Source organism: Trichosurus vulpecula, chromosome 5 (genome assembly GCF_011100635.1).
Source record: "Trichosurus vulpecula isolate mTriVul1 chromosome 5, mTriVul1.pri, whole genome shotgun sequence".
Classification (NCBI taxonomy): domain Eukaryota; kingdom Metazoa; phylum Chordata; class Mammalia; order Diprotodontia; family Phalangeridae; genus Trichosurus; species Trichosurus vulpecula.
Window position 1 is genome coordinate 237054719 of NC_050577.1, and position 264320 is coordinate 237319038.

The 264320-nt window shown below is 37.4% G+C and overlaps 1 protein-coding gene across 3 annotated transcripts; it reads left to right on the top strand.

The window, feature by feature from the left end:
- The first annotated feature begins 45826 nt into the window (after positions 1-45826).
- Positions 45827-219852, top strand: PPP1R12A (protein phosphatase 1 regulatory subunit 12A). Of its 3 annotated transcripts, XM_036759126.1 has the most exons (27): positions 45827-46115; positions 101811-101941; positions 133925-134043; positions 145229-145388; positions 148101-148245; positions 153724-153798; positions 154396-154484; positions 154620-154777; positions 160097-160221; positions 167139-167255; positions 167614-167826; positions 170129-170223; positions 172743-172862; positions 174145-174312; positions 174749-174925; positions 179814-179904; positions 182325-182525; positions 182668-182839; positions 185733-185854; positions 187678-187743; positions 193835-193851; positions 207677-207812; positions 209494-209598; positions 212310-212357; positions 215335-215385; positions 216407-216576; positions 218231-218315. In XM_036759126.1, exons 1-26 carry the CDS (start codon positions 45879-45881, stop codon positions 216539-216541), a joined length of 3273 nt encoding a protein of 1090 aa, XP_036615021.1. In that variant the 5' UTR covers positions 45827-45878; the 3' UTR covers positions 216542-216576; positions 218231-218315. The 3 variants fall into 3 exon arrangements, with proteins under 3 accessions (XP_036615021.1, XP_036615022.1, XP_036615023.1); XM_036759127.1 differs by lacking the exons at positions 167139-167255; positions 216407-216576 and having other exon boundaries at positions 185730-185854; positions 218231-219852; XM_036759128.1 differs by lacking the exons at positions 167139-167255; positions 216407-216576 and having other exon boundaries at positions 218231-219852.
- The last annotated feature ends 44468 nt before the right edge of the window (positions 219853-264320 follow it).

Genomic DNA, 264320 nt, shown 5'->3' on the forward strand with positions numbered 1-264320 from the left:
AACACTGCCACCACTCTGGTTCAGGCCCTCACCACTTCACACTTTGATTACTTTAATAGCCTACTGGTGGGTCTGCCTGCCTCAAGTCTCTCCATGCTCCACTTCACCCTCAATTTAGCTGATAAAGTGAATCTCCTAAACACAGGTCTGACCATGTGATTCAATAAACTCCAATGGCTCCCTATTGCCCCCAGAAGCAAATACAAAATGTCCTGTTTGACATTCCAAACTCTTCATAACCTAGCCCCTTCCTACCTTTCCAATCTTATTCCCTGCTACATACACTTCAACCCAGTGATACCAGACTCCTGGCTGTTCCATGAACAAAACACTCCATCTCTCTGTTTGTCCCCAGTTCCTGGAATGCTCTCCCTCTTCCCTCTACCCATTGGCTTCCCTGGCTACCTTCAAGTCCCAACTAAAATTATATCTTCTGCAGGAAGCTTTTCCCAACTCCTCTTAATTCTTGGTACCTTCCTTCTTTTAATTATTTACTATTTGTTCTGAATATAGATCATCTGCATATATTTGTTTGTGTCTCCTCCATTAGATTGTGAGATCTTTGAGAGCAGGGACTGTCTTCTGCCTCTTTTAGTATCCACAGAGCTTAGCTCAGGGCCTGGCACATAATTGATGCTTGATGAATGTTTTTGATTAATTGACTGAAATGTTCAGTAAGCAGTTGTTGATGTAAGACTAGAGCTCAGGAGAAAGCCTACGGCTGGATATTAGGAACCAACTAATCAACAAACAAGGATTCCTTGACTGTTTACTTTGTACAAGGTCCTGTACCAAATGCTATGAGGCATTCATTAAGCACTTCCTATGTACCAGACACTGTGCTAAGCACTGGGAATACAAAGTAAGGCTAAACATACTGTATCTGTATTTATCTTTATATGTCTAAACACACACACATATATGCATTATATATGTATGTATAATACACACACATATTCCTTGTATACTAAAGAATACAAGACACATACCAAGGACACATCGAACTTACTATTTAGTTGGGAAGACAAGATAAAAAATAAAATAGCAATATAAGAATTAAATAACACAAGATGACAACAGAGGAGGAATATGGGATAGTTCGTGATTGCCACCATAAGGCAGGAGGCCACTGAGCAACACTGCCAAGTTGGCAAGTTAGCATATGTTATGCAAATAGGCTCTGAAAGGGGTAGATGACAAATATAGTCTAGTAGGTTTTAAATATAGATTCAGTCAGAATCATACAGGATGCCCATAAATGCTGGTGGAACTGCCTTGGGCTGGGCTGTGGCCTTCGAAGTCTGTTGAGACTTCTAATTGAACTTTGGACAGACAAACTTCATATGGTATATGATAAAAGTTATAACCTCCGTGGCCTCCTTCTTGTCCTTTTTCTTTCTCCCTCCCACAATTTATCTCCCTGGCTATTGAGAACTCAAAACACAGAGTCAAGTTAATGACACACTAAGCTGGGTATGGATTTGCAAATTCTTTCTAGTACCACAGGATCAATTCAACTAGTGGCACTAAGGATAAGGCCGTCTAAAAAACTTGAATGCCAAACTGGGTCAGACTGAGGATCCACCTAGACAAAGATGGATCCTACATTTTGTACAGAGTATGGTTACCCTCCACACCAACTTCAAAAGCCTAAGAGTGTGCTTCCTCTACTCCCCCCAGCTCCAAACTCTCCAGTTTACTTTAATAATTATTAGTAACTTATCATGGAGGAGTAACAAAATTTAAATAATGGCATCCTATTGCCATGTCCCATGGAGGATTCCTTCCTTTCATCATCCCTTTCCTTGCCCTATCCCTGCCATAGACGGGCACATATACAGTCAGCCTAAATGAAAGGGGCTACTTTCAAAAGAAGCCCCTGGATGACCTGAAGAGAAGGCAGGGGAAAAGCTTCACTTAGGATTTTATGGAAAGGTTTGCAAGCCCTCCCTCCTTCAGAGTCAAATTAAACTCTTCTGAACTGTGTCCTTATCTGCCACAAGAAGGGAGAGAGGGGACTAAACTAGATAATCTCCAGGGTCCCTATCATTTCTAAAAACATTCTCCTCTATTCAATTCTGCCAACTCCCAAAAGCTTTCTGTAATTACCTTTCAGTCCAGATCTGGTGTCAAGTGTTTATAGTGGCTAAACACTAGTGAAAAGCTTTGCCCAACAGGATGATTAGCTATTACTTTCAGAGAGAGCTCATTCAAAGGAAGAGGGCAAGTCTAGAGACCACAGTTTAAAACAAAAAAAAAAAAAACTGGAGGAAAGGGAGGGGACTTTGGTGCCTTAGGGAGTCACATAAATCCATTTACTGATAAAATGAAGTGCAAATCAATTTAATATTCAAGTGTCAGCCTTTGAACTGGCAGAGAGCCAGACTGACATTCTAAAGTGAGGTTAATTCTGTAAACCTTTTCGAATAACAGATTATATATCATTTGAATAGCCCCACTCTGATCTTATACTGCAGTTGGGCCCTTCTCTTCTCTAACCAAGGAGCATGAACTGGAAAGGATTATTGCAAGGAAGCAATCTGCTTGTGCCTCCACTCCAACCCACTCTACTTTCAAATGTCATTTAAGAAATTCATTAATTTATTCAAATACTTATTAAGCACCTCTTACAAGCCAGGCATTAGGCTAGGCACTTGGAGATATAAAGGTGAGAAAACACATTCCTTGTTCTCAAGGGACTTTATAATCTGACAGAGAAGATAATATATATAAATATGAACATGATACAGGTTGAATGCTATAAAGAAACGTAGATTTGGAACTGGAAGGGACCTTAGAAGCAATCAAGTCAAACCCCTTCATCTTACAGAACAAGAAAATGGGACACAGGGAGGTTAATGACTTGCCCAAGGTCATGCAGCTAGTATCTGAGAAGACCCATCTTCTTGATTTCAAGTCCAGCAGCATTCTATCTACTACTCCAGTCTTCGATTTGGTTAAAGTACCATTGGGGGGGAGGGGAAGCGAGAATATCACATCCAGCTGAGGAGAAATAAATGCAGACTCCACGAAACAATGCCAACAAGAACAACAATAATAATGAATAATAATAGCTCGCATTTATGTGTTGCTTACTGTGTTCCAGGCACTGTGAGAAACGCCTTACAAATATCATCTCATTTGATCCTCGTAACAACCCGAAAAGGTGGGTACTTTTATTATGCCCACTTTATAGTTGAGAACACTGAGAAAAACAGAGGTTAAGTGGTTGAGGGTTAAGGTTAACTTGTTCAAGGTCACACAGCCAGTAAGCGTTTGAGGTTGGATTTGAACTTGGGTCTTTCTGAATCCAGGCCCGACACTCTATCCACTTTGCTACCTTTGAAAGAAAAGGATTCCAGTTAGCAGAGATGGAGAAGGCATGGGAGACAGTCTATACTATGGGTTCTTAATCTCTTTTGTGAGTTCTGGATCCCTTTTGGCAGAGTCTACGGATCTTTTGTCAGAACATTGTTTTTAAATGTGTAAAATAAAATACATGGGATTACAAAGAAACTGAATTATACTGAAATACAGTTATCAGATATTTTTTAAAGTTCCTGAACCCCAAGTTAAGAAGCCTTGGCCTACACAAAGTCATAAAGGAAGGAAAATACAGGGTAGAATCTGGGCACAATTAGCATTACAACTTGGCTAGAACACAGGATGTGTGAAGGTAAGAAATGAGATCAGGCCACAAAGCTAGACTGGAGCCAGATTGCAGGGGAGCCTGATATACAAGGCAAATGAGTTTGTCTTTTACACTATAGGCAGCATTGAAGGTTTCTGGAAAGCGGGAATAGCATGATGACACCTGAGTATCAGGAAGATTAATTTGGCAGGTATGTGAAGGATGGATTGGAAAAAAGGAAAGGATGGAGGAATTAGGTTCATTTTAAGGCTCTAGCAATCCTCCAGGCAAATTCCAAGTTAACAAGTTAAACAGCAATGACAACGAAACAACCCAGCTTCAGCTGCCATGTAGAAACTGCTTAACCAACTAGCGAATATGCTTCAGGAAAATGAACTGGGATGGAGAAGCCTGGGTCAGGGAATGGCAGTAACAGAGTATCCCTGGAAGGAGATATGCCCTCTAATTCTATGATAGGTGAAATACCCTTTGTGGAGACAAAAGAGCACTTCCTGGCCAGGCACTGGTGAAAGGGCTGTGCCAAAGATGACTGGCCACAGAGTCAGGAGTAGTCACTCTCTTAGGGGGCTAGGAGAGAGGCTGAGGAGAACCAGTTCTGTCTCTATCATTAAGGATTCATTAAAGTACTTTTCTACCTTGGACTTCCAGGAGGCATTTATTTCTCTTGCTTCCTTCCTCCAGCAGCAATGGTGGTGACAAGCACATGTCTGCTTGTGAAAATGGGCTGAGCTGGAGACATCTTTTTCTTAAATTTCCTGGTCATTGGCCTGTGCTCAGGGGAGAAAAATATAAAGAAGTTATCCAAGACTCAGGTTGGCCTAAGCAAGAACACATTCTTGCTGCCATAATTGATGCCAGAGGGGAAGGGAGACAAACCCCTCGCCACCCCCTTGCTGAAAGTCCAGGTAAGAGAAAGGGCTGGATGAACGTCAAAGAGGCAGTCCTGGTTCCCCTTAGTAACCCTTCTAGTCTACTGAATGGGTACCTCTTCCTGACTGCAGCTAATCACCTTCAAGAAATTCTTGTTACTGGCAACCAATCAGGAGTTGCTGCATCATCTCAGCAAGGAGTATATAGCTCAGGCGAAAGCCAGGTCATATGGCATCACTCCTATTATCCCATTAAATTGATACTTACAGAAGCTAGAGTCAATGGGTAGTGAATGGGTAGTGAAAGCTATGCTAAGGCAAACAGCATGGGACATTAAAAAGAGGACTGAATCAGGAATTAGAGGATCTGAGTTCAAACCTCATCTCTGATGCTTATTACATGTGTGATGTTGGTAGTCAATTAACTTCACTAAAGTTTCAGTGTAAACATCTGTAAAATGACCTCTGAAGTTCCTTCCAGCTGTAAATGTAGAATTCTCTGTAAGATCTGAAGTTGTGGGGTATATTTAGAGATTCTTAGCCTGATATCTAAGACCTTCCATAACCTGGCTATGACCAAACTCTCCAGCCTTATTTCATTCAATTCCCCTTCACACACTCTACTCCAGGGTTGTGCTGGAACCAGCTCAACCAGGCTCTTAAGAGCTGATAGTTAAATTTTCAGTGTTAGCATTTAGACATTAGCAAATGCTACGAATCAGGGCTTGACTTATTCTGTTAAGAAAGTGACAGAGAAATTGTTAATAATTTAAATTAAACATAAAAGTATGACATAGGTAAATTTCTTTTCAGAGACCTAATTGTTAGACATTTAACAGTACCCCTGCCTAAAGCCAAACTTACTTACTAATGTATTAATTGTGTAATATTGTATATGTTAGCTATCTGTTCAGGTATCTTATTCCCCTACTAAATTGTACTTTTTTTGACGGCAGAGATCATATATTATTTAAATTTTATACCTCTTTCCATCACAGCACAGTGTTCTGCACACAGTGGGTGTTTTATACAAGTTTGTTGATTGACTTAGCTACTACAGAAAAGTCAAGAAGAATGAGAACCAAGAACAAGTCACTGTATTTAGCAAGAGAAAGGAATGAAATTCAAGCAGAGGGTCATTAGCCAAAGAGGCTATATGATTGGCATGGAGGCAAAGATTCATTTTCTCCTCTAGTTTTTCATAATTACTGGGCTCTAATGCATCTTGCTCTATACATTCTATCCAGCCAATCTGAACCTGGGGTAGAAAGAGGCTGGTGTTTAAGAATTGAGCTGGAAGGAAGAATGAAATTTCAAAGGAAAATAGGGTCAGAAGAAGAATGAACATGGAATACCATCAAGCAAGATTGGCCTGTTTCACAGGGAAACTCCTTCCCACTAAATCTTGGTGCTCTGTCAACCTGAGAAATCCCAAGGGATTTATCCAAGCCTTTCTCTTGCCTCATTCCTCTATTTTCTGTTTGTTTGTTTAATGTCAATACTGCAAGGATCTGTGATTTGATCAATGCAAGATCTCCCTCCAACAACAAGTCACGGTCTATAACGTCAGAAAGGTTAAGTGATTTTTTCCCTGACCGCACAGCTAGTAAGTGTCAGGAACAAGACTTGATTTATGCTTTCATGAGTCCAAGGTCATTATTTTGTCCATTAGGATACAGTGTCTTTGTGGTTTTAGTTTAACCCAGAAAAATAAGTTTTAAAGTTTATTGCTAATTCATTCATGATTCCTTATAATCATACCTGGCACTGGAAAGTGATCTCAAATCATTGTGAGATGACTATATAACTCTGGTATGGGACATTTTTGTGCTCAGTGCAGGCTATGTTTTCTCTTACTGTAACAAAAGCAGCTCTAATTTTAGAATTCCTATTGGTTTTGAGGTAGTTTTAAAATTTTTATATTATTTTATTTTGTAGCATCTCCTTTGACATTTTTTTGTAGTTTAAGCTGAAATGAACATTTTTTTAACTCAAGGCAAATGAGTTGAAAATTTTAATATAAAATATAATGTTCTATGAATAATCAAATATATGTACATTATAAGTAATTAAAATATAAATGTAAAGAATGGTTCTTTATGCTTTTAATCATTGAAGACAATAGTAAAGAAGACAAATAAAAGATGCCTGAAGTCTGACCAGCAGTGTGAACAGAAAAGAGCCAGGAAGAGATAAGAAGTGATTAAAAGTAGATTTCTACAAAAGATGCCAAAGACAATAGCTGAGGATAGTTCTTGTTTGTATTAGGGCTTTGGCAGAAAGTGGAAAAGGCAAGGAAAGCCCTAGGAACAAACAAACAAACAGGAAAATCTGCTATTTATAAAATCTCACTTGGGAGCCTCTAGGAAGAGAAGATCTGGTATAGCCAACAGACATTTTGCAATAGCAGTTAACCACAAGAGATAGTAACAAGAACTACAGAGGACTGAACATTTCTGATCCTTCAAACACAAAATGCCCCAAAAGTCTTCCATGTAGTTTTAAGTATTTAAAGGTAAAGGGAATTTTGGGTTGATCTGTAGAGCATACTTCTATCAATAACAAGTACCATCTATGTGTGCACATGAAACAAATGGACTCCCAAAGTCCCCCTGAATACTCCAGCTCTAGCAACCCTTGTTACTTGTCCCAAATTCAGTGTGGGTTGCTTTTCTCAATACGTTATAAAAATCATGGCCCAGGTTCCAACCCACATAATATAGTCTCTATTCACAAGCTATGTAAGAGTCATAAAGCCAATAGCAAAATCACTTGATAAAGCCATAAAACCAGTGTAAATAACAAGAGATTCAATTAGTAGAATTGTGTTCTGTCCCTGTATTCAATTAATTTCAACACTTTCCAGATGCCAGGTTGATGATATGCCTCTTTGGTCCCCCTCCCTCTTGCCCCCAGGCTACAGGCAATATTCAGAAGGTTTTCCTCAAGCTCAGGGTTCTCAGAATTCTACTAGGACTCCTGTGTTCAGGGATCTCAAAGCCAGACCAGTCTACATGCTCCCCCTTCCAACTTCCTGCTCTGAACACAGCCTGTGGCTGTGTGACCTCTCCCAATTACCTCCAAAAGCCCTGATCCTTCCTAGAAGATTTAATCATTCTCCATGTAGTGATCCCACTACTCTGCAGTCAGATAAACATCCTTTTTGGAAAATATGTTCTAGGGAAGAAGAATTCTCTTTAGGCCCCAAGCTTTATGGGAAATTGAGTGTAAGGGACTTTTTACCTAGGCTGTGAAGATCAAACACAAAATTCTATCCTAACTACACACAAACTGAAGCTCAAAGTTCGTTTGCATAAGACTCTCCTCATTGGTTGGAGAATGATTACTTGATGTTCCCAGTATATGGGAAGGGTGGTGTTATCTGATCTTCTAGCTTCTCTTTAGGAAAAAGACCCTGAAGGGAGAAAAGACTCCGGAATGAAGCGGACATATAGAGGAGCCAGCACCTCAATCATGACCCTATGCACAAACTTTGGGGAATTTTCCCTTAGGTGAGATCTGGAACTCGCTCTCTGTCTGTCTCTGTCTCTGTCTCTGTCTCTCTCTCTCTCTCTCTCTCCCTCTCTCTGTGGAAGAACTCATTCACTCTGGATTTGTCTGATATATTCTCATCTGCATAACTTCTTTGATTTGTGTTTGCTGTCAGACTGGATAAATGAATTTATTTCCTATTTGCTGTGTATAGTCTTTGTGTGACAAGCATTTGGTGGGAAAGGAGTCAAGCCTTGGATATACAGCTTGAGGTGCTCCTTCCCTGTTAAGGAATAGCAATCAGAAGCACAGTTTTCATTTAAAAATTAATTATCATAGACATACATTTAAGGAGACAGATAGATATAATTCTAATCCAGAACCCTAAGGAGAGCAAAGTGGCCAGTCTTGTGGCACCAATCTTCTGCTCCCCCTCCTGGTAGGAATCTGTCTCCCTTAGAGAAAGATGGGCAGAGACTAAGCTATCTATTCATACTTCCTACATGGTTGTTGTCCTTTATTCTCAAAGAGGTCCAAAATAACATCACTATGTTAAGACTCAAGGTACAATGTGTCCAACTGAGGCTGATCAAAACAATACAAGCTGGGAAGGCTCTACCACAGGTTGAACACAAATAATCCATGTGAACATGTGGGGGTGGATTTTCTAAATTTGTGCACCTCACATTTCCTTTTAGCTACTTCAATTCTGCTTTGTTCATAGAACACAGCACCTTCTTCGATGTGGATATGCTATGCTGGGCTGTCCTTTGCCAGTGTCTCCCATGTCACACAATCAATTCGAAGTTCTTCAGAGAGATACATCCTACATAGAAAAGAAGATAAAGGGCTAAAGGAATGTCTCTATGCCCTCCAGATTATCAGGAGAAAAGAAATGTTCATGGAAAGAATGAAATAAGTGCTTCAAAGGGTAAACAAAGAGGAAAAACAAGTCTGAAGAGGCAATGGGGAATCCTAATCAGTATAAGGAGATAAGAGGGGAGAAGAATTTGATACTGACAAATAGAAGAAGAACCACAAAATCTTTGGAACCATGTCATGTATGAAGAGGTTCTTCTCACAGAGAGTGGAGTTCTATTCACTGAAGAGGAAGCAGCTTCTCTTCCTCCATGTGAAATAGTGATGAGTATCCACAGAGATCATCAGGAAAGAAAGAGGCTAATCAGATTCAGAGCATGATTCTTCTTTCAAAAGAAGAGATGGTGTTCCTAGGGAGGACCTAGTGCCCCCTTAGTCACATAGTCCTCCCAGAGGACCCTCTTGTTCCCTGTGATGGTAGCCATGGAGAGGGCAGTGGCAGAGAGGCCAAAATATTCTAGGAGAAAGGAACTAATGGGTCCAGAAGACGAAGTAACTACATAGATCCAGAGATGCCCACAACCAGAGGCACTGGTGGAGTAAGAAGAACTTGTGGACAAAAAGCTTTCTACTGGAGAAAAAGAGGTATTCCATTCTAATTCTTGCAACAAGTCTCCTAGAGAAGAGAGGTGCAACCAGATGGCCCTGAAGATGGAAAAACACTAACCTTCTAATTTCTCAGCATGCAACTCCCATGACCTATTTCTCTACTTCACCTCAGCTATATACAGGAATATGAACAGTCTTGATCTTACCATCACCCACAAGTATTCTACTTTCATGATCTAGAAGGCTGAAACTTATCTGACCTTAACTTTGTCTAATCATAAGCTATCATTTCATCTCTTCCTCTTCCATGCTCCTTTGGCCTATCATAACTAATGCCTTGCCAAACCCAAACCCTGGCTTACTCCCATGTGAATATACCTCAAGGCCCTGTCTAGAGCCCTCTTCTCTCTCTAGACTATCTCAATTAGTGACCTCATAATTTCCCATGATTTTAATTACCATTTCTATGTCAATAATTCCTAGACTTATACGTACAGCTGTGTTCCCTTTCCTGAGCTCTGGTCCCAAATCATCAATTGCCTGTTAGACATTATGTATCATAAGCATTTCAAACACAAAATATCTAAAACTGTACTTCCCTCACCCCAAGCTTATCCCTTTGTAATTCCACATTTCTGTTGAGAATACCATCTTTTCAGTTACCCAAGTTTATGCTTTAGTGTCATACTTGACCCTTCTTTCACCTTTCACTATATATACAATCAGTTGGCAAATCTTGACATTTCAACTTCTGTAGCCTCTCTCACATTTGCTCCCTCTTCTCCACTCCCACAGCTACCACCTTGGTTCAAGTCCCCATCACCAAGATCTTGCCTGGGCCATTGCAAGATCCTCCTAAATGGTATTGCTGCCTTGAATTTTGTCTCACTCCAATTCATCCTCCACATAGCTGCCAAAGTGATTTTCCTAAGGTGTAGGTCTGATCATGTTTCTGTCCTCCACGATAAAGTCCAACAGCTCTGAAATACCTGTAGGATTAAATATAAACTCTTCCGTTTGGCATTTAAATTTCTTCACAGCCTTTCCAGCCTCATTACATGTTACTCCCTTTTATATATTGTGTAGTCTAGCCAAAATGTCTTTCTTACTGTTCTGTATATAGGATGCCCCATCTCCCAGCTCCATGCTTTCACTGGCTTTTCTCATTAATGGAATGTACTTTCTCTTAACTTCTGCCTTTCTAAACTCCTAGTTGTGATTGGCAAGATGACAGCAATGTAAAATGACGATTGTTAGAAGGGTTAATGGGAAAGCAGGTACACTGACACCTCTGACCCAGCTCTCCAGCTTATTTTTCTACTTCTGCTCCAAGAAGCCTTCTCATGATGGAGAAGCCTCTACCACTTTGACCTTTCCCTCCTTTTTTTTTGGAATTTCCATTTTTTTTTGGAATTTCCATTTTGTAAAGTACTCAATGCTTACCTCAAATCTGGGTCAATTCCTGACTCTCTGGACAACTTTTCCACCGTAGCCCACATGGGTACCCTCCCCCATACCCTCAGCTGCTTTTCAGATCTCTTATGTGTTGTCTTCCCCCTTTAGAATTCAGCAGTTTATTATTTGACAGAGGTGATATTGCGCAATAAATAGAGCACTGGACTTGGGAGTCAGGAAAAACTAGTTTCAAATCATTGCTATATGACCTTGAGTAACATATGACCCTGAGTCATTTAATCTCTCTGATCCTAAGTTTCTCCATCTATAAAACTGGGATAATAATGTTTGTAATATCTTGCTCAAGATGCTGTTTTGGAGAAAAGATATAGAAAATGTTCTGCAAATCTTAAAGTGCTATATAATGATCAGATGACATTATACTCACAACAGCCCAATAAGGTTGATACTATAGGTATTCTTATCCCCATTTTTGAATGAGCAAATTAAGATTTGGAGTGGTTCACTGCTAAGAAGTTTTGGAGGTAGGATTCCAAACTAGATCTTTTCAACCCCAAGGTCCATCATGCCATTGTGGCTCACAAAAATGTATGGATAACATATTTCTCATAGAAATATTCCATGAAGTTTTTTTTGGTGGATTGCCTAATGTCACAAAACCTACCTGCTGTCCCCACCACAAGGAGACATTTTTGGTGCATATAAGTCTTTGCAAAGCTATATGGTATAGAGACACTTGATACAAGGAGGGTATCAAAGTCAGGAAGACCTGACTTCAAGTCTTACCCCTAACACATACTGACTGTGTGACCCCGGGCAAGTCAGTCAAACTTTCAGGACACCAGGCAGCTCTCTAAGTATATGAGTTGCATTGGGGTTCACAATTCTTCATTGGTAGAGGGAGATCCCACACTGAGATCAATGAAGTCACAGTTTACATTGGTAGAGGGAGTTTCCACTTTGGAGGTTCCCTATACAGAGGAATTTGAGGTCTAGAAAGAAACAGAGAGACAGAGACAGAGAGACTGAGATACAGAGACAGAAAGAAAGAACTAGAGAGAGCAAGAGACAGAGAAATAGACATAAGAGACAGAGATAGAGACCATGACAGAGAGGCAAAGAGACAGAGAGAGAGAGAAAAAAAAACCAGAGAAACAAAAAGAGACAGAGAGGAAGGGAGTTTTTGAAGGCAAAATAGCAATACTAACTTTAAATATTAGTCATCTTCACTGGTTAATTTTGGAAAAAAGAGAAACAATGTGGGCTTTTCCTTAAAACATCCATGAGTTCTTTAACTTTCCATGAATGGAAAACAAATTATTATAAAATACTTTCTGGTCATGGGCATTCTGCATGTCTACAAAAGGGATACTTACTGAAACCTTTTCCAATAAAATAAGTCAGTCCAAACAGCAGGTTCAGGAAACACTAGATATGGGAAGGGGACAAGAACCTTCTGCCCTCCATATCTCTGTATTTGTAGGGCCTATCACCACAGTACATTGTGCATTCTACTATTCAGTACAATGAAAACAATTCCCACTAAAAACATGTAAGACAAGCAGCTAAAAGTCTGAGAATGAGTTTATCCTCTTAATTTTTAAGTTTCACCTAAGTGCAGTTTCCTATGATAAAGTTAGAAAGTTCCAAAGCATAAAGCTGAGCATGAAACTACTGAAGCAGTGTTACCTACAGTTCCACAGGGGTGAGTGCTCCTGGCTAATTTTTTTAATGAGGCTTTTGGTTTTTTTTTTGCCCGTAAATGGATACTCAAGATTTATCTCCAGAGAAAGCATTTACTCAATATCTTTAAGAGCTATTTAATGTTAACAGATAGCTAGCTATACAAAATACAGCTCTGCTGCACAAATACGAAGATGCACCAATTTTTACCAAGTATTTCATTTTAGGTTGTGAAATTTAAAATCTTAAAGTCTCAAAAGTCACACTATTAAACTTCTCTGACAACCATTGTTTATTTTTAAAATAAAATTACCTGAACAAGAAAATCTCTTCATACTAATAAGAAGCCCTGGGTTTGAATTCAGACTTTGTAAAACCAGGAGCAGTAGAAGGACAGAGCAGAGGGGCAGGTTTTGTACAGAAGGAAGGAAAGGAAGGGGTTGGGGGAAGGATTTATTAAGCACCTACTACGTGCCAGACACTGTGACAAGGGCTTTATAAATGTCTCATTTGATCCTCACAGCAACCCTCAGGGGTAGCTATTATGATTATCTCCTTTTTTACAGTTGAGGAAATGGAGGCATATAGAGGTTACATGACTTGCCCAGTGTCCCAAGCTGGCAAGCTTCTGAGGCTGATTTGAACTGATGTCTTCCTGATTTCAGGCCCACTGTACTGTCCACTGCAACACTGCACTGCCCTGCTGCATAAGTTCTTAACCTCTAACCTGGAACTTAAAAAAATTTTTTATAAGTTTATTTGAATATAATTGGCTTCTTTTGTAATCCTACATGTTTTTATTTCATTCATTTACAAGCATTATTTTCAGAAAGGGTTCAGAAACCTCACCTAAAGACATGGTTGAAAGGGGTCCATGACCTACACAAAAAAAGTAAGGACATGATGTCAGGAAAAATTTCTTAGCAATTAGAGCTATGGCTTGCTCTGAAAGGGCTGCTTACTACCTGTGGGAACTTGGACAAGTCATTGGATTTCTCTGAACCTCAATTTCCTCATCTCTAAATGAAAGAGGTTGGCCTAGATGACCTCGGGCTTGTTCGAGCTCTGAATTTAGGATTTTATTATCAAGAGTGTTCTCTATGGCAGGAATGGCTATTCCTTAAAAAAGTCAAAATCATCCCAGAGGCTTGTCTCAGGGAACTAAGGTGTCAGAGCTTGGTGTAACTTCTGGTGGCCAAAGTTCTTCCAGTCAGGAGGCAGGAGTAGGTCCTCCCTTAGACTTGACCAGAATGTTGGCAAGGTCAGCACAGAGGTGGGAATACTACATTCACCTGAACAAACGTAATGGCCTTTCTGATTATCCTTTGCTTGCTTTAGCTGAGCAAATCTTTTGTTAACCGTTAAATAGGTGGTCTATGAGTAAACACCAGACTTGCCTGAATCAGGACCAGCTTACAGCACTATCTGTGCCCAACTGAATCTTCTGCATTTATTCCTCTTTCTTCCAATAGTTCATCTCTATCTTGCTTTCTTGTAACATTCCCTGATTTTTCTTTTGTAGTTGTATCTTGGAAATGCCAAGAGCCAGCTCAATGAAGATATACCAGGTGGCTCTAACTAACTCAGGGAAGTTAATCTAGGCTTTGCATTTAACTATAGTGTGGCTATAACCAGTTGGAAAACATAGATCCCCTAAGTCAGGGAAGGGGTAGAGTGTGGTAGGGATCATGTAAAAGAAAATGGAATAGTTCTGTCATGGCTGAATCCTATTCTCATTGAACCATAGATCAAGAAAGATCAAAGAAGGGACAGAATCCCTGCCTGGAGTAAGAATAATAACAGTAGCATTTATGTAGCTCTTTAAGGTTTGCAATGTGCTTCATGTATGTTCTCTCACTTGGTCCTTGAAACAACCTTGTGAGGTGAGGTTGGTGTTATTTATTATCCCTATTTTACACATAAGGAAATTGAAGCTGAGAAAGGTTATGTGACTTACCCAGGTCACACAAATGAGTCAGGATTTGAACTCAGGTCTATCTAATCCAAGGAATGATGATGATGATGATGATGGTGATGGTGATGGTGATGATGATGATGATGATGATGTGCATCAAAGAGAAGATGGAACCATTTAACTCCCATTGGCTTCTGTGTTCATTACCAAAGACAATGATTTCAAATAAAGAAAGAACAAAAAATAGCTAACAAAGAGTAAGCTCCTTGAGGACAGGATCTTATTATTGTTCAATCTTTGAATCCATAGCCTAGGACAGAGTTTCACAAATAAGGCACTTAAATGTTTATTAAATGGAATTGAATTGAAGATAAGTAAGGCATTGACAAGGGACCAACTAACTTTCCCTATTTCGAAGACAGAGTCAACAAGGGAGGAAAAATTCATTTACTTCTTTGCCATTTCTGCCTAAACTAGGATGGAATTTTAACAAAGGTGATTTTTTAAAACTTCTTTATCTGGGTCCAAAATGCCTTAGCACTTTAGCAGAATCAACAAGAAGTAACTCAGCTGGAAGACTAAAGAGAAACATTTCTAGATAAATGTTCAAGATTAATTTATTTTCATTGCCCAAGAAGCAAGTGCACATGCAATGAGAACTTAATGTAGCAAACAGCAATAGGGATCAGAAATGAATCAAGCAATTAATATGACCATATTTAGGCAAGAACAGTTTCTTCTTTTATTTAGAAAAAAGCCTCTGATTATGAGTGAATTTCCACAGTTCTCAGGCAAGAGTTTCTTTGCAAAAGAATATTTAGTTCTACCATATTGAAACCACTGATGCGTTTTTAATATCATTGCCCTCTGCATCTGAAGATAATGTCAAATGTGCTACTATCTCTTTGAAGGAATATAGGTTTTAAAAGAAAGTATGATCTTATAGCTTTTTCTGCCTTAAAAGCTATGTAAATTCTGTCCTTAACTCCCCAATTCACCATTTAGCTTGTACAATGTACCTCACTGTAATTTGTACTATAGATGTACTAGGTTGCAATAGGTATATATATATATATATATATATGTGTGTGTGTGTGTGTGTGTGTGTGTGTGTGTGTGTGTGTGTATATGCATATATATACACATACACACACATATATGTAATGTATACATATATATGTATGTAGGTATATAGTAAAATATCCCCAAGTCTAATGTCTAATTGGTATGTGGTGACACAAGCTATATGCAGATTCCTAGGACACATTTGGTTCCATCATCTAATTAGAGCTCCTGCTCATATGCTGCCATTTTCCTCTGAATCTCACCCTGACAACTAGAATTAAGCATGTGATATCACAGTATAAGGGCATGATCATTCCACCTCACTTAAGGTAACTAACAAAACATTACAATCCTGACACCTTCTCAAGTGAGAATACTTCTGTTGAATTGATTAAACTAAGTTGGTAAGAAGTAAAGTGTCTCAGACCTTTGGAAGAAATTAAATGACACTATAAAGAAAGTGTGCTGGAATTAGTTATGGCCTGTGGGTCTTATATAAAATAGCAAGCCAATTTGGAACCCAGCATTTGAGTAGTAGGCCACCTCAATGATGGGAGCAATTCCCACTAAGGTGCTGAGACTACTTGAGAGTGGAGGAGTGAAAGAGGGCTTCTGTCACCCTTGCTCCTCTCCCCAGTAGGATGACCTTTTAAACTTTGAAAAGTGGAAAGATTTTGTATTTCCCATGGGTATTCTAGCAATGTCCCTGGAATAGCTGATGGTAATGCGTGCACTGGTGTCTGAAGACAAACTAGATACACTGAGGAAAGACAACTTCAGGACTCTACAAGAAGCCCAGCTTAAATCTAAAGCATACCTAAAAGGAACTTGACAATGATCTTACAAACGGGGGAAAAGGACTTTAAGCAATCAAAAGCTATGAGTTAACCCTTTGCTGTGTTAATTCTCTAAGCTTGAGCCCACTTTGCCCTGAACTTTGTATGTACTTGTGGAAAAGTGTGTCCCAGACTTTAGGGGGAACATTTGCACCAAATGTTCTAAGCACACCACTTTAGTATATATCCATTTTGTAAAGCTAATCAATTTTGGCTGGCTAACTGACATCAACTAATAATCAATGGGAGGTATAGCACTAGTTTTGTTTTGTTTTGTTTTAAACCCCAGAACTCTGAGGGAAGAGCCACTCACCCCCTGCAGACCAAACTTGCCAAGGTGAGTAGGTGTCAGGAAAGTGATCCCAGAGCCTATTCTAGAGTGAGAAACCAAAAACCACCTTTAAAAAGATACAGTAAACAACAAAAGGTTAAATCAAGAAGGAAGCATTGCTAGTATCCACTCTCCAAAATAGCTGCCACCTCCAGTCCAGTATCAAGATTATTGTAGCTAAGTGGTGTCACCATGCTACAAGTCTACCACACAAGCTTATGAAGGCTGTCATTTGAGCTTCTGCACTATGCTAGACACAATGAAGAACACAAAAGGAGAGGGCACAGTCACTGTCCTCAAAGGGTTTGCACACTAATGCAGGAGAACAACTCAGTGCTAAACTCTGCATTTCAGTCATCAGTGTGATAGAATATTGAAGGAAAGAAAGAATAAAGTGGGCTAGAACATTCTTAAAAGAGGAAGGACTTGATGTGAGCCTTGAGCAATAGATAAAACAATAGGCTAGGTGCGGGGTGGGAGAAAGGTAAGCAAGGACAGAGACAAGAAAGGATAGAGGGTATGAGCAACTGAAGAGAATGGCTAGATAAAATGAAGGGTGTCTTTTGTATGTTCATGATAATAGAACTTGGATAGAAAGGGTAGAGCAAGATTACAGAGGGCCTTGAAAGTAAGGGGGAGAAATGTGGTTTCAATGTGATGGAAAACACACAGGGAACAAGGGAATAACATAATCAAAGCTTTCATGCCAATAAAAGACCCTAAATAGTCTTCGCAACATGCCAACCCACAGTATTTCCCAGCTCCTTTCTGAGGCCACGGAAAAACATACTGTTGCATAATTTAAGATGGTTCAATTCATTCTTTAAAAAAGTTTTGCTACCCACTTACCTTATGGTTACCTCCATTAATCTACCCAACAATACCCTAACACTCAAATTTGCTCAAACTTCCATCTTTTGATCATCCCACTTGTTTCTTCTAGAGACACTATGTTCCTGGAACACCTCATCTCCAGAGCCCTCAAAGCCCTAACCTTGCCTTCAGCTACACGGTTCTTAAAACCTTCCTTTCCCCATAAAGCCTGTTCTAATTGAAATTAGGTAGTATATTCCCTCTGACTTAAATATATAAAAATACAATTTTAATCTCTGAACATATGTTTAACTTATTTAGATATCTTCACTTAAAGAATTGAATCTGCAAACTATAGGCCACTGAGTTTGACTTTAAGTCCTGGGAAAGTTCTGGAACAGATCATTAAAGAACTGGTTGGCAAAAACCCAGATAGGGAAGTGGTGATCAAAAGAGTCAGAAGGGCTTCATCAAGAACAAATCATGCCAGACTAGCCTCATATTCATTTTTGAAAGGATTACTAAGCTAGTATGTGAGGGAGTATTATAGATATAATTTAATTTGATTTTAAAGAGAATATTGATTTAAAAACATTTCACACTACTGTCATTCACAAAAGTGAGAACTATGGATTACATGGTAACATTGTCAGATCCATACAGAACTGTTTAAATAGCCAGACTCAAAGAGTATTTATTAGTAGTTCAATGTCAGAGACGGAAGTCTCTAGTGAAGTACCCCAGGGATCTGTGCTGCTTAATATTTATATCAATGGCTTGGTTATTGATATAGCTGATCTACTCAAAAATTTTGCAGAAGACACAAAACCAGGAGGGATGGCTAATACATTGGATAACAGAATCAGGATCCAGAATGATTTTGACAGGCTAGAGTCCTGGGCTGAATCTCTAAAGGTAACATTCAACAAGGATAAATATGAAGTCTTACACATGAGTATTCAAAAAATCAATTTGACAAGTACAAGCTGAGAGAACCATGCTTAGAGAATAATTATTCTCAAAAATCTTGGTATTATAGTGTACTGCAAGCTCAGTATGAGTCAGAGTGTAATGTAGAAGCTAAAAAAATAGCTAATACTGTGTTAGTCTGCATTAAATGGGGCAGCTAGGTGGTGAAGTGGATAGAGTGCCAAGCCTGGAGTTATGAAGACTCCTCCTTCTGAGTTCACATCTGGCCTTAGACACTTACTAGCTATGTGACCCTGGGCAAGATGCTTAATCCTCTTTGCCTCAGTTTCCTCATGTGTAAAATAAGCTGGAGAAAGAATTGGCAAATGACTCCAGTATCTTTGCCAAGAAAACTTCAAATGGGGTCATCATGGAGAGTCAGACATGACTGAAATGACTCAACAACAATAACAAAAATGAAGGAAAAACTTTCTAAAAATTGTCTAAAACTGGAATGGCTTGCTTTGAGAGGTTGTCCCTCTTTGGATATCTTAAAGGAGAGGCTAGAAGATAAATTCTGGGGCATGTTATGCGGGGGGGGGGGGGTGGATTCCTTAATATAGTAGACTGGATAGTCATTGAGATCCCTTCCCACTATCAAAAAATTCTGTTATTCTGCATATCCTTTGTGTGCAAGTAATGTAAATTCATTGAAGACTAATTTCATGTTTGGCTTGTGGAAGAAAATTCATTACTTCATAATCCCATCACATAGGGACCAATCTGTCTGCAAACATCAATGGGTAGAAAACATTTCTGCTGGATCTGTATCATGCCTTGCATAAGGATGCTTTAATAAAAGGTTTTTCTTTAAAATGAAGATGGTATTCTTGAATGGTAAATTACAAATGAATCATAAAATATTTATTAAGCACTTACTATATGCCAGGCGCTCTGCTAAGTGCTGGAGGTACAAAGAGAGAGAGGAGGAGGAGGAGGAGGGCAATACCAGCACAGCCAACATTGCATCAGGGAAGGAGTAAGCAGAATCCAGGATCACTGTCATTGGGCAATCTCTACTTTATTATCCTATCTCTAAGAGGAATATCAGACCAGAATGATATCTTTCTACCATATTTCAAATATTTCTATTCTAGGAGTATGATAAAGGGTTTAGAATAAAAATCATTTTCCCTGATCACTCCCAAGGTAAGGGTAACAGTTAGCTTACTATTGCCAGCTTGGCTCACTCTCTCTAAATGCTGATTACCTAAAGGACTGTCATGGATGATTAGTAAACCTCTTTATCAAAGTGAATACTAAATAGAAGTCAAAGAAATCATAGAGTAAATAATACAGCAGAGTAACCAAGTTCTACAAATTGTGAATAAGCTAAAACCTCAGTGCAGCCAAGGAAAAAAATAAACCTGGTTGGGGGAGGGAGGCAAGAGCATGAGTCAGCTCAGTCAGCTCTTAGTCTCTAGGGTAGCAGGCACCAAGAATCAAGGAACATATCTGCAGCTGGTTCTGAGATATCTCATAGGCCATTCAAAAGTTTGTCCTTACTCCCCACCCACCTTGAACCATCTCTCCTGAACTACTTCTTTGAAGTTTATCAGCCCTCTATTCAGCTACAAAGACTCATCATGATGCTCAGTCACCTAAGAGTCAAATCTCTGTTCCCATACGGAGCATTCAGTATCATACAGCTGTCCCCTCAGGAAAACTGCCTCTGGTTTATGAAGAATCAGGGTTACTTATGAATGGCCACTAAGTGACTTGTAGGCCTGGTTCCAAGCAAGTTAAGGCAATGATCATAATGATGAAACTTCCATACCTCTTCAAAACATGTTGCCAAACTAAGATGAGTTACAAAACCACATATCTTGCAGATGGGCTGACCATTCCCTAGAAATATTATCAAGGACCTCATTGTGATTTTTAATGGTAATTAGCCAGAGTATCAGCTTCTGAGCAAGTACTCTGGTACTTACTGCTGGTGACTCTTGTACTAGATTTTCTCTAAATTTCCATACAGCTCTAAAGATATTATAATTTTCTTTCCTCTTAGCATCTCTTCTCAAACTCCCCCTATCCTGCCCTACCCCAGAAAGGAACAGATAAACTAATTCATCCTTAGCTTCCTTCAGATCTTATCTCAGTTGTCACTTCCTACTGTAGGAAGACTTTCCTGATCTCCCTCCTAAAATTATAGTACATTGACTTATCTGTGTATATATATGTGGTGTCCTGCTGCTTTCCTCCTACTTCCTCACTATAACATAAAATCTCTGAAGGTAGAGATTATGTCATTTTTTGTCTCAGTACTCTCAAAACCTACAAAGTGTCTTATACATAGCAGATATTTAATGTTGAATTGAATTAATTGTGCCTTATAAATATGGCTGATGGAATTATTCAAGGAGTTGAATTTAAAAATCTTCAGTAGCTCCAATGGTCACACCTTTATACACTTTCCACACTTTAAATTTAGCCTATGGCACCATGTTACCTTCTAAAAGATGTATTGATTATCAGGAAGATACTCCACAATCAAGTTTCCAACCTACCTTTCCAGTCTTATCCCAAGCTATTCTATTTCATATACTTTATGTTAAGGCTTCCCAAGTTTTACACGTCTGAAAGACTTCTATTAAAAGTATTTTATTTTCTCCTTTTCTTTAGCCCTTACTAATGCCAATGAGAATCACTAGCCTGAGGTTGGGTCAAGGAGCAGACAAATTTAGTCATCCTAGTGTGCTCAGAACAATTTCAGTCAAGAAGCATGGCTCTATGGTCCAGCCAGAAATGCAGGAAACAAGGCCTGTAGAGGTTAACAAGACTTACCAAGGTCATGAGGCTGGTGAATGGCAGAGGCAGGGCTGGAGCTCAGGGTTCCTGTCTTTTGCTCATTACAGTGAACTGAACTTCCTCAGCAAAGCATTATTTATGATTCTTCTTCAACTAATGTTGCCAATAAGCTTCTGTAGTCAACATTATGCTCTAATTTTTCAAACACCTAACATTTCAAAATTAGGAAAATGAAGGCAGACTTTTTAAGGGAAGTCAGTCCCTTAAAATATTTACTCCCATTTTTTCAAGTTAAAACTGGTTTTTGGATAATTGTTATTCTATTAAAGGGAGAATGCAGAAGCTATAGGAAAGAAGGTGATTATTCCCAAGATCAAGTTCATCTTTTTCAAATTTTGACCCAGGTTTGGGAGTTGTAGACTAACTCAAGGACTTCTGATTTCCCTTATGTGGGTGATTTCTTCACTTCCTTCATGACTTAGTAGAGGTTTCATGAGTTGATTTAGCTGAAAAAATTTATCACCTAATGACCTACCCTACTGAGGATCTCCCAACCTACACTTCTGGATTGGTCCTCAGGTGACAAACAAATACTACTATGCCCCTGATCAAAGGTTGGTAAGACTTTCCAGAGCTTGTGTTCCATAGATGCAGCCTTCAAGGCCCCCGAAGTCACCTCCATTACATTGAGGCTTCAGAGGACATACTTTAAGGGGAGGTGCAAATTATATGATCAGGAATTTCTCCTCCCAGGTCACAGGATTCTAGGACCATAGCTTTGGAGCTAGAAGGGAACAAAGAGGCCATTTAGCCCAAATCCCTGAGGTTAGAAAAGAGGGAACTTTAGGGAAGAAAAGAGACTTGTCCAAGGCCATATAATTAGTAACATCAAAGCTAGAATTTAAACACAAATCTCTGATAGGGGAGAACATTTCAAATGGGACATCCTCCTCTGCTGAGGTAGCTCAATCTTCTACCAAATTTAATGAGAAGCCTCCTAAGCATATACCCCAAGAAGGTCAAAGACAGAAAAGAACGTCCTGTAATCACAGCAGCACTTTTCACGCTAACACAAAAATGAAAACCACATGGGTGTCCATTGATCATAAAATGGCTAAGCAAATTGTGCTAATTGGATCTGCTGGACTAAAATCATACAATATAAGGAATTCAGAGGAATGCAGGAAGACTCACAAGAATATCACATAACTGAGCAGAACCAAAACAATATACAAAACTACAATAGTGTGAATTACAATAACAAAAAATAAACAAACATTAATTATGACTAATGTTGGTCCTAGAAAATCAATGGTGCAACACATGTCTCTGCTCTTTGCAGAGAAGCGAGAAGCTATGGGTGCCAGTCATTTTGTTAGATGGTTTTTTCTTCATTGTTTTTCTTCATTACAAGAGAGAATTGAATCTTTACGGGGGGATCGGGAAGGGGAAATAATAGCGGAAAAATGTCTGTGGTATATTAAACAAAAAATGTCAATACAACTTCTACCTTTTTTTTGTTTGTTTTAAAAAATACTCTACAATGGCAATGAATCTGTTATCTCATCAACATAGGCACTCATTCCAACAGTTCAGATCAAAACCCAGGCATTTCTTCCCATCTTATGCAACTTTTGAATCCACAGGTAGAGAAAAAAGAATCTGGGAATTTAGAGTTGACATTTATGTTTTAGGGTTAATTTATTTATGGAAGACAGGTAAACACCAAAATAATATATGTTCAAACAGAAAATCAGAAAAAATATGCTCATTTTAGTTGTAACATTTAGAAAGCAATATGATTTTTAAATTACTCTAATTTTAAGTACTATGGCATATCTATTCTGATATCCTTCTTCAATGCATAGCAAAGTACATTGGACTTGGTATATAAAAACTCAATCAGTGAATGAATGAAGTTCTCAGTAATTTTTACTCTGCATATTACTCTGCTGCATTTGCTGATATAAAAAGTCTAGATTTAATTATTTGTGATTTATTCATGATCAACTTCCTCCAAGCAAGTAAATAATAGCTTGAATGGGTGCTTACCTGAGACGTTAAAAATATGACCTTATTATACAACAATATAGCACCTTTTTTGTTTGTTTTTGTTTTCTGACATGGAACAAAGTTAGTCAAATGATTGCCTGACAAACCAGAAACTGAAAAGAAAAAAATATTGTTTTATAAAATATGTCCATCTGAAACTGTTGAATGGTGACATAAGTAAAAGCAAACTCATCCACAAAGTGATATATCTACAAGTACGTCTTTTATTACAATTGTTTAGATAAAATTTATGGGAAAAGAGAACATGAAAAGCAATTTTTCAGTCAACCAAGCATTGATCATTCTGATACTGACAACTGAATTTCAATACTACAGCTGGACTGTCAATGGGGTATACCATAGGCATTGTGGCTTTCTTCTAAGATAATCAACAAGAAGATGGGGTGGCTACTTTGTTACATAATGCTGACTGTTGTATAGCTAACTTTTTTAAAAAAAGGGGGGGGGGTTCACAGTACAATGATCAATTTGAAATCATCTGCTTAACTTTCTATCACTTCCTGGTTTGGTTTGGTTTTAAAGTTTTATTGATAGCTCTTGTTTCTTACATCACAGATATCTCCTAGTATACATGCTCTCCTCCCCATGTTGCAATAGAATCCTCCCTTGTTCCAAAGGAAAAGTTAAAGAGAACTAGCTGATACAGCAGTATGACAGCAATATGACATTCTACACCTGTAGTTCCCTATCTCTCTACCAAGAGGAAGGAGGTGTTTCATCATTTGTACCTTGAAGTAGTATTGGTCACTGTGGCCAAATATCGACTTCTCATTACAAATTTTCAAAATAAAACTCAAAATCCTAGAATTTTCTATTTGAACTAAAAAATCCAGTTGCTCAATCTGTGTTTTTGGATTGTAATTTTTATTATGAATTTAAATAAATATCAATATTTCAATATACAAAGAAAAATCTAAAAGAGGCTACAGATGAAATAAGAACTTCTGTTGTCAAATTTGTTTTTTATTCATTATATGAAGCTTATATTTTTTATATAATTCAATTTTAACATGGTAGTCCCAACACTGACCTGCTTGTGTATCTTCTTCTGAACTTTTCTCTTCTTTTCTATTGATCTTTTAGTGATTCACTGACATGCTCTTTTTTTTTTTTTGAAAGAATAGCTGGCATTTATATAGCACTTAAAAGTAAGCAAAGTTCTTTACAATTATCTCATTTTATCCTCACAACAACTCTGAAAGATAGATAATATTACTATCCCTGTTACACCTCTGGTTGAAATTCATTACAACTTAGAAGCAAATAATAAGTAAAATAGAAATGATGTATATCTGCTCATTAAAACTTATCTTCCTCTCCCTAAGGAACTTTACCAAGAAATGCTTTTGTGGCATTAATAAATCATAGTCTCATAGATTCTGAATTGAGTTGGAAACTCAAAATGCATCGAACTCAACTAATGCTCAAATGATGGCGCTCATCGAAACCATTCCCAACAAGTGATTATTCAGCCTCTGAGGCAAAATGACATAGTAGAAATAAAAATATATTTGGAGTATGTAGGCTCAAATTTTCGTTCTGTTAGATTATCTGTGTGACTTAAATCTCTCTGGGCCTGTTTCCTCATTTGTAAAATAAAGTGTTTAGATCATTTCCAATGTCTCTTCTAGATCTAAATTCTATGAGAGACATCATGATGTAATGGATAGACAGTAGAGATTTGGAGTCAGAAAAATCATAGTTCAGTGCCATCGCTGACACTTATTAGCTTTATGTCCACGGGCAAACCACTTCGCTGAGACTCAGTTTCCTCAGATGTAAAATGGAGATAATACCTGTAGTATCTACTTTTCAGGGTTGTTGTGAGGCTTGAAATACCAAAAATGTAGCAGTTTGCATGGGCAACTAGGTGCCACTCATCCTGACTCTAGACCTGGTGCTCTATCCACAAGGTCACCCAGCTGCCCCTTTTATAATAAAAACATAAAATTCAAATGTGAAGAAACACAGTTTTCAGAGACACAGAATGTTAAGGGCACCAATCTGAGGACTAAGAAAGGGCTGACGCTGGCAAGGCACTGTAGTCCATCACATCATTTGCATGTTACTGTTTTTAGGCTTAAGAGGTTAAAATCTATAAAATGGCAAATCATATAAGTGTTTGAAAATTATAGGATGATTAAATAAAGGCTATTGGTTTAGTAACCAACAGAAAAGAGAAGATTGTGATTTTTATCACAAGAGAAAGGCGAGACACTAATTAGATAATTCAGAGAAGGGATAAAGAACCTGTAGCAGTCAAGAATAGGCTCCAAAACAACTGAAAAGTGTGGTGGGGAGGAGGGAAACTAACAATAATGTAGTTGTGTGAAGAAACCAGCAATAAGGGAATCATCAATTGACAAGCTTTCAACTGTTGGTTTCTGATTGGCTAGGTGTAGAAAGACTGATTCTCATTGAAAGACACCTGAATTACCCTTTAAAGCCATCTACAGTTATTTGTCATGTAAAATTCTTCACAACTTTCTTCCTTCCTATCTTTCCAATTTTCTTACACTCTGTTCATTTCTATATATGCTAAGACCCAGTTATAATGGCCTTTTTGCCATTCCTTGCACATGACAATCCATCTCCCTTCTTCATGTCTTTGCACTGGCTGTTCCCCACACCTGGAATTCTCTCCCTCTGAACCTCCACCTCTTAAGAGTCCTTGGCTTCCTTTAAGATTCAACACAAGTGACACCTACTCTAGAAGGCCTTCAGTGGTTGTTCCTGCTAGTGCCATCTCCCCTAAAGGTACTTTCCCTCTTCTCTGTATTTATCTTTTATATTATAATTTAAATGTCATCTCCATGTGAAGGTAAATTCTTTGTGAATAGTGACTATTTTTGCTTTTAGTTTGTATTCCTAGTGGTTAGCACAGTGCCTGCACATAGTAAGTTCTTGATAAATGCTTGTTAAATGATTAACAGTAGATATGGTCAGTCAGTTTTATTATTTCTTTAAATATAGTATCTGGATTCTTTTTGTTTGGTCATGGTTTGTCTGATGATTCTTAGATTTTCTCTCTGATGTGTTTTCTAGGTTAGTTATTTTTTATAGTAGGGACTTACATATTATTCTACTTTTTCAATCTTTTGACTTGTTTTCTCATTGAGTTTTTGAGTTCTGATTGCTCCATTCTATTTTTCAAGGAGTTCTCTACTTGCATAATGTTTTTCTCCTCGTGTTTTAAACTATTTGTTCTCCATCTAATTCTTTCCTCAAGGCCTTTAATTTAATTTTTTATTTCTTATTTAATTTCTTCCATTTACTCTTGTGGCCAATCTATTTTTTTTAATCTGAGGCTCTGCTTGGGGCAGCTAGATGGTGCAGTGGATAGAGCGCCAGGACTAGAGTCCGGAAGATTCATCTTCCTTAGTTCAAATCTGGCCTCAGACACTTGCTGTGTGACCCTGAGCAAGGCACTGAACCCTGTTTGCCTCTGTTTCCTTGTAAAATGAGCTAGAGAAGGAAGTGGCAAATCACTCCAGTATCTCCAAGAAAACCCCAAATGAGGTCACAGAGAGTCAGATATGACTGAAAAACAACTGAACAACAACTGCTTGCACTTGCTTTTGGTCTTATTTCTTACTTGTATTCATTCTTTCTCTTTGCTTATATTTCCAACCTCGGATCTTGGATTGGGGCTTTCTGCCAGGGCTAGACAACCATACCCTTGCATACTCTTGGATGGATTGATTAGACACTTTTTTTATTCTAATCTGTTTTTTGGCTTTCATTACAACTGCTAATCTGTATGAAGTGGCAAGTACCTGGTCCCACACTTTGCCTCCATTCAGGCTTCTATCTCAGTCTCTTAGAGGTCCACTGTGAGTGTTGGCCTTACCTCATCTCTATCTCCTTCTCCTTGCCCACTTAACTACTGCAAGTGGTTCTACCCTCTGCTGTAGCCCTGACAAGCTCTGGTTACATATTGTTGATTGTACCAGTCTCAAACTTCCTACAAGGCCCCCTTGACACTGGCTTTAAGGCAGTGAAGAGCACAAAGGTGGGACCTGTCTCCTTGCTCAGTGACCTATAGGATCAGTAACAGTGCTGAAAATGACAATAAATAGCAATAGGACAAGTAGATAAATCTGGATTATATTTGGAAAACTACACAATATTTTCAATGATATTTAAATCCTCATAGATGCACACACCATCTGTATTTTCCTTCTGATACAATATTAGGAATGGATATATAGATTTAGGAATTATCTTCACAGAAATGACCTTTGAATGAATCAAAATCAATTACTGAGAGGACGTAGAGAAAGAAGAGAAGAGGGTGGTCCCAAACAGGATGAAGTATTGAACGTTACAACAGAATTAACAACTTAGAGCTATCCCTACAGAGGTGAAATAACAACTCCTACGAATTACATGCTTATATTTTTAGTAGCTTTCATGAAATCAATGATGGTACCTGCTTAAAAAGTATCTTGGAGGGACAGCTAGGTGGCACAGAGAGTAGAGCACCAGCCCTGGAGTCAGAAGGACCTGAATTCAATCATCCTCAGATACTTGACACACTTACTAGCTGTGTGACTTTAGGCAAGACACTTAACCCCAATTACCCTGCCTTCCCCCCTCCAAAAAAAAGTATCTTGGGTACAAGAAGCAGACTTTCTTCAAGTCTGGTTTTCAGAGGACAGCAGGATTAAAACACATGTTCCAGACACCTATGCTTTCCCCACAAAAACAGAATTCTTTTCTTTAAAAAAAATGTTACTTAATTTCTAGTTGGTACTTTGGGCAATAAAATACCCCAGAAAGCAAGGGCATAAAGAAATATAGAACTAAAACTACAAATTACTTTACTGTTTTAAGTTCCGTTTATCTAAAATTTCACTATCCTTTGCACCCAGAAGGAAAGCCATTTCTTCTCTTTCCTCTTCCTAAGGATTTTTTCATGGCTCCTGGCCTCATCTATTTCTGGCTGCTATTCAAATGAAAGGTATTAATCACTTCCCTATTACTCAGCAATTGCTAATTGTTCTGATTGTCACTCTGCCAGTGTTGTCCTTGGCCTACCATCTGGAGTTCTGAATCCCTGAGTATCACCACTGTGCCACAAGTCTCTGAATTCCTTTTCTCAAAATGGTGGCAACTAATGTCTCTACATTTCTGGCTTGATGCTAGTTCATTCATTCAGAGTTCTTCACTAGTTTCTTAAATGGAATAGATCTTTTTCTATATTACCATTTGACAACTATCAAAGAAAAAAGCAATGCATTAAATTTTTATTAATTTTTCAATTAATAAGCATTTTTCTTTTCTCTACTTCCTTTCTTCTCCTTGGAAAAAGAAAAGAAAAACAAAACCCCAAACTTTTACTGTAAATAGGCATAGCCAAGTAAAACAAATTTCCACATTGTCCAAGTCCAAAACTATATGTCTCATTCTTAATCTTGCATTCCTTCTCTGTCAGGAGGTGGGTAAAATGCTTCATAACTGATCTTCTAGAATCATGAAGTAGAGTAAAATATTTTAAACCATATTACATAGAACTTTTTATAGATGGTAGTATTGGAGTAATTCAACTTATTGTTATTTTTATAAACAAAATATTTACATATTTTCTCTTCTGAGAGTTCTCCAAAGTTTTCAAGCAACATCAATAATAGTTTTATAAATACAATGTAGAATTTAATAATAGCAGCACCAGTCTCAAAAGTTTGTTGCATGTGATTTACATGGAAATATGTTTTGCATGACTACCTATATATAACATATGTCAAATTGTTTGCCTTCTCAAGGTGGGAGGGGGAGATGAGGGAGTGAGGGAGAGAATTTGGAACTCAAAAAATTTTTTTAAATTGTTTTTACATGCAATTGGGGAAAAATAATAAATTACAAAAAAAGTTAATTGTGAGGGTATAAGGAAATGATATATACAAAGTGCTTTGCCACAAACTTTAAAGCACTATATAAATGTTATTAAAAATAATAATCCTCATCTTCGTCATACATACATACTAATACTGGATTAAAAAACAAACCAGGATTGCGTCCGTCTCGTCGGTCTCCATTTATCCATCTCCATGGCTCAGAAAAGAAACTGTTTGTGCTCTTCTACATACACAAACACAAACTCCCTCCCAATTTCTTCAAGGGACTGAAAAATATTAGTTGGTTTGATTCTATAGTGCATCCAGGAAGACATGGAGCAGTACAATACACTCTCAGATGACAAAGCTGTGGTCCTCTCAACAAAAGTACTTACTTTATCAGTGCAGATTGTAATCTATTCACACCTTTTCATCTTAAAAGTCTTATCCAAATTGCCCCAGAAATCCTCCATAGGCCTTTCTTTAGTCCTCATGGCTTTAGTCCTCCTGACAGAAGTACCACTATAGAATGCTTCCTTTCCCTCAGTTATCCCTCACTTTTGCTACACACAATCTCTTTTATCAGCCATACACCTCTGATGATATTTTAGGCCACTTTTAATGTGCAATTTGTTGGTGGTAATAGTGTTGCATCATATTTATGTCCATCATGTGGCTCTCCATTGCCCTTTGGGTGACCCCAAATTGTGATTCCTCAGAGGTTATGGCAATCTATAATTAGAAGTGGTATAACTAGAAGAAGAGTGATGTTAAAATGATGGGTTTTTCGATCAGGCAGAAACTTATTCATTGAAAGTGTTCCCAAATGCAATGCAGCCCACTCTCCCCTTTCTCTTCAGTCATGGACTCTGAGTAGTTTTGCTCCCTCTGAGACTAGGGCATTCACTGAAAGCTTGCATTTTTCCATCCTTTAACTAGGGCTGTGTCTCCCCACTCAGATTGGTTGCAGGGGAATCTCTCCTTGTGGGGGAAGAGATACCCTGGGCGCTGCCCATGAAGTTCATTCAGTTTGTAGTGCTTACAACCAGAATGACCTAAGTTGTTTTTAGGACAGAGATTTGGGTTGGAGTTTGATCTTAATGGCTTCCTACTCATATCCTGTGCTCTAGTAATATAGGTTAAAGGTTCTTGCCTGGGGTCAGTGAACTTGTTTTTAAGTATTTTTAAAACTTTGTTTTAATATAATTGGTTTCTGTTGTAATCCTATGTGTTTTATGATATACATTTAAAAAAATTATTTTGAGAAAAGGTTCATAAGCTTCATTCAACTGCCAAAGGGATTAATGACATATAAATAAGAACTCCTGCTCTAGATATTCCTGGGAAAAGGACCAGTGAATTCAGGTAATGGAAAAAGCATTTGTTTTGGGGTTGGGAGGAGGGGGAGAAAGGAGTAAAATAATTATCTTGAATATAAATTTAGAATTGTTACAGTAGACTGAGGCTGGTTAAAAAAATTAAGCTGAATTATTAGAGTTTCAGTGATTGCTACCTTTGCAATAAAAGAAATAACATTTCTTCAATAATATTTTTCCTGACAAGTAAAATATTTCTGCTATTTAGGTATGGCAAGGATTATAGCTCTATTACATCTGATGAACTATCAGCCCCACATTCTAAGGTGATGCTTCTTATAAAGCTGAGATCATGTAAAATGTGGTTCAATGCCAGAAATAATACTAGATGCCAGTGGCCATTGCAAGCATGTAGGGAGCTGTGACTCCAGGTGAGAAGGTAGATTCAATGATCCAGAGCTGGAAGACACTGTGGAGACTACATAGACTACATAAATGGAGTTCCCTCCAATGTGGAGACTACATAAAATGAGTTCCCTCATTTTACAGATGAAGATACGGAAGCCCAGTAAAATTAAGCAAGCTGTCTAACATTATGCAGTTATGAAGCGCAGAATTTGAGCTCAATGCTCTAGAAGCACTGTACCGAGATGCCTCCTCATTGTCATTTTACACATAATGGATAATAACTCATCATCTGGAGAGGATAGAGGGGCCTGGCTATCAGAGAAGATACCAGGATGTAACCTACTGATAGCTATTTAAATATAGCACATGCTCTGGAGAGACTAGTCCAATCTCCATTCACACTGGCAGGTCAGGTTCTCAGAAGTTCAGCTACTTCATTCCCTCAGAATACTAGGAATAGCTCTGAGTGGTTGGAGGATGTCTTTCTAACACTATATAGCTTATGAGCAATGTGCCTCCCACCATAATTATCAGGTGATACAGTGAGACATAATTAGCTTTTTTAAATCACTGAAGTGGTACAGTAAGAATAGTTGACACAAAACCACCCCTTCCCAAATCTGCGACCCAGGGGAAAGTAGGCTGAAGCCTAGAGAGTATACATGGCAAAGTGGCATTTCACAGTACCTGGAAGTCTCTGCTAGTCTAGCAGATGTTCCCTTTAGGTATAATGTTACTTTTCTGTTGAGTTATTTGTAGAGTCTTGAATTGGCTTTCCTCATTTTATCTAGTCTGTGGGAAGCCCAAAAAATTCATCAGGCTAATGTACAGTGACTGAGACTGAGCCCCAAAGCTCTGCTCTTTCCACTCCTCCAGACAATATTTTTTCCCTAGGGCTTTTGCTAGAATGTACTCTACTCTTAAATGCCAAGTACTCAAATCTCTGACTACCTTGATGATTTTATGTAGGCTCCAGAGCACAGGGCCAAGTAAGTCCCTCATCCAATCTGAGCAGATATCTAGTTACATCTAGTTTAGTGTCCAAGTTCACAAGGAATGAACAACCGAGATAGGCTCTTACCTAATATATCAGGACCTAGGATCTTATTAAGAAGGGGGAGAGTGATTAAATTAACTTAATCTACCCACCATTCGGTTAACATTTTTATTACATGTCTTTTACTTAATGGTCACAAGTGAAGATTGTATTAAGTTTAGTCATGTTTAAGATAACTCCATTATGACATATTATTGTGACTAGAGTTCACTGGAATATAGCACAGTGAAGAAGAGGGTGGAGTTTTCCTGATGGGTGAGGCCTCAATCCAAGATCCTCATTCAGTAAGTCTACACTGACCACAGACTCCCATACTAACAGCTGCTGCCAACAAAAGGTCAGAGGTAGGAGCTCTCTAAGAACTACATAGTCTTTAATGTTCTCACTGAGTGCTCCTGGTGTTGGGTGGAGCCCACAAAAACAACAAGATGAATGCAATTAGTAGGACCCAGGGCCCTCAGAACTGAAAAGGGCCAGTGGCTGTGCAGAAAGCCTATGCTGGGTTAAATAAGGATTTAGGGACCTTCCTGCTGAGTACCTATAGTTGATTTAATTAAAGTTAGGGGGGGCTAGAGTCAAGGATATCAAAAGGGAAAAATTAGAAATCTGGCTCATGAGGTCATAGGGCTGGAGTCAGAAATGCAGAGACCAAGATCTGGGGGAAAATATACGTAGCTCATAAAAGGCCTATGTCATGTTACCAAGCCATGGCCAGGTACAGGAGGACAGAGTCAGGAAGAATGGGGAATTATCAAAATTCTGCTTCACAGGGTTATGTCAAAAGGCATCAGACTACTAGCAACAGTGTCTGAGGCAATTCCAAGGGACCCATGATGGAAAATGCTGTCCACATTCAGAGGAAGAACTATGAAGTCTGAATGTAGATCAAAGCATACTATTTTCTTTTTTTTTTCTTTCTTGGGGTTTTTCCCTTTGTTCTGATTCTTCTTTCACAACACGACTAATGTGGAAATATGTTTAATATGATCGTACATGTAAAACCTATATCAAACTGCATGCCATCTTGGGAAGGGGGGAGAAGAGGGAGGAAGAAAAAAATCTGGAACACAAAATCTTGTAAAAGCGAAGGCTGAAAACTGTTTTTGCCTTTAATTAGAAAAAAATTAAAATACTATTAAGTGAAAAAGAATGTCTGAGATTATTCAAAACCTAGTTGCAATTAGTATTCCTGCCCCTAACAAACCCCTTCTTATCCACTTAAGGACTCTCAAATAACGTTCTAACATTACTATAAGGAAATCCCAATGTAACGTTAGACTTCCAGTAAGAGATTTCTGCATATAAAGGAACCCCAGGAGAGTTTGGATTGAGGTTAACCAATTGTTTTCATGTCTCAACTAAAAATGCTTTCATAGCATCCTCCTCTGGAAAAAATGCAGGAGTCTAACCAGATCTAAGGTCCCTCTGATCTCAAAAATCTCATGATCTGATGATTTTGTGAATGATATGAAACTTCTATTAAACAGTATAGAGAGCTACTTTCTCATAGGCCAGCGTACAGATGCCTTCTCTTATGCAGATAAAGAAATGTAGCTATGCAGAGAATTCATTCTAATATGAAGATGCAGAAGTGCTTTGTCCTGCATATTTAGAGCTAAAGAAGTTACTAGTGGCACAATGAACACTTTTACCAGAGTCAGAGGCCCTAGGTTCCAATCTCACCTCTGCTGCTTACTACTTGTGTGACCTTAGTTAAGTCACTTAACCTCTCTGGGCTTTAATTTCCTCATCTGCAAAATAAAGGGATGGACTAGATGGCTTCTAAGATTCATTCCAGCTCTAATCGCATCTCATGGGTATGAGTCTGATGTTCAAGAGTATCTAGTTTGACTCCCTGTCAGAGCTCTCGTCCTTGATGGAAGTTGACTTAGTGGTGCCCCTACTTGAAATTAAGAATGTATTCTCCCAGAGAAACAATGTTACATAATGGCTAGATGTACGGGAAACACTGACAATGCTGAGTTTAGGTGGTTCAGGCATGGGGGTTGGGCTAGTGATGCCAGAGGCAGATGCTTGGTGGGGCCAGCAGACAGAATAAGATATACAGTTACAAGTTAAAGGTCACAATTACTGTGCCCAATTCACACAGATGTACTAAATAATTAGGACTTCAAATTTTTGGGTTAACCCACAGGCCACGGGCAAAGTTGAAGTCTGAATAGGCAAGCAAGAGGCTGATGTCCAGAAATACAAGCTTGAGGGATAGCAGATGTTTGGAATATATGGTGACAAGAGATTGAAGTCTGATAAGATGGCATAGAAAACCTGTGAATACAGGGATGAATCAGAGTTAGGGGTTGAAGTCAAGTATAAGCAAACAGCTTAGAAATGGAGTTTGGACTAAGAGACTCAGGATCTGGATGGATTCACAGCATAATTAAGTTATGTGGTACATTCTAACATGGGTGCTGATTTCTGCCCTGTTTTTAAGTAGCTTTCCTGATGTTGGAAGAGAAAGGTGAGCAGATGTATACTGTTTCCCAGACTCAAGAAAGGGTCTACAAATGCTAGTAATTACATCAAAGAGGTCTGACTGGGAACCCTCAGAGTTTCAGCAAATAAATTCAGATAATGTTAAGAGTCGGAAAGGATATTAGAGGTTATCAAGCAAGCCCACTATATTTCAGGTCCACAGTATATTAAATGGGAGTTTGTTGGCTGGCCTAGGAATCCAACCTTCATTTCTAATATTGTTTCTACGGGGGAAAACACATTCCAAGTCCAAATAAGTATACTAAAAATGAACTTTAGAGATATCTGTTTCTTATATCACAGGTACTTGTATGATAATAATAATAATAATAATTTTATACACACACACACACACACACACACACACACACACGTACATACCATTTACCTCACAGGAAGAAAGCACTTTGTCAACCTCAATCTTTCAAGATTACAAGGATATGTCGTTTCTTGAAGGAATTCCCTCTACTAATACAAACTTTTTAAACAGGACCAGGATTTATAATCTTTTTTGTGTCATAGGCCCTTTTGGCAGTCTGATGAAACCTATGGACACCTCAAAATAATGCTTTTAAATAACTGAAGGAAATGCTAAATTTTAGCTAGATGGCACTAAAAATAAAGATTGAATTTTTTTTCCCATCTAAATTCATGGACTCCTTGAAATTTATCCACAGACTCCTCTGGGGTCCTTGGATCTCAGATTAAGAACTCCTTTAATAAAGAGTTTCAATGTCAGAACTATGAAACAATGACCACACAACTTTCTTAAGAGTTGGCATGGCTGAAAAAGTTATCACCATGCAGCCAACTTGGTGATAAACCTCTCTGATCTTATTTAGGGTAGCTCTCAGAAATCAGATAGGCAGACCATCACCAGCCAATATTCAAAACCTTTCCAGTTTGGTAGGACTTACACAGCTGGCATAGCCTTCAAAAACCAAAGGTTCCCACCACACCATGACACAGCGTAGAAATCAATGGAGCTTAGCACAGTGTCTGGCACTTAAATGTTTAGACTGACTAGAAGTTGTAAACCTTAAGAGTTATATAAATGTGAGTTATGTGAGCTATTTGCTCTTTCAGTACCTTTTGGTCCATTAAAATTGTTAATCATGTTAATATTACATAAATTATTTACTTTTTAAAACATTATCTCAGGATAGGCAGTTCATATTCCTTTTACAGCTATGAAGGAGGAGGTGAATTTTTAAAATTAATTTTCTTTCAATTGTCAAGCAACTTTTTTCTCCCTCCTCCCATGGAGGAGGGGAAAACAAAAACAGATATACATAGTTAAGCAAAACAAATTCCCACATTGGCCATGTCCAAAAACGTGTTTCATTTTTGCACATTTAATTAGCTCTCTGTCAGGAAGTTGGTATTTTGACATCATCATCATCATCGTTTTTCCACAATCTTGGTTGTTTATTATGTTGAAAAGAGTTCTTAAACCTTTTAAATTTGTGTTTACAATGTTGTTATAATATAAATTTTTCTACTGGTTCTGCTTACTTCACTCAGCACCAGTTCACACAAATCTTTCTAGGTTTTTCTGAAATGATCTCATTCATCATTTCTTACAGAATGATAGTTTTCCATTCTATTCATATGCCATAATTTGTTCAGCTGTTCTCCAATTGATGGACATATAGCAGGTGAATGCTTAATCAAACAAAGGATGGGGGCAGTTACAGAAGTTAATATAGATGTAATCTTGATTCCATGAAATTGAAAAGCTTTTGCACAACCAAAATTAACTGAACGAGTATAAGAAAGGAAATAGTAAACTAGAGGGGAAAAAACCTCTATATTAAAGATCTTTGATATGGCTCTGACATCCAAGATGTATAAACAACTAATAGAACTATATATGATCAAAGGCCATTCCCCAGTAGTTAAGTGGTCAAAGGTTATGAACAAAGTTATCAAAAGAAGAACTGCAAACTATTAACAACCATATGAAAAAATGCTACAAATTAGCAAAGATAAGAGATGAAAATAATCAGTGATGGAGTGTTGTGCTGTTTAGCATACAAATGCATTGTTGGTGGAACTATACATTGGTCTGATCATTCTAGAAAGCAATTTAAAATTATGTGAAAAGGTCAGTAAAATGTCCATACCTTTTAACCCTGACGTTCTACAGCTAAACATATATTCCAAGGAAGATAAACATACACAGAAAAAGCCCATTTATGCCAAAATATGTATAGCAACACTTTTTGTAGTAGCAAAGAACTAGAAACAAAGTAGATAACCATCAATCGAGAAATGGTTACACAAATTCCAAAACAGTAATGTCATTAAATATGCCGTAATACATGATGACTGTAGAGAAACATGGATTTATGTGAACTGATTCTAAGTGAAGTAAGCAGGACCTGTAAAACAGCATATATAATGATAATAATACTATAAATGAATGAAAAAGGAAAAAATTGAAACTGAAAATATTTTATATGCATATTTTATAGTGGCCAATCCTGGGCCAAAGAGGAGATATAAGAAGATACTTCTTTCACTGACCTTCACTTTGAAAAGGTGGGGGGACTCTGGCTGTGGAGTAGTGCATATAATTTCAGATCTGTTTTTTAATCCGTTGGTTATTTTGCCGAACTTCTAAAAGATTCTTTATTATAAAGGAAGTTTTCCTGGGGGAGATGATCCCTGGGCAGTCCGGGAAAGGGATATAGTAGGAAATGCAAGTGATGTAAAAAACAAAAGAGATCATTAAATTTTTATTTTAAAACATTATCCAAAACAGGGCAGCTAGGTGGCATAGTGGATCAAGTGCTGGATCTGGAGTCAGATAGACCTGAGTTCAAATTTGACCTCAGATACTTACTACCTATGTGACCCTCAGCAAGTCATTTAACCCTGTTTGCTTAAGTTTCCTCATTTGTAAAATGATCTGGAGAAGGAAATGGAGTGATTCTCCAGTATTTTTGCCAAGCAGCCTACCCCACCCCCCAAAAAGGGGGTCACAAAGAGTTGGACACAAGTGAAAACAACTAAACAAAAAAATATCTAAAATCATTGAATTCTTAGGTAGAATTCTATATTGGACCCTATATCGAATTCATCCTCATCACCTAGCTCAATGCTTTGAACAGAATATAACTTTCTAAATGTTTGTTGAATTGAATTAAACATTGGTAATAAATGTAATGGGGAGGACTGGCTTTGTATTTACTGACTTACGCTTACATATTCTTCTCCCCAAACAGAATATAAGAAGCTGCTTGAAGGCAAGAAGTTGCTATTTTTGTATATCCAATTTCATATTAAAGTTTATGGAATTATTTACTGACCTATTGCAAATTTTATTGGAAGCACCTACTGCAATGAAAAATATCTTTATTCTTGTTTTACAGGTAAGACTACATAAACTATTAAAGAACAAGAAAAGGGACTCAGAATCCGCTTTCATTTTTGCAATTCAAAGCTGCTTCCCATCACTCAAAAAATTCTTATCGAATTGCAGAAAGCAAGTTTTTTAAGCAGGTCTAACAGAAGGAAACAGGATATGATGATATTCAAAGGATGACAGACATGATTCCAAGATCTTCATTTTGAACTTTTTCTATGAATAGATTCTAACATTCAAATTTGATTCAGTGTTACTATCTTTCAGTCCGCACCCATATTTTGTAACATGATTAAGTAGCATATTTTAAGCAGTTACAGAGACTATATTATCTTCTCTATTGGTACTCCATTCCTATATCCTTACTTATGCTCATGCCATCTCCCGAGACCCGGAATATCCTCTCCATCTAAGCTTGTTGAAATCTTTTCCTTCCTTCATGGCTCATCTCATCTGACATTAGCTATGTGACCTAAGGCAAGCCACTTAGCTTCCATGGTTTTATTTCCTCATCTGTAAAATGAAGGGGTAGGCCCAGATAGTCTCTGAAGTCTCTTTCACATCTAAACAAAGATCTCATTCCTCCATGAAACATTCTCTAAGTTTCCCAGCTGGAAGTACTCTTTCCCTCTTCAAACTTCTTAAAACACTTTAGATGAACCTCTCCTCAGTACCTGTTTTAAAAGTTGACTGTATTTGTATAAGAACCATATCTAATTTCATCTATTTGTAAACTCTAACATAATCCTTTTTACAACAAGAGGCTTTGTAATCTGGCAACTTGGAGTGGACAGAGCAATGGCACTGGAGTCTGTATGACAAGTTCAAATCCTGCCTGAGATACTTTCTAGGCATGTGATCCTGGGTAGGTCACTCAACCTCTTGGCCTCAGTTTCCTCATCTGTTAAATGAAGACAATAATAGCACTGACTTCACAGGGTTGTTGTGAGGATCAAATGAGATCAAAGCAAATGAGAAAACATATTTTAAGTGTTTTGCAAATCCTAAAGCACTATATAAATGTCAACTATCAATAATTAATATATTGAATTTTGTTATTCAACCTAAGCTGCTAGAGAGGTCTTTTTCTTCCTTACCAGCTCTCTGAAAATAGCACGTTTACTTAGTGTACTTTTTAAGGGCTTATTATTGTCTTGTAGTAAAACATATCACAAAACCTGAGGCTTGCAAGGCATCTCAGAGGCCATCTAGCCAAACTGATACCTGAACAAGAAGCCCCTGCATAATATACTGGAAAAGTCATCACGCAGCCTTTGCTTGAACACCTTCTGGGATGGGGAACCTACTGCTTCCTGAAGCAGTCCATTCTTCTTTTGGACAACCCTTTAATTGTTGGTAAGTTTTTCCTTAAATGAAGCCTGAATTCCCTTTTTGTAACCCCCCAAAATTATTTTCTAGATCTGTCCTCTTAGACTAAGAAAGTCAAGGTAATCATTCACTTAGGTGAAAACCTTTCAAATAATTAAAACCAGTTATGTTTCCCCTAAATTTTTTCCTCTCAAGGCTAAATATCCCCAGTTCCTTCAAATGATCCTCACACAGCATAACCTCAAAAGCCCTCACCTTTCTTGTGACTTCCTCTGGACACTGTCTGGTTTATGCACATCCTTTCTAAAATAGGGTACCCAGAAGACAATACTCCAAAGGTGGACTAAAATATATCTCTTTAGTCCTTAAAGTGTTGCTGCTTTTAATTTAGACTAAGAACAAATTAGATTTTTTTAACTGTTGTATGTTATTGACTTACTAATGCATAGTCCATTAAAGCTCCAAGAAAAGAATATACAGAGAAAAATAATAAAAGGAAAACATATAGATTAGCAGAGCTCTAATCACTTAGTTTCTAGTTTTACTTAGTCATGTGCAAACACATTAGAAGCTTGGCTTTATTTCCTGTTTCCCCTCTCCAGTCTGATTTTCTTTTATTTCAGATCTTGTCCTCAATGGCCAGATGACTTTTCCCTTTCTTGCAAGGCTTGGGATCATAGAGTTAGAGGTGAAAACGCCTTTAGAGGCCATTAAATCCAATTTTCTCTTTTATAGACGAGAAAACTGAGATAGAAAGGTTAAATGACTTGTCTAAAGCAACAGCTAGTAAAGTGCTTGAGACAGGATTTGAACTCAGGTCTTTCTGACTCTAGAAATTATACCAGATCATTTTCTATACAATTTGAGTGAATTAAAGTATCCTTGAAAACTAATGGGCATTAAAGACTATTAGTAAATAAAAGCATGACTATTTCCTGTCATTGGGATGGAAAGCATTTTAATTGGCAGCTGAGCTAGGACAGAATGTGCATCCAAAGAGTTTGTGCTAACAAAAGAACTCTCTTCCCTGGCAGTTGAGGAGGAACTGCTGTGGGCTTCCAGGTGGGGGAAGGACCTTGGAACCAACTCACTGGACTGTGTTTCTCTCTATCTTCTTTAATGATTTTAAGGGTGAATGAGTATGAGACAGACTAGACCAGATTATGACCTTGTGAGCTTCAAAAGGTTGGAAGAACCACCAGACATCCAGAAACTGACTGCACTCAGCTGGTAGCCAAGTAGCTTAAACTGGTGAGGAAACACTGGCTAGACTCGTATCAATAGTGAATATACTTGGAATCAGAGATAGTGTCATGTGGTTATGCCATAACCAGAAGAGGATTTGATGGAGACAATGATTGGTAGCCATTTTAGTTTCAGTCCAGTCTCCCCAGCAACCAACGTGGTGCAGAAGAGTGGGCTTTCTGGTTTCAGAGACTGTTATGTTCTGGTTATATTATGTTATGGTTCTATCTTATGTTTTGGTACTTACTATAACTTCTCAGCAAATATTCCTTTGTAAAAGCTAATTGATTTTAATTGGTTAATTGCTGATGATCGAGAGGAGATTCTAACTGGTCTAAAGGACATTGGGGCAATAATCACTGGTAATTGATATTGGTGAGAAATTACTGGATGAAGGCTCATGAGCAAACATTATTCTAGAAAAATTGCCCTCCAATTCTTCAGGGTTTTAACCCCAAGGAAAATAATATTCTTGTTCTAGAGACCTTACCTACCTATTTGGGTAGGGATTCAGAAAGTTGGGCTAGAGCTTAGGCATGCTACATAAAAATATACAGTATTATGCAATAACGCGTTTGAAATCTAAAGATGTGGGATTAATTCTGATTCCGATATTACCTGTGATTTAGGGCAGTTTCTTAAGAAAACTAAGGCCTAGACAAGCTATTTGCAAAATGATGTTGAACTAGGTGGCAGTTTTTAAGGTCTTTTCCAGGTCTGAATCCTACAAAAGAATCATAATTAAGTTTTTGCTCTTCATTGCTATCAAATTAACTATTCTTTAATGGATTATATATTAATGATGCTAATTTCCTTTAGTAGTAATAATAGCTTACGTTCATATAATGCTTAATTTTGCAAATTATTTCTCTTACAATGCTTGTCCATGGGGTTTTCTTGGCAAAGATACTAGAGGGGTTTGCCATTTCCTTCTCCAATGTTTCTCCATTTTATAGATGAGGAAAGGAAGCAAATAGGGGTTAAGTGACTTGCCCAGGGTCACACAACCAGTGTCCAAGGCCACATTTGAACTTAGATCTTCCTAACTCCAGGCCCAGTGCTCTATCCACTGTACCACCCTAAGTGGCAATATAGAAATGGTTCCATCATTATTAACACTGGACTAGCATGGAATACAGCCTGAAACTGGGATTAAGAGAAAGAAAAATATAAACCAAAACCTGTATACATGTACGTGGTTCAGGGTTGTCTTTTGACAGGTAGTCTTCAAAAGCAGGCTCATTGCAGTTTATATTTTGTTTACTAATAACATACTTATAAGGCCTTAAAGTTTAAAAAAGCCTTTTCTCTTAAGACTATTAGCTCCATAAAACAATTATTATCCTATTTAACAGATGAGGAAAATAAGGCTGAGTGATTATATGATGACCACAGTGACACAACTAGGAAGTTGTACTCAAAAGTTGGACTTGGAAGTAGGACTCAAACTTAAGCTTTCTGGTTCTTTCTGTTGTGCTCTTACTACTGTGTATTTTGTCTTGATTTTGAACTATTTTACATCCTGCAGCAACAGTTAAAAACAAGGCATGGCCACCTCCTTCGATCCTGTCTCTGTCCTCAAACAGGTATTTGGGGCTATTTTTCAAGGCCTTTTTAAGAGCTATCAAATAGATCCAAATATTCTTGGAAAATAGCTAGCTAAGGCTAAATTGTGACACTGGCTCTTCCCTGGGTTATTTTGGGTTTTTTTTAGGTAGACAATGGTAGCTGACAAGACAGTATTTTTTCCAATTGCTTTCCATGATCCAGAGAGCTGAGACCTTTCAAAGGTATGGCTGATGTCCTAGGCCTGGCCTTTAGGGATCATTTTACCACTTTGTGGTGCTAACTCAGTGCTAAGTCTGAATGTGGGAAAATTTTATTAAGGATTTGTATTATTGTAGCAACAGTTTTTTTTAAACTAAGTATGTAGTGTGTGTAGTACCCTACTAGGTGGTGGAGGCATACAAAAGACACTCTTGAATTTTCCTTAAACTTGTTACTTCAGCAACAAACTACACTGGGTTACTTAAAGAGCAAAGGAACATTTAAAGGTGGCAAAAACATTTCAGTGCCAAGAGAACTAGATCTGGGGTACTAGTCATAGGTTGAGAGCTGGAATCTAACCCTTCATTTGCCAGAAGAGGAAACCAAGGTCCAGGGAGTTTAAATGACTTTCCTAAAGTCATGAATGGAATAAGTGGCAGAGCTGAGAGCAGATCCCAGGTCCTTTGACTCCAAATCCATCATGCTTTCCTCTGTACCACACTCAGAACTGGATTAGAGTCTTGGTTCTGGAATTTTCTAGATGTGAGATCATGGGACGGATTCTGGGAGAGTCTGCGTCTCATATGCCTCATCTTCCCCATCTGTGCAATAACAGTTGCTCTACTGACGTTCCAGATTTGCTGTAAAGATCACATGAGATGGAGTTCCTGTAACTTCATTCCCAAATGAAGTTCCGTGACTCAAGCACATTGTCCCTTTCTCTACCTCTTGTAGTCTTAGAAAGTTGCCTACAATGCTGAGAGTTGAAGTGATTTGCCCAGGATTACACAGTGTGTATCAGAGGCTGGAGTTGATCCCAGGTCTACATGATGCTACTACATATGAGATGAAGTACCTGTTTCTGTATGCTGTGAAGACCTATATATGCTATTAATTATGGAAGAAAAATAAAGGATTTTGTTTAAGTGCGGATAAGACAAAATTACCCCTCAGATCCAACTCTGAGAGTCTATAAAATGCAATGGGGAGAAATAATTTCAAAACACTTCATGTACATTACCTCACTTGATTCTCATAATGCGATGGTCTTAGCGTTTCAGGGACAAGATAGGAATTTGGGTTTTCCTATATCAAGGTTCAGTACTTTGTCTTCTTTATCTCTGGTGTAGCACGATTAGGAGAGGGCCACTGAAGTTATTTCAGAAGCTGAATGGGTGTTACTAGTGACAAAGCATCTATCCGACCTTTGCTGTTCACTGATGTCCTCCTCCATTACCCCATTTGGGGTTTTCTTGGCAAACATACTGGAGTGGTTTACCATTTCCTTCTCTAGTGGATTAAGGCAAACAGAGGTTGACTGGCTTGCCCAAGGTCACACTGCTAAGTAAGTGTATGAGGCTGCATTTGAACTCAGGTTTCCCATACTCTAGGCTCAGTGCTCTAACCACTGAGCCACCTAGCTGCCTCCTTTATTTGACCTCCCTGCCTCCTTACATTGAAAAGTTTACTTTGAATGTGAATACTTCCTTATTACCTCCCACAACTGCTAGCCCCAGCCCAATTTTTTATTTGTTTTATTTGAATTCCCCATTTAATTACCTATATTTCTCCCTCCTTGAGGGCAGGGTTCACATCAGGTAAATGAAAGGCAAAATGATTTTTGGTGGAGAGGGACTTGTGATTTCTCCTAGAGAAAAAACTCTTACCAAAGTTATTCAGCATCAGTTCAGTAATTTAATTTGCCTAGGGCACTGGGAAAGGTTGTGACTTTCCCAGGGTCAAAAGAGCCTGTTAAGTCAGAGGAAGAGCACTTGAACCAAGTCTCTCGGGACCTTAATTCTCCCTACCAAGGTACAATATAAATGCTTATGGAACAGAAACCAGTGCTTTTCTAGCACAATGCATACATATAGCACTTTATGTTTACTGACTGATTGAAATAGGTTAAATAGGTTAGACAACTATAGATATAAAGCTATAAGGGGCCTATGACATCATCTAGTCCTCATGTGTTTCAGTGGCAAGAGTCAGAAGCCCTGGTTTTAATCTCATCTCTGATACTGCCTCTGAAACCTTAGCCAATTAACTTAATTTCCTTAGGCCTATTTCATCATCTATTAAATGAGAAGGTTGGACTAGATGGCCTCTACATGACCTTATGGTTCTAGATCACATTATCTTGATCATGCACTTAAGTTGAGAAGGAACAATACATTTTACTTCAAGTTGGAGGCCAAATATTAGTAGAAAAGCCCTCAATCAGCACCTCCAGAGGCTCTAGTGTGATGCTCACCTTGGACACTTTCTAGCTGTGTGACCCTGATCCAAGTCACTTAACCTCTCTGGGCCTCAATTTTCCATCATCTGCAAAATGGGGATGACAATACTTTAGAACCAAATGTAATCATGTATGCAAGGAGCTATATAGACCTCGAAGCCTATTTTATAAATGACAGAGATTGCAATTAAGCTGTGAGGCTCTCCATCCGTAAAATGGACGTAATGCACTCCACATATCACAGAGGCATGGCCGTTGTAAGCTGAAAGGTGCTTTACAAACAATTTTTATTATAGTGAGGGATCATAGTGGCCGTAAATTTGGAGATAGAAGGAACCTGAGAGGTCATCTGGGCCAGCCCCCTCACTGTACAGATAAGGAAACTAAGTAACTGAAGTTAAATGACTGGTCCAGGGTCACACAGTTTCTTCCTATAAGAATAATAACCTTCCAAACTGAAACATCGATTTAAGGTTTGCAAAGCACTTTACGCAAAATTAACTTATGTGATCCTCACAACTCAGTGAGGCTGTTATTAAAACTGGAGATTTGCACCCAGATCTTTCTATAAGTGCAATTGCTAACATTTCTAATTTGCTTTAAGGTTTGCAAAATTATTTTACATGCGTTAGGTCATTTGATCCTCAAAAACAACCCTGGGAGGTAGGTGCTATTACTACCCCCACTTCAGCTTTTTGTCCTTCCTACCCTGTGAAAGTAGGTATTATCCTCATTTTACAGACGAGGAAACTAGGCAGTTAGGTGACTGGCCCAGGAGCACACAGTCAGGGCGCGCCTAAAACGGCATTCGAACCTCGGTCTTCTTGACACTAAATCCAAGGTTGTACCAAGGCTTGGATTAGGCAGATCTCTCCGCGGAGTCAACGCTCCACCCGGGGAGGTTGGCTCAGAGTAAACCCTCCCCCACCTCAACCCCGGCGCGGTCCAGAAACGCAATCTCCACCCCTTCCCTTCCTCCCCACGGCCCCGGTTCCGGAGGCTCTCGAGGCCCCACCCTCTTCCCTCAGAAAACCACCGCGCCCGGTCTCAGCGGTTACTCCTCTCTTCCTCCTCCTCAGCGGTGTGGGGAGGCAGACAGGCGGAGCATGCGCAGTGGCCCAAGGGCACCTCCCCGCTCAGCTCTCGCGATGTTACCGTGCAGAGGCGGCCTGTGACGGGTAGCGGCATGCACTGAGAGGGGCGGGGGCGGGAGGGCGGGAGTGTTTGTGTGAGGACGGAGCCGGAGAGGCCCGCTCGGTCCGCCCGCCAGGTGCGCGCCGCCCCAGTGCTCTGTGGGATACCGGAAGTCCCAGGCGAGCGTCTCCTCCTCCCGCCTCCTCCCTGGCTCCCCACACCCTCCTCCTCCTCCACCTCCTCCTCATCGTCGCACCGGCGCGCGCCCCCGCGCCCGCGCCCCCTCCGCCTCTCGCCCGCTGTCCCTCCCTCCCCCTCTCCCCCCTCCCTCCCCTCTTCTTCCCTCCCTCCTCCCCTCGCGATAAGAAGACCCGGCGGCCGGAGAGGGGGATGAAGATGGCGGACGCAAAGCAGAAGCGGAACGAGCAGCTGAAGCGCTGGATCGGCTCCGAGACGGACCTCGAGCCGCCCGTGGTGAAGCGCCAGAAGACCAAGGTGAAGTTCGACGATGGCGCCGTCTTCCTGGCCGCCTGCTCCAGCGGGGACACTGACGAGGTGCTCGAGCTGCTGCATCGCGGCGCCGACATCAACTACGCCAATGTGGACGGACTCACTGCCCTGCACCAGGTCTGTCCAAGCGGCCGCTGCCAGGGAGGCCCCCGCGGGAGGCGCACGCACACTCTAGGCGCCTAATTCATGCTGGGCTGGGCTTGACCCTGCCCCCTCCTCCTCCTCCCCTCTCCCCTCCCACCTCCCACCCCCGGGGGCCGAGGGACACCCTGGACTGACTGACCGATTCGGCTGCGATCTCCCCAGGGAGACCTAGGACTGACCGGGAAGGACGAACGGCCTGTAGCCGAGATTGGGGGGGGGGGGGGCTGGGTGGGTCCGAGGCGTGGGAGTGAAGAGAAAAAGGGGGTGATGGTGAAAGCACTTGGGGATCCCACGTCCCTTTCCCAACCGGTGCGTACAGCCCAGTCAAGTCATCAAGCATTCCTGTTAAACGCCTACTATGTGTCAGGCGCTGTTGCCTTGCAAACCGGATGGGGAGAGTGCTTGGAGATCCCACATCGCTGTGTAAAGTGAATGGAATGGTGGGAGCACTTAGGGATCTCCCCCATCGGGGTGTAAGACTTGGGGCTCTCAGTCCTCTACTCCTCCCCTCCCCGCAGCAGTCGGCGTGTGGTGTAGACAAGTCCGAGAGCATTTCTGAAGCGCCTACTACGTGCCCAGCCCTGCGCTGAGGCTACAAAGAAAGGCAGGATAACGCTCCTGCCCTCGCACAGCTCACAGCCCAATATTACGTATGGGGGAAGGGGGAGGCTCCAGGGGACTGGGGGGGGCACCGAGTGGGCATCGGCCCGGTGGTTGGATCGGCCGTGGGCTCTGGGGTCCCCGGCGCCCGGAGCCTCCCGCCCGGGCGATTTCCTGTCTGCCCTCCTCCCTGACTCCGGTCCTGGGAGCGCAGGGGGTGGGATCCGTCCTCCCCGCTCCGCACTTCTCCTTGTAGGGCTGGAGATGGAGGAGCTAGGTGGGGGTGGAGGGGAGACAGCTCAGGGCTTTCCACCCCCCACCCCCACCCCCAACCGAAGATTTAACTGGGGAGTCTGTAATGGGAGGATTTTGCCGCAGTGTCAGGGACCTTTCATCCCTAGTCTCCCCCCTCCCTCCCCCGTGTGCTGGTTTTAGCGAAACTTGCCCATCACTGACATTAAATTGTTCCGGACTAGGGCTCGGGGTGGGGAAACGAGAGATCTTATTCAGATATATTTACCAAGAGGTGATTTTCGCGCCCCCCCCCAGGTGGGGAAAAGGAAACTAGGAACTTTGCTCAAAATGGATGCTTTGTGCATGTTAAAGTTTTATAGTAGAGTCAGATTGGGATCTCTCAATGTTAGCCAAATAAGGAGAGACTATTGGCAATCCAGAGATAACGTGGAACTTTGCCTTGAACAGGCCAAAAGTAATGGTACCACACAGAGTTCGTCAAAATGGAGAGTAAATTTTTGAGTGAATGGTTGTAGTTGACAACCCATTGCATCTTTCCACATCTCAAAACTGAAATGGTGTATGAGGAAGGCTGTGGCTTTATTTTGAGTAATACAGTGGAGATAAAAACTTGTCCGTGGGTGGTGAAACTTAGGGCTTAGATTTCATGCATATTAGTTTGCCTCATATTTTAGAGAGAGATATGTGATCACATTTCCCATTTTACTGCTTTCAGTTTAAGTGAAAGACATACATTTTAAGTTTTATTTCATTGAATCAGGCTTGATATCAAACTTGGCAAGTCTTTGTTTACCAAGTTAACTATGTGAGTTGAAATACTCACAAAGTAGTAGGGTAAAATGCAACTCAAAATATAATGAACATCACTGTCTTCATATCATTTAATCTAGACGTTTTTAACCTGTTCTAGTAAAATGATAGTTGTCTGAGGTTTGTTTTATGATTAAGCTTATAACACTCTAGATTTTTAAAACTTAGGGTGGTAGGAATGAAAGGCCATTTTAGTAAATTGGTTTACTTTAAAATTAAGGTTAAATCCTAAATATGACCAGGCCTGGCAATTTGTATTTTTATTTTGAGGGAGAAGAACTTCTTGCCTTTATATGTCTTTCCATCCTGTTTATTTTGTTGTAAAATATGGCTTTTGAAGAGGCAAAGATAATTGGGCAGACCTGAAGACATTGAAGGCTTGGTTTGTTATAATTGACTTTAGTATTTTAAAATGTTTTACCTTGTTTTCTTCATTCGTTTCTGTTGTAACTGTGACCACGCTGTATTTGAATGAGAAGAGAATAGGGGTCATTTGTGATACGTTAATGACAATATTGGTTCAGACCACACAATTTATATTTAGTGACTTTTTCAGTTCCATTTCTATATCTAGTGTTTCAGTCCCTGTGTCCACACAGTGTCACAGCAATCACTTTGGCTTGGTTTTAAACACACTGACGTTTATTCTGGACTTAGTGAGTTGAATTTTTGACATTCTGTAAACTTTAATGTATTTTAGCTGATTTATATAATTTAAAATCTCAGCATGTAAGTAGAAGTCCCAGTTAGAAAAACTTTTTTTTTTTTTTGCAGAACTTTGAAGTATCTAATTTTTACAGCCTGCAGACTAGTGAAATTTTATATTTTTTAAAATATTAAACGTTACTTTTTATTTCTGTCATTTGTTTTTCTTTATCGATATTTCTTGTCTACCAAGCTTTTCGGACACAGTGAGTATACTTTGCCATTGTGGTGAGGCAAGCAACCACTTCTCTCTTGGAAAAGTGAAAAGTAAGAATAGAAGATCTGGAGATTCCAAACAAAATCTGTTTGAGACAAAGAAAGCTGTTTGAAAGGTCTTTAAGAGAGCTCCGTTACTTAGGTTTTATCAACCACTGTAGTTCCTGCTGTAAAACAGATCTAATAAGAAGTATGAGAAAAATGTTATTCAATGATTTTTTTTAGTACTAATCCATTTTTAAAAACCTCAAATGTGACTGATAATTTATATTTAATAACTTATGTCAACTGAACCCATCAAAACATATTACTCTGCAGAAATTCTTAATGAATTAAATGTTGGTCTGTTTTAGTGTATTGGTTTCTTTTCCTCAACAAAAAAAAATTGTGGATTTCACTTTGATATAGAAAGTCATTGAGAATTTCCTATTCCATTGATTAGCATTCAGTGTTCTGACATTTTACTTATATAATTGCACTTTAAAAAAAATCATGGGATCATGGGTTTAGAACTGAAAGGAGGGACCTTAGAAATCCTCCAGACCAATCTTATTTTACAGGTAAAGAAACTGAGGTTCAGAGAGGTTAATACACGTTCTTATTTTATTATTCATTACAAAAGTTGTTTTTAAATAGAAATTTTGTTATCCATATCAATCAGCAAGTACTACTTATTAAGTGCATACTGTGTGTCAGGCACTATATTAGGTATTGGCTATACAACCCCTGTCCTCAAAGAATGTGAAGCTTTGCTTTTTTTTTTAGTATTTTTTTTTCCATTTTTCTAGCCAAAATCCCACCAGAATAGAAATGTCATGTTTCTTGCTTACCAGAAAAATCAGTAATTCTAGCAGGACTTTTTAGGTATTTCCCTTTTAGGAATAAATATCATTTTTAAGTGATTTAAAGATGTACAACTTCTTGTGATTGTGTGTGTGTGTGTGTGTGTGTGTACACATACACAGAGATACATGCACACATATACACACATACATTTTCTGTCTAGTGTGATTATATGCTCAATTCAGGATTGTGATTTCTACTGCCATTTCATAGATCCTAGGTATCAGGTCATGTGTTTAACCTCCTCTCTTTTTTCTTTACAACCACTCTTGGAAAACTCATCCACTTCCCCATTCCCCCTGCCTCGACCTCTCTACTGAGCTCTTCTACTTTTCCAACTCCCTGTTCCACTTGTGTGGAAGTGCTGTAGTAACTTCAAATTCAGATGGTCTAAGACAGACCTCATCAGTATATCTTCTCACCTTCCCTCTTACTTGCCTGAGTTAAAAATCACAAACTCTTTGCTTTACATTACCTACTTCCATTAATGGGACCAACAGACTAGACATTTCTCAGTCTTCTTAAATCCCTGAGACCTCAAATACTCAGTTGCCAAGTTTCTTTGTATTCTTCCTTTTTTTCTAGTTTCAATGCTGCCATCCTAGTTGAAGCCCCAATTTACCACACGCATGGGTTACTGCCAAGACTGCTAATTGTTCTCTCTGTCTCAGTCCATCCTGCATACTTCCATCAGTTTAATTTTCCTAAGATAGCATTTTTATCATTTTGGCTCAAAAATCTCCATTAGTTTTCCACTTTAATAAGTGCTAGCATTTATAAATTGTTTTAAGGTTTTCATGGTGTTTTTACAAATGTTAGCACATCTGATACAAAATTTTGAGATAGGTGCTGCTATTAACCCTATTTATAGATGGCAAAACTGAGACTGAGAGGTCAGGTGCCTTACTCAGGGTCACACATCTACTGAATGTCTGAGATAGTATTTAAACTCAGTTCTTCCTGACTCTAGGCCCACTAGCTATTGCAGTATCACTTTTCAAAGGATAACATCTGAACATTGCAGCCTTACATTCAGTAGTCTCACCCTTACCTTATGCTTCTATCAGGTCAGTCTGAACTTCTCTGCCTCCCTGCTTTAGCTTAAGTCATTCATTTTTGAAATTTTCCTTTGGTTGTTTCCCAAAACAAGCCCACTGTCCTACAAGGCCTAGCTCATTTGTCAACTCCACAGTGAAACCCCTTCTCATGACTCCACCCAGAAGTGATCTCTCCTTCCTAGCCTAGGTCCTTGTGTAATTCTGTTTCTATCACATATACTGTATTCCTTTGTATTATGCTGTATCTGTATACATGTTTTCCTCCGCTAGTGTGTATAAACTCTTATCAGACATAGACAAAATTGTATGTCTTGTACTTTGCCTACAAATTTTTAAAAAGTCTACATTCAGATATCAGATTAAAGGAATAGTTTGTGTATCAACCAGACATAAATCCCTTGCCGTATATGTTGGGAAGATTTTTAAAAAAATGATTTTCTGTTGCTGCTGTTATTCTTTTTATTGTTCTTGTTAATGACACTCCCCCCTTCCCCTTTTCCTGGTAAAGATAAACCAGCCCAGATTCTAATTATGTGCTAGAAAGAATGTTCCTAATTGAACTCTTTACTGTTCATCCTTTTCCCATGTAAATTTTTTTATCATTTAACTCTTTTAAAATTAAATTTCAATATAAATTTCCACATTGACATAATTATAAGCTAGCCTTATTTTTGAAATTTTGTATTAACACATAGGCAGTTATTCTAGAATTGAATTGAATCTTAAAAATAAATGAAATTTAAAATGCTATCAGTTCTGTAGGCTTATATGCAAAGTGTTGCTTTACTCACCTCTTGTCAGTAAAATGAAAACTACTCAAGTGTTTGATAACAGACAAACCTTTGGTCACCCCTTAATTGTTTTTTTATTTTCAAATGCGCTATCATGGAGTTCCACAAAGAGTTTTGAGAGCTTAGGAAAATGCCAACTGTGAACCAGTAGTTTGCAAATTCTATATTAATATGTTGTAATTACTGTGTTGGAGGCATATTGTCTCTTCTATGGCTGAGGGATTGAAATCAAAGGCTTATGAATATTTTATTAATCTTTAAATACTTCTTCAAGAGAAGACTTTTTAAAAAGAACTTTTAAAATTATAAAGCTGTCCTTTGAAAGTAATGTACTGCACAAATCGCTATTTTCTGTACTTAATTGTTAGATGAGAGGTGCTGTCTAAAAAAATTTTTTTTAAATAACTATGCCACACTTAAATATATTTGTTAGGAAACGTTGGGGGATTAAGGTCATACCGCAAATACATTTAACTTAGAATTTTAAACTTTTAACGGTCGAAGTTACCTAGAAAACTGAGAACTTGAGCATCTTCAGTTTGAAACATAACTTGAATTAGTCTCAAAATTGAGCTCTACTTGTTTTATAGAACTTAATTATTTGAATTAGAAATACAGTGTTTTTTTTTTAATTCTTTCAAAATGATTCACCCTTGGCCCTAATGTAGCATTTGTTGTCTCTTAAAATATTGTAGCATAAACACCTTGTTCTTTTTCCTATGCAAGGTGGTAGTACAGTACTGAACTAAGAATCACCACCCTTCTAATCCAGTATACTGTTGCTTAAAAAAAACCCACAGAATTAGAGAACTGAAAGAAATTTCAAGAAATCTTGACTAATTCCTACCAAAATCCTGAATCCTGTCTAGACTGTCCTCAAGTAGTTTTCACCTAGCCTCTGATGAAACCAATGGAGAGGAGCTCTGTGCTCCCTGAGTCAGGCCCATTCCATTTTTGGACAGCTCTATGATTCTATGACTTCTTGGCAAGAGCTTTGTGGTCTGACTTTGAAGTGGCATAACTAAATCCTTTCTCAGTTGGAATAGCCAAAGTATAACTCCAAGCACTGGACAGTCCTTTTTCTGTGTGTCTAGATAGAAGTAAGCAAAAATAAAACAGGGAAGAAATAAACTCTTTTCACATAGGCAGGAATAGCCATATGTGATAACTACCTCAAATCTGGAACAATCCATTTCAGGATACTTAAATCTACTTTTAAAAAAGATTTGCAAAATAAATGTCCTTTGTCAGTTCATATGTCCTGATTTTTTTTATTTGGAAAACATTATCTTAGGCTCACAATCTTGGAATTACATACATAGAAAAAAGCCCTTAGTTTTAATAATTTGTCCCAAAATTATGTACAATATTGGTGATTTTAAACATATTTAACATTAAGACAAATTCAGTAAAATTTTGGCTTGGAGTCTGCAGCCCACAGCTTACCCAGCCTTATTTTCAATGAAGTTGCCACTTTATACTTCGCAGTGGTCTTACCAGAAGAAAAGAAGCTTGCCATGTTGGTAGACTCCTTTTTGAAAGGTTGCAGTCTCCTGGTTTAGCTATTTATTTCTGAGATGAAATTTAGATTTTACAGAATCATTAGACTTAGTCTATATATATAATGATCTTAACTTTAACACATGAAGGACATAAAACAAGTTGGTTATATTTAGAATTATAGATTTCTTTAAGTTAGGAGTCTTAGAAAACATTTTTAATCCAACTCCCTTATTTCTAAGGTTTTTCTTAATTGATTTTGTTGTACAACATGGTCATTTCTCAATCTTTCACCCTTTCTCACAGGACAAAGAAAAGCAGTTAAGCAAACATTCTGCATCTGTAATCCCCACATCTTTGCTGGGAAGAGGGAAATGCATTTTATCATATGAATTCTGGAAGCAGTATTGATCATTGTGTTTAATCTGAATTTGGCTATCTTTGAATGTTTTACATTATCATAGACATATATGGTCTCCTGGTTCTTCTTTCTTTCCTCTGTGTCAGTTTGTATAAGTCTGCCCTTTTTCCCCCCTAAATTTGTCATTCATTTCTTATGGCATAATATTTCATTAAATCTATATGCCACAGTTTGTTGACTCATTGCCTAGTTGGTGCCAACAGCAACCTTATTTTATAGATAATGAAACTTTGAGCAAGACATTTGTCTTTTCTCAAGTCTCATTTACACAGCTAGTTACACAGAGATCCGATCTCTGCTTCCTGACTTCCTGTCATTATTCTTCTTACTAAAGCCATATTGCTTTCTCAATGAGACCGAAGAGCTCTTGCAAATCTCTTACATTTTTGATACACAGCATTTGAGGCTCTCCAGGATTTGGTCTTAGCCTATTCCATCCTCTTTCTGCTGCCCCACTCCTTCCTTCTTAGATTCTAGCTTCCATCCATATTTAATGCCAAACCTAGAATCACAGAACTTTGGACTTGGAAAGGGGCTTTACAGATGCTAGGATCAAAGGGTTTGGAGATGGAAGGGATCTTAAAGGTTCTTTAGGCTAATACTTCCCCCCCCCCAAAAAAATTTTTGTATTAGAAATTACTGAGCCCTAGAGATAGTACTTGAAGGCAAATCAGACTTTTTCCCATTCTTTTTCTCAGATCCCACACTTCTAACTGTACCTTCAGTTCTCCCGTTATCTAAAACGTACCCATCAATTAAGCATTTATGAAGTACCCACTAAATGCTAGGTATGAGGTAAAAATAGTGCCTGTCCTCAAAGAGATTACATTCTATTGTAGCTGAAATGCCACCTTTTTAATGTTTTCTGATATCCCACATTTGGCACAATCTGTTCCTTTTCTGTATACAAATACCATATTTATACCTCAGGCCCCACCTGTTCCCAGGACTGCCCCAGTCTATGCTCATCACAGCTGATATACTTTTGTCTCAGTTGGCATGTGGAAGTTTAACATTGCCTTGTATTTGCTTTTTTGGAGTAGTACATATTATTAGAGTTAGAACCCTTAGAGCCCAATTCTAGGAAATTACAGAGAAAGAAACAGACCCAGAGATGTTAGCTGGCTTTCCTAAATACCACAGAAGTTACATGGCAGGGCCAGCATTCTGAGTGTCCAGATGCTCTGATTCCACTTCTAGTTCTTTTTGTATGATGCTCATTGTATGTGTGGTGCTGTTTCCTGAAAAGGATGTAAGCTCTTTAGCAATAGCTACTTTATTCTATATGTAATGTGGTGTTCTATACTTTAAAATACATCTAGTACATATTTCATGATTGAGGAAAACCTAAATTTGGCCTAGATCAAAACCTATGAAAATATATTAAATTATCACTGAAGTGGGTAAATGTTTGTCCTATGTTTTAAACATAAACCAGCATTTTAAAATACTTAAAATTAAAGGAGACAGACTTTATAAAGGTTTGTTAAAATTAAGTAATGCCATAGTTTAATTTTGACATAGAAAGTATTCTAATTAGAATCAATTGTTAATGTCATTATTTATAACTATTTTGGATATTTCTTTAGAAGAAAACTTGGGAAAAGATGTTTTGAGACATGAATATATTTGCATCATTTTTAAATGTCCAGCTTTTTCTAAATAACATTTCTTTTCGTATGTGAAACACTTCAAATAAATATATTCAGTCTTTACTAGTATTTTGATACATTTATCTTTTCATTGTTAATGTGGCTAACCTGAAAAAGGTGAATGAGCTGCACTGCCTGACATTGCAACTGTGCTTATAAGCAGTGCTTGTTCCTTATGCATTTACACGGGTAGATATGTTTCTACCTGTCTTGAATTGCCATCAGCATTCCTGAAATGACAGTGGATAGAAACTGTGGCCTAGGAATGAAGACTTTCTGAGCTGTTACCTTTCTAGTAATGCTTAAGGTGCTTATGTGTAAAGCAATAAGAACATAATCAAGACAATTTATTCCTGAAAAGGGTGTTTTTTAATCATTACCAAGCAAGATACTTCAAGGCACTATTATATACTTGAATGGATCTGTATTGATTGAAAAACTGATGAGATCCCCGTCATCTAGGTGTTATTGTCCTACATGATTCCACACAGGAATCATGCAAGTCTGAGAGAGGACACAGCATATCTTCATAGCTCTTTTAATATTTTGCAGCTCTCAGTGCACCCCTTGGGCTATTCACTTTGTTATCCTTCACTTTCTATGTATAGTTGGCCTTCTCTTCTTGTCATACAGTTCTTTGATGTGTTGAACTCTAAGCTCACCTACATGCTGAGAATGCATTCCTCCCTCTACCTGTCTTTGGGAATCCTTTACCGTCAAAGCTAATCTTGGATGCTATGTCCCTAATTCTTTGAGTTGCTAGCGTTCTCTCCCTCCCCAAATGATCTTGTGTTTATCTTTCTGTGTAAATATTGTTTGCCCACAGTAGACTTGAAAGGGACTGGGGACTGTTTGTTCATTTCGTCTTTGTATCCCCACCACCTAGCACGGCTACTTTGTAAATAGTTGGCACTTACATGATTGTTGAACAGAATTGAAGCAAACAAAATGATTGACAAATCATTGCATTTAAGGAGAGCCTTTTCCCTTTGGCCAACTAAAATATTCATCCAGGTGTTACGGAAAGCATTGGTTTTGGAGTAAAGATCTGGGTTTGCCCTCTGGCTATTCATTTACTGCATGAATTGGGGTAAATATTGCTTAAGGCCTCAGTTTGTCATCTCCAAAAATCAAGGGGTTAGACTTAGTGATCCTTAAAGTACCTTCTAACTCAAATGGTCAGTCACATTGCATCATTTGATAATGTATTTCAGTAGTTAGCAATATTAAATGTTTTTGAAAATGGATTACATTTCTGCTTTGTATTTCATTTTGCGTTCCAGTTTTCAGAAAACAGATCTTGTCCAATGGAGAAGTCCAATGGATTGTAAAAGCTGGCTTAAATACCTTGGCATCTTTGATATAGAAAACAATTTTAAACACATATCTTTATAATGAAAATCTTCATGAGTTGTCAGTTTGGCTCCCAAACTATTACATAGTTTTATAGTGAATATATACAAATAGATTAAAATTATTTGCCTTTTTTGGCACTGTTTTGCTCTATGGTTTTGCCAGTTATTAATCCATGAAAATTGCTGTTGCAGATTAAGATACTTAGAACTTTGGAAGTTTCTTCAGTTGTTTGTTTTTTGGCTATTAATGGAATATGCAAAGAATTAACATGGAATAGAGTTGGAATAGTTTTCTATCAAACTAAAACATTCCCTGGAATAGCTTTTGTAATTACCCAGCTATTATCATGATCATTGCTAAATAATATTGTTCAAATAGCAGTCATTGTAGGAAGCTTTAATTCCAATTTCTGTCTGTGTTTGACTGACTTGAACCCAGGGTCATGTAATTAATTGTTTATCTGGATTTGCCTAGCTAGTGAAGTAACTGTTATACAACACCCCCACCCCCACTCCCACCCCCACCCCCACCCCACCCTGATTGCAAGTTTTTCTGATAGTAAAGTTAGGCAATCAGCACTAGACTTGTTCTATATATCCTTGAAATTTAGCCATATCCAATCTCATTTACATGTACATGTGCATATGTGTAATTGTATTTATTTTAGATTAGAAAAAATATGATACCTTTAGCAATGCTCTGTAGCTTTTTGTGTACAAAAAAGTTAGAAATATATGTTAGAAACTCCCTTTTCAGAGTTGTTTATCAAAAGTTTTGTTACCATTTGATGACAAATTATCAAAATTTGATACGAAGGTGGATTTATTGTCTCAGTGATATGGATACTTTCTTTCAAAAGAGAGATGGGAAATGTTAATAAATGAAATTTTGAGAACACAAAGGGAAGAAATTCCAGTGAGGACAAATGAAATTTCCCTGAATACCCTGATGCTCAGGGAACTTATCAACCAAATGATATTTTTAAAGTAGGAAGAGGAAGAAGAAGGAATGTACAGAAGATGGGAGTAAGGGTAGGTAAAAGAGGATAATTATAAGAGTGAGGTTAAGTCCTCTAAAATTGTGTCAGGAGTGGTTAAGCTTAGAGTAGATTAAGGCTCTCTGGGGAGGATAAGGATAACAACAGAAATTTTAAGGTATATAGCCAGAGCAGGGTGGGGTGTGGGGCACAAGAGAATTAAGAATGGACTTTTGTGCCAATAAATCTAATAGTCATTGAAATTGGCCAATGTTTACAAAAATATAAATTGCCCAGATTAACAGAAGATACTTAATTGAAGGAATTAGAATAGGCGTTGAGAAACAAAACCATCACTCTTTACAGAGGATGTGATGGGTATTCTTAGAGAAATGTAGAGAATCAATTAAAAAACTAGTCAAAATAGTTAACTTTAGCAGAGTTGTAGTATATAAAATAAACCTTCATAAATCATCAGCATTTCTATATATTACTAACAAAGTCCAGCAGGAAGAGATAGAAAGAGAAATGCCATTTAAAATAACTGCAAAGAATATAAACTACTTGGGAGTCTACTTGTCAAGACAAACCTGGAACTATAAACATCATTACAAAACTCTTTTCATAGAAATAAAGTCAGATCTAAGCAATTGGAGAAATTTTAATGACTTTTGAGTAGGCTGAGCCAGTATAATAAAAATGACAATCCTACCTAATTAATTTACTTATTCATACTAAACTATCAAAAAAATATTTCATAGGGCTAGAAAAAATAACAAAATTCATCCAGAAGAACAAAAGGTCAAGCATATCAATGGAAAAAAAATGTGAAGGAAGGTGGGCCTAACAAGACCTGTTCTCAGACTGTATTACCAAGTGGTAATCAAAACAGTCTGGTATTGGTTAAGAAGTAGAATGGTGGGTCAGTGGAATAGATTAGTTATACAATCATAGTAAATGAACATAATAATCTAGTGTTTGATAAACTCAGATATGCAGGCTTTTGGGACAAGAACTCACTATTTGACAAAAAAATTCTCGGAAAACTATAAAGCAGTTTGGCAGAAAGTAAATATAGACGTAGGCATAGGATAACATCTCATACTCTATACCAAGATATGGTCAAAATGAGTACGTGATTTAAGCATAAAGGGTGATACCATAAGCAGATTAGATGAACGTGGAAAATTTTACTTGTCAGTTCTAGGGATAAGGGAAGAATTTATGACCAAACAAGAAGAGAACATTATAGGATATAAAATGGACAATTTTGATTACATTAAATTAAAAGGTTTCTGCACAAACAAAACCAATGCAGCCAAGATTTAGAAGGAAAGCAGGAAACAGGAGGGGGAGAGGGTTGGGGATTTTTACAGTGTTTCTGTGATAAAGGCCTTGTTTCTCAGATATATAGAGAATTCAGTCAAATTTATATGAATATGAGTCATTCCCCAATTGAGAAGTGGTCGAAAGATATAAACAGGCAGTTTTCAGAAGAAAAAAATCAAAGCTGTCTCTAGTCATATTTTAAAAAATGGTCTAAATCACTGTTGATTAGAGAAATACAGATGAAGGCAACTTTGTGGTACCACCTCACACCTATCAGATTGGCTAATCAGAAAAGGAAAATGACACGGTGAAGGGGGTGTGTGGAAAAATTGAGACCCTAATGCATTGTTGATGGAGTTGTGAACTGATTCAGCCATTCTGGAGAACTATTTGGAACTATGCCTAAAGGGCATTAAAACTGTGCATACCCTTTGATCCCGCAATACCACTACTAGATCTGTATCCCAAAGAAATCAAAGAAAGAGGAAAAGGGCTTATATGTACAAAAATATTTATAGCAGCTCTTTCTGGTGGTAAAGAATTGGAGATTGAGGGGATGCCCATCAGTTGGAGAATGGCTGAACAAATTGTTGAGTACAGTTGTGATGGAATACTATAATGCTATAAGAAAAAAAGAGCAGGATGGTTTCAGAAGAAACCTGGGAATACTTATGTGAACTGATGCAAAATGAAGTGAGCAGAACTAGGAGAATGTTGTACACAGTAACAGCAGTATTGTCTGATGATTAACTGTGAATGACTTAGCTATTCTGAGCAATACAGTGATCCAAGACGCTTCCTGAAAGAGTCATGATGAAAAACGCTATCCACATCCAGAGAAAGAACTGATGGAGTCTGCAGATCGAAACATATTTTACTTTATTTTTTGGTCTGTTTTCTGTTGCAACATAGATAATACAGAAATGTTTTTCATGACTTTAAATGTGTAATCTATATCAAATTGCTTGACTTCTAAAGGAGGAGGAGGAGAAGGAGGGAGAGATTTTGGAACTCAAAATTTTAAAAAATGAATGTTGAAATGTTCACATGTAATTGAGAAAAAAATTTTTTTAAAAGAATAAAACCTTTGCTTTGGTGGTAAGTGGGATGATGATCATTAACAGAGGAAGCCTCTTGCTCAGTTTTTACTTTGCTTCCTTTTTCTCTTCCAAGGAGATTAAAATTTGTACTGGGAATAACAGAATAATAAATTGCTAAGATGGAGTTGAGACCCAAAATAAGTAATGAGATAGTAAAAGACCACCTAGCTACCCATAATGAATTCAGATCACCTGGCCCAGATGAATATGGAAAGGGCTAGCAGATGTGATTGTTGAGTCACAGTCAGTGGCATACTGCAAGATTGGAAAAAGGACAAATGTCCCGATTTAAAAAAAAAAATGGAAAAGTGTGTAAACTCTATAGACCAATAGAATGGATTATTAAAAAGGTAGTTGGTGAACATCTATATAAGAGGTATTACGAAGAGCTAACACACCTGTATCAAGAATAGATATACCGGACTAACTTAATTTCTTTTTTGACAGGATTACTAAAATAATTGATGAAGGGAATACTGTGTAAATAGTTTACAGAGATGTTAGCAAAGCTTTTGATTAAGATACATTGTATTATTCTTGTGGAGTAGATGGAGAGAAATGATGTAAATGATTATAAAATCAGGTGAATTCAGAGTTGATTACATGGCCAGACTCAAAGAGTGGTTTTTAATGGTTCAATATCATGGAATCAGAGATGGTCAGTGAAATATCCCACAAATTTGTGCTTGAAATGCCCTAAACTGTTATTTATTTTTTATTAATGTCTTGGATCAAGGAAAGAATGGTATACTGTAAGGTTCCTGAAATTTGCAGATGACACAGAACTTGGAGTGATAGGAGCACAGTGGATAAAAGTTAGAATCCAAAAGGATCTTGATAGGCTACAGCCCTGGGCTGAATCTAGTAACATGAAATTCAATAGGAATGAATATCCAGTCTTGTACTTAAGTTAAAACATACACACTCACACAACTTCACATGTATAGGATGAGGGAAAGATGATTAGGAAGCAATTCTGGAAAAGACCTTGGTGTTTTAGCATACTTGCAAGATCAATATGAGTTCACAGTGTAATGTGATAGCAAAATAAACCAACTAATGTGACTCTGGACTGCATTAAGAGAGGCAGTTTCTCATCAGTTGCCTTCATCAGGATTATTATATTCTGCTTCGAGTACTACAGTTTAAGAATGGCATTGATATACTGCAGAGTATCCAGAGAAGGGTAACCAGAAGGGTGAAGGACCTTAAGCCATGTCATATGAAAATTGGTTGAAGGAACTGGGCATGCTTAATTGGAGAAGAAAAGCTGCTGGGGTGGACTTGATAACTTTCTTCAAATATTTGAAGGCCTATAACATAGAAGGATTAGGTTTTCCTCTGTCTCCAAAAGGCAGAACCAACTCAGTGGGTGGAAGCTGCAAAGAGGAAAATTCAGATTTGATGTTTAGAAAGCTTCTTAACATTTAGAGTTGTCCAAAAGTAATATGCTGCTCTTCAGAGTGGTAGCTTCCTCTTTTTTGAAGGTCTTCAAGTAGAACTGGGTGACCACTTGTCAGGTTTGTTACAGTGGCGCACAAATTGGACTAGATGGCCACTGACATTTCTTCCAACTCTCGGATTCTATGATTCCTCTACTGGTGCTGATTGCAACTCTTTCTACTCTGGCTTCCCTTGTGATCTTAAAAATCTTCTCTAGAGAGTTGTTATTGTTTGTCCTTCGTTCTCAAAGAGGGCCATGACATCAGGACAGTGATGCCATTACATGCAAGTGAATTGATTTAGGTGAGGGAGGGCTGTGCAGTGTCACCAACCTCACTTTTCTCCTCTGGAGACATCTGGGTCTAATGGCAAGATATAGATCAGAATGACTGGAGATGGCCCTGGATGCAGACATGAGACAATGAGGCTTGTACCAGGTTGGTGTCAGTTTCGGAGGTGGGGGGAGAACCTGCAGCCTCGAGGCCACATGTGGCCCTCTGGGTCCTCAAGAGTGGCCCTTAGACTGAATCCAAACTTCACAGAACAGATCCCCTTCATAAAAGGATTTGTTCTATAAAACTTGGACTCAGTCAAAAGGCTGTACCCAACGACGGAGAAGGCCACAAGTTCCCCACCCCTGTTAGGTACAATAGGCCATTCTCTACCTCATTTCTTACCTAGCTTTAATCACTGAATGGGCATTGCCTCAGCTAAACTCAGACCTGCTAAAGATCTACAGAGAGTAACCATACAGTGACTGTCAGCACGATCCTTAGATGTCTATCTGTTATCTCATCCTTCCTACACATCAACTCGCCTCTTTCTGGTCTTACATGTTCTTGATGATATTGTTCATGCCATTTCTTGTAAGCAGGTAATCGCTACCGATATATAGCCACTAAATAGTTTTCTGTTAAACTTTGGTTCATCTGAAATTTTGAGTGTATTGAGCAAAGTGTTCCCTGATTTCCATCCGTATGACATCACAGGAAAAATACTTATGTAATGGTTTTGTGGCAGAGATAACTTGACATCACTAAAAGCACTGAATAATCTCTACTATCTTTCTGTTAATAATGTAACATTTGAAGGTTTACAGGGCCCTTTAGATACTGCGAATGAAAAAAAAATCAAACTCTTACTATGTGCTAAGGATTGAGGATACATATAGAAAAGCAAGACTGTCTCTGCTCCCAAGGAGCTCACAATCTAATAGGGAAGACAACACATAGGAGATTTCAGCTGCAAGTCAGATTGAAAGAGGCCAGGGTTCTTAGGGTACAGCAGTAAGGTACATGCTAATGCATCTTCTTTAATGTTATTTCTGCTGATTAAATCATATCACTTTCTGATGTCGAACCATTTGACAATGCCAAAGATTTTTTGGCTGAGAACTTTTTTTTGAGGTCTTCTGTAATTAAGGCTATTGAAACAGGAGTATACTGCTTGTGAAGCATTTACCAGACCACATCCCTACAAAGATTGGTTCCCAGGATGATAGCTATAAGGGCTGCACTAGAAGAAGGTCCAGTGCTCTTGAGACTGCTGGTTTTCCCAAGATTAGTGGGTTCAGGGCTTGAGACTGTCTCTTAAGTCCAAAGGAGGTAGTAGATAGTAAAGAAGGTGCTGGTAGTGGTTTTACATGCCTCTCACACCTTTTTTCTTTCCTTGGGGGTACCTTGCTACTATTCTCACACCTGAGGTAGATACTATAAGTATTATCTCTTTTTTACAAATAAGGAGACTCAGGGTTTGAAAGGTTAGTGATTTGCATTTGGCCATGTTATGTAATAAGTATCAGAAAAGGAATTTCAATCCAGGTCTTTCCTGACTCCAAGTTCGTTACTATTTTGTTACATGATAGGCTCTGCTCCTGTCCGTCTGTAAGCCCTGTATGAGATAGACAGACATATTTTATACATGTCTTTTCAAGTGGATTTCATTGAATAAGCCCTGTAGTGGTCTCCAATTTTAATGCAGTGAGCTCATCCATCCCTACTCACTCACCATTTATAGGAGTACTGGACATCTACTGTGATGATGGAATGCATCTTTGAACACCTTTGAAATGCTTTTTTGAAATCAGGATTCAGTGATCATCTAACAGGCCCAGGGAGATTATATAATCTTGCAGCTTTGAGTCAGCAGCCAAACTGAAGCTTAATTCCTCTTCCCTTTCCATGGTTCATCAGAGATACCTTGGATGCATGCTTTTAAAATATTCTTGTAAAAATTTCACAGATAATGAAAGTAGGCATTAATTAGTACTTGCTGTGATCTCAGTTTTCCTTTCATTGGTAAAAGTACTTATATGTATTCTTTTGTTCTCCTCTTGGAGCTCTTGAAAATTCTCACCTAAATACTCTCCAAGTGCTTTAAAGATGATCGTTTCCTGCATAGATTTCTTACTTAGGTGTTTGAGATTCATCTTTGTAAGTGCTCTTGCCACTTCTTCATGTAGTTTATTAGGCATTGAAGGGATAGAGTCCAATTGTTGATGAGAAAGTGTTGAAATGTTTTCAGATCTACTCCACTTTTCACCTGCTGTTTTCATGGGATCATAGATTAAGAAGTCTAATCCAACCCTCTCATCTTAGAGTTAAGGAAACTGAGGCCAAGAGGTTGTGACTTGCTCAAAATCATATGGGTAAGTTGACAGTATTTGATTTCAAGTCTTTAATTTCTGGTACAGTACTCCTTCCATTTGTAACAAACGACTCCATAAAGTTTCTTCTGTAAATGCTCTCAAGGAAATCTTCCCTAGCTGGATCTCACATTCAGTTCTTTGCAAGCTCATTTTCGCCTCAGCTGCTATTAGACAGTGAAGTGGATTTACTAGTTGAACAGCTATGCAAAGAATGTTGACTAAGAGATGCCAGCCTGCAGTATTAGTTTCTAATGGTGTGCCGCATAGGCTTTAGTCTCTCTCTTTTTCTGTCTCTCTCTTTCTGTCTCTCACATCAATGATTTATATGAAAGCATGATTTGCAGATTATATACAGCTAGGAACCGTAAGTAATAAACTGAACTGTAACAATTCCAGTCCACAAGGAACAAGATGAAATTTATAATTGGACATTTAAATTTAAGTTTTGAAAATCAGTTGTTCTAGTTCTAGTCCATCTTGTCATAGTTCAAGTGAAACCAAAATGGGGGATTTTAGTTTATCACTTTTATGCCTGAAATCCCACTTCCTCATCCATCTTCTAGTGTTAGAATCCCTAACTTTCTTCCTTCAAGGCTCTTTTCAGGTTCTGCTTCCTATACTGAAGTCCTTTTTTTGTTTTCTTGGAGTTAGTGCTCCTGAAATTACTTTGTATTTACTCACTTTTGTAGTGCAGTATCGCTCCATTAGAATGTAGCTTCCTGAGAGCAGGGCTGGCATTTTTGTCCGTGTTTTCTCTAGTGCATTGACATAGAGTAGCCCCTTCTAAGTGTTTAAATTGAATTCTTTCTATCAACTATGTAATTAATAGAACTGGTAAATTAGCAAATAAAATCTTAGGCTACAGAAATATAATGCTAGGTTGTAAGGTGTAGTAGCTTTTTTATGTTATATGTTTGATTGGACTATGTTTGAAGTATTATGTTCACAGTGCCACATTTTAAATAGGATGAATGAGACAGACTAGACTTTGTCTTCACATATTTCAGTAATATTCACCTGTTTTAATGTTTAGGAAAATAAAGAACTTCATCAGAATTGGAAGCATTAGGTTTTAATATCCTTGTATTTAGTGCCATTTATGTAAATAGCATCATGTGAGACAATTTAAATTAGAAATACCACATAAGGTTTACTGAAATAGCAACTATTCTTAAAAAAAGGCTTTACAATATTCTATCTAAATCTGGTTGAGGGAGAAATTTTAAAAAGTAACCATTGCAAAAATAAAAAAGGTCTGTTTCTGTTAAGTTTTCCAGGTCTACTTGCTATTCACTTTAAAGCTAGTGAAATTTGGTATTCATTTGCATAATGAACAATTATATTTCGGTTTCATGTCTCACTTACACATAATAATAACTAATGTTTCTGTAGTGCTTATTTTATATCAGGCACAATGCTAAGCGCTTTACAATTATTGTCTCATTTGATTCTCACAACCCTGGGAGTTTGGTGCTTTTAGCCCTATTTTATGGATGAAGAAATTGAGGCAGACAGGTTAAGTGGCTTGTTCAGGGCACAGCTGGTAAGTGTCTGAGCCTGGATTTGTGTTCATCTCCTCCTGACTTTAGTCCTGGTGCTCTATCTACTGTACTACCTAGCTGCCTGCAGTAACATCTTACTCATAGTAGACATTCACATATTTTTTAACAAAACTGAGTCAGGTGTAAGCAGAAACCATTTTAGACTAAATTCTACCTTCAACATTGTTGTTGTTCAGTTATGTCTGATTCTTTGTGACCCCATTTATGGTTTTCTTGGCAGCGATACTGGAGTGATTTGCCATTTCCTTCTCCAGCACATTTTACAGATAACGAAACTGAGGCAAAGAGGGTTAAGTGACTTGCACAGGGTAACACAACTGGTAAGTATCTGAGGCTGGATTTGAACTAAAGAAGATGAGTCTTCCTGACTCCAAGCCGAGTGCTCTATCCACTGCCCCACCTAACTGCTCATTTAACATATTACTTGATTTTTTTTTAATGAAAATAATAATAATGATGATCGCTAACTTTTGTATAGCATTAACTGTATGCCAGGAACTATGCTAAGTGTTTTATAGTTATCTCTTTTGATCTTCACCACAACCCTGGGAAGTAAGTGCGCTTATTATACTCATTTCACAATTGAGGAAACGAAGGCAGGCAGATTTAAGTGACTTGCCCATGGTCACACAACTAGTAAGTGTTTGAGGTGGGATTTAAACTCAGGAAGATGATGAGTCTTCCTGACTGTAGTCCGAGCCCTTTATCTGCTGTGCCATCTAGCTGCACATTTAATATACTTACCTATTTTAATGTTTGTGTCACTTTCTTTCCTCAGAATTTATTGATTCCAAATGTTGCCAGCTGTATTGGTTGTAGTTCTAAGTGTGTAAACCATCACTAAACAACTGAATTATTCTCCCAGCCCCACTAGGACATTAAATGAATAACAGTAATCATGGTTATTTATGTAATTTACACATATATATCTTAGATATATTTTTTAAACAGCCATATTTCAAACAGAATATGAGAAACATCTTCAAAAGAGACTGAGAGTACAAGCTTAAAAAAAAAAGCTGTAGGCCCAAGTATATATGTTGTTTTTATATTTCCTTTAAAAAAAATAGACAAGAAATAGGGAAAGCTTTTGCTAAACAAAGTGCTATAAAATAGTTTTGTATCCCACTTTTACGAAGAAACTTTTATTCCTATTTTAGCATGATGTGTGAACCATAGAATTCATATAATAAGTAAAATGAACTGTTTATGGTCAGCCTATCTGAAGTGCTCTGGTAACAATTCAGATGTTTTGGCATGAGGCCATGCAATAGGATGCCAGAGCTCTGAGGGATTTCAGACATTATCTAGCTTAACTACTTACCTGAAGCATGAATCTTCTATGATATTATTGACTACTAGTCATCCACCCTCTGCTTGAAAAATATTAATGTCTAGAACCTCATTACCTCTCAAGGGCATCTTTTTTTTTTTTTGATGGCTGATTGTTATAAACTTCTTCCACGAATTGAACAAAAGCCTGCTTTTCCTGTAGTTTCCACAAAGCTATTATCTCCTTTAACTAACTTATAAATAGTTATGCTTCCTGCAGTTGCTACTCTCATGGCATGGTTTTGAGCTGAGTTACCATCCTGGTTACACTTGTAGATCCAGTACAGCTTCCTTTCCAAAATGTGCCAAGTCAGAGTATGATAAGAATTCTTGCCTTGTTCTTGAAAAGATTACCACTAATTCAGCCTATGGTCTTAATTTTTTTCTTAATAATAAAGTTTTGGCTTTGATTTATTGAGCTTATAGTACACACACACACACACACACACACACACACACACACACACACACACACACACACACACCCTCTCACACTCACACACACCCCTACCTCCAGTCCTTTTCACTTGAACTGCTTTCTATCCATCCTATACTTGTACTTTTTTTTTTTTAACCATAGGTTGGACTTAACATTTTTCTTGATTAAATTTCAACTTTTGAGATTTGGAACATGGTTCCAACCTGTAGCAGTACTTCTGGATCCTGTTTCTGTCATCTGGCATTTTAGTTACTGCCTCTTGTCATTCAAATATTTGATAAGCATGACATCTAGGCCTTCAAGTCACTGATAAAAATATTAAACAAAATTGGGCCAAGGCTAGAACTCTGGGACATTTCACATGCTCTCTATCAATGGGCTTACGTAATCTTAAGAGTTGAAGATTAATCACAAGTCATCCCACTGATGGTTAAATAGGAATCTTCTCTACAGCTTTGATTCATTATTACTCTTTGTTTTGTGTTGTTTAGTCAGTTATGAATATGTGTCATTGATTCTACATCTTTCTCTTGTTCATAAGAATATCCTGAGAGAGCTTGTTACATGCTTTGTTGAAATACAGGTAGCCACCATGGTACAGTGGAAAAGTCAGAAACTATGATTGTGGGTCCAAGGACCTAGCTTCAAGTTTTGCTTCTGTCTCTTACAGTCACTGTCTGTAACCTTGGACAAATCATTTAAAATCTCTAGGCCTCATTTCCTCATGTGCAAAGGAGCCCTTAGATCTCTTCTAGCTCTGTAAGATCTTATGATCTTCTGACTACGTTGTTTCTTAAGGTCCTTTCCAATTCTAAATCTCTAATTTTTTTTTTTTTGGTCCAGTAGCATTCTCCTGATCCACATACCAAAGGTACTTAATTTTGTGTGACTTCTTTGTAAATGATTCTTTGTTGAATGATTGTGTTCACAGGCTTATTTTTTTAAGCTCTAATAGACCACTCCTTTAATAATTTAATTGTAAATTTCTACAATTTTTATTGCATTGGTTGGGTAATAATCATACATTAAACTATTCTTCAGGGTAGGGGTGGGGAGGAACCTTTTTCCATCCCTAGGTGAGCAAGAATTTTACTAAGGAATGTTCCACAATTCTTGCATCTGTTTCCTTATCTCTACTCATGTAGCCACCATCTTAATTCAAGCTCTCATCACTTTTCCCCTGCACTGCTGCTGATAGCCTTATAATTAGTCTCCTAGCTTCCAGTCTCTCCTGTCTCCAATCTGTCATCCCCAGAGTTGCCAGGGATATTCCTGTTACTCTCCTTCTTGAACTCCAATGCATCTTATTACCTTTAGGATCCAGTGCAAACTCCTCTGTTTCTTTTTTTAAAAGCCTTTTAAGACCTTGCCTAGGCACATACTTTTCAAAGCTTTCCATGCTTTGTAGTATGGCCCTCTTCTTGTTCCTCATATGCCCCATTCTGTCTTGTGTCATCCATTTAAGCTGATTTTCCCCATGCTCATCTTCACCACTTTGAAGCCCCATTTTCCTTTGAAGTTCAGCTCAAGTATCACTACTTGTGTATAAATTTTACTGATTTCCCCCACTCCCAGTTTCTAGGTACTCCCCCTTCATTCCTCCAAATTACCTTGCTTTTATTTTGTAGGTACTTATCTACGTACATGCTATCTTCCGTAGTGACAGTGAGGATTATTGGTATTGAGGGCAGAAATGGTTTCATTTTTGTCTTTGTACCTGTAATACCAAGGGTGTATATATAATAGGTACCTAATAAATGGTTGTTGATTTGTTTGTCCTCGAGAGGATTTGCTTGTCCTCAAGTTAAAATTTTGGGTGCTAGGACATCCTGGTTTTTATTTTCCTTCTAGCTGGGTTTGAATGACCAAATATTCTGTAATTTAAAATATCTTCCTAAAATATACCCAACGGCCAGCCTGTGGTAGGCTGGAAGTTGTGGCAGCGGGGTAGCCTATAGATTTACTCTTTAGCATGGCTGCTGGCGAATAGAGATTTAGATCTTTGCTTCAATATGCTGTAGTTTTGTTGGTTCAGCTCCTCATTCTCATTGCCTCTCCATGATATAACTGAGTACCCACAAGTAGTACTCCATAGAAGTAGCAAGTAAAAGAAAGACAGAGAACAGAGAGAGAAAATTTTGAAGTTGTAATTGTTTTGTGGAACATAGAACCTTAAGAAAAAAGTTACTTTTTTTTTTTGCCAGAAGATATTTTGTTGGAAAAACTAAACAAATGCTTCTGTTTCATATCTAGACTAAATGCATGTGATAATAATATACCTACTTTTCTGCTAGGTTCTATATTTGCATTCAGTAATTTTTTCCATGACTAAATGCTCATTTGTTTTTATTGGATGTATTCATTCCAAGTTTAGAACATCTATGTTTTACAGGACTGCGGGGCGATAGAGAGATAAAAACTGACTATTAGAAAAGCGGTTTTGATTGCAACAAAAAAAGTTTCTGCCATCTGTTTTTTTCTACATGAACCACGCGATTCCTATTTTGGAATGAAAATAAGAGTAGGATGTGGCTTTGGCACAGTAATTATCATAAAACCTTTAAAAACAGTATTAATATAACTATTCCATTTTGAGAATCAGAAATCCCAAAATACAAATTGTTTAGATTTTCATACTGTCCAAAGTATAAGTTTTTCTACCAAGTCTGATCTAGTTGTGCCTATACAAAATTTAGATTTCCATACTCTGCTGCAAAATACATCTTTAAGAGAATTGCATAGGAAAAATCTATTATAAACTAAACTCGTGTTGTAACAAACATTTCTCAGTGTTGGCCAATGGTCATGTTCTTTAAGAAAAAAATTTAACTGGATATTTTATTTCCTACGTAAGTCATTTGATAGTGTTGGGATTTCCCCTGTACCTGGTAATTAGAATTACTACGAACTCTCATTAATTTGTACTAATATGGGACTGAATTTGAATCACTTGAATTGTTTGACTTTTAAAGAGTTTTAATGCTTTCTAGAATGTTGTGACTAAATCAGGCTAACACTAATGTTAGCGAAAAGATTTTTTTTTTTAAATATGCTTTCCCTCCACTCTCCTCCCACCAGCTAAATCTTTAGTTACTTTTGGGGGATCTTAGGCAAACAAAATTATCTCATTCATTCCCATTTCTGTATATGTTAGATTTTTTTTTTGAAGCAAGAATGTTATCCTAAATATATAAAAAGCCTTTTAGAAAATTAATTTGTATCATGTTAAAATTTCATGGATACTAATGTCAGGAATTGATAGTAAAAGGGTAGGGGCTTGACACAATGGATTTAATTTTCACTGAGAAATTAAAGATTTGTTTTAAACTTTAAAAATATAGTTTCAATAATATAACAAAGTAGCTTTAATAAAAGTATGGCAAATTGAAGACTCTCGTTAATAGAGACTAAAGAATTGTAACTAGGTAGAAGTCCAAAAGCTCTTGCTTGAAATTTCATTTACCTTTGTTACATTTCCTCAATACTATTTCCCATGCAGATCCAATCAATGAAGAGTTAGTATTTCACATCTTATAGCTAAAATATTTCCCAGAGAAGCAATTCACTGGTAAGACATAAAATCATTGTCTTCTTACTTTTATAAAAATAATTGTGCAAAACATAAAGGCATCTAATTAAAACTGAAACATCACATTTTTTGAACATGTTTTTGTTGTTGAGTCATTTTTTCAGTCATGTCTAAATTCTTAGTGACCTCTTTGGGATTTTCTAGGCAAAGATACTCAAGTGGTTTGCCATTTCCTTCTTCAGCTCATTTTAGAGACAAGGAAACAGAGGCTAACAGGGTTAAGGGACTTGCCCAGGGTCACACAGCTTAGTAAGTGTCTAAGGCCAGTCTTGAACTCTGGAAGATGAATCTTCCTAACTCCAGGCCTGGCATTCTATCCGATGTGCCACTCAGCTGCCCATTCAGCATATTACTTGGTTTCTTAAATGAAATGTTAACAACAACAATATTATCTAACATTTATATAGCATTTACTATGCACTAGTAACTGTGCCTAAGTGCTTTATAGTTGTTATCTCATTTGATCCACATCACAACCCTGAGAGTTAAGTTCTCTTATACCCATTTTACAGTTAAGGGAGTTAAGGCAGACAGGTTAAGTGAGTTGCCTAGGGTCAGCACAGTATTTGAGGCTAGATTTGAAATCAGTAGTCCTTTGTACACGTTAGGCAATCTACCCATTGCACCATTTAATGCTGACACTAACTTTGTATCATTGTCTTCTGATAGTTTTTTCTCTAACTGAAATTTTGTATCCCCATTTTTTTTTAGGTAAGTTTTGTTTTTCTTCTAGATTTGTAAGCTCCAGCCATTTGTCTTATTCCTATCCAAGTCCAGAAAGCAGGGATTCTATGTTCTTTTAGACTTTGTATTGTTCCAAAATATTGCAAACACTCAAATACTAAGCTATGATGATATAATAAAACATGGTAGAAAATATGTAGTAGTGGAACAAAATTTCTTATCCACCTCCTTTGTTTTACCTTCTTTTACTTTATACCTTTTGGGTATTTTGTGACTAAAATGCTGTTTAACACCATTGAATAGGTCAGGCAGTTAACTGATAGTATCTTTAAGATTTGCTAAAGGAAGAAGTTCCTTTTTGTGACAGATTAATGAAGCTACCTGTTACTGTTTTATTTATATGTTATTCTTCCTAACTTGTAATTATTAATACAGAATTCGCTTCCTGTGATATACTGGAGCATTACACATCACTAATCTACCCCAGTATTTCAAGGATCTGTGATTTCATCTATTCAAACCAGCTTGATGTAGTGAAAAGTGTGAGAAGTCAGGAACTGGTTTCATATCTCTCCTCCACTCCTTACTGCCTGTGTGACCTTAGACAAATCAGTTAACTTCTCTGGGTCTCAGTTCCCAACATCTGTAAATGAGATTGTCCCTTCCAATCTAAATCTGTGTGATATGTGGCATTCTTTCCATTGATGCTGATTATGCCCATCATAATTGGGCGGGTTGATAGGACTAAAAGATATAGGAAACATCATTTGTTGGTAGCCATTCTTTGTAACTGAGCCTCTCAGATCCGGGTTAGCCTGGCACTCCAGCTTGGATTGAACTAGATAACCAGTGAGGTTCCATTCAACTCAGAAGTTCTGTAATTCTGTGCATGGTGGTAGGAAACATGCAAACACTAAAAGCAGATAGAAAGGACAACTGAAAGGAGAGAAAAAATACAGGAAGAAGTTACTGTTTAGAGTTTCATTATTCAAGCTATCTCATACAGGAATGTAGGAAATATATTCCCTGTATTCTGTTAGAGTAGACAAGGATATGAGCATGATATAAGGATAAGAATGATTGACTGGTAGTTAGGAAATATGATCCTACATCTAGCTTTGTTGCTAATATAGGACACATTTTTGGATTTGTAGGCAGACATGAATAAATTTGGACAAATCACTGAATCTCACCCATTTCATTTGTGAAGTGAGAATATTGAAGTAGGATGACCTTTGTCAGAGGTGCCTTTAGCACTAAGTCTATTATTTTATGAGCTGAACTCTCCATGTGACCTTGGGAAACTTTCAGTCAACTTCTCTGGTTCTTAGTTTCTTCTATAAAATCAACCTGGAGTCCATGAACTTGTTTTTTTGTTTTTGTCATTGTTGGGGATTTTTTCTTTTTTTTTAATTTTTAGAGATTGCTACAGTGGATAGCGGACAGTCAGAAAGATCGAAGTTTAAATCCTAACTAGTTATGAGACTGAGTTTGTAGCTCTGTTTGCCTTAGCTGTCCTCATTTGTAAAATGAGTCTAATAATCGCGACTACCTCCCAGGGTTGTTGTGAGTCTAAACTTACATATTTGCAAAGTGTTTTGTAAACCTTAAAGCATTTTAGTATGAATGGCTGTTATTATTTCTATGTATTTTATGCATTTAAAACCATTTATTCTGAGTTTTTACCTTATATTAAAGGAGTCCATAAGTCAAAAAAGGTTAAGAATTCCTCGCCTAAGTGACCTCTAATCAACCTCTAGTTCTGATATTCTGTGCTTATATGAGTATAGGCCTTCAATCAAAGAAGTCATCAAAATATAAAAAGAATGCTGTTTTCTTGAAAATTCATTTAGGTGGAGCATCTCATTTCCCATCAGTGCTGGAAAAATGACTGCTTGTCAGACATCTTGAACCAGATAGCCTGTGGACATCTTAAACTCCACATGTCTAAAGCTGAATTATCTTTTCGTTTTCATTGTGTTTCAGTTTTCATTAGCTTTCCCTCCAAACCCTTTCCACTTCCAAACTTCCCTCCATCACCCCAGTTTCACAACCTAGGTGTCTTCCTTCACTCCTCACTCACCCTCACACCAACCTTACCTCTCACTTCTTGCCAAAATCTGTCAATTTTACCTTTGAAACATTGCTTGCGTACTCATCTGACATTGTCACCACCTTGGTGCAGGCCTTTATCATCATATGCCAGGACTAGTGCAATAGTTTTGTGGTTGATTTGCAAGTGATCTTCCCAAGGTGCAGGTTTGACTATATCACCTCTCTACTCAAACTCCACTGGCTCTCTGTCACCTCCACAATAAAATATAAAGACCTGTTTGGAGTTAAAATCCCTTTATAGCCTGCCCCACTCTACCTTTCCAATCTTCTTATACCTTACACATGCACTCACATTCTCTTTAATCCATTTACACTAGTCTCCTTGCTGTTCCTCAAACCAGACCTCCATCTTCCAACTCTGGACATTTTCACTGCTGTCCCTCATGAATGGAATGTTCTCCTTCCTCATCTCTACCTTCTTGACTTCCATCAAGTCCCAGATAAAAGCCTACTTACCATAGGAATATAGGTAGCCTTTCCCTAGCCCTCTTAATTCAAATGCCTTTTCTCTGTGAATAATTTTCAAATTGTCACATATATAGCTTGTTTTTACATAGTTGAATTCCTCAAGGGCAGTGACTGTCTTTTGCCTTTCTTTGTATTCTCAATGCTTAGCCCAGTGCCTGGCACATAGTAACTACTTAATAAATGTTTGTCGACTTATTTAAAAAAGCAGAAGGTTTGTCATAATGATAATTATTTTGTTTTGAAAACACTATAAGATTTTCTATGTTAAATATTTGTGTATTCTTTAATTTGTAGTAGGAATTTTGGAGCTATATATGCTTATATGTCCGGTAAATGATTTTCAGTCTTTGGTAAATGTGCTTCATGTATAAAGTTAACAGAAGCCAGTATATGGATCTGATTTATTATATAGGCATTTCTATGGGAATCCCAAAGCTTTATATGGTCAGAGCTTAGTTTTTAGTCTTGTGAAATCAAAGCACCAATTCAAAAAACAAACAAACAACACCTAAATCCACTCCAGTTTGGCTTTAACTTTGTTTGTATTACTTCCCCCCATCCCCATCCTCCTTGGCAGCCTTCACTAGCACAGTAGCTAAATTGCATGCATCAAGAATCTACCATAACTATTTAAAAAGAAATTCTTTTGAGGCAGTATCATCCTAATCTTAATCTTATTTTAATAAGACATTACTATTTATTGATTATAAAACTTAATTTTATGAGCATTTACTTAAGGAGACTCCAACTTTACATAACAAGCTTCTCGCCAGGTAATTTATCCACGTTGGTTGTCTTCATGTGTTCATAATGTGAATCAACCAGGCATGGGCTGTCCTTCCTGGTAGTTGAGGGTAACAGGAAAGTGAAAAAGGGCCTGGAACAGGGATTTAATCCTCAGAGTACTTTCCTTAGTGCCCTTGTGGCATAAGCAAAAGTTAATGGGAGAAAAATAAAGATTAGAAAGCTGTGGGATCTCAGGAGCAGAATACTCTGCTGTCCACTGGTGATAGTGCGCCAAGGGCTGACTTGCAGGGAAATAGAACCTGTTATCCAGTCTTTATTTATCAGTGTCTCCTAGAACATAAATACACTACTGAATAGGAACATTGGAGCTCTCCAGCATGACCAGTTTGCCACATTGGGACTTTTTGTCTCAGGGTATGTTCTTTATCTTTACTATTTCTTATCAGTTTTCAGTAGAAGACCTTTGGGAATCATATGAATATTGTGTATTTATATATCATCACTTTCTAAGAAAGTCAGATGTTTTAAGAGTTTAACCCATTTTCTGACCATCAACCTAGTGGTCTAAAACAGCTATGGGCAGCTAGGTGGCACAGTGGATAGGTGCTGGGCCTAGAGTCAGGAAGTTTTGAGTTCAGATTTAGCCTCAGAACTCTTACTAGTTGTGTGATCCTGAGCAGATCACTTAACCTCTGTTTGCCTCAGTTTCCTCATCTGTAAATGGGGATAATATAGCAACTACCTCCCAGGACTGTTGTGAAGATTAAGTGAGATAATAATTGTAAAGTTCCTGGCATATAATTTACATGAGTAAGTTATGTAAATGTTAGTTATTGTTATTGGTTGGCAGACTTTTCTCTGAGCATTATCTGTGAAGCCAGGTAGTGCCTGTGGGTTAGGCAGAATTAAGATACAGACAGGAGACCATATAGGAGTTGTGTCTATAGTGAGGGTTAGTAGGGTACCAGTGATGAAACTTCAGTTGTCAGTGACAACAGTGCAACAAGTTGCTTATAGGGCAGGTAGGTACAAGGACAGAATTATTTGATTAGTTTAATGACTGAGGTTTAAATTTATTTTCAGATTCATTCTAGTGACTTGGTAATTTTCCTTTGGCAGCTGGGTTTAAAAAAAAAAACAACACGATAAACCACAGCCTATTTTCCTTGAATGTTGTTTGATTGAATGTCTAGCCCTGCAGAATTCAGGGGCACTTAAGTAGCTTATAGTCTGATGTATTGGATAGCTAGAGAATGACTAAATACAATGAAAACTCCAATGTGATACAATGGAATGAGGACGTTTTTCCCATTGGCTTTTCTTCTTACTACCTGGGGGATGTTGGGCAAGGCCCTAAGGCCCTCTTAGACTAGAGCCTTAGCTTTCTCTTTAATAACATGAAAGACATTGACTAAATGACCTCTACATATTCTTTCAGTTAAAATCTGGGATGCTAGAAGTTATGTATTTGAACCTGCTACTATGGAAAAGTTCTGATTTTCTGTAATTTGCTAATATGCTGGTTTATAATTAGACTGAGTTGAAAAAGTGCCAAAAAAAAAGTAAAGGGTCAGTATTTTTTTTTCTTCTTAGCTTCTTTACCTAATTTAGGGTGTGGTTCTGCCCAAATTTTTTCTCCTATATGACAAGGGAAATCATAAAAGGAACATAGATTTAGAGATGAAAAGGAGAGTAGAGGTCATCTAGTCTCCTTGAGTTAACAGATTAAGAGACTCAAGTACAAAGAGGTTGCCAAAGGTTATAGTGGCAGTAAGTAACAGTCATATTCCAATCGTGTGACTCAGGATCCTGTCTTCTTTTAACTGTTAGTCCCTTCTGTTTTAAAATTATGGATTATTAATTATAAAATATTCAGTTGCATTTTAGACCACTAACAAAGACTTTGCAAACATAGCAGCGATAAACTCAGCTTTCCATCTGTTTCATATCACAGAAAATAACTGGCTAATACTGTAGCCCACTTGGGCAGCATGGGTAGATCCATCTTTTAGTGCATACTGTAATTAATATTTCTGGTTTCCTTTGTAGAAGTGAACCAAAGGAACTAGCATTAATGAGTCATAGGATTGCAGAGGCAGTGAATACAAAATGGAATTTTGGGTAGATTGTTTCTGAAACAGATCTAAATTGATATTTTGAGAGGCAGATTAGAAATTCATCCATATATTTCACCTTCACCACCTTCTTTTGTAATTGTAAATTCCTTATCTGAAAAAATGAAGCTCAAAGTAATAGCCTTCTTTATACGGAGAGTTAGGAGGATTGGCTAATAATAATAATTAACTGACATATATAGTGTATTGTGAAATGCTTTATGTAGATAGGTATTCTCATCTGATCTTCTCTGAAGTTCTTTGTAGGTACTATGGGTATTTTATACATAAAACTGAGATTTACGGCTTGGTTAAGTTGTCACATAGCTGGTAATTGTGTCAGGTGAACTATAAAGCCAAATCTCTCCTAATATCAAGTCCAAGCCCTTTCTTCTATATGATGCTGCTTCTCTGTATTAATTATTCTGCTTCACAATGACAAGAAATCCATTTTTTCTTGCTTACTAGATTTAGAGGTCATATTTCCTTATGTTATTACTGTTTTCTCTGTTGATTTATCTACTTACATTCATTTCTTTGAGTTTTCTTCTTCCTGAGATCTTTGGTACTTTTAGTTTTTTCTGCTCTGCCTTCTCCTATTCACTTTGTGCTTTTGTCCTCTCTTGTGGTTTTCCTGGGAGCTTGATCTCAAAGCTTCTCAGCTGCCTTCTAATGGGCAATTCTTAATCCACCAGCCTAGCTGTCTGCCGCACGTGACTTTAGGGTGGCCAAAACTGGCCTCAGCTAGATGCTGTGCTCTTTCTCTCAGACCTAGTGAAATGCTGTTCCATAGTTCTCTGGCCCTTTACCAAGCAATTAGAGCTTTGCAGTCCTAGCACTACAAGGTTGTGATCCCTGGCCAGCTTTTGTTTCTGAAGGGCTGTCGCCACATGGCCTGTGCAGACTTCTACAGCAGGGTCTTCATGGCACAAAAAAAGGGGACTAGAGTGTGGGGTTGGGTTTTATTGTAAGCCTAGTGTCAAGTCCTTTGGTCTGCTACTGCAGCCTTGCTTCCATCTTGTTGCCAAGTAGTGTGGAATGTGAGGAACAGGTGCTGAGTGATCTCCGTATCAGTGAACGTCAGTGTCATTTCATGAGGTTTTTACAGAGTTTTACCTTCTTTTAGATTCTGAGTGTCCCTAGACCATAGAGATAGCTGAAGTTCTATTTTGTAGGGTTTGAGAGGTTGAAGGGCTAGCAGATAAAATATCTAGTTTGATGTTTTGATTGGTCATGTGATCTGAAAGTTCTCCCATTTGTTTTCAGAGGAAAATAAAATATCTGCCTTTGTTGCTTCTCTCCTACTGTTCACTTATGTGTGTGCTGTGCTGTAAAAACCAGGAGAATGAAGACTTGATTTAAAGAAGGAAACTTATTGTCTCATATTTAAGCAGGGAATACTGCTTTCTTTTTACTAGAGTACTAATCCTTCCCTTTAAACAAATTTAATTTAATACATGTTTATTAAGCATCTCTGTGTAAAAGATGTCGTTCCAGGTGCTGGAGATACAAAGATAATGACACAGGTGGAACTCTGCCTGCTCTCAATGGAGGGAATAGCCTTGGTGAGAAATGTGCCAGTTGGCAAAAATGATGGCTATACAGCAACAAGGATCCAGTTGAAGTTAGGTGATATAAACTTTAGTGGGATCAGGCAACACAGTTTTACCATTTCTTCCACAGATGTTTGGCAACACGTGAGTAGAAGCAGAGGAGGCGGATATTAGATTGGAATAACCCAGGTTCAAAGGTTTAAACAGGGAAAATACATTATGAGGTCAAGAGAGGTAGGTTACAAGAGATTCAGGTGTGGAGAGGTCAAGAGAGGTAGGTTGCAAGAGATTCATTCAAGTGTGGAGAGGGGATTATTGTATCAGGATTGGGTAAGAAGGAAAGTCAGATCAAAACAGGGCTGTCCAACTGGGAGAATGTTGAATTCATGGATTGAAGGGCATGGTGACAGTAAAGAACTGTAGAAGGAGGAGAAAGAGAGTAGGAAAAGTAGAAAGACAAGAGCCTATTCAGAGAAGAGATTTTAAGAATTCAGTCTCTTAATGGTCTAGTAGTTTTTAGTAATGGTGTGGTTTAGGACTGAAACCGGGGGAAAATTAAAAGGGCATTGTAATTTAAGAAATGAAGAACCAATTCAGACAGTATTTTTAAAAGACCATTGATTGAATTCCATAAGGATGATAGTGGAAGGATTGAAGAGGAGGAATGAATCAGGTGCTGAAGTCATGATAGTACTTTTTATAGCTTCAAGAAGGGGAGGCCTTTCAAGCTGAAATGTTTAATTTTTTCCCTTGTTTTGTAAAGAATTAGCTAATTTTAATGAAGATAATTTTAAAGTATTAACATTAAATATTTAAATTTATTGGTACATTTATTTGTTAGATAAAATAAATTTCCATGAAGAAAAAATTAATTAGCTGATATAGGATAGAGTGCTGCATCACAGTGTTGAAGTATGCTTTGAATCCCCAGCATAGAGTGGGTTGTAGGAAAGTTTAAAAGTGGGCAGAAGGGAGAAGCATCTCCACAATGACTGCCAGGCAAAAGGAATATGATTTTTGGTAAATTACAGAGGAAAAGGGGCAGCTGGATGTCACAGTGAGTGGAGTGCCTGGCTTGGAGTTAGCAAGACTCAGCTTCCTGAGTTCAAATATGGCTGTGTGACCTTGGGCACATCACTTAGTTCTGTTTGCTTCAGTTTCCTCCTCTGTAAAATGAGCTGGAGTAGGAAATATCAAACCACTCCATTGTCTTTGCCAAGAAAACCCCAAATGGATTCACAAAGAGCTGGGCACAACAGAAAACAATTGAACAACAACAGAGGAAAGACTTCAAGGCAAGATGACCTGTTGGTAAGACGGATGAGGTGGTAGTCCAGACTAGATATCAGTGTCCCTAGCATCTAGCCTAATGGTTGTAGAAAGGGGAGTTGCAAGAGATCATAGAAATGAAATTGAAAGAATTTATCTGATTGGATAAAATCCTTGGGGACTGAAGTATTAGGAAATGGAATTAAGTCTATGGTTGCTGCTATCATCTTGATCACTTGTAGCCAGGGAAAGAAAAACAATGTTATCATCTTTTCCATTGTTTTGGAATTCCCCTTTGAGATAACATGATTACCCTGAGTGCCTTAAAATGGTATCACCTCCATTATTGGTTTAGCCTGCTTTTGGAAAGGTCAGTCACTAAACTTGTATTAAGTGCCTGCTGTGTTCCAGGCATAGGTTAAATTCTGTTATTTCTTTCTGTATCATTCAGAAAAGGCAACTTTATGCCACGCACTGGTGATACAAAGACTTTAGTGAAATAATACTTTGCTACTAAGTCTCTAATGAGTTATGTCACTATGGAAGCATCTTTTTTGACAAATCTATTTGATTTGGCATATTTGTTCTTTACCTTCAATCTACAGATATTCTTAAGATTATTGGGTTCAGGTGACTCGCAGGACAAGTGACTGAAGAGAAAATGACCCCTGACAGTTTTATTGAAAAAAATAAGTTGGAACATTTGCAGCTCTGTCCCTTCTGTGATTTTCCTCTTTCTCCCAGTTTTTGTAGGTCAACAAACCACTTTTTTTGTTCTGCATCTGTCATCACCAGCTTCATATTATTCTGTCATTTGGTATCATGCTGTTCTTGTGTTCATGGTTATTTAACAATTCCTCTCCATTTACTTTTTTTAAGGCATTTATCACTACATTTTGTTTTGATATAAACAAAATACTCATCTTACTTTTATACCTTCTTCTCCTACCTTTCCCTTGCTTCCCCTATTCCTTAAAAAATAGTATCATTGCAACTGATGGTACAGTTACTTGACACTTTTATAGTTTACCAGCTGTTACTAGAAAGGAAGACTGTGTTCTTAAATTGGATGGTATGATACTAAATTGTCCTTTGTTTTGACCTGATACCGACTTTTAGCGTTGTCATTTATGTTGTAGTTGTGTATATTTGTTCTTCTGGTTTTGTTTTCTTTACTCAGAATCACTTTCAGCCTAATTTAATCGATCCAGCAATCATTTATTTAGAGTCTGCTATGTTCAGGACTGTCTGCTAGGTCCTAGATTACAGAGACAAAAAGAAAAATAGTCCTTCCTCTTAAGAAGCTTATATTCTACTGAAGGGTTACAATCTCTGCTTATATGTTGGATATGAGGAGGAGGGGACGGAAAGGGGAGAGACAGAAAGAGAGAGATGGAGGGAAACAACTGGGGTGTCCAGAGGAGGTCATGTGAACTTATCCTTGAAGGGAGCTAGTAGTAGCTAGTAGTTCTAAGAGTCAGAGGTAAGGATGTAAGCCTCAGGGATAGCCTGTACCAAGATTTAGAGGTAGAAGGTAGAAAACCAAGTTCAAAGACAGCAAATAGTAGATTAGCTGGGATATAATGTATAGGAGAGTGGTGTATTATAAGCCTGGAAAGGTAAGCTAGAGCCTGAAAGGCTTTAAATGCCAAACAGTAGTTTCTGTTTTACCTTAGAGGTTACCACTAAAAGTTACATCTGTGGTATAAGATTATTTTGGTAGTTGGTCTTAATGATAGATTGGGGAGAGAAGGGGTCTAGTAGCTGGTAGTATAGGCAGGAGTAATCTGTTGCTCTAGTGTAGGCAAGAGGTAATAAGGGCTTGAATTAAGTTAAAGGTATATGAGTGGAGAAAAGGGGAGAGATGTTGGATATATTGTGGAAGTAGAAACAAGATTTGGCAACTGGTTGAGATTGGATGAAGGGGGTGAGGAAAAGGAAAGAAAAAGTCAAGGATGCTTCTCAGGTTTGTGAATCTCAGCAATTAGAAAGAGTATTGTTGTTGTTCAGTTGTGTCTGACTCTTTGTGACTCCATGCATAGGAAATGTTGCTGTCAACTAGAGAGAAAAACCCTGGACAAAACTTGTCTTTAGGGGAGGGGGTATGGATAATGTTCTAGTTAATCAGCTTGAGGAGGAGTGGTCTGGCAGGTAGGAAGGGAGTGAAGAGGAAAGGGAAAGGTTGAACAAGTGTTTGTTCCCAAGGGCTGTTATATGTCAAGTAGTGTCCTATGTGCTTTATAAATATCATCTCATTTGAACCCAGAGAGAGCAGTGTCATGAAAATATGGGAAGGAAAGAATATCCAGGAAAGGAGGGGTTGACAGTGTCAAAAACTGTAGAGGAATTGAGGATGAGGACTGAGAAAAAGGTCCTAGTGCTTCCACATTACCAACAGATTAATCTTTGAGATTTGGGAATTCCCAAAGTCACAAGTTCTGTATTTTTCATAATTTTTTATTTACATGTTTCAAAATAATGAGCGACCATAATAATAGACTCATTTTTTTCTGTAATAGGGTTTTCTGTACAAAAAGTTAATAAATGCATATTATGAACTAATATATTATAAAAATGATTTAAATAAAACATATTTTATAATGAGCTGGTTAATTTCTTTATCTTAATATTTTCAATATTCATATTCTTTATTATTTTGAATAGCTTTGAAAAACTTATTTAATAAATAAGAGATAATAGTTTAGAAGTATTCAAAAAGAACTATAGATCCTATAAAGAATATTCAAATTGGAAAATACTCAGTGAATATTACTGGGTGGTATTTGAATAACGTAACATTCAGGTTTCTTAGCAAGGTTAACAGCACTATACAGAATATTGACAATGAAGAATGTTGGGGGAGTATGGGAAGTATATGAACTGATTCAGTGCTACAATATACACAGTGGCTACAGCCATGTAAACCCAACAGAAATAAAGTGAGCACTCTGTATTCTACTGAAGAGTCATTACCCTGGAAGAAGAAAAAACAGAAGGTCCCTCCTTTCCTTTTTTTCCCTGTTTTTTTTTTGGGGGGGAGGGGTAGTGGATCTAAAGGGGGGGAGGCGTTGCAAGGGAAAATGATACTGAATGTGGAATGCTATATATGCCCTAGGACTTAAAAAAATAGATTGGCTAGTTTCACTGAGCTACTTTATGTCATTCTTTCTTATAAGGGTGGGCCTGGAGATAGAGGACGGAGAGATACATGGGGAAATGAAAGTGATGTAAAAACAAAAGATTTCCATGAAATTAATTTTTTAAGAAGATTGTTGATATGGCTTTGAAAAGAAAATGCTTCATTTGAACACTGAGACCTGAAGCCAGACAGCAAAGATTGAGTATTGGAAGAAGAGGAAGTGGTACACAGGCTGCTAGGCACTTGTCTGACCCCATGTGGTAGCTTGGGGTGTGGGGGCGGGGGGGGGGGGGAGTGGTTGTATCAACTGAAGGGTTTTGGTTTTGCTTTTTTAAGATTAGGAAGACTTGTTTATTTCTAGGCAGCAGAGAAATCAATGAAAAGGGAGAAAATGAAGATTAGAGAAAAGGATGATGATTGAAGGAGCAGTCTTCTGAAGGAGATGAAAGATTGGTTTAAGGTGCAAGTGGACGGAGGGTAAAGTCTCTCCCACAGTGTATGAGTAAATGGAGTGAATGTCATTATTTCCAGCTTTTCACTTCCTTATCTACTTTTAACTCTTTGATGGAGAATTTACTTCCTCCTTAGGTTCCCATCATTTTTTTTTTACCTTGACAACTGTCATTGCTCTCTCTTTGTTTTTGAAGAATTAAATTACCGTTAAGGAAGATCTAGCACTTACAATTTCAGTTTTTAACAGTGACTATTCCATAACATATTCAGAACAAAATTGCTCCCATTTTTGCTTGTGGAGGGCCTGGGTTTGAACTGAGAATAACAATGTGTAGCAAAAAGAACTTTTCTTAAAGATCAGTAGAGAAGTGCCAGCAAAATCCCTACAAAGCTGCTGAGCTTCTGTGGTAATCTTTAGCATCACTGGTTTGATCTAGATGGGAGGATTCAACAAGGCTGCAACCTAGAGAATCGTATCAGTTTCAAAAGCAATTCTGGTCACTACCTGGTAGATTAAGTTGCATCTAGTTCTTTTGACCAGGTTCAGACAGCAGTACTAACTATAAGTGAAACCTAAAAAAGACCATTTGTTCAGTCTGTCTTTCTCTTTAAAATCTTCTGCAGAGTCCTTATTTCTTAATAATTTGTCATCAGCATTTCAAGCTTCCATCCCAAGTTTATGGGCAGAATTTTAATAGGTTAAAGTGTGGGGAGACTCTCCAGACAGGAAAGTCTTCCTGCAAAGAGAGGAGGAAGAGCCATTATTACATCATTTAGGACCTTTTTTGGGGGTGGCGGGGTATCTTGATTCCAGTGTATCAGGTAAATCTAGCTTTTAATCATCATTGGATTTCATAATTACATTATCTATCTTTTTACCCAATAATTGCCAACATTGTTGAACAGGTAGCTGCTAAATTGTGTAAGATCTTGACTATGGCTCTTTCATTTTGATTGCTTGTACAATATTTTTCTTTAATCTAGAAGCTCCCAATTTTGGATATAATGTTCCTGGAAGTATCTATTCTTAAATTATTTTTCTCCTGAATGTTTTCCAAGTCAGTTGTTTTTGCAATGAGATACTTTACATTTCTTTTACCTTTTCTGTTTTTAATTTTAATAATCCTTGTTGTCTAATGGAGTCACTCACTGGCTTCCTTTTGGTCTATTCTAATTTTCAAAAAGTTTATTGCTTGGGCAAGGTTTTATATCTCTTCTAACAAGCTGTTAATTCTCTTTTCAATTTCTTCTTCCATAGCTCTCATTTCTTTTCCAGTTTTTGTCTTCTAGTGCTCTCATTTTATTAAAAAAAAATTTTTTAAAAAATCTTAAACACTCTCGTCCTTATCTCTTCTAGGAATTCCAGTTGAATTTTTGCCCAAACTTTTTCTTTGAGGCTTTGCTTGTTGATGTTTTGGAGCCTTTTTTTTCTCTTGGTTTATCTTGAATGCCGTTGTCACCCTGGTAGCTTTTTATTGGGAGAAAGATTTATTTGCTAAGTCTTCCAGTCTACTTTCTGACTTGAGAATTGATGTTAAGAGTTTAGCTTTGTATACTTCTGGAGGGAAAGTCTAGTCTTGTTCTATTGCTGCATTCCTGAAGGAATGAGTTTTGCCTTATTCTATAATCTCAGAGACAGGTTGAGGATCTGCAGTCCTGTGCTTCTAGAGTGATCTGATCCAGGGCAAAGTGACTGCTGCCCCTCTGGTCTGAGCTCTGCAAGTTGAGTTTGGGACTGAGCAAAAACAGAACGCTGCTGTATTTGGTCTGTATCAACCAGCTGGAAAATCTCTGTTGGTTCAGAATGACCAAATTGTAGGCTCCCTCTTGGTTTCTGCTATTCCTACTCAGCTTATCTCCTTCCAGCCTGGGCTAGATTTTGAAACTGAGACTCTTGTCCACTCTTGTGGTCTATGCCATGCCTTTGCTTGCTTCTGAATTTGCTCTTCTTTCAATATACAGCCTGGTGACTAATACCACTTTTTCTCCTGCACTGCCACCTTTAAGCATAGGTACCTCCTCCATTCTCCTTGAATCTGTGACTTGGAACTGTGTGGTGAGAGACAAAGCTGCCAGTTGGCATCTGTACGGGTCTAGGACCTCCCCTTACCCTAGTATATAACTTCTGCTTGGATTTGAGTGCCCTTGCTTAGTGTCCACACACTTTTCTGACCTACTCTGCTGACTTGGGCTGAAAAAACGACTCACTGTGACTTTTGAATGTATTTCCCAATCAGAATTTGATCTGGTGCATTTTCTAGATGTTTGAAGGAGTTGGAAGCAAGGTTGGGGAAGAGGGAGAAGCTTTCTGCTTCTTCCTGCTGCTCTGCCATCTTGGAATCCTGCATTTTGTAAATCTTGAGGTGCTACATGAAAATAACCATGACGCTGAATTCTGGCAATACAAAATATTTGAGATAGAAAAACAATTTCAAAGAAACATGTTTCATATAACACGCTGTCAGAAAGCAAAAGAACACATAGTTCTAGGAATTTGGAATCCAGAGGTAAGGATTCTGAGGAACTGTGTAAATCAAGCTTTTTTACACTGAGGAATACTAACTTATCTTCTAAATTGCAGTTAGTCTGGGAGGAAATTAGGATGACTTGTTTCTCCGTGGTGGGCCTTGCAATCTCAACAGGATAACTTGTTGACCTGAGGGGAGCATCCAAAGACCTGTTGTTTACCTTTTGCTCTCTAGAGCATGAAACAGAATGTGTGTTGGAATTCTTGATCTCAAGGCTCATCTTTCTGCCTCCACTAAATAAAGCAGAGATTTGTTTCAGTATGTAGAGAGTAATGATTATTTTTGGATTCAGGGTAGCCAGTCACAAAAATGTTTGCCTACGGTATGATGTGGCAGATAAAGAAGTACAAGATGTGAATGAGCATTGCACTCAGTTCATTGCACTCAGGAAGCTTGCAGTCTAGGTGGGGAAAGAAGGACTAATATAAACTAATAGTGATGAAATAGTATTAACAGTGTGATATTAGATCAGAATTTGAGCTAAAAGCCCCTTTATATCATGTAGTCCAACTCTTTAATTTTATAAATGAAGAACTTGAACTATAGATGTTAAATCACTTCAGGTTACACAGCTCATCATTGGCAAAGCACATAATATTATTCAGAAGGGCTTCTTCGGTGTGATGTAGTTGAAGAAAGCTCCACAGATTTATGTAGGTTCTGTTTCAGGCTTTGCAAGATGGTAATACAATGAAAGTCATGTTTGCTAAAGGATTTTAATAAATAAAGATGAGAAGACAAGTTATTATGGTCAGAGAACTTATGATCCAAGACATGGAAATCTTTAAATATATTGACAATTTGGAGTTAGATGTGCCCTTAAACATCATTTTACCAATGAGCAAATTGGAGATTCACTAATACCCTAGCTAGTCAGCCATAACATTCCTGCTAGTAGGCCTGCATATGATAGACTCAAGAAAGGACTGGTGTCAAAAGTGGCTTAAATGTTCTTTCCAAAGGGACTGTGGGGGAGTGGGAAATGGGAAGGAGAAAATAGCATTTATTTAGTAAAATGAGGAGGAGGATGCTAGAGGGCTTTGGAAGCCAGGTAAAGGAGTTTAGACATAATGTAATAAATAGGAAGATAAGTGTCCAGTACATAGAGTATTGAGATTGGAGTGAGGAAGACATGAGTTCAAATGCTGCTGCAGATACTTCCTAGCTTATGTGACTGTAAGTCACTCGACCCCTGTGTGCATTAAATTTGTTCATCTGTTAAATGGGAGATAGAAAATAGTATCAGTGGAGTTAAGATAAGATGAGGTAATATTTGTAAAGCACTTCGTAAACCTTAAAGCACCATATAAATGATAGCTGCTACTACTGTTTTTATAGATAGTTATGGTTTCTTGAATGACATTTACTCAGTCTTTGTATAAGTTTTTCACAGTTGGGGGATGTGGAATATTCAGATATAAAAATATATCCTCTGTTGTTTACATGAGAATTGAAAATGTCTTAAAGTAGAAATTAACTCCAATATGAATAAATAGATGTGACTCATTCTTTTTTTATTTCCTCCCAGTTGAAAAAAGACAGTTTTCTAGAAAGTACATTGGCCCTCCAGTTCCCACTCTACCTCTAATTGGTTTGGGTCATTAGGAAAATAACTTAAACATAATGAGGCCCCAGATTGCGTGTGTATAAAATGAGGGTTGAAATAGATCTGGAGTTCTTAAGCTGTTTTGTGTCCTGAACCCCTTGGACGGTGTGGCAGAAGCCTACTCTCAGCATGATGTGTATTGTCCACATTCATAACTGAAGGAAATGCTACATAGTTTCATGAAAATAAAGATATATAGATATATACACGTATGTATCTCATCTCATATCATATATCATACACATGCATACGTATCCTCACACCAATTCACAGACCTCCTGAAATCTAGCCATGGACTCATTTGGGATTCATAGAACCTAAGTTAAGAAGACCTGAATTTATGTTCATTTACCATTCCTAGGATTTTAAATGATAGTTTTAAGATCCAGAGTTTCAGAGATAAGTTAGTATTTGGTAGACAGCACAAACTTATGGTCAGTTGAATTTTAAGCCCCATTCATATATTTATGTCTAATCTTTAAACATCTGGATTGAAACAACTTATTGAAGTTTAAGTGAGGTGGGAAGAGTGGTTGTTAAGATTCAGAATTTTGAAATAATTTTTTAATATTAACAAAAATACTGGTACTTAACATAATAAAATCTTTAAAATAGTCATCTACATATCACTGGGAGAATATTAAAGTGAGGTCCTTCTAGTATTTAAAGTAATAAACTATTTGGATACTATCTGGCACAGAATGTTTATAATTATAATAGCTCATGCTTCTGTTTTATCAAGATAGATGCCTGAAGGGAGAGAGACAGCTTAGATTTCATATACCTACTCCAACCAAAACCTAAATATCACGCCAGCCCAAATAATGAGAAACTAGAGTAAGTGACTTCTCCACCCTAGGACTCCGTAAAAACTAAGTCAGAAGCTTGTGGACCATAGGAAAGAGGGCTGCCATGAAAAACCAGTACCTGTACTTAGGCAAACAAGCTAGCAACTTCCCAGCATTAACAGAGATGGTCCAGGGACACTTGTAGTCTCCAAGACTGTATCTGGAGGCAGCAAGAGCAGCAGGACCTCCTAAGAAGCCTCAGGGGGTAGGAAATCCACATTGAGGACTTTGGAAGCTGCTGGGAGTAGTAGCAACCATTGTAGGTTTGGAAGCCTCAGAGCAGCACAGCCAGGTCTGTGGGCTTTGATGTCTGCAGTATTCTTTTCCCGAGCAGTCACAAAAGGTCTCAAAGATCCACCACTCTGAAGCTCAGAGGTTGGGAGAGGAGGAGTGCTAACCCTAGGAGGTAGGTTCCAGTTATCCCAATTTAAGATCCATGCAAGGGCTGACCACCTCCACCCCAAAGCACAACAGGCAGCAAAGCTTGGCCCTAGCACAAAACCTCAATTTAGTAATTAGGCCAGATAAGTAAACACAAGAAGACAAAGAATTATAATAGATACAGATATTCCTCCAAAATCATGCCTAGAAATGAGAGTATTCCAGTTTTAATGAGAGGAAAGTTGCAAACAAAACAGACTTCCTGATTTGGGGTGGGGATTAAAAAAAGAAAACTTAACAACTGGGCATTAGGGGACTACTAATCAGTTCGGACATGGGGGGACAAATTGTGGTATGTTAACATAATGGAATGTCAGAGCACCATAGGAAATGAAGAGACTTTCAGAGAATCCTGGGTAGTATGAATTGACACAGAGTCAAGTAAGCAAAACCAGGAGAAACATATAAAAGAAAACAACTTTGAATTGCCTAAGAACTCTGATCAATGTGAAGACCAACTGTGATTCTAGAAGACCAATGATAGTGTTATTCACCTCTTGATGGGTAATAGAGTCAAGGTCCACAGACAAATACAATTTTTGGACATAGCCACTATGTGGATTTGTTTTCCCTGAATGTGCTTATTTGTTAAAAATGTTTTGTTTTCTCTTTAAAAACATTTGCTTTTTTAAAGTTAATAAGCTTTTTTTTCCTCTCTCCATGTTATACCCCCCCCCAACTCCCCCCAGGTAAAACAATAAAATAAGACTCCTATGGCAAATATAGTCAAGCAAAACAAATTCCCACATTGGCCAAGTCCAAAAATGTATATCTCCTTCTATGTTTTGAGTCCCAGTCCTCTCTGTTGCTAAGTGGGTAGCATGTTTCATCATTCTCTGGAATGGTGGTTGATCATTATATTCATGACAATTGGTAAGTCTTTAACATTTATTGCATGCCTGCTGTATTCCAGGCACTGTGCTAAGCCCTGGGGATGCAAATACAAAATAGAAAAAACTGTCCCTGCCTTCAAGGAGCTTATGTTCTAGTGGAGAAGACAACCCATAAAAAAGAAGCTGAAAAGCAAAAAGGTCGCGGAATAAGGTACCTGGGAAGGGAGTGTGATGGAAAGAACTGTAGCAAAGTGGGAAGAGATGGCTGCCTGGGCACCCTTCTCAGTGAAGTTTCTAGGAGGAGCTCTTTCCTCTTTCCTTTCCCTGTTGCCATCCCCCACTCCCCTCCCTGTCCCCATCCCCCTCTCCAGGACGGCCCTGTCTCCCCTCTTCCTGACACCGCCGCCCCCCCCCCCCCCCCCCCCCCCCCCCGCCCCAAGCAAAAAGGTACCTGGGCCCTTTTAATAAGTTTAATGTGATTTAAAGTAAACTGTCTTTGTCACAAAGGTGCAGACCATCACCAGAGGAAATAAATCCTTTTTCAATAAGTTTCTTATATGATTGAACCAGTTTCTTAAATTAGCTTAAGTGCTGCAGTGGACAAAGCAGCATTCAGGTTATCTGTACTTGAAAGTAAATAAATTGAGGCCTAAAAATAATCGCTTTGCCCAGTGTCACAGATTGTGGTGGAAACAGGTTGCATATATACCATGATACCATTTAAGTGTGATGTAGTGAGAAAAGTACTGGAATTAATCATGAGATCTTGTTTTATTTTTTGTATATTTTTAGATCAGTCACTTCTTTTTTTTTTTAATTCCTAAATTGAGGATTGCTACTAGGTAACTCCAGAGTTTACCAGCTCTAAATGCTAAGACTTGTTGTCTTAAATGCAGACTTTGGGAGATGCTGAATACCAAAGTTCTGTACTCAGAAAGGCCTTAATCTACCTTGTTTGCCATTTATGTTCATGGGGAAAACCAGAGGAACATAGGATTGGAGGGTCGAGGTGGTACTCTGCTTTTCTGGTATGTGTTTTCATGATTCAGCTCTTGCTTTCTGTATTTCTTGTCAGTCTTGTAAATTAACCAGGGCTGCTGAATCCTTAGTCATTGTTTTAGAGGACAGTCAATGTCTCTAAGGACTGAATTGGCAGGTCTGGGATCCATCCCAGGACAAACCTAAAATGTAGTATGAGAAGGCATTGACTGAAAGTATAGCCCTCACACTTTATTGAGGGGGGAGATAGGCATTGCAGAGATGGTCAGTGGGGGTGGCATATATAGGGAGTCAGCTGGGGTTGTTAGGTGCCCAACGTAGGGAATGTGGAGGGTTTTTTTTTAGAGGGTTCTTATATATGTCAACAGGACCAGACATTGAGGGCAAGAGCCAGGAAAGAAGCCTGGGATAGAGGTCAAAGTTCAGGACTGGTACTGATTCATGGCTAAGAGGATATTGGTAGTTAGTTGATATTCAGACTCCCAGTGAAAAGGGGCTTTGGACTCTTGCCACTGGTCTTGTTCTGATGAGGTCACTTGGGTTTTATAGGCCGTCAGGTTGCTTCTTTCTTTAGAGGGTTAGGAAGGCGGCTATTGTATTCCTTATACCTGTGAGTCACATTCTATTTCTGCTACCTGCAGGAGGTTAAAAGATGCTGGGATTGTCACTACAGAGATTATTGAATATGTTGCCTTCCTTGCCTGGGTGCTGTTTGATATGCTGATTTGTAGTTGATGTACTTTTTGTCTTTGAAAGTTGCATTAGTTTTGCCCTCTACTATAAATATTCTATGATCAAGTCAAATCAACGGTTTATTAAATACTTGCTATATGCCAGGTGCTGTGCCAACAATTATTGTTAATTAGAACCTGTAAATTCTCCCCTTACTCTAAGTAATTGCCAGCACCAATACTGTGCCCGACACATAGGCATTTAATAAATGCTTATTGAATTGAATTTGACCAGTTTTTCTCCTCGTAATACAGCATACTCTTCTAGGACTCTGCTCCTAGCTCATAATGTATATATAGCAAAAGGAATGTTAAAAGGAGTATTTCTCTCCATCTCACTTTTTCTGTCACCATGTTTTCTGGTCATCTCCACTGTACTTGTATTTTAATACTTCCAGTAATCTTCACTAGAGGTTTTTTTGTTAATGTGTTGGAAGGAGAAGTTAATGGAAGGAAGGTTAGGAAGATGAATTTTTGATAGAAAAAGTAGGGTTTTTTTCCTATCTTTTATTTAGTTTTTTTATTTTCATATTAAAGAGAGAAAATGGATAGTGGAAAGTGTAGAGCCAAATAATTTTAATAGATATGATTCATGATGGAAATGTGAGGATTATAGTCTGTCCAGCTCTCCAAAAAGTTTGAGTAGCATTATTGGTAACCCATGTTATTTAGAGTCATAGAAATGTAGGCTTAACATCTGAAGTGATTTTTGTATGTTTGGCCTAATATAAAGAAGAAAACAGTATTGGCTTTCAGAATACACAGCTCTAGTTACTTCACTTGTTTTGTAATGATAAAACATTTATTTCCTTTAAAGTTGAGTTTTTCCAGTGTTTGAACTTGTTTCTTTCTCTAAATTCCTAGTTCAAAGCTGTGAAATAGTTAAGTGAATTGTGGTTGATTTTGTATGATGGCTGTTTCCTTTTATTTTCTTGTCTTCAATTTCATGCCATTCTTCTGATTTTTATCCTCAAAATAAAACAAAAGCTAAAAAGGAAGTATTGTGAACGACCTTGAAATAATTTGCTGAGAAAGTAACAAGTTTTAAAGTAGAACAGTTGTTTCTTATCTGTTTGATGAAGCCGGTTTCTTAGATTAGTTTCAGTGCTGTAGTTGGCAAAGCAATGTTAAACTCATCTATACCTGGAAGTAAACTGCAACTGTGTTTTCATACGACTTCTTACACATAATCACTCGAGTACAGATTCACGAGAAACTTAAAACAAACAATCTTAGATAAGACCCTGCAAGTATATTTAAGCTGTTCTGTTTCTCTCCATATATGGCACAATAAAGTAACCAAATTTGGTCAAATATTTTAAGTCAGCTAGTCATGTGTCTCTTAATGTGCTGCATGTGTAAGCTTTTGATTCTCTTAGCAACAATATTTTTATGGGTATGTCTTGCCAGTTTCTTGTGTATACTTTAAGAATGTGCAAAAGGATTGTTCTATAAACAATTAATGCCACTAACAGGCTCAATGTATGTTTTCTGATGGGGTCATTCACATTTAAATATCATTTCTACTGTCAGTGTGAAGTGAAAGCACACTTGTTAAAAACAAAAATAATCTATCATTAACAGAATTTATTTTTCAAACTGTATTCAATGGCTTTGGAAATACTATTTTTCTGTCCTCAGCATCCTGGTCTCACACCCCCCTATTATGAAGGCCTGTGTTGGATAGGGACAGAATGAGGATTCTATACCATCAATGGAGGAAAGGGAACTGGGCTATCATTGTCTTTTAACTAAGTCTGTGTTACAAATTCTGGTTTTCTATAAAACAACTATATTTCTTCTATATTGTTTCAAATAAAGGATACCTAAGCCAAGCATATTTCTAGGGCTGCGACTTTTAAAAATTCAGGAAATCTTGTGAGACAATATAAAATCATGAGAGTCGAATGACATAAGTTGGTTGCAACCTCTTGAATTTTTTAGGTGACCCTTTTAGATTACTCTGGCCTCTAGAAGCAAGCAAAACAGTTGGATCCACTTTTCTATTTGATAGCTAACCTGATATTTTTAAATGCTGAAAAGTCTCCCAAATCTTCTCTTCTCCAGTTCCTTCAACCAATGCTAATAAAACATGGTCTCTGTCTTATTCTTAACTGTTACTCTTCCGGTTACTCTCCATTTTCTAGTTTGTTGATGCCCATCCTAAAATTTCTACCCTGGAGTGTAACATCCAGAATGTAGTGTAATTAGAACAGATTTAGAAGTTGTACGGAAGACTAGAAGCCACAATTCTCACCCATCTTTTTCTAGAAAGTGTGTTTTTTGTGTCGTATGAGATGTTCAGTCATTTTTCAGTCGTGTCTGACTCTTCATGATCCCATTTCAAATTCTCTTGGCAAAGATACTGGACTGACCTGCCATTTTTTTCTCCAGCTCATCTTACAGATCAGGAAACAGAGGCAGACAGGGTTAGGTGACTTGCCCAGGGTTACACAGCTAATAAGTGTCCGAAAGTGTCTGAGGCTAGTTTTGAACTCAGGGAGGCCAATCTTCCTGTCTCCAGTCCTGGCCTTCTATTCACTGAACCACCCAGCTGACCTAGTAGGAGATGACATTAGCCTTTTTAGATGTCATGTCATATTGCTGACTCCTGTTGATGCTTTAAGATTCCTCGATTTTCTCCCTGCCCTCCATTTGTGTATTTAGACAACATTTCCCCCCTAATCCTGTAGTTGTACAGAATATCTTTTTTTAAAAAAGTCTTAATTGCAGGATATATTAAAGGCATAGTTTGTAAATATTTAGAAAGGGATGTGGTAGTCAGTGAGATATAGCATGACTTCATGTAGAGCAGGTCATGCCAGACTGACCTCATTTCCTTTTTTATAGTTATTAGACCTAGAGATAAGAGGAATGCTTTAGATAAGAGGTTACCTGATTTCAGCAAACTATTGACAAAGTGTAGCAAGTTATCCTTGTGGATAAGATGGAAAGATTTAATTTGAAACTGGTTCTATTACTGCCACTAAAGAAGGTTAATTATTGGCTTGGTGCCAACTTAGAGGGAGCCACATGGTGGGATGCTCCAAAGAATTATCTTTGACTATGTTGTCTAACATTTTTATCAGTGACTTGTACAGAGGCATAAATGGCATTCATGTTTGCAAATGACATGAAGCTGAAAAGGATGGCTAAAATGACAGGTGACAAATGAGATTTATAATTACCTTGACAGCTAAAAATACTGGGCCAAAATGGATAAAGCAAAATTTAATAGAGATGAAGAAAAAATAAAGACTTACACTTGGGTTAAAAACAAAAACAAGCTTCCCAAATGTAGGATGGGTGGGGGGAGGTGTGCGTAGACAGTTTATTTGGAATAAAAAAATCTGTGGTTTTTTTTAAAGGTCAGTGTGATTCAGTAGTATGACTTGAAGCTAAAAAAAATCCTACCACAATCTCAGGATAGAATGAGAAAGGTGTAGGCCCAGAACAAAGGAGGAGACAATCCTACCATGCTCTGTTCTGGTCCTATCATATCTGGAGTATTTTGTCCATTTCTGGATGCTACATTTCAGGAAGAATCTTAACAAGTTGGAGGGTATCTAAGGGAGTATAACTAAGTTGGCAAGGGTCATCGAGCCCATATGAGGATTGATTGTAGGAACTGAGACTATTTCACCAGGAAAAGAGAAGACAAAATGGGGGAGGAGACATATTAGGGCCTTTAAGTATATGGAGGACTGTATTATGGATGAGAAATTGAACCTTTTCTGTTTGGTTCTAGGGGGAAGCACTTCCAGCTCCAAATCTGTGATACTTTGATCCTATGAACTCTAGGATCTGTAGCGTAGGAGCTGCAGAAAGGCAAGATTTCTGAGTGATTAGAGCTAATGATGAAATATAATGGGGAGTGGGCCTGGAATTTAGAACTGGAAGGAACCATAGAGACCACTTTTGTCCAATACCCTCATTTTATGGGTGAGGAAACTGAGGCTCAGCGGTTAAATGATGTCTAAGATCACACAGGTAATAAAAATTAACAGAGCTCGGTGTTCTTATTCCAACTGCATTGTTCTTTTCACAATACTGTACTTTCTGAAGACTAGGCTTCAGATCACTCCTTTCAGTCAGAGGCACCAAATACATCTTCATGTGATTCCTGTTATTTCTAAGTAGTATCTTCTGCTTTCCCCTGAATAACGTAATGATCTGGTTACCTGAAAAATAAAGAGGAGGCTAGCTGTTCATCAAGTTCATTTTCTGGTTATCAGAAATAAGGATATGTAACTAGACCTTGTAGTACTTAAGCTGCTCCTTCTTAACGCTCTGGATTCCTAAAAAAGTTATCTTAAGTTTGAAATACTCTGAGTCAAAGATTTAAGAGTTTACAAACAGGACACATTTACATTTACATGTAATCGAATGTTATAGCCAAGAAAGCGATAGGAAAAGATCTCTTTGTCCCACTAGCTCATGTACATATAGGGTCTACTCTCTCTTAGGTCACTGTAGCAGCAATGAAGAAAGCAAACATATGACTAGGGAACACGCATGGAGAGGTAATTGTCATGGACCTGTTTGGGTAGTGTACGCATAGAGATATATATGGTCAAGGGTGTATGCCTCTCTGTAGCATTTCACACCCCCAGTGTTGCAAAGCCTCTGCATAAGTGACACCTACTCCATTGAGGTATCTTTGTTTGTTTTGTGGTCACCAAACTGCTTTCTGCAATCATCTGTTGCTGAAGCTGGCTAGTCTCTTCTGGGTTATCTTCTGTTATTTATCTGAATCTGCTGAGGCAAAATGCTAGAAAACTTCCCTTCAACAGGAAAAACTACATCTTTTTGTTGTTGTATTGCCAAGGGCTGTGAAATACCACAGTGAGCCTGGCAGCTAATCTAAGATAGTAGTTTATTCTTTTAATTGATTTGTCTCAAGCTGATTTAAAATCTGTGATCCTAGACATCTGACATAAAGTTTGGAAATTCCTTTTAACAGCTGTTATAGCCTTGATTAGAATTTTGTGTTCCCCAAATAGAGACCAAATTGTCAAAATGCCCCCAGTGTTGTCTTTGGCATGCAGTGAAGCTAGACTGTAATAGAAGCTAAGTCAGGAAGGCAGGGCTATCTTCCTCTAGCCTTTTTGTCCTCATTCTCTTCTGTCAGTTGCAAAATCTTTTTGACTTTTTATGCTACATTCTTGAGATGCAAACTCTTGGTGTTACCTTTTAGGTGTATGTGATTTTTCTTTGGATTGATGCTATGAAGATAATTTCCTATATTCTGCCTTTGTAAATTGGATCATTACCAGAACTACTCAATACTACTACTACTACTACTAATAATAATAATAATGGCTAGAATTTATGTGGCACTTTAAGGTTTGCCAAAACACTTTACACTTAATTTACATTACAAACTCAATAGATCCTCCGAACCACCCTGTAAGGTAGGTGCTATTAATATCCCCAATTTTCAGATCATGATGATGAATGGTCTTAACCCTATAAAGAAGTGGAGGAAATGGACCTGCTGTGTCTCTTTACAAGGTGATTATAGAATGTTGTATTTGCTATCGGATGTGGTGGATGAATTTGTTTTGTGGAACTACCCATTTCACTTTATGGGATGGAGCTCTGAAGAGTAGCGAAGGGAAGAATACATTAGAAATGGTAATAGTATAAAAACACGAGATTTAAAAATTATTTCTATTAAATTTTATCTCCTTAGCCTATTATTCTAGTCTATTGACATCTTTTGGATTCTTGTTTTTTCAGCCAAGATGATAGCTGTTCCTTTCAACTTCCTGTCTCCCGAACAATTGTCAATTTATTATTGCCTGTCCCAGGATATTTCCCATAATGAGTGTCATTTGTCTTTTGTCATGTTATATAACCCCCTGTGTTTTCCTCCATTAAAGACTTGTATCATTGTGGTGATGAGAATTTTTTTTTTAATTTTGAAAGCTAGTTGATGGAGGTAACACAAGATCTTGAAGGTCCTATCAGATTGGAAAGATTTCTCCCTCTTCTGGGTCTGGTGATGAACATGTCTATTGTCTGACCAGCCTGGCTAAGTTGGGAGAGGCTAATCATCTTGTCAGCTGCTCTTCTCATTAAGCTTTGGCCGTAATTCTCAAAGACTGTTTTCTAAGTTAGAAGACGTAATCTGCCTTTTTATCGATAAAGAAGGTACCACAATGACAAAATTATAGATTTTTGTATCTTTGAAGTGTGAACATTTGTTTTTTATCTCTGTTTCTACCCCTTAAACTTTAAGTGCCCTGAGGGGGCAAAAGAAAAGCATGCTGGCACTATTTAGATGTGTCTTCCCTGCCCAACACTTTATTTTCTCTGGTTCCATTTACCTCTCGTCTCAGTGTTTCCCAGGAAATCTTCCTAGATTTGTGGGTTGAAGCAATAAAACTAAGCCTTCCAAAGTTCCTTTCTCTAGTCTGGCTCTTCCTGCCTCTCGCTTAGTGTGATAGAAGAACACTGGTCTTAGATCAGGAAACATGAGGATTGGCCCCTATACACGGGTATGATCCCGTGCAAGTCACGTCACAGAATCATGGAATCACTTAAAGGCCATTTAACTGTGCCCTCCTCATTTTACAAATAAGGAAACTGACTCTTAGGTTACATGACTCATCCAAAATCAGAAACAGGATTGGAATTCAGCCCCGCTGACTTCAAAGCTAATAGTCTTTCCATTGTAAACATGATGCCTCTGTGATGTTCAGTTTCTTAGGAATTATATATTACTTGCATTGTCTCTTTCACAGAATTGTTATAGCAAAAGTGTTTTGCAAACCTTAAAGCAAATTGACTTTTATTTTTACATCCAACATAAAAATATCCTTCACTCAAAGCAGTGAAAGGTGGGTGTCTATTGTGGTTTCACTGGACAGCCAGTTTCTAAGGAGTAGGAAATGTCTGTGTCCTTGGTTTCAGACTTTTTGCACACGCTGTACATTTCTTTAGGGTGTTCACTCAGGGAATTTTATACAATTTTCAAAGTGAGTATTTATTGAATACTCAGTGAAAGTCATTCTTATAAATTGAAGGAAACTAAAACAATAAAAGAAATTAGCAGCTAATTTGCTTAAGTAATAGATACTTTTCAAAAAGCTCCTTATAATTAAACCTTCACTCTAAAAATACAAAACAACCTTTTCAGCCTCATCTTGTTAGCTAAAAAATGCATTTTTCCAGCTCATCCCTGTTCCTGTAGTGTAGTTCTTTGCTATACAGGGTCCACTGGAATTTAAGGACTATCAACTAGAACAATGTCCTTTTGAAATTTAAGTTTTTATTTCTATCATGGAGCTGAGCCTTGGAAAACAGAGTGACCAAAAGGGGGGAAATGCTTGTTTGATTTCTCTCCTCTCACCTCCTGAGCCCTTTCAGGCATCTCTTGTGTACCATAGCCTTATGGGAGTGGCCGACAGGGAGGTATGAAGCAGTGGGAAAAAAGTGAGAGTAACAGCAGTGGCAGCCTGCTTCAATAACCTGGAGCCCCAGAGACTGGCCTTAGGATCCAGATTTATGGCAGCCCCACTGTGGTGAGAGGGCTGCTGGTCCACCTTGTGTATACTTACCCATTCTTGATATAGGAGGGTTTCATAATCACAGAAATCAATTTTTCCTACTGACTCTGGGATTATACCTAGGAATGACGAAGGAATTCAGGACAGATGACACTGCACAGAAAACTAAAGTTGGTCTTTATTTCTTAAGCTGGCTAAATAAGGATAGGAGCTAGAATTTATTAGTGTTGTGTAGAAATGGCAATATATTTCCTCTGAAACTTTGATGGTTGCCTCATTTATTTCTATTTGTTTAGAGCACCATCTTCTGTCTATATGTTGTAACATTTTTGGTCTTTCAAAGATCATGATGTTACTAATCACAGAAACAATACAGTTTATGATGGTAATTTGGTTTTTCTTTTCACACTTACTTAAAACCTTGAAGGAATTACATTTAGCCATTGGGTTATGACTTTGCCATACTCATTTTATTTTTTTAGCATACAGTTTTATTAGTAAGGTCAGAGTTTCCTTTTCTGTAAAATAGCAATATTTGTAATGAGGAAAATACTTTGCAAACTGTAACACATCATATAAATGTGAAATTACATTATTATTGTAAGTCCTATGAGGAGGGCCAAACTAATCTTAGCAATAAAGGTTTAAGATTTTTGAAAGAGGAAGGAAATAGAACAGCATACAGAATATTCAGGTGGCCTTAGGAGAAGACCCTAGGAGCAGAACTTATGCTGAAGAGATAGTAGAATTCTTAGAAAAGTAGTTAGTGTATTTTGACAAGCTGGTAACATAAACCTAAGATCAAAACCTATAGGATCCCAAAGGAGCTTGCCTCTGATAATTTCTGTAATAGATGGTCATCTAACCTCGAATACTTTTCAGTTGACTGCTAGCTAACTAATTAGACAGCCTTTTCCATTTGTAAGCTTCTCTTATTATTTGGGAAGTTCTTCTTTCTTTTGACCAGAAATTTGTCATCTTGTAGTGTTTATCCTACTGTTCCAAGTTTTTCTCTTTGGAGTACTTCAGAACAAATCAGTCCTGCCTTGTACACCCCAGGTGTCAGAAAGAACATAATAATGGTCTTCAAAACCTGAGGAGTTCTTTTCCCCAAGCCAAACAACTAAAATTCTTTTGTTTGTTTCTTAGGTCATAAAACTTCAAGATCGCTTATCCTCCTGATCACTTCTAGTTTGTTAAGATTGCTCCTTGAAAAATGGCAGCTGCTATGTAGCAATATACTTTATACATGGTTTGAACATTATGGAGCACAATAAGACTTATTTCCTATAACTGGAATATTCTACTTCTGTTAATGCAGGCTAATGCAACTTTTTAGCAACCATGCTACACTGACTCATTTGGTTAAATGGAAGCCCCAGGAATTTTTGCTATGAGCTGCTGCCAAATCATGTCAATACACAGAGTTGTATAATAGGCAAGTGATCCTGGGTGTGTCACTTTTCAGTGCCCTCAGACAGCTCTCATAATGACATAACAATTAGTTCAGCATCCAAACCAAAAGAATGATTATTAGAAAAGAATCAAGGAGGCCTCCAGTGATATGTACTAGGTTCTCTTAGAAATGAAGATACAAAAACACAGTTATCAGATTTTAAAATAACACAAGGTTAGGAAGAATAACTAATATTTCAAAACCAAAATAATCTAGAACCAGATCAGATTTAACAGGGATTGATATAAGATATTGAATTAGATTTTAGATTTTAGAAACGGAGTTGCAAACCTATCAGATACGGTCTAGACTACTATAATAGTCCCTTTGTTAGTTTGGCTTCCTACTTACTATCTTAGCTCTAATCCCTCTCTCATTCTGTCACTAAGGAGTCACTTTCCTAATTAATAGAAGTAGAATATTGAATTTGAGTGGGAAATTCAATTCAGTGTTGTTTACATGTCTGCTATATATGAAGGGGCAGCTAGGTGGCACAATAGATAGAGCACCAGTCCTGGAGTTAGGAAGACTCATCTTCCTGAGTTCAAATTTGACCTCAGACACTTACTAGCTGTGTGACCCTAAGCAAGTCACTGAACCCTGTTTGCCTCAGTTCCTTATCTGTAAAGTGAGCTGGAGAAAGAAATGGAAAACCACTCCAGTATCTTTGCCAAGAAAACCCAAATGGGGTCATGAGTCAGACATGACTGAAAAAAGATTGAAGAGCAACAGCATCTTCAGATTGGGCATATAAAAACAAAACCAAGAAAAAGTTCAAGAAATTTAAAGACTAATATGGAGTGAGGCACATATATACCTATAATATCAATCATTAACTGAACGCTTTTGATCAGGGAAATTCCCTCTGAGCATTAAGAAGATTACTTCGGCAGTAGTAAGGAGGATGGAAATTGCATGATCAAAGAGTGAGACAGGTTGCAGCCCTGGAAGAGAGTATGAGATTTTTCTCCTCTGAGTTTGGAGAAGATAATGGGTGAAGATATGGATGTTTTGAGAAGGGAACCTGAGGGAGCTCTAACTGTATGGTTCTAGTATCCTCAGTGAAGTAGGAGAGTGTTGGGGATGGAGACTGCGTTTGGGGACCTGTGCATAGAGAACAAGATTCGGAACTATTACTGTGGAGAATAAGGAAAGGATTGCTTAATGAGGGCTCAAATAAAGTTTTGGGCACTGTAAATTATAGTGGTTGGAATCAATATGACTTCATTACTTAATATAGTAGGTCATATCCCCATCATCAGCCAGGAATAACACCAATTAAATTAGATTATTGTGGTTACCCAGTGTTAAGGGTAAAGAATGGTGCAAGATAGTGGGAGGCAGGATTCTAAGATGGTAGCCACTCGGTTATTTGATCATAGAGTAATGACTACAAATGGAGGTAAGTGAAGCTAGAGTGGGGAGGCAAGACTAAAAAAAATAGTGATTGGAGGTTAACATTTCTGGAATTGGGTGTAGTATCTGAAACCATCGTATTTTAACATCTGAAACAGAATTTTAATAATGCTTTCTGTTTCATTTTCAGGCATGCATTGATGATAATGTTGATATGGTGAAATTTCTGGTGGAAAATGGAGCAAATATTAATCAACCTGATAACGAGGGCTGGATACCACTACATGCGGCTGCTTCCTGTGGATATCTTGATATAGCAGAGTAAGCTAGTTCTGTATTCTTCATTTCAATCTGAGATTTATACATTGTTGTTTTAAAGACCCACCTGAGGTTTCAGAGCTATCTCTGTATAAAATACGGTCTTTGGTTGTACTCTTTGGTATACCTTGACCATGGGGCTAACTCTCCTGAATAGAGAGTTTTCTTAAATGTCCATATCTGTAATATTTTAGTCTCAGCATCTCTCAAGTGGTGTGAAGCACTTTTTCCCTACAAAGCAGAAGGTACCTCGCTGGTAACTTTGTATATTAACATTAACTACTTTATATATTTCTACTTAAATTGTTTCTGAGAACTGTAGTGCTACCTATTTTATCTTTTCAGTTCTTGATTCACTTGCCTATATGTACTCCTGAATTGATAGGGAACTTCATTATCAATTTTTAACTGGGCTACTTTTGGGAGAGAAAGTGATCCAGATTTATTTTGATTTGTTCTCAGTGAACAAATATTTCTCTGCCATATGAGTTTGGGGTGGTTCCCTAAAAACCACATTCTTGAGTGACACTTGTCATGAATTGGCACCTCCTAAATAATCAAGTTTTTCCAGCTTTACTAATGGAAGCTTTGATGTGTTTGTCACTGTTTATCTACAAAATATGTTTCTCACATATATATGATGATGTAAAAGAAAATAATATTGCATATTATTGTATTCCCCCCCCACTCCAAGATGGCGTATATTCTGATTGCCCAGTTCTCTTGTCAGCCTTTCCTTCTGTCACCCCACTCCCCCCCATCCCCTTTTCCCTTACTTTCTTGTAGGTCAAGATAGATGTTTATGCCCCATTCCTGTATATCTTATTTCCTAGTTGCATGCAAAAACTTTTTTTTTAACATCTTCTTTTAAAACTTTGAGTTCCAAATTCTTTCCCATCTTCCCTTCCCACCCACCCTCCCTAAGAAGGCAAACAATTCAACATAGGCCACATGTGTATCATTATACAAAACCCTTCCATAATATTCATATTGTGAAAGAGTAACTATATTTTGCTCCTTCCTATCCTATCCCCCTTTATCCAATTTTCTTCCTTGACCCTGTCCCTTTTCAAAAATGTTTGCTTTTGATTACCTCCTCCCTCTATCTGCCCTCCCTTCTATTGTCCGCCCTTTTTTATCTCCTTCCTCCTTCCTTCCTGTGGGGTGAGATACCCAATTGGGTGTGTATGTTATTCCTTCCTCAGGTCAAATCCTATGAGAGCAAGATTCACTCATTCCTCCTCACCTGCCCCCCTTCCCTCCCAACAGAACTGATTTTTCTTGTCACTTTTGTGCAAGATAATTTACCTCATTCTTTCTCTCCATTTCTCCCTCTCTCAATATGTTCCTCTCATCCCTTAATTTGATTTTATTTTTTTAGGTATCATCCCTTCATATTCAATTCACCCTGTGCTCTCTGTCTATATACGTATATATGTATGTGTGTATATTCCCTTTAGCTACTCTAATACTGAGGTCTCATGAATCATACACATCATCTTTCCATGTAGGAATGTAAACAAAACAGTTCAACTTTAGTAAGTCCCTTATGATTTCTCTTTCTTGTTTACCTTTTCATGCTTTTCTTGATTCTTGTGTTTGGAAGGCAAATTTTCTGTTCAGCTCTGGTCTTTCAACTGAGAAAGCTTGGAAGTCCTCTGTTTTATTGAAAGTCCATACTTTGCCTTGGAGCATGATACTCAGTTTTGCTGGGTAGGTGATTCTTGGTTTTAATCCTAGCTCCATTGACCTCTGGAATATCATAGTCCAAGCCCTTCGATCCCTTAATGTAGAAGCTGGTAGATCTTGTGTTATTTTGATTGTGTTTCCACAATACTCAAATTGATTCTTTCTGGCTCCTTGCAGTATTTTCTCCTTGACCTGGAAACTGGAATTTGGCGACAATATTCCTAGGAGTTTTCTTTTTGGGATCTTGTTCAGGAGGCGATCGGTGGATTCTTTCAATTTCTATTTTACCTTCTGGTTCTAGAATATCAGAGCAGTCCTCCTTGATAATTTCTTGAAAGATGATATCTAGCTGTTCTTTTGATCATGGCTTTCAGGTAGTCCAATAATTTTTAAATTCTCTCTCATGGATCTGTTTTCCAGGTCAGTGGTTTTTCCAATGAGATATTTCACATTGTCTTCCACTTTTTCATTCCTTTGGTTCTGTTTTATGATATCTTGATTTCTCATAAAGTCAGTAGCTTCCACTTGCTCCAATCTAATTTTTAAGGTAGTATTTTCTTCAGTGGTCTTTTGGACCTCCTTTTCCATTTGGCTAATTCTGCCTTTCAAGGCATTCTTCTCCTCATTGGCTTTTTGGAGCTCTTTTGCCATTTGAGTTAGTCTGTTTCTTAAGGTGTTGTTTTCTTCAGTATTTTTTTGGGTCTCCTTTAGCAAATCATTGACTTGTTTTTCATGGTTTTCTCGCATCCTTCTCATTTCTCTTCCCAATTTTTCCTCTACTTCTCTAATTTGTTTTTCCAAATCCTTTTTGAGCTCTTCCATGACCTGAGACCAGTTCATGTTTTTCTTGGAGGCTTTTGATGTAGACTCTTTGAATTTGTTGACTTCTTCTGGCTGTATGTTTAGATCTTCTTTGTCACCAAAGAAAGATTCCAAAGTCTGCGTCTGAATCTGAGTCTGTTTTTGCTGCCTGGCCATGTACCCAGCCAACTACTTGACCCTTGAGTTTTTCATGAGGGTATGACTGCTTGTAGAGTATAGAGTACTTTGTTCCAAGCTTGAGGGGATATGCTGTTGTTTTCAGAGCTATTTCTATACAGTAAGCTCTGCCACAGCGGTGCTCCTTCTCCCCCAAGAACCGCCAACCTGGCATGGACTCAGATCTTAAGCAGGCTCTGCATTCCTGCTCTGATCTGCCACTTAATTCCTCCCACGAGGTAGGCCTGGGGCCAGAAGCAACTGCAGCTGTAGTTCTGTAGCTGCACCTCCTCGGCTGCCCCCAAGGCGGTGGCCGAACTGCTAACTCCTTCTCTCTGTCCCCCACAGCTTTTCCCACTCACCTTCTCTGTTGTCTTTGGTGTTTGTGGTTTGAGAAGTCTGATTCAGGGCACTAGGGCCTGTTCCGCTGGGCTCCTGGTCTGGTTGGTCCAGGCACGGCTCACGCTGGCTTGTGCTCTGCTCAGCTTCCAGCTCCGTGCATGATAGACCTCACCCAGCAACCATCCAGGCTGTCCTAGGCTGGAGCCCTGCTTCCCTGTGCTTTTTCGTGGGTTCTGCAGTTCTAGAATTTGTTCAGAGCCATTTTTTATCGGTGTTTGGAGGGTCCTGGGAGAGAGCCCTAGTTAAGTCCCTGCTTTCTAGCCTCCATCTTGGCTCTGCACTCTGCCCCCCCCCCCCCCCCATCTGTCATCTTTAAACCAAACGTATGCATTATTTTTCTTTTTCTTTTCTTTTTTAAATGTTTTTATTGATGTCTTCTGTTTCTTACATCATTATAGTTATCCTCAGCATCCCTCCCTTTTCCTCTGCCAGACAGCTGTGTCACATGTCACATGTCACAAATACTATTTTTAATGAGGAAAACCAAATCAACTGTTTATCAAATGATTGATACATTGAAAAAGTCCTAAAACACGTGTAATATGTAACACCTGTGGACCTTCCCACTTCCACGAAGAGTTGTGGGTGTTTCCTCTTTTCATTCCAGTCAGACTTGATCTTAATTTTGTTACATTCACTTTAAAGGAAGAGGTGGTGATCTTTCCATTTACGTTTTTATAGTTATTTTGTACATTGTTTTCTTGACACTTCTTCCTTCACTCTGCATCAGTTCATGTAGATCCCTCCATGCTTCTCTGTTTTCATTGCATACATCATTTCTACAGCTTAATAATATTCTATTACGTTCATGTACCACAGTTTGTTTAGCCAGTCCTCTATTGATGGGCATCTATTTTATTTACAGTTCTTTGCTGCCGTAAATACTTGGGCCACAAAATCAGCCCTCCAAAATCAACAGCATTTCTATGTAATAATAAAACTCAGTAAGCAAAAATATAAAGAGAAATCCTATACCAGATAACTACAAAATGCCTAAAATTGATCAACCCTACCAAAGCACACAGAAGACTTGTATAGATTCAGTTACAAAGTACTCTTTAAAGAAATAAAGAACAAATGACATAGCTTGAGGAATATTCAGTGCTCATGGCTAGGCCTGCCACTACAATACAGATTATAGTGCTACCAAAATTTGTCTACACTTTTGATGCTATACCATATAAATGAAATTATGAAGAGAATACTTTAGGGAACTTGATAAAAATAATAAATTCATTTAGAAAAGCAAAAGATGAAGAATATCAAAGGAAATTATGAAAAAAAATGGGAATAAAGGGGGAAGTAGCATTTCTAGACATCAAACTATATTGTAAAGCAACAGTTATCAAAAATATACTTTAAAAAATAGAGATAGATCAGTGGAACATACTAGACAAGGGAGAATCAGAAACTGTGAAACTCAATAACCCAGTGTTTGATAAAGTGGAAAACATAAATTACCTATTAGAAAAACTCATAAATTAGGTTTAGACCAACAACCTTTCACTATATTTCACAAAACATTCTAAATGGTTATGAGACCTTAATATTAAAGATCATTCTATTTAAAAAATTAGAAAATAAGCATATCATATGCCTCATAAAGATCTGAGTAAGAGATGGATTCATTTAATCAGACAAGGAATAGAGGCAGTTGTAAAAGATGAAACTGAAAAGCTTCTGCACGGAAAAAATTAATGCACCTAGGATAAGAAAGAAATATGCTTTTTTCAAAAATCAAAGTTCCAAATTTTCATTTTCCTGGAATATGTTCTCATATATTTCAAACTAGCAAATAATAGTTGCTCACCTTTCACATGGGTTACTCTTAACAAAATTTCCTGCACGTTTATGGTTCATTTTGAATTTATAGGTACTGAGTTCAGCAAAGGCAGTGTAAAAATGTAAAAAGTGCTTCTAGGAGACCTCATCTAATTGGCACTATAAAACTAGTACAGATAAAAGGTTAATTTTTTTTTTTAAAGATGGTGTGTTCCCAGAATGTTGTAGTACAGAACTGGAATTCAGGAAACCTGGGTTAAAGTCTGCTTTTTAGTAATCATGTGACTTAACAGGTCACTTTGCATCTGGATTGTAAATTTGGTTGGGCCATGGCAGTTTTTGATTCCAAATAAACAAATGTCTGTTACAGATAAGTTTTGTAAAAATTTAGAGAACCGGAAGATTAATGTAAGATGGACTAAGAAAAGAATGCTTTATAAAGGAAGCTGTACTTGATTTTTAATCTTGGATAAGTTATATAACGTATGACTTAATTTCCTCATCTGTAAAAAAGGGATAACAATACATTTATGAGATTCATGTAGTGGTGTTCATACTACATTCCATGAATATTAAGTTTCTACTGTGTGCACAGCACAGTGCTAGGCCCTACAAATAAAAAGTGATAAGTATCCTCCTTCAAAAAGCTTATGTACAATTTGGAAAGTTTCCCATGTACAGGGACACAAAAATACAAAGTGATTTTAGGAGTACAGAATGGCAACAATTTAGGGGGGAAATGCTCCACATAGGAAGTGTCCCCTGACCTAAATAAAGCTGGTAAGAAGGCAATAATGAGAGTGCATTCTGAACATGGGAAGCATGTTTGTGTCTTTGGAGCTGAATTGATTTTTACAACTTAAATATACAACTTGGGGGGAGGGGCATTACCAGAAAGATGATTTCATTGCTTTAGGAAATTCCCTCTTGTGAAACTCTGTCTTCCCATACATATCAATAACTCTTCTACAGTTTAGACCCAGAGGGTTGCTTGAGCATTGAGACTGTAAGGGTTAAGGGACTTTAACTGCGGTCACATAATCAAGATGTTTCATTTCATCCATCTTGCAATGATCATGTCAGAGCTACTGGAAAACAGATCTTCTAACTCCAAGTCTGATGTTTCTCATCCTATACCGCACTCTTGAGGAATAACCCTTAGTAATTTCCTCATTGTATTTGTTCTTCCATATTTTATACGTATATATATATACACAATATGAATCCTACATGGTACTTTGAACACTGTCCTACTTCTCTGTACTTCCTTCTGAACTTCATTTTGTTTTAAAATATTTTTATTAATTTTGAACTTAAATCCGAAAAGACAAAAAGAGAAAAGACCATACATAGCACAACATAAAAAGAGGATTCAATATAAAACTGTGAATTTCATTTCACACTATTTACTCTTTTTTATAAACTATGTGATAAATACTGCACATCATTTTCAAAGCTACCTTTCTTTTTTATTCTTCCTTCCTTCTAAATTTTCTTTTGTTCTCTGCTGTGTACTTTTTTTTCCTCCCCCCCCCCCCCCCCCCCCCCCCCCGTGCCCTAGAGAAGGTTACAGTTAGGCACGTGCACACTCACACACACACCCAGATGTAAAATCATAGTGTATATACTTAAATTATCAGTTCTTTCTCTGGAAGTGGATAGCATCATCCTCCATAGGTCCTTTGTACTTGATTTGGTATTTATAATACTTAAAATGACTTGATTGTTCAAAGTTGTCCTTAGAACAGTATTGTTATTACTATTTACAATGTTCTCTTGGTTCTGCTCATTTCACTCTTCATTATTTCATACAAGTCTTTACATGTTTTTCTAAAATTCAGCTCATTATTTCTCATAGCACAATAGTGTTCCCTCACAATCATGATACCACAACTTGTTTAGCCATTCCCCAATTGATGGGCATCCCTTTGATTTCCAATTCTTTGCCACCACAAAGAGAGCTGCTATAAATATTTTAGAATGTATGTTCTTCTCTTTTTTCCCTAATCACCTTGGGAAACAGACTGAATAGTGGTATTGCTGGGTCAAATTATTTTTTGGAGTCAGTATGGCACTTTCACTATTTCTATTTTGAGTTTGATACCTCTGGTCTGTGGCATTAAATCTATTCTTTAACCTGCCCATAGCTGCCCATTGATTTGCCTCAGCTTACTTGCTAAACTTACTTTCTCTATTCCCCTCTCATGGACCTTTGACGTGATTCTCCTCATTCTTCCTTAACCATGCATATAAGGCTGACTGATCAGCCTAGAGCATCAGTGAGTGTTTCTGAACCTCAGTTTTCTCATTGGTGAAATAAAAATCTAAGCTCCCTTCCAGGTCTGAAATGCTGATGTAGTTAAAGGTTTCTGTGCCATCGATTACATAAGAAAATCCTCTGACTATATTGATATATCTTTTGTCTTCATTTATTACAGTCCTTTCTAAGAAATGGTTTTCATTATATCACTATCCTTTGAGGACCAGCTCATACCTCATGCTTCATACCTGTGAATTTTTCTTCAGCCATAGTATATCATATCCTTTTTCTGAATTCCTCCTATATATGTTTCGCCACTGAGGAGCTCTGTGACCTTAGGCAAATTACTTAATATCTATTCCTCAGGTTCTTAATTTATAAAATTAAAAAGTAATTTGTGATCTTTGAGAGAAATTTCAACTCAAATTTGGATTTAATATACATGTACTCCATTTGTATCTTTTACATGTATGTGTGTATATATACACATGCACACACGTATGTATATATATATTGTGTGTGTGTGTGTGTATAGTTATTTACATGTTGCCACCTCCATTAAAATATACAGACAAATTTGAAGATGGGCTGTGTTTTTGCCTTTTCTGTATTACCAGCATTTAGTTTGCAAATAGTAATCATTTAATAAATGCTTATCAGACTGACTAAAAGATCTGGAAGTGTACAATTAAGATTTATATATGTAGGTGTTTATTGATTTAAGTGAGTTCTTACTGAGCCTTCCAGATGCCAGTAAATCAACACATTTAGCTATAACTTTCTTCCTAAGAATGTTAAGGGTTGCTGTAGCTTATCTTCAGGTATTCCTAATCAAGTTCAGATGAAATTTTGATATTATTGGAGATTCAACAAAATAACATCTTTCAGTGCATCTGTATAGCTTGCTGCCTTCATAAATATCAAGGAATTCTTAATATTATTTGGTTTGATTCCTCTTTAATTTGAAAGCCATATTTAGTTCACTTTGGGAGAGTTGATAAAATATTAAGGCTAGGTAGAGCCACATGAGGCAGGTAAGTAGTGCAGTGGATAGACTGCATTCCAGACTTGGAATCAGAAAGACTCATCTTCCTGAGTTCAAATTGGGCCTCAGACATTATAGCTGTGTGACCCTGGGAAATCCATTTAACCCCATTTACGTCAGTTTCCTCATTTGTAAAAATGAGCTGGAGAAGGAAATGGCATACCACTCCGGTATATCTTTGCCAACAAAGCCGCAAATGGGATCACAAAGAGTCAGACAACAAGTGAAAAAGACTGAAAAACAACAACAACAAAGAATCACATTGGGCTTAAATTGTTTTCCTGGGAAATGCCATGTTTTATGTGAATTGATCTTGATATTGTTTTGGTGGCATTTTTCAAGTAGCCAACAGTTTTCCACATAGACATAAAATATTCTAGTGTTCTCATTGTATTTGGATCTTTGTATTTTGTGTTTTTACATTACTGAACAACTCTTAAAGGTTAGGTTGAGTCAAAGGCTTTGAATTAATGAAGGCAGTAAAATCCTTATGACATTTTTCAGGCAATTCGTTCAATATAATTAGTGAATTGTGACTTTTTTGGCACAACCTTTTTACTCTTCAGCCAATATATTGTTTTCTTATAATTGTGTGTGGACTTCCAAGTGACATATTGTAGGAGAATATGTTGGTTCATAATGGTTAGGATAATTGTCAACCTTTTTGAATGTTTTCTTTTTTTTGGTATAATTATCCTTTTAGTTATATTTGTAATGTCAGATTCAAAAAGTGCTTTTCAAAATGAGTATACAGTATGTCTATCTTATTTTCCAAATCACTTGATTTATTAACATTTTATCCATTTTCTTTATTAGCTATAATTTTGCAATTTGTGTTGAGTGAAGATTTTCCGTGACCTCATGTTCTTTAAATTTTCCTCTTCAGATTTTAATAATTCCCTTATTTCCTATTTTATATGCATCTAGATTTAGGGGTTGAAATTGTTCTTTAGGATTACCCTTGAGGAGCTAAGGGTGCCATTGACAAAAAGCATCATGAAGCTTTTGCCTATAGCTGGTGAGATTTGTTTCCAGTTTTATTCTGACGTACTCTTAACACATAAATAATGTGTTCATGTCTCCAGTTCATTTCAAGCTCACTTATGGTTTTCCTGGTTCAGTGGTCAGCACCACCTGTATGAAAGCTTTTCCAGCAGGTGTAAGATATTGCTATTATTGTTTTGTTGGGGTATATTTTGCCTCCTTGTGGTACTAGAACATGAAGCAGTGCCATTTACTCACCAGTCATCCATTTCAGGCTAATCATCTTAACGGTTTTTAGCATTGTCCTCCTTTTATCTTTTGCCTTTGACTTACAGGAGTAATTCTATCTCTCTGACCTGGGTGCTTAATCCAACCAATAGTATCACTTGGAGCCCAGTTTGACAGCATTTTAGTGTACTTGCCAGGCCTTCAGAGCTACTATAAGTATCTTGGGGCACACAAAGTCCCCTACAAGTTACCCTGACATTCTTTGACTTTGCCATTCCCCTCTTCTGCCCAACCCCTATCACATGGATTGATATTGGTCTTTGAGGATGGTTTAATATTGTTGTTGTTGACCTTTAATTTATTGTAAGGGCAAGCAAAGTGGGACTTTTTGCCGTTTTTTTCTTTTGGAGTTCTAGTTCTCAGGACTGGGGCAATCAAGTGCCTTTGATTGAATCTTGCCTTTTATTGAATCAAGAGTCTTTGATAACCTGCTTAAGTCACAAGAAAGCCTAAGTTACATGAGTTTGAGTCACATGAGCCTGGGTCAAGTGGGTTGTGATGCCCTCTGACCCTGAAGTGTATGTTTACTCTGAGGTTAGCATTTTGCTTTGGGGTTCACTCATGGGAAGAGTGTTCATGTGATGCAGCCAGGTGAAACTCTGTGTAGCCGTTAAGGAGCCCCCCCAGCTTTGAAAACCCAGATGTTGGTGCTTCCCTCTATGGTAACTATGTATGTATCCTCTTGGTCAGACAGTTAGAAGCCCTGTCTGTTGATTTGTGTTTATTTTTCTCTATTTATAATTTCCTCTTGTAATTTCTATTTGTATTTTCTCTGAAGTTCAGGGTGCTCACTTTTTCCCCTGAACTAAGTAAATGATGTATATGTTTAATTAAAGTAATATTGCTAACCCCTTTAAAGTTAGTTTCCTTTAGAAAAGCACATCCAGGAACTTGTGCCAGCAGCCCTCTTGTGTGCTGGTGTTATTGGTCTTAACACCCCCAGAGCAGCTGCTAGTAACATTGTTGTTACATTTATATAGTAGCAGTTTGAAGTCTGTTGAGCCATTGTTTATTTGAAGTGGTTTTGTTTTATTCCTTCCTCCTTGATAGAAATATGGCTTTATACTGCAACAGCATACTTAACCTTGTCTGGGAAATAATGGAAAGAAAACAAGAAGCTTGACCCAGATTAAAATTAGAAATGAATAAATTATATGTAACTAGTTATAGTTCCCTTTAATGACTACATGTTCAACAATGAGATGATAATGCCTGAGTCTGTTTCCTTTTAATGTAGTACTTGCTGACATTTTACCTCTCTAGTGGGCCTGTAGCCTACCAGGAACCACAAAGAAAATATAGTTTGAGGTACTCTCTGTGCATTTTGGTTTCCTTAGCTTTTAAATCAAAACAGTTATCTTCCCTTGTGAGGAAAGTGAGAATAAATTATAATCTTGCAGTGTAATTGGGAACATAAATAACTATAGCAATAGAGAGTTCCTATAGCACTCAAAAACATAATATAGATGCATAACTGACAATTTTTATCTTCCCTTGAATTAGTTCTTCATAGTAGAGGTTTCATTATTTTTAAAAAGAAGTTCTAATTTCCTAAACATAGGATACTGAAATGTAATTATTAAAATGTGAAAGTATATTCTCCTTCACCACTGCGGAAATTGGTCCACACCATTGTTATGGAATGCCACTTTTTAAAAATTTTTTTTTATTTTATCAGAACACAAATACAGAATAGAGAAAAGAAACAAAAACATATCATAAACTTAAATATTGAAGCTTAAATACAAAGTAAGAAAGAAAAAAAGCATGTCATGTGTATAGCAGAATAGGAGAGGATTCAAAATATGTAACAAATTTTCATTTCAAGAAAGCCTGTATGATAAATAATACACTTCGTGTTGAGAATTGTCCATCTTTTCTTTGCTTCCTTGTGTTTTCTTTTGTTCTCTGCTGTGCACTTTTTAACTCTGTTCTTTTTTTCCCCTCCCCTCAGCCCCCCAGAAGGCTACAATACAGTTTAGATGTGTCTCTCAATATATGCATACACTTATACATATATACATGCATATGTAGACATATGCTTTCCCACAATACTCCTGATCTTTTGTTTTTATGTTTGTACATATCTCTTGTTTCCTATCCCTCCTGCCTTCTCTACTTTACTTCTACCCACTGCATCGCCCTCCTATTACTTGCCTACCCCCCTCCTCCACCAACCACCTTGCCCTCCTTTAAGTTTTAAGGCGTTTTGTTGATTTTTTTTGTTTAATGTCACTGCCACTTTCTACCAAAGTCTCCTTTCCTCATAGAAACTACAGTTATATCAAATAAGAATAGTTTAAGCAAAACAAATTAATTCTTTGGTCAGGTCTGAGAATGTGCATTTTATTCCACATGTCTAGTCTGAGGTCCTCTTTGCTAAAAACATCCTAAATAAGATCCAAAATGACTCAAAAGGATTTCCCCCTTACTGTCTGTTCAAGCAAAACCAAGTGTTTGAAGAATGCCTATCATTTATACATGGTAACGCAGATGTGTAAAGTTGTGGGGCTTAGCCACATACATATACACATCTGGTGCAAACATTGTAAAGATGAACAATAAGTTGGACCTGGGACTCAACAGAAAGAGCATACATTAAACTACCTTTGGTAAATTGCAGAGTTCTTTCAGTGGCTCCAAGTTTCTCCCTTAAATAAGGCCCTTTTCTGTTCTTCAAGTACTACAAATCGTGAAATACTATGATCTCTAGAAAATTGAAGTTGAGGATCATTCAAAGGGCATTGGAGATGGTGTGGTACGCAGGAGCAGACCTCCATCAAATTAGAAACAAGAAACAATGTAAAGGATGTCATAAAGAAATCTAAGATTGAAAAAAATTTCAGAACAATTCAATTAAGTTCTCTATATGATGGGCGAATTATTGTGGTGTTCTTATGGGGAGACATGGTGAGAGTCACATTTGATGGCCAACTGTCAACTTGTGTTACTGATGGAAATATCCACATCAGTGCAATCACAGATCCATTTGAGTAGATTCTTAGAGGGAACTTGAATTATTATTTGTACTCTTACATTTCTAGTAAAGCTAGGTATTCATTTATTGTGTGCCGTGCTTCCATGTTTATTCATCAATGTTCACATATCAATCCACCTTGCATTTGATTATTTCAGTGTGTCTGGCAGTAAGTGGTTATCCACTTGCCATTTTCTTAGTCACCCTCTTCCCTTTTTTATGTTTACCTTTTTGTGTTTTCATTCAAGCATGTTATTTCACTTTGTTTCTCCTATTTTTTTTCAACTGTTTGTGTCTAATTCTAAAGTACTGTTCTCTTCTCCAGTTTCCAGCAATTGATTACCCATTCTTATGCTTCTCTCCTTTCCAGTATTCCAGTAACATCTATCTGAGCTAAGGTCAAATATAGAAGGGAAAGTGAGATAGATAGTATAATAAAAGTCACTCACATTTTAATATCAGAGTAAAATTCATGATTAGTTATTTTTTCTGAAGGCAAGACTATTATAAATCCTACCTTTTACAGAAAGCCTTTTCCAATCTCTCTTAATTCCACTGCCTTCTGTTGATTCTTTCCTATTTATATATTTACATATCTTGTTTGTATTTATTTGTTTCCATATTGTCTCTGTCATTAATTAGACTGTGAATTCCTTGAGAGCAGGGACTTCCTTGCCTTCCTTTATATTCCAGTACGTGACACATATTAGGCATTTAGTAAATGTTTATTGACTAATTGACTAAGTTTGTATTAAATCATTGTGGACTTGTAAGGGGACTATAATCCTAGTTGATCACCATCTGTTTATGTAGTGATTATACTCAGCCAACTGTGAGCTGGGCCCTGTAGTGGATATAGGAGAAGATTCCCCCAATAGGATCTTGGATTTTAGACTTTAAAATGTGATTCAGTAGACACTGACTTAACAATATTCTTAGATTTAGTATATATTATTTTAGACATACTTTTATAGGAGACCTTTCTGTACTCTTTTTTTCCTTATCTTCCCCTACCCTGTGGTAGTGCCCTCTCTCTAAGATTACCTTCTGTTTACTCTGTACATTTTGTATGTACAGATTTTTGTTGGTCTTCTCCCCCATTGGAATGTGCCTCCTTAAGCAAGGACTGTGCTTTTTGCTTTTCTTTGTATCTTGAGCATTTATGTGTGTGGTACCTAATAAGCACTAAAGAAATGTCTTTTCTCTGACTGATTTGTAAATCGCAAGGGACTCAAAAATTCAATTCTTAATATTTGGGGCCTTGAAATAAAGTCTAGATGATCACTTGTGAGGTGTGGTCTAGAGTGGGTCATGAGTGGAAAAAAATCAAGAAGCCCTGGTCTAGAGAGGATGCCTTGTCAGGTATGGATCAGATTAGATAGCCTCTGGTTCCAATCTTCCTTTGAAATTCCAGGATTCTGTGATGATAATAGCTCTCATTTATGTAACTTTTTTAATGACCATTGATCTATTAGTCATTTTAAATAACAGAAAATGCAAACACATTAAAGCAATCAGCATTAATGTCGTAGTTTGAATTTCTATCATTGTTCCTTACTGGTCTGAGGACATAACATAACATAATATCCTAAGAATATTTATGATAGAGAGGTCCTCCATATATGCTAGGAGAGTCTTAGGACTATTTGTAGTATGAGGGGGGGAAACTTGAAAATAAAGCTTGTGCTTGTCTATTAGAGAATGGCTTAACAGAAAAGAAAGTGATTGACAAGGTAAAATGGGTGGGAGCATCCCCTCATGCAGTGTTCCGGGTAAACTAGTGGGGGGAAAGAGGCTATGGACTAGGCTGGATGTGCTCATATGAGCAGGAGCTTCTAATGTTGCCCAGGTTGGGCAAAGGCATTGCTCCTTTCATTTATTTGTTCTTTGTGTCTTTGCCCCTTCACTTTCCTCAATTCCCAGCTCAAAGGGCAGCTCACTTATATTTTTGATCCTAAACAAGCATAAAGACTCTATAGGTGGCAAGAGATTCACTGATCAAGTGCTGGCCTTGAATTCAGAAAGACCTGGATTTGAGTTCAGCCTCTAACAACAAAATAGTTATGTGAGCCTGGGCAAGTTAAGTCTTCAAGTCAGAGATGACAGGTTGTCAGTTTGTATTAGTAAAAGTAATTTCCAGGCCCAGAGTTCCATGTATCAATGAAATCATAGGTCAGACCATCCTTTTCCCTCCCCTTCCCACATACTCAAAATCATAGTAAAATTGAAAATAATCAAAGCCATATGATGATAAAAGTAGAATCATTAAAAGCCTTTGACAAAAAACAGTGCTTATTTATGCAAAACAAAACAAAATCACAACCCTTTAAAAAAGAAACCCCAGGCATGTAAAAGACAATTTTAAAATACGATTTTTTTAAAAAGTGTATGTCTAAAAACCAAAATGTAGTGTTAATGGAGTAGAGACACCAAAAGCTTTCTAAATAAAGGCACTACACTCCCAGGTGTCATTTGATATAATTCTAAAAAAATGCTAATAATAATAATAATATGAGAAATTAAACTATAAACCTTGCCAGAAAAGAGACAAAGTTATTTCTATCTGTAGTTTAATTGTTGGCTCACTTTAAAAAAAAAATGAGCAAAAAAAAATAATGGAGACAATTGAAGATAGGTCCGGACATAAGATTTCATACCATGCTGCTACTCCCCTGGCTACAAGGAGAGGCAATGCTATAGGGAGACAATTGAGATTTTATTAAAGCAGCAGAATACCAGATAAATCCATAAAATCCTCAGTATTTCTGTTTAGCCATTTAAAAAACCACGAGGAAATGATGATAGGTAGCGTAAATGGCATTAACAGTTAGTATACAGTATTTGACCTTTGTAGGCAGATTAGTGTTCCGTAAGGTTAATTTGTAACTCAGTAACAGGCAACTCAACTGATTTTCCTCTAAGATACATTATTATGAAAGACAGTTAAATTTCTTGGCTAGCCCACAAATGTATTTAGTATATAATGTAGTTTCAGTGCTGTACATCTGCAGTGAAACCTTTGAGGAAATAATATAATTGCAGTACTCTCTGGTATTTTGGTTATTATCATGCTGTTCATTAAAGAAAATAAATTGAGTAAGAAATAATATTTCATTTGTCTTGAATCAGTTGAAGCTTTACAAATAGATAACAGTTTTAGAGGTTTTACCTTGCACCTGGTAGATTTGCAAAGATAGTAAAAGATATAAAAGAAATGGCCACTGTTGGCGAGGTTGGGAAGTCTGGCAACACTAACACATTGTTATTTGAATTATGAGTTGGTTCAACAATTCTAGTAATCGAGCACAATGTGAGAAAATAATTAAACTATTCATATTCTTTGTCCCATTAATCACATGACAGGGCATATATCCTAAGAATATTTATGATAGAGAGATCCTCTATATGTGCTAGGAGAGTCTTAGAACTATTTGTAGTATGAGGGGGAAAAACTTGAAGATAAAGCTTATTTATTGGAGAATGGCTTAACAGATTGCTTCATGTGAATGTAACAGTATAAGTGCCCTGTAAGAAACACAGACTATGAAAAATTCAAATAAACATGGGAACACGTCTAGGAAATGATACAAAGTAAAAACAAAAAGAAAAAGCCAAATCGAGGTAACATTATCAGCAGTGATGGTGATGATACAAGTGAACACAACTCCGAACGGCAGCTTGAATTATTTCCTTTCTCTGGATTAACAGGGGAGAGGACGTGGGAACTGAATATTGCAAATGTGAGACTAAGTTAAAAATTGCCCCATCCCAGGGTTTGTTTTGCCTAACTCTTATGAGTGAGGGTTCTATTTGTGTAAATAAATGAGTATTTAGGGAACTATCACAAATATATTCCAGAGGCATGGTATAATAATGGTGGAGCGACTTCAGTTATCCATAATCGAGGCAGAGAAGATGCACGCATTGTCTCTCTCTCTCTCTCTCTCTCTCTCTCTCTCTCTCTCTCTCTCTCACTATATATCTCTCTCTCTATCTGTCTTCCTGTCTCCTGCTCCCGCCCCCCCCCCCAAAAAGCAGAATAGTTAATAACTTCTTAACTTGTCCTAATATTCACTTTATGATTCAAATTGTATAGCAGTCAATAAGGAGAAATGTTATTCTGTATCTGATTCTTTACCAATGGGGGAGTGACTGTTTGCTGGAATAGAAATAAATGATATGACAACTTTGGAGGTTGTGAAAAAGAAGGGTGTCCATCATGGGGAGAGAGTATAAGCATTTATATAGCACCTACTTGGTTCCAGATACTGTGCTAAGTACACTTTACTGTGTCATTTTATTTGGTCCTCACAACTGCTCTACAAGGTAGACGGTGCTGTACCATTTTACATTAAAGGAAATTAAAGCAAACAGAAATTAAATGACTTGGCCAGTACCACACAATTAATAATTGTCTGAGGCTGGATTTGAAGTCAGGACTTCCTGACTCCAGGCCCAGCACTCTTTCAGTCATGCTGGCTTTCAGAGATTGTAGTAGAGGAAAGGTAAACTGGGGTGAATAGTCTGCTATGCTCCTTAGATTTTGGGGGAGCTGAAAGAGCTAAGGCTGGTGCAGGAAACTGAGGACAACAGAAAGAGTTTTTAAGCTATACTGGGGAAAAGAGGTTCAAAGACTGGCTAGGACTACTGTTTGGTTGGATGATTGGCCTGAGGAATAAGGCAGAACTGCTCAACTATTATTTCACTTCTGTTTTTCTCTGCCAAGGAGTGTGACCTTTGGACTTGAAAGGACAGAACAAAAATGGCAAGTGAGGATTTGATTCTCAAGATGAATGAGATGGTAAAGAGAACACCTAGTTTCCCTTGATGGATTCATATAACCTGGCCCAGAAGAACTGGTGTACTTGATTGCTGAGCCACTGTCAGCAATACTTGAAACATCGTGGAAAACAGGAAAGGTACCATAGGACTGCAGAAAGGACAAATGTCCTGATTTTCAAATATGGAAGACTGGCCATTGAACTCAATTTCGATCCCTGGCCAAAATCTAAGATGTGTTATTAAACCACTATTTCGTGATCATCTAAAGAAGGGAGAGGTGATGGCAGAGAGATAGAGGGCTTCATCATGAGTGAGGGAGTGAATGAATGAATGAGTATTTACTAAGCACTTACTGTGTGGAAAACACTGTGCTAAGAGAATACAAAATAGAAAAGTAAAACAGTCCCTTCTCAAGGAGCTATCACTCTAATAAGGGAGATAGCATTTCAGGGAAGTTTGTTACATTTCAGATGATCCCTAGGGTATAGCAGCAAAGCAGGTAGTGATCCATCTTATTTAATGTCTCCATTCATAAAACTATTAAGTCTTACTTTGAACCATTTGGTAGTGCAAGGGACCTTGGTGCCAAGAATTTTTTTTCTGACTATTCAGTAGCTATGGCTGCTAAGGAGGCAGGGCCTGCAGAGCTAGATGACAGGTCCCATCTCCACAGGGGTGGACTTTCTGGATGATGGTGACTGTAGGGGATGGACTAATATAATATCAGGACTGATTGGGGTGGGGAGACCAGGTGGAGGTAGAGGTGGGAACACTAGTACCATTTCTCAGGGTTTGTGTACTCTGAGTCTTGGACTGTCTCAGCCAAGGTCCTGGAGAGGTTTTGCTCACAGTTTTGCCCACCTGGTAGATGCCACCTCCCCTTTCAGTTAAGCTACTTTGCCTGACCCTTTGGTGGCAGTTGGTAGTAGTAAGATTATGTCCAGTCTCCACAGAGTTATGCCAGACTAACATTATTATTTTTGACAGGATTACTATGGGGGGTGGTTGTTCACTCATACATACATACATACATACATACATACATACATACATACATACATACTTACATATACTATACTGGGAAGCTATTGATCATAGTTTACCAAAATTTTACTAAAACATTTGATCAAAATATACTTTATTATTCTTATGGAATATGGAAGTGGTAGACTAAATGATAATACAATTAGATGGATTTTGAAGTGAATAAAGGACTAAACTCAGTAAGAATGTATGATTCAGTTATAAGTTGGGGGGTCCTCCTGTATTGAATTCTGTGCTCTTTAATATTTCTATCATTGATTTGGACAAAAGCAAAGATGGTATATTTGTCACCTTCTCATTTGAGACAAAGTTGAGAACACTGGAATACTGTCAGGATTCAGAAATAGCTTGATAGGTCAGAACAGTGAACAAAATTTAATAAGATGAAATTATTTAATTGATTTCTTCTAGTATCTGAAAGATTATTTTGTAAAGAAAAGGTTAAACTTGTTCTATTTGACCCTAGAGGGCAGAATGACAAGTAATGAGGTAGAAGTTGCGAAGAGATACATTTAGATTTGAAGTCAGGAGTAGAGGACAGTGTGTTGATAATGCAGTATAGTAGGATTGTCTAGTAGCCATGAGAGCCCCAGTTGAGGTTGTATAGCATAAATTTGTAATAAATCTAGTCAGAAGGGTTGTATGATTTTTCTCCACCTTCATTTAATAGCAAGTGTGTAGGAGCAAAGGCAGCAAAAGCTGAGAGTGAATCCAAGACTGAGGCTTGTCTTGGCATAATCAGCAATATGATAAGGGGACTAGGGATTCAGAGGAGGACGTTGTAGAGTTGAATTGGTTCACCAAGGGGTCAAGATGGGGAAAAAGAGAAGAGAATGGATAGTGCAGGAGAGATGGCCTAGGAAACAGTGGAGGGGTCAAGGAACTGGAGATCATCGTGTGGATGAAGAGTAGGATTTTGCAAGGTAAGGGAGAGGGGGAAAGCAAATAGATTGTGGTCATATAGGAGGATTTCAGATTTCTTGAAAAAAGCGGTAGGACGTCTGTGAGTGATGGCAAGATCAAGGGTATGACCATCTTTTTGTGTGACTGGGGTTAGGTGGAAGGGTAGGTCATAGTAACTAAGTAGGTTGAGGAACTGAATGGTTAAGGTATTTGAGGAAAAATCAGTATGTCTGTTCAGAATCCCCTAGGATAAGAACTGGAGTTGGGGAGGGAAGAAAAATTGTGAACCAGGTACCAAACTCATTGAAGAAGAAAGGGGAGTGATAGAGCAGGGAGGGGAGGGTCTATAGACAGCAGCTACTAGGACTTGAATTGGCTGGTAGATATGAATAGCATAAATTTCAGAGGAAGAAAGGTTACTGAGCTATGTAAGAAAGGGGAGAATGTGGAAGAAAGAGGCATGGGATGCAAGGAGAATTCCACCTTCACTGATTCAACCCATGAACTGAGGAGAATGAGTGAAGGTACAGCCAGTACTGGAAAAGGTGGCCAGGGAGGCTGTCATTAATGGGGAACCAGATTTCGTTAAGAGGTAGTAGGTGGAAGGAATGTAATTGGAAGAAAATTAAGATCAAAGGAAGTTTGTTGCATAATTATGGAACAGGCAGTCCAGGGGGCACAGTGGAAGGACCCGCTCCATAGAATTAGGTTGAAACTTTGGGGTGGGATGGTTGGGGAAGATGGAAATGAGGAATCAAGTGTCACGGGGAGGGATGTAGAAAGGAGTTTGGTTAATGATCTACAGGAATTCAGAGTTACTGGGATGTGAAGGGTGCTACTCCTCTACCCATCAGAAGTGGGTAGCCCATATTGGACAGGAGGCAAATGCAGTACGAGATGGTAGGCATATGGTCAAATGGGAAGACCCACTTCACAACTCCTTATCCCTCTAAAGGCTGTAGATGAGGCAAGAATAGGGCAAAGCTGGAAATGAAAGTTGTATTTGCATAGCAGGAGAAAAAAGTCTGTTTACTACCAACTTTCCTCTTCCCTCAAAGGACAAGATAAAAGCAGGAAATTAAAAGCCTAAAGTTAGTGGAAGCATTGCTTTTCTTTGCACTGGAGGATCTCCATAACTCATTTGGGAGATCAGGGAGGCAGCAGGAGATGGACATTGCCTTGTTCTGGCACAGATGGAAATGATTGCGTTGGGAAAGACAGAAGGCCTGGCCTAGTCTGGTCTAGCCCCTTACATAGCCTTTTGTCAGAGGACACCATGCCTAGCCTATGTCTAAGGTCTTAACGAACAAGTCTGGCTACAAGGCAGTGTCAGGAAATAGTAAACACACTGTGCAGGAGGAAATTCTTTGAGGTGGATGGAAGATGCCTGGCCTTGCCCCTTGAAACCTTTCCTCGGGGGATATTCTGTGCCCAGGAAAGCACAAGGCAGTAATGGGATCTGAGGAGGAGCTATGGCTCCATTTTTCAACTGAGGAATCTGGCAATGAGGCAGCAGCAGAAAAGCACCCAAAACAAAAAACCAAAACAGTATAGTGAATTGGATGACAGTAATGATTCCCCCCTTCTTATGTGCACACTAGGGTAGCTTCATACATAGTACTAATTTATTGATTAATTGCTTATTCATTCATTCTTTGCTCAGCATCACATCATCTTCTGGTCTTCCCATTACTTTAGCTATTCAGCATCTTCACAGTCCTCTGTTACGATGGTACCTCATGGCATCTGCTGGAATTTTGAGGTAATTATGCCTCTTAATGGCAAAGGAACCCTGTGTATCTTTTACTGCCCGTTCAGCCAGGAAACTGGCAAAAAAAAACCAGGTGCCCTCAGGCTAAGTTTATTGTTTTGATTACTGTCCTTATCTGGTACTGATTCTTTGTCCCTTACTCTACCTGTCACTTACTGCCTTCAATCCTGATGTTAGAAAATTCAGTTCTGTTTTTGATTATTAATCCATTCCCCCCACCCCCTTCCTTCTCCTACCCTTAATCTTTTCAAAGACTTTGTTAAGCCAAACCCTGTGGTAATCTTAATTGATATGCAAGTAACAAAATTCTAGAGAAAAGTGGCAAGGACATGGGATTCAATTGCTAATCGACATTCCTACCATTGTCTACCAGTAACAAAATCAAAGTCCTAGTTTAATGTTCTGGGCAGCACAAAGTGCTAATTTTTTCCTATACTTAGAACTGCACAAAAGTAATGTGCAGAATCTTCCTGCACAATCGTGTGGCAAGTATGGGTGTACATATGTTGGAGACAGTTTTTAACTATCATACAGAGAGCAGAGTGATTCACATAGCAAAGGGTGGCAAGAAATGGAAGCAAAGGATATAGACTTTTTATATATTGGACTAATTTGGTGATTTTGATATTGAATTACTGCTTTGTAATCCTATTCTTCTCTCTCACTTGGTGACTATTAAATCCTATGAGTTTAATTATCATATTTATGCACATGACTGCCATATCTGTAGATAGAGTCCTGGTGAGCCCCAACCCTGACCATCATCAGCTTCTTATTGCGTATCTCAAACTCAACATGTCCAAAACAAAAATCTTAATTTTCTCCATCTCCCCAGTACTCAGCATCTCAAAAAAAATTCTTCCAAATTTCCTTTTTATTATTGGGGGGGAGGGATGGGGGACGGGACACTACTGCTCTTTCAATTACCCAGCCTCATAACCTTAGTGTCACTTTTAGCTCCTCTTCATTACTCACCTCACATTCAATTGGCTGCCAGATATTGATGTTTATTCCTCTACAACCAGGTTCTTGACCTTTTATTGTGTCATGGACTCATTTGACATTCTAATGGACTCTTTGGACTCTTTTCTCAGAAAAATATTTTTAATCACATAATATAAATAGGATTACTAAAGAAACGAGTTACATGGAAATTCACTTATGAAGATACTAAAACAATTTTGTGATGTAGTAATATGTGTGTATTAAAGTTAAATATTATTTAACTATGAAAGTTTTGATTACTTAGCTTGAATGAGAACATTAAACTGGGTTTGCCATTTATTTTGATTTAGTATGGATACATGTGTTGAAAATTCTGGTTTGTAAAGTGCTTGCAAATGGAATTAAAGCTTCTGTAGTTCCCTTACAAAGCAAAGCTGTGCTTCACAAGGAGCACTGAATTCTCTAAGACTTTTTTGAGTTAAATTTGAATTGTCTTAACTTTCTTGTCTTAAGATCGGTGAGTTCATCTTTGGTAATAGTGGTCAACATCTTGATACAGATTATACCAAAAAGAAAACAATTGTGAAATTCACAGTTCAACTGTAATCCCCATCAAGATCAAAATAACTTTTGAAAGAGTCCTGAAGGTTATTTAAATGTTTGCAGATCTCTCTTTTAAGAGAAATTGAAAAAGAATTTGTATCTCAGCTCCAATCCTGGTAAAGCACTTATAACCTCCAGCATTTGAAAGTTTGCAAAGATAGCAGCCTCTATTCACTTTTATGTTGGCAGATTTATCTCATTCATATGGTTAAAAATAATCTGCCAGGTTAGTTAAAGGATCAAATCTATTTTTCTCAGTGTTCCAAGAATGAATTTTCTTTTTCTTTCAGAAAAAGTGAACCTTCCCCCCTTAGTTCAAACAAGTGCTTCCAAGACCTGCCCTCTTGAAAGCCAGTGAGTTCCTGTATGGTAGGGAAGATTGGTATTCTGCTCCCATTTCTTGACAAAATCTTTTTAAAATGTGATGATTCAGAGACCTGCTTCCAATAAAATTGGAGACTTTTATGGATATTGCTAGTGTGTATCTCTTTGGAAGGCATGAGCAATGACTACAATGAGGAGCTTTCTTTTTCATGAAAGTAACAAACTAGATATATTACTAAGCATTGCTGGAGCCCTTCTTGGGTAAAGAATATAAAGTTTTTCCTTCCCATTCCATTGTTTGGGAAAGAAACTTTTCACTGTGTCCAAAAGGGACTCTAAAAAAGAAGAATTTTTTTTGGTTTTGGGATGCATATAAAAGACAAAAAGCTGGCTATTTTTACAAGATGTCTGCAGTTTCATCCAGTTACACATTGAAAGAAAGTGTCATTGACTTCCAGTTCCTCGATGACTTGCTTCAAAATGTTAAAAGAAATTACAACTATTCTAGAATATATCACATCATTTAACAATAGAACCACATCTGATTTTTCACTCTATTCTAGTTTCTTCAGTAGCATAGGCTTCTTTTACTAGCAGTCTAGTATGTATGTTTATAGGATGCTTCAAGAAAAGGTTTTGTGAAATGTCAAATCAAAGTTTTGGAAGTGTCCTAGCTTTTCTAAATTGACCTTTCTTGGCATGAAAAGGATCCCCACATCTTTAGATGTACTTTCAGGATCAACAGGTATGAGGTGCTCTTTTTTGTTGACTTTATACTTTTATTTGCAAGGATTTTTCCACTCAAAAGGCACCATGACTTTCCCCTCACATTCATTAAAATTAAACCATATAATATACAATCCCAATCAGCATATGGTCTCCTTTGAGGGATTGATTATAAGTTCCTTGAGGTTAGGAAATATCTCAATTTTGGCCTAGTACAGTGTTTGGAACATATTAGATATTTAACAGGTGGTTATTGGTTAATTGAATAGGTACCTTGGTAACAGCAGTGCTGCTAGCAGCTGTTGTGGAGGTAAAAGACCAATAACCCCAGCACACAGAAGGGCAACTAGCACAGATTCTTTCATCTGCTTTCCTAAGGAAAGCAACTTTAAGAGGTTAGCAATCTTACTTTAATTAAGCATACATATATCATTCACTTAGTTCAGGGGAAAACGTCAGCACCCTGAACTTCAGAGTAAATACAAACAGAAAATATGAACAGGTCAACAGACAGGCTTTTGTCTGATCAAGACACCACATACATAGTTACCAGAGAGAGAGAGAAGCACTGACATATGGTGCCTCCATGACAGCTACCCAGAGTCTCCACACCAACACTCTTTCAATGAGTGTGACCCCAAAAGCAAATTGCCAACCTCAGAGCTCATATACCCTGTTCAGGGCTCTGAGGGCTCAGTGCCTACTTAGCAAAAAGGGGTGTGGGAAAGATCTTAACTCACTAGCACCGCATCATATACATTGTTTTCAATCAATGACTCTTGATTCAGACAAAGACAGGACTCTTAAGATACCCCATTGCCTCAGCGCTGAGAAGCTAAAACAAAAGGTCCCACTTTACCTGCCTGGGTTCAAACCAAGGCAAGACTCATTAAAGGCACTTGATTGCCTTAGCATTCCAAAAGAGAAAACAGTAAAAAACATCCAACACTTCTTACCATTATAGCCTTCCAGAGAATTGTTCGGATGTAATTATGTTTCCCTATTTTTACATTTTGTCACTTTTCTGAATGTATAGTAGTGGGGTAGGGTAGGTCATAGAGAATCCATTCAAGTAGGAATGGATTGGCTGACACTGCAGGTGATGGAAGCAGGCAGGCTGTTTAGGATAGAAAAGGGCAAATGAGCACATGTAGCTGCCTTACTTGGGTAGGGAACTGAATTCAGAAACTGGAGTCTAGAATAGGAATCAGCAAATCATCTAGGAAGCTCTGGGTAAAATACATTGGTGGGAGCTTTGAGCCAAAACAAAACAAATAACATTACAGATATTGGTTATTCCAGTTCTGCTCCAAAGGGCCTTGACCTATGACTCCAGGGCCTTTTTCTTTTGCACTACTTCTTAGGGCTGTACTAGATATATTTTCCATCCCCCTTTCATCTGCTACCTTTCAGTAATGTCCTAATCTAGCATCTGTTTTCTTTCCCACCTATATTTTGTCTTGTACCTTATCTAACCAGGATCAAGTGATTTTTGTTTTCCAAGTGACATTTAATCTGATAACCTTGTAATCCTGTGCCTAATGGGGAAAAGCTCCTGGGGTGTCTCAGAATTATCAGCATTATTTTTTGTAGGCAGTTGGGGTTAAGTGACTTGCCCAGGGTCACACACATAGTAAGGTCATATTTGAAATCAGGTCCTTCTTACTCCAAGCCTAATTCTATATCTACTGCCCCACTAGCTGCCCCCAGCATTACTATTATTATTATTACTATTATTATTATCATCATCATCATCATCATTTTTCTGTTGCTTTAAGGATTGCAAGGTACTTTACAAATATCTCATTTTATCCTCAACAACCATGAGAGAGGTAGATGATGGAACTGAGGCAGATAGTCATTAAGGCAGATTAGTCATTAAGTGACTTACCCAGTCACATGACTAGTAAATGTCTGAGGCATAATTTGGACTCAAGGTCTTCTGGCTCCATCTGTTTTCAATTTTTATGCCACATGTGTGCCATCTTCCAGAGTTACCTGGTCTTTCTTAAATTGGCTTGTTAAATAAAACAAAAATGTGTAAACCAATGCACAGAGTTTGGTATAAAATATCTTTAGTATTATTTGGCAGGAAAAAAATATCAAATATAAATTTACTTCAGCAACAATGAAAGATTCTAAAACTTCATTCATTCGTTCATTTATTTATTACAATGTCTTCCTTAAAGGTTGCTGACCTCCAGTCAGAACTTCAGGAGGAATATGTAGATATAGTGAATTCAAGTGGTTGAGCACAGTTCTGACTGTGGGGAGGTAAAAGTAAGAGTCAAGAACAGGTCAGTAAGAAAGGTTACTGATCTACAAGCATTTATTAAGTACTTAATTAATCCATGTCCCAGCACTGTGCTTGGAATACAAAGAAAAAGGGAAAACCTTTAAAAAGGTGGGGAGGAGCCATAAATATCATGTAAAAATGAGAGAAGGTAATTTAAGGAGGAAGAATGTACTAGTAACTTGAGGTATCAAGGCTGGCTGTTTAATTATGTGACAGCTGAGCCTTGGAGAAAGGTAAGGATTCAGAGACGACAGGTATAGTTTGCTACCAGCTGCTCTGCTTGGTTTCAACTTCCCCATCATTTTCATCAGGCCCTGCCTGGATAAACTAAATCACAGGAAGCTCATCATCATGGAGATTGCTCTTTACCTTTTCTACTTGTTCCCCATCAATACCCTTATTAGCTTTTGCCTCTTTGATCTGGAGAGCTGAGCAAAAGACTCCTGCCATATCCTCCCTTTATAAAGGACTCTCTACATGCCAGCCTTCTCTTCTTTTCCTCCTCTTCTTGGTTTCGACTCCCATCCCCCAAGGCCAAGTACCTTCTGGCATTCCCCCCTCCCTGCTTTTCTACTTGCTTTTATGTATTGTCTTCTACTTTTGGATTATAAGCTCCTTGAGGGCAGGGACTGCCTTCCTTTATTCATATCTCAAGCTCTTAGTATAATGCCTTGCTGACCAACATTTGTTGGTCCTATGTCGTATTATACATAAAGGACAGTTTATGAAAATGTTGGGAGTAATGCTAGATTAAGCTGAAGCCAGCCTCTTCTTTATATGGCCAGTGTCAGTAGCTGGGTTTGTAGCCAAACAGAGACAATTCCTTATATCACACTGATTATAAGGGAACATTATTGCAAATCAGCATAAAATAAAGCTTCTTTTAAATGATCTTTGGCTTTCAGTTCAAGGAGTGTGGAGTATCAATCAAGTGATCAGCCTGTTTGAGTTGCCTATTTTGTTTTATCATTGCTACCTGTGGATTCAGAAAAAACATTCTGAAGTGAATCATATTGTGTATCTGGAATTTTTGTTTTGTTTTGTTTTGGTTTTTTGGCAGGGCAATTGTGGTTAAGTGACTTGCCCAAGGTCACAGAGCTAGTACATGTGTCAAGTGTCTGAAACCAGATTTGAACTCAGGTCCTCCTGACTGCAGGGCCGGTGCTCCACTCACTGCACCACCTGGCTGCCCCCGGATTTTTTTTTAACAGTACTTGAATAAAGGAAAACTATCTGCTATTTCATCTGCTAGATAAATGACCTCTTTCTCCTTTTAGACCTAACTTCTCCCTTGAAGTCCAGTCTCACATCACCACTGTCTCCTCAACACCTCCTGGATCTTCTCTCTGTCATGCACATCCTCCCAGGGACTCAGATTTATAATCTTGGAGTCATCTCTGAATTTTTTTCTTTCCGTTTTACTCTCTGCATGAACATTTTCAAGACATTTCATGCCATCTGCAGCTAAATATTTGTGCCAAGCAAAAACACAGTGCCCTTTCCTCTCCATCATCAGCACCAGTATTTCCGAATCCCAGTGATAAATATAGTGGTTTGTCTTTTCTGGATTTGGGCTTTTTACTTTGCTTTTGTGTTTTAGATATTTGAGCTATCTTTATTGCTTTTAGTTTTGCTACTTTGAGCTGCTCTGGTGGCTGTTCTCTTCAAACCAGTTAAATAACCATCAGGAAGGAATATTTCATTTTTTAAAAAGTAGAATAAAATTAAGGATTTAAATTTAAATATCAATCATAGCTATTTTGAGATAAGAATGGGTGCTTTTTGATGGGAGGGAGAGAGTTATTACTTATTGTATTATCAAAATGGGTAAATTTGAGAAATATATCATTTTGGTACTTTTAACTCCAAAAATTATTTAACTTTGAGTATCTACTTCATGTTCAAATAAATTTTGAAGACAATCTGTCATGAGCATTTATGGACTGATGGAGACAGTGATTTGATATTAGCTGACTTAATTATGGCCTTTTCTTAGCACATTAAATGATTCCTGGTACTACATTTAATCTCAGTGGAAATAAATTCACTATTACGATTACTTTTGATAGTTTTGATTTTAGCTTTGAAAAAGTTATATTTGTTACGTACATATTGAAAAAGTTACATTGTACTTAAAAATATTCAATGCTTTGAATGCATTATTGTGGCACAGCCCAAAGTCCAGAAAACTTTGCCTTATGGTTGTACAAGCACTCTCTTCATAATAGTCCTCTGATACAGTGCAATTCTTATTGCTCTAAGTGAGACTCAGGAAGATCATAACTCAGTGGAATCATCGAGCTAGGAAATGTTAGAGCTCAGTATGAAACCCAGGCCTTCTGATTATGAAACTTCTCTTTTCCAGTATGCCACTTTGTTAACAGTGGCAGGATGGAAGGGTAAGAGACCCTTCCAGTAGAAAAGAGGTGGAATTATAGGTAGCCTTTGGACCCTTATTACAACTACAAATAAAATAACAATAAAATTTTAGCTATCTAGATCTTTTCAAAAAAACACACAGCTTAAGGTATATCTCATTCAGGTGCTCCAGTGTTTCAAGGACCCATGATTTCATCTGTGTGGGTATTCCCTTTATATTGATAAAGCTCCTTTATATAGCAGTTCTCAACCTGGTGTCGGTGAACTTTAAAAAAGAAATTCATAACTGTATTTCAGTATATTTGGTTTTCTTTGTAATTCTTGGTATTTTAATTTTTGCATTTAAAGACATTCTTCAAAAGGTCTATAATACACATACACACACATTAAGAACCCCCTCAAAAAAAATTACCTAATGGCTAACCCTATAGTGATAAACTTGAACTAGGTTTTATAGTCCCTAACAGAATCTGTACTCACTCTTTCCAGCTTGCTATAGGACCTCCGAGGGTGACTTTACTGACATCGTGTTCAATAAGCCAGGTCATCTCTGTAATCATTTGACATCCAAGAGGCATTTATTACCAGTAGAATTTCGGAGTGGACTAGGATACTAAAATGAAATAAAATATTTCCTCTGATAGGAATTTACTGTCTGATTGAAAAAGATTGATAAATTATTTTACAGTACATTTGGTTGTATTAGTAATGATCTCAGGGGTTAGTGAAGTGTGTAGAACTGAATGACCCCAGAACTTTTAAGTTACGTTTGGGTTTCTTTGTTTTGTTTTGTGTATTTTCCCTTATTCTCACTTCTCACAGTTTTCAGAATGGCTACCTGTGACAACTACATCTTCTGTGCTTCTAAAACTGCTATGAGCTTGGCAACCAGATAATGAAAGTTTTTCACCCTTTTTTTTTTTTAGAGTTGTATATAAAGGTACAACAGATACCTCCTAAGTGAAGACCTTCATTATAATAAAGCTGGCCTTTCAGAGGCCTTTTTTTAACTTTCCCCTCCTGGTTTTTCTGTCTGTCTGTCTTTCTTCCTTGGCTTACTGACATAACTAAGAGGAAGCTTTGTTGATGATTTGATGTCTTTAGTTCTAGTATCTACCTGAAGAAACAGCATAATCAAAAGGGAAAGTTCTTTGGTCTGAAAATGAGTGGGTTCTTTTATTGTGTTTTGTTGTTCTTTTTCCTGGATACATGTCGCGGTCTTTAAACTTTTTTTTTTTAATGATACTGATCACTTAATATTTAGTAACTAGCATTTACACACCATGTTAAGCTTTGAAAAATGTTTTACACATATCCTAACACTTTAAGATGGATATTATCTTACAATTAAGTAATCTTACAAATTAATAACACTTCAAGAAACCTAATATTGACATGGTGGGGGGGAGAGAAACCCCTGTATGTGCAAGAGTGAAAGGGATAGATTCTGGAAATGTATGAATTTGCTGAATAGTGGAATTAATCAGGACTGTGATGTAAAGGGAAGTTATACCAAAGTATAGAAGAAAATCATTTTCAGAGTCAGCTAGGTGGCACAGTGAGTAGAGCACCAGCCCTGGAGTCAAGAGGACCTGAGTTCAAATGTGGCCTCAGACACTTGACACACTGACTAGATGTGTGAGCTTGGGCAAGTCACTTAACCCCAATTGCCCTGCCTTCCCCCCTCAAAAAAAAAAAAAGAAAAAATCATTTTCAAAATTCAGAGTAGGTAACTGGGCTTTTAGAATTGTGTAACATTTTACGTTTGACTGACTACAGAGATATCTAATTAATTGAAGCCCTCTTCTCCCTCTATGTTGTTTCATTTGATGATCTCATCATCTCCCATGGATTCAGTCAGTTCTCATTTTTAATCTACCCTTACCTCTCTGCCAACCTCTCTAGTCTTTCATCTCCACTCTGTGTTTGGACATCTCAAACTGGGTGTCCCATAAACATCTTAAACTTGCCGTTGCCTACTCATAGCCTCCTCTCTTTATTTTAACTTTCTTTTTGCTTTCTGGAATACCACCATCCTTCCAGTCACCAAGATTTGCAGCATTGGATCCTTACTTTCACACCCTATATCCAGTATATTTGCAAGACAAATTGCTTTTCTCTTTGTAACTACTCTTGTGTATGCTCTTCTCTCCTATGACACCACCACCAGCCTGGAGCAGCGCCCTCATGCCCCCACATTGCAATAGCCTGATGGCTGATCTCCCTGCCACAAGTCTCTTCCCACTCCAGTATATACTCCACTTAACTGCAAAAATGGTCTTCCTAAAATGTAGTTTTGACCATGTCACCTCCACTACCACACATATGAGTGTACACAAACATACCATATGACCACCCTTATCCCCACATATTCTTCAATTCAGTGACACTGAAACTCACTCTTTCCTCATCTCTGCCTGCAAACTTCTCTGGCTTCCCTTGATTCTCACTAAAATCTTGCCTTCAGCAAGAAGCCTTTACCTTCCATCTCTGTTTATCTCTAAATTTGTCATGTATATATCTCTTTGTACATAGTTGTTTACATGTTACCTCCACAATTAGACTAGAAATTCCTTAAGATCAGGGATAAGATACACAGTTTCTGATACATAGTATGTGCTTATTAAGTGACAGATTGATAGATACTATTATAGCCCAGTCGTACTGAATCCGACAACATTCACATGAGATACTCAGAAGTTAAGGAACAAGTAATTTGAAAAAAGTGACTATTGGAAGAGACCTTAAACAGCTCGCTCTGCCAGGCTCTTATTCAATGTAGAAATCCTGTATCCCTGATAGGTATTCGCTTAGTATATTGTCAATGGGTATGTCCTATGCCTATAAATTCTTTCTTTTACAGAGGATCTCCTTACGTTTTTATACAATTTTGTTAAATATTTCTTCCCTATGTGGCACTATAGTCTGTCTGCTTTTAACTTCCACTTATTGGTCCTGGTTCTGCTGTCTGGAATAATTTAGACTAGATCCGTTCCCCCCATCCAAAATTAAGTATTAAAATATTTGAAGACAGTAATTCTGTCTCATCTAAATATTTTCTTAATTTATTTTCCTAGTGCATTTTAGGTAGAAAGCAAGATGAAAAGCCTAGTAAAAATCCAGGGAGACATGAATATAATGTATGGGTTTAGAAAGGCTTACAGTCAATATGGCAAAGTAGTGATAGAAAACTGTAACACAATTCCTGAATCTTAAAGGGTTTTAAATGGAAATTTTAATCGATCTAGACAGTGTCCTGCAAGTCTTAGCATAGCCTTAAGCTTTTTTGTTAAGTAGTTATTCATTAATGTCTGACTCTTCATGACCCCGTTTGGGGTTTTCTTGGCAAAGATACTAGAGTGGTTTGCCTTTGCCTACTCTAGCTCATTCTGTGGATGAGGAAATTAGACAAGCAAGGGTTAAGTGACTTTCCCAGGGTCACACAGCTAGTAAGTGTCTAAGGTCAAATTTGAATTTGGGTCTTCTTGACTCCTGGCCCAACACTATCCACTGCACTAGTACCTGTCTGCCCTAAGCCGTAGAAGCTTAATTAAAGCTGTATTGAGACTTGTGGGACATTTTATACACACATGCGCGCGCACACACACACACACAGAATATGTATGTTTGCATATATAGACTGTATACATATGTGTGCAGACTTGTATATACATTTCTTTGTACATTCTGTATATGTTTATATTGTTACCTTTTAAAATAAGTTAACAAGTCTATTTAGTCATTTTATTTTTCATTTCCTAGTTCTTTAGCTTTCTCTTGTTTAACTGCCAATCTCTTTATTTTGCAGGTTTTTAATTGGTCAAGGAGCACATGTAGGAGCTGTCAATAGTGAAGGTGACACACCTTTAGATATTGCTGAAGAGGAGGCAATGGAAGAGCTGCTTCAGAATGAAGTTAATCGACAAGGTAATTTAAAGCAACATTTCTCATTATTCGGAATTGTTGAGAAATGGGAAAGACCACACTATTGCCCTACATTCAAAAGGGCCTTGATATTGTCTTTGCTCTGAAGAGTGTAAATTCCAGTCTAATTTTCTAATTATTCCAGAGAAATAATTAGGAAACTCTTTGACGACAAATTGAGAGGTAGTGTGATGTAGTCATCTCTTCAGTCTCTGCTAGCTCTTAGTATATCAGCCTGTGATTATATAGCTGATGAATTCAGCTATATAATCACTAAGGATAAAATCCTTCCTATAGTTACTATGCCTGATTACTCAACTAGTAACCATAATTTGGTTAACAATCCTTCATTTTCTTGTACATGTGCAATCTTGAAATTTTTGAGCTCCCTCATTATCCCCAAGTAACTTCATCTTGTCTTATCCTTACAAGTAGTAAATTAGTCCAAAAACTAACAGCTGTTTAGTGAACCTTAAGAAGTAATTTTTTGAAAAATAAAAATGGCATCATTTATCACTTTAAGTATATATAAATTCTGTTTTGGGTGGTCCTTCATTATCTTTCGTGACAATTAAGAGTCTTCTTAGTGCTGGAGGGGAAAAAACTTTATAAGTTCATTCTGTCATTGATGACATTTTCTAAGCTGTGTTCTAGATTGACAGGTACAATTACATAATTTACTTCACATAAGTACCTTTATTACCTGGAGTTTATAGGGCTACAGAGTGGAACTCAAAAGTCATGTTCCAAGTTGTGGTCCTTATCTTTTTCATTGCCTTCATTCCTCTGATGGTATCTTGTTCTGATAATAGGAGTGAGTAGGGCAAAATAATGAAAAGGTAACTGAGAGATATTGTTGAGTGGCAAAAGGTTTAAAGAACTACAAAAATAGGACAGATAAAACGATTGCTATGAAAGCATGGTTATGGTTTTATTAAAATCTATCAGATTCATTAAAGATCTGAATAAGATACATTTTAGGAGGAATGCTAAGGATAACAAAAGGTTTGGAAGGTTTGTTTGTAGCTATATTGGGTCAAGGGGCATGCAACTGATTGATATACTCATAACAATGGAGAGAAGGCAGAACTACTCTACCTTTTTTCTATTGTCTTTGTAGAGAATCTTCTTTAGACTGGAAATGAGAGAACAAAAATGGCTTTTAGAGACTTGCAAATTAAAATAAGTAGGGAGATAGAAAGAGCACCTAGTTGTCCTTATAGAGTTTGTTACCAAGCCCTCAAGAACTGCATTCCAGGAGTGTGAAAGAATTGGTATTTATGCTTTTTGAAAGATCATAGAAGGCAGAAAAAATACCACAAGACTGAAGGACAAATGTACTGATTTTCAAAAAGGGAAATGAATTAAGTCTCCATCCTCTTGGCAAGTGTGCATTACTTTTAATTCTCAGCAGAATTCTAGAAGATGTTTTTTAAAGGAGTATTTAGTGAATTTTTAGAAAAAGAATTAGCGGTGCCAAAGAAGAATATTGTTGTGGTCTAGGAAATGATGAGCTGGTGGATTTAGAAAAATATGGAAGGAATATGAAGATGCTGTCTACCTGTAGAGAAGAGGACAAGTAGAAATAAGCATAAAATAGCTTACATATATGCATTTGAATGTATAGGGGCGTATATGTATATGTTTATAAGGGAAGGTGTACACATACTTAGTTGTAGCCTGTGGGGGGGCAGGGAAGGGGGAAAAATAAAAGTAAAGTGCACAGTAGAGGACAAAAGAAAACATACAAGGAAGCAAAGAAAAGATGAACAGCTTTGAAAATAATGTATAGTATTCATTATATTGGTTTTCTTGAAATGGAAATTTATTGCTTTATATTGAATCATCTCATATGCTCTGCTGTGTATATGCAATTTTTTTCCCTTTTCTTTGTATTTAAGTTTAAAATAAATATTGAAACTAAAATTTAAAAAAAAGATTTCTGATATCTAATCCTCATACCTCCAATTTTTGGTCATGCCTTTAAGGTAGTCCAGTGATTCTTAAATTATCTCTTCTTGATTTGTTTTTCAGGTCAGTTGTTTTTGCTATGGTATATCTTATATTTCCTAAAACAGCTAAGTTGCCCAAAGGATAGAGTGCCATACCTGAAGTCAGGAAAACCCAAGTTCAAAAGCAAGCTGAACACGTACTAGTTATGTGAACCTGGGCAAATCATTTAACCTGCCTCTGTCTCAGTTTCCTCATCTGTAAAATGGGAATAATAATAAGACCTGCCTTTCAAGGTTGTTGTAAGGATCAAATGAGATAATATTTGTAAAGAGTTTAGCATAGTTTAGCATAGCAGATGTTTAACCATTGCCTTCCTTCCCATCCTCTCCCTTCCTCTTTTCTTCTTTCCTTCTTTTCTCACCCTTTCTCCTTCCCTTTTTTATGACATTAAAAAGGTTGGCAAAGACATGCATGGCCAGTAAAGGATGTATGTCCTACCAAATGCCATTTAATATATTGGGCTCAATAGACTATATTTCTTAATTCATTTATCATTCCATTAATTAAAAAGCGGGCTTTCATTCTATTTTTTCTTAACTGTGACCAAATCATTTGAGTCTGTTAAAAAGTTGTTTCTTTCCTTTCTCTTATTCTCATTCCTGTGAACAAGTGAATACTACATTCTTTGAAGAATCAAAATTACAGTAGAAAGGTACATGGTGGGTTTAAGCAAGCCTGTTTCCTGACGTCTCTGTGAGAAGTAGAACAAAATACAGGTCAAGAATATATTTCACCTCAACATATGACCAGTCATATATTGAGAATGAAAAACAGCCAATGAAGAACCAAAAGGACTGCAGCAATTCTAGTATATTGTTCATGAAGAGTTTAGGTAAAGAAGTGAACAAGACCGACACAATAAGGAGCCTTCAAGTTCCTGTGATCTGCCTTGGTAGAATTAGTATACATACAAGTGAAGCTCAGGGTTCATTATTCCACAACTGCCCATGCCCGCCCTCCCAAAACTACCTTATATTCATTCTATAGATATTCTGTAGATATTGTCTCTTCTGTTAGAATGTAGGACCCATGACAATAAGTTTTACTTTTGGCTTTGTATCATCAGTACTTGTCATTCAGTGCTTGACATACAATAAGTGCTTAATAAGTGCTGATTGAATAAATGGTCATAGGTTTGTGGATTTAGAGCTAGAAGAAACCTCAGCAACCATCTAGACCAACCCTTTTATTAGATGAGGATACTGTGGCCCGTAAGGACTACATGACCTGAATCATTTATTTGGCTAGTAAATGAGTATGTGAAGCTTTGAACCCAGGTCTTTGTGACAAGTCTCTAGCACCCTTAAGTTAGAAAACATTAATTGCCATTATGTGCTAGCCACTGTGCTAAGTACGAGGTGTACAAAGAAAGGCAAAAACAATCCATGCTTCCCAGGAGCTAACAATCTAAAAGTTAAGTGTGGGAGCAACTATGTACAAACAAGATATGTACAGGAGAAATTAGAGATCATCTTAGGGGAAGGCACTGGCATTGAAGAGAATTCAGAGCATTAATTAAACATTTGCTCCGTACAAGCACTGTGCTAAGCACTGCCCAGACAGTAGAAGTAGAAAATTGAGGCAGCCGTTGTTGAAGGAGCTGATGTTCTAATTGGGGAAGACAGCACCTAACGTAAAGTTCAGCTTAGGCACGAATGGAAAGAACTGGTGATCCTTAGGTTGCAGTGAGAGGCCAGTTGACAAGGCCAAGTGGTCCATAAGAGTATATCTTGGCAAATGGCAATGCTTGGATTTCAGAAGAGTGGATCAGCAGAACCGTGGCAAAGCTCAAAGAGCTGAAGGGGATAATGAGCAGGGCAGATTGTAAGGCTGCATGATTATCCATGTTATCAGAAAGATTGTAGCGGGAGACTTTGGGTGGGTGAGAGGGAGAAGATGGCCAAGAAGGAAAAGTGATTCTGAAGGTGACTGATGCCAACTGTTGAGAAGTGGGAATGGACCTCAAGGTCACAATGAAATTAACGACTGAGTTCTCTCTTGGGAGTTTTATATTTATATGAACTGATGCTGAGTGAAATGAGCAGAACAGGAGGACATTGTACACAGCAACACAACATTTTGCAGTGATCAAGTATGATACTTAGCTTTTCTCAGCAATATAGTGTTATGAGACAATTCCAAAAGACTCATGATGGAAAATGCTATCTACATCTAGAGAAAGAACTATGGAGTTTGAGTGCAGATTGAAGAATACTATTTTCACTTTCCTTGGTTTTTTTTTTTTCATGTTTTTTTTTTCTCCTTTAGTTCTGTTTCTTCTTTCCCGACATGACTAATGTGGAAATATATTTAACATAATTGTACATGTATAACCTATATCAGATTGCTTGCTGTATTGGGAGGGAAAGGAGGGAGAAAAAATTGGAACTCAATCTTATAGAAAATTTATGTTGAAAACTACATGTAATTTGAAAAAAATAAAATGCTATTTACCAAAAAAAAGTTTTATTTTTAAATTTTAGGATCTAATTTTGAGATTGCTAAATGTGCTCTTCAAAAGCTGAAGCTACAGAAGTAAGTTTTAAAATGATAATGACAAACATCCCAAGGTTATTTTGTAAGTGCGAGGTAAAATATATAGGAAAGTAGCAATCTTGGACTTCAAATTTCATATACTGATAGTTACAAAAACTCAACCAAATGCTTTTAGGTACAAAAGCATTAATATTTTCTGCAGATAGAGGTTATTACCCATGACACTCATTTTCCAAAGCATAGGAGTAGCCTTTTTTTCTTTAACAATTAAAGTATACCCTTAAAATGTTTGTTACCAAGTTTTAACTTTAAAGCAAATTTTGACAAAGGTTATTTTTGTTCTTAATCTAGTCGTAGAAAATTTCCTGAGATTATTTCACTCTCTCTTTTCTGCCATGCATTCCCACTCCCATCTCCCGTTCCTGTCCCCTTCCCTCCCCCTCAAAACTGAGTGGTTTTTTTTTTCTGTCTCTAGGCATAAAAGGCCTATGTTCTTTCGCTAAGTAGCATTGTACTTCAAAATAAATATTTGGGGGAAACAGATTTTATGTTGTCTTCAGATTGCATTGAACAATGTGTGTAAGGTCTATTTTTTTTTTGTTTGTTTTGTTTTCACTTCTTGTACTAGAGGGTCAGAGACTCAAGAGTTGGTAGAGAATTCAGGTCATACATTCCAACCCCCTTCATTTTGCTGATCAAAAATTTGAAGGGCAGAAAGAGTAAATGACTTGCCTTCACATAGTATATTAAGAACTGAGATTTTAAATTGTTATCTACCTCTAGACTGTACCCAATTCAGCAAACCCCATTCTTTAGTTAAGAGATTACTCTTTGCCAAGCAATATAGCCCTGAGGGAGGAAAACCAGAAAGAGGTAATGGAGAGAATCATCCCAATGGGGCTGGAACTGAGCATTGAGGCCTATGGCCTGGTGAGGTTAGAGGAAACCCCTATTTCAGTGCAAGGGTCATAGGAAAGAGGCTGTGGGGTTATGGATATGAATAAGTATAAGATATAAATGTGAGAAAAGGGAGGAATGCTCCAGACAAAGTAGTGTAAAAACATTTGTGGGGGAGTTGTAGAAAGAGATCAAGAAATGTTAATGAAGCAAGTGAGAGTGCTAGCTGGAGGTCATTCCCCAGCAAGGAGTGGTAGTGGGTATGGTGCTAGACTTAGCTTAAGGAATATACTTGGCTTTGGTTTTGAAACTAGCTTCAGACACTAACTAACTAAATGACTCAGGGCAAGTTATTTACTTCTTTAAGTTCCCTTCCAGCTGCGAATCAGTGATCCAATATTTTACACAGGCTGAGATGTGGAGAAAATACAGGATGTAAAAGTGTATGGAGTCAGATAGAGGGAAATGTTAATTTTACTTTTGAATATGAATTTGAGATGTTACTGGTATGTCTTAATAGAAAAGTCTCCAAGTTGGAAAGGACATAGGAGACCACCTGGACCAGCACATATTTGACCAAGAATCCCCAACAAACCTTTGCTTTAAAGACTTGCAGACTCCCACTCACTGCCTCTAGGGGCAGGCCTCTTAAGTTTCAGATAATTCTGTTCGGAAGGCTTTCCTTCTGTCAAATTAAAATCTAACACTTTCTCACTCTCCCCATTCTACCACTGCTCTCTGAGTCCAAGCAAGGCTAGTCTTTTGTGACAGCTATTTCAAGTTAGCTTTGCTTTGTGTCTCTCTTAGGTCTTCCCTCTGCCAAACATCTTGATTTCCTTTAGTCAGTCCTAATAGGGTATTAAGGCCTTTCAATCTTTCTGGCTGTCACAGCATTCCCCTGCTTACCAATGTCTTTCCATATATGTGGTCCCCAGAAATTATCATAATTCTCTAGATATGAGCTGTTCAAGTCAGATTTCAGCAGACCGTCCATCATCTTGAAAATCCTGAAACATGAAACTTTTCTTAATGCAGCCTAAAATTTCATTAGCTTTCTTGTGTGCTATAGCATACTGTTGATCCCTCATGAGTTCCCATCCACAAGAGCCCCAAGCTTTCTTTTAGACAAACTGCTGTCTACCTTCCCAGGCAAGTGGAAGCTCAGGATATTAATCAGGAATGGATATGTAGATTTGAGTATTATTCTCTGTATTTCTGCCACTGGTGATTTGTATGGTACTTGGCACATAGTAGACATTTCAAAAGTGAATGTTAATTGGAGTTAAAGGAGAAAGAGAAGGGGACCAAGGACAGAGCCTTATAATGAACGCTATGCTTAGTGGACCAGAGGACTAAGATGATGTATTAGATAAGCCAATTAAGAAGTAGTCGGACAGTATGAGAAATAAGCTGGGGGAGGAGGGAGGAGACAGTATCAAAAAGGAAGGGCTTGGTCATATCAGATGCTAGAAAAGGATCAAGGAAGAGGACTGAGATTTGAAAGATTTCATCAGTGACTCTTGAGAAGTTTAAGTAGAGTAGGTTTGTAGTAGTTTGAAGAATGAGTAGTTGAGTATAAACTTTTGTCAAAATCTCATTTGGGGGAACTATAACTTGAAGGAAATGGCACAAAAATAGGAGGATTTTTTTTTCTCTGTGGAATAGGAGACTCTAACATAATTAGGACAAGGAAAATGAGCCAATAGAGAGAATGAGAATTAAGATGAGAGAATATGATATGGAATAAGGCCCTAGAGAAAATGGAAGGTGATGAGGAGGTCATAGGAATAAGAGTCAACTCTATTTAAGGTTAGTCAGTTCATCTACCGAGATTAGAGGATGAGGAGAGACATTGGGGTGGAGAGAGAAGGTGAAAGAGGCATTGATGCTACAACAGTGTCATCTTCTGCTGTGTGACATGTTCTGCCACAGCTCCACCCTCTGAGTTCTGTGACATGATATCCTACTTTTCCTTATGTTTTAAATTGTTCTTCTGTCTACTTCACTTGATTGCCTTTTCTACGAGACTGTCTTAATTCCCTGAGACCAGATTATTTGATCATAGGGAGAGAATTTAGATAGATAGATAGATAGATAGATAGATAGATAGATAGATAGATAGATAGATATGATGATATACTTAGAGAATAAAATAAAAAACTACTTGAAATAATAAATAACTTAGCACAGTTGCAGGATGTAAAATAAACCTACATAAATCATCGGCATTTCTATATATTACTAACCAAGCCTAACAGCAAGAGATAGAAAGAGAAATTCCATTTAAAATTACTGTAGACATTATAAGTATTCAGGCGTCTACCTGCCAAAACAAACCCAGGAATTATATGAACATAATTGGAAAAACATCAGCTGCTCATGGATAGACTGAGCTAAAATAATAAAAATGACAGTTTTGCCTAAATTAATATACTTATTTAGCACCATACCAATCAAGCTACCAAAATATTATTTTATAGAGCTAGAAAAAATAATAACCAAATTCATCTGGAAAAACAAAAGGTCTAGAATGTCAAGGGAATTAATGAAAAGAAATGCTAGGGAAGATGGCCTAGCCACACCAGATATTAAACTGTATTATAAAGCAACAGTCATCAAAACTATTTGGTACTGGCTAAGAAATGGAGTGGTGGATCAATGGAATAGGTTAGGTACACAAGACACAGTAGTCAGTGACTATAGTAATCTACTGTTTGATAAACCCAGAGAGTCCAGTTTCTGGGATAAGAACTCACTATTTGACGAAAAGTGGAAAATAGTATGGTAGAAACTGGGCATAGACCAATATCTTACACCATATATCAAAATAAAGTCAAAATGGGTCCACGATTTAGATACAAATGCTGATACTATAAGCAGTCTGGGAGAGCAAGGAATAGATTACCTGTCATATTTATGAAGAATGGAAGATTTCATGACCAAAAAAGAGATAGAGAACATTAGGAAACACAAAATGGATAATTTTGATTACATTAAATCGAAAGTTTTTGTACCAATGTAACAACAGTGTTGCTTGCAGCTGTTATGGAGGTGTGAGGCCAATAACACCAGCACACAAGAGGGCTGCTAGCACAGGTTTTTTGATCTGCTTTTCAAAGGAAAGCAACTTAAAGGGGTTTACAGTCTCACTTTAACCAAACATACATGTATCATTCACTTAGTTCAGGGGGGAAAGTCAATATCCCGAACTTCAGAGCAAATACAAACAGAAATTACAAGCAGAAATTATATAAATAGCAAAATAACACAAATCAACAGACAGGCTTTTATCTGTCTGACCATAGCAGTACATACATAGTTACCAGAAAGAAGCACCAACATCTGGGTTTTCAAAGTTGGGGGGCTCCTACAGCTACCCAGAGTCTCATCTGGTCAAATCACAGGACATTCTTCCAGTAAGTGACCCCCAAGCAAAACCCCTCCTCCTGCAATTCTGAGAGTTCTCTATTCTGAGTACAGTGGCTGTCCTCTGGGTATGTATACACCCTTTTTCAGGGCCTGAGGGCTTCACACCTCTTGAGGGCTTTCACACCTCTGGTGACCTAATTCGCAAAAGGGTGTGGGCCTTCTTACAAACAAAGTCAAGATTCAGTCAAAGGCACTTGATTGCCTTAGTGCTGAGAAGCACTCCAAAAGAAAAAACAGTAAAAAGTCCCACTTTGCTTACCCTTACAACAAACAAAGCCAATGCAACCAAGATTAGGAGGGAAGCAGAAAACTGGGAAAGGATTTTTATAACCAATGTCTCTGATAACAGCCTAATTTCTAAAATATATAGAGAACTGAGTCATATAAGAATACAAGTCATTCCCCATTTGATAAATGGTCAAAGTATATCAACAGGTAGTTTTCAGAGAAAGAAATTAAAGTATTTCTAGTCATATGAAAAAATGCTCCAAATCACTGTTGATTAGAGAAATGCAAATCAAAACAACTCTTAGGTACCACATCACACCTGTCATACTGGCTAACATGACAAAACATGAAAACTATAAATACTAGAGTAGATGTGGGAAAATTGGAACACTAATGTGTAATGTGTTGTTGGTAGAATTGTGAACTGATCCAGTCATTCTGGAGAGCAATTTGGAACTATGCCCAAAGGGCTATAAAAATGTGCATACCCAGCAATACCACTTCTAGGGCTGTATCCCAAAGAGATTATACAAATGAGAAAAGGACCCACATGTACAAAAATATTTATAGCAGCTCTTTTTGTGGTGGCAAAGAATTGGAAATTGAGGGGATGCCCACCAATTGGGGAATGTCTGAACAAGTTGTGATAATATGAATGTAACGGAATACTGTTGTGCTATAAGAAGTGATGAGCAGACAGACTTCAGAAAAACTTGGGAAGACTTATATGAACTGATTCTGAGTGAGGGAAGCAGAACCAGGAGAACATTGTACACAGTTACAGACACATTGTTTCTGTGATGACTAACTTTGATAGACTTGGCTCTTCACAGCCATGCAAGGGTCTAAGACAACTCCAAAAGGCATGATGGAAAATGCTACACACATCCAGAGAAAGAATTATGGAGTCTGAATGCAGATTGAAGCAAACTATTTGCTCTCTTTTTTGTTTTGTTTCTTTTTTCTCATGGTTCATTCCATTGGTTATAATTCTTCTTTGCTATAAGACTAATGTGAAAATATGTTTAATGTGGATATCTATGTGGAGCCTATATTGGATTGGATGCCGTCTTGGGGAGGGGGGAGGAGAGGTAAGGGGAGAAAATTTGGAACTCAAAAGTTTGAGGAACTGAATGTTGTAAACTAAAAATAAATTAATTTAAAATAAAAAATAAAATAAATTTTGGCACTAAAAAAGAATTTATATATATTATTTGCATGAAAAAATTCAAATAGTTGTCAATTATCTACAAAGTGAAAGGTATAATTACTAGTTATTTGGACCACAAAGGAGAAATTATATCAAAACATGATAAGATTCATACATAATTGTAATACTAAATAAAGTACAATAATTATAAAAGGGAGATCATAGAAGGAAGTGTGCTTTGAGAAAAGCTAGATTGGGTTAGATTGTCATCTATTCAATAAATGTAACAAATGCTAAAATTAAAAATACTTCAGTATCATCACTAATTGGAAGAGAAAGAAAGGCAGTGAGGGGATGGAAGTCAACCACAGCAAGCATACAAATAGAGGACAAAGGCAAGATGATTTATGACCAGGAAAATGGTTGTGCAATGCCAAAAAATACAGAAATCAGAGTTTTTCAATTTGGAGTATGTTGGATATCCAAGTAGAAATAATAGTGAACATTTAGAGACATGGAATTTGAGTTTGGGAGGATGGTAAAAGCTAGAAATTTATTCCTGAGTTTGAGGCATATTTGTTGCTTGTAGAAGTCACAAGAATGGATGAAATTTCTTGAGGAAAGAAGGTTCTAAGAAAAGAACAGAGGATTAAGTGTTTCCAGGAAAATCATTAGAGTTAGGGGAAGAGATGGTGAAGACCATCAAGTGAAGTAGCCAGAAGGAGCAACAAGAGGCTTCTTATGAGAAAAACTAGTTTCTTTCGGTCAGAGAAGGGGAGGAATGGAGAGGAAGACATGATATCACTGTCCTGTAACTAATTCTGCAATGCCTCTGAACCCCCACATGTTAATAAATTGCCAAATTGATTCCTTTTGAGCTTGAAACATTTTTGTTGGGTTTATTTTAGCATTAAAAAATTTGATTAACATAAACAAAATTATTTATCATTCTTTCCCTCCTTCTACCTGCCTTAGGAGTCGATATAGAGGCAGCACGTAAGGAAGAAGAACGGATAATGCTTCGGGATGCAAGACAGTGGCTCAATAGTGGCCACATCAATGATGTTAGGCATGCAAAGTCTGGTGGTACTGCACTCCATGTAGCAGCTGCTAAAGGCTATACAGAAGTTTTAAAGTAAGCTATGTTTCCTTAAGAGTGGGGCATTTTTTTTTCCTATGCTGTCATCTTATTACTCTATCTTGAGATTGCCAGGTATTGTTCTCCCTCTTCCTCCAAGTGTTGTTCTGAAGAAACTCTTTTAAGGGTTATTTAATGTCCGGTTTTTTTCAAGTTGGAGAGAAAATCTGTTTTGATGTGACTTTTTTTCAGAAATTTATGCACACATATATACGTGTGTGTGTGTGTGTGTGTGTGTGTATGTATGTGTTAGTTTTACTTCTTATTTTCCAGTTGTTTTTCTAGTGTGTTTTTGGCCTTTTAAAATTAAGGTGAAGTCACTTTAAAGTAAGAAGAAAAATCTATCAGAATAGGAAATTTCTACTGAATTTCATGATAAAGTTCACAGTGACACTTGAACTGTTGTTTTTAGCTTTACCAGACAGAAGAGCTAACTGTTATGTAAATATGGTAAGACATTTTTGATGGGTTTAACGAATTTAGGAAATTATCATTTGATGTTTACAATGTTCACGTACTATGGACATATCAGGTATTTTTCCCATTTTATACATAAGAAACCTGAAGCTCAATTTTTTACTTAAGTCTCTACAAGAAGCCTATCACAAAGCTTACAGTAAACAGTGGTTGGTTTCTTGATTAAGAAATCCTTGAGAATAAAACTTCCTCTATATATAAAGTCAGCCATATTTAGAATACTAATAAATCATGTGAAGTAGAGCTGTCTCCAGCTACATGACAGAAATAATTCAGCCCACAGATTCTACTTGACTCTCCTTGGTTGAAGGTAGACTTCCAAATTTTTCTGTTGCTGCCTTTCTGTACTCTTTTCTTTCTTTGAAAATTCAGATTTCCCGCATTTAACATATCCATTACTCTTCTTGTCCTTTTACCCTCTCCTCTTATCAAAAAGAGGATTCAGGTCCATACATTCTCCTAGTTGTAGATAAACCCAAGGCTTTTTTACCTTACCACTTTTTCTAGACTATTGCAATAGCCTCCTTGTACTCATCCTTCCAAGACCCTCTCTTCCCTACTTCACCTTGCCTTCACTCTTGTCCTATCCTCCCTTAGATACATACTTTGTGTTTTCTGTTATAGATCATCTTGTTTTAGTTAATATTTAGTGGGATGTCATACTTTAACCTTCCTTCTGGTATATGCTTCTGCCTCTTATGTGATTTCTGCCTCTAGTTATGGAGTTCTCAACAAAAAAATGTCTTGAAATGTAACTTGCTGGGGTTGTTTTTGGCACTTGATATTTGTTTGGTCCTAGTAAGAGATAGGAAGTTATTCAGTAATCCAGTAGTCTTTTGTTCAGCACCCATTTGAAGTGCTTTATTAGGCCATAAATTAAGTTCTTGAAATGTAAATGAAGGGTTCTACATTAGATATCACTGCCACCTCCTGTAGGTAAAAAGAAGGACTTCTCAAGCTCACAGCATGGAAAGTGAGGTAAAGGTTCATGAGTTTTCTTTTTATTGTCATTATTATTATTAAATTGTTTAGTGTTTGTTTGTTGGGTTGTGCTGCCTGCAAGTTATAGGCCTGTTCTCTGCCTTCTAGGAGCTTAACATTCTAAATTCAGGTAAGAGTGATGCCTCTGCACAGTTAAAAGGGCATGCTAACAATTTTTGCAACTCTGCATTTTATTAAAAATTATTACTGATATTCTAGTAATGTTGGTTAGAGTTTCTTGCTTTCTACTGCTGCTCTAAAGTGAAATCAAGATCCTTTCATATTTTTAAGAACTTAATGAAGAAATTGTCATTTTCCCCTCAAAAATTTCATGTGTAAAATAAGATACAATCCGAAAGGCAACTATATAGTACAATATAACCATTTTCTTTTATCCTGTAAGACCACACCAAATCTTTTTTTTTTCCAGAGTGTATACTCCAACATGTATTTAATATGTAAAATAAAATGTGTTCAGTCACTTTTTTCAGTCGTGTCTGACTCTGTGACCCCATTTGGGGTTTTCTTGGCAGAGATAGTGGAGTGGTTTTACGTTTTCTTCTCCAGTTCATTTTACAGATAGGAAACTGAGGCAAACAGGGTTAAGTGACTTGCCCAGAGTCACAAAGCTAGTAAGTGGTTGAGGCCAAAGATGAACTCAGGACAATGAGTCTTGACTGACTCCAGGCTTGACGCTGTATCCACTGTACCATCTAGCTGCCCTGTAATAATTGTTTAGTATATAGAAAATGATATATAATTGTATATAATCAATAGTAAATGATTGTAAATAAAATTTGCCTTGTAGTAAATAATTGTTTGGACAGTTAAGGAAGTTTACTACTACCTTAAATCAGATTTCGTGGGCAGATTAGTTCAGTAGTTGACTCAGACTAGGAAAACTAGATTCACCCTAAGAAAATTCTCATATAAAAATCTTAGTAATAATAAAATTTTTCATACTAAATTTGCCTATCAGACCTAGGAGACAATGAAAATGAAATTTTACTTACCACAGGATAGTATTTCATTTTGTAAATTTAGGATTTATTCTTCCAGGTTTCTCTTAACTGATTTCTACCTGTCCTAGTTTAGACATCACAGGAGAAAATGTTGAAATATGAAAAGCAAAATAGTTAACCCTATCCTGTTGCCCGACTTTTAATGTGCATGAAATCAAACTGATGAGTAGATTTACAAGTTTCCAAAGTTAACTTATTGCCTAGCTAATTTGTTATATAATCTCTTTAGACTCTTACTACAGGCAGGCTATGATGTAAATATTAAAGATTATGATGGTTGGACACCTCTTCATGCTGCAGCTCACTGGGGTAAAGAAGAAGCCTGCCGAATTTTAGTGGACAACCTTTGTGATATGGAGATGATCAACAAAGTGGTAAGCTGTTGAAACGTGCGCATGTTTTAGTGTAAGAAATATAATTAGAGCTTCTTAACTGATATACAAAAATACATTGGTAGTTTAATTTGGTTTTATGTTGTACTTTTAGAATTAATAATCACAGGTGTTTAGCCTTTTTTGGTAGGGAAGGTACATTGCCTAATTTTGTATTTATTTTGAGTACCTTTTATGATCTGTTTCTGACCTTTTTCTGAAGAAAAAGAAACATTATTTAGAGATCGATGTCCATGGTAGTTCCTGGTAGGCCCACTAATACAATAATCCTATGGCTTAAGAAATCAAGTTAGGAGGTTTGGGGTTTTTTAAACAGACATCTTATGAATGTAGCAATTAATATAAGTGATTTTTTTCATTTTTCATCATTCATTGTTCCTTATTTAGGATGGATTAAATAGATAAGGAAAATAAAATTTACATTTCATTGCTGCCATGTTTATTACTAATTGGGGCACAGACATTTTTACATATGCATAAATGGATGAACATGCATGTTTTAGCACTGATGCTTTCTAATGGGCATTATTACTAGTTCTAGTTACTAGACTAGCTAAAATAGCATAGCAGAAAGCCCACCAAACTAAGTGAACACTTACTCATTATAGTCCCTCTACTACTAGTAACCATTTACTAGTTATAGAACCTTAGACAAATCATTTTTGCATTTCTAAGCCTCACTTGCTACATTTTAAAAACAGAAATATCTACCCAGTCTATTTTAAGAGTGGTTTTGAGGCTCAGATGTGAAAGTGTATATTCAGGTGCTATAGAAATATTAAAATAGATACTGCTATTATATCATAGGCCTCAAGTGTACTACCTTACTACCTTCAAATCAGATTTGTGAATAGATTAGTCAGTAGTTGGAGAACACAGCTGCTCCATCCCCTTCTGCATTCTAGCTGCTGTGGATGAGATCTCCTGCGTCACATGTATGTGTTGAATGTATCTCTATCTGATTTTGAGTCAGTCTCTCTTAAGTTGACTTCCCTCTAATAATGAGGTTTTTTGATGGCTCATGGAAATTTTGCAGAAGTATCACACATATTTTTAATTTGGCACTAAGGATCTGCTGACCCCTTCCTCTCTCCCTCCAAAACACACACACACTCTCTCTCTTTCTCTCTCTCTCTCTCTCTCTCTCTCTCTCCTCTCTCTTCCTCTCTCTCTCTCTCTCTCTCTCTCTCTCTCTCTTTCTCTCTCTCTGTCATTTAGAGCTTTTTATTTAGCCCTCTCCTAAGGTTTCAGGCTCTTGCCTTTTAATCTCCTTGCTCTCCCATCAGTGAAGAAAACATGACATTTGCACTAACTCCCTTTTTTGTACTATCACTTCCCAGTAGCACCAGTACACACTTGCCTTCATTGTTGGTGTCAGTGTCTCAGCTGTCGTGTTCTGAGCTATGTACTTTGAACGTATAACTTACTATTCATTGAACTGTCTTTGATTCCCCAACTTTCAAAATAGGAATTGCCTTTTCTGCTGCAGTGACAGAGTAGGGATGACTCAGCAAACATGCTTTACTGTATGTCTTGCTTTTCCCTGTTCCAGATAGTGCCATTTGAAGAGCTGCTCATCCACTTATGGATGGTAGAATCCTTCGCAGTTTCTGGAGGAGAGCTTTGGGGATGTTCTCACTTAGGAATGGCCTAAACAGTTTTTTTGGGTAATATGAGACATGGAAAATTATAGGGAGTTTTCAGGATCTTTTAGAAGAGTCCCAGAAGGACAAAATCGAACATGACACTATTCTATAATGATAGTTCGCTAACTCAAAAAATTCCTTATTAAGCAGATGTTATGTGTACAACATGATGCTTGGCATTGAGAGATTAAAAACCACACAGCACCTGCCTTTAAAGAGTTTACAATCCATAAAACCCTCCTCTCCTCCCCACCGCCAAATAAATGTAACTAGTTCAAAAGCCTCTGCACATTGTCTCAGAAAACTACTTACTTACTGGTAGATTAATAATACCAATCATTCTGTGTAACTGAGAATAGTCATAAATCACTTTGTATGCTGTTTCAAGATTTACAAACGAATTCCTCATAGCCCTTTGAGGTGGATGGTCCTAATTATTATCATCTCCATTTTATAGATGAGAAAACTGAGGTGCATAGAAGTTAGAACCATTGTGTGATAGATGAATTTGTCTTTTTGTTTAGCCAAGTCCCCAAATTCTGTTTTTATTTATTTTTTAATCACTTCAGTTTTTAAAATTTCATTGGGCTTTTCTCTGGTCTTTAAAGGTAACTTCGTATTATTATAATAGTACCTTATGTTTCCATAGCATTCTATAGTATCAAAACATCAATCACTTTTTGTTGTGTTGAGATAAGCTCATCTTTTGATGTTGCATATGAATTTGCAGTTTTTCTTCTGTGCTTCTATAATGATATAGTAAAAGATTTTTACCACAATTCTTTTTAAAATTACATGGATTCTGAAAAGTTTATATGTATATGTTTCTACAGCAACAAAAGTAAATAACTCTGGGGAACATGACTTTTAGAAACCATTAAAAAAAAAACTCATTTATTGTAAGATTTGCAGATCATTTCTTCTTGACTCCTATATGTAAACGGAAAAAAGGATATACTTTGTTTTTTAATATTTGGAAACCTTTTGCCTATTTAGGATTTCTTTAATGATGTATTTTTATAATTTTAATGTTTATAGATGTGTAACTTTAAAGCTGTGGTATCACAGTTGGTTATTTTGATATTTTAATAAATAGGAGCATTATTTTGCTATGATGCACCTAGAATATTTACTGCCCCATTCTGCTACAAAGTTTTGTTTTTACCCATAATCAAATTACACAACAATGCATGAGCATTTTTATGGTATCATAAGTCGTGGCATATTTTATTCATACTATTAATGGACATGAGGAATTTTGTTTCTTTTAGATTAAAAGAAAATCATTCGTTTTCCTTAGAGGTGTTATATTTAGAGATCTAAGCTCTGAGTCTGACTCTACCACCTGCTGGCACTGTAACTTTAGGCAAGTCCCTAACTGAGCCAGAAATGTTAATACCTGTGTTGCTCACTTTTGTTATGACAAGATGAATTTGATCATGTATTTGAAAACACTTTTAAAAAGTGCAAGGCAATATACAGATGTGAGGCTATAAAGAATAAATGAATAAAATAGCGTGAGACCTATCCCATACAATGCTATGTAATTAGAATTTCTTTTAAGTAGTCTCACTTTTAAGTAACATAGTAGTTGATTATGTAATTCTCATCTTCTCCATCCAGGCTACTTATATATCCTCCTGGCTTATCTTCCCGATAGTCTTGAATACTAGTGAATCATTCCATAGTGTGATTCCTTTAATACACTGTTTAATTGGTAGAGCAGAGTAGCCTTAAGAGGTGGTTAAGAATCACGTGACATGTGTAATTTGGCAGCTACTGGGTTTATAAGCGTCCTGTAGACTATTTAGAGTGCATGTTTAGGCTAATAGGTTAAATCGATAGGTTTGATTTTTACGTGTTCACAGCCTACATTTTACTCTAGTTTTTATTCTCTATCAGCTGCTGTTTGCAAAGTAGACTCATTTGTCGAGGGAGAAAGTGAAAAGAAAGGTTAGTAAGGTGACCACATTTCTTATCCTTAAAAAGGAAAATTCCCAGTAAACAAAACAGCTCTTTCCTATTTAATTGCTGCTGAAATGATCAAGATTTGTTTATTTTATTTTTGAATAAGAGTGTTGACAGATGCTTCAAAGTCTGTTATTAGTAGTGATGTAAAAATTGGATCCTGGGGATCAGGAGCTGTGGGTTCTAGTTCAGGTTCAATTACAATTGAACCTTGAAAAAATCTCAACCTCATTTTCCCCATCTGTAAAACAAGGAAATTAAACTAAGTGATCCCTAACCTGACAGCTCTGGAATATTCTGATTCTAATCCTGTCAACTGTTATTTTGCACAAATAATCCCTTCCTTTTACCAAGCTCTTTACAAAGCCAAATTTTGAAAATCAATAGCTCTGAACAAAGTTTGTGATTCAAAGCTGCTTTCTTTTGTGGCATTGAATCTATGGAGGCAATGTAGAATAACCAGTAAGTCAAAGGAAAACATTTAGCTTTACTTAGGATATTATTTAGATTATCTAGGATAACTATAGGCCCAAATTGAAATTTTCAGTTTGTTCAAGAATATTTCATTTATGTGGGAACTATCTTTGACTTTCAGTACTAGCAGCTGAAAAAGAAACAAATTCCTTACTTCAGCCAACTCTTTTCTTACACTGGGCCAACAGAGGAAGGGGAAATGCTAGTTAGACCAGTAAGCTCGTCTAGCACAACAAAATTCAAGAGCAATTTTTATAGGTGAAATTTGCAAAAAATACTTTTTGGTATGTATAGGTAAGTTCCCTTTAACCCAAGCTCATTTTTTACATCCTTTTTCAATATACATATTTGCATGTTTAGGAATAAACAAATTTAGAATGTTGCCTTATGAAGTATAAACAGAAAATTTAATTTACAATTTGAGATGTATTTATGCAAACCCTGACTTTGACCACAACAGGAAGTGTATAGGTCCTTTCCTCTAGAAAGTGCTAATATCCTGCTCTTTAAGTTAAATTAAAGAGCAGAAACCTCTTCTTTCAAAAGATAAATTACTGTTGAAGCATACATTTCCAAATTTATATTAATTTAATTTTGGGGCTTTCCATTTAGTCATATTCTGATTACAGTTTGCATTTTCTGTATCTCTGAAGCTAGAACTGCTTTTTCATATGATATTGTTTTCCATGTGAAAAAGAATTCATTCTGAGACTTAATCGTATCTTTATCGATATATAGGCCTTTTCCTTGTACAGCATATCATTTTTCTTAAAGAATGAATTTTTATCATTCTGGAAACTTGAATTAGTGAGGCTGCGAATAGGGACAATGCAGGGTAGTAAAGCAAAGTGTTGCTGTTGGTCAGTGAACAGAGACAGAATGACAGATGTTCCTCCAAATATTTTTTAAAACTTGATGAGTTATGGTTCCTGAGGCCATAGCTTATTTAGAAAAGTGAAGAACAGGACATTCATGTTAATTGCTCCATAACTGCCATGAATTGCATTTTTTAGAAATTTCATTTTTAAGCCTATTGTGGCTTTGGCACTTTGCTATAAAATAGGTGTGCTCACTCCTCTCCTTGTTCAGCCACACAAATATAGAAAACAAAAGCCAAAAAAAGAAAAGAAAGAAAGAAATCTGTCTACATGCCAAATAGATGTAGCAGGTGTTGAGTGGGCATAAGGGGGAGGTATAGGAGGTTGGTTTCTCCCATATATAGGATTGTAGCTGAGCAAACAGCTCCTGGAGACACACAATTCTTGGATATTTACTCAAACACATGGGTGGCTTTTGGTATAATTATAAAGAAAATGAATGTTATACTATGTTAATTTAAAAAAAAAACTTTTAAAAAAATTTCCCCATGTAGGGTCAAACAGCCTTTGATGTAGCAGATGAAGACATTCTAGGATATTTAGAAGAACTGCAAAAGAAACAAAATCTGGTATGTTTAAGAATTATATAAAACACATAGATAATTGCTTGGTTTTTAACTTTAAATGTTAGCAATTTTCCTTTCCATTGGTGTGTTGTGTTTCTCTTAATCTCTTCTTGATGGTCAAATTAATTCTGGCCCCAGTCAGGAAAAGGTTTTTTTTCTAGGCGAATATAGCATTTGGACTCTGTTGCTTAATGTTGTCAGTATGGTTAGAAGTAAGTAGGAGCTTCTTACTACCTCTGGCTTCTTAAAAAAAAAAACGAACAACCTAACACCTGGTTATTTTAATACTCTTTGATCAAAATACCCATCAGTTACTTTTTCATACTTATCTAGGTGGGAAATCAAATCTATTAAATGGAACTGAACATAAAGAATAACTAAGTAGTACAGTTGATCTCTGTGTGTCCTTGAAAATGAGCTTGAAAATTGTCCACTTTGTTACTGTTTCCTCTCCCTCAGCCCTCATGTTTCAGGTAAAAAGATCCTTTTTAAAGAAAATGACTGAGGCCGATAGATCATGTGCATGATACATGTAACTCTACATGTTACTGCTTCATATCATTTTAATAGTATTTTTTTCTACCCATGATTTTATGAAAGCTCCATAGTGAAAAGCGAGAAAAGAAGTCTCCGCTAATTGAGTCAACGGCCAATATGGATAACAATCAATCACAAAAAACATTTAAAAAGTAAGTAAAATATTTAAATGAACTTCGTTATTGTTGGGGGAAATTTGATTTTTCAGGAATCTAGGTAACCTTTGTAAAATTTGAGCTTTGTGTTCAGCATGATTTTGTGATTAGACATATGTTTTTCACCTACAGTAAAGAAACATTAATTATAGAGCCAGAGAAAAATGCAACCAGTATTGAATCTCTGGAGCACGAAAAGGCAGATGAGGAAGAAGAGGGCAAGAAAGATGAATCCAGTTGCTCCAGTGAAGAAGATGAGGAAGATGACTCAGAATCAGAAGCTGAAACGGGTAAGTTTTTTTAAGAATCAGAGGACTTTTAGATTTCTAATGAACTCTAAGAGTAAGATCTTATTAGTATAAGAAGAGTAATACTTAGACTTAATTGAGCAGTCATTTCCTGAACAAAGTGTATGTTACACTCTTCCTGCACACTCTGTGTATACCCTAAATAGCGATGATTGACAATATTGTTAATATAATTTAACCAAACCACATTGTAGTCCCATTCTAGAGAGCAGACTCTGATTGTCCCTAACATTGTTCCTAATTGCCTCCAGTAACATTTTCATCCTTTCACAGAGTCAATTTATAATCCTAAAAGAGGGTGGCTATGCTAGAAAAATCATTGGTTAAGGTCATTTAACCTTTTGGAGAATTTTCATCCCTTTACTTTTAAATTTGTGCAATTGTAAGATTATTAAAGCTTAAAGGTGCACTAAAACTTTGGGAACAACCTACATATAATTCTGCACATAAATAGTACAGCATCTAATGATATTGAAGCTATTAAAATATATTTTAAATGTTTATCAAGCATAATAGTGGCTTTTCCCTTTATTTCCTTCACTTCACTTATCTCTTTGTATATATGAATTTTTATTTTTGTATAGTTGAAGCCAGTGTGCATATTGTTCTTGTTCAGTGTTCTTGATAAAGCATTGCTTCATAAAGGTTTATATTTTCTCATAATCTTCATGTTATTTTAATTTGCATTTTAGTGTTCTATTACATTGATATACATAGGATCATAACTTTAGAATGGGAAGGGACCTTCAAAGTACTCCATTCTAACAAAAATGAAGACATTAAAGCCCAAAAGATTGGTCCTCTTAACTCCAAATTCTATGCACTTCTACTGTCCCACGTTATATTCAGTCATTTGCCAGCTCTTAGTCATTTGGATTGTTGCCAGTTCTTTGCAATTACAGACAATACTGCTATAAATGTATGTGGACCTATTAAAAAAGGTAAGAAGAAATATATTCATTTAAACATACATTTTGCTCACAGGTACAAATTGGACTGTTTATAGTGCCTGGCAAATAGTAGGTATTTAATGTTTGTTGACCAAATCTTAATTATATGCCACTGACTATCAGTTAACTTTAAAAAAAAAAAAAAAACTTGTTTTGTGCAGTTGACTAAATATAAATAGGCTTTTTGTTCTCTAAGTGCTTATTGAGCACTTACTACATGCAAAGCATTCTAACTAAAAATGTCTTTTTAGATCAGTAATTTTAAATATGAATAACTCACATTTTATTAATTTATTGAGATATAAACGTAGATGCTTCTGCTTTTGTTTATTGGAGAAGAACAGTATGTGGCACAGATTTCCTTCTGTGTTTTGAAGTAGAGAAGTGAAATTTTGACAGATTTTCTTCTGTGTACTAAATTTGCTTTTTAGGCCATGATCATTTGTGTTCTAAACTAACTCAAAAAGTTCTTGAAGTTATATGTAATTCTAAAATTCTACTGCCGTATTTCAGTGAATTTGTGATCTCTTCATTGTGGGTACTCCCTGTATCCCAGTAGGAGATCACCAACCATCATCTTGTCCATGTTCTACCATAAATACGCCATAAAAAGTTCTACCCAGTGCTGGAGAATTAAGTCTTCATCCAGGTCTTTTTAACATTGTGTGAGCTTCAATATGGTACACAGGCTGGCTAGCCAGCCATCTGTTATTTCACCCACCTGTAGCGTACATTGAAAGTGAAAAAAATATATGCTTCAAACTGCAGAGTTCTTCATTTCTCTCTCTGGAGGTGGATTGCATTCCTCATCATGAGTTTTTTGGAATTGTCTTGCAATGTTGTATTGATCAGAGTAGCCAAGTCTTGTATGCTTTGTTCTCCTGGTTCTGCTTACTTTACTTTGCATCAGATCATGTAGGTCTTCCCAGGTTTTTCTGAAACCATCCAGCTTGTCATTTCTTAAAGCAAAATAGCATTCTATCAATCATGTACCGCAACTTGTTCAGTCATTCCCTAATTGATGGGCATCCCTTCAGTTTCCAGTTCTTTGCTGTCACAAAAAAGAACTGCTCTAAATATATTTGTACATATAGACCCCTTTTTTTTTTTTCTGATCTCTTTGGGATACAAACCTAGTAGTGATATTCCTGGGTCAGAGGGTATGCACAGTTTTATAGTTCTTTGGGCATAGTTCCAAATTGTTCTTCAGCATGGTCGGACCATTTCACAATTCCACCAAAAGTGTATGAGTGTCCCTATTTTTCCACTCCAGCATTTGTCATGGTACCTCAAAAGAGCATTTTTTTCATGTGACTATCAGTAGCTCTGATTTCTTCTTCTGAAAATTGCCTGTTCATATCCTTTAGCCATTTATCAATTGGGGAATGGCTCTTATTTTTTATATATTTGGCTGGTTTTGCTGTGTATTTGAATCTTTTATGCAAATTCTTGCTTGGACAATATACTACAGTCTACTTAGTCTGCTATTGCCCTTCAGTGTACCTGCTATTTTTGATGTTTTGTTGATTGTAGCATTCTACAAGTTACATACTGCATCTATAGCTTCAGAGAGACACAATTAAAATCATTGTAAATCAAGCCTTCCCCTTCCTCTTCATTTCGGTGCCCCTCTCATATTCCATCTACCATGAAGGTCCCACATACGCAAGTTCTTGTGTGAATTCACTTTCGTGTATCTGAAACCCTACATTGTAATCTTTTAGGTTAAATAGTAACTTGGAACAAACCTTTACTTTATTGTGCTTCATTTCAAAGATATTTGGAGTGAGCTAGCTGTGGATGTATATTTTAAGCTCCTCTCAGCTCTGAAAACAAGGTATTATATTTATTAAGTCATGCTTTCCTCCCATCTATAAGATGCTCACAGGTGTTTCTTCCCTACTCCTCCCCAGGTCATTCAGTCATTCCCCCACCCTCATTCCTTCCTTAAGTTTGTCTAGCCATGCATATGTCCGGTCTGAACCCACATTCTAGTGTCTTAGTAATGTTTCTTTAGCTTTTGTATATTATTGTTTTGCTTCATTCTTGGCCAGCCTGGCCCCTGCAGCCAACGTTTAGAAAGCAACCCCAGTGGAGATGTGATCTGGCACTTCCTTTGTAACTACTGCAAGCTGTGCCTTCTCAGCAACCTTAGGTACTGAAGACCCCCAAAAAGAAAGTTTTCTCCTTGGCCGAATTATTCAACATTAGAGATGGATAGAGTTATATAAATGAAAATGACATTAGGGAAAGTGCATTACCATCTGCTTTGGCATGTACTTAAGGAGTGTGGGATCTTTCCATCTGCTGTGCAGCTAAAATGTGTGATCTCCTTGACAGCAAGTAATATCTTACTTTTCTATTGATATCCATACCCCATACTTAGCTCAGTGCTTTGCATATAATAAGAGCTTAATAAATGCTTTTTCATTCATTCATTGGTTTATTCTGGGATCATCTTCTGTCTGGATTCAGTTACAACAATGCTATGTTCTTGTGGGCTTACTTATTGCTAGGTCTTGCCTGAGCACTTTCCTTGCAGGTGTCAGGTATACTTCACATTATCAATTTCTAAGGTACAGGACCTTAGTTCTCTTCCATGTCCTTTCTCCTTTATATCCTAAAGATTGTCTGTTTTAAAATAACGCATTCTGAACATGAAACCAGCAAGGACCAGCTTTTGGCTGCCTCCTCTTTTTTTGCCTTCACCTTAGCCTTTGAGCAGAAGTTCCTCACCTTCTACGTACAGAATCATAGTAATGATTTTATTCTTCTTGTTTTAAAGTCCATTATATTTGAAATATTTTGACAAGAAATTTACATTTCCATGTGATTTTTTTTTTTTGGTTTTTGTTTTTTTTTTTAAATCTAACTTGTCATTTCACTTGACATGATAAAAAATTGGGCATTTCTTTTTAAAGGCTGTTTAAGGGGTATGAAACATTGTCTTTTCTTTTTAAGCTTTTATAATAGCTCATGTAAAAATATTTTACTTAGAGTAATGGGGGGGGCAGGGCAATCAGGGTTAAGTGACTTGCCCAAGGTCACGCAGCTAGTAAATGTGTCAAGTGTCTGAGGACAGATTTGAACTCAGGTCCTCCTGATTCCAGGGCCAGTGCTCTACTCACTGTGCCACCTAGCTGCCCCTAGAGTAATTTTTGTAAAAACTGTATCTTGAACAGTTTAGCTACCTAGTCAGGAAAAACAGACCACTGTCTTATTAATCAAAAAAGAAAACTCAAGACAAAGGATAAAACTTCCCTTTTCTTTTTAATGATCTGTGAAGGTCTTTTTAAAATCTCTTATTCATATTTTTAATTGGAAGCAAATTGATTTTCTTTATAAAGAAAGATTCTAATTGTGCTTTTTTTTTTTAAACTCACTTTGATTCTTGCAATCAATCATCAGTTGATTGATTAGTTAGGTTCTTAAAAGTCCATATTAAAATAGAAGAGCCATGTAGGCTTTAAGAGAAAAAACTAGATTGCAATTCATTGTAGGTGCCAGTGAGGCTTTAGTTGATTCTCAAATTTGGTAGTTATCTCACATCTTTGTTATATGGCCACAGTTTATACCTTTTACCCCCATTACCCACCTTACAAACATTTATTGTTATTGCCCTGGGAGGTGGGTAAAATCGACGGTGAATCATTAAGAATCTGTTACCATTACCAGAAAGAATGTAAAAAACAAAGTGCACATTATATTTCTATGCTTTTTGAAAATAACACATTAACACTAAAATAGATGATTTCTTTAAAAACTAGTAAGTAAGGAGTACTAGGATGGGGTGGTATACAAGTGTTTCTCAGACATGTACAACTCCTCTCCCATATCAGTACACATCTCTATGTGCCAGACAAATTTTTTTTGGTCCTCCATTACTTAGGATTTTCATATACATCATATTTTTTCTGTTGCAACGAAGATTATTAACCTTCTTCTGCTTGTAATTGTGTCTAGTCAGTACTATTTCTCATCATCTAGAGAGAGAGAGGAGAGTTAGTTTTTATAGACTCGTTTCAGAGTCCCAGTAGTTGATTACTAATGAAGATTAGTAATAAACAAAGTCTTCATTGTAAGTTCTTTAAATGCTTGTTTTAATGACTTTTAAAATTTTATACTATAGACAAGAAGTCAATGTAGAATTGTATGATCACCATTTTCTCTCTCTAGAGAGAGAATATTTACCATTTACATATTGAGAGTTCCCATATATCATTTTTAGTGTTTTTACTTTTAGAAAAATAATTTCATAAGAAGGCTTAATATTTTTCATGTTGTACAAGTTGAACAAAAATATTTTTAGTTTTGTCTCTTAATATCCAAATGTTGTTTTTGTGTCTTTAAGATAAAACAAAACCTATGGCATCTGTTACTAACACCAATACCTCCAATGTGCCAGCAGCTCCTGTAGCTGTCACAACACCTACCTTGTCTTCTGGCCAGGTGACACCTACGTCACCCATTAAAAAGGTAAGTAAAAAAATCTGTTCATTGAAATGTGCATTTTGCTCAGAGGTACAAAATGAGTTATTCACAATTACATATTGATAATTATTGGCTAATATTAATTTTAAAATACAAAATATTTGGTTTTGGAACATGAAGCCACTTTTCGGGTTTTTATAGACTGAAGTGGCATTTCCTTACAATCTTTGTATTTTGTTGATACTTGTTGCAATTTCATTAATTTTCATTATTTCATTTGTTTGTAACAGGACCAAGAAAAATTGATTGAGGAAGTGAAAATTGATAATAAAACAAATCACATTATGGATAGAGTAATACTAGGTTTGCAGATGGGAAAACTTGGAAACTTGAATCTATATTTGCATAATAATAACTGACATTCATCTAAACTTTAGCATTTATAAAGTGCTTTTATATACCTTAGTTCATTTTGTATCTGCCTCTTAGCAACCATGTTAGGTACTATAGCTGTCATCATACCCCTCTTACAGATGGAGAAGCTGAGTGTAAGGAACTCGCCCGTGGTCATACAGTCTTTTCTCCCAAATCCCTTCTTCTTTCTGACCTTCTTGTTAAGAGTACCACCCTCCTTCCTGCCAGTCACCAAGCTCACCCTCAACTTCTCACTGTCACCCCTCTATCCAACCTGTTGCCAAGAGCTATCCGTTCTACCTGTGTGACATCTCTTGTGTATGCTACTTTCCTGTGACACTATCACCACCCTAGACCCTTATCACCTCCTCGATCCTAGACCATTACAATAGCTGGATGGTTGTTTTTGCTGCCACAAATCTCTTCCCCTTCCAATTCATCCTCCACCTTGCTGTCAAAGTAATCTTTGTAAAGTACAGATCTGACCGTGTTAACTTCTCATTCAGTAAACTCTAGTGACCCCCTGTTATCTGATCCAAGATCAGATTTTTAGTGTTCAAAGCCCCTCACACATTGACTGCCTCCTGTCTTCTTAAACCTTTCTCTCCTCCATATCCTCTATAATCCAGTGACACTGGCTTCCATGGTTGTCTTCATACCAGAAATTCTGTTCCCATCCCATCCTGTTTTCTCCTCTCCACACACCCCCCTCCAACTCACACTGCTGTCTCTCCCTCCTCATTTTTGCCTCTTGGGTTCCCTGGCTTCTTTCAAGTCTTAACTAAAATCTCACCTTCTGTCAGAAGTTTCTCCCAATTCATCTTAATGCTAATGCCTTCTCTCTGAGATTATCTCTAATTTACCCTAGCAGGGGTGGGGAACCTGCAGCCTTGAGGCCACATGAGGCCTTCTAGATCCTTATGGGAAGCCTTTTGACAGAATCCAAATTTTACAGAACAAATCCAGCCACACTTAAGGCTCACAGTATATAATTTACAAATTATTTCACATTTTATCTTGTTTGATAACAGCAGTATGTTGTCTATAAGTGTTCTAATCTCAGGTTTATAGATAAGGAAATTGAGATAGAGAGATGACATGACTTGTAAGTTACACAGCCAGTTATTGAACCTCTGTTTCCTCCAAACAGCATTTTCTCCACTATAAAAAGTTTTCTGTGACTAATAATAATCAGGAGGAGAAGAGGGGAATACTTTGTGAGATTATAATTTCTACGTAATGTACTTTTCATAAGTATTTCTTATACAGAAGATATGAAAATACTTATCAGTTACTTGCGATGAAAATTGGACTAGGAGAGACTTATTTAGGATCATTACATTCATTACCAAAATATGATGCCTGCCCTTTTATACCTGCTTTCTCAGTGCAAGTCTATCTTTTATCTTTTTCCTTTTTTTTTTCATTTAAACAAAAGTGTAAAAGTCCACTCCATTTTTTGATGGTATGAAAGCAAAAGAGATAAGTGAAATTAAAGAGTTCACTACCACTACCAACAGAATTAATAATAATATTTACATAGCACCTACTGTGTGCCAGATAGTGTGCTAAGCACTTTAAAATATTATTTCCTTAATGATTACAACAACCGTCAGTGCTTTTAACCTCTTTGGACCACATTCCCCCCTCTGTTGTCCAGCCAAACTGGCCTTCTCTCTGTCACCCACAACACTGTTAGGTCCCATCTCTGTCCCTTTGTGCTGACCTTTCTACATGGCTGGAATGCTCTCCTTTCTTACCTCCACCTCTTATTAAGAATTGGCATAAGGTAGTTAAATACTTTGTATTTAACTAGTTTGTGTCTATTTGTATTTATTTACTACATATTTAGGTACTGTCTCCTCCATTTGAATATAAGTATACTGTGAGAAGTGATTGTTTCATTTTTTTGTGCTTGCGTCTCCAGTGTCAACCACATAATAGTGGCACCTAATAAATGCTTATTGATTAAGTTTTTTGATTGGGTTTTTCCTGCCAATCCTGTGTGATTCTTGTCTGTCTCCTCCCTTAAGTTCGGCACAGGGATCAACCAAATGTGCTGGACCTTCTTCTGATTTTTCTGACATCGAAAGAATACTGGGGTGAAGCATGTAGGCAGTTTTATACCATTGCCTCATTCTGGAATCCACACATCGTCTCTTTTGTGCATACATTTTCTAGTCACCCTCACCATGCACCTCTTCATTGTCTTTTGGGCTATCCTCAATTTCAATTTTTGAAACACTCTAGTATTCCATGACTCAGCAATAGAAAATCACTAGAAGAATATTATTTTTAAAAGAAGCACCTTTGTTTCAGATGTAGGAGCTTAGGGTCATTGAAAAGACTTTTCAGTTTTCCCAAGACAACCCAGCCCATTCTTCTGTTCACCACTGAGCTTGGTTTATTGTCTGTTTGTTGTCCTATATGATATATGTGTGAGCTCTTGAAAGTTTTCCGCTGAATTGCATTTCAAAATCAGGATAATAGGCATTCTTCATCTTCATGATTTTTCATTGCTTTGAGTGATTGTAGGTCTCACTTAGGGGGCCCTTAAGTATTCTTAGCATTGATACAGTTGGCATTTATCACATGTCACCTACATACAAGAGCATCTGGAGGGACCTCATCATCTCTAGGGAATCTTCAACTTGAACTCTACACTGGCTCTTTTGTCACAAGGACAAAAACTTTTCTTCATCATATGTGTCTGTTTTATGCCTCACTCGTATCGGTGATCAAATAGAGGATCACTGAATATGGTTATATTTTAAGGAATCTTGTATAATTCTGACTGTGTGGGAGACATGTTGTTGAAGGAGAGCTTTTAAGGTTATAATGTATTGTTCTACTGAATCAAATACTTTTTTAGCCAAAAACCAAACATTTTGTATTCTTTCCATCTTTTAGTCAATTGCGTGGTGCTAAAATGTGATCCATTATGAAATTCCACTTGTGAAAGCCTCCTTTCCTATTCCCTTCTGATATCCTCATCAAGAATATCCTTGAAATAACATCCATTCTATTAAAAATTTTATTTTGGTGGTAAAGTATGCATTTGGGTCAGTAGTGATTGATACTTTCTTTCCCTTTCAGTCTTTTTTACTGGTAGAGGAAAAGTCTAAAATATTTTCCATACCTTTGGTTTGTTTTCTTCCATGAGGATTGATCCCTCTGTATCCTCAAGGTTACAATTTCTAGCACAGACCTCCTCTTTGTTTCATTTATCTGGTTCAGCTAGTTTTTTATCTTGGTTTTCTTCTTAGTATTTCTGCTTCCTTAAGCCAAACATACTATGATTTTTGAGTTCAAGTATGATGATACAAAGGTTAGTTTAAAAAGTTTTTGCAGCCTACATCCTTAAATCTGTTCAGCAGAACTTCATTCACATCAGTTAAACTTATGTATGAAAATGTTATGTAATATACATATCTTTTCCTCTGTCCATTTTTGCCATCATCTTATTGACATATATTTTTTATTTCAAGCAATTTTATTATACAAAGGTTGTCACATAATTGGATAGTCCTCTACTTTGTACATAATCTTAAATAGTCTTCATCTACACACAAAAAAAGTTACTTTGGAACTTTGTGGTGATGACAAACACTAAAATTCTAATTTAGCAGAATAATAGTAAAACTGCCTGCACCGATTGAAGTTGAAAGCAGAACATCATATACATGGATGTTGTGCCTCTGTCAGGAAAGTACAAATGTCTTTTTATTCAAAAAAGCACAAAATAAATTATCTTTTGGCATGAATAATGAAAACAGTAAACCATAACCTGTTTTGTCAACTGCAACCAATAACTGATCATTAAGTGATTTTCTTGAACATCAGCTTTTGAGTCACACTCTGTCCAGCTGAATTCTGGAGTTAGCAAGGACTACTGTCTTAAGACTTGCTTACATCACACAGTTCATTGTGGTAGAGCATTATTCTAGGAAATTAGAACATACCTCCATTCAGGCCACCCATGCCTCCTTCCTCACACGCCTTCTTTTAGAATTTTGGTGACAACTTCTGCTATAATAAACAGAGAAGCCACACCAGTAGCATCCAACAAAACAGGTCTTACATCTTTAGTTCGATGAGTCATTTCTTTTTCGACCATATTCATAAAATCTCTGAGCATGATATCATAACCAATCTCTGAAGAGCATTGTAAAATTTTCTGAACTATCAGTGAGCCTTGAATCTACATATTTAGCAATGATCACTGCAGGAATTTCCAGTGTCTTTATTATTTTCTTTTTCAGTTTTTTTAAATCCTCATTTGCTGAAATTGACTATTAATAATAATAAATAAGGCCATTCACATCAAAGCAGTGCACAGTCACCTTCTAGAACTATGCCTTCTTCAACAGTGGCACATGTAGCATTTAACACTTCTGTAATTTTATCTTACTTTCCATTCACTTGTTTCACATTACTTGTTCCCCCACTGTTTATTACAACTGCTCCACCAGAAAGTTTGCCATCCTCCCCCTTGTTTATCATTGCTTCAAGCCAGCAACTACCAGTGGTTATGTTGATTTAATTTGACGTGTTAACACCAAGTTGTTCAACTTCCATTATATTGACATGTGAGTTGCAATTTTTCGTAGTGATTTTTGTATGTGGTTTGGGATTTCGATTATTTTCCACTGACTGTAGTAAGATGAACAGTGTCTTTACTGTCTTTGCATACACAAAAAACCATCTCTGGCAACTCCTTGATTTGTCTCTCTGGAGATCTACTGAATCATATTTCCATCTCCATTCTGGTATATTTCAGTTCCTCTAGTAATACATATCACCATTTAGGGCATGTTTATCCACCTACTTATTCTTCCCTTTCCATCTCTATTTCTAGAGTCTGTCCATTGTCCTCTAATATCTACAGATATTTTTGTACATCAATCATTTATTTAGTATCTCACACAAGAAATTGTCATAGTTAAAACATAGATTCTGTTCTTTGTATAGTAGAACTCGGTTTACTAGAATTCTCCAGTACTGTGTTCTGGTTAATTATATGTACAGTTATCATTAAATGCAAAATTAAATGAGGCACATTGTTTGAAGAACTGAAACATTTTTTCTTCATATGCCCTTTAACCTAATTCTGTAAATTAGTACTAAAAAAAATTTATCAGTCTATTTACTTTGTAAAGTGGTCCACTTTAGGATATTATTTGTTAGGTGTCTCTAGTTTTTCTTGGTTACTTGGCTTATAATTTGAAACCTCGACTCAGTCTATAAAGTAACTCTATAGGCAAGAGGACATTTCTTTGGTATTTAATTAAAAATGAAGTACAAATTTTCAGCAGCATGTTGTACTCTCACTTCTTAACAAGTTCAGCAGAACTAATCCATTCAAAGAACTAATCATCTTCAAAGCTAGGCACCCTAGGAAGAGAATATACATTTATTATAATGATAATGCCATTGTTAAAAGGTTTTTCCTTTTTTTGAAATTGCCTTACAAAACTGCATCACTTCATTTTGAGTGAGCAAATTTTTACCCATTGAGAAGAGTATAATTTATTTTAGACATAGTCAAAAATCACTTGGAGCTATATCAGGATCATATTGGGCAGTATCACCTTTGTACAATGAAGTGTGCCTGTAAAATAGCATCATTATTTTCTTGCTTCATAATTCTTTTGAGCGGTTCAGTTGGCCTTGGGCAGTCTGCAGTCTGAATTTTCTTCTTCCATGGCAATTAATACCCAACTGCTAATTTTAATTTGAGGCTCCATTCCTAGTGTGAAAGAGACATTAATTATCTTCCAACTCCTGCAGGCTTTTAGTAAGCATATACTTTGTGCAGAATATTGTACGAAGAGATGTAGGAAGTACAAAGTTAAAATAAGATGTGACTTCTGTTCTTTTGGAGTTAACGATCAAATAGAATTGAATGGTTTTTTTTTTCAATTTATGAAGCTCAAATTTCTTATAGTAATCATCAATCAAAAATCATTCCTGAGATGAATTGTGTTAAATTATAAAAATTTATCTTTTGAGATCTATAATGAATAAACACCTTTATCATCTCGTAGAATATTCCATCTTCAATTTCCCTGAGAATTCACATTAATTAGTTTGTATTAACTTTGGATCAGAAAAATAAAACCAGTGCTTTTTTCCCTGTTTTTGAATCCGTACAACGAAATTTTTGAAGCAAACTGTATGGCTAAAAACCAAAATCCATTTTTCACTTTTTTCAACTTTTAGCCTCATAGTGGTTGGTGTTTTTTTGTTTACATTTTTAAATTGAGCTACCTTTATGCACTAGGTACTCTGGCTTGCTATTTTAATGAATGTTGTTTATTTTTAACTGTCTTGGGAATATACAGTTTATTTCTCTAACAGCTTCTTTCATTGTGCTGTCTTCTGTGGTAAGATTAGAGCTTATTCGCAATTATTTTAAAGCTCAGCTAAGATCAGTATTTCTAGTTTCTGGACTTAAGTGAGCAAATGAATATGGTGTCTTTTCTTAACTCTTGTGTTCTTTCTTTCAATCTTCATTTCTTTACATGTCATGTTTTAATTGGCTTTAGTATGATTTCATTCCTCCTATCATTCCTGTGGCGGAATCAATAGATCCTGCATCATGGAGGCAGGGGTTACGCAAAACTGGCATTGTTCTTGTGCCCAGTAAGGGTGAAAAACTTCTGGTGAGGATTTTGTATGTACAAGAATTTGTTTTAGGTTACAATATAACAAACTTAATCCAAATGCCAGTGCTACATTTGCATGGTTTTAAATTTTTACCGTGTGATTACTTCTACTTTGTCTATATTTGCATCCTGGTGTCTGTGTGATTAAAATGTGTGGAGTGCATTTTCGTAAGCCTAATTCTATTCCATTTTTTCAGCTATGGATGTCCTCATTATTGATGAAGTCATTAACATAGGAAAACAGTATTTTCTCTTAAGATCATATTTTTAATGTCCTGTTTGCCTACAAGCATTATTTATGCCCTCGTATAATGTATTTACTTTTCTTCCCCCCACTTTTTGCAAACAAAAACAGTTTCCAACTTCTACAAAGGTTTCTCCAAAAGAAGAGGAGAGAAAAGATGAATCCCCGGCTTCTTGGCGGCTTGGTCTTAGGAAGACAGGCAGCTATGGTGCCCTTGCTGAAATCACAGCCTCTAAAGAAGCACAGAAAGAGAAGGACACAACAGGGGTTATGCGCTCAGCATCCAGCCCCAGACTTTCTTCTTCGTTGGATAATAAAGAAAAGGTAAATGATCACACTTGTATCTAGTTGTTTTTCCCATAATACTATAGCTAATCATCAGTGGCACCCTAAATCTCGCTAGCACTTCAGTGTTACATAGCACTTTGATATATATCATCCTATTTGATCCTCTCCAATAATCTGCTGAAATTCTCGGTAGGATCATGGATCTAGAGCTGGAAAGGACTTCAGAAGCTGTCTTCTCCAACTCCTTTATTTTTACAGATAAGGAAATTGAAGTCCGAGGAAGTTAAGTGACTTGAACCCAGGTCCTCTGACTCCAGAGCCAGACTTTTCTGTATCAGTACTACTTGCTTAATTACAGATGAGGAAATGGAGACCAAGGGAATTTAAGTAAAATAGCTAGTAAATGAGAACTCTCATAACTCTAGGCGATTATTGTTTCCACTACCATGAACTTGGCTTCAGTGGGCTAAGGGAATGATACCATATCCTACTAGATCTACTGTGCACTGTCCTGGAAGAAGAATTTCGTATTTAGTAGTAACCAGAAAGAGCAGAAATTATCATGGCATACCTCGTCTGGTACATTTGAGTGTCTGCTCTGGACAGATACTGGATCTGGAGTGCAATGTATTAATTGCCTGGATTAATAAGTTCTGTGGTTTAATATGGGTAAACCTCACTTTTGCTTTGAATCTAAATCTTAGATGCTTTGCTGGGTGCATGTACCCATTAATGAATGTTCATATCATGTCATTCTTTTATGTGGTCTCTCATAAATACTCTATATAGTGTCTTACCACTGCTCAGTGAGGATTCTTTTACGTATTTTAACATTTTGTAGGTTCTAATACGTCAGTGCTTTTCACCTTTTGTGCCTCATTCTGGCCATGTGTCCTCTCCTGCTTCTTCCTTTGATCATATTTTTCACGCTAATTGGCAGTATTAAACTGCTGGATCTGCAGTCAGGAAGACCTGAGTTCAAATCCAGTTTCAGATACTTAGTAGTTGTGTGTCACCTTAGACAAGTCACTTAACCTTGGTTTGCCTTAGGTTCCTCATCTGTAAAATGAAGTTAATGATAGTCCCTACCTCCCAGGGTAGTTGTGAATATCAAATAAGAGCATAATTATAAAGCACTTAGGATAATGACTGGCAACACAGTACGCACTATATATAAATGTTAACTAATATTATTATTGTTGCATGTCTTACATATAGCACCCTTAGTAATATACCATAGTCTACCTCGTATTATATGTTTATTCATTATTTTCTTTTTAGTTCACCTCAAATTTTGAATTTTTTGGAAATTATGGTATTCGACAATTCACAGTCACCTAGGAGGGCACTGATGGTCCTGAAAAGATAAGCTCTTATTTCACAGAGGCATTTGGGATCTTTAAATGAGTTGTATCTCCAGCCCAGTTTCCTTCTCCAATTCTAGCCTATATATGATACCTGGCCAAGAAACATGTTTTTACTGACTACTTCAGTGGTTGCCCTTCCAATTATAGTTTATAAGCCAGTTTGACTTTTTAAAAATTTGGGTTTGTTTTTACAAGCATTTTCTTTTAAAAGATTATTATTTAAAGATGTCACAAGACTATGTTGACTGAAAATTAAATAAAAATTAAAGTATAGAACAGTCCCTCCTCCCCCCCACACACACACACACTAAAGAATGGCTCACCATTTAATCATTTTAATAATAAAGCATCCTGAAATAATTTAAAGTCATATACAGTGATTTATTAGTAGCAAAAAGTGAGAATAAACTTGTTACATTAAGCTAAATATAATATAATGTGCAAAAATACTTTGAAGTGCCAAAAACTAGCAATATGTATCTGCAAAAAAATGTTTTTGACCTTGTAGAACCAGCTGAAAAAGAATTTTTGAGGTGTCTGTAGCTTTGAAATTAATAAATATAGCTTTCAAACTATAAAATTACATTATTTTGAGTAACTGAGTTTTACCACTTGTGGGAAATTTCATAGAATTGTAAAAGAATTTTCATTTCCTCAATTCCAGACTTTAGGTGATCTTAAAATAAAGGCAAAAAGGATTGAACAGTAAATAAGGAATAATAGAGTTATGGGCATTTGAGGTGGAAGAAGTCTTAGAGATTATCTAGTTCTGTTTCCTCATTTTGCAAATCAGAAAACCAAGGTCCTAACAAATTATCATTTGCTGCAAGATCACGCAGTGGCAAAGACAAGATTATAACACATGGTTCCTAATTATATTCTTCTAAGTTCCAGTAGCTGAATACTTACGCATTTTTGAATAAATGTTGATTGTATTTTAGTTCAACTTTAATTTTTTCCCTGTTTTACAGGAAAAAGATAATAAAGGAACTAGACTTGCATATGTTACACCTACGATACCTAGGCGTCTGGCCAGTACGTCGGACATTGAAGAGAAAGAAAACAGGTGACATCTCAGTGAAATGCAAATAATTTGCTTTAATTTTATAAAATAAAAGCTTTTTAAAAAAAATCTTTAAAGTTAGTTAAGATAGGCATTCCATTTTATTTAAAATTTCCATTTAAATGCCAAGTAGAATCCCTTTTCTTTCCCTTCTAAGACCTTGGAAAAAATGAAGAAAACAGTATTTATACATCATCTCATCTGTTAAGCAGTGAGCTTTTTTAACTAACATTTTAAAACGACAGAAAGGATGAATAGTTCTGTAGTGTTTGAGAAGCTTACTGGACTTTTATGGTGCAAGTTTATTCCTGAGGTGTGATAGAAAAATTTTACCTTCATCAAGTGACAGCAGCAGAGACTTCAATTCACAAAGCAAGAAATCGACAACCACATATCTGTCTATGTCCAGAGGAACAGAAAGATTACCCATTAGTGGGCTCAGTTTACAGTCAGTAGGCAGTGTCTTCGAAAGGAAGCAAGACCTTACTAAACATTGGTTATATTAATTGCTGTAACCACAACAGAAAGAGCTTTGGCTAAATCTGAATCAAACAGATGGAGTAATAAGTGAAAAGAGATACAGATACTCATTCCAAACTAGCTCAGAAGGCACACCAACCACGCTATTGGCTGCAGTTTGCAGTACCCGTTTTGGTTGATTGAGCTCACAGTGGTCCATGCCTTCTTTTTTTCAGACAGAAGAACTAATGTTCTGTTGTGTAAGCCGCTACAGACTGGGCCATAGCCCCTACTGGCAAATGCTTAACAACTAGCTATCTGGATTTTTTTTTTATTTGATGTACGCACAACATGCTTTTAAGTTTAATCTGCATTATTCACATTTTCTCTGTCATGTTTTTAAGTCTAGACAAGCAACAAAACGGTAACTTATACCCTGATTTGCATCATTGGCTAATTCCCAAGGTTTCTTCTGGCTTTCCTGTTAATATCATCACTACGTATGTTGGAAATTATATGACAGAATATTAGAAGTAGTAGTTTCTGGAACATTCAAGTCAAAGGGTCTGATAATTATTTTTTTTTGTTACTGTTACTAACCTTCAAAAGTCCATGTAAAACCATTGCTCTGGAGCATTGGGCATGGATAAAATCTGAAGTATGATCACTTGTGAATAAATCAAAGTCCTTCAGACGTGTTTATGATTTTTGTTTTCCTAGCTGTCTACCTTCTGCTCACCATGGTGCTATCATATTATACCCTCCACCAGCCTCTGTACCAAAACTAGAACAAAATCATCCTCTGCCCAATAATACAACATTTTGGAAAATTTTACATTTTATTAAAACTTGTACTACTTTCAGAACCAGCTACAGCAGAATGGGTTGCTACCATGCCTCTGCTTTTAAACCATTAAAACATTGCCAATCACATTTTTTCTTCAGACATTCAAATGCAGTGTAACAATTTCTATGATGTTTCTTATAGGATTTTCTCTGTCACTCTTAGATACTGAGATTTTATAACATCACTAAATCAGCTCCAGTATTTATTAGTATCTAAGTGATTTGTAGGTGCTACCATTAATGTCTTAATGTGCATATCCACTATGTTTACTGTTAGGAAGTTTTAACATTAGCTAAAGCTAACGTGGCTAAGCTATTATTCTTAACATATATGCTAACACATCCATTAAGGACATGAATTGGATGTTAAATGTATTTTTCTTAGGATCAGGTTCCTTGAAGCTAAAGATCTTGCCGTCTTTGTATGTCCCTTTCTTGTTTTCCTCCCGTCATCTTCCAAAAGCACAGTGTCTTGCCCATGGTGTCTGTTCCTCTATACGTACTAGATGTGCAAAGGATAGATAGATAAATCCATGCAGTATGTGTAATGTCCTAAATAAGTATACCTTCTCATAGGGTATCTTATCTATAAGTTCCTCTCATACATTAGTCCAGTTATACATTTACACAGTCTCACTTGCATAACATTATTGCTTCTAATTTTGCATTTTCTCAAGTCTGATATTCAGGAAAATAATTAAAATTCTCATAATATGCCCAAAATTTTCAGTTAATAAAAGACTTTTTTGACCAGTATTCTGCCAACCATAAGTGTCTATTAACTGGAACTTCTATATTTTTCCAATGTAAAGTATTGATGAAATATTCATTAATAATAATGAAAAAGCTATACCATTTGAAATAACCTTTTGCATAATCATTATGTGTTTTGGATGATAAAGCTTCATTTACAGTCTGCCAAAGCAGAATTTACAGTACCTCAGAATGTGTAGTGTACACTGTATGCACCCGAGGTCCTATCCTGTTTGTCTTGTTTACCACCTCACAACAGCTCTGTTTGATAAATAGCTATTCTTATGTCGATAGTTTAATTTTGGTACATATTACTTTTCTTTGATTTTTTTTTTAGTGGTAAATATAAAACTTGAGATCAGTCGATCAGATGATGAATTTTTTACACTGTTTCCATTTTAGTGCAGAGTTTCTTTACTTATTTTTCTTGTCTGCCGTGTAACTAAAGTGTGATCTTTTCGCAGAGATTCTTCAAGCTTACGAACAAGTGGTTCGTATACAAGAAGAAAATGGGAAGAAGATAGCAAGAAGAATAGCTCAATTAATGAAGGATTATCATCACTAGGCCCATCTTATCATAAAAGGTAATGTTATTATTACTAAAAACCTTATTGTGTGTACTTAGAAATATTGGGGGTAGTTTATATTTTATTGAATAAGAGACATTTATTTGGCATATTTAGAATTAAGTGGTTCCTCTCAAAAAAGCTCTTTCATTGTTTATGGGAAACTTAGCTTTTATATTTTTAGCCTTCAGGCTATGACTGATAAATATTTGTTCACAGCAATGGCTCCATCATTTTATATTGCATTAAATTTGCCACACCATAGAAAATGGATTCAGTTATAAACGGGTAGAACTGGAACTCTTCGTATAACTTGACTGGAATAGCTGAATGAGAATGATAACCAGCTAATTGATCCCCAGTAGATAGCCCAAAATTCTACTTAGTATGAAACTCAAGCCTCTGCAACCAACTTGAAGTCAGTTGGAATGCTAAAAATAGGATAGTGACTGTTGTAGTAGCATTCATACTGGCCTGAGGAAAGAAAATGTTAAGCAGTATATAGGGAAATATATGAATTAAGAATATGAATTCTCTACTTATTAGCAGTCTTGGAGCAAAATTGCTTAATTCTCATTTCATATGCTTGCTTCCTTTTTCCTATGAAAGGTGACAAGAAAAATTTACAAAAATTTTAAAACTTCACAAGAAGTCATTTTGTGTTTCATTTTTTTCATGCAGATACTAGTTTATGTAAAATGCAAGACTATACCCTGCTTCAGTTTTTATCTCAGCCCAGTTTATGAGTGACATTTTAGACTTTAGGTCTGCTTTTAGGACTGTGCCAGGAATATGGTCTAAATCTAAACTATTTACATTTGTGGACTAGAATAAGTACAGTGGTTCTTAGAGGTCTACAGGGTGCCTAGGATTCTGCATCTATTTGAAGCCCCATTAAGGATTTCAGACTCAGCCTAGGTTTTCCAAAATGATTTTCTTCAGACCTTCACAATGACTGACTGACTCTGACTAGGTTCCCTTAGGCTATTCCACACCAGAGTGCTCTGCTCAGGCTCAGTGTACCATGAACCTAAGAACTGAGATATTTTAAGAAGTATGCCAGATGAGCAAAGTAGTTTAAGTATGGTTCTTTTCATAAAATGTTATATTCTCAAATTAGTGACCCTTTCTATACTCTGACAAGTAGTTGGTGGAACTCTGGTGGTGTATGGAGTGAGTAATCAGTGTTTCTGATGATCCCAAGAGAAGATGGATAGATCCCAATTTGTGTAACATGTAGACAGTGACTTTAGTGTCCGCATTCAAATACACTCTATATAGATATGACTCTCTCCTTCAGTTGTTCCTTTGGTAGAAGACAAGATGATTTGGTTAATTCTAGTGTTCCAAGTACCACATCAACACCAACAGTTACCTCTGCAACTGGGCTCCAGAAAAGCCTGCTTTCGGGCACAAGTACTACCACAAAGGTTGCAACCAGCACCTCTCCAGCAGGCACACAAAGCAGGTCAGTGCACGGTTGTGTTTTGTGTTCAGGTCTATTGTGTGCTTTTGTATGTGCATGCATTTTTGTTTAGTAGGTACTGGGACTCTGGATTTTTTCATTTACCCTGTTAAACTTATTTGGCTACTTCACAGACAGAAAAAACATTGTACAAAAAGTTAGGTTCATCAGCCTTAAAATAGTAATTGTGCATGTATCTGTGAAGAAAAAATAAAACATTAAATTTAGTCATTTTTAACTTCTCTTTCATAAAAATCTTAAATGTGAAATTATCTTGATTACTCCTAGTGAGCTTTATTGTTCATAGCTGAGAGATTTCTCACTTTGTGTTTTTAAAAAATCCATCCCTGGAGTTATATGTTATCAGCTGTTTAGCAAGTGCTTTCGGTGTTTAGCTGTTTCCTTTTCTCTTTTTGTGTTGCTGCTTATAATGTTATAGTACCTCACATCGTTTGTGGGCTGAGGATAGTGCTGAAAAAGACAAGGACAGTGTTCCCACGGCAGTGACCATTCCTGTCGCACCAACTGTTGTAAATGCTGCCGCTTCTACCACAGCCTTGACTACAACTACTGCTGGCACTGTGTCCTCAACATCAGAGGTCAGGGAGAGACGCAGGTGTGTAAAAGGACCCGATGCTGGGAGAGCATACCCAGGGATAGGTGGTTTTGGGGGTGAGGGAGGGAGGGGTGGCTTGGTTTTTTTGTTTTTAAATTTTGTCTAGTTGACCGTCTTTCTATTAGCATACATGAAGTAATACATGCCAGTTCCCTAGACACTGTAACAGATACAAGTATCAACTCATTAGGATCTAATTAGCTCTTGCAATTTGGAGACAAAGAAGTAAGGAAAATTCACTAGGAAAATCACTGAAAATAGGAGTCATGCCTGGCTTCTCATCTTGGCTCTGGTACTTTTTAACTGGTCCTTAAGGCAAGTCAAGCCTATCATAAAGGAGTCTACTACAGTGATGTTTGACATTCTTGCCTGATGCCTCTAAGATTCCCCACACTGAGATTTTATGGTTCATTCATTCTTTGACATAACCTCCCAGAGTCTTAGTTTCCCTCCACCCTACCTCTGCTTTATTTAACCTGTGAACAGCAGCTGATACAGCCAAAAGTATTGTGTACAACTGTAATATGGCATCATTACTGCTCTTATTTTTAACTTTAATAACCATTTCTCTTAGATGGTTTCAAGCTGTTTTTATTTGTGAGCAAAGGATGTTTTTTTATGAATTGTCTAGCTCTATAATTCTTTAGTTCAAATTTTTTTTCCTTTGAGTTCCAAAATCTAAGAGGTATACAGAAATTCTAAAAGAAACCAAAGAAGTACAGCAACTTAAGGATTCTGGAAATTTAAAAATTATTAGCAGCAATGATATGTCCAAAAAAGTGTGATATCATTGATAGAAGGATTCTCTTCACTTGTAGTTCTCAACCTCTTAATATTTAATTCCACAAGTTGCTGTAACCATGCATTAGTTCATCTCCTGTTAACCAATACTCTTTAGAGACATGCATGCATGTGTGTGTGCATACACACACACACACCCTCTAAAACTTGCATTACACCACTATAGCCTTTAAGAACACAGGCAAAGTTACCTTCATACCAAGTGCATGAAGTGTATTGAGTGTGAGAGAACTCTGAGTGGACAACTATTATTAATAAGTATTTGGCATTTCAGTGTATACTACCATTTGCCAAAATTAGTTCCTTTATTCTTCATCATGTTGACAAGAAAAAGGGATTTTTAAAAGAAAAAGTCACTTTAAAATCACTTGGCCAAAATAAGGCCATGTCTATATAGGCCAGTGTTTCATTTTACATGAACATGCATACCTGCATTTATATGTCCATATTGCATTACATTCCTCCCATTCCTAAATGCATTTGACAGTAGTATTTCTTTGCCTTACCCTCTTCTTCCTTCCCCAACTCTCATCAGTCTGCAACAGTATAACATAACATAGAGTTTTGGGCTTGGTTGGAATCTGGAAGACCTCTCTGTTCCGGTCCCAGCCCTGACATCTACTAGCTATGTGACTACTTTGTGAGTATGTCACCTAACCTCTGTATGTCTCAGGCAATTCCCTAGCTTTTAAAGTCATACTCTGGAGGGGATATGCTTTGGTGGAAGGACTTCTTCTTAGCTGAGGAAAGCAGCACTCGCTTATGACTGGTGCATATATTTTGACATAGCAGTATAAAGCTGAAACAGATTTTAGAAATCATCTAATTGCTTAATTTACAGATGAGAACATGAGAAAACTAAGACCCATGGAGGTTAGGTAACCTGTCCAAGGCCACAGAACTAATTAATGCCAGAGCCTGGATGGAGAACCCTAATTGTCTACTCTAGTGCTCTTTAAAAGGGGCAGATACAAGGAAACGTAACCAAAACCTTATTTCCTGCTTTTTGTTCTTATTTATTTATTAATTAAAGGGAGATAATTTGCATTTTACCTTTTTAAAACACCAGGAAACTTGGCTAAAATTTTTAGCTCATATATAGGTTTTTAAAGAATGCCAAAGTTTGTTGTTGAAATTAGACTTCCAAAATCCAGGTCTCAACCCTAAACCTGATTTTAAAGGTGTCAGTCATAAATACTACAACTTAAAGCCTTTTCTTCTTTTAGGATCTAAATTTATATTTGCCGAGGAACAGTTAGAACTATTTTTGAAAGTCTCCGTTAAGGAATGGTATTTGCTGAAGTTGTTTTAATGTCACTTAGTTTGCCAATACAAAACAAATTCTTAAAGTGTCAAAAATGTTTTTGTTTCCATTATAGAAATTTTGTGGCTTACTTTGTTTTAATAATGTCTGCAGTAATTTTAATGCTTGTGTTTTGTTCTGTGTGAAATAGTTGTTTGCTCTTTTTAATAATTGTTATCTGTTATCTTTTGCTTATCTTTTAATTAATTCACAGTATTATTCACCCACCCCCGAAAAAAAGCTTTCATTGAACATAGACTTTTCTACACAAATAGGGTTTTTTAAAGGGCAAGGCTTAATGCTAGAACAAAGGAATTCAGAAAGATTTCTTCCTATCACTTTCAGTGATATGTTTAGGTTTTGCTTGTGTGTTCTTTGAGTTCACCAGGTTTATGTAGGATTGAGAATCCTACATTGTGCATGAGTTCCCTTGCTTTATTCCATAGCGCTCCAAGATTTAGGATAGAAAAAGACCGAGGTGTAGGTAGATAGCAAAGACAGTGGAGAGGTAAATTTTATCTTTTTGAGGTGTGATTTGAATGACAGTCACATCTACAAATTCATTGATTTTTCGGATTGGAAATTTCAATAAGATCAGTGCCTTAAAAACTTTTTATATTAGAAATTAATATTATAATTGCTGTTATTGTATTTGAAATTAATTCCTTAGCTGAGTACAAAGTATGCTTTAAAAAGAAAAGTCAGAGCATGCTAAGCATATTAAGGCCAGTGACAGTTGCGAGGATTAAAGCCATAAAATTGCTCACATAATTGCTATGCATTCTTTTCATGACAGTCTTTTAGTAAAACTCAATAGTAGTAATAGGGTACAAAAAGGCTATAATTTTCTAGAGTCTTTATTGCAGTGGTTCTCTCTGATGAACCTGAACCATTGATGGAAGCAGCTCAGTTCTTCCATTCTCACTATTTATAGTGTGCCTGAGTTTTTTATCTGTCTTGCTTTCATTAAGGGCCAGACAAGAAGCTCAGAGCCACTTGTAGTCCTGGAGCTTGAACCCTTCTATCAGATTAGATCAAAAATTTGTGGTTTGTCTCCTATTGAAGTGACTCTTGTACCTTTGAGGTACAGGTCCTAAAATAACCAGTGGAATAGGCTGGGAGGAGTGGGGTTGAAAGGGAGGCCTGTGCAGGTCAAGGAGGCCACATTTAAATTATCGTTGATTCAGCACTTTGGCTTTTCCAACCACATTATTTGCCCAAAAAGAACCAGACTTAATTCTGATAAGAAATGTGGAGTGTACCTAATTTAAAGAATTGATCTACTCATTAAAACTCAGCATGTTTGTGTTTTTTCATTTGACACAATGTTTCAAATCAAGATATTTTTTTTTGTTATTTAAATTATACCTAGTTTAGAAAAGCTATTTAAAAAACAAAAATAAATTCTGGTTTTTTTTATTTTAGGCTCACAATATGAATTTTTTTTGAAGGAGATAAGATTTTGATGAAGACTTTTTTATTTTTCCGTGTATTTATTAGAAATTGTACTGAGGAAGAAGTTTTCATGACATACAAGTATAACACATAAATTATATTCAGAGTTGAGTGATGTCATGGAAATATTTAAAATTTCCCCTAAAGCAATGATCATTCTTTAATTAAACATCTCATTTTAGCTATTTTTTGTCCAAAGTGAAGACATATTAGAAGATGATGAGTAATATAATTTTGGGGAAAGTATTCTGTAGGATATAATTTTAAGAAAAAATTTGCTCTTGAATGCATCTAAAATTTCATCTCCTACTAAATACAGTAAGCACAGATTAAATATGGAGTAACGTTTAGTTTTATAAAAAGTTAGGAAGTAAAAATTTCCATAGCAGTCAATTATCTCTTATTAAACATTTCCCAATTACGTTTTAATCTGGTTCAGACAGCACTACGTGCATTTGACACTTATTGTGGTTCAGTGCTTATTCAACTGAAAATTGCTGAAAATTTATTCATAATGGTGGCCCTAAAGCACCACAAGATTCTTAATCATGGTGACTGAGTGGAGGTGGATGGTATGAGAAGATATACTCTCTACTTACAGTGGCAGAAAACTGCTATCTTAGTAAGTAGGAAATAATGAGGAACATTTCCTTTGTAAACATTTTTTCATTTTTTTTAACGTCATCTTCATTTGTGAATGTATCCCTCTGCCCTGTCCCATCTAGTGAACCATCCTTTTTGTAAAGATAGAATTAAGATGATGGTGTGCAGGGTAAGAGTAGTTCAGTAAAACTAATGAACACATTATCCAACTGACAGTATACCCAGTGTTCCACACACATTGTCCCTCACTCCTTCAAAGAAAAAGAAGGTTGCCTTTTCTCATAGCATCGCATTTAGTGAGATTTCTCACTGAGACAGATTTTAGTTTATGGAATGTTTTTCTCTCCACCAGAAACAAAGTCTTCCTCAAAATCTGAGGGGAGAGGAATTATTAAGCAAGAAAAACTTAAGAGAATATAATTGACTAGAGATTGGGTTCTGATGTGGAACTGAGCTCCAACTTTCAGAATGGTATCTGAAACATAAAAAGGAAAGTGACAAGCTTTAGCTTTCACTTTCAAAAAGGAATGTGTTTCAGAAATTAATGTTGTTATAAATTGACACCATATTTTGTCATTTTGTAGTACATACAACAAATTTCAGAAGAATTTTCTCAGCAACATTTTTAATAATGAAAAAGTAAACATTTCATTCCCCCTCAATAACATTCCATGTTTCCTTTAACATGTTATATATCTGACTAATGATTTTTATTTTCCACTGTAGATCATACCTCACTCCAGTTAGGGACGAAGAGTCTGAATCCCAAAGAAAAGCAAGATCAAGGCAAGCAAGACAGTCTAGAAGATCAACCCAGGTATGCTTAATATACTAAATATACAAATACATTGAATTTTGCCCAGGGGTAGGGGGTAGGAGATATACACACATACACATAAAACACCTATAATTTCATTGAAGTGGAGCAGTCTGGTATTTGAAACACTGTCTGCCAGTTCAAAACCACAACTTAGCCTTAGGGAATTCCTTGGGGTACTGAGAGACTGTGACTTGCCAGGGTCACCCAGCTATGTCAGAGGTGAATGGGAACCTCATTCCAAGGCTATCCCTACTAGATCCACTGCACCACCCTACCTCTTACATTGAACTTAAAAACATAAAAGATCAGTAATGTTTATTTTGACTTTAATTTCATTGATGTAAATATGTAAGCACGGTGAATAGACTTATGGAGCTCAGATCATAAAGGCCTGGCTTCAGTTCCTGCTTTATGTTACTGTGGTCAAATCACTTAATCTTTCCTAGCTTCAGTTTGTTAATTTGTAAAATGAAGGGCACATACCTGCACTTTTGACTTCACAGGGTTAATGTGAGGCTCAAATGAATTAAAAGCCTATAAGGGACTTTAAAGGCCTAAAAGAGATATATGAGTCTTCAGTCAGTCACTAAACATTTCTTAAGTGCCTGCTATGTGCCAGTTACTACGTACTAAGTGCTGGGGATACAAATATCAAAATAGATGGTCCCCGCCCTCAAACTCACAATCTAACTAAGGAAGACAACAGAAAAGGAGGCCAAAAAGGCAGAGGGCATGGGAGTGCAGAAGGAGAAGGTAAGGTACCCCACATGGGGCATGGTGGAGATATCCCAGAGATGAGCAGCCAAGTGAGAAGTGAGGCAATCTGTGAGCTTAGTGCTCTTCTTAAATGGAATTTTGAAGTCGTCATCATCATAAGACTTCTTTATCCTTAGAAGTCTTACATATAAAAATTTGACAGCAGTGAAAAAAGATTAAAAGCTAATGTGTACTAGTATTAAAGTGATTGTTGGCACCATCCCATCAAAATGCTTATTTATCTTTTTTAGACATATTTCTGTTATTGAGATCAAATTATAATTAACAAAATATTTCCCATATAGTATAAAAGCAAGTCTTGTTTTCTGAAACAAATTTCAGGAACCTATAATGCAAGTGCCACTAGAATGTAAGCTCCTTGAGAGTAGGGATTGTGTCTTTTGCGGAGAGTATCTGGTATGTAGGTACTTCAGAAATGCTGATTGGTCTTTCAGTGCTGTACAGGTAGTCATCACCTGCTGGGAGAATCACTCCCTACCCTTGTTCCCAGGGTTGTGGAGAGGCTGAAGATATTTAGATATACATTATTCAGGAGCACTTAACTAGAGTTGCAAACTGCCATGTGAGTCAGTAATAAGTATGTCAGACTTAGGGCCTTGTATAATTTTTCCTCTAGAGAATTTTTAGAGTGTATACCTTTATCTATTAATGTATGCTTTTTTTTAAAAATCCCTCATCTAGACCTGCAGGCCTATTTCAAATGAGACTATCAATAACGAATTAATAGCACATTTCTAACAATGACTCACTTGCAGAGAGTTTTATATCCATATGTTATTGTAAAAGAAGAATAATGAAAGGGATTGTTTTCATTACCATTAATTTGAAAGAAAGTTCTCTTCAGAAGACCTCATTGGCTATTTCTTTTTAGAGAATATCTTGGTGCTAGGCTGAGGAGAGGAAAGGAGGAATTTGTCCGTCCTTACTATATTGTGATGACCATGGTTGTTTTGGGTTTTTTTTTAACATTTTAAAATAAATTTGCCATTGTAATAGCCATATTCTTCCACTGATCATTCTTTCCTTTCCCAATGTTGAGCTGAGGTCCATTTTTTTTTTATCAGTCATATGACCCTTCCTAACCTGACTCAACCTGCCGTTCTGCCTATCTTCCCCTATAAAAACCTTGTGCTACAGCCAAGCCAAACTCTTTCTAAATGCATACCTATATGTTAAACACGGACTCAATTTCCTTTCAAAAACATTTAGTCTTAGAAGGATGCAGCCCATATTCAGAAATGAATCAAAATAGAACCATGTTTCATTCTTAGTTTTTTGTTTTTATTTTTGTTTTGTAAATGTGTATATGGCACCTCTCCTGAACTAGACTATATAATTTTTTCAGAACAGTGTGCCTCAGCACTTCACCAGCTCTTGCACACAGTAGTGCTCAGTATTTGATTGGTTCATGAATGAAGGAATGACTGGAAAGATAAACTTTTTCTTAATTAAAAAGCCTATTCTAAATGGACTTTACTTTTGTTTATTTTTTTTAATCCATACACACTACCATCTCATCGGTTACTTTATTCTGGGGATCTGCTTCTGTGAGCATGTGTGCACACTTGGATGTCTGTGAAGTGACACTTGTCAATGGAATGGAAGGTACACATTACAATTTAGTTTGCCTTTACTTACAGGGAGTGACGTTGACTGATCTTCAGGAAGCTGAGAAAACTATAGGAAGAAGTCGATCTACTCGAACCAGAGAACAAGAAAGTGAAGAAAAAGAGAAAGAAGAGAAAGAAAAACAAGACAAAGAAAAGCAAGAAGACAAAAAGGAGTCAGACACTTCCAGAGAAGATGAATATAAACAGAAATACTCTAGGACATATGATGAGGTAATGAGTAATTTTTCTTGAAATAAAGGCTTTAATTGGGAACTTTGAATGATTTTTATAATAACACAGAAATGATGGTTAGAGTTCTTTAAAGTGAAATATAATGATTGCTTATATTTTTTTAAACTTTTCTATTCAATAGCCCTATCAGCGTTATAGACCAGTGTCAACCTCAAGTTCAACTACTCCATCATCCTCTTCACTTTCCACCATCAGCAGTTCTCTCTATACTCCAAGTCAATTAAACAGGCCAAATAGTCTCATAGGTATAACATCTGCTTATTCCAGAGGTTTAACAAAAGATAATGAAAGAGGTAAGAATGCATTGCCTTACTTGGGTTTTTTTTTTTCTTCTTGTAGCTCATTATCCCCTTGGGAAAATACTACAAAATGGATTCGGATTACCTTTTTAAATAAATAGTACAACTCATCAGAGAATGCCACCTTTATGACCTATATGTACCAAAAAAAATTATAGCAGCTCTTTTGTGGTAGCAAAGAATTGGAAATTGAGGAGATGCCCATCAGTTTGAGGATGGCTGAACAAATTGCAGTATGTGATCATAATGGAATACTATTGTGCTCTAAGAAATGATGAACAGGATGGTCTCAGAAAAACCTTGAAAGACTTACATGAACTGATGCAGAGTGAAATGTACTGTGTACAAATTAATAGCGATACTGTAGGGTGATCAGCTGTGAATGACTCAGCTATTCTCAGCAATACAATGACCCAAGACAACTCTGAAGGACTGAGGATGAAAAATGCTATCTATCCCCAGAGAAAGAACTGATGGTGTCTGAATGCAGACTAAAACATACTTTTTTACATTATTCTTTTGAGATCATATCTACATAATAGACTCACACTCATACCCTCTATCTATCCCTCTTACAGCTCTAGTGATGACAGAGTTCTGAGGGGTATGCCATGATACATGCATGTATTATCTTCCCATAGAGGAATATAAACCTTGTTTAACCTTGTTTAGTCTCTTATGATTTCTCACTCATCTTTACCTTTTTATGATCATTTGAATCTTGTATTTGAATGTCAGATTTTCTTTTCAGCTCTGGTCTTTTCATCAGAAATGCTTGGAAGTTCTCTCTTTTCATTAATGTCCGTTTTTCCCCCTGTTACATTATGCTCAGTTTTGTTGCATAGGGTATCTTTGGTTGTAATCATGCCTCCTTTGCCTTCTGGAATATAATATTCCAAGCCCTTTCTTTATTATGGTATCTGCTAAGTCGTGTGTAATGCTAATTGTGGCTCCATAGTATTTGAAATGTTTTTTTCTGGCTTCTTGTAGTATTTTCTCCTTGACCTTGGAGTTTGGGATTTTGGCTCTAATATTCCTGGGTTGGTGGGGGGGGGGGGTTGTGGGTGGGTGGAGGGTTTTTCTTTCAAATGACTGGGAGATTCAGTTTCTATTTTGCCCTCTATGGCTCTATCTCATCTAGGCTCTTTTCTTTTGCTCATGACTTTTGGATAGTCTGATGATTCTTAAAACTAGTTCTCCTCAATCTTTTTTTCCAGATTAGTTGTTTTTCCTATGAGATATGTATTGTTTCTTGATGTCTCATGTAGTTATTAGCTTCCTCTTGGGAGTTTTTAATTTTTAGGGTGTTATTCAGTGAGATTTTGTACACTTTTGGCATTTGGCCAATTCTGATTTTTAAGGAGTTATTTTCTTCAGTATTTTTTGTGCCTCTTTTACCAAGTTGTTAATTTTCTTTTTGTAATTTCTTACATTGTTCTCATTTCTTTTCTCAGTTTTTCTACTACTGCTCTTATTTGATTTTTAGATTCTCTTTCCCCCTCTTTATAAAAATCTCTTTTTAGTTCTTCTCGGAAATTTTGTTGGGCTTGTGTCCAATCTGCATTGTTTTTTCCTTTGAGGCTTTGCTTGTAGATGTTTTCAAGTCTAGTATTCTTCTGTGTTTGTGTCTTGAGCTTCTTTGTCACCATAGTAGCCTTTTATGGTCAGGTTCTTTATTTGTTCATTTTTTTAGCCTACTTCTTGACTTTGGGTTTTATGTCAGTGTTGAGCTCTGCCTGCCTCTTGGGGTGATGGAGGGAGAATAATGGGCCTGAGCTTCTGCCTTTTATGTATTTCTGCTGCTTTCACAGCTCATTTTGGGGACCTATAATTTTTCTGAGCTTCCAAAGTGGTGTGATGTGAGAAGAAGTCTATTCACTACCCTCCCTATCTACTCTCTTCAAGTTCCTGACCCAGTTTGGGTCTCTAGCTTGTGTGAGTTTCTGTAGACTGCTGCTGGACTTCATAACAGTTGGCCCACTCAGATGGGTCTGCAGGTTCAGAGTGACTGAACTGCTTATTTTCCCCTGGTTTTGGTCTCCTGCCCTGGTTTATTCCCCTGCTGGCTTATGTGAGGGACTAAAGGTTAGGACTAATTCCTCCCTCTGCTCTTAGCCCCAGAGCCATATAGCTAGGTTTCTGGAACATGTTCCTTGGTCCTTACACAGGTAGGGCCCCTCCTTCCTCACTGCCCTGGAACTGTGACCAGGAGCTGAGTAATGAGCAGCAGAGCTGCCAAATGGCACCTGTTCCTGCTCGTATACTAGTACAGTAGTTACTGAGGTCTCTTTCAACCAAGGTGTTTAGACCCCTTTGCATCCTCACCCCAGGGAGGATGGCCAGCCCTCACCCCAGTACCCACAGACTTCTCTGTCACCTTTCTAATCTAACCGTAGGCTGAAAAAATGACTCACTGTGATTTTTTTTTTCTTGGCTTTCCCCACTGAGAATTCATTTTGGTGCATTTTATAGAGGAATTTGTGGAGAACGAGAGCAGAGTTTCTAGCTCTCACTCCAATATCTTGACTATGCTGCTGTTCTGTTTCTTTAATATTGTATATCTTTTTCCAGGCAAATAAAATTTATTCCTAAGTTCTTAAGCAATATTCTCAGTAATTGAAATTAGAACTTATTCTTTCTGAAAGCTGACAGGCCACATTGATAGTTTTGAGAATGAAAACTTGTTTAAAGGTGATATTTTAGCAAGGGTAATCCTGCTAGCCTCTAACTGGAGATATTTCCAAGAAAAAAAAAATCATGGTGAGTCATCTTTTCCACACCCAGGCTTAATTGCACTTTCTTACATGCATGTCCTTATAATTACTGTCATGATAGGATGAAAAAAAAATACATTGTGGTCACCATATTAGTCACTTATCTTTAGCAGATGGTGAAAAAAAAGAAGAAGAAAAAGAAGGAGAAGATAAATCACAAACAAAATCAATAAGAGAACGACGACGACCAAGAGAAAAACGAAGATCTACTGGAGTTCCATTTTGGACGCAAGATGTAAGTGAAGAAGCTGCCAAAATGGCTCCTTTCAAGTACTTTAAAAAATGCTGCTAATTGTATAGATTAGGTCAGTAACTTAATAAAGTGCTAGATTTCCAGACTTCTTTAAATGTTAAGACCACATCTTACTCATCTTGACATCCTGCAGCATATAAGAGTGCTGTATACATTGGAATTTACTAATATTTTTTGCACGTGAAGAAGCCAAAAGGATTTGTCAGAATATACCTTTGAAACAGCTCTATAGTTTTTATCCTAAAGTTGTTTTAAAAAAACCGTCACACTCCTTTATACAAAAATGATTACCATCCATCTTGGCCCTTTGGTGGTACCTGAAGTCGGCAGTTATATCCCAGTTTTTGTTTGAATAAGAAACTAAAACATTAATGCCTCCAACCTAGCCCATTTGGGTTTTCTTGGACATAAGCACTTACTTGTATCTCTCATTTATTTTGGAAATTCTTAAAAGAAAGATCTCATAGGCCAAATAGTGTTACAAAGAAAATCTGTAGCAGTAATTTGAACACTAGTGTATGGTCCATAACACATTGCTTTTTTTTTTGTTCTCCTTATTATAAATTCTCTACAACAACTGATCCTATAAAAAGAATTCATTTTCTAGTCACTGTTAATATATTTGATGTGTTCTTTTTGCCCTAGATAAGAGAATGGTGATGTTAAATCAAAATACTCTCTCTGACCCAGGCATTTCACAAAAAGACAAACAGCATCTACTCACTATTATTCCTAAGTCCAAACTTTGATGGCCCTAACTATTTTAGCATTTTCATAGACCCACAGCTATTTAATTTTACTTTTCATTAATAATATTAAGGTAGCTGTTTCCTTTCTGTAAAGCATTTAATTTCCTTTATGCGGATATTTATTTAGCAACTTAAATGTATAGGACATAGAACCCCAATTTCAGAGGCCATATTCTTAGTTATAAGTGTATTGGGTTTGAAAATTGATAATACCTTCTTCTGCTAGTAGGTAAATTAAAACCTCATCCGTAAAAGTCTTTTCAATTCCAAATCTACATTCTCTTAATAAATATTTTGCTTTCAGCATTAACTACCCTTCATCAGCCTCCTAACTAAACTGCTAAACTTATGTAGCACAGTATAGGAGGAAGAAACCTGTTAAGAGATTGGAGGGGGGAAAAAAAGTACTGACAGTTGTATCCCATCCATTGTTTCTGCCTGCTTGTTTCTCTAATCCATTCAGCTCATTGTGTATCAGTTGAGGCCTAAGACTTGCCCAAGGTTTCACGAGCAAAGTGGGAAATGGAGACTCACTTCAGTCAATTTTCCTTACCATTCTTCTTCACTGAAATTCATAGAATTCCAAAGGATTTTAAGAATTTTCTACTCCAGCCCCTATCTGAAGCATAAATACCCTCAGTTTTATACTGACAAGAAGCCATTCAGCCTCTTATTGAACAGCCAAAGCCTGTAGTGCTTGACTGCTGAATTATAGGATTATTTCACTTCCAAATTATATTATGTTTATCTACCTTCCTTCTTTTGCTTGTCCCCTCTTTCTCTCCACAGTTGTCATTAACCATTGTGGATATTTATTCCAGCTGTTTTGCTATTTAACTGTCCTCCCTTTACTTCTAGCCTTCTAGTCAGAATTACAAACATTTTATGATGCTAAAGAGCTTATACAGTAGAAAAGAATTCCTGTTTTAAAACTATTTGCTTCATGTTAGAATTTTCTCAGATGAGGTTTTAAATAAGACTTTTAAACTTCTTTAATGCCAGCTCTTGATAATTTTTAAATTTAATTAATCTAAAAACATTAAAAATCTGTTTCAGAGTGATGAAAATGAACAGGAACAACAGTCTGATTCTGAAGAGGGATCAAATAAAAAAGACACTCAGGTAAATTTCATTATTCAGATGCCTTTTTGGAAAGAGATGGTATGCTAATATAATTTTTTCATTGCAGTTAAATTTAATAATATGAATTCATATTAAATTCTGTCTGACTCATGACTTTGTATTTTCATTCTCAGCAGGATTTTTTTTTAAAGGAAGGTGGCATATTTTTAAAGGAAAGTCAGAAGTTTCACAAAATATCTTCCTCTCTTGTTTCCCTTTACATTCTGAATTTAAGATGCATTCTGGTGATAGATTTAGATAATGCAGCTTTGTTATCCAACGCTTTTTATAAAGCTTTATCTTTTATTTAGAATAAATTGTTAAAGTTAATCAATTTTGAGGTGACATTTGAAGTTAAGAGGCACTGTGTGGTATAGTGGATAGAGAGCTAGCCACAAAGTCAAGAAGATAGGAGTTTAAATTCTTCCTTGGTTGTGTGGCTCTGACTTAACTGCCTTATGCCTTGGCAAGTCTTAAAGACTAGTAGAGTTTTTCTTGTATTTCTCTGCAAATTATATCACAGTTGCAGACCCTTCCTATTCCCCCCAGAAAAAAAAAAGCAGAATTAACAAAGATATCATTACATTATTATTAATGAGTTTTTACAAAAGACTAAGATGTTACTATCAGCCTTTAACTTAAAAATAAGCTAACTTTAAAATCACAAGATGCCTATTAATTATGCCCTGGATACATTTACTTTATCTTCATTATTAAACTCTTAATATTTTTGTGCATATGGGTCCTCTCTTATGTGTCTCTCTTTTTTTTAAGTCTTTGGGATGTGGTCCTCATAGTGATTTTTTTCTGAGTCGTATGGTATGGTTACTACTGCTCTTACAGCTTATGAACTTTGATAGCATAGTTCCAAATTGCTATTCAGAATGCCTTGACCAATTCACAGCCCTGCCACATGAGTTAATATGTTTGTTTTCCACAAGCCCTCCAATTTTTTCCTTTCTTTTTTTTTTTGGCCAGTCTGATGATTGTAAGGCAACAGCATAGTTGCCCTAATTTGCATTTAAAGTATTTTTTCATAAAGCTATGGATAGATTGGATTTCTTCCTCTGAGAACTGCTCGCACATATCTTTCAACCATTTGTTAGTTGTTGTTACTTTTATAAATTGAATTACTTGGAAATGAAATTCTTAACAAAGATATTTTCTACAAAGATTTTTCTCAGGTAATTATTTCTTCTAATCTCAGCTGCATTGAGTTTGTTCATGCAAAAGCTTTTTACATTTCATGTAATCAAAACTGTCTTTTGTCTTCTGTGATCCTTTCTAACCACTGTTTGGTCATGAACTCTTCCCCTCTATATAGGTCCAAACCTAATCCCAGCAAACGACTGTCTTGTTTTCCCAACAGTTCTTGTCAAGAAGAGTCCTTACCCCAGTAGTTGAGGCTTTTGGTTTTATCAGATACTCGTCTAGTAGATTTGTTTGCTTTCTATTGCTGTGCACCTAAGCTTTTCCACTCATTGACTGTATTTTTTAACTAGTACCAAATTGTTTTGATAACCACTGCTTTACAGTTTTTCCTATACATTTAAAGAATTCTAATGGCTGTTCTTTTTTTTCCATTAAGTGTAACTAACCCTCCTTATGCACCTTCCTCTCCCCTGATCAATTAAAAATGTGAGAAGGAAAAAATAAACCCCTATAACAAATAAGCATAGTCAGGCAAAATGGTTTCACACAGTGGCCTTGTCCAAAAATGAATGTCACTTTCTGTACCTTAAATCTATCACCTTTACATAATATCACCTTTACAGCTTTACATAATGCTGTCTAATTTGGAGATGCATGGTTAGAGGTTTGAGGCTAGTCAAGTAGATCTAAGAGTCATCTGCATAGAGATGATAATTGAATCCATGGGAGCTAATGAAATCACCAAGTGAAATAAATAGAAGGAAAAGAGATGAGGGCCTTGGATAGATCCTTGTGGGACACCCACAATTACCAGGTAATGAAAAGTGAACAGAAGGAATGGTCAGAGAGGTAAGAGGAGAACCAAGAGAGAAAATTGTCACAAAAGCTTGTAGCGTATCAAGGAGAAAAGGGTGATCATGTCAGAGGCTGAAACCAGGTCAAGAAGGTTGAAGTTTGAGAACAGTTCGTTGAATTTGGCAATTCAGAAATATTTGGTAACTTTGGAGAAAGCAGTTTCTGTTGTTTGATGAAATTGGAAGCCAGAATGAAAACACTTAAGAGAATTTGAGGGAAGGAAGCACAAATACCTATTGTAGATGGCCTTCTCAAGGTTTGTTGGTCCCTGTCAAATTCATAATCTGTTTTTAAGATCCTTCAATCACCACCTTTTACCTTCAGCCTTTGCTGATTCCCCCCAATTCTCAGTGCCCTCCCTGCAAAAATTAACATACACATATACATATATATATGTAAGTATGTATTCTTTATATACATATTATCTCTGATACAAGCTCCTTGAGGTTAGATTCTGTTTCATTTTTGCCTTTGTATCCTCAGTGCCTGCCACTGTTGAATAAATGCTTGCTGATTTATTGGTTCCCCTCACGTCTTCTCTTTTATTATACTGAATGTTTTCTGTCTTTCCCCTAGAGTATTTTGTTGCCTCTCCTATCACACTTATTGTACCTCATATTTAGTTGTCTGTGCAACTGCCTTAACCCTCCTGACTATGAATTTTTTGGGGGCTGGCATCATGCCTTAACTTATCTTTGTATTTCCAAAATGCCTAACAAAATTCCTTGTTTAGAAAATATTTTAATTCAGTTAGCTACAAAGGAAAATGATATTTTTAGCAAATATTTAAGTCTTAGACCATTCTGCTGTGTTTTGAGAAGTCCAGATTTCTGTTAAGAATATATGTTGTATAATGTATTTCCTATCATTTTCCATTAAAACTTTTGGCTTATGGCTTAGCCCACAAAAAGTGGCATAATAGATAGAATACCAGACCTTGGAGTCAGGAAAGGCAGTCTTCCATGTAATTGACTATAGATATAAAGAAATCCAACACCTTAATTCATTCATAGCATCCTAAAATTGGAGCTCAAGATTTAGAAGGGGGCCCTTAGAGGTCATCTAGTCCAGAGGTGTCAAAGGCTGCCCAAATCAGATTACACTGCAATTGTGAAATGTTTAACCAAAGTAAATAAAAATACTGTACAACAAAGATAATGTTAATAAGTGTTTTTTAAAGTCAGTATGCTACCCCCAAGGATGCTTTTCTATTTGAATCTAAACTTAGGTCTTCTGACACTAACTCTGGTTTTTTTTTTTTGTTGTTTTTTTTTTTTTTGGAAGGGGGAAGACAAGGCAGTTTGGGTTAAGTGATTTGCCCAAGGTCACACAGCTAGAAAGTGTCAACTGTATACGGCTAGTTTTGAACTCAGGTCCTTCTGACTCCAGGGCCAGTGCTCTATTCACTGCGCCACCTAGCTGCCCCATTAACTCCCTGTTAACACTGCATAATTCCTGTTGTAATACAAGTATGATTAATTTTTTGCTCATAACACCTCCCAAAGGCAAAAAAAAAACTTGATTTGTATTGCACTTTAGATTTAGAAATCTTTTTATATCTAGTAATTTAACTTCATTTGCAAATAAGAATTAGTAAAAGTGGTGTTTTGTGCCACTTGTCAGACTTCTTTCCCTATTTTTCCTCCGCTCTTAATTTCTTTTTCTTTTGGTTAACTAAAGCCAGAAGAAGGTCATTAATAATGATCTATTGAATGGCTGATTAGTGAAAAGAAAAAAATAGTAGATTGTATATATTAAGTTGATGGGAAATTTTAGGTCTTACATCAAAACATCTAAATTTTATTCTGTTGCTCATAACAATGTATGTTTCAAGTGTAGATATGAAGGAAAATAAAATATGGTTGAATTTAGAACCCTGTTAAAATCTAAAGGAAATGGTTTTAAGTGAACAAAACTTGCCACACTTTTCATTAGCCACTTTGAAAAGAGAAGTCTACACTTTATTTACGTACTCCTCAAACTCCTTTCCAACTATTCCACCAAAGTTATTCTCCCAGAAGGTAATTACCTAATACCAAAAATGCAGTCACTTAGTTTCTGAGTCTTTATCCTTCATAGCCTCTCTAGTGCTTAACCTTCCTTATCACTTTATCTTCCCTTGGTGGCTCCTCTACACTATTCAAATGTTTCTCCTCCTATACCTCTTACCATTCCTTCTGTGACCCTTGCATTGGCTCACATTTGTCACCACCATTCACTAGGACATTTTTCTCTGCTTTTTTTCCTTTCTCCCCTTACTCTTCCTCTGGATTTCATCTACTACCACAGCTGTAACAGTCCAGATGGATACAGATGGGTCTCTCAGACCCCAGTATTACATTTCCAAACTCTGTTAACTAGAAGCAATTCAAACCCTTGTTTAAAACATTGAATCCTTGATTTATGTTTTCTCTAAATGTCTCCTTTATTTTGGTAAACGGCATCCAAATTCGACTTTTAAGCGCTACTATAAGCATACCATTGTGTCAGTCTCTACTAGGACATAGAAGCATTAGTTACATAGGGAAAATGTAACTATTCTCTGTCCTCAGGAAGTTAATGACCTAGTGTGGAAATACAACATTTATACCAATAATTATAATGCAGAATAATGACTGGCAACGTACTATTTCAGGCCGGAGAAGAGTGAGAATTTCCAATGGTATAATCATGGAAGGCTTCATTGAATAACATAAAGGAAAGGGAAGGGAATGTGTATATTTTGTTATTTTCTTCTCCATAACCCCCTTTGAACGTGCGCTTCATGTGGGGAGGGACTGTTTTTTCATTTTGGCTTTGTACTTTAACTCCTACAATGGTATCCTGCACATAGTAGTTGCTTAATAAATGCTTTGGGGGTTGTATTAGAGTAGGTGGTGTTTGACCATATACACAGGATAAGTTGATAACATTTCAGTAGGAAGACTTTGGGAGGAGCATTTCATGGTGAGGAGTCTTGTCCACAAAGACTAAGCCAGAAGGATGTATATAAGTGATGACAAAGGAGTTCATTTTAGCTAGAACGTAGTTTATGTAAAGGAAGGTAGGATGGGACTGGATTGTGTGCACTTTGTAAATTGTTGCAAATGACTCAATGTAGGTAGAGTGCTATCTAGTACAGGATTCTGCACACAATAGCTGTATACAAAATACTCTCATAGGATTCTAAACTTGGACTTGAGAGATCTTTATTTTACATCACTCACAGGTAAGGAAGTCTCACAGAAAGTGAAATAATTTGCCCAGGATCCCACAGATATCTGAACTAAATCAAACCTGAGGCTTTTGACTTCCATATGCAGTGTCTAACATATAGTAGGCCCTTACCAAATGTTTATTAATAGATTGTTTACATAGCATGTCATCTCCTTGAGAGAGCAGTTGTACTCCAGATTTCCTGTGTTCTCCTTTCCCTTTGGCAGTACACCTTACAAGATGTTAGTTTGAATTCCAAAAAATAAATTTTAGTCAATATATTTTTGCTTTTAAGTATTTATAAAATGTTTTGTGAATGCACATGCATTAACTTCTTTTGTGTTGCTGCTTTAACCAAAAAAAAAAAGTAATGGAAAATAGTTGATATTTTTCCAAAATCTGTATCTCTTAAAATATTTTGCTGTGCTGATAATTCTGGCATAATACTTGAGTCTTTCATGAATTTATGAGCTAATCATTGAGTCACTTAAGTCATTAAAATGTTCTTCTGATTTGTTTTAAGAGTAAGAAATTGGAAGCAAGTCAAAAATGTCCCTTAAAAATTTACATGCAATATTTCATCAGGATATTCAACTGTATAAACATATAAATTTATTAAGAATTCAAAGAACCTTAACTCTTAAGCCACCTAATGAGTAACCTTCATAAGCTGTCTTTCTGGCAGTATATTTTGGTACATGCTATTTATTTATAACAAGACGGTGTTGAAATTGTACATGTTGTTCAGATAAGTTAGTCTACTGCCAGTAAATGGTTTGCCTTTTTTCATGTGTGCCTTAACTAGATTGTTGCCATATTAATTGTAACTAGTTTATTTTCCAATGAAAGCATAAAAATTAATCTTTTTCTTTTTTTCCCTTCTTTTTAGACTGATTCCCTTTCAAGGTACGTTTGATGGTTTTGTGTGTGCGTTTCATTTTAAGAAATAAGCCCTATTTGACTTATCTATTCAGATATTTAAATTTTAATAGTTAATTATGTATTTCATTCCCAAATGATTGTGGGTTAAAAAAAAAACTAGATTTTTGGGACTAAATAGGGGAACTGCTTTTGCATTTGTAACTTGCATAGTATAGTAGTATAACAGCAGTAGATGAGACATCTGATCTGCTCTGCTCATACACATCTACCACACAACCCTATCTTTGTTAAACTTAAAAGGCATAGTGATCTAAAACTGTCCTCTTGTTCTACCTGAAATTCTTGTAATTCTAAGTGGTAGGCCACCTGGGCCAGATACCCTCCCTGGACTAGTATTCCATTTCCACTGTCATTCCTTCAGCCTTATCTTTCCACTATCCCTGTCCCTTGCATTTTGTGCCTTCCAGAAGGCCTATACAAACTGCCCTTCATATACATCCATGCCCTTCCCCTCAGAAATTATTTTTATGCATTTTAAAAATTTGCTTATCGGAAGACATCCTCCTGATACAAAAACCTTTGAAGGTAGGGACTGGTTCACTTGTATCCCTGTAATTCCAGTGTCTAGCATACTACTTAACACATAGTTGATACTTAATGTGTTTATTAAATTGGATCATAAAACAGCAACACGATTTAATATAATTAAAGGTATAATAGTTATGGTTTTAATACTTTAAATAAACACTGGAGATCTGTTTCTAGGAGCCCACTCTTTAGGACAATATCAACAGCCTTGACTAGGCTGACTGAATTTTAAGGAATTCTGCCGAATATGAAGTATTTTCATTGTGGCACTTCATTCAGAATGCTGTAGTTTCAGACTTTGCCATCTTCTAAGATAGTCCTTTTATGGGCCCAATCTACTACATATTGAGGGTTGTCACCATATGTGTACATAGTACATAATATATTCCAGTATATGTCAAGTATTGGTGGTATACTCACTGAGAACTTGTTTATAGACTGACATGATAAGCTAAATCTTTTATGCAGAGGACCTGGCTTCATGTATATACTTTCTTTTTTTTTTTTTTCATTTTTAATGATTTTCTTGAACATTCTTTAATAAAAAATGCCTCCTTTAAACAAAATCCCACTATATGAAAATCTAGCTTTAAAAAATAGATATGGTGATTCCTTTTGTAAGAGAAATTCCCATGGGATTTACTTTAGTGGTAAGCTCTCATGATGCATTTGTAAGTTATAATTTAGAAAATAGATATTTGTACGTACATTTTGTTTTATTATACATATATATGTGTGCTTGTTGGTAGAGATGGGTCCAGGCATGTTAGGAGCTCTTTAGATGGAAATTCCCTTCTCCAGTATAGGCCAGCAACTTGTCTGTAGTTTAGAATCTTAAAAGAGAGTTTCTTGGTGTTCTAAGATGTTGTGACTCCCCCCCCACCCCAGGGTCATACAAATGATAAATAGCAGCTCAGACCTAGCTCTCATGCCTCCAAATCATGCATACGTTCCACTGTACCAATACTGTAATGTTTAGTTATTGAAGCTATATTGTTTTTATTTTGGGTTTTTTTTTTAATTATTGTTGACTTGTTTTTTATACTGGTTAATTTCTAGTATATCCTACTATATCTGGTAAATCCTAAAAAGAACTCACAAGTGACAATATGGTCTATGTTAGGTTAAACTTTTAGAGTTGTTTTAGTTTGCATTTCTTTTATGTGATTATTGATAGTTTTGTATTTCTTGTTTTGATTATTGTTTATATCCTTTGATTCATTAAGAAATAGCTCATATATTTGTGTCAGGTCTCATATAGCTTAGATATCAGACTTTTATCACAGAAATTTGATGTGAAAATGTTTTCCTTTTCCCCAGCTATTGTTCTTCTATTGTCTTTGATTTTGTTCATGTAAATACTTTTTAATTTTTTATACAATGTAAGTTATTTTCTCTCTTGTTATCTCCTATCCTTCTTTGTTTTTTTTCCTCTGATCCAAGTTGTGAAAAGGATCAACTTTTGTTCTTTTATTTATTTATTTTTTCCATAACAGGATCTTTTGTACTTAAATTGCTTTTTATAGACCAGTTAGAGCTTATTTTGGTATATACCAGGGCTGTCTAAAATGTGGCCCACGGGGTGATTTATGTTTTTGCAGCCCACCTACGAGCATAGAAATTTACATAAATGCTTTAGTAAACAAAGCCAAGCTACTCACAGAGCTCTCACTAAAATGGCAAATCAAAATATATTGTCTGTTGTTTCCATAAAAACCTAAGATTGGACAGCCCTGGTATATACTATAAGATCCTGAGCCATTCCTGTTTTGTGTCAAACCGCTTTCTAGGTTTCCAGTAGTTCTTGTCAAATAAAATATTCTTTCCTAGCACTCTTTGTCCTTTCGTATAGGAAACCCTGGATGATTATTTCATTTGTATGTCTTGTCTGGTCTCTTCAACTGAGCTAATTTTCTGTTTTTTAACCAACACCAAATAATTTTGAAGATTACCACTAGTTTGTAGGTTTGGTAATGCTGGATCTCCCTTCCCTTCTACTTTTCTTCTTTAGTTTTCTTGACAATCCATATCTTTTGTTCCTCCAAATAGATTTTATTTTATCTAGTTTTGTTAGCTTGGCACAACAATAAGTCAGTTAATATAAGTATAGTATATTGGAACACAACCCTAAATTGGCCATGTATGTTTCTATAACCTATACATTTCAGCTTAGTAAGCATTTATTAATCACGTGCTATATTCTAGACAAAGTGCTAAGTATTGGGAATAAAAAGACAAAAACAAAAAGCTGACCCTTCCCTTAAGGAGCTTTCATTTGGTTGGAAGTTACAACATGTAAAACAAAAGTATGAGATAATTTGAGGTGAGAAAAAGCCCTATGAGAGAATCAGGAAAGGCTTCCCACAGTAATTAGTACCTGAACTCAGGCTTGAGTGACACCAAGAATTCCAAGAAATGAGGATGATGAGGGTATGCATTCCAGGTATAAGGAACTGGATACATTTTCCCACTTGCCTTGAAGACTCATTGTGTCATTACAAATTAATATCTGGAAAGGATGCCGTTAAATTGAGAGACAGCTAAAAATAGTGCCCAACCTGAATTTATAACAGTTGATGACCTCAAACAGAATAGAAATATTATTATTTTATTCTGTAATATCTTTCCCAAGAATTTTTTTTAATTAAGAACCCTTTACATTCACAATGAAGTCTTATTCTTTAAAGGCCTATTCACATATATGCTAAATCAAATTATATCTTTGACCTACTTATAAATGATTTGAGAAAAGAAGCACTAGAACCTCTGGTTTCCCTCTGGTTACCCCAACTATACATGTGTTATATAGGAGGTCATTGAAGGGATTGCTACCTTGGATTGTTTTGAGACTTATGATTCTTCATTGTTCTCTAATGTCCATTTAGTCACCATGGCTTATTTTCATATGGAAGAGATGCCTAGTGGTTGGTGTAGTGCATTTCTTGGGGTAGCATCATAAAAGGGATCATTGTAAAGTAGACCTTCTTTTCCCGTCGAAACAGATTTGGAAATTGTATATAGTCTTTGTAACCAGTTATTTAACATCTGATGTCCCAGAATTCAATATGTCAGTGGGTCTTTTATCTCATCGATGTATTTCCTCTTAAAAAGCTCAGCTTTCAGCTCATCCATGCTTTCTCATCCTGTTCTTAGTCTCCTGAAGATCATCCAGAGGAGAGCCCCACTAGTAAAAATATAATAACTACAAACCATTTAGTATTCCAGGTGATTATATCATTCTCCAAGTCTTAAACATATATAGGGAGAGTTACTGTGGCTTAATTGGCACAATGAACTCTCACTTAAAGAAATTCAGGTTGGTACCTTCTTTGCAACTGATGGTCCAGTGAGTTGCTTTGACATGGAGGTTAAGGTAATAACCAGTGTCAGAGGAAGAACTTGAAACCACATGTTTGTGGCCCCTAGTTAAATGCACTGTTTCCTACACTAGGCTGACTCTCAGGCTCCTAGAGCAATACCAGGTCTTAGAAGCCTCTAGATGTCCAGGCCTGCATGCCAGGTACAGGAGACCCAGTGAACCCCCCCCTTCTCAGGGGAGATGAGAGACTGCAAGCCTTCCTTGGGAAGGAGGGGGAAGAATTCTCATTAAGATCAGGTCCTGAATTTGCAGTGTTTTAAGTCCATGCCTTTTTGTACACCAGTCTCATAAAATAGATATTGAAAAACTTTAGATTGACTGTATAAGAGGTCCAGAAGGCTTGAAAGTCTGTACTACAAACAGCACAAAAAAACTATACTAATTGCAGCTTTTCCTAAAATTAGTAGACTATTTATTAATATTAATAAAACATTTAATATTTTTAAACTTATTAGATGTTCAACTTTTCATGGGTTGAATTGAAAAACTATAAGGAAGTTTGAACATCAAGGCTTTTTCTTGATGAACTTCCCTGTTTGATAATATTTCTCTCACTGAAAAGCATTTTTTAAAAAAAGAGCAAACTATTATTTCTTCCCCTTGCTCTCATCTCAGTTTAGTCAAAAATATATGTATTAAGTCATTCCCCTGTACTTTTAAAAAAAGAAGTTCCAGTATGTCCTAGAATTGCTAAGATGTAATTGGCATAATTGAATTGTGAAAAAGAAATACATTTGTTAAATTCCCCAAAGTATCCCACTTGATCATGACTTCTAAAAGAGTAGAATGACCCCATTCATAAACTTTTATGTCAAAGATTTCTTGACAGAATACCTCATTTCTCTGGTGCATTATAGTTGGTTAGAGCCCTTTCTCCACAATAATGTTAAATAATACAGGTTTTCTCCTCCTATGACAAATTAACTGGGACAAACAACTGAGATCCTAGCTACAAAGCTGGAAGGTCCCTTCGAAGCCTGATCATCCTACAATGTCCAGCTTACAGTTGAGGAAACTGAGGCTCAGAGAAGTGAAGTGACTTCTTCAGTGTCATGTTATGTTCTTTAACAGCATAGCAAAGAAGTTGAATTAATATTTAGAATTAAATAAAGAAACTTCTGGGTCACTTGATAAACTAGATAGAGGGCTAAGCATCTTCTGTGATCTCCTTGACCTCTCAGACCTCTCCAAAATAGAAATTATGCACCAAAGACAATAACAAACAAGCTGCTCTCTTGTCTTCATGACTTAGGATACCAGAATCTACAAGAAAGTGTTATTTTAAAAAATCAATTAATATCTATATTAAGCTTACTTAGCAATTCTCCCCCACTCCCCAAGCGACAGTGGTGAGGCTTCACTAGCTATCCCATTAAGGGGCTTGAAAGAAAACCCATATCCTGTCTCTTTCTTCTGTTTTTGGTGCCTTGGGAATCCTGACTCCAAGCTTCAGGAGCCTCCTCAGGCCAGGACAGATAGCCAGCACACTTCTATAGCACATACTCTTAGGCTATGGAAGTTCACTCAGACCATAGCCAGTGCAGCAGGCTGCATTCTTTGCTATAAAAGATTTCTGCAGGAGAGTTAGGAACAGAAAGAAAGGGGTAGGACATCCTATCTCCCACCTCAGTCCTCCCAGAGCCTCAGAGACCTGAACAAAAATTAACCACATAGCACCAGCATGGCAGTTATCTGAACTGTCATTGTCAGGCCAATGAAATGAGGAATGGAGGGAGTAGGACACAAGGTGGGGCAGGTGGGGAGAGCTGGGACCAGTTTTTTCCACCCTAAAGTCACTTGAGACAGAGACCTAAGTTGGTATGAGAGGATGCTGAGATGCTTTGAGATTCAGCCCCCAAGGACACCACCATTAGAGGGAAGGGAATCAGCAAGTCAGAAAGTGAGTGGTAGGAGAAAATAAGGGGAGGGAAAGTTTGAAATTATCGGAGTTCTCAGGAAGAAGACAATGCAGAGTCCTCAAACATAAACAGATAAATCAACAGGGAAGAGAAACTAAAAGCAAAAAAGAAATGTGGCCTCCAGATCTATAAATGAATTCAGACATCTGCAAAACAAACAAAAATGATCCAACAGAAGGCCCTTTAGAATTTGAAGAGAACGTGGAATCACAATACACTGTTACTGAGTGGTTTAAAAGAGAAATGAGAGTTGTGAGAGCAAAGTTTATGCCCTGCACAACAAAAATAGTGGACAGAATAAAAAATCAGTCTGCAATGGCAAGTGTCACCAAATAAAAGAGAGAGCAATAGATTGGGAATGCAATTAGACAGAAGTGAAAGATGATCTAAAAGAGAAGCAAAAATACAATAACTTTAAAGGAAAATAAGCTCTCTGTCAAAGCAGAAACATACTGATCTCGAAGACAAAATGGATAGAGACAGCCTAAGTATCATAATTCTCCCATCAGAACATGACAAGACAAAAAACTTTAATGCCATAAATTCAGGAAATAATATATAAGAATTGCACAGCTTCTAAACATAGAAATTGAAAAGGCATTTAAAGAATGTATAGATCACCTCCAGGGGAAAAAAAAACAAGGCTGCAAACTCCAAGACACATAGTAGTTAAATTTAGCAATTCACTTAAGAAAAAAGTTCTGCGAGCTCCCAGGAAAAGACCTTCAAATACAAAGCAAAAGAAATTGTATAATAAAAGACTGTTCTACACTTGCCAGAAACTGTAGGAATGAATGGAATGTGTGCCAAAGAGGATTAAATGATAATCATCAAAGAATAAGGGACTACGAGATTTATGCCAGAGTATTTACATCTAAGGTTAAAACTTTAAATGTTTTGTATATTTCTATATATTGTCCCTAGCAAGACTCACTAAATATTAGAAAACTAAAGCTCTGACTGCTCTGAACTGAATATATCAATTGCATAGTGCAGGTATGGGACACAGTGTGATTATTTTCTTTCAAAGCATCATTATTCATCAGCATCTGTGTGATTCTGTCACAAGAACATAGCTCCCAATCCTATTGTGCTGTAAGAAATGACAAGCAACATGCTCTCAGAAAAACCTAGAAAGACTTACATGAACTGATGCAAAATGAAATGAGCAGAACCAGGAGAACATTGTACATAGTGACAGCAATATTATACGATGATCAACTGTGAATGACTTAGCTATTTTCAACAATACAATGTGAATAGTTTACCTCTTCTCAATTCAGGAGAAATTCTGTCCTAGTTTTCCCTACTTTATTTTCCTGTCTGGTGCATATTTGTATATTTTTAAATCTTTTTCTGAGGGTAATATAAAAATCTCAACTTGCGTTTACCAGCAGATGGCTAAGGATGAACACTTTTTGCTCTTCAGTGACATAGATAGGACGTTCTTATCTCCAGAGCAAGAAGTCTTTCGTGAACATAGGTTTGTGTTTTCCTTTTGAAAAATGATTTTTGGAGACCGTTTGCCCTGTGTCCAAAAAAAGAAAGGAAAATCTATTCTTTCTCCTTTTCTGTCCAACTAGGCATCAGGATCTAAAACCCTCTCTAAGTATATAAGGTCCATGAACCTGAAGGGGGGAGCATATTTTCAATAACCTGCGAAATTTAACTTTTTATTAAGTTATTTAAGGTTACAAAGGATCCACTTGACACATGTACTGGCTGTGTGACCTTGAGCAAGTCACTTAACCCCAATTGCCCTTCCAAAAAACCTAAATAAAGTTACAAAGAATCAATAAGTTTTATCAGGCTTCCAAAGGGGATGCAAGTCAAGTTAACAAGCATTTATTAAATGGCTAACTTTGTGCTAGTTATTTGCTAAGCCCTGGAGTTACAAAGAAAGACAGTCCCTTCTCCAGGGATTTCAGTCTTCAAAGGGGAGGAAATAAGCAAAAAGCTCTGTACAAACATGGTATATACAGGTTAAATTGGAAATCATAAACAGAACGCACTTGCATTAAATGGGTTCGGAAAAGATTCCTTGTAGAAGGTAGGATTTTAGCTGGCACTTGAAGGAAGCCAGGAAATAAGATGAAGAGGGAGAGAATTCTAGTCATGGGTGGCAGCCAGTGAAAATATACAAAGTAGTACAAGAAGGCCCATGTATATAGCAGATAAGGGGAGGGGAGTAGAGTGAAAGAAGACTAAGAGAGACAGGAAGGTACCAGGCTATGAAGGGCTTTAACAGCCAGACAGAGGGATATATATTTTTTTAACCTAAAGATAAAAATCAGCCATTGGCATTGATCCACTGCTCTAGCAGCTCTTTATTTTTAAACCTTGAAAGTTAAAAGACTGCTCTGAAGGGGAGAATTTGTATTTTCTGATCAATATCTGGTATTCATTAACCCTGGATTAGAAGAAATCAAGCTCACGCCAGATCTCCCTCTTGGGTAAGAGGCTAATTGTTTTTCATTTTATTTATTTTATTTTATTTTTATTTTGATACAAAAATAGATTATTCAAAAATAATCACCAAACCAAAAAGAAAAAAGACCTGACACTACCACCTGCTAGCTATGTGACTTTAAGCAAGTTCTTTCTTTCAGTTTCAGTTTCCTCATCTTTAAAATGACAATGACATTTTCAGTATTACATAGGGTTGTAAAGATCAAAGTGTAACACGTATGAAAGTAGTTAGCAAGAGTGATTCATGTATAGATGCATTATATTATTAAGCCGCCTTCCCGTAAAGTAGCCCATCAGTCCCTATTTCATATTTTATTTTTCATGCTGAACGTAAAGGCTAACAAAAAAGAGCATTTCCATAGGCACAGCACAACACCAGAAGAATAAAATTCATCTGAGGCCCCTTCTTCCAACTTTTTCTTCCATGTTTATGTGGTATTTATCACATACATACTAATTAGGAGAGAGAAAATTTTACTTCATTCTTCCTTGGCCCTTTCTACATTTTTACATTGCTTTTACTTCCCTTCACTTTTCCATCTTAAAACCCTTAGAACAGAACCAGTCCACCTCCATGCCCTCTGTTTTTCTTGATTTCCTCAATGCCCTTTGAATATAGTAAGGTTTTAAAATTCTATTAAAATGTTAAAATTACAGCATTCCAGTTGCTCAAATAAATTTACTTTTCTAGTTTTCTCTTAAGTCTTGTGTTTCCATTTAAAAGTCCTGCTTGGCTCTGATCTTTTCCTCAGAAATGAAAAGCCTCTCTTCAATTAAAAGTTTTTCTTTCCTCTTCCCTCTCCCCTAAGATCATACTGAGCTTTTCGGTCTTTTGATTTTGCCTAATGTTTCTTGTTGTCTCATTGATTTCTGTTTGGTCTACCCTAGTTTTCAGGAAGTCAGCTTCTTTGGTAAGTTTTATCCCTTTCTCTTCCGAGCTATTTTCTTTACAATCTTTCAGTCTTTTACACTCCTTTGTAAGGAGTAAAGGTATTTTCTACCTTTAGTTCCTGAGTTAGGGCCTCTGGCCAGGCAGGGCCAGGTTCCACTCCTACTGTATTATTGGGTGGGGTGTTTAGTCTCACCTTAATTCCACTGGGTTCCTCAGCTGACCTTTGCCTCCTGGACTTAGGCTGCATCCTAGATCTGTGAGGTTCAGAGTGCTCCATCTTCAGGGCTCCAGATGGCTTTTCAGGGTGGAGTGCTGGATACTTAAGGGGCCAGGAATCTGGGCTATCCTTGTTTGAGTACTTCCCTGCTGCTCTAGTCACTGCCACTCCCCAGGGCTTCCAAGGCACTTGCCACTGCTGCATAGTGGGGCTTTCTGACCTCTGCATCTTTCTGGAGGAGCCTCCCGCTCCTGTTTTCTCTGCTCTCTGAGACCTGATTTGTTCATCTGTTTTGGGGCTGGTTTTCCTGGCAGCCTCCTTCACTTTTTCTCTGGGCTGACTTTGTGCATGCAGTTCAGAGGTGGAAATAGTTACTTCTCAATATTTGATCTGATACAAATTTTAGGTATATGCCATTGTATAAATATAGGACTTTGGCTATCTACTTCTTTTCCAGGTACCATTTTGGCCAGCAGTCATAAGAGACTAATTATTTTGTGATACACTGGTTACTTGTTTTTGTCTCCTTTTAAAATGCTATCTAAATGTGAGTTATGGTTTCTCATGATATGTCATGGGGTTAAAGACAAAAAGAAAACAGTTGGGGAGGCACTTTGAAAGTGTTTAGCTTTATTACGCAATTCCAGTGACCTATTTTTCTACTTACCTCTGCTACACAGAAAGACTTGATCTTACGGTCTCCTGCAAGTGTTCTATTTCTGTTTGTGAATTCCAAAATTACTTCATGTGATCATAATCATTTTTCAGCTCATTTTTCCCTGTGTCTTATGATCCCAGCCCTGTTCTTCATCCTCATCCTGACCTCCATTCTCTCTACTCCTTACCTTTTCTAGGAAATCAATCTTGTACTGGCACCATCAACCTCCCTTCCTTCTCTCTCTTTGACTTTTGTTGAATTATTTCAATACTATCCGTTAGGAAATGCTTTGGCCCTTGCCCTATTGTTTATCACACCTTGCTAAACTATAGATTATTCCTGAAGGATACTCTGTATCCTTCACATACTGCTGAACTGAACAGAAGGAAAAACATTACGAAATTGTGCCGATTAGATTAGCTATAAATTTTTGTTATCTAATCCCAACTGGGGCCTCACTGCACGAAGATAATCATCTTACTCTTCCCTTATTGCTTCACGATCCTACTCTGTACAATGGCTGTTACAAACCTTATTTCTCCTCCAAATTCTCACAGCACTCCTCAGCCTCTCAGCCAATCCCATCTCATACCTCACTGAAGAAATTGAAGCCATTTGCTGAGTGCTCCTCTCCTCCTGTCCTCATCTAACATCAACCAGAGATCTTCCCGTGTTATCCCTGTGTTGTTTTTTTTTCACTTCTTTATTGAGCCAGTTCTTGCATATGATAAGGGTTCCACAGACCTCACCCACCCCTCTTGGGGCTTCTTGGGGCCTCGAGCCCACTGTGGCTCTGCAGACTGGCTTCAGTGCCTGGAGGGGAGGATCCCTAGGCTGGGGCTGCAGCAGCACTGCTGCAAGTCAGATTTACAGTGAGGTGAATTTATGTAAAGCAAGAACTGTCTGTAAAGAAATGATATTTCTCCTGACCAAGGCCAACCTCTCTGTTGTTCTTGATCGGTCATTTAAGTCATCTCTAACTATGACCCCAGTTGGGATTTTCTTGGCAAAGATACTGAAGTGGTTTGCCATTTCCTTCTCCTTTTATTTCCTTCTCCTTTCTTCTCATTTTGCAGATGAGAAAGCTGAGACAAACAGGGTTAAGTGACTTGCCCAAGGTCACACAGCTAGTAAGTATCTGAGGCTAGATTTGAACTCAGGTCTTCCTGCCTCCAGGCCTGGTGGTACTCTATCCACTGTGCCCCCTAGCTAGCCTATTTGCATCTGTAATTCTATTTCTTCTTACCTACTGCAGCAGATTGCCTTTATTATCAAAACCACCATCATCCTGACTTGCTCTTCTAATCACTCCCTGTCTGCTGTCCTTTCCAGCTGATCACATCTCCCTCATTCTTTCAAACCCAAAACAAGCACACAAACAAAATCCTCCCATGAAATATTGTTCTAAATATTCTCTTCGTCTCAGCTAAACTACTTAAGAAATCTATCTAGACTAAGTAGATGTCTTCTCTTCCTCTTCTCCCAGTCTTTTCTTAACCTAACCCTCTGTTTTCTGGCTTCTAACTTCTTCATCTGAAATTTTCCACTTCAGAGTTGTGGGTGAACTTATAATTGCCAAACCCAGTGGCCTTTTCTCAATTCTTATTTTATGGCTTACCGCCATCCCCACCCCTGTGGCTTTTGACACTGTTGATCATTTTCTCTTCCTGTATGACTTCTCTAGGTTTATATTACTCTCTTCTAGTTCTCTCTCCATGTTCCTTTTCCATCTCCTTTGCTGGACTTTCATATCATGCTCACTAACCTTTGTAGGCTCATCATACATATTATGTCCCCAGTTGTGGATGTCCCCCAAGGGGGGGACCTCTATCTTAGGCCTTCCATCTTTTCTCTCTATACTATCTCACTGGATGAACTCATCAACTCCCATGGGTTCTATCATATCTGTGCAGATGATTAGCAGATCTATATATTCAGCCCAAGTCTGTCTCCAGAGCCCAGTCCTGTGTTACCAGCTGCCTTTTGGACATCTTTAATTGGAGAGCCCATAATCATCTCAAAAATTGCCATATTCATATTAGAACTCATTGCTCCCCATCCCAGCCCCCAACTTGCTCTTCTTCTAAAACTTTCCTATTACTGTCAATAATACCGCCATCCTTCCAGTTGCCCAGGCTCACAACCTTGATGTCATTCCTCGACTAAAATTTACTTCACATATATAATCCATTGTCATATCTTGTCATTTCTGTATTCACAACATTTTTCCCATCCTGTCCCCTCCTCTCCACTCAAACAACTACCATCCTAGACTTCTAATTAGTCTTCCTGTCTCATGGCTCTTCATGTTCCAATACATCCTCCACTCAGCTGCCAGAGTGATTTTCCTAAAACATGGGCCTGACCACATTTCTCCTCCCTACTACCGCCAGTGTTTCCCTCCTGAGTCAATATAAAATCCCCTCCTTAGCATATTGTAAAGCCCTTCACACCCTTGCCCTGTTTTATATTTCCAGTCTTCTTATACTTTAATGCTCTTACCTTTACTTTACAATCCAATGACACCTGCCTCATTACTGGTTTATGCTCATGACACTCTGGATCTTGACATTGTGCTTTTTTAGTGGTTGTCCCTATACCTCCATTCCTTCTTCACCTCTACCTGTCATCTTCCTTTAACATATGGCTCAGATGTCACCTTCTGCAGGAGGCCCTTTCCAGTCCCCTTTTTTAATTACTGTATTATATTATTAATGTTTTCCTTGGTTATTCCATAGGTTTTATTTTATACATTTAAAAACATTCTGAGAAGTCCATAGATTTGACAAGGAGTCCATGACACAAAAAAAGTTAAGCCACTTTTCCCAAGCTGCTAGTGCTTTTCTCTCTGAGGTTATTTTCACGCGCGCACACGCGTGTGTGTGTGTGTATGTGTGTGCATGCACATGAGCAGCACGCTCGAATTCTTTGAGGACAAGAACTGTTTTTGCCTCTTTATATCCTGAGCACTTATCACAGTGCTTTACTGACTGGTATTCATAACTATTACTGCTTCATGCTTAGAGACTTGGGTTCTACGTAGTCCTGGTTTTGCAATCAACTAGATCTGTAGCTTTGGACAAATCACTTAACCTCTTTCAGTTCTTCATCTACAAAATGAGGGGATTGACCTAATTATTCTATAAAGTCTCCTACACCTCTAGTCTAAACCACATTCCAAAAGAAATAAACTGTTCTATTCACACAGTTTACTTACAGTTGCCTAAACAGATCTTAGTGCTTGCCAAAACTCTGTAAGACAAAGATTGAACTCAAATACAGATCTTGATGCTGTTAACTTGTTTGGATTGGCCCAGAAAGTTCATCTAAAAAATAACCAGAATTCAAAATAGGATGATAAAAAATATTATTTAAGAGGCGTTCTTCCTCAAGATGCACATGCTATATGTGGTTGAATATTTTACTCCTTAATTTTTATGTTTTGAAACTTTGTTTTAAAAATGCAGATATTGGTTTTATTGGTTGTTTGAAGTACTATAATTTTCAAAAACACTAATTTCTGTATTGAGGCCATGACTTTAATAGCTCAGAGTCAACAGATTTAATTTAGGCATTTTAGAATATTCTGTGCTATCATGGTTTGCTAAGTTTGTTTACATCTAGCAGATCTTGTTGATGAATATATTTGAATTAAATACATCTTTATATAATAACCTCAGCAGTAGACATTATAATTTTAACTTATCAGTATATTTTTCTTCTGAAGACATGACACAGGTTCCACATCATCCACCGAGCGTTGTGATTCCTTGCTGAGTCGATCTGGGTCTTACAGTTACTTGGAAGAAAGAAAACTTTACTCTAGCAGACTAGAAAGAGAAGATTCAACTGACTTCAAAAAGGTATTTGGCCTGTCTGATCTTTTAAGTAAAGTCATCATCTTTTGCTATCAAGATTCTTCTCTTTTGATATTATTCCTCAAAAATCACAAATTTAAAAAACACCTTCTAATAAAAAATGCCTATTTATAATGGATGTAGCAATGACAGGACCAGGGTTTCTGGTACTTAACCCCGATAGCTTCAGTACCACCTGAAACGGGTAGGTGGTGTGAGAAGGCAAAGACAAACTGACTTGTGATTATATCGTGTGGGCCGTAAGCAGACCTTAGGTCTTTGTCAGGATGAGACAACTAATGAAGGATTGTATTAGATTTTTCCAGGGAATTTAAGAGACAAGGAACTGAGAAACTCAGAACAAGAATGGTGCAGAGGAAAAGGTAGTAAAGGAATTTGGGGGTGGTCCACAGAAAGGGATAATTCTGAGCAATAGTCTCTAGGATTCTAAACCAACTATGAAGGAACTGAGAACTTGACTATTTTGGTGAGTAGAGATTTCCCCTCAGCCTGCTAGCGGTATTGTCCACAGAGGTTAGCTACATTTTCAGTCCTGTCCAACTCTTCATGACCCTTTTGGGGTTTTCTTGGCCAAGATAGCAGAGTAGTTTGCCATTTCCTTCTCCGGCTCATTTTACAGATGAGGAAACCGGGGCAAACAGGGTGAAGTGACTTTCCCAGGGCCACATAGCTAAGTATGTAAGTAAGTATCTCAGGCTGAATTTGTACTTGGGAAGATGAGTCCTGCTTCCAGGCCCGGACCTCTATCCACTGAGCCGCCTAGCTTCCCCACAACTACATTAGGGTTTCTAATATTGTGTCCTCAGTAAGCTTAAACAAACTGTAACAAATATTTACTGAAGGTGCATTTGTGTAAGATGGCATTCAAGGTTTTTTTTTTTTTCAAAGATATGATTCCTCCCGCTAGGAGGTTATAGCTAGCAAGAGAGCCGTTGTCCAGATAACTAGTAACATAAGGCAGAAGCTTTAGGTGCCTCATCCAGGTACAGAGATCTATCCAAATTCAGTCTGTTACCAGTAAAGAAGTTCACATTTCTCTAGCACTTGAGAACTTACACAGCAGTGTGTCTAAGTGCACAAATAGCCAAACTAGGAGTCAAGAAGGCCTGAATTCAAGATTCAAGTCCTACATTAGACATAGAATCTTGGGCTGGGGGGGGGGGGGGTGTTAACCCGTGATAAATCATTAACTTCTCGGTGCCCTGGGCAATTCTCTCAAAATACACATTTAAAGTAGAACTACCACTGGGCATTTGTAAAAGGTGTTTGTTTCTCACTATGAATTCCTAATACTAATGAAATTACAGGGGTCCATACCAAAATTTACAAAATATTTTCCTCTCAACAACCTTATAAAGGGTTTAATATTTTTCTGTCCCTATTTTATAGATGACATATCTACCAGCTCCTCAGAAAAGTTTTTCTTCTATTCATGGAAACAGAAATAATACTAACATAGAATTTTTATATGGATAATTTGATGTGAGAATTATTTTCAGCCTCAAGGTACAAACATAGGTAATTTCAGGCGTTAAACTTTTATAGTAAACACATCATATTAAATTTTCCTTTAGTATAGGAGAACAGTTATTGGGATGAAATCCTAATGTTTAGACACCAGTAATAGAGCAGTTTTTCTCTAATTCTACCCCATCTTTTGTCCTAGCTTTATGAACAAATTCTAGCTGAAAATGAAAAACTGAAAACACAGCTACATGATACAAATATGGAACTGACAGAGCTTAAACTGCAGTTGGAAAAGGCCACCCAGGTTTGTTCGTTCTTCTTTTTCATCTCTAGTAGAAAATATGAATATCATGTTTTTCATTCAGGCAGTCTAAAAAATAGAATTGGGATTGTCTCCAGCAATTGTTCTGAGGGATCTTGATGCAGTAGATTCCTTTTTTGGTAAAAAGTTAGAAAACAGCAATAATACAGAAGTGCCACATTTGCCTCTTGCTGCAGTAAATGAGATTGGCCAGTCTATCCTCTCACAATATGGGTATTTTTTTCTTTAAGCTATTAAACTATTGAAAAATGTGTATTGAAAAATCTGTCTCCTTACAAATTATAACTAGTCATTAGCAATATTTTTTAAATTTCATGACTAAAATTTCCTTTTAAGTAACATTATGCAAAGTTGTATGTGTTTTGTTTTTTAAACAGTTCTTTACTGAATTCTGCTTTTTTGGTTTCTAGCAAAGCTTATTGGAGGTAAAATTTGATTACAAACATTTATTAAATATCCGGTATATTAGAGGTTCTTAACGTGGGAGTCCATGAACATGAGGGAGGAAGGTTATTTTAAATATTTTGATAATTATTTCACTCTACTTCCTTTGTAATCTTACTGTGTATTTTATCTTATGCATTTAAAAACATTATTCTTAGAAGAGCTCCAGAGATTGCTATAAAAGTTCACTACACTGCCAGAGGGTTCCATAACCCCAAACAACTTAACCCCTGCTTTAGCTGTTCTTTCTTTTTAAAACTTCAAAATTTGAAGGGTTTAAAACACCCTATATCTGCACTATTATTAATGGAGGACTGACAGTTAACCTGGTATCTCATTTGGAATTGTATATTTTTAGAGAAATTTAAAATTCTACTTCCCAAAAATAGCCCATTTGTTGTAAACTTTTGGTGTATCTGAGTGTCTGTAATAGGGACAAGGCACTGTGACAGTTGGAACTCTTTACCTCCCTAGACTGTTAGGTTTTCATAAGTAGAACCTGTCTCTACCTTGTTATACATCTGAGTTTTTAAACCCCACTGGTTCAATCCAGTAGTCATTTATCCAACAATTAACACAGTATGTGTTAATTAAGCACCTACTATGTGCCAGGCAAAAAAACTCCCTGCCCTCAAAGAGCTTACTATCTAATGGAGGAAGTCAACCCACAAAAGGAAGGTGAAGGGGGGACAGTGGGGAGGGGAAAAATAGTAAAGAAGTCAGTCAGAGCAGTCCCAAAGTAGAGCTGCCGGGTTAGAGATTGAAGATGTCTAAGCTGAATTCTCTTCTTACTAGGAGATTTGGAATTCATGGCCCCACCTTCCAGTCTTAGAAACTGAGGGGTTGTGATGAGATGAAGTACCAAGGCTGGTGAGATCTGACAAAATAATGAGAGTATCCCAGTAATGAGCTTCCTGAGAAGCCCCAAGTAGAGCAGCCAGAGGAAAATGAGGCAATCGAATGAATGTTGATTCACTGATCAATTAAATTTTAATTAATGCTGGTGTTCTCTCCATTGAATTCTTCGTGTTCCTTTTTTCCTCATTCTTGGTTTTTTGCCATTTCTTCCTTTTCATATTTGTTATTGGTCTTTCCTTTACCCCTCTTCCTTTTCCCCAATTTCAGCCTGGAGAAGCACAATATTCCCATTGCAAACTCATGAATATGTGTAACCGTGCCTCAGATGCGTCTGGGTTAAATAATGAAAGGAATAACGAGGAGCGTACATAGTAGTTAAAATTACAAAAGTTCTTAAATCTTGTGAATATCTTTAGGAAGCAACACTATACCATCTATGGCAATTTAGATATTTTCTTGGACTTCCACATGAAAATAAAACAGTTCAGTCAGTATTTATTAAGCAAGGACCTTATATGAGCACAACACTACACTTATTTGCATTTAGTAGGGAATTTTAGTAGTGGCAGTATTTATAGTCTTGAGAAATTTTCTTTATGACTAAATTGTTTCTAAAACTAAAAGCTCTCAGTGTTGTTGGAGACAGGGTCCTAGGAACTGAGTAATAAGCCTCTGGAAGCATAATGTGAGTCCTTAGGACTGGAGATGTCAACTGTGGGCCAGATTCAAATGTGCGAGTTTGGTACCATTCCTCTTCCAACTGGTTTCATTGTACTTTTTGGTATTTCCTTACTAACCTTGTTTTTCTTCTTGGCTAATTCTTTATTCAGACCCTGCTCTCTACACAGGCTTGTTAGGACGGTGAAATGAGATATTTGTAAAGTACCTAGCACCTAGTAAACACCATATAAATAAATGTTAGCTGTTATTAGCTATTACTACACCCAAAAGTGAACAAAAGAAATAGCAACAGAAGTTATGAGAGGGAAGAGGTTTTATTATCCTTGGTCACTTTCTTTCTCCTCATGTCGTTTGAATAAGTATGCTGGGTTGATTTTTTTTTTTACTTGTTTTAAGCTTTTTCATATAATGTGCTTGATTTGCAGTAGTGCTTTCTTTTTGTTTTCTTTGAGGAGGAGGGAAGGCAGGACAACTGGGGTTAAGCGACTTGCCCAAGGTCACACAGCTAGTAAGTGTGCCAAGTGTCTGAGGCTGGATTTGAACTCAGGTCCTCCTGACTCCAGGGCCAGTGCTCTACTCACTGCGCCACCTAGCTGCCCCAGTGCTTTTTTTTTTTTTTAATAGCGATTCGGGAAAAGGCATGATCCTGCTTTTCCCTTTAGTGTTTGCCTCTTCCGTTTCCTTTTTATAACATTAACTTTATGTTACAGAGACAAGAAAGATTCGCAGACAGGTCACTTTTGGAAATGGAAAAAAGGGTAAGCTTCAGATGTTTTGTTGAAATAAGAATTATTTTTCCCCTCGGCTACCAATGGTATTAAATTTGAAGTTTATAAATCCTATAGGTTTATTAACCCTTTAAAAGTCTTTAGTAATTTATAGTGTAAAATACTATAAAAGCTAAGTGATGCTGTGTTTGTTTTTTAAAGAAGTTTTCCTCGATTCCAGAATGTCCTTAGTGGATTGAAAATTTTTTAAAATGCTGTTATCTCGTACCATGTATTATATAGAGTAATATGCTTAAAAGATATACCCAATTTAATGTAGTTTTGCTATCTTCAAAATAAAAGCTCATTCTTTACTCTCAAAGTCTGTTCCCTTAAACTATGTGCTTTGGGGGAAACAGCCTTTAAATCTTCCATTATGACTACTTTATGTTAATTTTCATAAATATAAATGGGAATTATTTTTTTAATTGTAAAATATAATTATTCTTCAGCTATAGCATCTGTGTTCTCTTGATTTTATAGATTCAGTAGCCAAGAAGAGTGAATCTGGAAATTTTTCTCCCTATTGTAGAAACAAAATTATAAAAACAGAAAAGAGTAAAGATAGTGTTTTAATGTATTTCATATGCAAAATTGCCTCCTGTGTATTAATCAGTTATATTAGATTTTTAATTTTTAATAGCCATTCTAATTTTTAAAAATAATTCAAAATAAGTTGGAGACACAACCTTTCATCAGGGTACTTAGTGAAAAAAAGCATTACTTGAACAGTTTAGCTTTCCATGTTATTAGATTATAACTTCAAATTTCTAAGAAAATAGAAATTTCTTATTAATGCTTAATATCCGTTTTGTATCCTTTCAATATTTTAACTAACATTAAGTTTTATTTATCTCTGAAACACAGTTCTAATATGACCATCTATTATACATTTGTCAGTGCTGGACAAGATGAGAAAAAAGGCATATGGATATCTCAGGATAACAAATAATGCAAAACTTATTTCTTTTTATACCAGTCACACAGACACAAATTCGCATTGTGACACTAACTCAGATCTCCTTCATATCCTGGCCTCCTACTACAAATGATCTATAAAATGTCAAGTTCTAATTGGGAAAATTTTACATGATTGCTCATGTATAACCTATATCAGATTACTTACTATCTCAGGGACAGACAAGGGAGGGAGGGAAAGTTAGAATTTGGAACTCAAAACTTTTAATTAAAAAGAAGCTAATGTTACAAAATTGTTTTTATTTGTAATTGGGGGAAAATAAAATAGTATATTTTAAAGTTGTTAAAAATAAAATAAAATTTTAAGTTCACTCATTAGATATTCAGAATCATCTTGTCCATCTGTCTCAGTTCATAGAGAAGGATAAACTGAGGCCTAAAATGGGGATGTCACTTGCCCAAAGCTACCTAGGTAGAGGGAGGCAAGGCCAGGGTTTCTAATTCTTAACTGGGGAGTTTTCTGCTGTACTTGTCAAGCTTGACCAGTCTTCTGGAAGTCTCATTAATTCACTTTGTCGTTTCATTATTCGTTAGCTTATTTCGTTAGCTCTCTGATATGATCAGTGTTTCCTCCAGTACAAGTCAGAACCCAATCATGACTTATGATGGATTCTTCCCTTTGACCTTCATAAAGGGTCCACCTCTTCCACAGAAAGCTTCATCTAGGGCAGGGCTATTCTAATTATGATTGATATTTCACTCTAATCAGCTTCCTTTGTAATCTAAGTATTTTCTGTTTTATGTTTAGAAAGCAATATTCCGAGGAGTCCATAGGCTTCACCAGACATCCCAAGGCAGGCATCCATGACACACACAAAAAGTTTCCGATCCCCGTCTCTAAGGGCTTTTACCATTTTTTAAATACCTAGATAAATGCAAAGAGATGATGGGCTTCTTTACCGGGAACTGGTGATATTAATACAATTTGTAGCTTGTAAAGTTTTAATGTGTGTGATGTTTCTTGAGCATATCCAATACTGGAATAAGAAGTTGCTTTTAAGAATGTTTGTAGACTGCTGAAGTACGTTTTAAAAATCAGTTGAATAAAATCATGAAGACATTAACAATGGCAGTAAATAAACGCTTTTACTAAATAAAGATTGACAGTAGTTACTAATTGGGAAAAGGTTGTCATAAAAAGAGCTTCAGTATGATTAAACTAAATTCAAATGGTTTATATCTGAAAGGTGACCGGCAAGAGTCAGTATCTTCTGGGCGGTATGACCTAACCAAAGTTTTACGGCACATCAGTTACTGCTGCTTGCTTTTCGCATAACACCTCAGTGTGCTAATTCAAAACCAAACCACACTGCCATAATATGCCGTATGCTGCTTGCGCATATCACTCTTTGAAAAAAGATAACAAATACTGCAGCTGCTTTTAAGTTAGATTCACTGCGTTAATGCTACACAAAGAAATCCACTCAGAAGTAAGCCTCTGTAATCTGTTATCACTTTGGAAAAATAATTGGGCTGAAGATAAGAATAGCGTAGACCTCTCCGATTTTCCACGTTTAGCATACATTTTATTCACATTTGCTTGTCTGCTTTTTTGCTTATACCACTTTAGTATAATTGATTGGGATTTTTTTTGTGTGTGTGCATTATGCGGGCTTGGGGTGTTTTTTTTTTCAACTTCCATATGAATTTCTTCATCTTTGGAGTGGTATAATCTGTTCTATAGTTTTACCTAAAGTGGTTTACCTGTACAGCTTAAATAAACTTGGTATGAAGCATTGTATCTATCAGCATTTCAAACCCTTTAGTGAAAAGATTCTCTCTTAATAGAAATATATTAAAAACAGGTCTTAATTTTGAGTTTTTTCAAACTTTAGAAAGCTTTCTACACATCACCTGCATCACATCTTCTGTCTCTACTGCTCCTGATTTTTTTTTAAATCTTGTATCACTCTTTCACAGTGCATATATAAAAGCTTTAAAAATGTGATTACTTTGTCATTACTAATATTAGCATATTACTCAATCCTAGGAACGAAGAGCTCTAGAAAGAAGAATATCTGAAATGGAAGAAGAACTCAAAGTAAGTAAACTATGCCACTTAAAATGAGTTCAAGTTGAGGGTATATCATCATTGGAGTAACAACATTAAACTGGTGGTTCAGATTCTAGATTGCTCATGCCTTCCTTTGTCTTTCCTACTGCCTCTTAGTTTGGACCAGACCACTAAATGGCATTTTTACCACAGAAATAAACTGAACAAGAAAGTAAAACTCAGTCATTAAGTTTATCGTTTCACAGTCCTTGTGAACTATGGGTGTTGAAAATAAAGGTCACATAAGGTTTGGAAATTTTCCATGGGTTAGCCATAAATCTATTCTCCAGTAGCATTGGTAAGTTAGAAATTGTTCTACATTTCGAGGTATAGAAATTATTCCTAAGTGTTAAATGTAACATTGACTTCTTTATTCTCAAAAAATATACTTCATTAGCTGAGAATTTCTCATATATTTAACCTAGGAAAAGTTACTTAGCTATGTATACCTTTAGGGAGAAAATCTCTAACCTGTTTTTTTCTTTGAGTTTTTAAGTTTGTAATGGAATAAAAGGGGGGTTGGGGGGAGAGATCAGTAGAAATACAAGAAAGGATGTGCCACTTTTTTAAAAGAGAAGCACCAGAAAGGTGGATTAAGGACCATGCATTACCTGCGGGAATAATTAGGAATAAAATGCTAGTGTAGTTTAAATTACTGCAGGAGGTACTAGAGAGGTGTGCTTAGCCTTCATTTTAAAATTGGTGAATTTGGTGCTTTTAGTTTTAACTTCCAAATACAGTATATATTCTGTGTAATAAAATTTAAAACAGAAAAAGAATTTCAGAAACAAGATGCTTTGTCATTGTAGACTGAAGGGTTTTATAAGTGACTAATCATTTGCTTTTCTGAAGTATACTTTAAGAATGTGTCTCCTTTCTATAGATCTTGGCAAGACTTATTTCCAAGACTAATTTTTTTTATTCCTCACCTATACTTTCTTTGTACCCGCTGTGCTGTTTCTTCCCCTTCTATTCTCATTCATTTTTCTTTGTGTTCTGATTCCTGCAGAACCTACATCAAATAAAGCAGATTCAGACTCTGAGACAGTTACATGAGCGACTGGTGACTGAGAATAGGGCCTTGACCAGAGTGGTAGCCAAGCGATCAGGGTCCTGTAGGCAACTACAGGCTGTCAAGTTGTAATTTGTATTTGCTTCATTTCTTCTTGGTAGAGCCAGGCAGGTGTTTTTTGTTCTAGTATTAGTGTGCTGGGCCTGCTTTTACAATTAATGCCTGTGTGTCTAAAGACTGTCATGTAACTGTTTTAATTATGCATGCTGCTTCTTGGAGTTTTTAGAGTGTTCACTAATTATACATGGCAACTGATAAGCTGCAGTCACATTAAAACAGTCACATTCATGCAGTCACATTAGTCAGGGAATGGTTTAAGAATCAAATTAAAGATTTTTATTTGTTGTATAAATATGTACTCCTGAATTACTCTTGATAGGTGTTTGAGGCTGCTAGGTTTGAGGTTTTTGGTTTTTAATTTCACAGTTATCTTTTATAGTGTCCTTTTAACAGTCTTAAGTGTGTGTTTTAAGTTGATCAGAGACATCCACAATTGTAATATGTTAATAAGTTTAAATTGATAAGTCATAGTTACAGGATTTAAAACTGAAGGGAACCCTAGAGATCATCTAGTCCAACCCTCTTATTGTAGTCTCTCTAGATGCCCCCCAAATTAATTTTTATTTGGACCTTTTCTGACTCTGTATTGTGCCTGTTTTTGACAAAATTACATTTCTTAATGACAACTTTACTTTATTTAGTTGTTTTATGTTAAAGTATATAGAAGTCTTTCCTTATAATCAAACCTTTTTTCTCCCAAAGTTTGCCTGAAAACTCCATTCAGAATAACACTCTTGCATTTCGACCTAGTAGGTAGTTTGGTCGGTATTTTGCTGTTATCTAGTGGAATAATGTAGTAGACATAAGATCTCGGGAAGGTGTAATTTCTCAGTGGTGAGAATGGTGTTTGTCATTGGGGAGCCAGTGAGGATCATTTTTACACTTCCCTAAGATGAAGTACTCTGGTGTTTCTAAGTCTACCTTGTTTCTGCCTTGCCTTGTTCCCCCAAAAGAAAATCATATGGCTCCAGCCCCATTGCCTTTTCACAGCTGGCATTGTTATCGCCATACCATGAATAATTCTTGATATTTTGTTTATTCTCTTTTCGACCCTCTTCTCAAATTTGTTCTTGTAAGAAAAATTTCTGTGGAATATTCTCCATCTTCATCTATTTTGAGCAATTCTAGAGAGCATTCACCCTGTTTGTTGTGCATATTTCGGTCTTTTTTATTGAAGATACTATTTTTAAGTGTTATATTTTCCCAAAAACAGATATTAAATTGTGCATGCTACATACACACATGTACATACAAAGTGCTTTATAGTTTACAAGCAATAAAAAAAATTTGAGATTTTGTTGAAAACCAGAAAGCTGTTTCCTAGTTGGACTTCCAAGGTGGCATCTTCTAATAGTAGTAGAACATAGTACTAGTATAGACTGAATCTTAATCTTGATGCCAAAGTGAATCTCACTGCCTTTAGAGTACCTGATTGAGTGTTTTATTAAACAAATTACAAATTTCTTCACAAAGATCACTGACTTTTTCATGCTGCCCTTCTGTTCCATCCGATTTAGCCACAGAGAATATATTTAACTGACACAGCTTGCTTTTTGTTTGTGGTGAAAGTATAACCTTTGTCAAAAGAGCAATTTGTTAAAATACCTAGAGAACAGTGTTGGCTGTTGTATCGAGATCTTACCCCTTTGTTTCATTTCTCGGTTTTCTACCGTTAACCTTGGCTTCTTTTTTGACTTTCAGATGCTACCAGACCTGAAAGCAGACAACCAGAGGCTAAAAGATGAAAACGGAGCCTTGATCAGAGTTATAAGCAAACTTTCCAAATAAAAGAAGAGCAGCAAGTAATGATATTGCACATACTAGTAACCCCAGAGGACCATGGTTGGCAGTCAGTGGATTCATGGGGAAAGAATCCTTCAGGACTGTCATTTTCACATATCCTGCCAAATGCCCTCTTACCTATGGGTTATTTTATGGGGTTCTTTTTTGGTTTTGGTTGTTTGGTTTTGCTTCATTTTTGCACCAAGACCATTGTTTCATGTTAATGCAGCTGCTGAGAAGATGAAAATGACTAAGAAATCTTGTTTACAGCTACAACATACATAAGGAAAGTGTTCAAGGCCAGATACGCCTCAGATATTTAACCAGTAAGCCTTAGTTGTACAGAAACACTTTTGCATCAACAAAAGCTTTCAGCTCTCACAGAAGACAGTTACTCAACATAGTTTTTTTGATGTTGTGCCACAGCTTCCAATTTTCTTATATTCCATTTTTTGTTGTTGTTTTAAATCTTAAGTTTGGATCTGTCTTTTTCCCTTCTAACTATTCATGTGCCAGACTTCCCCCAGCCCCCTGTACAGTGTTTTCACAGCTTCGTCATTTGCAAAGGACACGTCTTCTAAATTACATCTTTGTATAGTGATATAGTGTTGTGTTGTATAACCACCTAGAACAGAAATCCTAGGTGGAACATTTGCTTTCACTGTTTGTGCAATATGCATTTATTTCTTATATGAAATGCTTTAATGTCAGTTCGAATTAGAATTCCACAAATCCTATTTTCCGCTTTCATTGGTCATGTTTATTGTTTGGGGTTTGTTTTGGGGTTTTTGTTTGTTTTTTTTGTTGTTGTTTTTTTTTTAATTGTAGAGTAAGATGTTGAATACTGTAATCTTCACGTTTATTTTAGCAGGTACTGAGTGATGTTGTATATATCAATAAGTGTACTGTTTGGATTTTTAAACTACCACATGGCATGCTTGACTTACTTCATTATTGCAAATGTCTGTTCATGCAAAGTAGGCTACTCCAGAATAGTGTTAAAATTTGCAAACTTTGTGGTATCAAGAATTTAAATATTACGCATTTTATGGAGTCCTATCTTTACAAAAGGTTTCTACTGTAAAGTAATTTTCTTTCCAGTTTTCATTTGATAGTGTTCACCATAATTAAAGTTGCTTAAATATAATTGCTTTCACTACATTTCACATACCTGTATTTATCTGAGTGCTGTCCGAAACTGTTGTGCTAGCCAAAGTAATGTTATTAAATCATTTCCAAACCTAACCCATTACTCATATTAATGTTTATATGCACTGTTATTGCCATGTGAAGGGGCATCTAATTTGATACCACCACCATCATGTCAGACCATTTTGTACATTTCAGTGGCCTTTTTCAAAAAAACAAAAACAAACAAAAAAAGAGTACTTAAACAAAGATGTCTTTTGTTAAGAGACAAATAGCTTTTATATTTTCATTTAACCATGTGAAAAAATGACATCTTACTGGCACATAATCTGTCTCCTAAAACCACTGAACAGTTCAGCCATTAAAATAAATTGTACATTGTAAAGCTTGAAGTAGCTGTTGTATTATTGATTATATTGTATACTATATTAAATGTGAATTTGTACCCCTTCATTTAAAAAGGTCATTGTGTTCAACTGCCTAATTTAGGTTATTTGGGGGGGGGGGGGGTGGGAGGGTATTTTGGTTAGCAGGACATTAAGTCTTTTCTGTTGATTGGTTTTATGAAGATACAAGGTTATGCTCTTACTACCAAGCTCAGGATTCTTGATTTTTAAAGGTACAAGGATAGTTTTGGGATCTTTCTTTTGTCATAATTGAACTGTATGAAAGGTGGGTCTGAATATAGAGACTTTCCATGGTCTGAGGTAAAATATGCAGATAACTGGTCAGTTTGAGTGGCTGCAACCTGTAAGCGGTGTTGCACAACAGTTAGGCATGCTGAGGATTATATTTCGTGATGTTTGGATGCCTGTGAAGAATGATTAAATGCGTGTTTCTAATATTTTAGTGTTTTGTATTTAGGTTATTTATTCTTTGTATCTAAAACTGAACAGCTACTGTGCTATATTGATTTTATTGGTAGTATTGCGCAGACTTTGTTTCTGCATGAAACTAGTTGCAAAACCCACTATTTTGGAAAAAATGTATTTTGACATATACAAATAAAATAAATAAAACTATTTTAAATGTCTGAAACTTTTCTGAAGGCATGTTAAATTCTGTTTTGAGTTTAATATTTAAAGCCTGATTGGGCATTTTTTTCCCCTGCTAACTACTTTATTTGGATTCATGTGATAAGTTTTTTGGTTATTGAGCTATTTTTGTCTTGGGATATTTTTTGGTTTTTTTGTCAGATCTGTGATAGCATTGGTGTAGGGAACTTCCAGTGAGCTAACTTGTTCATCCCATTCAAATTGCCAACTTTTTGCAGTTTATGGCCTGAGGGGAGGTGGGGGGGAGCAGGGAATGGATTTACAGGTTAAGTGACTTACCCTGGATCCCAGAGCCATTCTGTGTCAGAAACGGGACTTGAAGCCAGCTCTCTATCCATTATTTTTTTAAATGGTAATATTTCCTTTTTTTTTTCTCTCCTTAGCCTGGATTTAGTTCATCATTCCATTGCCCCCAAGATAATTTTCTTTTTTTTTATTTTATTTTTAATTTATGGAATAAAACAAGTTATTTCCATAACACAGTATAATAAAAAAGATAATTGCACATGAAACTGCAAATCTGTTATGTACAACTCCTATTCCTTTTAAATATATAATAAAGTTATCCTGTAAATTTCTTTTTTCTTTTTTTTCTCCTCCCCCTGCCCTGCCCTGCCCTAGAGATAGCTTAAATGGTAATATTTTCATAATTATTTGGTAAATTGCACATTGTATATGCATATGTAATTGTTATATTTATGCAATCCACATACCAATTTGGGAAAATGTTTATATATTTTATGTATATCTGTCTGTATGCTGAATCTGAAAACTAGGTTGGGTGTTTGTGATTATTTATCTTCTAGTAAGAATACAGGAATGAATTTCCTAAGATAGCCACTTTAGAGCACAAGAAATCGTAAATGGTTTCTAGTATTTTTATTAGACTCATTTATTATAGTCGTAAGCACAGAAGTATAAAAATCTGTACAGGAGACAGTTTTGTTCTGGACAATCATATACATATATACCACTGATTAAAACATGTTGGAAATTACATAGTTCTCCACTGGATCTTTGATCTCATCCTTCAGTGTGAATCTCTCCCTTACACTGGAGCCCTATGTCTTCCAACCATGTTCAGCAGGAGGGAAGCCTTCCTCAAGTGCTTTTGACATCCTGAGGCTATCAGTGGGACATATGGACTATCTCTTGCTTATTTTAATTCTTCTTTGCAGCCAGCTTCTCTCTGATTCCTTATTTGTAAGGTGCTATATCCCGTTCTTGTCCAGCAAGTGGTTTTCCGTTGCCTTTGGTATCTTCACCTTAAGTTTTCAGAACCTATAGTGTTTCATGACTCATAGCCAGAACCCCCAGAGTCGGCATCCTGAAAATAATTTTTTAAGACAACCTAAAGGCTAATTCTAGTGATGTTATTTATAGTTGACTGAGTGAAAATTCAGCGCCTAGATCTACAATAGATGATATTGGGGACCAAAACTCTAGCTGTCTAGGCTAGAGAAGGATTTTTTTTTAACCTACATGGAAGTGACACTGTGGATACTGCAAGCACTTTCCCTATCACATTTATTCTAGATTTGGCAATTAATTGTTTAAAAGGATGCATCTAGATAAAAAAAAGATTTCTATATTTATACTTGTTTAGCACCTTTGCAGTTGTCATATTAAGTAACTTAAGAAGAAACTGAGCCAGCTCTTCATTACCTGCTGGACCAAAAGGTTTTACCTTTTCCCATTTCTCACCTACTTCTATTATCAGTACTCAGTGTTGTTTGCATAATAGCTCGAGCAAAGTATGATTAGGGGCAGGGCAGATCTGCAAATTGTGCAACATCTTCCAAAATCAAACAAGGAAATTCTGTGTTATGTGAAACAGTCCAGATTAAAATAACATTTATTAGAGTAGATTTTAAAAGTTAACAATTCAACAACCTTAAACCCTGTGGAAATGTTAGTTATTTCTCTCCATTCTCCACTTCTTAGATTTTTAACACCTTCAGATGCCTCTATGGTCCATTTGTAAGAGGTATTTGATCATCTGGAATACCTATTTTTTTGTCTCCACATTCTCTTTATGTTTCACAGGCCAGGCTGTATTTCCTTATTATTTCTGCTTTGTTAACAAATGATCTAGTGCTACCTGTCAGCTGATCAGTACCTTGGGCTCTTTGTAGTTTTCCAGCATGTTCATTAATACGTAATCTGTATTTTTTTTAAATCATAGGATTGTAGTGCTAAAAGAAACTTTAAAGATTATCTAGTCCACCTATTCATTTTACATGTGACAATACTTAGAAAACTTAAGACTTTCTCAATGTCGAACATATATATTTTTGAGAGAGGCCAGTGCCCTGACCTGGGCTAATTCAGTGCTATTTCCACACAATACAACTGATAATAATTAAATCATAAATTTGGAGCTGTGTGGGTCCCTAGAGGTCATCTAGTCCAAACCCCTTTATTTTAGAGATGAGGGAACAGGCTGAGAGATGGGAGTGATTAGGATCTGAACTGTCTTCTGACTTCAAATCTAGTCATCTTTTTCCACTGTAGAAAGTATTTATTGCTGTTTCTACACAATATTAAAATATATGCACGCACGCGTGTGTGTGTGTATACACAACGCGGCCGAGTCCAGTTTTCTGTTTCCATATTTATTTTGAAAAGGAGGGGTAATTTATAATTTCTTCAATGTTTTATGCTAGATATTGGCTTAAGATTATATCACCAACAAAGGAAATGTTGGAAAGGTAATGAAATCTATGTCCAGCTGCCAGAGTTTCCTTAGAAATTATCTAGTTTAAATCTTGTGAAAATAAGAAAACTGAGGCCTAGAAAGATTGGGCGATTTGCCCAAAGGTCACACAGTAAGTAGAACCAGTATTTTAGAACACACGTCTTCCAAAGAGTAGTCTTCTAACCAAGATGACAATGGCAGAAAGTGGTATAGCTCAACCCTCCCCGATAACTACTCCACAAAAATATAGAAATAACAACAGGTCCTGATCAGGAAATCCAAGAAAAAATAGTCACTTTTCCAGCCTAGATTGGCATAGGGAAAAAGAAAGATGTGGACCCTGGTCTAGCTACACAGAGGTCTAACCAAGAGCATGGCACACCCGTAGCTGTGCACCAGGACAAAAAGAGGGCATGTTGATCACAGAGGGGGCCGACTTGGTACAAGAAATGAGAGTGTCTATGGACAGTTCTGTCACACTTCAATGGGTGGCCCTTTACTGGAAGCAATCTTCATGCTGTAGGTAAAAGTTTGGACTTACTGGTGTTTCCATTGAAGGAATTCATTGTGGACTGACAACAGGATCTCTACCCAGGAGTGGAGGACATGGTCAAGGAGCAGTTGACTGCATACTGGGCAAGGAGCAAGTATAGAAGCAAGCAACAGTTATGTGCCTCAGACTCCCAAGAGCGGAACCAAGGTCTCAGATCCAGCTCCTAGCCCATTCTGAAGCATACAGTAGAATAGCCAGGACAGGAAGATCAGACAAAAGGAGAATCTACAGGTCAGTCGCTCTAAACCTAAATAACTTTCCAATTAGCTGACAGTGGCTGAGTCCAGCATCAGTCTACTAAAGTTCCAACCAGGGTTGGATAGTTAATAGACCTGTCAAGACACAAACCCAGAAGAAGAGAATGACTCTAAAACATCTACAAACAAAAAGGCTCAGGAAAAAAAGAACCCAGCTTGGACACAATTTCAGCCAGAATTCCTGGGAGAAAAGAAAAGTTTTTAAATTTTTTTTTTATAAATTAAGAGCACTATAGGAGAAACAAATAAAAAGAAATGAGAATGCTAGAAGAACAAACTGGAAAAGAAATGAGAGCTGTGGAGGAAAGTATTGAAAGAAAACAGCTTGATAGATGAGGTACAAAACCTTACCCAAGCAACAGACCAAATGAACCAAATAAAAGCTAATGACTTTATGAGAATCCAAGCTTTGGAGATGATCAGAAAAGTGAGTCTTTACTCCAAAGAAACGCTTTTTGATTTGCCAATTAAGAGACTGTTAGTAACTTGGGAGAGGGCAGTTTCAGTTGAATGATAGGGTGGTGTGCCAGATTGTCAAGAATTAGGAAAAGAGTAAGAGGAAGGGAAGTAGAAGAACTTAATGAAGCATTTCACAAGTTTAGCTACAAAAGGGAGGAGACATGGAACCATTGCTAGCAGGGATGGATGGATGTATGCATGGAGTGAGGATTTTTTGAGAGTGAAGGAGGCAGACATGAACATGTTTATAGGCAGTAGGGAAGAAGCCTGCAGGTGAGGAAAGACTGAAGATAAATCAGAGTGGGTATTATAGAAGAGCCAAAGGGCTAGCAAAGATTGGACAGAACAGGATCACTTCTGCATATAGACGGGTTTGCCATGGCAAGAAAAAGGACTACTGTCCCAGAAGATGGTCTGGAAAATGTGAATTGAGAAGAGGAAGTTCTGGGCAAATTGCCTCGGTTTTTTAAAAATAAGATATGAGACTAGTTTTTCAGCTTAGATTGGGAAGTTTGAAGAAAGATAAGGTTTGGAAAAGCTGTTGTGAGTAGGATAGTGAATCATTTAGGGAGATGAGATTGCCTTAATGCAGTGAGGGCCTACTTGAGGTTACACAACAAATTTGTAGTGGATCCAAGGGGCATGGTTTCATGATTTCCTCCAGCCTTTTTTGTTCAGTCATTTCTATCATGTCCTATTCTTCGTGACCCCATTTGGGATTTTCTTGGCAAGAATATTGGAGTGGTTTGCCATTTCCTTCTCCAGCTCATTTTACAGATAAGGAAACTGAGGCAAACAGGGTTAAGTGACTTGCCCAGAGTCACACAGCTAGTAAATGTCTGAGGCCAAATTTGAACTCTTGAAGATGAGTCTTCCTGACTTCTAGACCAATCCACCACACCAGCTAGCTTCCCATCATCATTCCCCAGCTTTATTAGCCATCAATATGAGTAGGAGTAAAGGCAGTGGGTGGTGAGAACAATCCAGAGCTGAAACTAAGGGGGCAAGGAATTCAAGAGGCAGGGACAGTGTAGAATTGAGCCAGGAAGGAGGGAGGAGTGTATCCAGTGCAGGGACAATGGATTTGTGGGAACAGGATTTGTGGTTACCAGGCAGAGAGAGAGATGGAATGACAACAGATTGTGATCAGATAAGGGAATTTCAGAGTTCATTAATGTAGAAGTGGTACATTTATGAGTGATGGCAAGGTCAAGAGTATGACCATCTGTGTGTAACTGAGGTAGGGTGGGTGACATTGGGGGAAAGGTTACATTAAAAGGATATGGAACTAAGAGAACAGAGCAGTAAAGGCGAGAGAACAGGGTTTGTAATAATGACTGAGGGCGGGGGGAGGCAGTGTCCAGGATCACTGAGATGGAGAGTATATGACTGGGTAGGAGTTTGTTAATCATTGTCAATTGAGTTCAAGAGGATTATTAACATGACTAGGAGTTTAGCCTGGGTGATGCCCTCTCAGGGTATAGGGGAATTACTGAGGGGGGCTGATGGAGTAGTGTTTCTCTTCTATCCCTGCAGGAAGGCCAAGCCAGAATATAAGTGGAGGGAGCAGAAAGGAATGGTGTCTCTCTATCCCTTGAAAGCAGGAAGGGTTCCTTGTGAGCAAGAAGACAGGGACAACAAAATGCAAGAGATCTACAGAGAAGAAATGTTTAAAACACAAAAGACTCAGCAGTTACTGCATTGACAAAGATTTAAACATAGAGCAGTAACTTAAAATTACAATTATACTCTCCTGAAAGATAGCTACTTGAAATATCAAAACAGGAAGCATTTTGCTGAAGTGTTGATCAGCATATCTCCTTTGACACAGCTCTGCATTAAATCTCTCATGATCCATGCATGCCCTTCTGACAAGCCAAGCCATTGATTGGGATCTTCTTCCTGTTGGTCATGGTCTTCTCCAAGCAGAGCCATAGTGGCACTGTGAGGACACCTCCCATCATGCAGCCCAGCCCCAATTTAGGGACCCAGAGACTTCTCAGACTCACAAGATGGCCTTCAAAACCAGAAGCATCCATTTAAGTGTCTCAGTTCAGTCATCTGTAACCAGATGATGCTAAAGAGGCAGCCAGAGGCTTTGAAGCACAGGTTCAAGCTGTCCTAGACATCATATGTTTAAAGTCCCTATAACTGCTTAAGGTGAGATTGGGCACCCTATGCAAGAGAGAGAGCCTTACCAGAGTGCTTAATCACTCAGCAGTAGTTCTTTTTTCAGTCAGACACTGACAATCTGGTGAATTCTAAGGACTGCCCCACCTTGTGTTTTTAAATGCGTAAAATGAAATTCTTAGGATTACAGAGGACACCAATTATATTGGAATACAATTTTCAGAATAATTATAAAAACAAGTTCATGGACCACAGGTTAGGGACTCCTCTTTTGAGGTTTTCTGAACATTCAGCTCTTCCTGCCACAGTGGCCAATCTCCTTGGATATAATCCCTTCATCCTGCTGCTCTTTTTGGGGCTAAGGGATTGCTGATTTATCCTGAAGTACCAACTCTTTCAGCACAAAACCAGTGCCTTTCGCCATTCAGAAAAGGACCACTAAGAGAGGTCCAGCTATAAGGACAGCAGTGTAGCCTTGAAAGAGGCTTATTTCTAAAAACGTTCCATTGGGTATAGTCTAGCCAAAGCAGATGAGGGGTCTTCCTTGATTGCACCAACTGCAATTAAATAGGAAGAAGGTGTTGAATCAGTCTATCCATCAAAGAACTAACCATTACACTCATTTGATATTTCACAGCAGATTTTCAAAAAGTAACCATTAACCTTATTATCTCAGACCAGAATATCTTAGGGGTGATAGAACACATTTTCTTCTCACCTAAGACACTGGTAATAATAGAAATGACTTTTTCCTATATTCCATCTTCACGCATGTTTTTTTTTGTCCTACACAAATTGTGCTCTCTTTCACGTTAGCGTGTTTACAAGTAAAGTCAAGTCAGAATGGAACGATACAAGGAAAATGTGTAACTAACTGTGTGCCTGTTGCAAGATGCAATATAATGTTCTCATTTGTATAAGATCTGTTAGTCATTAAGAATTCTGTACAAAGCTTTTACAACCGACTCAGGTCTCCTTTTCCCATACAATTCTGTTCTTTCAATAATTGAAAGCAAAAAGGGCCATATAAAAGAACTTCTGAACATTTTGTTGGTTGCCGCTCCCAATATTGCCTAGTATTGCTAGTGCTATTAAGAATAGTGTCAAAGTTCTTCCTGTATTATGATCCCATTCCACAGATCTTTAGTCATACTTTATTATTTTTAGACAGGCTAAACGTGAAAACTAACCTATCGTTTACAGTTTTAATGGAAAAGAAATGCTCTTCGATTTACCAGATAATATTTAAGATGGTGGGCAGCTGGGTGGCACAGTGGGTACAATGCCCGGCCTGAAGCCAGGAAGACTTATCTTCATGAGTTCAATCTGGCCTCAGACATTTACTAGCTGTGTGACCCTGGGCAAGTCACTTAACCTGTTTGCCTCAGTTCCTCATCTATAAAATGAGCCGTAGCAGGAACTGGCAAACTGCTCCAGTATCTTTGCTAAGAAAACCCCCAATGGGGTCATGAAGAGTCGGACATGACTGAAAATGACTCAATAACAAAAATAAAAACTTAACAACTAGTGATCTTTTCAAGTCTGCTAGTATTTCTTCTTTTTTTTTTTGCTTTGTCTCCTTGCTGCTACCATGACAGTTGAATTGCTCACTTCTAACCTAAACCCAGTGGTAGGATTCATCCAGTTCGCACCGGGTTGGCAGAACTGGTCCCTAATTTTAGGTTGAGTTGAGTTGGGCAAACCAGTTGTTAGCAGGGGCAGGGCCTGCACCTAACATGTCAGGAGCGGCGCCTCTGCTCCGTTCCATTGAGAACTGGTTGTTAATTTATTTGATTCCCACCACTGCCTAAACCCCTCTTAACAACTGGTGCTAGTATTTCTTCTCTGTCCTGTTAACTTTGTCTTTTTGCTGCTACCATGCCAGTTCACTTGATCACTTCCCTTAATCTAGACACACTCCCCTTTTACACAGTAGGTACAAGGATGTATACTTTGTACTTTCAGTCCTCGTTTCCTTCTTTTGCGTACCATTCATCCCATTCTCAATAGCCCTTATTGTATTCTGTCATTCTTACATTTATCCTGGCTTTCATCACTGCCTTGTAACAACTTCCCTTTTTCTCAGTTCCCAAATGGCTTTCATGGGCATGAGTATTTAATCCTCCTTGTAACTGGTCTAAAGTACAATAATTAAGTTGAACTGAATCTTATCTTCAAAAGAAAAGAAACATGAAGAAAAATGTTTCCCACTTTATATTGTCGGAATTGTGTACTCATTGAGGTATAACCACAACGGTATGTTCAAATGCATGTGCGTATGCTATGCCTATGGAAGATTCATCTAATGCTCCCCCTTTAGGTTCAACTCACCGATCGTTTTCATTTACTAAATATTTCACAAGGCACTGTGCTATAAACAGCCATAACAAAAATGAATTTCTTGGATCTCAAGGATCCTTATGTTCTATTAGAAGGATACAACTTAGAAGTAAATACAATATATAAGTAAAAAAATAATTATAAAGCAATTTCAAGAGGGATAGAATGCTTACTAGGGGGGTGAGGAATGGTTTTGAAAGGTGAAACAGCCCACGTGAACAGTTTCTAAAGACATTAACTTCTTATGGTGCAGTAGACTTAGAGTCAGGAAGACCTGAATTCAAATGCAGCCTCAGACATTTATTAGTTATGGGATACTAGGAAAATCACTTAACTTCTGATTGCCTCAGTTTCCTCATCTATAAAATGAAAATAAACAGCATCTACCTCCCAGGGTTGTAGTGAGGTTCAAATGAGATAATGTTGGTAAAGCGTTGAACCCTGTGCCTGGCACATAGTAGGCACTCTATAAATGCTTGTTATTGTCAGGTAGCAGCCAGAGTCATTGGGGTTTAAGGCATAGTCAAGTAATTCCATTGGAATCCCAATGGCCTTTTTCAAAGCTGGTTTTCCAGAGCTCTATTTCAAGAAATCATAAATGTAACTGCATGGAACAAAAGAATTAATTGTCCATTATTATTTTTTAAAATGGTAGAATAAATGGGAAGAGAAAAAAAATCTAGCCCCCAAACCCCAAGATATCTTGGGAGGCTTCAGCAACCAAAATTTATATTCCTTTGGACAGAGTGCCCACAGGTAAGGGTATGATTTCCCATGTGGATAGGGGAAAAAGGAGGGAGGTCTGAGAGAGGAAGGAGGGAAGGAAGGAAGGAAGGAAGGAGCATTTGTCTAGCTGGAACTTGTCAGAGAAAAAAAAATTTTCCCTTAATCAGCCCTAAATTTAACTAACAATTAGAATTCTTCAAAAAAAGAATGAGGGGAGGGGTATCTTCCACATATGACAGGGACTTTTATTCATGCATAGCTTAAATATAGACAGACTTGAAAATCCCTTTCCTACTCTAATTCTGTGAAATCCAATCAATTGCTAGTTTCTATTGATTCCATCCCCATAATATCTCTCACATCTGTTTCCACCTCTTTCCCCTCCCCCTACCCTTGTAAAGGTCCTTTACATAGTGTACAAGGACATGTTTTCTGTTCTAGTATGAGCTGAATGGCCACTGGGGTTCCATCCAACTCTGAATTCATATTTTTTTGAGCCTTGTAATAACTTAACATCTCTGAGTTAAAGAACTTTTAAAAAGAAAATCATTTTATGTATACTATGTCATAGATAATAAATAGATATATTATTTTTAGATACAACATAAGACACACTAGGCTAGCAAATAATTAAATAGTATGGAGGCTATGAGGGATCTGTTGTGCTAAATGAATAGATAAAAATTATTTATGATTTAAAAAGTAAAATTCAGTTCCTTTTCTATCTCTATCTATTTATATCATTTCTATTTATATCTTACCTCTTAGAGAAGGACCATTTCCTACCTCACCACAATTTTTATTTACTCTGGATATAAGAACACTTTTGGAGGGTAGAAAGTGAAATATCAATGTGTTCATATACAAACATATATATGTATATACACATAAGCATGTATGATATTACAGTTCCTCTGCCAGTGTCTTGTGTAATTGAGTGCTTATAAAGCAAAAGTTTTTTTAACCTTTTTGCATCATGGATGGACCCCTTTGACAGTCTGTTGAAGCCCATGGACCCCTTTTCAGAAGAAGTTTTTTAATTTAAATTTTACACTTAAATTTAAGTTTTTAAATGCATACAATACATAGGATTACAATGGAGACTGATTATATTGAAATTCAAACATCAAAGTTTTTTGTTTTAAAGTCCATGGACCACAGATTAAGAACCCCTATTAAAAATGTTTGAAAATAATTTGTTCTCTAAGTATTTAATTTTCACTTTTCTATTGAGTTTTGACTAACAAACAAAAATAAACTTCAGATAGACGAATTAGGGGAGTCCATCATTAAGGTTATACTGTGTTTTGTTTTCAAACACCTTAAGTAAAAGCCGCTATTTTTATATAGTAAAGGCATTTTTACCTCAGTTCCTATACTGAAAAAGTGGTCAAGGAAGTCAGTTATGTGGTTTAAAATAATGTTATTGAGATGACTATTTTGAGGAAAGGAATGTGTATTCTAGTTTGGAGTTTGTGTTTTTTTGGTGTTTGTTGGTTTTGTTTTGTTTTTTTTTCCGGGATGCAGTAGGCTCACAATTAAGAAACTGGCAGGCCTACTATTATTAACACTAAAGTCACTAGATGGCACTAGGTGGCAAGCTTTTTCAGACATTCAAAGCAGTATACATTTAGTGGCTCGTGGTGCTGCTTGAGGATATGGTCACCTGATACCCCAGATAGAAAAACATATATAACAGCCCCAAGATCTACAAATCTGCTTAGGAAGACAGTATCAGGTGCAGGGCACAGCATTACCTGAACATTCTTTGATTTAGAAGAGACTTAGAGCAGAGGTGGGGAACCTGCAGCCTCGAGGCCATATGTGGCCCTCTGGGTCCTCAAGTGGGGCCCTTTGACTGAATTCAAACTTCACAGAACAAATCATTTTGGGAACTGGCCACACTTGAGGACCTAGAGGGCCACATATGGCCTCGAGGCTACAGGTTCCCCACCCCTGGAGCTGCCCACACAGTGCAAGAATCAAATCCCCTGTTAACATTCCAACCTGTACTTCTTTACTTTTAGTGAGAACAAGTTTCCTAAGGTGCAAGACAGTTCATTTCATTATGAGTGTATGAATGTGTATATACATGCATGTACAATATATGCATATAAATATATTTAGTGTATGTATATGCATATATAAGCATGTGACCACACAGAGCAAATTTGTTACAACCTTGTTAAATTTAAAACATATTTTAAAAATAATAGCTAATGTTTCTATAGTACTTTAAGATTTGCTAAGCAATTTACATGTATTATCTCATTTTATATAGGAGTTCACAATCTCATATGTAGTCTTTTTGTTTTTTGTATGTTGAAATATTTATGTGTATTATTAAGTTCATTATAATAAAGTTATACTTAAGATATTACATTTAAAATTAAATTTAACTGAATTTAATTTAAAATTTAATCTATTTAAAACTAAATTAATTTAGTTTTTAAATTATATTTCATTAAATGTAAAAATTCTACTTTTTATATTTTGATGACTACCTTTCAGCATAATCCTTTTCCTCTCTAATCATATGTGCATTTAAACACATGATTCTGCAAAAGAAGAAAGTCATAGGCTTCTCCAGACCAGCAAAGGGATTCATGACATAAAGAAAGTTAAGAACCCTTGATCTTCTGGAAGGAATGCTTATCTTGGAAAGAGAAGTTTCTGAAGTCTAGATCTAGCTTCAACTCATACTGTCTGTGGGACCTTGTACAAGCATCATTATTTCTTTGCTCCTCAATTTCTGCATCCATATTTTTCTTGGAGGCTTTTGATGTAGGCTCTTTGACTTTGTTGACTTTTGGCTGTATGTTTTGATCTTCTTTGTCACCAAAAAAAGATTCTAGAGTCTGAGTCTGAGGCTGTGTCCTTTTTCTCAGCCAATTACTTGACCTTTGAGCTTTTTGTCAGTGTATGACTGCTTGTAGAGTAGAGAGTGCTTTGTCTCAAGCTTTAGGGGCTACACTGCTGTTTTCAGAGCTACTTCTACTCCACTGTCACCACAAGCTCTGCCACAGCAGTGCTCATCCTCCCCCAAGAACTGCCAACCAGGATTGTGACCCAGATCCAAGCAGGGCAAAGCAAGCCCTGCACTCCCACTCCGGTCTGCCGCTTGATTCCTCCCACTGTGTGAGTCAGGGACTCAGGAAGCAGCTGACACTGGAGATCCACTGCAGCACCACCTCCACCACCCCCAGGGCTGTTGGCCAGACCGCTCTCTAACCCGATATAGCAGTTTACCCACTAACCTGCTCCGTGGTCTTTGGTGTTTGTGGGTTGAGAAGTCTGGTAACCATCACAGCTCAATGATTCATGGCCCCTGCTCTGGGCCGACCCCCAGCCTGTTCTGTCCTGGTAAGGCCCACACTGGGCTACGCTCTGCTCCCAGCACCCTGCGATAGACTGTTCCCAGCAACCATCCAGGCCATCCTGGGCTGGAGACCTGCTTACCTCTGCTATTTTGTGGGTTCTGCAGCTTTAGAATTTGTTCAGAGCCATTTTTTACAGGTGCTTGGAGGGATTTGGGGGAGAGCTTAAACAAGTCCCTGCTTTCCAGCCACCTCTTCCAGTTTCTTCATGCATAATCATTTTACTTTATATCTGCTCCTTTGCCTGGTTTCAACTCCATAGAACAAGATACCCTTCCCAGGATAAATTCATCACTCAAGCCTTGATTGACACCACCTCCTTCAGCCTCCTCTCCCCTCTGATTGGAGAGCTGGAGGGCAGAGTACCAAACTCCTCCCAATGCCTTTCTTTTAGAGAGAGCAGGAACTGAATACAGCTCACTCCACTCTGCATCTGCTATTTCCCCTGGACTCAACCCCACAGTACCAGATGCCCCTGCACTGGGTACCCCTTGGAGTGCCCTTCTCACCTTTCCTCCTTTTGTGTATTGTCTCCTCCTTTAGACTGTAGGCTCCTGGAGGGCAAGGACTATCTTTTTTTTTAATTAATTGTAATGAGGGTACAGTCTCTGGGAACTCCCTTGAACCTGATGGGTTATAGTCTCTGGGAACCCCCTTGAATTCTCCTTGAATCTTCCCACTAGATCTGGCCTTTGCCTGAGGCCATAAGCCTTTCATTATCTAGGCCCAAATCTCTACCTAGCCTAGCCCTCTATTGTCCAGCTGCTTCTGACCCTTGATCCCATCAAAATTCCATTTCTCTTTAGACTCCTCCTCAAGACCCTCCCTAAACGCCTCCTCTAGTCACCCCAGACTACTTGACCACCCCTCAATCCCTCCCACAATTTTTCTGTATATAAGATCCATCTTGCCTCCATGAAGGAGCTCAGATTCAATCTAGCTCAGTAGACAAGTGTCACAAATGGTGAGATTTCTTAAGACAACCCATTATGGCGAATCCTTAATAAACTTTGTTTTTCTTTGGCTGAGAATGCTTGAATCGAATTCATTCGGCCGCACCTGGCATTGGGGTCTCAAGCACCCCTAAAAACCTATGGTTCCCTACCCTCATCACTTTTCTTTAACCTCATCATCCCCGTCACTTAGCACAGTGCTGGGCATATTATATCACCAGTAGTTCACCCACAGAACTGAGCCTAGAAGTTCAGTCCATCCTCTCTCTAAGAGAGAACAGAAGTTCCCCTAAGGGAATGTGAGGGAAAGGGACAAGTTTGCTCAAGTGTCGATGAGGATCCCCAAGAATATGTGGCCACAGCAACAACTAGGGCACAATTAACTCCCACCCCTATGAGGTGTGCTTTATATTAAAGAATGAGAAGGAAAGAGAAGAACAGCCCTGCCAATCAATTAATAAACATTAATTAAGCACCTACTATGTGCCAGATACCTCACCCAATTAGGACTAAGACTAGAGAAGACTGTCTAGTCCTGAATTTGTTTAAAAGCCTGTTCCTTTTCTGTATTTTTATTGCTGTGTGTTCTCAAAAATTAAAACAAGTTTTATCTAAGATTCTATTCATTGCATTAGTATCCTCAGGAGAAAAGTAAAAGTCACTAAGAGAGGCTATAGTCAGTAGAACATAGAGAAAAAAGAAAACTCTTTTGCTAAATTGCTCAGTTACCAGCTGGAGGAATCAAATGAACCAAAAAGATTTTATTGAAAGCATACTATTAAATTCCCCAAAAGCAGAGATCAAAAATGAATCCTAACCTTTCATGAATTGCCCTGGGCAAAAGTGAGCTAAATAATGGCTTTAAAATGCAGAGCAAGACTTGCTTCTTACCTCAAAAGTTGCTTTATTCTTTCCTAGCATACTTGAAGAAAGTTTCTGTCTTGGCTTCCCCTCAGCCTCAGCTGAGGGCAGTGAGTAGAATCAGCCTTAAGGAAGGAGGAAGGGGCAGAATGGCTTCTCCCACATTAAGGTGAGGCCATCCGAGAGGGAGGAGAAAGTTTTCATGCAAAACCAAATCCCTTTAACCCCAGACCAGGCCACACATATATATCATCAGCATAATCCTTACAGTACCTTCTTCACTGGACTGTTGTTCAAAGGAAAGTGGTTTTCTAAACCTTAGATAAACCTGTTAGGCCTATAAATGTTTGAACTATCATTGCTGCTTAAGGAATTTTGATTTTTCAGGGCCATAAGAAAAATATACAAAATAAATACAATGAGGGGGCAGCTAGATGGTACAACGGATAGAGCACCTCCCCTGAGTCAGGAGGACCTGAGTTCAAATCCTGCCTCAGATACTTACTAGCTGTGTGACCTTGGGCAAGTCACCCAATTGACTCCAAAATAAAAATAAATTTAAAAAACCAATAATATGAGTAAAGTCAGTAGGGAGGGGCAGCAAATCTCTGGTTAAAGATTGCTGTTCAGAATTGAAGGGTCCATCAATTGTCAAACATTTATTAGACATTTATTAGGTTCTAAAGTAAAAGAAAAAAGGAAGAAAGAAAGAAAGAAAATCCTTATCCTCAGAGAGCTTACATTCTATCAGTAGAAGTGTAAAGGTAATCAGAGCAGGATTTTTTGCTGTCCTTCTCTTTTGGGACGCTAAGGCTATCAAGTGCTTTTAATGAGTCTGGACTTTGTTTGAAAGGGACAGGTAAAGTGGGATCTTTTGTCTTGGAGTGCTTCTCAGCACTGGGCAATAGAGAGTCATTAATTTGTATATGATGATGGGGGAACTTTCTGAAACCCTAAATGTTAAGTTGGCCCTAGCCCCCAGGGCCCTGAACAAGTATATGTACTGGAAGGTTAGGCTTTGACTTTTTAGGGTACACTCATTGAAAGATTGCTGGTGACAAGACTCTGCGCAAGCCATTGAAATAGCACCCCCTGGCTCTGAAACCCAGATGTTGGTGCTTGTCTGGTAACTATTGTGATTTGATCAGACAAGGTCTGTCTGTTGATCTATTTGTAATTTCTGTTTGTATTTGCCCTGAAATTCAGAGGGCTGATCTTTTCCCCCTGAACTAAATGAATGATACATGTATGTTTAATTAAACTGAGATTGTTAACGCCTTAAAGTTGCTTTCCTTAGAAAAGAAGATCAAAGAACCTTTGTCAGCAGCCCTTCTGCATGCTGATGTTATTGGTCTTACACAGCCACAGTAGCTGCTAGCAATATTGTTGTTACAAGAAGCCACATACATACATATGTATATACAATATATGTATATGTGTGTGTATATGCATATGTATATATGTGTATATACGTACATATACATATACATATATATACATATACACACACATATATAACATATATAATACACACACACACACACACATATATATATATATATACACACACACACAGGCACATACACACAAACACACACACATACATCAAAGTGTAACTAGACTTTCACTCCAGGTTGGGGTGTTTTCTAGGCTGCTACCTATGCAGAAGGGTGGAACCAGATTGGTAAAGAGAATTCTGAGCACATGATGCAGAGTACCTGCATAAGGGGTGGGGTTGAAGCAAGAGATTCTTGGGAGAGAGAAACTCCAAGAAAGAAATAAAGACTTTGGATGCTGAAGACATTCAGGAGAAGCCAGCTCCTCTGCATTTTCCTGATTTCCAGCTTGCCTTCCTAGAGACTTTGGAGACAATCCTATGGCTGAGACCACCTTACTCCATTCTAATGAGCTCATTCATCTTGTATAAATTCTGGTATATCTGTTAATTTCTTGGATTTGTGTTTACTGTTTACTTGGATATATCAGCTTACTTTTGCTTAGCATAGTTCCTGGCATATAGTAAGCACTTAATAAATGCCTTGATCTATAATCGATCGTAATAGCTAGCATTTGTATAGTGTTTACTATATGCCAGACACCACACTAAGTGCTTTACAAATATTATTTCATTTGATACTCACAAAACCCTGGGAAGTGAGTGAAAATGGTGAGCTTAAACCAAAATGATGAGGTAGGGAACCACAGGTTTTTAGGGAGGCTCGAGACCCCAAAATACCAAAGCACCAAGTCCTGCCGAATGAATTTGACTCAAGCCTTCTCAGCCAAAGAATAAGACAAAGTTTATTAAAGATTCGCTGTAATGGGTAGTCTTAAGAAATCCCACCCTTTGTGATGCTTGTTTTCACAAGCTGGCCAGATTCAGTCTACTGAGCTATATTGAATCTGATGCCTTCATGGAGGCAAGATGAGACTTATATACAGAAAGATTGTGGGAGGGATCTAGGGAGGTCGAGTAGTCTAGGGTGACTAGAGGAGGGGTTTAGGGAGGGTCTTGAGGAGGAGTCTAAGGAGGATCTTGCTGGGACTGGGGTGACTAGAGTTCAAGACTCCAGGAAACAAGAGAATGGGATTTTGATGGGATCAAGGGTGGAAAGCAGCTGGGCTAGATAGAGATTTGGGCCTAGATAATGAAAGGCTTATGGCCTCATTAAAAGGCCAGATCTAGTGGGAAGATTCAAGGAGATTTCAAGGGGGTTCCCAGAGACTGTAACCCCATCACTATTATTATTTTTATTTTATGGGTGAGGAAACCGAGGCAGAGGTTAAGTGACTTGCCCAGGGTCACACAAGTAGTCAGTGTCTGAGGTCACATTTGAACTCATGTCTTCTCACTCCAGTCCCAACACTCTGTCCACTGTGCCTACTGTAGCTAATCTAGTCAATCTAATTGTATTTTTATATTCTAATCTAATTTTTTTCCCTGTTTGAGATGATCTTTTGTATGATCAACATTTTGTGGGAAGGGGCCATACAGGTGGGGCTATCCTCAACAAAAAGAGGGAGTGGGGAAACAGCTTTTGTTCTGAACCTATTACACTCCTGGGCCAGCAATATTTAGGAGTAGGGAGCGCAGAGGAGAAGATAGAAATAATTCTAGTCTGATATTTCTCTTGGAGAGAGGAAAGGCAAGGAGCAAGTAGAATCTTTTTTGTTTTCTCTCTAGGGAGAAGCCACAGACTCCCTGAAAGAGATATCTAACCTGCAAACCACATTTAGACAACCCATGGGCATGAACATAGATTAATGTAAGTATATAAAAAACAAATACAAGGTGATTTGGGGTCAATAGAACAGCAAAGGCACAGAGAAGAGTGATGGAGCGTCATATGTGAGAAACACCAAGCAGATTACTTTGGGTGTATCACAGTGTGCACAAAGGGAAGTAACATATACCAAGTATGGAGAGATGGGCTGGTACTAGTTGGGGAAGGGTTTTTAGTGCCAAATACCAATGTTTGCTTCTGATCCTAGAGGTAATAGGGACCCCTTAGGGATCAGTCAGTCCACTAGCCTTTATTAAGCATCTACTATAAGCGAGGCATTGCGTTAAGCACTAAGGATAGGAGGATGGGCAAAAAGTAGTCCCTGTTGTCTGGGAGCTCCTAGTCTAACAGAGGAGACACTTTGCAAACAACTGTGCACAAACAAGATACAGGCAGGATAAACTGGAGGGTTATCTCAGAGAAAAGGAGGTCTAAGAAAGACTTGTTACAGAAGATGGTACTTTAGCTGAGACTCAAAGGAAGCCAAGGAAGGTGGGAAGTAGAGATGAGAAGGGTGAACATTCTAGATATTGAGAAAAGCCAGTGAAAACACATAGAATCAGGAGATGGAGAGTCTTGTGTGAGGAAGAGCAAGGAGGCCAGGGTCACTGGATCACAGGGTATATGGTGGTAAATAAGGTGGAGTGATATGGTTAGACCTGTGCAATCATCTTTTTTTATTGTGCTGTGCTATAGAAATGCTTGTTTAGCTCCCTTAACTGAAAATAAAATAAATTTTAAAATAAATAAATAAATAAAAAGGATGTTGCTGTAATAGCTGTGTGGAGGATGAGCTGTTCAGGTGAAGGACTTCAGGATGACCAATTAGGATACTGTGGCAATAGTCTAAAACACCAATGAAGAGGGCCTATACAGCTGTATGAGGAGGATGTATGTGAGAAATGTTACGGAGGTAGCATCAACAACTGATTGTGTATATACAGTGTGAAAGGGTGAGGAATTGACAATAACTCTGAGGTTATGGACCTGGGTGGCTACAAGGATGATGACATCTTTGACAGAAATAGGGCAGTTCTGAGGAGAGGTGGGTTTGAGAGGAAAGGTGAGTTCTCTTTTGGACATGCTGAGTTGGTGGCTACTATGGGATGCCCAGCTGGAAATGTCCAGTAGGCTACTGGTGATATAACTGTAGAAATGATCTTTGAACCGGTGGGATAAAGTCACCAAGGGAATATGTGAGAATGGAAGGAAAGAGGGGCCAGGAGAGAGTTTGGGGGCAAAAACACAGTTATGGGGCAGGACATGGAGGATGATCTAGTGAAGAAAGCTGCAAAAGAGAGATCAGCCAGGTGCGAGGAGAACCAAGAGAGTGGTGTCAGGATGTCATGAAACCCAGACATAAGAGAATATACAGGAGGGTAATCAACAGTACGAAGAATTCACTGAGAGAAGGAGAAAGGAAGAGGTAGAATGGGGCAAAAAAAAAAAAAACCTAAAAGAACTTTTATAGTAGAGGAGTAGATGGGGGAGTTGAGGGAGAACACCTGAACCTTACTCTCATCAGAACTGCCTCAAAGAGGGATACACACTTGGTTGGGTATAAAATCTATGTTACGCTACAGGAAAGTAGGAGGGGAAGGGGAATAAGTAAAGGGGGTTAGGGGTAGCGGTAGCTGATAGAAGGGAAGGTGAATGAAGGGAAGTAGAAATCAGAAGCAAAAGACTTTTAAGGATAGACAGGGTGAAAGAAGAGAGTTGGATAAATGGGGGGAATAGGATGGAAGGAAAGGAAATACACAGTTAATAATCACAAGTGTGAAAAACATTTTATAGCAAGTTTCTGTGATAAAGGCCTCACTTCTCAAATATATAAAGAGATGAGTCAAATTTATAGAAAAAATAAGAGCCATTCCACAATTGATAGATGGTCAAAGGTTATGAATAGGCAATTTGAAAACAAAGAAATCAAAGCTATCTATAGTCATATGAAAAAATACTCTAAGTCACTACTGATTAGATAAATGCAAATTAAAATAACTATGAGGTACCACCTCACACCTGTCAATCAGATTGATTAATATGACAGAAAAGTAAAATGACAAATGTTGGAGGGGATATGGGAAAACTGAGACACTAATGCACTGCTAGTGGAGTTGTGAACTGATTCAACCATTCTGTAGAGCAATTCTGAGCTATGCCCAAAGGGCTATAAAACCATACATACCCTTTGACCCAGGAATACCACTACTAGGTCTATATCCCAAAGAGATTTAAATTTTTTTAAAGGAAAAGGACCTATATGTACAAAAATATTGATAGCAGCTCTTCTTATGGTGGCAAAAAGCCAAACAAGTGGTGGTATATGATTGTGATGGAATACTATTGTGCTATAAGAAATATTGAAGGGCAGCTGGGTGGTGCAGTGAGTGGAGCACCGGCCCTTGGAGTCAGGAGAACCTGAGCTCAAATCCAGCCTCAGACACTTGACACACTTACTAGCTGTGTGACCTTGGGTGAGTCACTTAATCCCAATTGCCCTGCCTTCCCCCCTTCAAAAAAAAAAGAAATATTGAGCAGGAAGTGCTATCAGAAAAACCTGGAAAAATTTACATGAACTGATGCAAATTGAAACGAGCAGAACCAGGAGAACATTGTATACAATAAGAGCAATATTGCATAATGATCAATTGTGATCAGCTATTCTCAGGAATAAAATAATCCATGACAATTCCAAAAGACATGATAAAAAATGCCAACCATGTCCAGAGAAAGAACAGATGGATTCTGAATGCAGATTGAAAAAACAAATTATTTTCTCTATTTTCCCTGTTGTTTTGTTTTTGGTCTTTGTTTTCTTTCACAACATGACTAATATGGAAATATGTTTTGTGTGGCTGAATATGTATAACCTAGATCAAATTGCTTGCCTTCTCAATGAGGGGGAGGAGAGGGAAGGAGGGAGAGAATTTGGATCTCAAAATTTAAAAAAATGAATGTTAAAAATTGTTTTTACTTGTAATTGGGGAAAAAAAATATTAAAAAAAATTTTAACTAAAGAAGTTGCCAGGTACCAAACTGACGTGAGCTCCTCTACTGACCTCCCCCCGCCCGCCTTTTTTTGTCCCCCTCCTCAGACAACACAGCAGTAACCTCGTAAGTTTTATGGTCTCTGACTCCACCTCCATTGGGCAGTGTCCCAGTATTTTTTCTTGATTTTTTTCTTAATTCAATTTGGTCTTATTTTCAGTTCCAAATTCTCTCCGTCTTCCCTCCCCCTCTCCTACCCATTGAGAAGGCAAAAAAACCAAAACTCATTAGAAAGATTTATGGTCATGCAAAACAAATTTCGGTATCATCCCTGTTCTTTCTGCCTCCCCCTCGCCCCCCTGCAAAAAAAAGCAAAAAAAAAAAAAAAAAGAAGAAAAGAATATGTCTCCACATTGAGTCCATCAGTTCTCTATCTGGAAGTGGACAATGTATTTCATCATGATTCTTTTGGAATTGTGTTGATCAGAATTACTAGGTCTTTCAAAGTTGTTTATCTTTACAATATTGCTGTTACTGCATAACAGCCTCAGCCTTTAAATTAAGGCATACTTTAGGCTACTTCCTCTGACTGAAGTTTTCAGGCTCTCAAATGCCTAGTTTTTTTGTCTTTCCTAAGTACAATCCAAGTTGAGGGGGTGGTGGTGGAGGGAGACCAAAAAAAGCTGGAATGATGCCCTAACGTATCATGTGGTAGATGAGATTTGGGTTGGGCCTTGAAGGAAGAGTCTAAGAAATACTTGGAGTGGAAAAAAAGGGGAAAGTTAATTTTCGCATACAAGGAGCCGTATAGCTATTTTTTCTATTTTTGACACTTTTTTTCTCAATGAACAAGAATTTATTTTGCCTCTCTTCTACTTTTCTAGCCTCTCCGCCCCCAGCCCCTACTACTGAAAATAAAAACAAAAACAAAACCTGTATGATAAATATGTGTGAACAAGCAAAACTAATTCCCTCATTGACCAGGTCCAAAAATGTGTCTCTTTCTGCATATTGAGTTAATCACCTCTCTATCATGAGGTGGGCAATATTCTTCATCATCAGTCCTCTGGAATCATGGTTGATCATGTATTGGACAGTCTTAGGTCTTTCAAAATTTTTCATTTTTACAATGCTGTGGTTATTGTATAAACTGATGTGTCTCTCCTCCCTTCACTCTAGACTTGTGCAATTCTGCCCATACTTGGAAGACTGAAGCCAATCTCTTTGTCATTTCTTTTGGCACAATGGTATTCCTTTACATTCATATATCATAATTTCTTCAGCCACACCCTTAGTATCCAGCTCTTTGCTGCCATGAAAAGAGCTGCTATAAATATCTTTATCTGTATAGGGCCTTTTTTTCCCTCTTAGGCCTAGTAGCAGTACCCTTGGGTCAAAGGGTATGCACAGTTTCATAACTTTGGACCTTAGCTCCAAATTGTTTTCCAAAAGACCAATTCACAGCTCCACTGAGAGCATACTAAATGTGACTGTTTTCCTCCAGCCCCTTGAGTCCTATAGCTATTCAAGAACTATGTAGTCTCAGGCAAATATTTAAAAACTACTTGGGCCCAAAATCCATAAAATCCCCGAGGATTTTAAGAGGAATCCAAAGCATTGCCATTCTTGATGAACAAAATTAAATCATTCCTCCTCCTAGTTAGGACCCAGTGGAATTTGTCATGGTATTTGTCACTGCTCGTAAAAGGATAATGGAACAATGTCCATTTCCTAGTGCTTGACACCTAGCAAATGCCATCACCACTGTTGTTCCTTGGAGTACTTCACCTTTACCTTGAAACCAAAGGTCGACATGGTAGGTAAGCCGTAGGTTCTTCCAGTCACAGCAAAAGCTTCCTTACGGTATAGCCAGGGAAACAGTCAGAAGGATATGGGATTGCCAAGTGTTCTGCCTGCCAGTAAGAACCCATCCAATGTAGAATCTGTGTCCGGAATTACTTCCTGACAATTAGAGTTCCTTTACAAGTGGAATGAACTGCCTCAGGAGATAGTGGAAACCCCCTCACTCGAAGTCTGCAAGCGGAGGCTTGTCTGGTATGCTACAGTGGGGATTCTTTGGGGGTTATGGGTTAGATGAGCTGGCCAAGGATGAGGACCCTCACAGCTCTTCCATTCTGCCTGATTTTGTAAAATGCTTGTTGAATTCAACTGAAACAAATAAATGAACATTACATTCAATCTCTCTTTACATCTTTTGGGTCTTGAGTCTTTAAGGTAAATCATTTCCCAACTGGCTCTAATTACAGGGATAATTCAGTCTGCAAAATGATCATTCTTATGGCCCAGTTGAACAGACAAGGTATAAACATATGGAAAGTCAAATAACCACATACAGCAACTGTATAAGTTAAAATACCATAAAGAATAATAAGGAAAATCTGGGTTCGAGTGTCACCTTCGATACATACCAGTTGTATTGTTGTTCAATTGTGTCTGACTCTTCTTAACCCCGTGAACTATACCACATCAAACCTGTCCATGGGATTTTCTTGGCAAAGATACTAGAGTGGTTTGCCATTTCCTTCTCTAGTGCATTAAGGCAGAGGTTAAGGGGTTTGCCCAGGCTCACATAGCTTGTAAGTAATTGAGGCTACATTTGAACTCGGGTCTTCCTGACCCCTGCTCTCTATCCACTGTAGCACCCCCTAGAAGTCTCCACTAGTTGTATTATCCAAGGAATAAACATTTCAGCGGTTAAGGAAATTATCTAAGACCCTAAATTGTAGAGGGGGTGCTAATCTGCATTGGCAGAGGGACTATCTTCACTTGAGAGTGCCTTATGTCAATTGAAATCTCAGGTGCAGCCCTAACTCTGTTGCTGCTATAAGACATGGGACCCCACAAAGTAGTATATGACCAAGTTCAGAGGAAGAAATACAAGTCTCTCTGTGTGCTGGGAAGCCTCCATGGTACAGGGGGGGTCATTTAAGAAAACATTCCCTCCCAACTAAGTAGATACCCTAATAAAAGCACCCTAGCTCTACTAGGAGACTAGACCTCATTTGAGCTATTGTTAACCAGGGCTAATTATACCTTTTGGGAATCACAATAGGATACAGCTGGATGAGGCCTCCGGGTACCTAGCATCTGTCTAGTCCAAACCAAACCTAAACTATTCCAGACAGATAGGTATCTAGGAAAGTGGGAGCATATGGTATCCATGGAGATGGAAATGAAAAATCAGGTAGGACTGGACCTAACAAATCTAGGATAAGGGTATACAGCATGAAAGTTTTGCTTTTGCTCCAGTCTGTCACTAATTATCTTTGAGACTCTGTTAATATATAACTTCCCCTTGCCTCAGTTTCTCTGTGGGAAGGAGGTATGTGGAGGCAGGAGCTATTCTTTAATTGAATATCATCTAAGGTGTGCCAGCACTATGAATCACAAGACGATGAAATATTTTATGTGGCTTTAATGTTCTAAAGCCTCAGGGGAAAATACATTCTTGGTCCATGAAATGTCCTGAAGTTTTGCATCAATTTTTACCTTTTCAAGTTACAAAGAAATGCTTTCTCCATAACCAAAGCTATTGTCCTTTCCATTAATCAAATGCATACCAATGATATCATCTTTGAATTCAGTTTTTTTTTCTCGTTGGGCAGGCAATCTAAGCCAAGAAGCTTTCTTTCTCTTTCTCTGCAAACACGCCCTCTCGGCTCTTATGAACAAGCTAACCATTTCTCATGCTCACTATTTTGTGTCTCTCTTTTCTGGTTACCGCCCCCATGACAAATCTTCCTGGCTGATTTCATCAAAGCATTGTGTTCTTCTTTGCCTGAGACATTTCAGTCAAATGAATGCCTCTGGTTGTATAGGCCTCTCTACCAGAAAAGGCTTGCTTCAGCAGCCTTAGAGGGTGACAGAGCAGTCAAAAGGGGAGGAGGAAGGTGGGCTAGATAGAAATGAGCCTAGCTGTGGTCCTCCTTTGCCCTTGCTCCACCCACCATGATGGGGAGTCTCCTTCTGCCAAGATTCCTCCCACTCATGTCAGCCATACTTAGCCTAATTACAATTAGATCCAAGTAAGGTTTTCCTCCATTCATTAAATATGAGAAAGGGGGGAAAATGCTTTTTTGCCTGATTCATTTTTTCATCTAGAAAAAAAGCAACAAAATAATATCCCCTAAGCAAAACGATAATAATAGCCAGCATGTATGTATCACTTTAAGGTTTATAAAAGCACTTTAGATATGTTATCTGATTTGATCTTCATAACACTATTAATATTTTACAGACGAGGAAACTGAGGCTGAGAGAGATGTACCAAGGATCACACAGCTAGTAAGTGCCCAAGGCACTTCACTCAAAGTCCAATACTCTATCACTTCGCTCCATAATTGACTTAAAGAACAAAGAATTCTTGAGACCAATTTCTGAGCTCGATTTTGATACGTTTTGGCTGGGTTGGTTTCCCTTTCTGGGCTGTTCTCAGGATTTCGTTGGTCCAGGAAACTTGGGCTAGCCATATTTGTATGACTTCTTTATCTCCTGAATTATAAAAAGCCAAGCCTCTGAGAAGTCGGCACAATGAAGGGTTAGCTGTGGGAATTAGTTGTTATTGATTATTCCTTTCTAATCTTTTATTTTATTAACTTTTAGGATCCAGGAGCATTTCATTGTATTCCAGCTCCAACCTTGGGTCATTGGATTGGTCTGAGCAAAGCTTGATCAATAATAACAAGGTAAATTCCTTGAGGATGGAGACTGTTTCATTTTTATATTCCCAGAGTCTATCACAGTGCCTGGTACATAGTAGGAGCTTAAAAATGCTTGTTGATGGATTGAGTGACAAGGGAATTAGAAGAAGGGAAAACAAAAAAAACTTTTGCCTCATTATCCCTGGCCTAATTGAATGTATGTATTTTTGCCAGAAAATTTGTTTGTTCTTCTCCTGAAATAATAACACGGTCTCTGCCTTGATTTTTCTGATCAACTCCCTCCCTCAGTGGAATTCATTGGTACTCTTCCTGGAGTCATTCTCCAATGGCTAGTCTACTCTGACCTATTCTTACTCTCCTCATGCCATTGATACAGAAACCCCAACTACTGAAGAACAAACTGCCTTCCCCAAACCCAGCTGTCTGCTCCCTAAGTCCTATCCACCTCAGGCCAACCTTCACCCAATCCTATGTCCCACTTAACATCTTCTACTCTGTTATTAACAAACTTTCTTTCATCAACTACTTTTCTCATTCATCTCATTTGTGGTGCCCACTAAAATCTGATTTCTTCTACAATAAAACTGTATGGTCGACCACCATTTTCAGTCATGGCTACACTTTCATTAATCTCCCCTTTGCTCCTTTACCACCACCTCCCTCCCACCACCACCCCCAAAGACATATACCAGTGGTAGAGCTGTTAGAATATGCCTTGCTTTCTTTCCACTTCCAGACTTGCCTTCTACTGATATCATTCAGTAACCTCTCCCCATGAGAGGTTCATGAAATCCAAATTTCTCAACCAATCCATATTCTATTGGTTGTCATCTACTGACCTGTCCCTTCCTCCCATAATGTCCTTTCTTTCTCAGTAAGTCCCAGGGGCCATCTCCAGTTGTCCTGATCTATATCTTGCCATTGGACCCAGATGGTTCTGGAGGAGAAAGTAAGGCTTGGTGATTTTGTTCAGCTCTCCCTCACTCAAATGCAATTCAATTGCAAGTCATGGCATCATCTTCCTGATGTCATAGTCCTCTTAGGGAACAAAGGCCAAACCACAAGTTCAGTGACAATGGCTCAGTTTCCTTCTCCACCTACTTCAACATACAGGTTAACATTCCTTCAAATTCTTCCAAGTTTCTCAATGTAATCAATTCTTATGACTTAATCTTCCACTCCATCTCAACTATATATAGGGATGGTCATACCCTTGACCTTGCCATTACCCACACTAGTGTTCTACTTTCATAATGAAGAACTCTGAAATTCCTTAATCTGATCATTATTTTTTATCTTTCCCTCCCTCCATAGTCCTCATTTCTCCTAAGCCTACTATCTATCATCATAATGACCTCCAATCACTCTACTCCTCAGTACTTTCCCCAGCTCAGTTCACTACTTTCTCAGTCTCAACTCCATAGTGAGCCAGTTCAACTCTACATCAAGCTCTACATTTGAATTCTTTGTTCCCTTTTTCTATGGCTGATCATGATTTACCAAACTCCAACCCTAGATTACTCCTAACATTCACTTCCTTCATGTCTACTCATGTGCTGATGAATGGAACTGGAAGAAATTTCAAAACTGTGTTAACTGGGTCCACTACAAATTTATCTAATTTCAACTGGTCCATCAGCACAGCAAGGTAATCCTTTTACTCCTGGCTAATGAATTCCCTATCTCGCTCACCATAGCAGCTATTCCAGACCTTCTCTCTTTTTTTTATCTTGTTTCCAACCTTACACACACATACACACACACACACCTTTCATCTGAGCACCTTGCCTCCTCCTTCATGAAAAAAAATTTAGACCATTCACCAAGAGCTCTTCCTTCTCCTTTTCTCCTCATTCCATATTCATCTGATATCATTCCCCATTATTTTCTCCTTCATTCCAGTCTCTAATGAAGAGATAGTTCTTTTTCAGCTTCTCCTCCTCTTCCTTTCCCTCTGTCCACATGGGGAGTCATACCCTTTCATGTGAGTGCTCTGGCCAAAGGAATATAAGTTTTGATTACTTATACTTCCCAAGGTACCTTGGGATCTTGGGGTTAGATTTTTTTTTTCCTTCCCTATTTATTCTATCTTTTTTTCCCAAAAACAACTGGGATAATTAACTTTTTTGTCTCACATATTTTCATTTGTGATTCTTAAAATCTGAAAAACCAGATTTTTTTAAAGCCCGTTGTGATTCAAATGAGCAACTTGACCATGCTTTTGAACCCAAATCGCTCTGGTTCTTACAGATTGGCTAATAATAGGTTCCAGCCCAAGCCTCACTTGGTCATTGTTTGGGAGTGAGGGTCTGTTCTGGCCAAAAACTCTGAAGGTCCTCCCCTCCCAGAATCATTCTTTTTGAAGGCAAACTAGGCCATCTTTTATCTCAACTTCTAACTAATCTTAATTATTGAATGGGCATTATCTCAGAGAAACTGAGCCCTGGGAAAGACTTTAGCTTAAAAAGGCCCAGGTCTCCCACTGCATCTGGAGTCATCTCCAGTTGTCCTGATGTATGTGTTGCCACTGGGATCAGATGACTTTGGAGGAGAGAGTGAGGCTGATGAGTTTGTACAGCACTGCCTCACTTAAATCCGATTCACTTGCCAGTCAAGACATCACCCTCCTGATGTCATTGGTCTTCTTTGAGAATGAAGGGGGAACAACAACAAACATCCCTTCTCCAAAGTCAACCCTTCAAGTACCCATGATTCTATCCCCTCCTTCCTTCTCCAGTGAATTGTTTTCATTATTATCCACACAATCCCTTTAATCTTCAGTCTTTTTGCTATCTACTGGCTCCTTTCCTTCTAGGTACGAATGCACCCATGTTTCCCCCATGCTTAAAAACCCCTCACTAGATCCCATCATCCCTGCTAGCTATCATCCTGTACCTCTCTTCTTCTTCTCTGCTAAAGTCCCAGAGAAGCCATATATGCTAGGTGCCAACACTTCCTTTCCTCCTCTAAATCTTCTGCAATATAGCTTCTGACCTCGTCATTATACTGAGGTTGCTTTCTTCAATGTTACTGACAATCTTTTAATCACTAAATTTAATAGTCTCTCATTCTTCATTTGTCATCCTTCCTGACCTGTCAGCAACATTTGACATGTTTAACCACTTTCTCCTCCTGGATACTCTCCTTTACAGATTTTCATGACCCTGCTCTCTCTTGTGAGACAGAGACTTCCTTTGTCCTTCTCTGGATCTCCATCCTTGTGCCTCCCGTGCTCAGTCTTGAGCCCTCTTCCTTTCTCTCTCTACATTATCTTATTTGGTAAACTCACGAGCCTCAGACACTTACCAGTTGTGTGACCCTGAGCAACTCACTTAACTCTGTTTTCCTAACTTTCTCATCTGTAAAGTGAGCTGGAGAAGGAAATGGCAAACCACTCCAATATCTTTGCCAAGAAAACCCTAAATGGGGTCATGAAGAGTCAGACATGCCTGAAACAACTGAACAGCGACAGCGACGTACAGACAAGGTACATACAGGATAAACTGTAAATAAGCAACAAAGGGAAGGTGCTAGCATTGGGGGAATCAGAAAAGGCTTCCCGTAGAATGTAAGTTTTTATCTGGGTCTTGAAGGAAGCCAGGATGTAGACATGAGAAGGGAGGGCATTCTACACCTGGACACAACTGAAACAGCTGAACAACAATCTCTGATGAATTCAGTTATAACCTCTGCGCACATGATTCCCCAGACTGATGTATCCAGCCCACACCTCTCACCAGAGTTATCTCGATCACAAACTCCCTACTGGACATTTTGAACTGAATATCCCACAGGCATCTCAAACTGAATATGCCCAAAAGAAAACTCATTATCTTTTCCCCGAACCAACCCCTCATTCAAACATGCACGTTATTGTCAGGGTCAAAACCATCCTCTCGTTCACTCAGGTTGGTAACTTTGGCATCACCCTCTACTTCTCATTCATCTCTCATATCCAATCAGTTCTCAAATATTTTTGTTTCTAGCTCCACAACATGGGTTGCATTTTTCCTGTTCTCTCCACCTACAAAGCCACCATTCAAGTTCATGCTCTCATCACCTTTACTGCAATGTTCTTCTAATTGGTATCTTTCAAGGCAGGGCCTGATTTTGCCTTTTGTTTGTATTCCCAGGGCTTTTCACAGTTCCTGGCCAGGGTAAGCATTTAATAAATGCTTGTTAGTTCATTAATTAATTGATATAGGATCAAAGATTTAGTCAGTTGGAGCTGAGTCTTGAAGGAAGACAGGGAAGCTAGAAGTTGTAGGAAAAGAGTGAGAATTTCCCAGGAATAGGGGACCGAGCCAGTCAGCACCAATGCATGGAGTCAGGAGATGGAGTGTAAGCAACAGAAAGTCATTCAGTGTAACTGGGTTGTATGTAGAATGTACAGAGGGAAAGCTGGAGGAATCCTAAGCAGTCGTCTAGTCTAGTCCCTTCATTTTATAGGTAGAAAAACTGAGACTCAGAAAAAAGACGTAGCCTGCCTAAGGCCCTACAGGTTAAAAGGGGCAGTCAAAATTCAAACCCAGAACTTCTGACTCCAAAGCCATAATAAATGGGCACGTATCCAGGGCCACCTCTAATAGTCCTGGCCTATATCTGCCCACTGGACCTAGATGGCTCCAGAGGAGAAAGTGAGGCTGGTGTCTTTTGCACAGTCCTCCCTCACTTAAATCCAATTCACTACCAAGTCATGGCATCATCTTCCTGATGACATGATCCTCTTTGAGAACGAAAGACAAACAACAACAAAAATAAATCGGCAAAAATTCTCTCAAAAATGACATTTCAAAAAATATTCAAAACTCAAATATTCAAAAATATTTTCTTTGAAAAATTTAATTGCTGTCTTTTGTTTTTGCATAACCTTTATTTTCAAACATTTCCTTTCCTCACTCTCTCCCAGGAAGCCCTCTCTCGTAACAAAAAGACTAGTAGAAAACCAAATTTAGTTCAGCCAAACTAACATAACACATAACGAGACACTATATTAGTCTCTCATGTGTGCAAACAGGAATAAGTTCTTAAAATGAATAGCATTGTCACTATTCTGTGACTGGGGCAATTATGAGAATATAGGAAAATGTATAGTACCCAGAATGCCTCAGGGGATTAATAAGTAATAAGCTATAAATATATTACATATAATAATATATAAATAATAGGTACTAAGTCCATATTTGTGCTACATGTCCCTTTTGAAATCTTGGCAGTCAGCCCGTCAGTTTCCTTTTGGATGGAAGAGAGATGGAATTTCTTAATTTCTAATTTTAATTTCCCTCAATTTTTTTAAATTTCTTAATTTCTCTCTGTTTGCTCAGGCCTTTGAAATCCAAGCATCTTCCACCTAGTTAAAGCTTGAGCTCTTTGCTTTTAGAAACAACCCTGCTCCACCCAGTCTTGGCTCATCTTAGCTCCCTTTGTCTTCCTCACCCCCGCTGGGCCTTTGCATGGTCTCTTTCACCAGGTCAGCTCCTGCCCTGGTTTCTCCTCCTCCTCTTCCTCATTCTTCAAGCTTCTTCTCACCTCAAGATCCTCGACGCTATCTAGACCTGAATCTCTGACTCAGCAGAAATCACTGTTTTGCATGCAATGTCTGGATCTTCAGGCCTCACCTTCCATCCCACGGACCTGCTGTTCTCCTCAATCTTACCTGTTGAGCGGCACCTTTTGGATTAATAATACTCTCTAAATGCAATAATAACATTGAGCAACAGAGAACCCAGTCATGATCTGAGCTCTTCAGAAATTAATGAGTATGTCCCCCTCTGTTATTTTGAAAGAAACAAGCCCAGGGCAAAGTTGACATTTGGGAAATTTTTCAAAGTGGCTTTCTCCTTTCAACGTTATTCAATTAACAATGTATTTGATGCCCACGGCTGTGTGTGAGGTGGTACAAGGTACGAAACAGAGAAAGGTATCTCCCTGCCCATATACTGCTTGCAATCTGGCCTGTCTGTTTCTGCTTAGAAGGTTTGGCCATGCCTCTCCTGTTTATTTTTCTTTTGCTACCTGTGGCCAGGTCTAGGAAACTCTACCAGTTTTGGAGAAGGTGCTATAGAAGGATAAACTCAGTGCTATAGGTTGTCGCATGAAATGCCATAGCCGAGACTTTTTTGTTTATTTGTTTTAGGTTTATAATCAGGCAGGTACAGTGAAAAAGGCCTTGATTTTGGAATCAAGGCACCTAGTTTCAAATCAAACCTGTGATACATATTAGCTGCCAATGTGATCTTGTTTAACAAGGACTGGCTCATGTGTGGCGCATCACTGGTAGCCTTTTTAACATGGAAGAGGATGGAAGCCTTCTTCCGGGAAACGCATGATGATTGCATAATTGAAGTGCCTCAGAAAGCCATTGGACACAGTCTGTAACTGTTCTGTTCTGCTAACCACGTGGGAATGGAAGCCTCTTTCGCTGTAATTTTGGAATCAGAATGAGGGGGGAGGTGTTTTAAATAATCCTTAGGCTACAAGATGGCAGAGTAAAGGCAGGACTTACCTGCTTACCTTCTCCTCCAAATACCTTTAAGATAATGCCTCAAAATGAATTATGGTTTAATAGAACCAACAAAAGGATGGAATGAAACACTTGTTCAGCTCAAGACAACTTTGAAGGTCTACAAGAAAGGTCTGCCTCACTGGGATGAGAGTGAAGCTCAGCCCAGCTCAGGCTGAGCCCAAAGAGCCACAATCAGGCTTGGGGTGTGTGTGGGGGGGGTGGCAGTGGTGACTAAATTGGCAATGGTAGCTTCCAGAGCTCTCAGTAAGAGGTTCAGACAACTGGTCAGCACATTACAGGAGCCCTTTTGCTGGCACTGGATGTAGGACTCAATTTCATTGCCCATACATGGTCCTGGATTGCAGTCCCAGGGCAAGGAAGAGAACTACCACACTAGACTTTGTGGCTATGAGGGAACAGGTGCCCTGGTCACAGTTCTAGGGTGGAAAAGAATGCTTGTGGTCACATACAGATCAGAGCACAGACCAGAAGAACAGTGACCACACTTTTCCTTTAAATCATACCAAGTTGGAAGAACTGAAAACTTATAGATTCCCAGAACTAGCTCTGAAAACAGCAGAAATAATGAAAATACCCTGAGAGCAGAGCCCAACTTTAACATAGAGTTAAAAGCCAAGAAATATGCTGAAAAAATGAGCAACAACAGAAAAAGAACCCACCCCAGAAAGTTACCATAGTAACAAGGAAGAGCAAAAACAAACTCAGAAAAAGACAATGAAATCAAAGGAGCTACATGCGAAGTCTCAAAGAAAAATGTGAATTGGTCTCAGGCCCAGGTAGAATTTCTGAAAGAGCTCAAAAAGGATTTTAAAAATTGAATAAGAGGGGTAGAGGAAAAATTTGGGGGGAAAATATGCAAGAACATCATAAAAAAAGAATCAACAGCTTGGTTTGAAAAAAAAACAAAAATTTTGAAGAAAACATCTTTTATAAAAACTTTAAAAAACAGGTTTGGCCAAATGGTAAAAGAGGCACAAAGATCCAATGAAGAGACGAACTCCTTAAAAAGCAGAACTGGCCAAAGGAAAAAAGATGTACAAAAATTCACTGAAGAAAAAACTCCTTAAAAAAGTGCAATTGGCCACATGGAAAAAGAGAGAAAAACTTACTGAAGAAAATAATTCCTTAAAAATTAGAATTGGACAAGTGGAAGCTAATGACTTTATGAGACGTCAAGAAACAATCAAAAAAATCAAAAGAATGAAAACTAGAAGAAAATTCTCATTGGAAAAACAACTGACCTGGAAAATAGATCAAGGAGAAATAATTTAAGAATCACTGGACTACTTGAAAGTCATGATCCAAAATAGAGCCTAGACATCATCTTTCAAGAAATTATTAAGGAAAACTGCCCTGCTACTGTAAAACCAGAAGGTAAAATAGAAATTGAAAGAATCCACTGATCACCTCCTGAAAGAGATCCAAAAATGAAAACTCCCAGGAATATTATAGCCAAATTCCAGAGCTCCTGGGTCAAGGAGAAAATATTACAAGCAGCAAGAAATAAACAATTCAGATATCATAGATTCACAGACAGGATAACACAAAATTTAGCAGCTTCTACATTAAAGGACTGGAGGGCTTAGAATGTGCTATTCCAGAAGGTAAAAGAGCAACCAAGAATCACCTACCCAGCGAAAAGGAGTATAATCCTTCAGGAAGAAAAATGGATATTCAATGAAATAGAGGACTTTCAAGCATCCCTGATGAAAAGACCAGAGCTGAACAGAAAATGTAACTTTCAAATACAAAATCCAAGAGAAACATGAAAATGTCAAGAGAAAAGAGAAATCATAAGTGAGTCAATAAAGCTAAACTTTGTATTCCCAATACTTGTAACTCCTAAGAACTTTCTCATTATTAGAGCAGTTAGAAGAAGTATACATAGACAGAGGGCATGGCTGTGAGTCGACTATGATGGGATATCCAAAAAAAAAAATAAAGGGGTGTGAAAGAGGGATGCCTATGATGGAGTGAGATTTAAAATAAGACCTATATGTACAAACACATTTATAGTAGCCCTTTTTGTGGTGGCAAAGAATTGGATATTGAGGGGGTGCCCATCAGTTGGGGAATGGCTGAATAAGTTGTGGTATATGATTGTGCTAGAATACTATTGTTCCATAAGAAATGATGAGCAGGTGGACTTCAGTCTGCATGCAGATTGAAACATACTTTTTTTTTGGCTTTATTTTTCTTGTGGGTTTTTTTTTTGGTCTGTGTTTTCTTTCACAACATGACTAATATGGAAATATGTTTTGAATGACTACACATGTATAACCTATATCAAATTGCTTGCCTTCTCAATGAGGGGGGAGGAGAGGGAAGGAGGGAGAGAATTTCGAAAAAACAACTGTTAAAGATTGTTTTTACGTGTAATTGGAAAAAATTACATATATATTATATGTATACATACACACATGCACATACACATACACATACACATACATATACATATACACATACACATACATATACATATACATATGCAGATTCCTTAGGTAGCCTTGGATTTTCTCTTCAACTACTCTGTCTCGGTTTGACTTCTTTGATGATAGTGTCTGATGAGAGGCCTGTGACCCTGTGAAATGGGCCTCTGCCCTTTTCCTCATCATTTGTTCCAATCCATTTTAAGTGGAGATTTTGGAGATTCCAATCTCATGAGTGCCAAAAAGTCAGGAGAGTGGAGAGTGAGCCTTCTAGGTTTCCAGGCATTCAAGCATTTGTATTCTTCAGCCAAGCACTGATGTCCTGAAGAGCCTTTGGGACCCAGCCCAACAGTAGCTGAGGCTGAGGGTATGGATTTCTGCAGAGACGGAGATTCTGAGGGTATTAAATACCCTCTGGGGACAGCACACCATGCTAGGTACTGGCAGATAAACAAAATTCAGTAAGACATAATTCCCTGCCCTCAAGGAGCTCCAGTCTAGTAGGGAGATGAAACGCTACAATAGATAGCTATAATATGGCTATCAGAATATTGCATGAGAAATGCATTAATGATTCATGAAATCAAATATTATGGGAGGTCTGAAGGGGACTGTAATTACAAAGGGAGTAGAGATCAGTAGAGATCCCTGACTTCAGGTTTCTCTGTCCAAACTCTGATAACAGAGAGATCCTATAAAATCACCATTGTGAGCTAAATTAAATGATATTTTGCTAAATTCAAATAGCACCTAATAAGTATAGTTATTATCAGTGAAATAAACCCTTACTCTGAGGACAGGAGGAACCCCTAACCTAATTTTCTGCGTGTGGTTCAACATACATTTGGTTGAGCTCGCTTTGTTGAATAAGGATGAAACATTTCAGGCTTCAGCTCTACTCTCTCCTTAGCCCAAAGATAATTCAACAAGTTGGCAGGGTGTCAACTGGCAAAGATGTTGGGAAAGAGGACAGTAAGTTCAAGTGATGGTAAAAAAAAAAAAAAAGAAAGAAAGAAATAAAGAAAAAAGGTCAAATTACATTGTCAGAAATGTTAAGGTACTTTTCAGGCTGGTGAAATGGTTAGCTAAATTGCTAAATCTTTAAGAATTACTAAATCCCTAGTAAAATAATATGAAAAGGAGGAAATGATCATATTTTGGGGTTCTAGAATTTCCTGGGAAAATTCTAGAACAGATCATTTAAGAGGTGGTTAACATCTAGTAAGAGATACAGTGGTTACAAAAAGCCATCAGGAACAGGTCATGCCAGACTAACTTCCCTTCCTTTTTTTTTCGATAGGATCACTTCAGTAGAAGGTTAGGGGGATATTGTTTTAGGTACAGTTTACTTGGATTTTCAGCAAAGCTTTTAATAAATAATCTCATGCTATCCTTGAAAAGAAAATGTAGAGATGCAGATTAGGTTATAATACTATTAGATAGATCGAGACTGGTTGGATGGTGTTGCAATAATTCTGCTAGCAGATGTTGTGGGGGTGAAAGACCAACATAAGCCCAACAACAAGGACACTGCCAGCACAGGTTCTTTTGATCTGAAGCAAGCTGAATTGTTGCAACAAATGGTATAGTCGGTAGGATCTGCAGATTAAAAGGAAAGTATGGCGTCTTGGGGTACTGGAGCGGTTGAATGTTTCACAGTTTTTGGATTGCTCTTTGTACTTGGGGTGGCTATGGTTCTGTGGAGCCCCAGGAGCAACAAAGGCCTGAAGGAAAACAGGCCATTGGGAATGATGGGAGTGGTTTCCCAGGAGCCCAGAGCAGGGCCCCTGGAAGATAATCCCTCCATTCAAGGGCTTCAGCTGATAAGCCTGGCTCTGGAAGACTGTGCTGAAAGAGTGAATGGCTTGAGATTATGTTGTATGACAAGTTTTGAAACAGGAGTGGAGAATGACCTTCCTGAAGAATCGACAGGAGCAGGAATGGCTGGTGAGGGGAGAGAAGAAGCAGAAGATGGTGGCAAGGAAGACTGCCTGCATGAGAAGTTTGGAAGGGTGAGAGTTGTGAGCTGCCTGCATCAGGATTCCAGCAGAAGCCAAGAGGGGCTGGCTGGAGCTGGAGGACCAGGAACCCAGAAGCTTGGAGTTCAGCCCTGGGGCAAGATGGAAAGTTTGCAGCAAGGCACTGAGTGTACTTTTTTGCTGCCTTCCCCAGCTGGAGCAGAGAACTTTGATGTGAGAGCAAAGGTGGAGAATCATCTACAATGCAATTGAAATTCTGGCAGAAGCCAGGAGAGGCCAGCTGGAGCTAGACTACCAGGAACCCAGGGGCTTGGAATTCAGCCCTGGGGCAAGATGGAAACTTTGCAGCATGGAGCTAAGTGTGCCTTTTTGTTGCCTTCCCTTTGGGCTGTTTGGGACCCAGGAGGGAGGGGTAGAATTGTTTATGGTGGAGTGAGGGAAGTGCCTTGAGCCTCCAGGGACCCTACCCTGTTGGCTTTATTGTCCAGCCACCCCTCAGGACTTGGAAGTGGTGACTGGAACAACATGGAGAGGACAGACCCCCAACAGAACTTTGTTTGGACTTTTTCTTTGAGTTGGGACTTTGGGTGCCTAGAGGAAACCTGCAAGGGCAGTGTGGGGTGAAGGAACCACCCTCAAGAAGTACTTTACTTGGACACTCGGTATTAACTAAAGAGATTAATTTGCTTTGACCTAGGGGTGGACATTTGAATTCTAAACAAGTATTTTGGAAATGATTGATTGAAGAGATTAACTTGCTGGGACCTAGGGGTGGATCATGTTTGTATTGTAAACAAATATTTGGGAATGACACTGAATGACATGTTTTGTTTTGTGGTGAATGATATGTTTTAGTTTCCTGCTTGATTGGATCACAACATATAATACTTCTATTTGTTCCAGGATCCATGGCCATTTAATTTAGATTTTTGTTAGGCCTTGGATCTGGGAAGGGGTGGAGTGTAATATCAATTATGTTGGGACTTTTTTTTTTACACTGTTTTAGAATGATAAATTAATTAAGTGTCTTTGATTGAGCCTTACTAGGTGCAAAGCCCCAGGCCTAAAACCCTATCTACTAGGTGCTAAGCCTATGTGGGCGTGAAGCCCTCAAGGTCCTAAGGGGAGTTGCTAAGACCAGAGCCAATAGTCGGAGCCTAAGTTCTGGTAGCTCCGATGATCTATGATGATGGCTAAAGACTGCACAAAAAGAGAGAGCAGAGCTATTTGCTTAGGGTCCTCACTCTTGGAGGAGTGCTAATGTGGAGACTCTGGGCAGTTGTAGTTAAGAGCCCTCCAGCTTGTGAACCCAGATGTTGATGCCTCTTTGGTAACTATGAATTGTATTTGGTCTGTTTATAATGTATGTTTGTAATTTGTTTGTATTTGCTCTGAAGTTCAGGGTGCTGGCTTTTTCCCCTGAACTAAGTGAATGATATTTGTAAGTTGGATTGAAATAAGCTTGTCAACCCTTTAACATTGCTTTCCTTAGTAAAGGAGATCAAAAGAACCTGTGCTGGCAGCATCCTTGTTGTTGGGCTTGTGTTGGTCTTTCACCCCCACAGCAGCTGCTAGCCAAATTGTTGCAACAGATGGCCATATTCAAAGAGTAATTGTTAATGGTTCCATATCTTTTTTAAAAACAATTTAATTTTCAATGGTTCAAAATCAACATAGGATTATAGGATCATCGATTTGGAGCAGAAAGGGACCTTAGAGGTCATTGAGTCCAATACCATCATTTGAGAGATAAGAAAATTGGAGCATAGATAGTTTAAGTGACTTGTCCAGGATTACACAGCTAGTAAGTAACTGAGGCAGAAAACTGAATTCTTTTTTTCCTGATTCTAAGCCAAGCATTCTATCTATTACAACATGTTGCCGGAATTCCAGTGGAATGCTCCAATTGTCTCTCTATATATTTTACCTTCAGACTCTTGTCCTCCCTTTTTTAATGGAGAGAAAAGGAAAGAAAGAAGGAAGGAAGCATTTATTAAGTGCCTACTATGTGCCAGGCACTGTGCTAAGCATTTTACAAACATCTTATTTGACCCTCACAATAATCCAGTACTATTCCCATTTTACAGTTGAGGAAGCTGAGGCAGGTAGAAGTTAGGTGACTTTCCCAAGGTCATGTAAGAATGATTCATCATCTGTCTTATAGAATCAACCCTGCATCATAATTAATCTGAGTTCAGCTGCCTTTTAATAATATATGCAGTCATATTTAAATTTCTTTAGTTTTTACATCACTTTCACTTCCAAATATATTCCTGATCTCTTCTCAAATGTATCCTTCCCTCTAGTGAGCCACCTCTTTTAAAGAGAAGGGAAAGTGAGCTTAAGAAACCCAAACAATATGTCTGATTTTATTTTATTTTTTAATTTTTTGAGGAGGGAAGACAGGGCAATTGAGGTTAAGCGACTTGCCCAAGGTCACACAGCTAGTAAGTGTGTCAGGTGTCTGAGGTCAGATTTGAACTCAGGTCTTCCTGACTCCAGGGCCGACACTCTTCTTACTGTGCCAGTTAGCTGCCCCCAACATGTCTGATTAACTATGCTTGACATCATGTGCAATATTTCACATCATGTCCCCAATTCTATTGAGAAAGGAGGAGGTGCATTTTACCTTTTCTCTCCAGGAAAAAGCTTTTTGAACACTAAAATTATATAGCAATCAGTTTTCTTTCCATTGACATCATTACAGTGGTTTTCTTGGGTTTACTTTCCTCTGGATCAGTTCATCTAAGTCTTCTCAGGCTCCTTGGAATTCTTCATAGTCATTACTTCTATTAAATTTATGTCCGGGGGCAGCTAGGTGGCGCAGTGATTAGAGCACTGGCCCTGGAGTCAGGAGGACCTGAGTTCAAATTTGGCCTCAGACACTTGACACATTTACTAGCTGTGTGACCTTGGGCAAGTCACTTAACCCCACTTGCCCTGCTTCCCCCCTCCAAAAAAAATTAAATAAAGTTATGTACGACAATTTGTTTTTCTGTTCCCAATAAGTGGGCATGGGCATCTACTTTGTTTCCAGTTCTTTGCTAACACAAAAAGTACCTAAAGTCAGTTTCACCTGACTTACATTGTTTTCATTTATGTTATCATAGTCAGTGTGTATATTGTTCTCCTGGTTCTGCTTTCTTTAATCTGTATCAGTTCATACATATCTTTCCATGTTCTTCTGAATTTCTTTTATCTATCATTCTTTATAAGGCAACAATATTTCATTATATTCATATACCACAGTTTATTTAACCATTGCCCTGTTTCCAGTTTTTTGCAGCATAAAGTGTTGTGGAACTTATCTTTCTATTTTAAAATAATATTTTATTTTTTCCCAATTTTCAACATTCGCTTTTTAAAAAACGTTGAGTTCCAGATTTTTCTCCCTCCTACACCTGCTCCTTCACTAAGAAAGTAAGCAATTTGATATAGGTCATACATACACAATCATGTAAAACATATTTATATATTACTCATGTTGTGAAAGAAAACGCAAACCAAAAAGAAAAAAAGAAAGTGAAAAATAATATGCTCCAATCTGCATTCAGACTCCATTCTCTGGATGTGGGCATTTTTTTTTTATCATGAGTCCTTTGAAATTGTCGTGGATCCTTGTATTGCTGAGAATAGCTAAGTCATTCACGGTTGATCATTGTACAGTATTGCCGTTACTGCATACAAAGTTCTCGTGGTTCTGCTCACTTCATTCTGCATCAGTTCATGTAAATTTCCCCAAGTTTTTCTGAAATCAGCCTGCTCATCATTTCTTATAGCACAATAGTATTCCATCACAATCATATACCACAACTTGTTCAGCAATTCCCCAGTTGATGGGTTTCCCGTCAATGCCTAATTCTTTGTCACCACACAAATTGCTGCTATAAATATTTTTGTACACATAAGTCCTTCCCTCCCCACCTTTTTTTTTGTTTGTTTTTGTAATCTCTTTGGGAAACGGACCTAGTAGTGGCTTTGTTGGATCACAATTTGATTGTCCTTTGGACATAGTTCTAAATTAGAGCTTATCTTTCTTAAAATAACCCAGAAGATAAATGTTATTATTTATTTGTATATTATTTGCTGTATCTTGGAGAAGGAAATGGCAGACCACTCCAATATCTTTGTCAAGAAAACTCCTAGACAGTATGATCCATGGATTTGTGAAGAGTTGGACACTACTAAACAACAACAAATTTTACCATATAGAAGGAGAGGCAGATGGGTACAATGCACAGAGGACTCCCCTCCAAATCCAGATGGCTAGCATTCAAATCTTGCCTCTGATACATATCAGCTAAATGACCCTGCCTCTCAAGAGTGCTCTAGGCAACTCTTCAAGACTATAATTTGTATTTTCTTTACACTTTGATAAAGAGAATTTCTTTGTCAAGGAGTTGCCTACAATGATGAAACCACAGGTCCAAATCTATCTATCTGTCTATCTATCTGTCTGTCTGTCTATCTATCTGATCATCTCTATCCATCTGTCTATCTAAGCATCTCTTATCTATCTAGCTATCTAATCATCTTTTATCTATTTGTTTGTCTGTCTCTCTAATCATCTCTATCCATCATCTATCTATCTATCTATCTAATCATCTCTTATTTATCTGTCTGTCTATCTAATTATCTCTTTTCTATCTGTCTATCTATCTATCTGATCATCTCTTATCTATCTGTCTGTCTACACACATATGTGTATTCTTTTAAATAAAACTTTATAGTAAATGTTTCCCTATAACTAAATACATTATAAGTTCCTTGAGGGCAGAGACTATTTAGCTTTGAGGTTTTGTAGTAATAATAATAATATTAGAAACAATAATTTATTAAGTGCCAGGTACTGTGCTAAATGCTTCACAACTATCTCACATAATACTAATAATGCTAACAATGGTCACAATAATGATAATATCTAGCATTTATATTCTAGTTTAAGATTTACAAAGTGTCAACTTTGTATGTTGACAACATACAAAAATGTTTTTTTGTATGTGTCAACTTATTCAATCCTTACAACAGCCCTGTGATTTATTATCCCCATTCTACAGATGAGAAAACTGAGGCTGAGAAAGTTTAAGTAACTTGTAGTGGGTTAATCCAGGAGCCCAAGAGCCTTGCCATTAACTAGTTGTTCTACCTCGGACAGGTTGGTCGACCATCTTTGCCTCAGTTACCTCGTCTGAAATTAGAGGGTGAGATTATATCCACCAACACTTCCCATCTCTGAGGGATATGTTGATAGATTTCAAGGAATCCATGAACTTGTAAGGGGAAAAAATTTGATATCTTTATTTTCATTAACCTCTAACTGAAATTTCAACATCCTCCTTCATTCAATCACTTAAAAATATTATTCTGAGAAGGGCTTCATAGAGTTTCCCAGACATCTAAAGGATCCATTACACGAAAAAGGCTAAAAAGCATCAGACTCAGGATATCTAAGGTCTCTCTCAGCTCCAGAATTCTGTAATTATGAGTCTTTGTTGGCAATGACTCCCTTAAAGCAACGTATCTCCAAGTCTTGAAAGTACTTGGCTTTTAAGAATTTTCAGTAAGAAAGGCCAGAAAAGATGTATTAAAAATTTTTTCAAGGCTATTATATTTCTCTCAGGTTACACATGTAGAGTCACACTTACAGTAAGTTATTTGGTACTTTATTTCTGAAATTACACCCAGAATGGTGCTCCCATTGGGATGCAAATAGCCAAATGTCAGCATTTTTGTATTGGGCATTTGAAACAGTCTTCCCACAACTTAGTAGTAGTTAATAAGTTACAGACGCAGAGGATTTCAGTACTTTTTTTTTTATATTTGAAGAGCAATTTTTTTTTTTTGGCAAAGCAGATAGGGAGGTAGAATGAAAGTTAACTATGAAAGTTGTTCAGTCCTTCCACTTGTGTCTGATGCTTTGTGACCCCATTTTCTTGGTAAAGATACTGGAGTGGTTTCCCATTTCCTTCTCCAGCTCTTTTTACAGATGAGAAAACTGAGGCAAATAGGGTTAAGTGGCTTGCTCAGGGTCACCCAGCTAGTAAGTATCTGAGCCAGATTTGAACTCAGGAAAGGGGGAGTCTTCTTTACTCCAGGCCTAGCACTTTGTCTACTATCCCACCTACCTGCCTATAACAATGAAAGTTAACTGATCTATATATACTACACTGAAAATCCTATTGATTATCATATACAGATATCATACATATTGCAATGATATTACTTTGAGGATCTTCTTTTTTTGCATGTATTTGAAACATTAGTCAACAAACCAAAATCTTTCCTTCATTTAATAACGCTGCAGCATCTGCCTTCAATGCAAGCATTCATCCATTCATTCAATATTTACTGAGCACCTTCTGTGAAGACAAAGACAGTGTGATGCAATGGATAGAGTGGTGGTCTTGAAGTGAAGCCCCTGCGTTCAAGTTCCAATTGTAACACATGCTGACATGTGACCTGAGGCAAGTCACTTAATTTTTCAGTGTTCTGAGCAATGTTCTAAGGCTATAAGTTTCAGAAAAGGAGCTGATTTGCATTGGTAAAAGTCCTTACCTGGGACTTCCCTATACCAGTGATTCTCAAAGTTTTTGGCCTGCAGACCCCTTTTCACTCTTAAAAATAGCTAAGAATCCCCACAAATGCTTTTGCTTCGGTGGGTTATATCTATTCATATTTGCTATATTACAAATTAAAATATCTTAGTATTATTATGAAAATAATTTTTACTTCACAGTCTTCCTGAAAGGGTCTAAGGGACCTACCAAGGTTCTCAGACCACACTCTGAGAACTGCTTCTTTATTTTATTTTATTTTTTGGAGAGGGGAAGAAAGGCAATTGGGGTTAAGTGACTTGCCCAAGGTCACACAGCTAGTGTCAAGTGTCTAAGGCTGGATTTGAACTCAGATCCCCCTGACTCCAGGGCGGGTACTCTATTTTCTGTGCCACCTAGCTGCCCTGAACTGCTTCTTCATACCAACGAAATCACAGATCTGGTCTTTACCTTCTATGCATAAAACACTGATTTTTTTGTGATTGGTGGAATGGTGATACAAAGATAAATAAAGTGTTCACAACTGAATCCAAAATTCTGGAGCCAGATTCATAGAACTAGAGTTGAAAGAGACCCAAGAGGTCATTTACTCCAACCCCCTCATTTTACAAATGAACAAATTGAGACCCAAAGGGATTAAGTGACTTGCCTAAAGTCAATAGAAGAGACGGGATTTACATTCTAGTGTATTGAAAGAAGAGAATGCAGGAAGTCCTTAGTCTAGATGCATAGGTTCCCAAAGTGGGTGATACCACCCCTTGTGGGGGCACTGCACCTAACCAGAGGGTGGTAGTAGCCTCGGGTGCAATGGAGGGTGTTGAATAAAAATAAAGGGGCAGTGGAAGCATAAGGAAACAAGAGAAGAAAATTTTGAAAAATTGTTTGTACATGTTTCATCAGTTGTGTAATAGAGTTAAAGTAGTAGTGATTACATTATTTTCCAAATAAACACACAAAATGCAAGTGGTCAAGTCTGCTGACAGGTCTTAACAAGCAGCTTTGGCAGGCG

What these genes read in the sequence shown, in the direction of transcription:
- PPP1R12A (XM_036759126.1), top strand. Translation starts at nt 45,879, where the DNA reads ATGAAGATGGCGGACGCAAAGCAGAAGCGGAACGAGCAGCTGAAGCGC. An exon ending in GTAAGGGTGAAAAACTTCTG is followed by an intron (nt 167,256 to 167,613) that starts GTGAGGATTTTG and finishes AAACAAAAACAG; the next exon opens with TTTCCAACTTCTACAAAGGT. An exon ending in ATTCAACTGACTTCAAAAAG is followed by an intron (nt 207,813 to 209,493) that starts GTATTTGGCCTG and finishes CTTTTGTCCTAG; the next exon opens with CTTTATGAACAAATTCTAGC.